Source organism: Haliotis rufescens, unplaced genomic scaffold (assembly GCF_023055435.1).
Source record: "Haliotis rufescens isolate VD_foot unplaced genomic scaffold, xgHalRufe1.0.p SCAF_7, whole genome shotgun sequence".
NCBI lineage: Eukaryota > Metazoa > Mollusca > Gastropoda > Lepetellida > Haliotidae > Haliotis > Haliotis rufescens.
The window spans coordinates 55,380,320-55,668,677 of NW_025964361.1; the positions used below are offsets into that span (position 1 = coordinate 55,380,320).

Consider the following 288,358-nt stretch of genomic DNA (forward strand, 5'->3'; position numbering starts at 1 on the left):
CCAAGGATGTTATACAATTTTCAAGATAGCTGCAACCGTCATATGTGAGACTGACTGAATACAGCACTTTACGTTTAACTTAATATAACACAATAAAGACTATTACCACAGTTAACTTTTGTATAAATATTGGGGGAAAATGACCATTTTTACCACTATGTCAATTTTAAACATGATTCGCATCTGTTGTTATCACGGAAATGATTCGACACATCAGATCTGTACTATATGGCGACCAGGATGAAGTTATGAAACAATAGTTATAAAAGCCGGAAAATACGTTCAGTACTTCCTATCGCTTCAGGAAGTATGAGCTCTACCGCAAAAAACATTGATTTTAAACAAGTTTTCAATAAAGACTTGTTTTGTGTGTTTCATATAACAAAACATGATTATTCTAACCACTGACTGTGTAAACTTCTTGTTACACCCGCCGACTTTCAACAACGTTGTAGTTTAACACTAAACCAACAAGATGCTGTCTTTGAAAACAATAAAGGCCACTAAGAAGAGGACTAAGATCACAGATCACTGTGTGTGAAGTTCTTGTGTGGGACAATGATGTGTACATTAATTGGTGCTTATGCCTACTCTAAGGGATAATCACCAATTACCCCCACCAACATTGTACATGTATTATTGCATGGGGTTTATTGAATTAAAAGTGCGCAAATTGTTTGAATGTGTGCTATGAATAATGAATTGCTAATGATTGTTATGAAAGCCAGTAATATTAAAAATGGCCAAACTGTATGCTAGAATAGTGTGAGTTGAGCAGTGGGAATAAAGGGTTATAATGTATTTTTGTTGTCGCTTTTACAGTCTATGCCGGGGCGGTCGGGTAGCCTAGTGGTTAAAGCGTTCGCTCGTCACGCCGAAGACCCGGGTTCGATTCCCGACATGGGTACAATGTGTGAAGCCCGTTTCTGGTGTCCCCCGCCGTGATATTGCTGGAATATTGCTAAAAGCGGCATAAAACCATACTCACTAACTACAGTCTATACTGCATGGTAAACAAAAGCCGATTTCGGGCATATATTATGTTGCTTCAATACCGACTCGTTACAAATGCAACAGATAGGAAAATAGAGGCTGATTTTTGGTTGTTATCAACACAAGATATATAATATATACCGGTAGGTATTGATAAGTGAATGGCTTTAACTTCTTGCATTTCGCTAGCAGACCGTTAAGATTTATGGATGACTTCAGCAATTTTAACCCGACGGTAAAGGTAACAAGGCATGCTTGTAAAGCTTGCCATTTTTAGCTGGGATATAGGAGTGAGTGAGTATGGTTTTACGCCGCTTTTAGCAATATTCCAGCAATATCACGGCGGGGGACACCAGAAATGGGCGTCACACATTGTACCCATGTCGGGAATCGAACCCGGGTCTTCGGCGTGACGAGCGAACGCTTTAACCACTAGGCTACCCGACCGCCCCTGGGATATAGGAAGACATGATATATATTTGTATAAACACTGTCATTGCGCCGGGGAATTCTTGTTTCAATGTTTGAAACTGACAGGACAAAACAAAAAAGCAGATCAATGCATGTTGATAATGAAAAATTATGATGTTTTCCTGACCATCTTTGATGGTTTGGAACATGATAATAATGTATTATATACAGAAACCGGTCACTTATACATACTAGTTTCATGAATGCTTTTAATAAATAGTGCTTCATTCCACTGCAAACGCATTAAATAGCGAGAGAAAGCCGCCTCGGACAGAGGGGGTGAGTCTAGTTTTACCGTTGTAGCAATATTCCAACATTGTCACGGTGTGGGGACACCAGAAATGGGCTTCACACATTGAACCCATGACGTGCATCGTTCCCGGATCTTCGGTGAGACGAGGAACACTTTAACCACTAGGTTACCCCGCTGACAGAAATAAGTATACATGTACATGTTACTGTATAAAGACCCCGCACTGCAAACCGAATTAGCATTATTGTTTGGTCGTTAAAACCAACCGACCCTAAGGAATTTGTGAAAATGCAAAACTATTGCGCCGCACAAATTTCTTATATTTTGACCCACTAAGATAATTTATTAGCAAAAAATCCGAAAACAATAAAATAAAGAAAGTGTGACCTCATTATACTTTTGCCTAAACTGGAATTTAGTGTCGGCTCAAGTCCGGTTCAGACAGACTCCACTGTATATTGTATAGATACATTTAGTATTTTTCAAAAATAATTGTCTATACCTTTGCCCTGGGCCCCGTTCCACAAGGTGACCTTAGTGCTAAGACCGCCGTAAGTCTAAGTTATGTATGGGTGTTTGCATGTTTGTTTGTTTGTTGTTAAACGCCGCACTCAGCAATATTCAAGCTATATAACGGCGGTCTATAAATAATCGAGTCTGGACCAGACAATCCAGTGATTGGCCCACCATTGCTCTATTTCTTGTGCATGCTGCGGTTTCTCTGACTTGTCTGGCCCTGGCTTTATTATAAGCTTGATCTGGTTCACCGAGCTCGACCCACTCATCAAGCAACATCAATATTTACTTATACTCATTATGCCCATTGTTAACAGTCTACAATATGCACAATAATGACTAATTGTCGGGACTGATGTGTTCAATATCAAACTATAATACGTGTTTCCGCAGTCAGCCTTCAGCGTTAACTGGGGTCACTGACAGTTCACAGCAATATCTACTGGCACGACAGATTATATATTATATATATATAATACGAAAGAACGGGGTATTCTTTAGTGAAGTGAGAAAGATTTACAGGAATAAGTTCCATTATATATTTCGGTAGCTCGCTGTAAGTGAAATAGTTTAGACTGAACGTTTAACCCATTTTACTTCATTTAATTATATTCCAAGGTTCCAGGTGACCCAGTCTTTCCAGAGTTACTTGTCATATGTTTCGAGGTGATTTCTAAATTGAAACGCAAAGGTTAACACATATATCAGTGAATGACCTCACAAGATTAGTGAATAATCAACAAATTATATTGAAAACGCGTAATCGTTGTTACAACAAAAAAGGCAATACAATAGTTAAATCGGGGGCAGCATCTATAAGCCCTAGAATCGATGTGAGTACTTTCACGAATCCAGTCAGGTCGAAAAGGGATTCGAATCGCCGTCTCTCTGGGCAGCCAGCCTCTCCACAAGGCTGGATGACAACAGGGCGGATTTCAAAATTCCAAACGTCAACTTTCCCTTTATGTCGGACAATCTTCCTGCAGCTCCAGCCTTTGGTGTTGACTATTACCGGACTATGGCTGATTGCGGCATTAAACAACAAATAAACAAAACACAAAAGACGTTCTGTGTCTTTTTGAAATAAGTAGTGCATATATATGTGTGAAGCACCCGTAAAATATCACGTGCTTCATGACATGAGGTATGACTTCAATTTTCCCGTCAGGTCGAGTAGTATTCCAGCAGCACCAGCATTTGGTGTCTACATTTCACAACTTTTAAGGTAGAGTCGAGCTACCCCAGTAAAGTTTTCAAAAAGTTATATGGTAGGCATGTGCCATCCATATTTGATGCATTAGTGAAAAATAATTATGTCTGATGCATGTCCCATTTTTTACTGTACAGTGCAATATGTTCCAGTGTAATTTTCAGGTTAACAATTGACTTACCTTTGCATGTGTTTGTGACGGGTGTCACCGGTGGGGCAGGATAGGCTGACCTTTTGGCAAACGCTTGGTATCATCACTACTTGACAGTGATTCATAAACACATGCTCATGATACAGTCGGAATAGTACAATCGGCTCTTTGCAGATATTTCTTGTGGGTATGGTAAGGGTTTTGCGCTTTCTTTAGAAGTAGTGGGTCATTTAGGCCCCGTCAGTGGAAACAACTGCACGTTTCATATAGGGCAGCCAGATTTTGGAGTGAGTGAGTATGGTTTTACGCCGCTTTTAGCAATATTCCGGCAATATCACAGCGGGGGACACCAGAAATGGCCTTCACACATTGTATCCAAGTAGGGAATCGAACCCGGGTCGATCCATTTAGTCGCCTCTTCCAACCATGTGTGTAAAAGATGACTGGCATGGGATGTTTGTGTGTGTGTGTGTGTGTGTGTGTGTGTGTGTGTGTGTGTGTGTGTGTGTGTGTGTGTGAGAGAGAGAGAGAGAGAGAGAGAGAGAGAGAGAGAGAGAGAGAGAGAGAGAGAGAGAGAGAGAGAGAGAGAGAGAAAGAGAGAGAGTGTGCGTTTGTGCGTGTGAGAGAGAGTGTGTGTTTGTGTATGTGAGTGTGCGTTTGTGTGTGTGAGTGTGCATGCGTTTGTGCTTGTGTGTGTGTCTTGGCCATTGGCCATTCCTGGTGTCCTCTGGTCGTGGTATGGCTTGACGTTTGCCCCAACGCCTTAACCCCTACCCCACAATGTCACGCCGAGGGCATTGTACGTGGTGGTATTATTATTAGCATTCTTTCTATAATTTCCACTGTTTGTTGTCGTCGCACGCATAGAATACCACCAAGCAGTCTAGTGCCTCTCTCCCCACACCTCAATATCCCAACATTATGGAGGATCACACTGGATACTGGGTTCATTTAATAAGAGCAATATTGAAAAGTCTCCACGCTCCATGGATTTGCCGCAGTCAAATCCAGCCAATTTCATTTGAGAAAGCTATTACCTCGCACACAGTTCATTCCAAGCCGTGTTTCACAACTACCTCACAGGGAAGCATGGAGTTTGTCAATATTAACAGTTCGGCGTTCACTCATTCAGCGGGATATACGCTTCAATTCAGTCAACCCTGAATGGAGACCCAGGACCCTCTTAACACGCATTGTGGGAGACAGTCAATGTTGAATATATTACACTTGAGAGTTGTGTTGAGTTCAGGGAGGGGGCATCTATTACGTGTTTTGTAGGCTATGGTTTGTGTGCGCACATAAAACAACTGTTCAAGTCTCTCTGATCAAACCGTCGGGGGAATGGTATGGAATCGAGCCTCTTGTTATTTGGGCGTATATAAACCCAACACATGAAATGCCTTTACCAATGAATAGATTAAGAATAGTATTTACAAGGACGTTCATGCAGAATGTTTGACATCTGACAAATATTGTTTTGGTGTGCAGTGTGATATGATATAACATAGCTGCTTAAAATAATTTGTATTACATGTGTAAAGTTACTTGTGCAAAGCCGGAGAAATGTTTTATATCACATACAATGACTTTATTAAAGACGAACATCACTATTACAAAGCATGCGGTACAAAAGCACCAATCCTTGGACATCGACTTTTATCATAGTAAAATGATCTCTAAAAACATGGTTTGTTTATTAATAGGCGTGAGTATCGTAAGTGGTGTACACTATTCTTGATTCAGCAAGTATTGACGAAGGGACTTGAAGCACCTATGGGCTTAATACAGTGTATCCTTCTTGGCAGAAACAAACCCAACGACCAGAAAAAACACTATCTACTGTCCTCACCCGCCTACCACACATTCTCTGCTAGGCCTCGCAATCGAGAATCGGAGTATATCGAGTTATCAGTAGTACGATTCTTCCCCTTTAGTAGTCAACGGCACTATCCTCACAGTTCAGTTGTCCGAACCGATATATCGAAGTATAAAAGTCGAGATAGCAATATCTGTATCTGTTTTGTCACATGAAGTCAAACATGGATATATGCTGCCGGGCACTAGAAAATGTACACTTGAAAACAGTCGTCGAAATTGCTACCCCCATGTTCCTTGAAACGGCATGTGCACGTCACCTGTTGTGAGATACTCACTGCCATGATGCATGTAATATTGTCTATGATACCCGTGTCAACTACATCACATTCGACCCGTGAAGAGCCAGGGTAGAGTAGGTCTTCAGCATCCCAAGCTTGCCGTAAAAAGCAACTATGCCTGTCGTAAAAGGCGACTGACGGGATCGGATGGTCAGGCTCGCTTACTTGGTTGATGCACGTCATCGTATCCCAATTGAGTGGGTCGATGCTCATGATGTCAATTACTGGATTGTCTGGTCCAGACTCGATTATTTACAGACCGCCGTCATATAGCTGTAATATTGCTGAGTGCGGCGTTTAACAAACAAACAAACAAACAAAAACAATCACATTCGAATAACCATTTTTTTGTTTGTTTCAGTTTAAGCCACCATTATTTTATTTTCCCCGACACTTTACAATACGGACATATGTTCAAATACAGTGTTATTAGTGAGTGAGTGAATGAGTGAGTATGGTTTGACGCCGTTTTTAGCAATATTCCAGTAATATCACGACGGGGGACACCAGAAATGGGCTTAACACATTGTACCCATGTCTTGAATCGAACCCGGGTCTTCGGCGTGACGAGGAACACTTTAACCACCCAGGTGACAGAAGTAAGTATACATGTACATATTACTGTATAATGGTAAAGCCCCTGCACTGCAAACCGAATTAGCATTATTTTTTGGTCGTTATAACCCACCGACCCCTTACGAATTTATGAAAATGCAAAACTATTGTGCCCCACGAATTTCTTTATATTTTGACCCACTAAGATAATTTGTTAGCAAAAAATCCGAAAACAATCAAATAAAGAAAGTGTGACCTCATTATACTTTTGCCTAAAGTGGAATTTAGTGTCGGCCCAAACCAAGTCCGGTTCAGACAGACTCAACTGTATATTGTATCGTATGACTTATGTGTGAGTGTCATTCTCAGCAGGGGTGTGTCAGTGTATGTATCTGTATATTATGTGTGTGTTTGTGTGAATGTTTATGTCGTAGTGTTTGTGTGTGTTCCGTTTAGGTGTTTGTGTTTTAATATTTATATGTGTGCTATGCGTCAGGTTTGCTTTAAGGTCAGGTCGCAATTCTCTGTTCAGTGTTTCATCCATTAGGCGTAACTGAAAACTATGATAGTGGGTTCGAATCCCTGTTCGCCCTGATTATGTTTCTAGGTTTGTCAACACCATATCCGCGCTCCTGGGTTTCCCCAAAGTTTCAATTCTTTTAGACTTCGAGCTTTCCCCACACCAATCTGACACGTCGTGATTATCTGGAATTCTGTTCAAAGCGGAGTTGAACCAAACTCACTCACTCTAAAGACACAGTCTCAGCAACGTGGAAAGGGACATAACCCATCTCGAACCTCCCAATGATTAGCAAGTTGATATTCAAACAAAACTTTGTACCCGTCCCAAAGAAATCATTTTGACTAAATATTTAATGATCAACTTTATCATTGATTGTCCTTTGAAATTTTACATTTGCGTAGGGATGTTGAATTGATTAGTCTCCGATTATATGTGGAATTGATAACTGAGTTGCTGCATTAAAGATCGAGTCACATTTGAAATCAGTGGAGCAGTACAACAAACATCACAGTAATGATAAAGTTAGAAAAAACACATACATTGGAACAATACGTGAGCAGATGGAAGAACAACCGTACTTAATCAATACGTCATGTGCTGAATTAATCAATACGGCATGCAAATGTGATGGTTGTTCATTTCATTGAACGGTATATATGTGAATATTGTTTACAACTAATCATTAATCCGTCATCCGTCATGAATTAGAAATTATCACTTTGCAATGACGGAACTTCTTTTTTGTACAACTTGTTTTCAGATAGAGTACATTTTTGTTTATGGAAAACTCGTTTCGCCGGGAGGGATACGAAACACAAAGTCTACACCGCAGGCTGGCGAATGTAGTTTTCTGCCGCGGGGACATGAATGCGCTAAGACTGTTTTGAGGAAGGAGGTCCAGGGCTATGCTGTTCATAATACAGTGAACTACGTTCATAATGAACACGCTTATAACGAACTGACCGATATAACGAACTTATTTTTAGTCCCCGACATTTTTTTGTATATATGCTGCATATATGCTTATAACGAACTACGGTTATAACGAACTAAAATTAGTGGTCTCTTTGAGTTCGTTATAACCGGCAGTTTACTGTAAGCCCATCACGACATACACTTAGGCAGATAATATGCAGGTGATTCACAGGCATTCCTGTGCTGGTCTCTTGTTAATTATGATTCAAGCAATCCAAGCGCTAATAACAAGACGGACGCAATTATCATACTATAACATAAACTTATCTTTAACTTGAAATCGTTTATTCCACACGATAAAACTGCATTCCTTAATCCCGATGACATTTGTCACTAAACGTGGTGACCTTTGATATGCAGTAAACGACGTTTACAACGAACACGCTTAGGACGAACTGACGGATATAACGAACTGTTTTTTTGGTCCCGTCCATTCCTTGATTTTATGTTGTAAATATGCTTTAAACAAACTACGGTTATAACGAACTAAACTCAGTGGTCCCTTTCAGTTCGTTATAACCGTAGTTTACATCTCTGTCTTTAAAGATTCAGGTCAATTATTCAAAAATGAAAGCAAATGTCTTCTGACGTTATTTGAAAAACCAACACGAAAGATGCTGGACAATCTAAGTGAAATGAGGGGACATTTTGGCAAGAAATAGGCATCCCCATGGGCGCAATTGTGCTCCCCTTCTGGCATTGCTGTTTCTGTTTCTTAATGCACGTGAAGCGGAAGTTCAGCGCAGAACAGCACGAAAGCGAAACCAAATACCAGAACAAATGTAATTGACAAACGTATGTTAATGAAAATCGCAATTACGTTTTTTAAACGTTATACAACAAAATAACACATACAAGCACTTTTTATGACTACAATTGGAGAGGCAAACAGTCAATCTTTTCCAGGCGTACAGTTCGGATGATCGCTCTTTTATATGTTGCTCAAACAAAAAGAACAATATAAGGTAAAAAGCCCTTATCGTTCGGTAGATACATTTAAACAAATATTTGTTTTAAGACAATAGATTTGATATTTTATATGATTTCAGAAGATATGACTATTTACAGACAATAAAAAATGGCGTCACATGGAACGATGAGTTCCTCGATACACAAGTATTTGTTTTCTCGCTATTGTTGACAACAATGACATTGAAATATATATATTTTTTTGCCAGTTCAAACGGCCCATGAAATACACCACAAACCTTCAAATCCGTTTCTATGTCATACGATGCAAACCCACAAACACTCTTGGACATTGAATATTTCACATTGTTTTTCCAAAAAAGAATTTCAGACCTTAAATTTAGGTGAGTGCCTTCTGTCACTTTGGGAAAATTCTCTCTTCCATACATTCGTCCACGAGTTATAGTCTCTGATGGGAGCAATGGCTCGTTTATTCAGCCGGACTCGGGGAGAGATAGGAGGCTGACCGTGATGTCGCCTCAGCGTGTCCAAGATGTCCATCGCGCTCTCCATCCTGTATGTCAGTTCCAGACGCCGATCCAGGGGAATCATCTGAGCCTTTGACTTCCGCAACGATGTCTTTTGGGAAAACAACGTCGATGTGTTGGTGGCAGAAGGCGCCATAGTTTTGCGGCTTGGTGAATCAGCTCTACACATTTCATCCATGTCGTCCTCATCCACTTCCGGTGGTGCAGGTGTCGCCTCAGTCTCCGGATCGGAATCACCTCCGCCGTCTCCAACAGCTAAGGATGTTCTTGACGCGCCTATCTTGCCGTGCTTCAGTTTTACAATTCCCATGCGAATCATCGGGGTCTTGTTCCTCCTCAGGACCGAGCGGTACTCTGGATGAGACATGCTGAGCTGGTGATGAAGAACATCCTCATACCCCATCATCATAGCGTACTGAGCCTCCGGGGAGAGGAAGGAGCTGAAACGCGGGGCTTTGGGCATCTCGTGGATCGCTTCCATTGTGTTAGAGTTCATGATTTCGTCTCGTTTCTTGTTATCTCCCTGGAAGGCCAATCTAGCGCGTACCATGCTTGTTACCTTTCGTCCAAGGCCTGCGAACATGGTCTTACCACTTTGCTTTGGCAGTGGAACAGAAGCACGCCTCGGGTCCAGAGCTGATTGGGAATCTGCCTCGCTTGCCGTCTGCTTCCTTGGTGGTTTTATACCTTCGCTGATAGAGGCACGTCCATGCGGCCATTTGCTCGGAGGTACCTTCCCCTTCAAAGGAGGAAGAGTTCTTACTGACTGTCGCGTCTTCTCGTACCCATGATCCCTACTCGAATTCTGCCTAGATTTTCTCTCCACTGACGTTGTTTTCACTCTGGTTTCTGATGAGGGCTTGCTATTTTCCGTGTCTGCGCTGTCCTCGGTTACTTTGGAGAGTTTAAGCTGAAACATATTTGCCTCTTACACGGCATTCGGTAGTCGGTGTGTCGCCAGGCACAAACACACGTAACACACTGTCGGGTCACGAACCTGCAATGCTGTCTTCTAAAGACGCGGATTGTTATGTTGTGGTGGTACATTCTTTGAGTACAAAGACCCATACAATGCCAAGGGATATGAATGTTGTCATGTTATTGGCGAAATGAAATGAATAGACAGAAAGATATGGAGTTATCCAAGCGAGACGGATTGGAAGGGGAAAGGATTTCACTTGGCGCAGTACGTTGAGTCGAGCACAACGGACAGGTGACCAACGCTCATTGTTGGGTTCTAGTATTGTAGACTCACGTGACACCATGCCAGCTGGGTTATCATGACATGACGTCTTGGTTGTTGTATAGTCGACTCACGTGACACCATGCCAGCTGGGTTATCATGACATGGCGTCTTGGTTGTTGTATAGTCGACTCACGTGACACCATGCCAGCTGGGTTATCATGACATGACATCTTGGTTGTTGTATAGTCGACTCACGTGACACCATGCCAGCTGGGTTATCATGACATGACATCTTGGTTGTTGTATAGTCGACTCACGTGACACCATGCCAGCTGGGTTATCATGACATGGCATCTTGGTTGTTGTATAGTCGACTCACGTGACACCATGCCAGCTGGTTGATCATGACATGACATCTTGGTTGTTGTATAGTCGACTCACGTGACACCATGCCAGCTGGGTTATCATGACATGACATCTTGGTTGTTGTATAGTCGACTCACGTGACACCATGCCAGCTGGGTTATCATGACATGACATCTTGATTGTTGTATAGTCGACTCACGTGACAACATGCCAGCCGGGTTATCATGACATGGCATCTTGGTTGTTGTATAGTCGACTCACGTGACACCATGCCAGCTGGGTTATCATGACATGACATCTTGATTGTTGTATAGTCGACTCACGTGACACCATGCCAGCTGGTTGATCATGGCATGACATCTTGGTTGTTGTATAGTCGACTCACGTGACACCATGCCAGCTGGGTTATCATGACATGACATCTTGGTTGTTGTATAGTCGACTCACGTGACACCATGCCAGCTGGGTTATCATGACATGGCGTCTTGGTTGTTGTATAGTCGACTCACGTGACACCATGCCAGCTGGGTTATCATGACATTGCATCTTGGTTGTTGTATAGTCGACTCACGTGACACCATGCCAGCTGGGTTATCATGACATGACATCTTGGTTGTTGTATAGTCGACTCACGTGACACCATGCCAGCTGGGATATCATGACATGACGTCTTTGTTGTTGTATAGTCGACTCACGTGACACCATGCCAGCTGGATTATCATGACATGACATCTTGGTTGTTGTTTAGTCGACTCACGTGACACCATGCCAGCTGGGTTATCATGACATGGCATCTTGGTTGTTGTATAGTCGACTCACGTGACACCATGCCAGCTGGGTTATCATGACATGACATCTTGGTTGTTGTATAGTCGACTCACGTGACACCATGCCAGCCGGGTTATCATGACATGGCATCTTGGTTGTTGTATAGTCGACTCACGTGACACCATGCCAGCTGGTTGATCATGACATGACATCTTGGTTGTTGTATAGTCGACTCACGTGACACCATGCCAGCTGGGTTATCATGACATGACATCTTGGTTGTTGTATAGTCGACTCACGTGACAACATGCCAGCCGGGTTATCATGACATGGCATCTTGGTTGTTGTATAGTCGACTCACGTGACACCATGCCAGCTGGGTTATCATGACATGACATCTTGATTGTTGTATAGTCGACTCACGTGACAACATGCCAGCCGGGTTATCATGACATGGCATCTTGGTTGTTGTATAGTCGACTCACGTGACAACATGCCAGCTGGGTTATCATGACATGACATCTTGGTTGTTGTATAGTCGACTCACGTGACACCATGCCAGCTGGGTTATCATGACATGACATCTTGGTTGTTGTATAGTCGACTCACGTGACACCATGCCAGCCGGGTTATCATGACATGACATCTTGGTTGTTGTATAGTCGACTCACGTGACACCATGCCAGCTGGGTTATCATGACATGACATCTTGATTGTTGTATAGTCGACTCACGTGACAACATGCCAGCCGGGTTATCATGACATGGCATCTTGGTTGTTGTATAGTCGACTCACGTGACACCATGCCAGCTGGGTTATCATGACATGACATCTTGATTGTTGTATAGTCGACTCACGTGACACCATGCCAGCTGGTTGATCATGGCATGACATCTTGGTTGTTGTATAGTCGACTCACGTGACACCATGCCAGCTGGGATATCATGACATGACGTCTTGGTTGTTGTATAGTCGACTCACGTGACACCATGCCAGCTGGATTATCATGACATGACATCTTGGTTGTTGTATAGTCGACTCACGTGACACCATGCCAGCTGGTTGATCATGACATTGCATCTTGGTTGTTGTATAGTCGACTCACGTGACACCATGCCAGCTGGGTTATCATGACATGACATCTTGGTTGTTGTATAGTCGACTCACGTGACACCATGCCAGCTGGGTTATCATGACATGGCATCTTGGTTGTTGTATAGTCGACTCACGTGACACCATGCCAGCTGGTTGATCATGACATGACATCTTGGTTGTTGTATAGTCGACTCACGTGACACCATGCCAGCTGGGTTATCATGACATGACATCTTGGTTGTTGTATAGTCGACTCACGTGACAACATGCCAGCCGGGTTATCATGACATGGCATCTTGGTTGTTGTATAGTCGACTCACGTGACACCATGCCAGCTGGGTTATCATGACATGACATCTTGATTGTTGTATAGTCGACTCACGTGACAACATGCCAGCCGGGTTATCATGACATGGCATCTTGGTTGTTGTATAGTCGACTCACGTGACACCATGCCAGCTGGGTTATCATGACATGACATCTTGGTTGTTGTATAGTCGACTCACGTGACACCATGCCAGCTGGTTGATCATGGCATGACATCTTGGTTGTTGTATAGTCGACTCACGTGACACCATGCCAGCTGAGTTATCATGACATGACATCTTGGTTGTTGTATAGTCGACTCACGTGACACCATGCCAGCTGGGTTATCATGACATGGCATCTTGGTTGTTGTATAGTCGACTCACGTGACACCATGCCAGCTGGTTGATCATGGCATGGCATCTTGGTTGTTGTATAGTCGACTCACGTGACACCATGCCAGCTGGGTTATCATGACATGACATCTTGGTTGTTGTATAGTCGACTCACGTGACACCATGCCAGCTGGGTTATCATGACATGACATCTTGGTTGTTGTATAGTCGACTCACGTGACACCATGCCAGCCGGGTTATCATGACATGACATCTTGGTTGTTGTATAGTCGACTCACGTGACACCATGCCAGCTGGGTAATCATGACATGACATCTTGGTTGTTGTATAGTCGACTCACGTGACACCATGCCAGCCGGGTTATCATGACATGACATCTTGGTTGTTGTATAGTCGACTCACGTGACACCATGCCAGCTGGGTTATCATGACATGACATCTTGGTTGTTGTATAGTCGACTCACGTGACACCATGCCAGCCGGGTTATCATGACATGACATCTTGGTTGTTGTATAGTCGACTCACGTGACACCATGCCAGCTGGGTTATCATGACATGGCATCTTGGTTGTTGTATAATCGACTCACGTACTCACTGTCGTACTCACTGAATACCTAGGTTGTTGTATAAACGACTTACAGGACACCTCGGTACCTAGGTTGTTGTATAAACGACATACATGACACCGCGGTACCTAGGTTGTTGTATAAACGACTTACATGACACCTCGGTACCTAGGTTGTTGTATAAACGACTTACACGACATCACGGTACCTAGGTTGTTGTATAAACGACTTACATGACAACTCGGTACCTAGGTTGTTGTATAAACGACTTACATGACACGGGGTACCTAGGTTGTTGTATAAACGACTTACATGACACCACGGTACCTAGGTTGTTGTATAAACGACTTACATGACACGGGGTACCTAGGTTGTTTTATTAACGACTAACATGACACCGCGGTACCTAGGTTAATGTATACAAGACTTACACGACATCGCGTTACCTAGGTTCCTAATAACGACTTACATGACACCACGGTACCTAGGTTGTTGTATAAAATACTTACATGACATCGCGTTAGCTGGGTTGCTGTATAAACGACTTACATGACACCACGGTACCTAGGTTGTTGTATAAACGACTAACATGAAACCTAGGTACCTAGGTTGTTGTATAAACGACATACATGACACCGCGGTACCTAGGTTGTTGTATAAACGACATACATGACACCGCGATACCTAGGTTGTTGTACAAACGACTTACATGACACCACGGTACCTAGGTTGTTGTATAAACGACCTACATGACACCACGGTACCTAGGTTGTTGTATAAACGACTTACATGACACCGAGGTACCTAGGTTGTTGTATAGACAACTAACATGAAACCTAGGTTGTTGTACAAACGACTAACATGAAACCTAGGTACCTAGGTTGTTGTATAGACGACCTTTATGTCCTTTATGTCGAGCAATAGTCGAGCAGATACAATGGAGCATACTCTTTCAATGACGTTGTTTGATCACGGACAGGGTAACAACACCCAAGGCCTCAGTTAAGCTTTCATAGATTTCATGGAAGACATGTGGAGGAAGTGTCCAAAATGGTGTCCGTATTCAATTCCCTATTTCGATATGTTCCCGTGTTTCTTTTTAGTTGAACACTTGACTTGCCAATGCAAGTGTTTGTAACGGGCGCCACCGGTGGCGCAGGGCAGGCTCACCTTTTCGCGAACACCTGAACAAGTGAAAGTGATTCGAAATGGTCGAAATCGTACAATGGACTCTTTTAGTAGAGATGTCTTGTGTTTATGGAAATGGTTTTGTCTCTGTTATTTCAAATGTTAAAAGTCTTCAAGAAACTAATACTAAAAACCACCGGAACATCTGAAAACAGAAAGTCTATCGACATTGTGACTACAAAAGGTTGCCCACTCTTACAACAAGAACTCAACCAGCTGTAAGATATTCCTGACGTCATGCTATGACGTCACGATACAATGGGCGACATCATACGCTGTTTTTTCCGACTTGCGTATGCTCTGGTTCAAGGGATCCACGGAAGTGCGCATGCGTGACGTCTGATACACGGAACTGGTTTTTTGGCCACAATACATGTATCTGCACTGTTTAGGAAACAAGCAATTTGTTTCAAATCGTTATTAGAGTATCAGATATGTTTATATTAACTTGATTTTCTTCATTTCATCACTTGCACGATTTTGACTTGCCCCTTCCACGTATAAATAAGTGATGGTAAAATGTGTCGAAAGGGCTTATTTTAATGGTTTTAATTAATTATTTTTATTTGCTATTTGAACATGAGCTAGTCTTTGATCCAAGCTAAGTTTCTAAGGAGAAGTAAATAAACAGTACAAACGTATGGTAAAGATCATCTGGGGCAATGGAGTCATATCTACACCTCCAAGTATGGGTAAGAAAAGGGCTAGTTTCAACCATTTGAACATACAGGATACTTCTAATACCAATATGTCAAGGTTTTCTGAACTTTCAAATTTCAATATCGGGTCAAAAGAGTCCTTTGTCGTGCTCGTCCTTGTGAACATGCGCACCGGTGTCAGAGAGTGTGACCCGGTGATAGGTGAGAGGTAACCCCTGTGAATGGAAAGATAAGATACAGTCGAGCCTAGCCCCAGCATGGAATGACTGTGCATAAACACATCGTGATCAACATTTTACGAATTGGGAGAATCACAAATAAAACACCTGGCACACAAACGCATGCACGCTTGTTTACTGATCGAGATTTCTTTTAAAGTAACATTATGGGTATACTACCTACACATATTTGTTGTTGTGAGGCCATACGTACACAGGATACTCATTACGTACGATGGCAAGACCCGTGAAGACCCGGGGTAGAATAGGTCTTCAGCAACCCATGCTGATCGTAAAAGACGACTATGCTTGTCTAAAGTGGCGACTAACGGGATCGGGTGGTCAGGCTCGGTGACTTGGTTGATGCATGTCATCGTATCCCAATTGCGTGGATCGATGTTCATGCTATCAGTCACTGGATTGTCTGATTCAGACTCGATTATTTACAGACCACCGTCGTATAGCTGGAATATTGCTGAGTGTGGCGTTCAACAACAAACAAACAAACAACGTACGATGGCAAGGGGGGCTGTCGTGTTAAGCGCCGCTACTCGCTGTGCTCGCTCTGATTGCTTTAGGTGTGTCATCATTTTACCCAAACACGTAGGTTTCATTAAAGTGGAATGTATAACGTTATAGACTAGTACCTGTTTTACTTCGGGATTTCCTCCCACATCAAGCCTTCCCGCTGTGATATAACTGAAATGCTGTTCAAAGCAGCGTTAAACCAAACTCACTCACTCATTACATATACAATGTTCATCTGGAAAGAGTATCTAGTGATTGCATGTACAAGTGCAATATTGTAAATCTATTAAGCAATAGCCTTGTTTTATATGCATTGACTTGTTAACTCGTGTACCACCGTGGATGCATGGTTTAAAGAGAATACAAATTGCAACAAATGAATTGAATTGCATTTACCTTGTCAAAACATCAAACCTACACGTTTTAATGCGTTGACAAGAAAGTACAGAAATTCTTCTTGATCCCTCCTGTCAGGAAGCCCTACGCCCTGGACGAATAAGCTCGTTAAATTAATTGAAAACGGTTCTGTTCGACTTTACATGGTTGAATAGATACATGATTCATTTCAGCATTACGATTCACATTTGTATACATGAAAGCATACAACAAGAGAAAGATGAGAAAATTCCATTTATATACGCATGTCTTTAAGTGAATACATCGTGTACATATAAATATCTACACATGTTAGCTACGTACATGGGTATATATTGTGTGCACTCAACCGAACCACTCACGTATACACAGACTAGGTTTGATGGCCTAAATCTACATATATTACACGCATGACGAAATGCTCTTGACATACGAAGCGCTGAACTCAACCTACCCTGTTCTCACTGGTGCGCCAAATGAAAATGTTCGCTCGTTGAAAACACGATTGACTGGGCGATATATTGTGAAATTAACAAGAGGTAAATCCCTCTCTGTCAACACATCTTTATTACAAGAAAACGCCATCAGCTGTTAACTGAACTTAACAATACCCCCCAGACATGCATATTGATGCTAGACAGAGATTGTACCGGGCTTATTAATTGCTTTGTTACACAGTATTGAGAATAAAGCCAGTGACAAGTACGCACTGTCAAGTGACATCTGTAAAAGAAATACTATTTCACGGACTCGGGTATGAAGTGCGCGTTGACAAAGGGCCCGAATAACAATCGAATCTCTGTTGATAATCTTGTTTTTCTCGTTTTAAATTGAAAAGTCTGCTTTCAGGCGAATATGTTGTCTGCAAATGATTGTGTTCTTTGCGAGTGCAAAAGTCAGCAAAACGCACAAGGCTACCAACCCCACCGCCCTGAATACCGAATGACAATTATTTTTTACTGTTCGCCTCTGAATCCCGAATACTACTTATAAAATATCTCAAAAGCATTGAGAAAAGGGCGCGGTTTGAATTTAAATTGCTGAAAAAATATCGAAAAATAAAATATATGGACACTATATGTACACCATTATTGTTTTCTGTGCCTTATGATCCCCTGACAACCTTTGAAGGAAGGATAACTTATTTAACGTTTTTACAAAAGAACTGGCAGTGTGCCATTCTCCTGTGCTCTAAGATGTTGATATTGATTGTTGTTTAACGCCGCACTCAGCAATATTCCAGCTATGGCGGGCTGTAGATAATCGAGTCTGGACCAGACAATCCAGAGATTGACATCATGAGCATCGCCCACGCAATTAGGATCGTTGACATGCATCAACCAAGTCAGTGAGCCTGACCACCCGATCCCGTTAGTCGGCTCTTGCGACAAGCATGGTCACCCCCTACAGCAGGTATGGCTGCTGAGGGCAAATTCAAACCCGGATATTCACGGGTCTCAGTTCTCAGGCCAGACGCACTGTATTAGGGTGGGTGGGAGTGGTGACACGTTCTCTGACGATCCCCACTCCGACCCCCATCCCCACCCCCACCCCCACCCCCACCCCCGACTTTTAAAAAGTGTAGCACACTACACATTCACTCAGTTGGCATTAAGTTGTTTATCGATACCCATTGTAGCCTGCTCGTACAAACTAAAGGGATCTATAATGCCAAGCCAACCAGGTAGTGATTCCAGGGGAAATAACGATCTTGCCAAACATGTGTCTAACATGCACCCATCATGCTGATACATGTGTTAGGGCATGCGCCAGCGAATGTACGTTCAAGTGTGGATGCGTTAGAATTTTGAAGGCGACTTTTGTGTCGTCAGTGTATGGTGTACGTGGTTGTCTCCCTTGGGCCATTTCGTGATATTCACTGAACACGATCTATCGCCACTCAAATATATACGCCGAGGAAGTAGATTGATCCGCGTGACTTCCAAAACAGTACCATGCACAACTGTTTCCATTTCACTTGCTATTTGTGTGAGTGAGTTCATTCGGTTCATCAATATTTCTTTTTTCCTTATCTTTTATATCCCCCGCCCAACAAAGTTGGCGGGAGATATAGAAACGGGCTCCGTCCGTCCGTCCGTTCGTCATGTTTCGTTTCCGGAGCATAACTCAGAAACCGTTCAATGCAGGTCTGTCAAGTACATGCTGAACTGGCGCCTTTTGCTATTTAGAAATTTTAGAAATTTTATTCTTTACGTTTCCATGGCAACAAGATGGACTCAGGTTCTGTGAGGGTAGGGTTCGTTTCCGGAGCATAACTCATAAACCGTTCAATATTTTTCATGAAACTTTGCAGGTTTGTCAGGTACACGCTGAATTGGTGCCTTTTGCTATTTAGAAATTTTAGAAATTTTTATTTTTTACGTTTCCATGGCAGCAAGATGGACATAGATTCCAAACGCTTCTTTGTTTTACAATTTCCATGACAAGTTCCACCACGGAAAAAAAAAGGGTTAGGGTTTGTTTAGATTTAATTATGTCATAAATTCTGCAACAGGGACGGGGGATATAGCCACGTTAGTGACAAATTCTTGTTGTTTATAAAAAGAAGTACCTGTTACATAAATGGGCTTCCGCCCAGGGTAACAGAAGGCCCTATGACCTACATCACAACTTTACATCATTCATTTTTTACACGGAAAATAACATACTTCGCACTCACACATTCACTCTAGTAAATACAAATATACTGCATATATCAAGTATGCTTTGTTTGTTTGTTTGTTGTTAAACGCCGCACTCAGCAGTATTCCAGCTATATGACGGCTATATTATGTCAGTTACTGGGTCGTCTGGTCCAGACTCGATTATTTACAGCCCGCCGTCATATAGCTGGAATATTGCTGAGCGCGGCGTTAAACAACAAACAAACAACATACCAGTCTGCCAGGGCCTTGTTCGATAAACCTACCTAATCACTAGACACACCTACAGTAAGAAGACTGTGTTAAAGTTTGGGAGTTACACTCATCTTAGCGCTAAGATCGCTTTGTCGAACGGGCCCAGACGGTGCAGCGTGCCCCCGATCCTCATCCCCCATTAATTAAGTCTCCGTCTCAAAATAAAGAATACTTATTTAGCATTTTTTTAAACATCAGGTTCATATTTCATCTTTAGGAGATGTCTTATCGTTATCAGACGAACGCTAAAATTAGATGTACCAATATATATGAATTGCAATTTTTCAAGCGTGAACTGTGCATCTCAGTACTGTATCGACGTTTCCCTTTCCTTAAACCGACGTTGACAGAGCGTGCAACTCTAAAGAGCTTTAATCATATTAAAGTTTCACTAAAACCACGGTAGTGCGTGTAAGTGCATTGTTATGGTGCACAAATGAATTCCGCCTAATGTAGCAATGATTACTCACGCGTATTGATTGGTACATTTTATGTTCGACCTGATCTGATGAGCAGAGGTTATTAGCATGGTACGCTTTGCTGAGTAACAGCGTGATAATTATCTACACACAAACTCAGCTGTTAAGTGGGTACCCGGAGGGACGACTGGTAAATGATACTTTCTTACAGTCTGACAGTTATTTTCCCACTTTTCCAGTGTTTAATCAGTTCAGTTAACCCAATTACACAATGGGTATAAAAGAGGTGCTACTACTGCTACTACTACTACCACTGCGACTACAACGATTACTACTATCACTGCGACTACAACGACTACTACTACAATTGCTACTACTACTACTACTACTACTACTACTACCACTGCGACTACTACTACTACTACTACTACTACTACTACAACTGTTACTTCTACTACGACTTCGTCTACTACTACTACCACTGCAACTTCTGCCACTACTATGACAACCACTACTGCTACTACTACTACTACCACTACCACTACCACTACTGCGACTACAACTGCTACTACGACTGCGAGTACGACTACAACTACGACTACTACTACTATCACTGCGTCTACTGCCACTGCTACGACTACCACTACTGCTACCACTACTGCTACCACTACTACGACTACTATCACTAGCACGACGATCACAAGTAGTAGTACATACTACAACTAATACCACGTCTTCTAGTACATACTAAGACTACTACTACGACGACTACTACTAGTACTACGGCTACAACGACCACTGCTACACGACTGATCCATGAAGCTTCCGGTCAGGGTTGGTCTTCAGCAACCCGTGCTTGCCGTAAAAAAGCGGCTGTGTTTGTCGTAAGAGGCGACTAACAGGATCCGGTGGTCAGGCTCGCTGACTTGGTTGATGCATGTCATCGTATCCCAATTGCGTAGATCGATGCTCATGATGTGATCACTGGCTTGACTGGTCCATATTCAATTAGTTACAGACCGCCATCATATAGCTGGAATACTGCTGAGTGCGGCGTTAAACAACTACGACTACGACCACTACTACGACGGCGACGACGACCACGACTGCTACTACAATGACTACTTCTGCTACCACCACTATATGTACTACTACGACGACCACGACTGCTACTGCAATTACTACTTCTGATACCACCACTATATGTACTACTACGACGACAACGACTACGAAAAAAATCGGGGACAGGTGTGGCCTGGTCATCTGAGGCGCCGACATGATGCATGTCGTAGTATGGTGCTGACAAACCTGGGATCCTTATCATGCCGAATCTGGGATTCAAACCCCGACCCTAGGATCCCGGCACTCCCAAGGGACCATCAGAACATGACCCTTCAAACTGATCAATATAAGTAATCAACATAAGGTCTTGAGTTCATTCGAGCAATTGGTTCAGAGAGTCCATTGTGTGTTTTATACGGCTGCAGGTGCCCTTTACACCGCGCAACTGTCAATAGTGGCATTAATAGCAAAAAGGGCGTCACTGGCGTGTGGAGCATGGATCCCAACAGTACATGTCTTAACATGCCTGTCTACGTATTTACAAATTCCGTGAGTGGCTGGTGCTACCATCTTCCCGAGGCAAGGGAGTTAACTGACTATAAAAGTCCAGTTTCCACCCTTGCGAAACTAGACTGGGATTCCGGAGTTACATTAAGGCTGGACCAACGAGTCTATGCATAGTCCAATCATAATCGCGTAACGAACTGGACACCATTTTAGACCCATTTTATTACACTAAAGATCTTGATTATCGATCAAATCATCTTGACTGGGCGCCGACATTTTGTTTGAAGCAAATGTAAGTGATACGAGAAATGGAATCTGATTGGTCAACAGGAGGGACATAGAAGGACATAACTCGTCAGAGCTACTGGTGGCGCTACGTTCGGGTCTGGAAATTCCATCCTAGTTCGACAAGGGTGGAAACTGGACTTTTAGCGTTAACGCCCTTGCCTCAGGAAGATGGGTGCTACAGGGAGGGAGGAGGGGGGGGGGGGGGGGGGGGGGGGGACATGCTTACCTTTTTCGCGAGCACCAACAATGAAATACAGGGATCCATTCACATAGTTTCCATCGCTGATTGCGTCTTACACCCAATGGAATCTGTTTCGTCGAATAATCGAGACTGGTGTTTATATCATATAGTTACTATGTAGAATCTACCTACAATCTTAGGGTCTCGAGTGGTATTGGATTCTTTTTAGCAATGTTCTAGCCATAACATGGCAGCATAAATCCGTTAGTACTATTCTCATGCCGACATCTAATAAAAGATTTGAATCCCAAACCTTTCTTTTAGCTTCAGGGGGCGGTCGGGTAGCCTTGTGGTTAAAGCGTTCGCTCGTCACGCCGAAGACCCGGGTTCGATTCCCGACATGGGTACAATGTGTGAAGCCCATTTCTGTTGTCCCCCGCCGTGATATTGCTGGAATATTGCTAAAAGCGGCGTAAAACCATACTCACTCATTCACTCACTCACTTAGCTTCAGATCTCTCATCTCTGGAAACACACAACATGGTAAAATAGTAATCGTGAGCGTTGAAACACTGCAGCATGTATTCGTAAAAATGGAGATTGTTTTTGAAGTGGTGGGCCATGAGCCGTGAGCTACACTGACACATGGGAATAGCTGTCCCGGTCCCTGACGACTTGCATTCTTCGGAAGCGTCCAAATTGAAATGATGCTCCTGACTTATTGATGGTTAAAGTAGTCCCTGAGAAAAGACACAAGGGATGTCAGCACCATGCTCGGTGGATTCAGAGAAGTGGTAAACTAACAGTTTGATTGGCATTCTAGAAGTTAGTAAGTAAACAACGTCAGCTTTTGGATAACAACTTCTGGTTTGTTGCATATAGCGACGTTTCGATGTCGATTCTTACACTGTCATCAAGCTTGAGTGACAGCCATGTGATGTGAGGTATATATGCATGACATGTTGTGATAAGCAACTGATGAACATTGACAACAATGAAGTAGTAGATGATTGGACGAAGCCAAATGAACAGAAAGAATAACAAATAGCACACAGGTATTGAAGCACACGGGTAAAGAAGTCAGGTGTACAGTAAGGATAACAAATAGCACACAGGTATTGAAGCACACGGGTAAAGAAGTCAGGTGTACAGTAAGAATAACAAATAGCACAAGGTAATGAAGCACATGGGTAAAGAAGCCAGGTGTACAGTAAGGATAACAAATGACACACAGGTATTGAAGCACATGGGTAAAGAAGCCAGGTACAGTAAGGATAACAAATAGCACACAGGTATTGAAGCACACGGGTAAAGAAGTCAGGTGTACAGTAAGGATAACAAATAGCACACAGGTATTTAAGCACACGGGTAAAGAAGTCAGGTGTACAGTAAGAATAACAAATAGCACAAGGTAATGAAGCACATGGGTAAAGAAGCCAGGTGTACAGTAAGGATAACAAATGACACACAGGTATTGAAGCACACGGGTAAAGAAGTCAGGTGTACAGTAAGAACAACAAATAGCACAAGGTAATGAAGCACATGGGTAAAGATGTCAGGTGTACAGTAAGAATAACAAATAGCTCAAGGTAATGAAGCACATGGGTAAAGAAGCCAGGTGTACAGTAAGGATAACAAATGACTCACAGGTATTGAAGCACACGGGTAAAGAAGCCAGGTACAGTAAGGATAACAAATAGCACACAGGTATTGAAGCACACGGGTAAAGAAGTCAGGTGTACAGTAAGGATAACAAATAGCACACAGGTATTGAAGCACACGGGCAAAGAAGCCAGTTGCATAGTAAGAATAAGGATAAAAGGATTAACCAGTTGTGACAAACTGATTGGATGCTAATTAGAATGGTCTATTACTTGATTCGATCTTCATAGGCAGACGAGATCCGCAGCCCCGAGCGGTTTATTCTCCCTGCAGTGTTTTATTGTACGATAAACAACAACCACGAGTCCTTTATTTCTTATATGAGATATCAACATTTTGTACAGCCTCTTTAAGGATGTAAGTAAAAAATACGCTTTAAAAATATTTACCCATATTTAAACGATGACGACTCACTGAATAGAATCCGACCGTGGCAATGTCGACGAATCCATTTTGTGAACAGGGTTTTGCCTTCCCGCAAAAACTCACAATTTTCACGTCGAATATCTGTACCTTTTCTCCCCAAAGCGATTGTCATCTCTCTCTCAATTGTGGGTGCGATCGTTCGGTCATTGGGTTTATCTACTTATCCCAGCTATACTAGTATCTATGGAGACCAACTCACTTGACACCTCTCTAAAAAAACGTTGTCCAATTTATGTCATCAAGTTGCGAGCGCATGTTCGCATCACAAGAATTGACGTCGTGATAGAACAATGTTTTATCGTGAAATCAACCACGCTTCGTACTTCATTGTATACTTTGCGATGTATCGTGCAGCTATCTTACATAACACAATCAACATGATAACTTTCATTCCCGTCGTCCAGATTAATGTTTCCTGACAATCATAGCATTGGGAAACATATACAAAGAGGATATGTCGAGGTTTGTCTTCACTCTGTTAACGAGATATTGAGGTCCTTAAAGGCTCTTCGAGTGAATAGACCCAAACGCCTTTAAGGGGCAACTCCATGCACATGTGTATATGTTAATACAACGGCGATAACATCATGATAAAAGACTCGCACTGCACCTCGAGGGACACTTATCTGTATAATGGTGTAATACCAGTGGGTAGCAGCGTCATACAAAAGGGACATTAAGTAACATATCAAAAAGGTACTGTTGGTAGAAGCATGTACTCACATCTTCTGTGTTAAAATGAACATACATAATAAAAACACACAAAATTAAGTACATTATAAGCTCAACTAATTATGGATGTTTGATAAAGGTTTTCAACAAAAAATATGACAGACCTATACAACTATTATTGTTTCAGTGGGTATCCACACACAACTAGTAATGTTTTACGGGGAACCCACATACAACTGTTATTATTTACTGGGCAACCACATACAACTATTATTGTTTACTGGGTACCCACATACAATTGTTATTATTTACTGGGTACCCACATACAATTGTTATTGTTTACTGGGTACACACATACAATTGTTATTGTTTACTGGGTACACACATACAACTGTTATTGTTTACTGGGTACACACATACAATTGTTATTGTTTACTGGGTACCCACATACAATTGTTATTGTTTACTGGGTACACACATACAATTGTTATTGTTTACTGGGTACCCACATACAATTGTTATTGTTTACTTGGTACACACATACAACTGTTATTTTTACTGGGTACAAACATACAACTGTTATTGTTTACTGGGTAACAACATACAACTGTTATTGTTTACTAGGTACCCATATACAACTGTTATTGTTTACTGGGTACACACATACAATTGTTATTGTTTACTGGGTACCCACATACAATTGTTATTGTTTACTTGGTACACACATACAATTGTTATTGTTTACTGGGTACAAACATACAACTGTTATTGTTTACTGGGTAACAACATACAACTGTTATTGTTTACTAGGTACCCACATACAACTGTTATTGTTTACTGGGTACACACATACAATTGTTATTGTTTACTGGGTAACAACATACAACTGTTACTGTTTACTGGGTACCCATATACAACTGTTATTGTTTACTGGGTACACACATACAACTGTTATTGTTTACTGGGTAACAACATACAACTGTTATTGTTTACTGGGTACCCGCATACAACTGTTATTGTTTACTGGGTACCCATATACAACTGTTATTGTTTACTGGGTAACAACATACAACTGTTATTGTTTACTGGGTACACACATACAACTGTTATTGTTTTACTGGGCAACCACATACAACTGTTATTGTTTACTAGGTACCCACATACAACTGTTATTGTTTACTGGGTACACATATACAATTGTTATTGTTTACTTGGTACCCATATACAACTGTTATTGTTTACTGGGTACACACATACAACTGTTATTGTTTACTGGGTACCCACATACAATTGTTACTGTTTACTGGGTACACACATACAACTGTTATTGTTTTACTGGGTACCCAGATACAACTGTTATTGTTTACAGGGTACCAACATACAACTGTTACTGTTTACTGGGTACCCACATACAATTGTTATTGTTTACTGGGTACACACATACAACTGTTATTGTTTACTGGGTACACACATACAATTGTTATTGTTTATTGGGTAACAACATACAACTGTTATTGTTTACTGGGTACACACATACAACTGTTATTGTTTACTGGGTACACACATACAACTGTTTTTGTTTACTGGGTACCCATATACAACTGTTATTGTTTACTTGGTACACACATACAACTGTTATTGTTTACTGGGTACACACATACAACTGTTTTTGTTTACTGGGTACACACATACAACTGTTATTGTTTTACTGGGTACACACATACAACTGTTATTGTTTACTTGGTACACACATACAATTGTTATTGTTTACTGGGTAACAACATACAACTGTTATTGTTTACTGGGTACACACATACAACTGTTATTGTTTACTGGGTACCCGCATACAACTGTTATTGTTTACTGGGTACACACATACAACTGTTATTGTTTACTGGGTACACACATACAACTGTTATTGTTTACTGGGTAACAACATACAACTGTTATTGTTTACTGGGTACACACATACAGCTGTTATTGTTTACTGGGTACACACATACAACTGTTATTGTTTCACTGGGTACACACATAAAACTGTTATTGTTCACTGGGTACCCATATACAACTGTTATTGTTTACTGGGTACCCACATACAACTGTTACTGTTTACTGGGTACACACATACAACTGTTATTGTTTACTGGGTACACACATACAACTGTTACTGTTTACTGGGTACACACATACAACTGTTATTGTTTACTGGGTACACACATACAACTGTTACTGTTTACTGGGTACACACATACAACTGTTATTGTTTACTGGGTACCCACATACAACTGTTATTGTTTCACTGGGTACACACATACAACTGTTATTGTTTACTGGGTACACACATACAACTGTTATTGTTTCACTGGGTACACACATACAACTGTTATTGTTTCACTGGGTACCCATATACAACTGTTATTGTTTCACTGGGTACACACATACAACTGTTATTGTTTACTGGGTACACACATACAACTGTTATTGTTTCACTGGGTACACACATACAACTGTTATTGTTTCACTGGGTACACACATACAACTGTTATTGTTTCACTGGGTACACACATACAACTGTTATTGTTCACTGGGTACACACATACAACTGTTATTGTTTACTCGGTACCCACATACAACTGTTATTGTTCACTGGGTACTCACGTAAAACCTTTTACGGCGCACACACATACAACTATTATTGTTTTACCGATCATGTTAAGTTCTGCTTATACCGTATATATTTGCACAGGAAACACATGTTTTGATAATTCACTTTCATATACTTTTCACAGCTATTATGCCCCTCACGTTAAATGGAATCTGTTTTGCCGGATAATCTATTGGCTGTTCTCTTGCATTCACAATTCATATTACATAAACCCGCAAGGGACACTGGGTTCGTTTAGAGTAAATACAATTTCATGTTTATAAAAAATACGTTTATTAAACAAATTACAATTTGATTAAACAAAATATCACAGCCTGGTGTAAATACATATGCATGATTTGCAACAGACAATAAGATACAGTAAACTACAGTTATAACGAATTCAAAGGGACCACTAATTTTAATTCGTTATAACCGTAGTTCGTTATAAACATATATACAGCAAATGGATGGGGCCAAAAAACACACCAGTTCGTTATAAACGTGTTCGTTATAACCGTAGTTTATTGTATGTACAAAGTAAAAGGTGGTAAGGTCGAAATTGGGTTTAACGTCGCGTTCAAGATCATTGCACTAATATACATTTTGCAAGAGGTATGTGAGGTGAAATGGGGGTTTACGTCGCGTCCAAGAGTTTATAGTGCTAGCCTACTGAGATACCATGCCACAGTTTAACATGGATACCCAACTCAGACAAAGTATACTGACCAGTCCTTGTTTCAGCCCCTTTATGCCGATCGCCAGGCAAGGTAACAACAAGTATATATCTTTTAATGTCTTTTGGTGCATAGTGAGAGGCTGGGATACACATTGCACGCCCAACGTCATTAGCAAATGTGGCAGAAGTCACAATATATCTCACAGTTGTTTTAACAAAAACAACAGGGTCACGTGGAAATGTGAACAGGTTCCTTTGATTAACTGCTGAGTATAACTGCTGTTATAACTCAGATAATATACATATGTACAATATGTCTCTATACACAGTAAATGCCACAGTTGAACATTAACTGAGGGGCAAAAGAAAGTATACATAACTTTTCTGTTATCAAAAATAAAAAAACGAACTTTGATTAGATTATGTCCTTTTTTACCATAACAGTTTGTAAAAAGTAACATGTGACTGGGTAATTTTGAGTAAAAATAAATTGGTTCAATGTTCAAAGACGGGAGAATGAAATAAATCTGCAATCACATGATCCCAACCATGATTGAATTATTGTCAGAGATACCCACCAGAAGTTGTGTATTATGCGAATATATTTAATTTTTAAAACCAGTTTTCAAGTGAATACTTTCTATTGCCCGGAAGTGTTGTCGCCATGTGGGCTCAATGCAAATAAAGTCCCGTGATTCCATCGAACGCGGGTTCTAGGCACATAAGGTTCTCAGTTTACACACACATAACAGTAATAAACATCGTATCACGTGGGTTCAATATATATATTATGGAGAGGATTTACTATTTATCGTCCACGCTCTAGACGCTGTAATAAGTGCCAGTGTCTCTATGTTGTGGAGATAAGCTTGCTATATGTGAGTGTGTGTGTGTGTGAGTTTGGTTTTACGCCGCTTTTAGCAATATTTCAGCAATATCACGGCGGGGGACAACAGAAATGGGCTTCACACATTGTACCCATGTCTGGAATCGAACCCGGGTCTTCGGCGTGACGAGCGAGCGCTTTAACCACCAGGCTACCTCGACCGCCCCTGCTATATGTGAGAGGAGAAGACTTTCTCGCGGCTCTTATGGGCACAGGTGGCCTTGTCGTCTGAAACGACGTAAGTCGCTATGCAGAAGTACGTTCATTAGGCAGCCAGGAACCCAGGATAGTGGTTCGAATCTTGGTTTAAACTGATGATGTTTCCGGGTTGCAACAACATACACGTGCTCGTGGGTTTCGCCAAAGTATTAAAGACCTGCATCACTTCGGCCTTTCCTCCATCCTGAAGGTGAAACGCCTTGATGTAACTGAAATACAAACTCGCCCAATAGGCCTAAGCCATGTTCATCTTCAAGTCTATGTTCATCGTCTCGTGAAACAAGAGTCAGGACAGTGTTTGGATACAAAAACAATCTTAGGCATAATTTCACATTCAAGATGCTTAAGACGTCTTCTTTTTTGAGGCGATTTTAAAAAGGCTGAGAAGATCCGATAATATTAAAACACCAAACGTGATGGACAACATAGATATACCTAGGTAGCCAAAGTTCTGAGCTGACGGACGTTCATCCTCTGCGCTGGTTTTAGTGCGAATGTAGGCAGATAGTGACTTGGTGTCAAGAGTTAGGTTCTCCTTAATCTCTATATCAAATTGTTCCAGAAACAATTTGGTTTCGTTGGCCAAAATCAACCTCTCACCACACCTGCAAAGACAGATCTCCTGAACCTCACTTGGGGTGCCCGCTGTGACAGGAGCGAGTGCTGTTGTCTGCATCGGTGTTGTTGAAACCGACGGTGTCGTGGTGGTTCCAGTCGGTGATAGGGTCACGGCCGAACTGGAGACTGCGTTATTGTTGGTAGATGTTGCAAATGAACTGGTGACTGCGTTATTGCTGGTAGATGTTGCAAATGAACTGGTGACTGCGTTATTGCTGGTAGATGTTGCAAATGAACTCGTGACTGCGTTGTTGTTGGTAGATGTTTCAAATGAACTCGTGACTGCGTTATTGCTGGTAGATGTTGCAAATGAACTCGTGACTGCGTTATTGCTGGTAGATGTTGCAAATGAACTCGTGACTGCGTTGTTGTTGGTAGATGTTGCAAATGAACTGGTGACTGCGTTATTGCTGGTAGAAGATGCAAATGAACTGGTGACTGCGTTATTGCTGTTAGAGGATGCAAATGAACTGGTGACTGCGTTATTGCTGGTAGATGTTGCGAGAATGTAGAAGGAAGTTGCAAGGCTGGTGTCACTTGTTGCTGCATCAGTAGCGGATGGGGATGACGATGCAATGCTGTTATCCACAACTTGGGCGGTCGACGAAAATGAAGTATCTGTCGTTGGAGAAGCTGCCATGTTCTGCGAGGAAGAACTTGCCGCTAGAGCAGAACTTGATGCGACATCACTTGACGCCCATGGCGAGACATCCATGACGCTTGTAGTTGGTTCTACGACAACAGTAATTTTTACATGTGTTTAAAGACAGTGACGTGACCTGCAGAAATATTTCCATTAAGAAGAGGACAAGACGGTTACAAGTTGGGCCGAGTGTATTATTTTACGCCGCTTTCAGCAATATTCCAGCAATATTACGACGGGGGACACCAGAAATGGGTTTCACCATTGTACACATGTGGTAATCGAACCCGGGTCTTCGGCGTGACGAACGAACGCTTTAACCACTAGGCTACCCCACCGCCCTCAAGTTGGGTCGCCAATATGTGAATAATATATGCGTTTAAAGACTTCATGATCAGAAATATTCTCATGTGGGACAGATCCTGTTCACAACTCTCTTTCAGATTATATTTTCGGTATGATAACAACATATAATATATTTTATGCAAACATGTTCGTTTAATGTCAACTGGATCGTTTACGGACTCTGGATGAGTGTCTGGGGGAATGTTGTTTACGCTTCACTCTATTTCAGCACTGTTTCAGCTATTTCAGCCGGGTGATCACACTAGATCAATGAATCTACGATCAGGACGGCAAGTTGATCCAAACAGATTAGGTAGGGCAACCAACGTTGTATCACCCTAGACCGTTCGGACACTCGTGGCCACTTCTCATGTTATCAATTGTGACCAACCATGAGTGAGTGAGTGAGTATGGTTTTACGCCGCTTTTAGCAATATTCAAGTAATATCACGGCGGGGGACACCAGAAATGGGCTTCACACATTGTACCCATGTCGGGAATCGAACCCGGGTCTTCGGCGTGACGAGCGAACGCTTTAACCACTAGGCTACCCGACCGCCCCCTGACCAACCAGGAGATAAGGGACATAATGGGTGAAAAATCACATCACATTTTGATTTCAGATTATATTTTAAAACTACATGATCTTAGGAACACGCTCATCTTCTGCTTAGGCCCATTTTCAGATTTTTAACTCTTTATGTAATTATTACATGTTTTAGATATAATGTCTAATTAATTGTAAGTACACATATATGCTAAAATGTTTTAAAATAATGTTTTATTACATGACGAACTAACTATATTTTTGTACAGTCAGCTCGAATTGCGGTTTTTAAGGTAATAAGTTGGCGTTAAACATCTTTATGATGCCAAAGCACAATTCTATCCCCTACACCCATAAAGTCCCTCTGGTGGTCACAATTTATGCTGGCGTACATGAGTCTTCAGAATAGATAAATATAGCCTAACTATTTAACATTTATTATATTTAACTTATACATTAGTTCTATTTGTATAAACTTGAAACAACAAAATTATATGATTGTATTTAAAAAAACCCCATTACTAATGAGAAGTAAGTGAATAAATAAATGCATAGATTACATAGAAATACTTCAACTGTCATCTGTCGTACCTGATGTAGAATATTCCATATTCTGCGATAAGGAGGAACTCTCTGCAAGAGTAGAACTTGGTGCAATATCCACACTTGAAGACAGTGCGACGTCAACTGACGTTTCCGTAATCGATGACGTCACGTGGACAGACTCAGAGGCGGAATCTAACATTGACGTAAGAGCACTGGGAAGGCTACTAGACGGCTCTGCAACAAGTAACATTATTTGGATTTGTGAGTGGTTGGTTGGTTGGTTGGTTGGTTTGTTGTTTAACGCCGCACTCAGCAATATTCCAGCTATATGACGGCGGTCTGTAAATAATCGAGTCTGGACCAGCCAATTCAGTGATTGACATCATGAGCATCGATCCACGCAATTGGGATACGATGACATGCATCAACCAAGTCAGCGAGCCTGACCACCCGATCCCGTTAGTCGCCTTTTACGACAAGCATAGTCGCCTTTTATGGCAAGCATGGGTTGCTGAAGACCTATTCTACCCCGGATCTTCACGGGTCGATTTGAGAGTGAGTGAGAAGGGTTTAGCGCCGCTTTGAACAGTATATACACTATCGTGTCACTGGACTTTCCGGTCCATCGATCACTTGATTGCTTTTTTTAGTTTACAGGCCGCCGTCGCATGAAATATTGCGCACTGCTACCGGTAGAGCAGGGCATGCGTACCCTCATCGCGAGCACCTGGTGTCATTTTCAGTGATCCATTCATATAAGTTTCACCGCTGATATTTACGATCAATGGAATCTGTTTCGGAGACTGGTTACTTGAGTTTCATATTCAGTTCAATCACAGAGTAACAGCTTAATTCGGAAGGCCAACGCAGAATGAGGCAGACCGCAGACATACCACTCCGATTTGAACTCACGAAGACAGGTATGGTGCTGTCAAACCATGGGTCACAATGAAGGCGAATCTAGGAATTGAACCCACAAGCAGCGGATCCCGGCATAACAAGGGGAGGGAATTGTAGCGCCTGGACCATCCATGTGCCCTAATTATACGTTGAAATATATTCGCTATATGTTTATAAGAAACAATGTTAGGGATCGAAGAGCATCAATTTTCTGTGCATATAAGTACGTAATATTAAAAATAGTCCATTTTGATTGGTCAAACAGAGGTATCAAATCACAATAAACCCTTAATCTCCTATTTCTACAAACGTGAACTGTTTAGTGATTATGAAATTTTCATTAACTATATTTTTAACAGTATCGCCATTGCTTCGTATTAGAAACAACTGTGTAAGCACAAATAATGGATGTAAAATACCAGACGTAAATGACATAATAAGTCGACTCACAAATAATGTCTCAATTATCCGCCGAAATAGGTGAGGTGAGGTGAGGTGAAATGGGGTTTAACGTCGCGTCCAAGATTATTGCACTTATATAGCGACGTGAATGCACGTGTATGCGTGTGTGTGTGTGTGGCTGCTTGTACTAGTCCGGACTGATGCCGATTTATAGTGCTAGCCCACTGAGATACCATTCCGCAGTTTAACATGGATACCCCACTCAGACACAGTATACTGACTCCGAGCCGACCAGTCCTTGTTTTAGCCCCTTAATGCCGAGCGCCAGACAGGGTAACAACAAGTACCATCTTTTAACGTCTTTTGGTATGATGCGGTCGGGGATCGAACCCCGGACCTTCCGCTCTCCGGGCGGACGCTCTACCCCGCCGAAATAGATTCCATTGGACGTAAAAGGCAAAACAATGATAAAAAGTATATGAATGGATCACTAAAAATCAGTCAAGACACCAGGTGTTCGTGAAAAGCGTGAGCACCACCCGCTCCACCGGTAGCACCCGTCACTCACAAAACTTGTCTTCCTTTGTTGCCAAAATGTCGCACCATCATTCGACGACGATGTATTAAGCAATCGAGTCTGGACCAGACAAGCCAGAGGTAGCGAGTCTGGACAAGACTAACCAGAGATAGCGAGTCTGGACCAGACAAGCCAGAGATAGCGAGTCTGGACAAGACTAACCAAAGATAGCGAGTCTGGACAAGACTAACCAGAGATAGCGAGTCTGGACAAGACTAACCAGAGATAGCGAGTCTGGACAAGACTAACCAGAGATAGCGAGTCTGGACAAGACTAACCAGAGATAGCGAGTCTGGACAAGACAAGCCCCGAGACTGGACCAGACAAGCCAGAGGTAGCGAGTCTGGACAAGACTAACCAGAGATAGCGAGTCTGGACAAGACTAACCAGAGATAGCGAGTCTGGACAAGACTAACCAGAGATAGCGAGTCTGGACAAGACTAACCAGAGGTAGCGAGTCTGGACCAGACAAGCCAGAGGTAGCGAGTCTGGACCAGACTAACCAGAGATAGCGAGTCTGGACCAGACAAGCCAGAGGTAGCGAGTCTGGACAAGACTAACCAGAGGGAGCGAGTCTTGACAAGACTAACCAGAGATAGCGAGTCTGGACAAGACTAACCAGAGATAGCGAGTCTGGACCAGACAAGCCAGAGGTAGCGAGTCTGGACCAGACTAACCAGAGATAGCGAGTCTGGACAAGACTAACCAGAGATAGCGAGTCTGGACCAGACAAGCCAGAGGTAGCGAGTCTGGACCAGACTAACCAGAGATAGCGAGTCTGGACCAGACAAGCCAGAGGTAGCGAGTCTGGACCAGACTAACCAGAGATAGCGAGTCTGGACAAGACTAACCAGAGATAGCGAGTCTGGACCAGACAAGCCAGAGGTAGCGAGTCTGGACCAGACTAACCAGAGATAGCGAGTCTGGACCAGACAAGCCAGAGGTAGCGAGTCTGGACCAGACAAGCCAGAAGTAGCGAGTCTGGACAAGACTAACCAGAGGTAGCAAGTCTTGACAAGACTAACCAGAGATAGCGAGTCTGGACAAGACTAACCAGAAATAGCGAGTCTGGACCAGACAAGCCAGAGGTAGCGAGTCTGGACCAGACTAACCAGAGATAGCGAGTCTGGACCAGACAAGCCAGAGGTAGCGAGTCTGGACAAGACTAACCAGTGACACGATAGCGTACACTAGGGCTTGGACGAGTCCAAATTTACTACCCGGGTACCCATACCCCTATTACCTGACCCTACCCGGGTCTCAAGTGATTTTTTGTCATTAAACAATATATCACGTGACTAACGACGGGTCCGGGTAGTACTGTGAGTACCCGGGTCAAACTCAGGACCCACCCGCCCCGAGTACCCGAGTTACCCGTCCCAGCGTGTACTCGTATTGTTTAAACTGAATTAACTTTGAATTACTTCTGCAAGGTATACGTGCGGCGATTCTGCTGCTTACAACCAGAGAGAAACATTTAAGAAATATGTTCGTTTTCTAACACAGTTGGGGGCATTGATTTGTATTAAAGTCTCAATGACAATGAGACCCGTGGAGATCCAGGGTAGAATAGGTCTTCAGCAACCCATGCCTGCCGTAAAAGGCGACTATGCTTTTCGGAAGAGGCGACTAACGGGATCGGGTGGTCAGGCTCGCTGACTTGGTTGATGCATGTCATCGATCCCATTTGCTTGGATCGATGCTCATGATGTCAATCACTGGATTGTCTGGTCAAGAATCGATAATTTACAGACCGCCGTCATGTAGCCGGAATATTGCTGAGTGCGGCGTTAAACAACAAACAAACAAATATATAGTTGTCGGTTGTATATCTGCTCGAACAGAAACCAAAAGAGGGAAAGTAAATTTCATGGAATAAGTTTGATCTACATAATTAAAAAAAATGAGGAAAATATTCAGAAATCGTTATACATGTTTTGAGATTATAAGGTTACCAAATGCTTAGGTAAGCTAAAATGTTTGAGCTAAAATGTTGAATTCAGAGGTTTTCAAGATACGGTATTATTCTGATATTTGAATATGAGTGTTCTCTCGTCACGCCGAAGATCCGGGTTCGATTCCCCATATGGGTACAATATGTGAAGCCCATTTCTGGTGATATTGCTGAAATATTGCTAAAAACACCCAAACACGATTCACTATATACAAACATTAAAGAAATTCGTCATCTATAAAACTTCCTTGAGAGGCATTTAGAAGTTGGAGTACTAAGTAAGCATAAGAAATATGGATGAACAACTTCTTTATTACAATTAGGAGCGACGTTTCCGTGCAGGTAAACTTGCTTGGTAACGGTGTTAGAACCTTCACCGAAACGTCGCTCCTAATTGTATAATAATAATATGTTCATCCAGATACCTTAATCTTGTATATTCTATACAAATGTCATGGCTGTATATTTTTTAATACAGATGTTGATAAAAGTTCCCATCTGAAATATATAATAGGTGAGGTAAAATGGGGCGTAACTTATTTAGCGACGTGTGTGTGTGTGTGTGTGTGTGTGTGTGTGTGTGTGTGTGTGTGTGTGTGTGGCTGGCTGGCTGGCTGCTTGTACTAGTCCGTACTAATGCCGATTAATAGTGCTAGCCCACTGAGATACCATTCCGCAGTTTAACATGAATACCCCACTCAGACACAGTACACTGACTCCGAGCCGACCAGTCCTTGTTTTAGCCCCTTATTGCCGAGCGCCAGACAGGGTAACATCAAATACCATCTTTTAACGTCTTTTGGTATGATGCGGCCGGAGATCGAACCCCGTACCTTTGGCTCCCCGGGCGGACGCTCTACCACTAGACCACGGTCAATATACCATAAACGAAAGTGGATTACGAAGACATATATGAAAGAACGCAACATTTACCGATGGTATATATATGGGCGTGAGTGGGCTTGGAAGTATCTACATGTAGGTAGGTGTTGCCAAACATACTCGACTGTTTAATTATACTATAAATACTCACCTGGTAGAAGGGTTCCTAAAGAACCCAACGCACACGCATGCGCATAGGCACTGGTCCCATCAGGCGTCACTCCGATCACGTATGGTAAGAAGGGAAATGTGTCGTATGATTTTACAACAAAAAACCCGTCAGGCACACGCTCTCTAAACGTACTGACAGTAGCGGCACTGTAAGTGTCAACCAGGGTGAAATTGACAGCCTGTCCATTAATATCATATGGAGTATCAACAGTTTTGAAACCTGTGATGTACAATGTATTAACAAATCCGGAGAAGGTGACACATTTGTATTCGGTTCCCAGGGACGCAAAAGTATTTAAAGTCAGAAGTAGAGGTTTGTCGTTTTCTCCAATCAGACATCTCAGTCCCACCAGAGCTGATGTTCCTTGGATCATTCCGGTGTTGTTGGGCGAGTATTGGTGAGCGCCACCTTTGAGTAAAGGTATCTCAAGCACAGAATTGTTTTCATTAATTTGTAACGTTCCCGCTTCTGACACTACTGCCAAGAACATGTCCGAGTTGCACAGATCCGTATTAAGCACAGGGGTAGGGGTCCCCCATTTGGACATTGTGGGGATCTGCTCCAGTGTTTCTCCAACGATGGTTCCCGAGAACACTCCGACGGGTTTATCCGAGGTTACAAGACTGCCTGTCAAGTCTTCCTCTGTGATGATCTCAATGCCAAGCAGAGCACCTACAGACACGGTTATCGTGTCTCCGCTATAGTATGTTATGCTTTCAAAAACAACAGGCCCTGTGGACTTCAAGCCAATTGTCACCACTGTGGCTGCGTATGCAGATGCCACTATGTACAGATTATGTTCCGGTGGTGATATAGGAAAGGACATAAAGACATTCTCAAAGCTGGGGCCTGTGTAGGGTACAGATAGGCTAGCATCTAGAGCCAAAGCCAGGTAAGAACTTGATGTAGTACCGTTTGCCTCATTTTGAACAAAGATCGACACGACGTCTGTTGTATGTACGGTTAGGATGAAGGCAGAGGAAGATGCCTCCTGTATAACTATTGATATCGCCAACAGGTCTGTAATGGTTTCCGTCCTGGGGTAACCACTCCCCGACCCGTTGAGTGTGATCTCGGTGCCCTCTGAGCCCTGAACGTGAAGGGTACACTTCACCAGACTGGCGGACGGGAGCTTGGGGCATGCGATGATGTAGTTACTGCCATCAGCTATCCATCCTCGTACTCCTGCTGAGGAAACAAAGACACACTTTAACCCTTTGGCTACAATTAATGTTTATTACCCACAGGGTTAGAAATAACCGAGTTCCTAAATAGAGAATACTACACTCATTCTCGCCAGATGCCCTTTTTCCGAGGTCTGATACCATAGAAAGTTCACGTGTTTCGTAAAAAGGGTATTTAACGAGAAATGAGTGTGTGTTTAATTTATTAAGCACGTTAAATATGTATTTAAGTGTACATACATAACAAACATTCGTCCGATTACAGACCAAACTGAAACCGGTTGCAAATCTGGTTGCGCATGAATATAAGTGTATGCCAAAATATGTGCATTGTTGACATTCTATGTATACGCGTTAATAATATACTCACACGCAAAAGAAACACAAGTCGAGTATGCAGTATACATGTTATTTATTTTCAACAGTAAAGACAAGAAATACTAATAGGGCAAGCTTGACAAAAAATTGACTGAAGACAGAGCAGCTGTGCGTAGTTCATCGGCAGTTGTAGGGACTGGGCGCACATTGTACAGACGCCTTTGAACCTCATCCCACAAGTGTTCGATGGGGTTTAGATCAAGGCCGAGGGCTGGCCACGGTAGAACACGGATGTTGTGTTGTTGCAGAAAGGCCATGGTAGCTCTGGCAACATGGGGACGAGCATTGTCCTGCTGGAAAATGTGTTGTTGATGCAACAACGTGGGGTCTGATCACTTGGTCGATATACCGCTGAGCAGTGATGCCGATTCAGAAAGCACATGGGTCCAAGTCTCGCATTAAGTCCAATCCCTGCCCATATCATGACGCTAGGTCCACCCCATGGATCCCTTGCCACGACGTTTCTGTCAGCGAAACGATCACCTCGATGCCGCCAAATTCTGACTCTTCCGTCTGCATGGGAGACACAAAAGCGACTATCATCAGAGAAGATGACACGCCTCCACTCACGATGACGTCAATTGCGATGACCCTGTGCCCACTGAAGTCGTGCTTGTCGATGCCGTGGTTGGAGAACAGGACCACGTGCTGGTCGGCGACATCTGAGGTTGTTGGAACGGAGACGTCGGATCACAGTGTCCCGACTAATGTGTCGAATATGTGTTCCTATGGTCTGTCGAGCACTTTCACTTGCAGTTAGGAACGGATGTCGCTGGTGTTGACGGGTAATCTGCCGATCTTGTCGAGGTGTGGTGACCCTAGGACGACCGCTCCGAGGAAGGTCATCTGTGGTCTGTGTAGCATTGTATCGATGCAGGAGACGGTAAATTGTGGTTATGTTAACGTTGAAATGACGGGCAACATCTTGTACAGACTCTCAAGCTTCCAAACGTCCGATAGCCTGGTTTCTCTGAATTTGAGTTAAGCGTGGCATTGTTGACCAAGGAGTGGTAGGTCCAAGAATCGGCCACAGTTTTATACCCACTACAGATCGTGACAGCTCGTGCATTTTCGATTTCGCGAGAAATGGGTGCATGATACCCACATATTCATTGAAATGGTTCATTTTGGCGATTCGATTTTTAAGTTGCGTTTTTACTAGGGGCTTCCAAAATGCAACCAAAAATATTGATAACACCATCAGGCTTCACTACATGCTAAAACTCGTATCAATTTATGGTTCCGTGTTTGTTACCTATTTGCTTAAAACCACTTGCGTTTCTTTTGCGTGTGAGTATATGTTACTGTTGCGTGCACAAACATGACAGCACCAGCGCTCAAGATATTTTTTAAAGAATTTCGTCAAATTATGGTAATTCAAGCGTAACGTGTTGTCCATTGTGTCTGATAAAGGTTCCATAGTCTCGTAATGGCGCTTAGTGTTACGTTGAAAAACAGCTGAAGGTGATTCTCCTGTTTGCAGTCGGCAGGTGGCTTCCGTCAATCCTGGCATGTTTTCACTGTTCATTTGAATAGAATTTTGATGGAATGCATATGAAAAAAACAACGTTTTTGTAGCACACCAAGTTATGTTGCACGTGCATGTCATGTTCTTCATATTTGGGATGTTTTGGATCACAAAATCTTAAGTCAGGCACACCTCCACGGAGTTTTCATATGATTTGTATATGAACTGTTCACTTTTTGTGATCTCATCGTGAAGTCGTTTACGTTCATTCATGAGCAAACAGAGGCGGTCGGATAGCCTAGTGGTTAAAGCGTTCGCTCGTCACGCCGAAGACCCGGGTTCGATTCCCCACATGGGTTCAATGTGTTAAACCGATTTCTTGTGTCCCCCGCCGTGATATTGTTTGAATATCGCTAAAAGTGGCGTAAAACCATACTCACTCACTCACTCACTCATGAACAAGCACCTTCCACGACAGTGCCACAAAATACGTTTGGAAGGGAATACTGATAGCACCATCGGGGCATCCAACGTTAGTCTAGATATCTGTTCAGATGGTTTAAACTGACTTCATTTCACCACGCTTAACTGTTTACCTTTAAATCAAATTGAAAGTCGCGAAAGTGGTCTGGTGCGTCACGCCCAAGGCACCTTCGATCTATCCGTGGTTGTACATTGCAAATTGATCCAGCTCGATTATGTACATGTAATGTCTATAGTAGTTCTATGCATAACTAAAACTGAATGCATAGCGAATTTGATGCTTATGACTATCTTGTTTTGTTGTAAATGTTTCTCGTTTCCTCGATTCCTTCAGTTCTGCCTCGAGGTTGTAAAACGTTTTGTAAATAATGAATGACGTCTCGTGATTTCCTTGTGAATGAAAAAGTAGTTCCGGTGTGACAGAGGTCACGGCTATCCAATCAAAACGAATAAAACGAAGTCAACCTTGTACGACACACGTGTGACGTACGGATTTAGTATCTTACCACCTGTATCTTCACCACGTGGGTAACAAATGGAGACTGTTATACGAACATGTGTATCATTCTGAATTTTCGAAACGAGTGTCAGAATTCTTGTATTTCCCAAGCGAGAGCGAGTGTACATATGTGATTGTAATAATTTCTTTATTACTCATTATTTCTTAATCCTTTTGAGCACTCCTTTAGAAAAATGCACTGATCACCAAAGCTGTCCCAGAAAACCGAAATGTGTCGAATGACGTCATCTGTCATCAGTTTTGACGTCATATCTAGTGTGTCGTCATTCTGACCTTACGTCACAATGAGATTCGAATGACGTCAACAATGCCGTTCGTATGACCGAATCAATACTTGCGCGCGAGAAGTGATATTTGCAGTAGTGCACATACGATATTTATGAACTCGGTTGTTTATAATCCCATGGGCAATTAAACAACTCTCTCGTTCACACGGTCTACTATCTTTCCACAGTGTATACCCATTAACCTAAACTGGAAACAATACCTGTACTTTTTTGCATTTGTCAATATCAAGCATTTGAACGAAGAAAGTGTTCATTGTGTCATTTTAAGTACTCCAAAAATATTCTGTTCCATCTATCCACGCACGGAAGGAATCGATTAATGATTGTTTACATTTCTCCAGATCCCAATGGTAAATCCTTTTTGTCCATTTTTCAATCAGACGAATAAATGAAAGTCATAAAGTGGACAAGTCCGTGAGTTGAGATCATACCAACTGGTTTGTTGTCAGGTCAAAAGATAAACGTAAACTCAAGCACAAGCTTATTGTCAAGGTGAGGTGAGGTGAAATGGGGTTTAATGTCGCGACCAAGATTATTGCACTTATATAGCGACGTGCATGTACGTGTGTGTGTTTGTGTGGCTGCTTGTACTAGTCCGGACTGATGCCGATTTATAGTGCTAGCTCACTGAGATACCATGCCTCAGTTTAACATGAATACACCACTCAGACACAGTATACTGACTCCGAGCCGACCAGTCCTTGTTTTAGCCCCTGGCGCCGAGCGCCAGACAGGGTAACAACAAGTACCATCTTTTAACGTCTTTTGGTATGACGCGGCCGGGTATCGAACCCCGGACCTTCCGCTCTCCGGGCGGACACTCTACCACTAGACCACGGAGGCGGTCCTTATTGTCAAGACATTAATGCCTATATTGCACCTGTTCGAATTTGTTTATCCTATTGAAAGTATTTTGAAAGATCATTCTAAACATGTTTTTGCACGGATAATCGGGATTGGGTATTCTTTGGCGTTTATGGTTAATGAAAACCTTTTTGTGCTTTTTAAATTGACCTGCCTAATATGTCTGTCATACAAAGAAACGAAGTGCGTATTACTGGTGGGATTATTTAGCAATTTAAAAAAAGGCGATTTCCTGCTTCTATCTACAGTCAAACCTCGTTTCCGGCACAGCCCGGACCTTTTTATCCATCCAGACACCCCTTCTTTCCGCCGACCTTGCAGGGGACTGATTTATACGTATACAAAGGGACATCACTCCGTCCCCATAATTTCTTAATTCAGATTAACTAGCTTTCATGGTATATCCGTAGGGCCTCCGCTGTCTAGTGGATACAGTGTCTGCCAGCGGTAGGTCTGGCCGCACCATACCAAAGGAAGGTAAAATATGGTACTTTTTATTACCTTGCCTGTTGCCCGGCATTAAAGGGGTAAAACAAGGACTGTTCGGCTCGGAGCACCATAAAATCGGGATGATCCCATATCAAACAGACAACCATATATAAACACACACACCAACACACGTCGCTATATATATCTAAGCTCAATAATCTTGAACACAACGTTAAACCAAATTTCAAACCTCCCCCTGCATATCACAATTAAAACATATCTTTGCCGTGGTAAGTCAAGATATGGATTAGACAAAATGTCCCTGTAATGACAACGCATTAGTGTAATTTCCATTCCCTAATTACGGCGTAAAGTTAGGATTCAAAGGAATAATTATCAATTAATTTCTAAACAACACTCGAAACCACGTGTGTGTTCTGTCCTTCGATTTATACCTACATCCGGAAGATGAATATTTGTTCGTGTCACCTTCGATCGATAATAGGGCTTAAATAATTCACAGCCAGGCAGTGAACATATTGTTTCTGTACAATAGATATTGATGGTCCACTCCTTATAGAAAAGATTATGATTATTATTTTTTTCCATTTTAAATACAAGCCCTCTGTGCCATCAAGCCGAGAAAATGGCTGCTAGTACTATCATACATGGCGCGTTATATAAAAGGACGGTTCTGATTAGTACCGACGCTCGCCATTACATCATTAAACGATTACCATGGTTAGAAAGTTAAGATCCGTTTTAATCATCGCGGTTCCTGAAAGTTTCATCCCAGATATATCCTTCTCCTCCGTTAATTCCATATCCGTGTCAGGATACGCTGATTGTTAGTTCGAATCTCAGATTATAGGCCTTGGTTTGTCAGCACCATACCCATGCTCATGGGTTTCACGTGCAAGCCGACACGTGTTACAACTGAACCATTGCACCACGTGACGTTCAACCCAACACAATATCTCTGTGTATTATTTTCCGTTGGTCTTAAATTTTCCTGGTGCCCAAAAATGATTCAATTTCCAGTTTCAATTTGTACTATATGTTACCGTGTTTTTTCATGAGAAAATTGATTTGCCTTTGCACGTGTTTGTGACGGGTGCCACCAGTGGGACAGGATGCGCTTTCGTTTTCGCGGACACCTGGTATCATTACTATTTGATAGTGATTCATAAACACATGCTCATGATAAAGACGGAATCGTACAGTGGCCTTGATGTCTCATGACTAGGGAAAGGTTTTGTGGCTATATTTATGTACGAGGGGCGATTGATAAGTTGTGAGCCTACCTCTGAAGGAGTGTGGTACGGATGAATTCCTTTGTGGTGGTGATAGACTGATCAAGTACAGTGACATACACAGGAGGATTGTTGTACTGGACACATTATTTAGTTAAGTATAAGCTATTGACTGCAAGGGGGGTTATGAGATGACTTAAAATGGAGAAACAGGAAAAGCGAGCTGTTATCAAATACCTTTACAAGAAAGGCTTAACACCCAATGCCATATATGAGTATATGTTATCCACACTAGGGGAAGATGCCCCGTCATATGCAACAGTGAAAAGATGGGTGGCAGAGTTTAAACGTGGGCGATCGAGCACTGATGACACAGCGACAGATAGCCAACTAAGTGGACAACCCTCAGGAGCGAGTGCATTTCATTCTGACAGATATTCTAGGAATGCACAAGGTTTCTGCTCGATGGGTCCTCAAACTGTTGACAGCTGATCAGAAACGTCAAAGAGAGAATCTCTCAAGGGAGAACCTCAAGCTTTTTGAAGGTGATCCAAATAACTTTCTCAAACGATTTGTTACAATGGACGAAACATGGGTCCACCACTTCGAACCTGAATCAAAAAGTCTAAACAGTGAAAACATGTCACATCTCCTACTCCAAAGAAAGCAAAGTCTGTGCCTTCAGCTGGGAAAGTCATGGCATCCGTGTTTTGGGATTCTGAAGGTGTGATCATGGTGGACTGGCTTCCTAAAGGCCGTACTGTTACAGGGGCTTACTATGTGGAACTTCTGAGACAGTTAAGAGAGAAAATCAAAGTTACGCGACGTGGAAAGTTGACGAAAGGTGTGCTTTATCATCACGACAATGCTCCAGCACACACATCACTGATAGCAATGGCCAAAATCCATGAGTGTGGCTTTGAACTTCTCCAACATCCACCTTATTCACCTGATTTGGCTCCGTCGGACTATCATCTGTTCCCACAGTTGAAAAGGCATTTAGCTGGAACTCATTTCCAGTCAGATGATGACGTCATTACAGCGGTCAACAACTTTTTGAGTGACCAAGAAGTTGACTTCTACAAAAGTGGCATAATGGCATTGCAACATCGCTGGCTGAAGTGTGTTGACCTTAAAGGGGACTATGTGGAAAAATAAAAAGCTTTGGTATCAAACTGACTTTGTTTTCTTTGTTAGGCTTAGAACTTATCAATCGCCCCTCGTATATAATACAATGGAATCTATACATGGAAAGACCTCTTCACTTAAAAAATCCGAAAAACACCATTTTAATGTTAATCGATTTAATTATTTGCTGACTTGCTGCACAAATATTACAAAAGACGCCCATGTCGAGGTTGTTTGTTATCCAGCGCTGGCCTCGTCCATTGCAGCAGTGATGCATTTATTGTCTTCATTTGGGACTTAACGCTGCCAATTATTAATTTATCAAGCCCATAAAAGCGTGTTTACGAAGCTATTGTCTTATCAGAACTGTAGTTAGGCTATTTACTGGCAGTGACTTCCTCCCACGATAAAAACTCCATTCAACACATCGTCATGTTGACATAGTCAATGAGTTGATAACTTCAATTGTTTCAAATTGCATCAGACTTCATTAGGACATCCCCGGAGAGATTGGAGATAAGCATTATCGAATTTTCGTGAGTGACATATTACTTGCGACATCATGCATTGTGTGCGTTACGCCGGTATGCTAATGTGTCAATATTACTGCCTCAAGCAATGGCACGCATATCCCCTGGATTGGGTAATTAGTTGTAGTTTTCGCCTATAACTCTATGTTCGTAATTGGATAATACACGGCCTTGTTATTATTATTCATAAGATAAACAAGTATTGATATTCAATAACATGTTGTTACCGTATTTTCTATAATAAAATTCACAAAAGTAATGTTAGTGTTTTTTTACACCGCAATCAAAGATGTAGTAATGCCACAGTGATCTGTTTTCAATCCACAAAGTGCCTGAAGCTAGTGGTCGACAGCATGAGCAAAGATCCAGATCATTTTGATACAATCACACATGATCAGGTCACGCATTATAAGGGGGCACAAGAACAATATCTGTTTCTCTGATATATATTGCGGTAACTGTTTTACTGACTCGAACACCGAAGCCCCGGATGGAGGTAGGCATAACATAGAGCATAAAGTTTTTAAATTACAAAATTCAGCAATGTGATGTAAACTGTCGAGCAAAAAAAAGTATATTGGATTTGATTCAAATATTACAGGGGGCACGGGTGGCCCAGTCGTCTAAGGCGCCGCGATTGGCTTTGCAGAGTTGCGTCCCTTGGGCACGCCAGAAACCTATGATTGTCGGTTCGAATCCCGGTTCGCCCCGATTATGTTTCTAGGTTTGTCAGCACCATACCCGTGCTCGTGGGTTTCACCGAAGTGGTAAACGTCTGAGACCTGCATCACTTCGGGGTTTCCTCCCACATTAAGCTGACACGCCGTGATATAACTGGAATACTGTTAAAAGCGGCGTTGAACCCAACTCACTCACTCACGCATTATTAACGTTAGAACTCATTATTAGTCGGAGCAAACGTGATGTGTTCCCTGGAATTCCTGTTCTGCCAAAAACAATTACTGTAAATCACCCTGTACAGCCCTAACAGACTGTAACAGTCTCTATTCGTTCATTCATTTCGGAATATATTTACTCAAGAGTCGAGTTTATTACAATAAACTGTATACAGTGAGTGAATTCGGTTTATCATCCAAAACTGGCTCCCACAGGTGATATCGCTTGGGTGAGAAGCCTTGCAGGGCCCCGTTCAACAGAGCGATCTTAGTGCTACGTTGGTCGTAAGCCTATGATAAAGTATAGGAGTTACGACCAACTTAGCACTAAGATCGCTTTGTGGAACGGGGCCCTGACCATTGTGACGCCATTTGTTACCATGACGTCACAATCAAATGACATCACTTATGGCTCCGCTACTGAAGCTGTTAGCAGTACTTTTTACACTTAGACACTGCTTATGACTTTGGATGTTGGATGATAAATAAAATCTCACCCTCGTGTCTTTTGATATCAAATATATCAGCACTCGTTGATAAAAGTGGAAAAAAATCCTCGGCAAGCCTCGGAGTTTTCCCACTTTTATCAACTCGTGTTGATCATATTTGATATCAAAAGACACTCGGGCGAGATTCTCTATTTAAACGCCGCTTTTAACAATATCCAAATTCTATCACGGCATATCAGCTTAATGTGGGAGGAGGGCCCGAAGTGATGCAGGTTTCAGACGTTTTCCACTATGGTGAAACCCACGAGTACGGGTATGGTAAAAACATAATCGGGTAGAACCCGGATTCGAACCCACAATCATAGGTATCTGTCATGTCCAAGGGACGCAACTCTGCACAGCAAATTGCGGTGCCTCAGACGGCTGGATCACCTGTGTCCCCAAGTGAAACAAAGTCGGATACAGTAAGTAATAGGGTAGAAAGAGAAAAAAGGCAGTATACACCAATGTATGTGATTTTCGATATATAATTTTTTCGTCTTCGTGCGTGGTATGTTCCGAATGCATAAACAATTTCTCGAAAAATGTTATTTCATAAGTTGAACGTTTTTTAACAATAACATTTTGTGATTTTTATATTTGCTGGTTTAATGTAAGTTGAGAGTCATATTATTTAATTTGCATAATAATATACTGAACACAAAGTTATAGGGATAATGAATATGTTGGGGATATATTTTGTTGTGACCACTATTTCATAATAATATCCCCCCAAATATCAATAATCCCTAACCTTTTTTGTTCACTGTATATGGAGGCAGAAATATATTGTCGAGCGAATGAAACATACGTTTTTTGCATTTTCCTATACGACAGTCATACACTTGACGGACGCATTATGTTCGAATATACGCATTACCTGATAATGAACATTTTATTGTTAATCGATGTGATGATTGGCTAATTTGCTAAATAAATATAAAAAAGACGCCCATGTCGATGTTGTTTTGCTCCGATGCTGGCCTCGTATCTTGGCGTAGTGATGCATGTATTGTCTTTTGGTGAATTAACGCTACCAATTATAAATTTAACAAGCTCATAAAAGCGTATTTACTATTCGTAAGCTATTGTCGTGGCAAAGATGTAGTTACTTTATTTACAGCTGGTGACTTTTTTTCGATAATATGACTTTATGCTGTACATCTATATGCTGACATTGTCAACGAGTCGATAGCTTCATTTGTTTCATACGACATCAGCATTCATTATAACGTCGACGGAGAGATTGGAGATAAACATATCGAACTTGCGTCAGCGAAATATTAGTTGTAACATCATGCATTTGCCGTTACGCTGGTATGCTAATGTAACATTACTACTGCCTCAAGCAATGGCGTGCGCATCTCCTGTTTGTTTGTAATTAGTTGACTCAAACTGTATGTTCACAATTGTATACTACATGACCATCGACGTCGGATGGAACGTTACGCTGATGCTCAACGTGCTGCATTCGGTGGTGGGAGCAGAATTGTGTTAGGAAACATCACTGCACATCACAGGACCCCTCTAGTGGTCATCGGGACGGTCGGGTAGCCTAGTGGTTAAAGCGTTCGCTCGTCACGCCGAAGACCCGGGTTCGATTCCCGACATGGGTACAATGTGAATATACGAATTACATGCTTACACTTATGTCAGCTTCTTATCGTCCAACGTGTTTATTTGTTTGAAAATACACTATGAAGCAAAAGAAAGAATACACTTGGAAATTGGATTTGACCAAAATTTGCAAACGTTATCAAAACGTTACTAGGCTGAAAACAGAAACACCTTGAACGAAAGGCCCAATACATAGATTTGACACCTGTATCAAACACATCACCATCGAATAACCGTTTCTTGTTTGTGTCATTTTAGCCACCATCAAACATGGGTGTATACTTATGCCAGGTGGGGCGGTCGGGTAGCCTAGTGGTTAAAGCGTTCGCTCGTCACGCCGAAGACCCGGGTTCGATTCCCGACATGGGTACAATGTGTGAAGCCAATTTCTGGTGTCCCTCGCCGTGATATTGCTGGAATATTGCTAAAAGCGGCGTAAAACCAAACTCACTCACCCACTTAAGCTAGGTAGTTTACACAGACATACCGGTAGAGGGTACCGCCTACTGTGTGTGTGTCAATTCCCAAGGAATGTCTCTGAATTGCGAATAATTCGATTTATCTTTTACTTTATTAATCACATGAGGAAACGCATAATCCACAGTGAAACAGACCAACTGCAGCGCAATTAACAAGCAACATGCCTTTGTGATGAATGGCTTGATAATCTAAAGATAGGGAAATAGATCAAGACGGAATATGCTTGAACGATTAACTTTTCAATATTGTACAACCATATTTCACGGATGCTTAGTTATAATAAACTTCCTCGCTTCACGATTACCAGCAGAACAGTATGGGTACTTTCGATCGCTAAAGAAAGAATAGTTTTGCTGATGCACACTCGCCTTATCGATGGTTAGAATAATACTAACAAACAGACATGTGACAGATAAGGTGATGGAGTGGATTAAATTGGCTATTATACGATACGATTAACTTTCGAGGTCTGTCAATTCTGATCCATTGAAGGTCACCCAAACTCTTATCCTAGTGGTTGACGCGAAGAGGGTAGCGGAAGAGATACATCTGGGTTTATAGGGGGGAGGGAATAAATATCCGTCCATCCAAACTATTCAGTGAAGATTCCACTTGCGTAAAGTGTTGATATTCACTTGTTGCTGCACATACAGCAATATAAAGTACCCCCGTGTATAGTACCTGATGAGTAATACTCGGTTGATTTCTTAATAACTGAGTGTTACATAATTAAAGTCGGAGAAAAACACTGCGCATAGTCACGTTCATGTAGTGCGTAGTCACGCACATAGGAGGCTTAGCCACAAGTATAGAGGACGTAGTCACGGAACATACTAGGCGTACTTACCTACACAATGTCTAAGAGGTACTTACCTACACAATGTCAAAGAGGTACGTACCTACACAATGTCAAAGAGGTACGTACCTACACAATGTCTAAGAGGTACGTACCTACACAATGTCTAAGAGGTACGTACCTACACAATGTCTAAGAGGTACGTACCTACACAATGTCTAAGAGGTACGTACCTACACAATGTCTAAGAGGTACGTACCTACACAATGTCAAAGCGGTACTTACCTACACAATGGCTAAGAGGTACTTACCTACACAATGTCTAAGCGGTACTTACCTACACAATGTCAAAGCGGTACTTACCTACACAATGTCTAAGAGGTACTTACCTACACAATGTCTAAGAGGTACGTACCTACACAATGTCAAAGCGGTACTTACCTACACAATGTCAAAGCGGTACTTACCTACACAATGTCAAAGCGGTACTTACCTACACAATGTCTAAGCGGTACTTACCTACACAATGTCAAAGAGGTACTTACCTACACAATGTCAAAGAGGTACGTACCTACACAATGTCAAAGAGGTACGTACCTACACAATGTCTAAGAGGTACGTACCTACACAATGTCTAAGAGGTACGTACCTACACAATGTCTAAGAGGTACGTACCTACACAATGTCAAAGCGGTACTTACCTACACAATGGCTAAGAGGTACTTACCTACACAATGTCAAAGCGGTACCTACCTACACAATTTCTAAGAGGTACGTACCTACACAATGTCTAAGAGGTACGTACCTACACAATGTCTAAGCGGTACTTACCTACACAATGTCTAAGAGGTACTTACCTACACAATGTCAAAGCGGTACCTACCTACACAATTTCTTAGAGGTACTTACCTACACAATGTCAAAGCGGTACGTACCTACACAATGTCTAAGAGGTACGTACCTACACAATGTCTAAGCTGTACTTACCTACACAATGTCAAAGAGGTACTTACGTACACAATGTCAAAGAGGTACTTACCTACACAATGTCTAAGAGGTACGTACCTACACAATGTCAAAGCGGTACTTACCTACACAATGGCTAAGAGGTACTTACCTACACAATGTCAAAGCGGTACGTACCTACACAATGTCTAAGCGGTACGTACCTACACAATGTCTAAGAGATACTTACCTACACAATGTCAAAGAGGTACTTACCTACACAATGTCAAAGAGGTACTTACCTACACAATATCAAAGAGGTACGTACCTACACAATGTCTAAGCGGTACGTACCTACACAATGTCTGAGCGGTACTTACCTACACAATGTCTAAGCGGTACTTACCTACACAATGTCTAAGCGGTACTTACCTACACAATGTCTAAGCTGTACTTACCTACACAATGTCTAAGCGGTACTTACCTACACAATGTCTAAGCGGTACTTACCTACACAATGTCTAAGCGGTACTTACCTACACAATGTCTAAGCGGTACTTACCTACACAATGTCTAAGTGGTACTTACCTACACAATGTCTAAGAGGTACTTACCTACACAATGTCTAAGTGGTACTTACCTACACAATGTCTAAGCGGTACTTACCTACACAATGTCTAAGCGGTACTTACCTACACAATGTCTAAGCGGTACTTACCTACACAATGTCTAAGCTGTACTTACCTACACAATGTCTAAGCTGTACTTACCTACACAATGTCTAAGCGGTACTTACCTACACAATGTCTAAGCTGTACTTACCTACACAATGTCTAAGCGGTACTTACCTACACAATGTCTAAGCGGTACTTACCTACACAACGTCTAAGCGGTACTTACCTACACAATGTCTAAGCGGTACTTACCTACACAACGTCTAAGCGGTACTTACCTACACAATGTCTAAGCGGTACTTACCTACACAATGTCTAAGAGATACTTACCTACACAATGTCTAAGCGGTACGTACCTACACAATGTCTAAGTGGTACTTACCTACACAATGTCTAAGCAGTACTTACCTACACAATGTCTAAGCGGTACTTACCTACACAATGTCTTAGCGGTACTTACCTACACAATGTCTAAGCGGTACTTACCTACACAATGTCTAAGCGGTACTTATCTACACAACGTCTAATGGGTACTTACCTACACAATGTCTAATCGGTACTTACCTACACAACGTCTAAGCGGTACTTACCTACACAATGTCTAAGCGGTACTTACCTACACAATGTCTAAGCGGTACTTACCTACACAATGTCTAAGCGGTACTTACCTACACAATGTCTAAGCGGTACTTACCTACACAATGTCTAAGCGGTACTTACCTACACAATGTCTAAGCTGTACTTACCTACACAACGTCTAAGCGGTACTTACCTACACAATGTCTAAGCGGTACTTACCTACACAATGTCTAAGCGGTACTTACCTACACAACGTCTAAGCGGTACTTACCTACACAATGTCTAAGCGGTACTTACCTACACAATGTCTAAGCGGTACTTACCTACACAATGTCTAAGCGGTACTTACCTACACAATGTCTAAGCGGTACTTACCTACACAATGTCTAAGCGGTACTTACCTACACAATGTCTAAGCGGTACTTACCTACACAACGTCTAAGCGGTACTTACCTACACAATGTCTAAGCGGTACTTACCTACACAATGTCTAAGCGGTACTTACCTACACAACGTCTAAGCTGTACTTACCTACACAATGTCTAAGCGGTACTTACCTACACAATGTCTAATCGGTACTTACCTACACAATGTCTAAGCGGTACTTACCTACACAATGTCTAAGCTGTACTTACCTACACAATGTCTAAGCGGTACTTACCTACACAATGTCTAAGCGGTACTTACCTACACAATGTCTAAGCTGTACTTACCTACACAATGTCTAAGCGGTACTTACCTACACAATGTCTAAGCGGTACTTACCTACACAACGTCTAAGCGGTACTTATCTACACAACGTCTAAGCGGTACTTACCTACACAATGTCTAAGCGGTACTTACCTACACAATGTCTAAGCGGTACTTACCTACACAATGTCTAAGCGGTACTTACCTACACAATGTCTAAGCTGTACTTACCTACACAATGTCTAAGCGGTACTTACCTACACAATGTCTAAGCGGTACTTACCTACACAACGTCTAAGCGGTACTTACCTACACAACGTCTAAGCGGTACTTACCTACACAACGTCTAAGCGGTACTTACCTACACAATGTCTAAGCGGTACTTACCTACACAATGTCTAAGCGGTACTTACCTACACAATGTCTAAGCGGTACTTACCTACACTAAGCGGTACTTACCTACACAATGTCTAAGCGGTACTTACCTACACAATGTCTAAGCGGTACTTACCTACACAATGTCTAAGCGGTACTTACCTACACAATGTCTAAGCTGTACTTACCTACACTAAGTGGTACTTATCTACACAATGTCTAAGCGGTACTTACCTACACAATGTCTAAGCGGTACTTACCTACACAATGTCTAAGCGGTACTTACCTACACAATGTCTAAGCGGTACTTACCTACACAATGTCTAAGTGGTACTTACCTACACAATGTCTAAGCGGTACTTACCTACACAATGTCTAAGCTGTACTTACCTACACAATGTCTAAGCGGTACTTACCTACACAATGTCTAAGCGGTACTTACCTACACAATGTCTAAGCGGTACTTACCTACACAATGTCTAAGCGGTACTTACCTACACAATGTCTAAGCGGTACTTACCTACACAATGTCTAAGCGGTACTTACCTACAAGAAGCGAGAGCCAGACATAACCACACACTGAGTCGGTCGATTTCCAAGTCATCTGAAACACATACAAGTAAGGTCAGTGCTGTCGAGATATTTATACCATGATTCGGTGGAGAGTACGACATCTTACACTATTGCAGGCTGTTAGATAATCGGAAATAATGCTTTTTTTGAATGAATATGTAATTTACTACATGACCGGCTCTGTGGCGTCGGGTCTAAAGAAAGATCATCATACATGATGACTGTCATGAACATTACTTATGTAATCCAAAACATCATACACAATATAAGGAATGCCGGGAACAGTTCATTAATATCACAAACGGCATCATCATGAATATTACAATATCATGATTGTCTTAAGTATGACAATCTGAAGCAATACCATTTGCAATTTAATGAACACCTTTTATAGCACAATAGGAAGCGATATTAGTCAAATACATTTCAAGTATTGAAAACAATTTTTGCGTCCAATATCATAATAAACGACCCGTGAAGATTCCGGGGTAGAATAGGTCTTCAGCAAACCATTCTTGCCGTAAAAGGCGACTATGCTTGTCGTAAAAGGCGACTAACGGGATCGGGTGGTCTGGCTCGCTGACTTGGTTGATGCATGTCATCGATCCCAATTGCGTGGATCGATGCTCATGATATCAATCACTGGATTGTCTGGTCCAGACTCGATTATTTACAGACCGCAGTCATATAGCCGGAATATTGCTGAGTGTGGCGTTAAACAACAAACAAACAAACAATAATAAACATGAGCACCTTTGACAAATGACAAAAAGGAAAGCAAGAAGGCCACCAATGATTGTGTTCAGTGTTCACAAAACTCATGAGTAAAGACATTTTTGATTAACGCTACTTTCTCGATGATGGATCGTCCTTCGCTGTTCAGTGTTGCCTGCTTTAAGCATGGATCCTATTTTCGTGTTTTCGAAACTCAGATTGGCTCTGACGATGATTCTTGGTGTCAGCACCATACCCGTGCTCAAATTTCACCAAAGTGGTAAAAGTCGCGCTTTCCCGACATCATGAGTGAGTGAGTGGGTGAGTGAGTATGGTTTTACGCCGCTTTTAGCAATATTCCAGCAATATCACGGCGGGGGACACCAGAAATTGGCTTCACACATTGTACCCATGTCGGGAATCGAACCCGGGTCTTCGGCGTGACGAGCGAACGCTTTAACGACTAGACGTCCCGACCCGACCCCCCCCCCCCCCGTCATCATGAGCTGACGCCATGTAATATCTGAAGTACTGATCAAAGCGGCGCAAGACCAAACTCACTCACTCACTCACTGACCGGGGGCACGGGTGGCCCAGTCGTCTAAGGCGCCGCGTTTCGCTGTTCCGAGTTGCGTCCTTTGGCACGCCAGAAACCTATGATTGTGGGTTCGAATGCCAGTTCGCCCCGATTATGTTTGTAGGTTTGTCAGCACCATACCCGTGCTCGTGGGTTTCACCGAAGTGGTAAACGTCTGAGACCTGCATCGCTTCGGGCTTACCTCCCACATAAAGCTGACACGCCGCGATATAACTGGAATACAGTTAAATCCAACTCACTCACAGACCACATGGATCTTATCTTCAACAACCGCCTTGCAGCATTGTCATGTCACACGTACGCCAGTCATGACTTATACCCCCATCACACCAAACTAGTTCTCAATACGTTCGTGAAAATGTTGTCGAACGGCTCCAACTGTGTATGAACGTAGTGGACGTAGTAGCAACTATTGACAGTCTTTTTACGAATTCATTGACGGGCTCGGACGGGGAGGGTGCTCTAGAACTTTTATTCTGCTCAAAATTTTATCCCGTCCATCCCGTTCTGCAATTAGTCGGATTGACAACGTACTCAAAATGAGAAAGACGTATTACGAACGGAATTGCCGTACTTCGAACCTACTAGGGACGTGTTACGACGCGTTGCAGTCGGGCATAAATTTCAGTGTGCACACCGACCGGGTCGACTTCCCTTTGGAGGCATGATGGGTATAGCTCGGAGCCCTGAACTTGACTGAAGACTGGCTACAACGCGCTCGGTATCCATAGGAGTCGGACCAGGACGCGAATACACACGCACTTGGGACGACATGAGGACGTACTGCGAACGAGTTGATCGGGTTAAGAATTAGTTAGAACTGGTATGGACGTTTTGTGAACGAGATAGAACGAGGTTGGACTGGTTAAGAACGGGTTGAGAACGGCTACGGACGTGCTCGAACTGCTTCGAAACGTTGTCGGGATGAGGTGAACGGGCACTTTTACACGATCTGAACTGGATACAAACGGACTGCAGACTGGCCAAGAACGAGAAAAGAACGATATAGACGTATTGAGGACTGCTTATGAACAAACTAGCATCGTATTTTACCACAAACTACGCGTTCTACCGTGATCACAGCCCGTTCTAGTATTTTTTTAGAACGCGGTAGAACGGGATAGAACTACTGTGGTGTGATGGTAGCATTACTCAGTTCATTATAAGGGGCTGGTGCACAGTACCTAGCTGTGATCAGTTTCGAAGTGTGCTGTGCGTGTCTCGCCGTGCTGGACAGCCTAATGATGCATCTGCTAACACAGCTACAGGCGTCTCAAAGGGCCCATATTCCTAGACCATGGCGTGGTCCAGTGGTAGAGCGTCCGCCCGGAGAGCGGCAGTTCCGGGGTTCGATCCCCGGCCGCGTCATACCAAAAGACGTTTAAAGATGGTACTTGTTGTTACCCTGTCTGGCGCTCGGCATTAAGGGGCTAAAACAAGGACTGGTCGGCTCGGAGTCAGTATACTGTGTCTGAGTGGGGTAAACTGCGGCATGGTATCTCAGTGAGCTAGCACTATAAATCGGCAACAGTCCCGACTAGTGCAAGCAGCCACACACACACGTGCATGCACGTCGATATATAAGTGCAATAATCTTGGACGCCACGTTAAACCCAATTTCACCTCACCTCACCTAGACCATGGCGGTCGTAGATGTTTTCCTTGGGGCAACTGTATGGCAACATTAACCGCCGCTTATGATTGGTGCTTTCAGTAACGCATTATATATAATTAGCAATGAATATATGTTTCTTAAACACCTGGTGTCATCTTAATAGGGGCATAAGCTGCCATGAAATTGCCGCTTCTATTTGATTTAAACTTAAATTGCATGTTCTTTTCGTGTAAAATAAACATATTTGCTGCTAAACTGCATATGTTCTCGTTTTTCCCTTCATTGACAGACGCGTTAAAATACTGTGCTACCAACAAGGCTTCTCTATCCTGATAATTCTTGTAATGCTTTGAGTATAGTGTATGAAGTCTAGCGCATTTTTAATACCCATTCTTCTTCTGACTACTACTACTACTACTACTACTACTACTACTACTACTACTACTACTACTACTAATCAGCTCAGGGCCCTTGTCCCAAGACAGCGAATGGGACTTCTCCCAGGAAGCGCTGATTAGTCAAACCCGCCCAGAACTTTCCGGAGAATGTGAAGACTTCCCAACACTGCAGCCCTCTACATTACCCAGATTGTCAGAAGGGCTGCATTCCTGGTAGCAAACCCGGGTATTCCACAAATGTCAGTCAACAGATTGGGAAGTACCAAACCTAAGGCCCTGAGAACAATGGGGAGTCGAACAACTTGGTACTTGGGATGCAAGCGTGACATTTCGAAGGCGAGGTCTGCATATTTGCCATGTTTTTCCTGAATCTTGTCAATTACATGAGTGTCAAAAGGGACAGAAAAGTTAATAATATAAATGATTTCATTGGATTTATCAAAAAGGACAAGATCACTTTTGTTGGCCTGGATACGTCTGATGATGTATACGGGCCTATTCCAAAGAATTTTGTATTTATCATTTTCAATGACGCCCTCTACATATTCTTGGACGAACCAAGGATGTACCTCTGTGTCAAAACCACATGAATTGCGAAGACGGTAATAAAATGATCGAGCCACTCCATCATGTAGCTTAAGATTCTGTGTTTGTGCCAAAGCTGGGCATCCACTTACAATGTGTTGGACAGTCTCATTAAATGCATTGCATAATCTACATTTCATATTTACATTTTGATGCAAAATCACACATTGACGGTTTCGAGTGGGAAGTGACTGGTCCTGAGCAGCAAACAGAAAGCCGTCTGTTTCACTTTTCAGGCCAGCCGACTTAACCGAAGCGAAGGACTCTGCAGGGTTACTGATCTTCTCAACACACTGCACATAACTCGCTGTAGTGGTCGTTCAGATTGCCTCTCCTTGAAAACCTGAGTCCCGGCCGATTTGATATGATACTTCGCTTGGTTTACACTCATTTCACTACCGTCCAGCAGTACAGAACCATCAACAATCAACACTGACATAGAGATTATGTCCCACATCCTTGGCTCGTTTACGAAAACTGTGGAATACCTTGTTTTCATCATGAGTCTTGACATGCTTCACAATGTGTGCAAAAGTGCACACACAATTCTATCATGAAGAGCCCCAACGTTAATCAAACCACCCCCTCCCATTATGATTGGTAAATATAAGTGATTGAGGGAAGAGCGTGGATGGAGGGATCTATTGTCTGACATGATTGTTCGTGTGAGGGTGTCAATTCCCTAAATTTCTTGTTTCGTCTAATCAACAACACCAAAAGAATATGAAAGGACGGGTACAGCATAAATATTTGTGACTTTAATTTTATTGCGAGCGTTCAGCTCTGAACTCCAGATTTTTTTCACCTTACATTTGTACTCTTCCCTAAGTCTTTCCTTGATATGGGCATTCTGGAGTACGTATCCTCCCTCTTCTACCTTGCCACGTTTCAGATGTTGTTGTTGGTTTGTTGTTTAACGCCGCACTCCAGCAATATTCCAGCTATATGACGGAGGTCTGTAAATAATCGAGTCTGGACCAGTCAATCCAGTGATTTATATCATGGGCATCGATCCACGCAATTGGGATCGATGATATGCATCAACCAAGTCAGTGAACCTGACCACCCGATCCCGTTAGTCGCCTTTTTACGACAAGCATAGTCGCCACTTACGGCAAGCATGGGTTGCTGAAGACCTATTCTACCCCGGAATCTTCACGGGTCCCACGTTTCAGATGAAAAATGTTGCATTTGTCGAGTCCAAAGGACATGCCGATATCATCAGAAGAGTAGAAGAGGACTTGACAACGAGAATCTGGTTTCTTAGTGTGGATCCATTGGCAATAAGTTCAAGGTCATCCACGTAAATTATAATAATAATAATAATAATAATAATAATAATAATAATAATAATAATAATTATGCTCTCTCCTATACGAGGTGCAGGGAATTTATTCCTTTCAGAAAAAAGTCAGGAGACATCATTAATTCTCAAAATCCATTGGCAGGTATTTTTCTGAAACCGAAGGCGTGCTTTTAACCAGTTATATCAATCAGCACGAGTCGTCGGTGGATATTGATCTGGCGTGCAGGTACAACTGATAATTCCAGTCTAACATGTCGCCTCAGGATTGTTAACAACATAATAAAAATGTCGTGTTTCACGTGAGTGGTTCTCATTTGACAACTTTTTCGTGAAGCTTCGTAAATAAAGAAAGCTTCACGTGCCAGACAGAGACAGTCACTTTAACGTGAAAGGTTTGATAAACGCTTGTTTGTTTCCGTTCAACGATGCTCATCGTGAAACTCGTCTCCAGGAACACGACAGAAAAGCCCACGTGCTGTACATGTCATTGATCTTAAGAATGATCAAGATGCGTATATAAAAAATAGAATAAAGTATTCACACAACACCAGATGTATCAAAACGCAGCACAGAATATCGAAGCACAACGCACATGAATTAGCAACATAACAGATTCCGTAAAGATCCGGTTTAGAATTGGTCTTCAGCATCCCATCCTTGTAAGAGGCGACTAACGTGATCGGATGGTCATGCTAGCTGACTTGGTTGTTGTCATCGTATCCCTATTGCTTAGATCGAGACTCATAACGTCAATCACTGGATTATCTGGTCTACATGAGAGCGCAAAGAGAGCTTGTTGTGCATCACCCCCCGCGACTTCCCGTGACGTCTGATTCAATTATTCTTGAATTTGAAATATTATTGAATTTATAATTATGTATTAATAAATTAATATTATGTATTGACCATAATTCTGGCAATATAATGTCTTATGGACATGCTGACCTCGGTCAATATAAGTTTCTTGGGTCCATACAACATGATGCTGCCCTCATGAATGGTCAATAATTGATAATTATCATACAGTGATTAGTGTTATCGATGCGATAAACCACGCAGATAAACTTGGCATCACGATCCGATAAATGAGGTCATCTAGCAGGAACAACTGTCGGGCTCCATATATACATGTAGATGCAAAGCCTTCTTTCACAATAAAGGGGGGTCGTGTAGCCCAATGGTTAAAGCGTTTGCTCCTCACACCGAAAACCCGGGTTCGATTCCCGACATGGGTACAATAAAGCCCATTCTCTTGTCCTCCGCCGTGATATTGCTGGAATATTGCTAAACGCGGCGTAAAACCACACTCACTCACTTTGTCAATAAACTATTGACTAGATCCCCATATGCTTGAAAAGGGGCCTCCATCTGTGCCACCATGTTTCTGTAGACAAATGATATATATGGCAGATCACTCCAATATTGTAGTCAAACACAGGTACTAAAGCTTCTTCCATGAGTAAAATTACGTCTGCAACAATGATTATTGTAAGAATGACATTATATAATATTTGGTTGGTTTGTTGTTTAACGCCGCGTTCAGCGATTCCAGCTATATGACGGCGGTCTGTAAATAATCGAGTCTGGACCAAACAATCCAGTGATTAATATCATGAGCATCGATCCACGCGATTGGGATCAATGACATACATCAACCAAGTCAGCGAGCCAGACCACCCGATCCCGTTACTCGCCTTTTTACGACAAGCATAGTCGCCTTTTACGCCAAGCATGGGTTGCTGAAGACCTATTCTACCCCGGAATCTTCACGGGTCCATTATATAATAAAGAGACTATTTCAGTCGTGTGCTTCAGTAGTTGAGTACGGTAAATATCACATGATTCGATTTACAATCTTTTTTAACACAATTTGTATTCCTAATACAGTATACTACGTTTATAACGAACACGCTTATGACGAACTGACGGATATAACAAACTGGTTTTGGCCCCGTCCAATTGCTGTATTTATGTTGTAAATAATTATGCTTTTAACGAACTACGGTTATAACGAACTAAACTTTATGGTCACTTTGAGTTCGTTATAACCGTAGTTTACTGTATATGATATTCACTATACCGAAACACAAATAATCTCTATTTCTGAAGAAACCATTACCATAGAAAAACTTGTAATGGCAAAAGTACCCTAACACTTCAATATCGATAGAAACAAGTAATTATTACATGTGTTTATTGCACATTGCTCTTAAGAAAAAGACAGAGAAATACTACAAACGTCTCGCGCACCTGTTACAAAGGTTATTTGTTCAGAGAAAGTCAAGTAGATCAGGAGTTTTAGGTGCAAATATGAACCGCAAACATTTATTTGCATTCGTATAATCTGTACATAGCCACATAATCCGTAAATCATCATATGGATAAATAAAAACGACAAAACCTTATTCACAATCATAAAAAAGAGTCCAGTTTACGATACCAACTATATCAACAGTATTTGTTTCTGAATCACTATCAAAATCCAGGTGTTTCCGAAAAGATGGGCGTATCCTGTCCCTACAGTGGCACTCGTCACAAACGCATTAAAGGCAAGTCAATTATACGCCTGAAAACAACCAACAATAACATAAGCTACAAGTCAAAATACGGGTGTGTCCATCAGTATATTTGAGAATACATGTCCATTTTCAGCAAATAATTTTAAACTTTAACGTTATTTCCGCAATGACTGTGTTTGTGGATTAGCAACATACATTCAGCAATATTCATCCCCCAATCCCTGGTATTATTTGACCACCAAGAGTTTTGATGTTTAATGTAAAAGTTCACGATAAACATAATGATCTTTATGTAGTTTATGTAAGTTTGCATAATGGAAACAATAGTCAAAGTTTACGGTACCTTTTCTGGTTTGTTGCTTCCGATAGCAACTGTTTCCCGACCCGTCGATACTTCTTCCCTCCTCAAGAATAACACAAAACGATTAGCTGTTAACAAAACAAATGTCACTCGTATCAGTCAACATGCTCTGGCTATCCTCTTTTGAAACAAGAAATGTTAGCCCTTAATTTTGTTATTGAAACAAGTTATCGAAGTCGTTGTTTCTCCTTAAGACCTCATCACAAAGCCAATGTTGTTTTCTCGATTGGTCATCTAAACAGGACTTGAAATGGCCTCATAACGATCATCAACTGTCTCTTCATTCACCGACACTTTCCACACGTCTGACAGTAGCTATCACATTGACTAACGGTTTCTAAAATGAAGCATTTCACTGCATAACAGGATGCTAGACAATCCCAAAGGAGCTTCCGTCACGCTTGGCTGTCAGCTTAGTCTCATGCCCTCTGAAACATCACTGTGGGCCAGGCGCTGGTACACAGTGCTGGTATCGATTGCCAGACTCGGGACTGGATGCTGTTGGATAGATGCAACTCTGTACATTATATATTACGTACAGGCCTATGACGATAGGACCTTCGCAATGGTAAGCTTCAGAATATAATCTGAAACCCACAGGGCAGTGCGTTCCCAACTAGGATGGCACCATAAATAATGACTGTCACAAACACCGAGCCTTCAGATGACTCTACTGGGGGTTACGTTTCGCTGGAATAAAGACGTGGTGTGTCTGAAAACAAAACATTTAAATTCGTATGTTCAGAATATGTACGGTTTAACGCTTTTTGATCCGCGTGTGAGCTTAATAGGGCTTTCGAAGCCACATCCACAGGATGAAAGCAAGCGTTATGCAAAGAAGAAACCTTATTGATATACGTTAGATTCCGATCACTGCCTTAGTCTCAAATCACCTGATACAGCATATTCCTGATAAGTGCTGTGGACCAATATGATGTATGCTCTTGTACCTGTAGCATTAGGCACTGGGCAACATGAATAAAGAAAAAAGCGCCCAAACTCTTTCCATGGCCATGAGTAATCTTTGCTAAAAGCAGAGTCCGTTGTACCATTCCGGCCATGTCATGAACATCTGTTTATGAATCACTATCAAATAGTGATGATGCAAGGAAATGGCTTAAAAGTGAGCGTATCCTGCCCCACCACTGGCACTCGTCACAAACACATGCAAAGGCAAGTTAAATGTTCATCTGAACAAACACTTGAACATAGGGCACATGCTTGAAGTATACATTCATGAGGCTGATGAAGTTAAGCAGCTTACCAAGAATATGTTGTATATTTTACCTTTTGTTTAATTTCAAAAATTTCATTCAACAATTTCCAAGACAGTGTAGTCAGTTTTAATTTCATGGTGTATCTTAGGTTCGAGAGATATATAGTTCCGATTGATTTTATGAAACAGTAATAAACTTGGTAACATAATGCAACAAACTAGAGTACAATTGAGTCATGCCAAACTTTATGCCATGGAACGATCTTGGAATAACTGAAAATGACTAAGAAAAAAGACAAATCAGTCGTTTTTGGCAGGAAAACAGTTATTCTGTATGTAAAGACATTTCCATATTGACATTCTTGATATATGCAAATATCCGATTTGTCCAACTTAACATGATACAATGTAACCACTGTAACGTGATGTCGTCAATATTGCTCTAAATCTATTGACCACAAAAACATTAATCGGGTGAACAGTCTGAACGTTGGCAACTACGAAAACGATGAAATTCATGTTATGTTCATATGAATACGTTTCTGTTTTACCGAACATAGATTACACTCCGATAAATTGCATCTGCTTTATACATATTATTAACTCAGCACTACACTGAGCAATACTGAACACGGTGATGTTAAATGCTATGATCATGATCCGACCTCAGTGTGTCTGGCTGCTTGTACTAGTCCGGACTCATGCCGATTTATAGTGCTAGCTCACTGAGATACCATGTCGCAGTTTAACATGAATACCCCAGTATACTGACTCCGAGCCGACCAGTCCTTGTTTTAGCCCATAATGCCGAGCGCCAGACAGGGTAACAACATGTACCATCTTTTAACGTCTTTTGGTATGACGCGGCCGGGGATCGAACCCCTGACCTTCCGCTCTCCGGGCGGACGGTCTACCACTAGACCACGGAGGCGGTCTAAAAACACTGTAGCTGGGACGCATAACAAATGATCACCTGTGAACTGACCGGGCAACATGCATAGGAACAGTAAATACAATAGGAACAATATAAATGTCAGTATCTGTCGTGGTCACCCCGATCATTGATGACAGCCTGACAGCGGGCGTCGAGGAATGTTTTGCCACTGTTGCTGCAGTGCCACGAGCAGGTCTTAGAGTGTCTACAGTAGTGGGTTCCGTTGGAACACACGGCGACCCCTCAGATCCTCAATCTGGGACAATCTCACATATGCTCAATCGGGACGCTCCCACAGATGCTCAAACGGGACACTCCCACAGATGCTCAATCGGGACGCCCCCACAGATGCTCAATCTGGGACAATCTCACATATGCTCAATCGGGACAATCCCACAGATGCTCAATCGGGACGCTCCCACAGATGCTCAATCGGGACGCTCCCACAGATGCTCAATCGGGACACTCCGACAGATACTCAATCGGGACACTCCAACAGATGCTCAATCGGGACACTCCCACAGATGCTCAATCGGGACACTCCCACAGATGCTCAATCGGGACACTCCCACTGATGCTCAATCGGGACACTCCAACAGATGCTCAATCGGGACACTCCCACAGATGCTCAATCGGGACACTCCCACAGATGCTCAATCGGGACACTCCCACAGATGCTCAATCGGGACACTCCCACAGATGCTCAATCGGGACACTCCCACAGGTGCTCAATCGGGACACTCCCACAGATGCTCAATCGGGACGCTCCCACTGATGCTCAATCGGGACACGCCCACAGATGCTCAATCGGGACACTCCCACAGATGCTAAATCGGGACACTCCCACAAAAACTGAATCGGGACGCTCCCACAGATGCTCAATCGGGGACAAATCTGCTGATCGAGCAGGCCATGGTAACATCTATATGTTGTTTTTTGCTGTTGGAAGGCCTGCCAGGCACGTGCAATATAAGGTCGGGTATTTTCTTTTCCCACCGATGGCGTTAATGAACGTGACGTTACTAGATCTCGACAGCGGACCCCATTCAGTGCACCTGGCACATGCACATGAGTCGTCCGCACGCGATGATGGATGCTTGCTCACATCCTGACGTCTGTAACATCGCACAGATCTTCTGGCAATAGTCCTGCCTCCCAAAAAGTCTGGTCAGAGATTCTGCGAACCCCAGGGATTTGGGTAGTCGTGGATGTTGCTCTTGTGGTTTATTCACGTAGATGTCGCATCCGCATAGAACGATCTTGGGTGATGGTAGTTACTCTAGGACGACCTGATCTTCGGCCGTCATTAACACTTCCGGTGTTGTTGTACCGTGTCCTTGGGTTGGCGATGGTCTGTCTAGGCTGGCAATAGCGTCAAGCTTGTATTATCAAATAACCGCAGTTATGATCAAATTAAGAGCTTAAAGATTGCAAGATTTCGCACAATTATTATTTAATCACTGCACCAAACAATGATTTGGCCTATGAACGACACCCGCGAAGATCCGGGGTAGAATAGGTCTTCAGCAACCCATGCTTGCTGTAAAAGGCGACTATGCTTGTCGTAAGAGGCGACTAACGGGGTCGGGTGGTCAGGCTCGCTGACTTGGTTGAAGCATGTCATTGTTTCCCAATTGCGTGGATCGATGTTCATGACGTCAATCACTTGATTGTCTGGTTCAGACTCGATTATTTACAGACCGCCGTCTTATAGCTGGAATATTGTGCGGCGTAAAACAACAAACCAACCAAACCAAACCAAAGCCCATGAATGAAATCACAATTTATTTTATCACGTGAATAACATTTGCCAATGGAACTAAACATCCCTCAAACCGTACCATATGTATATATTCACTCAAAAACGTCCCCGCAGAGAATAACCAGTTTCAATTATTCGCCGAAACATATTCTTTTTGACGTAAAAGGAAGATAGCTGTTGAAATATGAATGGATCGCCAAAAATCAGTGACACCGGGTGTGTGTGAAATGGGTAATATAACAATCTACAGACTGAACTGAGACATCAAGTATGTGTTTAACAAAAAAACAACGTTGTTTGTTTTAATTGAGTGAATGAGTAAGGTCTAACAGCGCTTTCAGCAATATTCCAGCAACATCACGGCGGGGGACACCAAGAAATGGGCGTCACACATAATATTACCCTTGTTGGGAATCGAACCCGGGTATTCGGCGTGCCAAGCGAACGCTTTAACCACAAGGCTATCCTAACGGCCCTTTGTTTTGATTGACCTCCTTATCAGTATCATTGCTATTGGACTGAAATAATGCCGATGCGACGTTAATTTTTAACTCCCCCCATGATCAGGAATGTACGTTTTATACATGGTGGCTTTCCACTTGAATCCTTAAAATGTAGAATTCTCCAATAGTAAGGTTTGCAAATGTTTCAAGTCGTCAATGATTGTCTGTACTTTAAAACGCTATGAACAGATACAACTTAACTGAGCGGCAAAAGAAAGTATAGGTTGGCAATTTGTAATTTTCCTAAAAAACAGCGATAACTAGTGGAAAGTGGGTATTGGGAATATGACTGCCCAGGAACAGGTACCAAGAAACACCTCACCCGAACGTGCCACCTTTGACGGCGCTCGTGCGGTGACAAAAAAATGGTTAAACAGGTTTCCCGCCTATGGCATAAACTGCACGTGCATGTTGGCTGTATAAATGCGATCGTCTGCAGGGTATAACCACACGTGGTGAAAGCACACAAAAGAAATGCCACGACTGTCACAGGAGCAGAGAGAGAGAGAGAGAGAGAGAGAGAGAGAGAGAGAGAGAGCGAGAGAGCGAGAGAGCGAGAGAGAGAGAGAGAGAGAGAGAGAGAGAGAGAGAGAGAGAGAGAGAGAGCTATCGGTATGGCCGAAATGGGGGCAACACAGGTCCAAATTGCCAGAAGGTTTGGTTGTACACCATTGACAGTAGCCAGGCTGATTCAACGGTACAGGCTGACAGGGAGGACACAGGACAGGCCTAGAACAGGACGACCCCGAGTGACAACACCACTGGAAGACGGTCAGATACGGCTCATTCACCTATGAAACAGATTCGTAACGGCGACGGCGACGGCGACGGCAGCAACAGCGTTGGGACACCCCATTAGCCAACGTACAGTACTACGACGACTTTGAGTTATACGAATGTGGATATGGTTATATTTGGTTACAGCAACATGTAGATATGCCACAACATTTCTTCTCCCGTTTGACACAGACTTTAAAAGATATGTACATTCAAAAATGGCATTGTTCTTTGTTTAGTTCTAGAAAAGCAAACTATTACACTACATTTAAGACTACTATTATACTAGAACCTTATCTATTAAGTGTAAATTTACATAAGTTTAGAACAGCTCTTTCTCGATTCCGTTGTGGCTCACATGATCTATTTATTGAAACAGGCAGATATGAAGGTATTGCAAGAGAACACAGACTTTGTAGGATTTGTAAAACTGATTGTACTGAAGATGAATATCACTTTTTATGTGTATGTCCAGTGTATGAAGATTTAAGAACAAAATATCTAAATAACTATTTCTACCGCAACCCAAACGGTAACAAATTCTGTAAATTAATGACTTGTGATTGTACAGAAACTATTAGAAATCTATCAATGTTCATTTATCATGCCATGAAACTAAGAAAATGTATGAATTTGTAACACGCCCCACACATTGTACTATAGGCCTTTGGCCTCATAAGTACCATGAATAAAGATTGATTGATTGATTGATTGACTTCGTGCTGCTAGAATCCGAGCGTATCGTCCTTTCCGAGGAATGGTACTGCTTGCTAAACATCGACGCCTGAGACTGTGATGGGCGAGGCAGGTTCGACGCTGGCAAGTGAGAAATTGGCGTCGAGTGCTGTTTACTGATGAAAGTCGGTTTAACTTGTTTCGAAATGACGGCAGAGAACGAGTTTATCGACGCAGAGGGGAACGTTTGGCTCCGGCGTGTATTCGAGAGGTTCATCCATTCGGCGGGGGAGGTGTCATGGTGTGTGGCGGTATTTGTAGAGATCAGAAGAGTGATTTATACAGGGAAACCTGAACGCTGTGCAGTACAGAGACCAAGTGTTGCAGCCAGTTGTGCTTCCGTTTTTACAAAACCAACAGCAGGGGACATTGTTTCACGACAATGTCAGGCCCCCTACTGCAAGACTGACTCCGAACTTTCTAAACCAGCAGAACGTTGACGTTTTGCCCTGGCTTGTCCACTCACCCGATATTAATCCTATTGAACATCTGTGGGACCATCTTGACAGACAGATTAGAGCACGCCATCAGCCTCACGTCAACAGACAAAAATTGCAGCAGGCCCTGAGAGACGAGTGGCAACGGATTCCAGACCACATCATCAGAAGACTGACGTCATCGATGAGGCGGCGTATCACAGCATGCATTGAGGCAGCTGGAGGTCATACACGCTATTGAAGGCAACTGTGTCGACAATGAAATTGTAGTGTGTCTGACAATTTGAAAATGAAATTTCTTACCCAACCATTGTTTACCTTGAGCTTACATTACCTGTGATTGCACAATTTCATTCAAACTGTGATTGATCAACCATTTGTTACCCCTCCCTAGATAATATTATAATTCACAACAAAACCTCTTCTTGTTATTTTTTTATCGATCATGAAACTCAACCTATACTTTCTTTTGCCGCCCAGTTTACTATTGTGTTGTTAAGTGATCTACGCAACTGACAGCATGACTTGAGTTTCCTGTGATTGGACTTTGCCATGGTTGAAAGGATCTCGTGTAACAGTTTACACAATTTGTTTACCCGACGACAATTAATTTTGCGTGTTGTTGACAGTTCCCACACTCGGGTGTAAATATTAGGAAAGTGTCAGTAAACATGGAAACCGCTTTGCGGAAACATGTTTACAAATTCCTCTCAACAGTTGATAGTTTAGACAAGATATTTTATAGATCTTTATCCCGTCGCCACTCTTGCTTGACAACGGTACAAGGAGATAAACCGAGACGTCGCAATCATAACAGGACATAGAAGTCGTCATACATATAGTCTTTATTGTTACTTTATCAACCTCTGAAAATGCCATTCAAGCAGCTGATAAAAATCTTTATGGATGTAGGTTAGGAACAATATAGGTACTAGAGGAATCAATTACTGAAACTAATGTAGATAAGTATCTACATGTTTAGCTTTTTGCATAACACTCAACGCTCAACAAATCTTATCATGTATGGGTGTAGTAGGTTGTGTCATGTGCGTGCAAGGTAGCACTCACCAGTACCCCATCACATTGGCGTTGTATTAATATGTTGATGTTGGTACTATGACCAGTTGGAATATAACTTTGACGTGATAATTGAGGCCATAACATGAGGTGAGGTGAAATGAGGTTTAAAGTCGCTTCCAATATTATTGCACTTACAAAGCGACGTGCATATGTATGTATGTGTGTGTGTGTGTGTGTGTGTGTGTGTGTGTGTGTGTGTGTGTGTGTGTGTGTGTGTGTGTGTGTGTGTGTGTGTGTGTGTGTGTGTGTGTGTGTGTGTGTGTGTTCTCCTTGTACGGAATAATGCCGATTTTATAGTGCTAGCCCACTGAGACATCATGCCGCAGTTCAATATGAATACTCAGACAAAGTACACTGACTCCGAGCCGACCAGTCCTTGTTTAGTCCCTTAATGCCGAGCACTAGGCAGGGTAACAACAAGTACTTTTAAAGTCTATTGCACAAGAGCACGGATGGGGTCATATAACATGAGGGTCAAGGACATGATAATGCAGTCGACGACATCTAGATACGACTCATGTCCTGATGTTCCTGACGATGGTCCTGGTTCGAGGCTATAATGGTCTTGGTTCTAGGCTATAATGGTCCTGGCTCGAAGCTATAATGGTCTTGGTTCTAGGCTATAATGGTCTTGGTTCTAGGTTGTTATGGTCCTGGCTCAGGGCTATAATGGTCTTGGTTCTAGGCTATAATGGTCTTGGCTCCAGGCTATACTGGTCTTGGTTCTAGGCTATAATGGTCCTGGTTCGAGGCTATAATGGCTTTGTTTCTAGGCTATAATGGTCCTGGTTCGAGGCTATAATGGTCTTTGGTTCGAGGCGTTTATGGTCTTGGTTCTAGGCTATACTGGTCTTGGTTTTAGGCTATAATGGATTTGGTTCTAGGCTATAATGGTCCTGGTTCTAGGCTATAATGGTCTTGGTTCTAGGGTTGGATGGTCCTTGTTCTAGGCTATAATGGTCTTGGTTCTAGGCAATAATGGTCTTGGTTCTAGGCTATAATGGTCTTGGTTCTAGACTATAATGGTCCTGGATCGAGGCTATAATGGTCTTAGTTCAAGGCTATAATGGTCTTGGTTCTAGGCTACAATGGTCTTGGTTCTATGCTATAATGGTCTTGGTTCTATGCTATAAAGGTCTTGGTTCTAGGCTATAATGGTCCTGGCCCGAGGCTACAATGGTCCTAGTTCTAGGCTATAATGGTCCTGGCTCGAGGCTATAATGGTCCTGGCTCGAGACTTAAATGGTCCTGGCTCGGGTTTGTAATGGTCCTGGCTTCATGCTGTGATTGCCTTGGGTCGAGGCGTTCAAGATTCTGTGATGGTCTTATATCAATATTAGACTATCGATTAATATTAGTATTGTACTATATAAACTCCTCGCGCACCTCCCTAACCCCAACCCAAATCCCTACTCGCCACTATACTATACATCATTACATAAATGTGCACACGTCAATATCATAACAGCCCCGGGGACTTCCGTAGAAATAACCAGACATAATAGACATTTTATTGCTAAAAATGTATTTGGAGGGACGTAAGTAAACTTGCAAGGTATGCCAAAAAAAAGCACAAACATTTTCTGTGAAAGCCGCAGCCAGATTAAAGTGAATAGCTAATGGGAAGCAAGGCCTTAGACTCTTTTCTCCTCCTTGAACGAGTCATTCATCAGCGCCACAACTTCCTTTCCTTTCCTGACGTCACTGTGATCGCGGAAACATAGGTTGAAATGAGAAAAATAGAATGCAAACATCAGGTGATAATGGAGTCGATTAGAACACGTTGGTCGATATTCCGACTGGAACACATTTGCCGATATACAATGTCTACCAACCCCTCATGTCGGCCAATGTGTTCAATCTGTTTATCGGCCAATGTGTTCCAATCTGTATATCGGCCAATGTGGTCCAATCTATATATCGGCCACTACGTTCAATCTGTATATCGGCCAATGTGGTAGACATACAATGTTTGGCCCTCACTCTATGAAGGTTCATACTCCAATGAAATCACACAAAGTGAAAGTCAATTCTTATAATTTTTTATCACAATTTCTTTCCTCAAAGGACGTAGGCCAAGATCTAAACATAGTTTTATTTAGTACGTGTGACTTCATGTTGACACTGACAGCCATACAACAACCAGCTATATCGCGGAATAAAATAGATCCCCAAAAGAGAGTTGACATGAGCGTATGGATGCAGAACTTGCCCTTCAGAAACATCTCACGCAACACATGTGTTCATATAATATCCCCATTAGATGAGAAAGGTCTGTAATGAACTACCTCAGTAAGCCAGTCACAATGAAAGCGCGTCGTAATACATAAATTACATCAAGTACAAGACGTCAAAATGGCCGACACGATAAACGTGACGGGAGGATTTCCGAAGTTGTTAATGAACCTGTGGCGGTTACATGTGTAAGTCATAATTGATCAACTGACCGATTATTGAAAGGTGATTAAAGATGCGTCAAACAGACACCAAGGTAAATTCGTAGATTGCTGGAGACGGTCACTGTCAGCCTAGACACAGATCGAGTCGATACTGACGATAGTTTGGATGTGCATTTTTTCGTTTGTTCATTAGGATGGGCCGTAGCGAGGAAATTCGTGAACAATCATGCAGTCAAGCTCTCTTACGTTTCTCAATGTATACTGAAATGCTGAGACCAAGATAAAAGGTTCTAAATGATCAGAAATAATGCTAATGTATGTTTTCGTGATAGGGAATTCCCAGGGGTTTCCCCAGGAATGTGGTAGTAGTCCGTCAGTGTTTACGTCATTTCAAGAACACGGTCTCGTGAAAAACGTATGAACGTCAAATTGTGTCGTTCATACACTAATGAACGTCAACTTCGCGGTCATGTGACCGACCTCTCGTCCAATGGAAAAGCCGTATATCGTGAAAACGTCAAATTAAAAAATTATTTCTTTGTAAATTCACGAAAGAACTACTCGTATCTAAAGCAGTTCGTATTTGTATTTTGTAAGAAATATGATTTGAATGGACAGTTACGTATGTAAATATACGTACATACGTATGTGTGTGGAATATTGCTGAAAGCGGTGTTAATCATTAACCTCAACATTCAAACATTTAGCAAGGCACAAACGTCATATCCAAACCGTGATGTATTGACACTGATTTGGTGAAGTGATGCCTTCCTTTAAATTTGATGTATGATCCCAGTTTCTTGAGAACCTGCAACTGACATCAACATAACATCAGTCAAAATATAAATGCTCCTAATAGTTAGATACGATTATACAGATCCTAACACTTCGATACATCGTAGTAAACAAAAAACCTTAACGCCAGAGCTGAGATCAGTCTCGATTATCTGCAGATTGAAACAGATTACATTGGGCTAAAAGGCAAAATAGAGGTGAATATATGACACCAGGTGTTCACGAAAAGGGTAAGCATGCCCCGCCCTACATGAAGCCCCCGCCATGTATAACAGTTATTGAGGTATGAGTGATGTTCAACTTGTGAGACCAGTGACGTTTTTGACAATGACATTGAGTAAGTATGTGAGTGAGTTGGATTTAACGCCGCTTTTAACAGTATTCCAGTCATATTACGGCGTGTCAGCTTAATGTGGGAGGAAAGTCCGAAGTAATGCAGGTCTTAGACGTTTACCACTTCGGTTAAACCCACGAGCATGGTGCTGACAAACCTAGAAACATAATCGGGGGAACCGGGATTCGAACCCACAATCATAGGTTTCTAGCGTGCCCTAAGGACGAAACTCTGCACAGCGAATCACGGCGCCTTAGACGACTGGGTCACCCATGCCCCCAACAATGACATTGATTTTCAAAAGACAAATGTTTCCCATTCAAACACAAAATGACACGATTACTAAATTGCACAATAATTGTACCCACATAACATTAAACAGTGTAAAGTTTCGAATTGATAATATTTGGAGTTAGTGATTTCAGTTCTACAGAATAAATATAAACGCAAACAAATTTCTATGACAATAAGATAAGAGTCCGTTGTACGATTCCAAATATGTCACAATCTTTCTTCCATCGATCACTTTCAACAGCTCTGATTCGAGTGCATTAAATCAATTCTTTTTGTTTGTCGCGTTATTTACAGTCATGTGTGCGTTTATCAAGCCCGCCAACGTGACTCCACACGTCCATAATGACAGCACACATTTCTACACGCACTGGAAACCCATTACTTGTAATCCTTAAAATTGTTCTGGTATACCATACGTTGTCGACATCGATACTTGGCATCGATTTCTATCGGATTTCGGCAGAAACATAATCCACAGGAAATACGCAAGTCTGCTGTAGTGCAGAATGAACTGATTGCCAGAGGAGTACCCACAAACAATATAATTCACGTGGTGTACGAGGTTCAGACGATGGAGAAGGTTAGGTCAATAGATGTTATTGTGTGATTTTTCAGTGTGAAAGAGCTAAAGGATGCGGACCGATTTAATTTAATGTTATCATGGCGGTATGAATCAGCCTTGATCTCGGGCACGAAAACTTCATATTCCATAACTCCATTGGGGTTAAATATAATTTAATCAAAACTCCCGATGACGGTAGGGCAAAACATCCTCCCTGCCAAAACTCTCCAGTTGAACACATATCAAAATAGATTATGCAAACAAATAATCTTCACAGATTTGAATTGCCTATCAATCTTTTCGGGCAAACTAACGCAACACCAAAACTGGCGGATATTAATGTCATCAAACCCATTTGTCAACATTTTTATTGTCTGCTTTTCGAATCGGACATATCTTTGAAATACTCTTGCATTATGAGTGAGTGAGTTGGTTTTAACGCCGCTTTGAAAAGCATTCCAGTTATCTCACGGCATGTCAGCTTACTGCGGGAGGAAATTCCGAACTGATGCAGATCTATTTCGCACTATTAGATAATATTCAGTGTGCTATACATCTGTCAAAAATATGTTATTCTGGCTGTGGAACGTGCATTGATCAAAAACTTGCAACGAATGAAATTAAGACTACGAGATGTGAGAAGCTGAGAAAAGCTGTGGTCTTCCATCGGGACAAGGCGCCAGTGTCATTGCCATGGCTACAATTTACGAGTGTTATCCTGAAGTCGTTCGGCACCCACCCATTCTCCGTGCATAAATCAAGTACTTGCAGAAAAAGGACTCAACACCAAAAGCCACCAATGATGATATGCGTACAACACTAGGGAAGGATGCCTCTGTAAAGAGGTGGCCAGAGTTTAAGCATGGTTTGACGACGACCCCAGTCCTGGAAGACCTATGACGCACACATCAGAAATGATCCAGAAAATCCACGTCTGAATGTCATATTGCCAGTTCGGTAGGCGTTTCCCTGGGGAGCGTACGTTCAATTATCACAGAAACTGGAGCAGTGAAGAAAACATCAGCTCGTTGGGTTCCAAAGCTGCACATATCTGATCAAAAACGCATCAGGCACATGTTTCGTCATAATCTAGCTCTGTTTGAAGCTGATCCAGAAATCTTCTTGCAACGATTTGTGACTATGGATGAAACCTTGGTTCACCAATTCCAGTCCAAACAACAATCAACACAGTGGAAGTGTTTGACCATCAGCGATAAGAAGACAAAGGCTGTGTCATCAGCTGGAAAGCTTATGGCATCCCTGGTCTGTGATGCCGAGAGTGTCATCATGAGGGACTCTCTTCCAAAAGGCCAGGGAAGGGCATATAACGCTGCCCTTTTGGGGCAATTACGGGATGAAATTAAGACTACGAGACATGGGAAGCTGTGAAAAGTTGTGCTCTTCCATCGGGACAGTGCACCAGTGCCATTGCCATGGATATAGGTGATATTTTGAATTCTTTCGGCAACCACCCTATTCTCCAGACCCTGATCGATGACGTCAAAGCAGTTGTGGAGAATCTTTTGGACAGCCAACATGACTTCTACGAAACTTTGATAAAATCGCTCCAACATCGTCAGCAAAAATATGGGGTATATGTTGGATACTAAATAATTTTAATGTCGGTAGGTCAAGTATATCTGTGTGACGTTCAGATCTTAGCAATCAACCCAGTGAAGTATTACGGTGTAAAAACACTGCTTAATCATAGACAGTGCTATAGTTTGTTTGAACGCTGTTATCGACGACGCACTGACAACACTGGACTCAACCATGCCGCCTTACTCAATATATTTACATATACTTGAACGATGGGGATAAACAATTTCAATTAAAATCGGTTAAATCTACAGGTAACATAGATCGTCATGGGACAACACAGTATGTCTATGACTACTGTCAACTATTCTGGATAGTGATATAACAATACAATGAAATACGGTCGTCTCTACGGACCAGTGAATACAGTTAGAGAGTGAGCAGGAAAATCATTCAAAATAAGGAGATATCTGAGTCATGCTTTCAGCGATTTCTCGAGAATTAAATCTGATACTTCATTTGCATTCATATAACTGTTGTACAACAAAGCTCAGGGTCATTTCCCTTTTGCATAAATAGAGTTACAGTTTGTGATAATATGTCTAACGTTAACTCAGAAGACCTTGCTGTAGCGAAATTGCTTTCACAAGGTTGACCAGGGACCAGGGATCAGGACCAGGGATCAGGACTAGGGATCAGGGATCAGGGCACAGGGAACAGGGAGAAGGGAACAGGGGCTATGGATTGGGGACCAGGGACCAGGGATCAGGGGTATTGCTAGCTCACTGAGATACCATGCCGCAGTTTAACATAAATACCCCACTCAGACACAGTATACTGACTCCGAGCCGACCAGTCCTTGTTTTTTTAGCCCCTTAATGCCGAGCGCCAGACAGGGTAACAACAAGTACCATCTTTTAACGTATTTTGGTATGACGCGGCCGGGGATCGAACCCCTGACCTTCCGCTCTCCGGGCGGACGCTCTACCACAAGACCACGGAGGCGGTCTTCAAGGTTGTAAGAGTTCACAGAGATGATAACAACAGAACTGTCTGACTCATTTCATCTTTGTAGTCGTGCAATATCCGTAGTCATTAACACTAATCGTGTGGTGTAATCTTTGTGTGGTTATAGTTATACGTGATCGAAGCTTTATCTTAACGCGGAGTGACACAAAGCATAGGTAACAATGTTGTCCGTACACGTTATTGTGCAAAACCATTAGGCACTTATGTAATGTTTTATCTGTAAATATCATACCAGTCCTGAAAAGAAGTGATTAATATGGAGAAATATACGCAATTATTTTACAGAGCAGATTATAGATCGCAATACATTAACAAATCAGTGATGATATTGCTAGGTATTGACAGTTTTCAATCAACTTTATTAATTATTTTTTCTTTTCCAATACAATACTCAATCCTAGTTTCTGTTTGCCTTGTCGTGTGTCGTTTAGCTGGAACGCACAGGAAGTGGAGAGTTGTTCGGGGAGACAACTCTGTCTGGTTATAGAGGCCGCTTCTGTGAGGCCATGATTCGGGTCCACTCGGTTTTATCCCCTTCTTATTATACTCTATCACATTGGTCAGCACTGGAGGACTGATATTGGGTTTGATTTTGGTTGGTTGGTTGGTTGTTTGTTTTGTTGTTTAACGCCGCATATTCCAGCTATATGATGGCGGTCTGTAAATAATCGAGACTGGACCGGACAATCCAGTTATTGACATCATGATCATCGATCAACGCAATTAGGATACGATGACATGCTTCAACCAAGTCAGCGAGCCTGACCACCCGATCCCGTTAGTCGCCTCTTGCGACAAGCATAGTCGCCTTTTATGGCAAGCATGGGTTGCTGAAGACCTATTCTACCGCGGATCTTCATGGGTCGAGTTTAATTTGTAGAAAAAGGTAAACATTCCAATACGATTTCCTCCCATTGCTGCCCGAGATAACTTGTGGGGCTGAATCGAACCGAATGAGACGCTACCAAACTACAAGTACGTGATAGATTTGTATCTTAACTGAGCAAAGAATGCAATGAAGTTCCCAACATACTATTGAAGTGTAATCCATCATTTCACCAGTGTATAACCGTCACCACCTCATCGCTGACCCAAAACTATTTGTCACAAGTATTCGTCACTTTGTAAATTTTCAATGTGTTGCTAAGATATTTCAGTTTGAAAAAAATATTTTCTTATAAGTAACTGTCAATTGTAACACATTGGATAAAAGACAAGCATGAAGATTGCTTAAACGTTCAAAACATTTAGAATATTTAGTTCACTGGTGTATTCTAAATCTATTCTTGTTCAGTTGTCAAGTAAATTAATGATGTTGCGATGTATGCATGTGGTTTGTTTGCACATGTATGTACACAACTGTAAAATATCTGCTGACAATTATATATAAGTGAGTGAGTGAGTATGGTTTTACGCCGCTTTTAGCAATATTCCAGCAATATCATGGCGGGGTACACCAGAAATGGGCTTCACACATTGTACCCATGTCGAGAATCGAACCCGGGTCTTCGGCGTGACGAGCGAACGCTTTAACCACTAGGCTATATGAGGACACGCACGCATGCGCATATAGAATTAATGTACGAACATATATGACACACTCACATTGATTGTTTCCTATGAATGTCTTGTTCCGAGACAATATTCAGGCAAGCTATGTCTTGTGTGCCTCTCCAGTTAAAATTTGGAAAAGGTAATAAGTTTAAACCTCAACGGAGAGATCAATTGATGCATACTCACACTCCAGCTGCAGAGATCAACTAACCCAGACTCACACTCACCGCACACAGATAAACTAACACACACTCATACCCTACGCACAGAGATCAACTAACACACACTCATAGTCACCGCACAGAGATCAACTAACACACACTCATAGTCACCGCACAGAGATCAACTAACACACACTCATAGTCACCGCACAGAGATCAACTAACACACACTCATAGTCACCGCACAGAGATCAACTAACACACACTCATAGTCACCGCACAGAGATCAACTAACACACACTCATAGTCACCGCACAGAGATCAACTAACACACACTCATAGTCACCGCACAGAGATCAACTAACACACACTCATAGTCACCGCACAGAGATCAACTAACACACACTCATAGTCACCGCACAGAGATCAACTAACACACACTCATAGTCACCGCACAGAGATCAACTAACACACACTCATACCCTACGCACAGAGATCAACTAACACACACTCATAGTCACCGCACAGAGATCAACTAACACACACTCATAGTCACCGCACAGAGATCAACTAACACACACTCATAGTCACCGCACAGAATCAACTAACACACGCTCATACCCTACGCACAGAGATCAACTAACACAGACTCACACTCACCTCACAGAGATCAACTAACACACACTCATAGTCACCGCACAGAGATCAACTAACACACACTCATAGTCACCGCACAGAGATCAACTAACACACACTCATAGTCACCGCACAGAGATCAACTAACACACACTCATAGTCACCGCACAGAGATCAACTAACACACACTCATAGTCACCGCACAGAGATCAACTAACACACACGCATAGTCACCGCACAGAATCAACTAACACACGCTCATACCCTACGCACAGAGATCAACTAACACAGACTCACACTCACCTCACAGAGATCAACTAACACACACTCATAGTCACCGCACAGAGATCAACTAACACACACTCATAGTCACCGCACAGAGATCAACTAACACACACGCATAGTCACCGCACAGAGATCAACTAACACACGCTCATACCCTACGCACAGAGATCAACTAACACAGACTCATAGTCACCGCACAGAGATCAACTAACACAGACTCATAGTCACCGCACAGAGATCAACTAACACACACTCATAGTCACCGCACAGAGATCAACTAACACACACTCATACCCTACGCACAGAGATCAACTAACACACACTCATACCCTACACACAGAGATCAACTAACACAGACTCATAGTCACCGCACAGAGATCAACTAACACACACGCATAGTCACCGCACAGAGATCAACTAACACACACTCATAGTCACCGCACAGAGATCAACTAACACACACTCATAGTCACCGCACAGAGATCAACTAACACACACGCATAGTCACCTCACAGAGATCAACTAACACACACTCATAGTCACCGCACAGAGATCAACTAACACACACTCATAGTCACCGCACAGAGATCAACTAACACACACTCATAGTCACCGCACAGAGATCAACTAACACACACTCATAGTCACCGCACAGAGATCAACTAACACACACTCATAGTCACCGCACAGAGATCAACTAACACACACTCATAGTCACCGCACAGAATCAACTAACACACGCTCATACCCTACGCACAGAGATCAACTAACACAGACTCACACTCACCTCACAGAGATCAACTAACACACACTCATAGTCACCGCACAGAGATCAACTAACACACACTCATAGTCACCGCACAGAGATCAACTAACACACACTCATAGTCACCGCACAGAGATCAACTAACACACACTCATAGTCACCGCACAGAGATCAACTAACACACACTCATACCCTACGCACAGAGATCAACTAACACAGACTCACACTCACCTCACAGAGATCAACTAACACACACTCATACCCTACGCACAGAGATCAACTAACACAGACTCATAGTCACCGCACAGAGATCAACTAACACACACGCATAGTCACCGCACAGAATCAACTAACACACGCTCATACCCTACGCACAGAGATCAACTAACACAGACTCACACTCACCTCACAGAGATCAACTAACACACACTCATACCCTACGCACAGAGATCAACTAACACAGACTCATAGTCACCGCACAGAGATCAACTAACACACACGCATAGTCACCGCACAGAATCAACTAACACACGCTCATACCCTACGCACAGAGATCAACTAACACAGACTCACACTCACCTCACAGAGATCAACTAACACACACTCATAGTCACCGCACAGAGATCAACTAACACACACTCATAGTCACCGCACAGAGATAAACTAACACACACTCATAGTCACCGCACAGAGATCAACTAACACACACTCATACCCTACGCACAGAGATCAACTAACACAGACTCACACTCACCTCACAGAGATCAACTAACACAGAATCACACTCCCGCCACAGAGATCAACTAACACAGACGCACACTCCCGCCACAGAGATCAACTAACACACACTGCCACTCCCGCCACAGATATCAAGTAACACAGAGTCACACTTCAGCTCTAGAGATCAACTAACACAGACGCACACTCCCGCCACAGAGATCAACTAACACAGAATCGCACTCCCTCTACAGAGATCAACTAACACACACTCACACTCCCTCTATAGAGATCAACTAACACAGAATCACACTTCAGCTCTAGAGATCAACTAACACACACTCACACTCCCTCTATAGAGATCAACTAACACCGAATCACACTCCCTCTGTAGAGATCAACAAACCCAGACTCACACTCACCGCACAGAGTACAGAGATCAACTAACACAGAATCACACTTCAGCTATAGAGATCAACTAACACACACTCACACTCCCGCCACTCAGATCAACTAACACAGAATAACACTTCAGCTCTAGAGATCAACTAACACAGAATCACACTTCAGCTTTAGAGATCAACAAAGTTAACACACACTCCCACTCCCACCACAGAGATCAACTAACACAGACTCACTTTCACAACTTGAATGAAAATGTATGCGAAACAAATGGCCTTATTACTTTGATACATTTCGTAACATACAATGTTGCCCGTGTGAAGGTGATTTACAACATCGTTGCCACTCCCAAACACCCAAGTGATAACTAAGGCAAAGCATGTACACATTATAAACACCCAAATACATAGGGGCCTAAACAGGAGCAATGGCACAGCGCCCAGTGAATGTTCAATCAACAATATGGCCGAATGCTGTCTAACCGCCTCCGTGGTCTAATGGTAGAGCGTCCGCCCGGAGAGCGGAAGGTCCGGGGTTCGATCCCCAACCGCGTCATACCAAAATACGTTAAAAGATGGTACTTGTTGTTACCCTGTCTGGCGCTCGGCATTAAGTGGCTAAAACAAGGACTGGTCGTCTCGGAGTCAGTATACTGTGTCTGAGTGGTGTATTCATGTTAAACTGAGGCATGGTATCTCAGTGGGCTAGCACTTTAAATCGGCATCAGTCCGGACTAGTACAAGCAGCCACACACACAGACACACATACACGTGCGTGCACGTCGCTATATAAGTGCAATAATCTTGGACGCGACGTTAAACCCCATTTCACCTCACCTCACCGAATGCTGTCTGTTTTAACTGAGTACCTACAGTTTCCGTTCTCCTGAACTCACAACAGCCTCGCAGTCTGCACTGCATTAGGTTCAGCACCAGATCCATCGTATCTGTTGACGCTGCGGGCAAATACACCTGGAATCCTCTCCTTGAAGAGTCGGGTATAATGGCAGGATGTGTCATATTAGCCGAACCATCATCTTGGAAGCTTGGATGGCCCGTAGAAAACATTGTGTTGGTTGTTCAGTCTGTTAAATCAAACATCACGTTACCTTGAGCAATGTTCGATGATATGACATCAAGGTTAATGAAAATATATTGCGTCTCTTGAAGTCTTTAATCAGCTATTTACTTTGGTTGTCATACTTACCGAACAACAAGCTAAATACAGTTGCAAGAGGAAGGTTGTGAATTCAAAGCTGACAGCGTTCTTGTGCTACTCATTAACTGGAGAGATGTTGGATTGCTTAGTTTCCGGAGAGCGGCTCCATGACAATGAGGCTGGGTTGGCTGATGATCTTCAGGGAGTGTTGATGGTAACTAAGGCTGACATGAGGATAACGGGTCAGATGGAAATGAGAAAAGAAAATGTTTGTATTTGTTACACTTCCCAGGGAGCTGAGAATGAAAATCGCGTGCATACTGATTCCCTGGCCGGGGTAAAATTAATGTAGCGCGTTTACATGTATGGTGTGGAAATTTAGAGCAATATAAATAATGTGATCATCACTAACATGCACATGAGAAACTATCGGAGATTTATTCACAATTTTCATTCTATCCAATGTCAGTGACGGGGCGGTCAGGTAGCCTACTGGTTAAAGCGTTCGCTCATCACGCCGAAGACCCGGGTTCGATTCCCGACATGGGTACAATGTGTGAAGCCCATTTCTTGTGTTCCCCGCCGTGATATTGCTGGGATATTGCTAAAAGCGGCGTAAAACCATACTCACTCACTCACAATGTCAGTGACCATCGTGACTGTTCATGACAGTTCATCGTCACGATATGGCTGAAATACTGCCGATGTGACGTTAAATCTTAACTCACTCACTCACTCATGACAGTTCGACACGGTGGAGTAGCCGAGAGGTTAAAGCGTTCGTTCATCACGCTAAAGGCCCGGTACAGTGTGTGAAGCCCATTTCTGGCATCCCCCGTCGTGATATTTGTTCGAGTATTGTTAAAAGCGGGGGTAATCATGCTCACTCACTCATGACACGCTAGTTCGACTAACTTGTTTGTTTGCTTGCTGTCAACGCTACACTCAGCAATATTCAAGCTATATGACGGCAACCTATAAATAATCTAGTCACGACCAGCCAATCCAGTGATCGATATTGTGAACAAGGTCCACAAAGTAGGGGTACGATGACACACAGTCAATCAAGTCAACGATCCCACCTAGTTGGAAGAGTGGCTTTCTGATTTTTGTGTTAACAAAACGTATAATTAATATTCGCAGAAGGACGCTCTTTCGTTTTTTTATGGTTTATCAATTAATAATTTTCAAATAGAATCACAACATTCTAAATCAATAAACAGATACCGGAGTCACCATACCAGCGGTTCACATAAAGAGTTTCCTGTTTCAGATGACGCAAATCGTCTTTGACGGAAAATGTTTTTTTTATGATTTATTGATGCAATGGTCGAAAGTATCGGAAAACAGCAGATTTTGTCTGTGTCAGTTGACAACCCTAGCATATACAGATGCATATGTTTTCCTATATAATGGTAGTGTTATAGTATTTTGACATGGTCATATTTTACATGTTGGCTACACCAGTTCCAAAACGCCACACAGTCATGCCTAGCCGGATACCTGTCGCAGAAAACAGACTGTAGATCAGACAATATGATTGGTTGGTTGGTTTGTTGTTTAACGCCGCACTCAGCAATATTCCAGCTATATGACGGAGGTCTGTAAATAATCGAGTCTGGGCCAGATAATCCAGTGATTAATATCATGAACATCGATCCATGCAATTGGGATCGATGACATGCATCAAACAAGTCAGCGAGCCTGACCACCCGATCCCGTTAGTCGCTTTTACGACAAGCATAGTCGCCTTTTACGGCAGGCATGGGTTGCTGAAGACCTTCTCTACCCCGGGTCTTCGCGGGCCCAGACTATATGAACCCATCGTTTGAGGGTACATGAGTGTTTGGTTACGATCGATTTGAAAAGGCAGAGGTATAATTATTTCAAAAACAAATCCTTAAAAAGTATATTAAAGCTTTTTCATATGCATAGTTAATTGTCCATCGCCAAATCAGCCACTAAGGTAGCAAATAAATTTAGCATGTGTAACAAACGCCACTTCAGGATCAAAGCAACCTTCAGTTAAGTCCTTTGATCTTTAAACAAAGAGTCAAGTAGGCGCAGCGACGTGTTACGGTCATTGCTCCATGTAAACGTATCTATATTTATTGGGCCATTGTACATTCAAGATAAGTGCAAATTTAGCTCTGAATGCAATATAGAGTCGATAGTTTCAAGGGTAATGCAACGGTAGACCATTATACACTTATCAGTTTTTTCATGCATGTGATTCCTTCGATCCTCTCTTGTTTCTAAATACCAAATAATAAGTTTTAAGGCGAAAGTATGTGTCTGTTCGATTCAATCTAATAATTATTCACCATGTATTGGCCATGCAGTTAGATGGTACAACGCAACATCCACAGTACAGTTTCTAACATAACGTTCTCCTGACACAAAACTGATATTATGAATAAAATGTTCTTGCTTACTTGACATTAATAAATCATAGTTATCTAATGATGTCATAGTTACATATTTAAAAGTGAGTGAGTGAGTGAGTTTGGGTTTACGCCGCTTTTAGCAATATTCCAGCAATATCACGGCGCGGGACACCAGAAATGGGCTTCACACATTGTACCCATGTCGGGATTCGAACCCGGGTCTTCGGCGTGACGAGCGAACGCTTTAACCACTAGGCTACCCGACCGCCCCCATATTTAAAAGACATATATACTGAACATATATATTTATGAAATTGTATGCTCAGTCTTCACGACGAAAAGTGCGGTCGGGTAGCCTAGTGGTTAAAGCGTTCGCTCGTCACGCCGAAGACCCGGGTTCGATTCTCGACATGGGTACGATGTGTGAAGCCCATTTCTGGTGTCCCCCGCCGTGATATTGCTGGAATATTGCTAAAAGCGGCGTAAAACCATACTCACTCACTCAGGGTTATCAGGGGTTATTAGGTAACTAATCGCGACTTTTGTGACCACCTCTTATACCCGTCAGCCTCCTACTCTGTTATACCAGTGATTGGATCGATGTGATCCACTGTGAATCTACCTTCCTGTATCCCTTAGGTCAGTTATGTACAACTTTAATTCGTCCTCGTCTCAGACTACATTCTGGATCAATACCACCTTGCGTGAGTTTGGTTTAACCCCGCTGACATCACGGTGTGTTAGTTGGATTTGAGAGGAAAAGAGTGAGTGAGTGAGTTGGGTTTAACGCTGCTTTTAACAGTATAACAGTTATATCACGGCGTGTCAGCTTAATGTGGGAGGAAAGCCCCAAGTGATGCAGGTCTCAGACGTTTACCACTTCGGTGAAACCCACGAGCACGGGTATGGTGCTGACAAACCTAGGAACATAATCGGGGCGAACCGGGATTCGAACCCACAATCATAGGTTTTTGGCGTGCCCAAGGGACGAAACTCTGCACAGCGAATCGCGGCGCCTTAGACGACTGGGCCACCCGTGCCCCCTTTGAGGAAAAGAAGTACAGCAGGTATTTTATCACTTTGGTGAAGCCGAAGGAATTGACTGCGGATTTGCTGCTTACAAACCTAGGAATAATCAGGGTGAATTGGGATCACCTATTTGTCCAAGCTCCTTCCCAGTGCGTGACACCTTCGTTACACTCTCGGTAACATCGCTGCAACCAGTGAGGGCGCGGCCATTACAAGAATCTTGAAATATGGCCTCAAACCCCAAATGTAGTAAGGTTCATACTTTTGTTTATGTCTTTGGGAATGCCATCATAGTGAATTTTAAAAAGGTTTACGACTGACCATGTTTTCTAGATGAATTTACTTTGTTGTTTGTATTATCAGATTGGTTCGAGATTGCAGACTAACAGAAAATCATCCAACTTCTCCCTTACATTCTTACTATATCAATAACATGATAGTTTTAATGAACTAGACATTCAAATTGACAAAGAAAGAAAGTAATTTAGCAGGGGTAAGTGTATTCGGCGTCACGACATTCGTCATTTGTTTGTAAACATAACGGTAATTCGGTTGCGAGTTCAACTCCAAGCATGGTTGGCGCGACCTATCACAGTGGGGAGTTTTGACTGGTGGCAGCGATAGTGTAGAGAGCTCCGCGAACGGGCTATCGCTGTTAGGAGCTTGCTATTTATCATCCAAAACTGGCTCTCACAGGAGATATCGCTTGGGTGAGACCAAGCGATATATAGAATACTAAACGAGCTCCCGTGTAATACCAATTTTATGAAACGAGTGAATAGTTGTGGTATCTGACGAGCGAAAGCGAGTCAGATACCACAACTATTCATGAGTTTCATAAAATTGGTTTTACACGGGAGCGAGTTTAGTATTTTATTTATTACTTGCCATTTATAACGTTTTTACAACTATACTGTTGAGTATGAGTAGGCTGACACCTACACGATCCACGGCATAGTCCAATTGAGTTTAACAGAATAATACTTCAAACACGTCAAAAGTTGAAACGTATGAATTTAATACCATACAACGGTCCACCTTTAGAATTCACAAAATTATCGTAGGGCTAAGACTATCGCAACTCACATACTTTAACTTAGACTAACAACTGCCGTTGCGCTACAATACGATCGCCTTGTGGAACGGACCTTGCACCTCAAAGTTTACAATAACGTCACAATACCCGATGACGTAATTTGTGAAATTTTGTTGCAAGATCCATCGGCGAAACAATGCCATGTGACGTCAGCCTAGCAACAAGGTTGCTGGGGTCATCGGGTGTGCATAAGCTCCTCTCAGTGATCTATCAACTCCACACGCAATGTCGTTGAATAAGCCAAGGGATGTTGAGAGCTTTCAATATTTGTTCGTGAAACGTGTTCCGAGAGTGCATAAGCACGCGTTTTGGTATTACACAATGTGTAATACAGCTGTATGTTTATTAAACCGCTGATCTCTTCACGGGCAAGTAATAAAGCTACATTGTAGATATCGCTGCAATGAAATTGCATCACAATGCTTTGCAGACCATTGTGACGTCATGTTACATCACAATGGCACTGCAACTCAAGCTGTTAGCAGTACTTTTTATTCTTACTGTCTACAAACTGAAAAGTTGGAAGAATGATGTTGGATGATAAATAGAATCTCACCCTTTTGTCTTTTGATATCAAATATATCTACACGTGTCGATAAAAGTTAAAACTCCGAGATTTGCCTCGGAGTTTTAAACTTTATCGACACGTGTAGATACATTTGATATCAAAAGACACAAGGGTGAAATTCGCAATAAAGGACGCAACTCTCAAAAGGAAATTGTGGTGCCTCTGCCAACACGACCGCCCGTGCCCCCTTGTGTAACGATGTGGAATCTGTCTGTGTAGGATTGATCGTTGCTTGTTGTTTGTGTTGATCAACCATTGCTATAGCTGTGCCAGAATGTTATTTACAGACCGCGGTGATATAGAGTGAGTATTGCCGACAGAACTTAGGGAAACTATCTGCACCTTAAAACCCAATAATTTTGATTTTTCTGGATAAGCTTTTGATGAAACACAGAAACCTTCGAAGAGGTCGTGCCCGCATCAATCTGATATGCCGTCTCCAACACAACCATTGTCGATAACCCTTTCTTGGTAATGAGTAACGGTAAAGTAGTTTTAAGTGTCTTATAGAAGTCCCTCGAGAAAAAAACCCACTTACCTAATTTACCCAATGCACCAGAAAACATGTATTATGATGAAAGATTGATTTTAATTTCACCTCTGGGAGTATTAAGGTTAATGGCTGTTAATGATCAAGTATAGTTTACCACGGGAGGTGTAAAATCAATATTTACCTATTCGAGTGGTACGTCAACACTACATATGTTAAATTCGATTGAGTAGACAATTTCGATAACGTTGATAAAGCAAAATGATTTTCAAACGCTCAGTGAGGCTTCTATTCAAAGGTAACCAAGGTCTTGTATCATGTCTACAGGTCTAGATGAAAAATAATAATATAAGTTTTAGTTGTTGAGTCGAATTACCAGTGTACCGGCAGGCATTTTGAAGGGGGCGGGGTTACAAGTTCGCAAAGGCCGTCGTGTAGGTAATAATAAAATAATTATTGGAATTTTATCCACGTCCACCTCGCTCCCAAACATCTAGCCTCACATGATGTTAATGCCCGCAAGTACTTATAGACTTGGATATCCAAGAGTGTTCTTTTTTCTTGCTAAAGCCCCGTGGCGATTCCGTATTAGAATTTGTCCCCAGCTGGTTGTAAGAGTCGACACAATATCAATCACTGTTTCGTCAGGTCCAGACTGCATTATTTAAGGCATTATTTACTGGAATATTGCTCCTACCAAATATTCCTGCTCTAGTCGAGTGTGTACACAGATGTCTTAAACAAATTTTTTTGAAAACAATAATCGAACATCTTTGAGAAATGTGTATAAAAATATAATGATTGTGATCGCATCAATGAATGCGATGATACAGTCTCGAGTGGCCAAGCGGTCTATAGCTAACGTGCCATATTTCACTATGCAGAGTCGCTGGTTCGAATGGTAGATCAGGTCAGATTACGATCCATAGTTTGGCGTCGCCACACCCTTTCTCTTGGGTAAACATCTAAGACCTCGGTTCCTTCGGGCTTTCCTCCCACGTTGTAACAGAGCTGAAACGCAGCACCGAGACGTAAAGGCATCAATCGTACTGTATTAGTCATTCCCATGCGGATACCTGGGGTTCCACCCGTGAAGATTCGGGTTAGAATTAGTACTCAGCAACCCATGATTGTCTTCAGGGGATACTGATGGGATCGGGTGGTCAGGCTCGCCGACTTGGTTGTTGCATGTCATCGTATCCCAATTGCGTAGATCGATGCTCACAATATCAACAACTGGATTGTCTGGTCCTTAAAGTTTACAGACTGCCGTCATCCGGCTGGCATACTGCTGAGTACGCCATTAAACAAACAACCAAACAAGCAAACAAACAAACCTAGAGCTCCAGTGTACAAGGATCGTAGTACAATTCAATAGTTTCAACAGCCTTTTCAAAGATTTAAAGCGTCTAGTTTCGATTTTAATCAGTTAAATCGACCAAATTGCACTTGGTATTTTCCTTGTATTCCATCACTAAAATTATTGACTGTTAATTTTGGACATACACGTGGTGTAGAGGGCTGGTGATAGATCTAATCAGGTGTACGCGATTTCAATACATTAGTAGACCTGTCAGGGGACAGTCATAAATCAGTCATGTATCGCATTGACAGGGGATTTTATGTGGCTTGCATTAGTGTTCGATTGACATAATCGATTACGTCCTATTTACGTATCGTCACCTCAATAGTTGTTGTTAACATCACAGAGAACATTGTTTGTTGTGAAGTGGGGGAGTTAATATGGTTTGTTGAATTTAATGTGAGGTTAGGTCGGGTTTAACGTTCAAGCTATTGCACAGCGACGAGAGTGTAGTGTGTGTGTGTGTGTTTGTGTGTGTGTGTGTATGTTTGTACCAGTGTCGTGTGTATGTGTGTGTGTGTGTGTGGCTGCTTGTACCAGTGTCGTGTGTGTGTGTGCGTGCGTGCGTGTGTGTGTGGCTGCTTGTACCAGTGTCGTGTGTGTGTGCGTGTATGTGTGAATATATATATATGTGTGTGTGTGTGTGTGTGTGAGTGTGAGAGAGAGAGCTTGTACCAGTGTCATGTGTATGTGTGTGTGTATGTGTGTGTGCGTGCGTGCGTGCGTGCGTGCGTGCGTGTGTGTGTGTGTGGCTGCTTGTACCAGTGTCGTGTGTATGTGTGTGTATGCGTGCGTGCGTGTATGTGTGTGTCTGCTTGTACCAGTGTCGTGTGTGTGTGTGTGTGTGTGTGTGTTTTGTGTGTGTGTGTGTTTTGTGTGTGTGTGTGTGTGTTTTGTGTGTGTGTTGTGTGTTGTGTGTTGTGTGTGTGTGTGTGTGTGTGTGTGCCGGACGAGTGCAGGTTGTGGTTGTCCAATGAGATACCATACCATGCCGCAGTTTGACATGAATACCCCACTCAGACACAGTATACTGCCTCCGGGTTGACCTGTCCTTGCTTTATGTCGAGCGCCATACAGGGTAACAACTTGTTCCATCTTTCAACGTATTCTGTGTTTGAGTCGGTATCAATCTTAAAGTGCGCCTTGGTATCTCAGTGGGCTTAGTCCAGACTAGTACAAGCAACCAACACATACACACCCCATTTCATCTCCCCAATGCCCACTATAACCCATGGGTACACCCCTGTTTGTCTACGAACCCGTGAAGATCCGGGGTAGAATAGGTCTTCACCAACCCATGCCGTAAAAGGCGACTATGCTTGTTGCAAGAGGCAACTAACGGGATGGGGTGGTCAGGATCGCTGACTTGGTTGATGCATGTCATTGTATCCCAATTGCGTGGCTCGATTCTCATGATGTCTATCACTGGATTGTCTGGTCCATACTCAATTATTTATTGATCACCTTCATGTAGCTGGAATATTTCTGAGTGCGGCGTTAAACAACAAACACATGAAATTAAATTAAATATTTTTCTATGGATAACTCAACATATGTTCCGGGGTTTCGATGGCTCAGTCGTCTCAAGTGCCACAATTCCTGTCATCTAAGGCACCAAACAAGTATGATCGTGGCTGCTATTGCCCGATTATTTTTCAGGACCACCATACCCGTTTTCGTAGGTTTCACCAAAGTGGTAAAGCCTAATACCTTCATCACTTTCGGCTTTCCTCCCACACCAAGCTAACATGCTTTGGTATAACTGAAATACTATTCAAGGCGACATTAAACCCACTCACTCAACATGCATCTCATGGCCCGAACAACAGCATCACATACCACTTAAAGACAACCCCAGTAGTGATGACTCTAAACATATGAAATGGTGTACCTGTTTGGTCCTTCGGTAATTTAAGGCATATTGCATTTTTTTTTTTAATTAATGCCATGCATATCGATCGATCATAATATTATACCTTTAACACATCATTGACACATGATATGTCAGGTAACCAAAACTTTTTATGTTAATTGTGTTAATGATGGGTGCTATCGGACAAGCTCACCCTTTTTGCGAACACCTGTGTCATCACTTATTTTCAATAATCCATCCATATTTAACCCTACTTTTCCTTGTACACCCAATGGAATCTGTTTCGGTGGATTATCGAGACTATCGCTGACGTTATAAATTTGCACACTTGAATCACTATATAGGAGTAGACCCGTGAAGATCCGGGTTAGAATAAGTCTTCAGCAACCCATGCTTGCCGGAAAAGGCAACTATGCTTGTCAGAAGAGGCGACTAACGGGATCGTGTGGTCAGACTCGCTGACTTGGTTGAAGCATGTCATCGTATCCCAATGGCGTGGATCGATGCTCATGATGTCAATCACTGGATTGCCTGGTTAAACAGCAAACTGGCGTTAAACAGCAAACAAACAAACAAACAAACAGAACATAATGACATATACAGGAGTGCCAACACTGACTCAAACGTCGGGGTTCCTCTGAAATCACTTCTTGGCCGCATCAAGGAAGTCTCTGCGAGAACGTGTTAGTCATCCTTAAAAATCTATATATCAATCTCGTCGTTCTTGCCGAGGTAGGTTGAGTTATAGCAACAACACAATAGGTTTTACATTGTGTCAGTTAACGATGCAATCTATTTATATCACATTGTAGCAGCGAAAGATCGATTATTTTATTGTCTGGAATATGATGGATTGTTTTAGTTACAAGACCTTGAGCGCAAGATGGCACCAGTGATCAGGTTCGGGGCATGCACAACATGTCAATACCATTAGAGGACAAAGTTACTTTTATGAATGTGGGCAAAGTTTCTCTGTTGCATGTCAGTTGTTAACAAGGATAAAATAGATGCCTCGCGCAATACCAGTTATGGGATTGAATGATAAGCATAACTTTTTTGGATTCAGAGTGAAGAATTGTATTGAGGCTGTGTGAGGAATTTCTACTGCGTTATGCCATTTCCGGATATGAGGATTACAATATGTAAAGTCACTACAGTAAACTACGGTTTTAACGAACACGCTTATAACGAACTGACGGATATAACGAACTTACTTTTTTGGTCCCGACTATTTGCTGTATATATGCTGTATATATGCTTATAACGAACTACGGTTCTCTATAACCTTAAATTACTGTATATCTTTTGAGGCGAAATGGATTGTAGAAGAGAACGTGGAAATGAAATTTAGTGCAGTAAAAAGTGTGAATATGTTTTTGATGAGTTGTTGATCTGTTTGGCACATAAAGTCGACACATTTCAGTTTCATTCACCTAACTCCACAACCGCGTTAGTGGTCCAGATAGAGCGTTAGCGGGAGAGCGAAAGGTCAGAGGTTCGGTCCCCGTACCAAAAATACTCGAAAAATGGTACTTGTTGTTACCCTGCTTTCATAACACAGTTCTGAGTCAGGATGCTGTGTCTGAGTGAGTTATCCATGTTAAACTGTGGCATGGGATATCGGTGGAAACGCACTAAAAACCAGCACTGGTACAAACAGAGAAACACACACACACACACGTTGCTATGCAACCGCAATAATATTGAACGCGATGGTGAACCACATTTCACATCACCTACCAACAATGTACCTCCACAACAACATAATTAACTACTGACTCGTGAGTTAGTGAGTGAGTCGGGTTTGACACCACTTAGTTCTATTAAAACTAAATGTGGGTGTCCAGAAGGGTCGCAGATCGTAGACACAAAGATCTGGGGTTTCACGAACTGGAAAAGGGACTCGATCCAGCAAGGGCCACCCTTTTTCCTTATGGGATCTGCTACCTCCGTGGTTATTTACACAGCTTATTCATATTTCTTCGAGGGCCCGTATTGCATATGTTAAAGTCAATGTCTAAATTCAGTCAATTTGTTAAATAACTTAACATTTCTGTCAGTTTTAGTTTTATAGAATTATGTGAAAGGGTGACAGATTTTACTAGCAAGTAAAACACTCAGTATTAAATCCTAATTTGAAACCCCACCTCACATCACTAGAAGAATCGGTCAATCTGTCAAACACTGTATGAACCCAGTTCCCCGTCCTATAGCGTGAATAGTACCACATACAGAGTAAAACCCTCCTCACTCACTCACCGTTGATATCATGGTACGACATGTACACATAGGTATAAAACTGTTATTATTACAATCTCAGAAAGGGAAAGGCAAATTCAGTTCCGTTCAAACTTTTGATTTTTCTATTTTGTACACCACTATCCCACATGACAAACTTAAAGAAAAACGCCATTCCTTGATCCAGTAGGCTTTTGCTACAAAATGTGATGACCATAGATACAGTTACAGGTCTACCTTCAGAGGTTCAGAGCAATTTGTCAAAAGTGAAAGCAAATGCCATATGACAATTACTGAGAAAACAATATGTAAAATGCTGAAATTCCTCATTGATAACATCTATGTAAAAATTGACATTTAGACAAGAATTAGCCATCTACATTGGCATCAACTGTGTTCCCGTTATTACTCATCTTTTCCTTCATGCATCTGAATCGGAATCTCTGCTGGGATTGGAAAAGTCAAACCATGGTAATTTGGCCAAGACGTTTACCCTAAGCTTCAGGTATATCGATGATCTGAAATCGTTCAATAACAATCAAATAGCCAATTGCCTTCCACTAATTTCCCAATCTGAACCAGAAATAAAGGAGACCAGTGAGACCGCCTCATCTGTTTCATGTTAAGATCTTTGCATTAAGACTCGGAGTGATAACAACTCTCCATAAGACGGTACGACAAGGGAGATGACTTCAACATTCCAACAATCATTCGTGACCAACTCGTGTTATTCCGGGACAAGCCGAATAGCGACTCGTGCCCCTCTCGTGGCCATTTTTGCGACCGGGTTCCGTCTTAGCGCAAACGGGCATACCTAAAACAATTGTCAACTCGTTGCGTAATGGTTCACATATTATTTCCCCATGTATTATATATATTTCAGATGCAATTTAAAACACACTGGGACGTGCGGAATTATACAGTATGCTTGAACACATTTAACTGTGTCTTGGGTATATTTTTAGATGCAAGACATATGTAGAATCAAAAATTATTTCTGAGGGATTCTTTGACGAAGAACTTAAAATCATACGCGCATTCTGATTGGTTTGTCGTATTTTCGCACATAACATTCATCGATAGGGGGACGAGTCTCCTTGCAGGTTACGGAAAGGGGCGAGTGGTGACGAATGTCCAACAATCAACTTTCCCTTTAAATTCGAACAATATCCCCGCAGATCCAACCTTTGGTGTTTACAGTCCACAACTTCGTTCCACCAAGATTTCAACGAGCGTCTACAACGAGATTTCCTATTAATATGGAAATGGTTTTGTCGTTTTGAAAAATATTCAACTCTTGTAAACATATTCTTTGTGCCCAAGACTAATGTGTACTGAATAATAACCACATTTACTGTAAATAACATGATTTGATATTTGACTTAAAATGGAGAAAACGTTTACAGGCTGCTAGAAGCACAGATTCATTTGCATTTCTATAATCTTCAAAGCCCCAAAGTTAAGATCCGTACACTGTCAGACTTATCTTCGAGGCACATATTTTAAGAAATATCGTAATGTATTGACTTGGGAATAATTTATATATTCAATATAGACCTGTTTTGGCTTGTAATGTAGCATCATGTATGTGTTTTTCCATGATAAAGTTTAGAGAATACTACTCTTAAATATATATGTATATCCTGGGACACAATTTAACCGGTTATCGTCAAAATACCATTTTTTTCACACCGAGATGAAGTTTCTCCATTTTTGAATACAAGATCAATAGACAAACAGTACTGCTTATAAAACCGACCCCAGGCTTTTTTGTAGACCTATCGCCGTAACCGATAACAAAGCATACATCATCAGAGAACAGGAAGACAAATAATTCTACCAAATTGGGATTTAACAGCAAACCAGGTGAACATGAACTTCCAATATCCTGGCAAGTTCATTTTTGAAAAGAGAGATGAGAAGGGGACTTAAGACGGAGGCCAACTACAGTTGAACTGATCTGCAGTAAACCCTTAAACCTTAAACAAGCCTTGACGCTATCATTAATATACTGTAATGCCTTAACGTCTTGTAAGACACACTATTCCGTTTAGGCAGAGACCATAACGTACAACATCCACGAGATCAAAGGCTTTCTGATAATCCACGAAGAGAGCCTATATGTTACCCGTTAATTCCGAAGACAGCGTAAACGTTCAACTTTAGACTGAAGCACGAACATGGTATCCAGCGTGCTATATTCCTTCCCGAAACCTGCTTGTGATTCCTCGATCCTATCAGTTCAGTTTATTATTCTCCAAACCACCGTCGGTGGTACAAAAGAGTACAAACGTACAAGCATGTAAACAAAGTATTAATATGTGACAAGATGACAGTATGTCATGCATGAATATGTTATATCTTTTCTGTTTTGTGTTTTCTTACTGCTTTAAATATTTCATCAATAAATCTCGATAGGTTTTTAAGATACCTCGTGTTTTGACTGGATAATAACCTCTTGAATGTATATAAATTAGACCAATTATTTTGGTAAGCAGTTGGTAAGTATACACTTCTATGTTTTGACAGAGCCTGGCATCTAAACAGATAATGGAATTCGTCTGCAACTGAAGGAGAGTTGCACAGTTCACATACACGATCCTCTTTCTTTACATTATTCCAACGGCCGGTTTCAATAGGTAAATTATGGTTACATGTTCTGAATTTTAAGATTGGAATATACATATTTTTTGTCATTAGTAGGTATCTTTCAAATTTTGGTTTTTCTGTCAGATACTGATAACAGTAGCCTTTACTGCTCAATGCCATATTGCATCTCTATTCTTGTAGGAATTGATCCTGTAGTATCTGGCCTACCTTTGCAACCAGCCATGTGGTATTACAAGTATAAGGGTTATAGAATATATGAGTTAGTCCACAGTTATTTAATATAGTTTTAATCCATTCTAGCCAGGGATTGCTTACATCATGATTCCTTTCAACAATGTGATAAATCATTTGTGAAAGTTTCTTATCACACATAGGTGTTGCGATGTTATGCCAGAATTTAATTACACGTTTTGAGATAGTTATGCGTAGAGGTTCCCTGCCTAATTCGCCATAAACCATAAAGTTTGGAGTTGATGCAAATTTTAAAATTTTAAAAATGTTAAATGGACACGCTCAATAATTTGTAAATTTTCGTACCCCCATATTTCTGTACAATATAACAAGATAGGTGATACCATAGAATCAAACGCCGATATAACGCAATGGAGAGGTAGATTGATATTTCGTGCTCTCTTCAGGAGACAGAACATAGCTTTCTTGGCATTAGAGGCAATAGATTTGATTGCGCTTATCACCCTTCGATTTCTATGGAATGTTATGCCAAGGTAAACATAGCTATCTACTATCTCGAGGTGTTTTCCACCAAACATGAACTGGAGTTTACTTCGTTTAGCAGGACCACTGCCAAATATAATAATTTTTGTTTTTGAAATGTTAACATCTAGTTTCCATTTAGTGCAGTATAATTTAAACGAGTCAAGGGTTTTCTGTAAATCGGCGGGGCATCGACTAAATAAGACTGCGTCATCAGCAAACAGTAAAGTTATAAATTGTAATAATACGTTTGCGTCATCACCAAGATTATAATCAACATTTATACCGTGACAGTTATGTTCCAATAGAGATTGCTCGAGGTCATTTATGTACAATGAAAATAGTAATGGGGATAAATTTTCCCCTTGTCTAACTCCCGAAAGGCTTGGGAAAAAAGCTGATATTTCGTTGTTAACAACAACACACGATTTAATACTGTTGTACAAATTTTTAATTAGGATGAAAAATGTACCCCTGACGCCACTATTCAACAGTTTGTGCCAAAGACCTATTCTCCACACTTTGTCAAAAGCACAATACAACTTTTGTTTGCTATACTTAAGGCTCTGCATTAACATATTGATGATAAACATGTTGTCTACTGTTGAGTAGTTTTTCCTAAATCCAGCTTGTACGGGAGACAGGATGCTATTGTTATCAGTGAAAGATGACAATCGTGTATTTACTATTCTCGTAAAAAGTTTCCCCAAGACACTCAAAATTGTGATTGGTCTGTAGGAGTTTGGATCTAGTGGGTTACCTTTCTTTTTAAATACTGGCTTGATCACACCGGTTAGCCATGCATCTTTGCAATGCGATCTATACCAGAAGCTTTATTATTTTTCAGGCTTTTTACAGCTTTGCGTATTTCTTCTATTGTGATATCACTATTGAGCATTTCATCATCGTGCATAGTAGAATTTGGATATTCTTCATCAATAATTGTGTCTGTATTCATGTCTTTATTTATATCTTTATAGAATTCATAAAATGTTTCGATAGCAGGCTCAATGTTATTTACCTTACTCTTATTTTTGTTCAGAGTGTTCCAGAATTCACGTGGACTATGTTTTCGATTGGCTCTGAATAAATTACATAAATCGTTTCTATGTTTCTTGATATGTTTGTCTAAGCATTTCTTATATGCCTTCGATTGCTCTCGGAAAAGCTTTCTATTTTCAATAGTGTTAGTTTTCTTAAATTTCTTTTTAGCCTTACGGAAGTAGTTCCTTTGTTTTTTACATTCGTGGCCGAACCAAGGTTTTTGCTTTCTCTTAGTGGGAGCGTCCGCATCACGCCGGTAGCAAGATCTCACCCCGAATGTTGCACATGCAGCGTCGACTAGGACATGTGCGATTTCGTTTGCTATATCATTCATAGTGCTTGGTTCAGCAACTCCCAAACCTAATGACTTTGCTAATTTGACAAGACAATCAATCCGGTCTCTATCGATATTATCAAAATATATCTGGCTTTTTGTATTCTCGAATCCTTTGGGCTTAGGTTCACAGCCCGTCTTATTTTTCACTGTTTTTGTAGTGCGGTTTTGACTTTCTGAACATTTTGATTTATCTAGAGAAAACCTTATTGGGCAATGTACATCAGAAAACAATGAACAGTAACTTTTAATTTCAAAATCCTTAAATAAAGGAAGACACATTGTCGATGAGATTACATAATCGATCTCACTCTTGTCCAGACACGTAGTGTTCCCAACCATTTTATCTTGACCCATACGCCCATTGCATATAAATAAGTTCAGATTCTTGCATAGTTCTATCAGTTTTGCACCCGAGTTATTAACTCGTGATGTATCTTTTTACGACCTAACCCTTGGAAGAGAAAGATCATCGAGTACTGCTTCAAGTTCGAGTTCAGATCTCAAATAATTTATGTCTATATCCAACTCATCAAGAATGTGTTTCTCTATGGTACAATATTCACACAGGTTACTAGTTTTAGCGTTAAAATCGCCCATCAGTACAACATAATCACTCAAGGATAGAGTATGTAATATGGATTGTTCAAGTTGATAGTATTCATCTTTATTAAAGTATTTAGAATTTTCGGGTGGAATATATACTACTCCTAAATACAGGTCTTGCTCGATATCAAATAGCTCCTTAGAGATTTTAACCCAGAGAAAATACTCACACATTTCCTCAATGGGGTTGGCATATTTAGCATAATTTGCTTTTATTGCAAAACCGACACCTCCAGATCTTCTTAAAGCACTGCTCCTATGTTGGAGATAGACATGGTAACCCTCAATATGGATATCATCGAATATATCAGTTTTGGTTTCTTGGAAGCCTAGTATATCATTGTTATCAATTAGATCCATGAACTCGGGGTATTCTAATCGCCTCCTTATTCCACACACATTCAAATTTAAAAAGTGCAAAGAAGTAGGGCGATTGTCAGAAGCTTGGATATTGTCCTTAGTAATGCTTAGTGGTGGTATACATGTATTTACAGTATAATGGTGTTTGTTAGGCAGTTTAGGAGTCCCATCGTTGGAAGTGTTAAAACTAGAGTCATCAATATTGCGAACACTATTCATATTTATGGCATAATCTTCCGTTGTTCTCAGTTCAACATTGCGACTGAGTGTAGCGCAACCAACATCACTGGTCTCGATCGCATCGACAGCGTCATGTTTTTCGGTATGATGATAGTGTGGGGTTTCATCACCAACCCACTTCATACAAACAGAGTCATCAGCTGACACAGTGGAGTCAGGCAGTGTCTTAGTGATCCCAATTGGGGTATGACATAAAACATTATGAAGAGTTTCCTCCCTGTGCACTATGTCCACAGGGTCACACACCATGTGGTCTACACTTGGCAGGCTATCGCAGTTACCAACAGTATTTGATACTCTACAGCATACAGAATGAAATTGCCTCACCGGAATATCCTGCAGTACACGGTTATGCCTGTACACGTCGCTGTCAGAGGCAGTCACACTGTCTGTATGTGGTTGGGCATATTTGGTGACAGGCTGGTGACATGGTGTGATCGCCTTCTGTCCACCAGCGTATTCCTACGCGCGGCTCGGCTTGGGTTGTGCAGATGAGCTCTGCTGGGGGGCCCGATACGGGGGTGGTATAGCAGGTTTCTGCGGTACATTATCAATAAAGAGTCTATCTACAGATATGTGCGCTTTCTTGCCAGAACTCCTTGCTTCCCTCAGTAGTGGCATTAATACTTCCCTTCTGTATTTACCCACTTCTTCCGGGAACTGTTCGTTGATACTGTAATTTGTACCCTTCAACCTTTTAGCCGCCCCCCTAACTGCATCTCTCTCATGAGTGTACAGAAACTTGGCTATGAGTGGGCGGGGCCGTGCATCAGGTCCTGCTTGATAGTTTTTACGACCGATCCTGTGTACCCGTTTGAATTTGATAGAATCACTATCCATGTGGAGTTCATGCTTAACAAAGTCCCTCAGGACCTTCTCGCACTCTTCCAGAGGGGCTTCAGGAATGTTTGTGAACACGTATCGTAAGCGTTGACCAAAACACTAATCTATTGTTCATAATGGAATGATAGATTTTACTAAAAACACTAAGAAGTGTCATGCCCCTATTATTATTGCGCCCAGATAAACTCCCCTTCGTGTTTAACGGAATATAAACACCAACATTTAGGAAAATGGGAGCTTGGAAATTACGTTCCATCTTATCCGATACCTGTTCTGTGAGGGAGAGGTCTGGAGAAACACCCGGCCATGGCAGTACAGCAATGTTATGCTGCTTCAAGGGGTATGTTAGAACACGGGTGACATGTGGGCGGGTATTATCCTGCTGTAACGTGACGTCCCTGCATTTGCACAAAGGGTTGAACATGATCTCGAACGATCTCGTTTCGGTAGCGCAAGCTATTCAAATTGACATTAGCAATGATGAGTTCTACCATGAGTTGTGATGCCACGCCATACCATTACACTTCCATCCTGAAACTGGCGATGTTGAGTAATACAAGCGTTGCTAAGACGTTCTCCTGGACGCCTGTAGACCTTGCACGGCCATCAGTGATGTCCAGATGAAACCTGGACTCATTTGTGATGAACAGTCCCAGTCTTGTTTTCTGAACCTCAGATGCTGCCTGCACCGAGGGAGGCGTGTCTGACAAAGGAAGCAGAATTGGGGGGTTCGTCGGATGTTGTGTCCCCGCAACCGGTTGCGTACTGTTCTGCCACTAATTAGGTTAATAGTGAATCACGACCTTAAAGTCGAGGAGACGACTTCGAGGACATACTTTGACAGATGGTTTAGTTGATTCATGAATAAACCTATTTTTCATTGAACTTTAAATGAAGTTACTTTCTTCAGTTGCTACATACTGAAAATAGTCAAACCATCTCTCCATGCTAATAGACTGTGATGGCTTACTACTTCTCTTATTTTTCACAATACCCTTGACTCGGGTAGATCCGGGGTAGAATAAATCTTCAGCAACCCATGCTTGCTGTAAAAGACGACTATGCTTGTCGTAAGAGGCGACTAACGGGATGGGGTGGTCAGGCTCGCTGACTTGGTTGATGCATGTCATCGTATCCCAATTAAGTAGATCGATGCTCATGATATCAATCATTGGATTGTCTAGTCCAGACTCGATTATTTACAGACCGCCGTTATATAGCTGGAATATTGCTGAGTGCGGCGTTAAACAACAAACAAATCATAATACCACTAAACGTATTTGAATTTTGCATATTGCAGAATAATCCATAACACATTAATATATTGTGACATTCTTTCTTTTTTTGACGGATTAAAAAGAAAGCGATTTTATAAAGATTGAGTCTTGAAGCTAACATGCATGATTTGACAAAGTATGAATGTGCAGGACTATTCCTGTCTCTATTGGTTGTCCACCTTTCCGACTGTAAACAATTGTACATCATAATATAATCATATGGAATAATACAGAGATAACTGCTTCCGTGTGATCAATACCATAAATAAGGAATAGAAAATGTATTATTAGAGCGTTTTGCGTTTCTAGCATGGGATATTTATGATTTGTAAACAAACGAGTATTATCATGCCATTCTTTAGGTAATCGATGGTGAAGACGTAATATAAATGAATTATGTTTTGGAAACCGCGTATGAAGACACTGTCGGTGTAAACCGCCCCATTTATGAAATAGTGCAAAATGATTTGCGGTCATGTTTGTCTACCCATCACCACACATCCTAAATGTCTTAACCTATTGGAGACGTTGAGGTTGAATCAATACATGTAGATTAAAAGCAAAGTAATTCCTGCCCATCAAATCCAAACCAAAAACGTCGGTACAACGTTGTCACGGTTTTCTTAATGTTTCCACGGCGTTATGGTGTAACGTTCCAAAAAACCTTTCCAGCAACATTCCTACAACATTGCATTGTTATACACTAAAGTCTTCATGATTGACATGCCTGTCATATATTCTCATCACTTCTTGGCAGTGCTGATATTTATATGAAGTTCTTGTTAATTCCCATGTAAATATAAGATCCGTGAAGATCCGGGGTGGAATAGGTCTTCAACAACCCATGCTTACCGTAAAAGGCGACTTTGCTTGTCGTCGAGGCGACTTACGGGATCGGGTGGTCGGCCTCGCTGACTTGGCTGATGCACGTCATCGTATCCCAATTGCGTAGACCGATGCTCATGATATCAATCACTGGATTATCTGGTCCAGACTCGATTATTTACAGACCGCCGTCATCTAGCTGGAATATTGCTGAGTGAGGCGTTAAACAACAAACAAACAAAAACAATCCATGTAAATAGAGTTGATTTTGTGACGTGTTTTTCTGAGAGGTCTACCTTACTTTGAACATGGCTGCCATGAGACAGAGCTTTCTTGAACTCTGTTGCAAATGTGTGAAATCAATTGTTTTCATTTTCAATTTATAGATATGTTTTAGGTTTGAAAAGTATAATATTATACTCCCAATAGTTTTTTGTTTACGAACAAATGAAACCACGTATGACACCAGTGGTTGTGACGCAACGTTGTCACAATGTTACCTGACAACGTAACACTCCCACAAATTATCTTCATGGTTGTTTGTTTGCGGGTCGTAAAAGCCAGCTCTTTACGGTCCAGTGATCTTAGCGCCTCCATACTCATCACGGTTCAGTGATCTTAGCGCATCCATACTCATCACGGTCCAGGGATCTTAGCGCATCCACACTCATCACGGTCCAGTGATCTTAGCGCCTCCATACTCATCACGGTCCAGTGATCTCAGCGCCTCCATACTCATCACGGTCCAGTGATCTTAGCGCATCCATACTCATCACGGTCCAGTGATCTTAGCGCACCCATACTCATCACGGTCCAGGGATCTTAGCGCCTCCATACTCATCACGGTTCAGTGATCTCAGCGCCTCCACACTCATCACGGTCCAGTGATCTTAGCGCCTCCATACTCATCACGGTCCAGTGATCTTAGCGCCTCCATACTCATCACGGTCCAGTGATCTTAGCGCCTCCATACTCATCACGGTCCAGTGATCTTAGCGCCTCAGTACTCCTCACGGTCCAGTGATCTTAGCGCCTCCATACTCATCACGGTCCAGTGATCTTAGCGCATCCATACTCATCACGGTCCAGTGATCTTAGTGCATCCATACTCATCACGGTCCAGTGATCTTAGCGCATCCAAACCCATCACGGTCCAGTGATCTTAGTGCCTCCACACTCATCACGGTCCAGTGATCTTAGCGCCTCCATACTCATCACGGTCCAGTGATCTCAGCGCCTCCACACTCATCACGGTCCAGTGATCTTAGCGCCTCCGTACTCATCACGGTCCAGTGATCTTAGCGCATCCATACTCATCACGGTTCAGTGATCTTAGCGCATCCATACTCATCACGGTCCAGTGATCTTAGCGCATCCATACTCATCACGGTCCAGTGATCTTAGCGCATCCATACCCATCACAGTCCAGTGATCTTAGCGCATCCATACTCATCACGGTCCAGTGATCTTAGCGCCTCCACACTCATCACGGTCCAGTGATCTTAGCGCATCCATACCCATCACGGTCCAGTGATCTTAGCGCCTCCATACTCATCACGGTCCAGTGATCTTAGCGCATCCATACTCATCACGGTCCGGCGGTCTGCCGCCCAGCTTCAGTTCTTGGACGTTGTGTCAGGCTAGCGCTAGAGTGTTGTCTAAAAATACATTCTCTAGCATTTTAATCTTATGCTCTTATCATGTGTTGATGTGATATATGTTATCTTCTATATATTCACATCTTGAAAGTGTTTTAGTAACTGCTAATTTCACTCAGAAGCAGGATTATTGAGTCCTATGTAGATATTTCTAATGTAGTTATAGTCATTTTCTGCTATCTTACTTATTTTACATATCTGCCTGCAAAGGTGTAACAGTAACTTTGAGTGGCTCATGTTCAGCCCTATAGTTTGATACCTATGTATCTGATATTGGTTAAGTAGTTTGTTTGCTATTCGTGTTTTCCATACTTAAAAGCACAGCTGGCTAGGGGTGATTGTCTTCTCCGAAGTCCGCGCTTCACGCTTAAGAGAAGAATATATTGCGTTGCTCATCGTTACGGTTGTAGTTATCGCCTGGAATCACTGGACCTTGACGGATCGCTCTGCTGATGTGTGACGTAGATTCGCCTGTAGATAATCATGGGGCGGTTTTGACCATATACAGACTTACTCCTGGTGTTACTGCTCTAAACGTATCGGCTAGGGTATCAGATTTAAATAATGTACCCCCCCTCCTTTATAGTAATCTGTGAATAACTCATTTTCTCAGGATTATCTAGCATTAGGTCAAGAACCTTATTGTTGTAAGTCAAGAACTTCTGTAGGTCAAGTACCTGTATATTCTGGAAGTCATGTATTTACTTTTTAGTCCAGGAGACTTTAGTCTATAAGACTAACTATGTAGTCAGGCGTATTCGTCTATCTTTTAGTGTCCAAGAGATATATTTCGGAGATAGGTCCCCTGCGATCATTTCCTCCCATCTAGCCAAGCGTAGGTTATTCACTCATTGGAGAGTGCATATGTTTATGGTCACAGCCGATTTAATCAGCTGTGCATGTGTCTTGCTGATTGTCTTGTCAGAGTGGTGACTTTGCCATCTTATTATGTAACATGACCTAGCTGACGAATATCACCATCTATTAATTTGTCCTTTTCTGCATAACTTGCGTAAGCAATATATTCAAAAGAAGTACTTTACAAGACCTAGTACGATTACACTTGATATGCTACTAAATACTGAAAGTGTATTAGAACAAAGAAAACTAGCACAGTTTGTAAAAGAAATCCTCAAGATGTTTAATTAAATTTATGAGTCTGTTGCAGTTAAACGTATAGTTGACGCACGTCCGTCTCCTGCCTCGTGTCACCATAAATCTCCATTTGTACCTTCAATATGTCATAGCTATGACCTTGAAGCGAAATAAACGTTTGTTGTTGTTGTTGTTGTTGGTATAAGGTTACATAGTGAACGAGCTTGATATTCGTTCTTTGACTTATATTACTTCCCGTTCTCAACCTTCATCCCCGTCATGGGGGTTGTTTTGGGTAAACATTTTCAAATTTTCAAACCGTCAACTTTAACCATGTTGTCTGTCATTTTTTTACTAACATTTATTAAGAGCCTAGTCTCAGGGCCTCAGTTCCGTGACACTAGGTAACCTCATTTGCATATTGACTGGTTGTGGTGCCACGCTTGTCGGATTGGTTTATCTCATTGGCAACACAAAGTCATTATATGATAAATCTACATGTATATGTCGTTATGTGGCAGCAGTTTTGTTGATTGTATGTGGCAGCAATGTGATTGAGGCGCTCGTACAAAATCTAACTAGGTGGTGACCTTGAAAGCTGTGAGTTTGGAGTCACCTCCCTTAGTTGTGGTTGTTTAGAGTCCACACTCCATCCCCGCGCTTGACACCATCGTTACCCTCCCGGCATAGAGAACTCCGCTGTGTGGAGCTTGTGTACTGTTGCCGATTCACTACATGATTCGAGACGCTTCGAGGCAGCAGTTTCTAGAAGTCTGGCTGTACCTATTTTAATGCGAGACGAGAGCGATTGGAGGGCCTTCCCTCTGAGACCTCACTTGCGTCTTATCTACTTACCCAGTGCGAACGGAATGCCTAATGGAAAACTCCGACATGTTTTGCCTGCTTGTCACATTGATTCAAGAACGGAGATTGTGCATCATTCAAGACATTCGACTATGACAATCTCCGAACAATCGTGCGTGCACTGACTTTTGTACAAGGCCTATTAATTTTTGCTGCTGTTGCATATCTGACCCTTTGTATTGCGTTTCTATATAATTTGTTAATTGTTCATTGATCTTGTGTTGTTATTTACTGATTGCACAACTTAGTTCTGCAATACCGATTACTGAGTGAACCTTCGCGTTTCAATTTGGGAATCAACGCGTAACAATATTCACAACTACAATACCTGGATATTGCCGCTATCAGTTCGACTTGCAACCCACGACACGCGATATCCACCCTCGCAATACTCTTCTTATGGAAGGTGTATGTTATGTGGGTGAAACTGTTTACTTCGTTTGTCAAGTTAATTGGGTAATCGAGTCGCGCTACTTTAGACGTTTCCGTCAATCAATGCAAACATTCAGTGTAAACACATAAAACACAAATAACGAGCTAATAGCGTTGACGGACCTTGGTTCATGATCTAAGACCTCTGGAACCGCCCAAAACCAAGAACGACGGTTTCTGTGACGTTGTACTTGCAGTATAAAGTATTTAGTAAAATTAAAGTATTTAAACATAGGGGACCTTCCTCAGCGTTTGAGAACATCCTCTTCCAGATTTAAATGTTGCAAGTTCAAGCTTGCTGTTGAGTGAGTGAGTGAGTTTGGTTTTACGCCGCTTTTAGCAATATTCCAGCAATATCACGGCGGGGGACACCAGAAATGGGCTTCACGCTGTACCCATTTTGGGAATCGAACCCGGGTCCTCGGCGTGACGAGCGAACGCTTTAACCACTAGGCTACCTGCTGTTGACCTTGGCAGATATGAAAATATCCCTTGTAATGAAAGCTATTGAATGTCATGCTAGCGTAAAGGCCATTTGCTGTTGAAGATGTATTGCACATCCTACGCTGAAATGAGGAACCAGTTTGTTGTAAAATGTGTTTGTAAATATCATACAATTAATAGCTGTATTTCTAACATGCAGAGTAAGGGCATTGACATCATCAGAAATGTTTGTCTATTTCCATATCATGTAAATAAAATTAGAAACGCCCAGTTGTTAATGAATGTACTGCTAAATCTTATAATGTTTTAGGTATACCTGATATCGACAAACTTTGTTTAATTTTCAGTGACTCCAGTGTGTGTTTTATACTTGCCAAAGTCTGCTTTTTAATTCTTAATCGTAGAAAACATCTTTTATATGGATAACTTTTAACTATATCATCTTTATATCATTTATGTATAAATTCTGTGATAATTTGTCTCTCATAATTCTACTGAATGGTTCTGTACATTTTATCTATGTCAAGCTGTACAAAGCTGTTTTATGTATGTACAGAAGTGAGACGTTAATAAACTATTGTCTGTCTGTCTGTCTGTCTGTCTGTAAAAGGGGCACGCGAGAATCATGCTTCTGTATTAAACTAGTATTTTTTGGTCAATGTCTTTTACTGAATAAACTTCTCTCTGTCTTGGGAGTGCGGGGACAAACATAATAATCTCCCCGTGCCCTTGATGTAGAAACAAATATTAAAGTGGAATTAACGAGCGTGAAATAAATAAAATAAATAACTCTCCAGTGGGTCTGGCTCCCAGGAATTTGTTTAAATTTTAATTTGTCACTTTAATTCATTTGGATTCTCTGTCATATGTTAGGGACACGAGATTGGATATTTCTTGGGAGCTCTCTTTTGCAACTCCTCAAACAGCTGATCCTTTACAAATTAATATAAAAAATTCTTTGACAGATGTTTCTGACTTGGTTTACTGGAGCTATTGGAAGTGAACAATGAAAACTGTCCATTGAAAAATCGAAACAATATATCTTCGAAAAAGGTATATCAAAGATTGTTTAATATCAATGTCACTGATATATGTTTTTGTATTTATTCGAACGACAAGGGTTGATGCATGTCATCGATCCCAATTACGTAGGTCCCAGTTACGATGCTCACGATGTCAAATACCGGATTGTCTCGCCCAGACTCGATTATTGCTGAGTGCGGCGTTAAACAACAAACAAACATACTCAAACAATCACACTTAATATATCATCATGCTTAGTTAATAGTAGACCATGGTAATCCTACAATAACTTAATTCGAAGAACAGAAAGGTAAAAATAAGTTATGTTCATTGGCGCACGGTAAAGGGCAGAGAGATTATGTACTTCATTAAATATAAGATATTTTGAAAGAAAGAAATAATTACAGAATCAGGGAATACATCACGGGAACACAATGCTGAATAATTGCCAGCTATAAGCTAGGTATCCTGGTACATCATCTTTGTCACGTGATTTTCTCGATCAGTTGCAACTTCAACCGAACGCTTTCCATCCCACCCGTGAAGATCCGGATCGGAATAGGTCCACAGCAACCCATGTTTGTCGTAAAAGGGGACTACGTTTGTCGTAAAAGCTGGGTGGTCAGGCTCCCTGACATGGTTGGTGCAAGTCATCGTATCCCATTTGATCGATGCTCATGGTATCAATCACTTGATTGTCTTGTCAAGACTTGATTATGTACAGACCGTCGTCATATAGCTGGAATATTGCTGATTGCAAACAACAAACAAAACAAACAAACTGTCCATCTAAACAAGAACAGTTGCCGAGGTCACGTGAACCCATCCCCTCAAAATAAAACTATTTCTAAAGTCCGACCATTTTTACTTCTTTCGCTGCGTTGATTTTCGACATATTGTTCAGCCAATTTATCTTTAATCAAACATCAATATTTCGTTCCCTACAGACCCATGGTAAAACCAGGTGTGACTGAATCTTGCTTATGGAAACAGTTTCCATTGTTTGTAGTCGCTTTCTGCTCCAGTGAATGTACATGCATATTTACTTGACTCAAACGGTTGGTGGCTGCGACGCAAAACTAGGGAATTGCGTCTGTACATAATCTAATGTACACATGTATATCAAATGATGTTTGGTTTTCATTACCAATGACAACTGCTGCCACGGCGAAAATATGCACAGCACAATTCTGTTTGTTTGTTGTTCAACGCCAAGCTTAGTAATATTCCAGCTTGCCGACGGCGGTCTGTGCACACTCAAGTCTGGACGATCTAATGTTGGTTGTTTTTTTTGTTTACCGCAGCAATCAGCAATATTCCAGTTATATAACGGCGGTCTGTAAATAATCGAGTCTGGACCAGACAATCCAGTAATTGATATCATGAGCGTCGATCCACGCAATTCGGATCGATGACATGCATCAACCAAGTCAGCGAGCCTGACCACCCGATCCCGTTAGTCGCCTGTTACGACAAGCATGGGTTGCTGAAGACCTTTTCTTACCCGGATCGTCACGGTTCTCCGGCACTGTAGTATTCTGACATAACTGAATTACCGAGTTGTCACATCATTGAAATTAAATTAAATCTACAACGATTACATTTTGAATTCGAAATTGTTGATATCCTCCTTTTTCGAGAAGCGGATTATGGATTTCACGATTTTTTACGCGTCATACCAAGACCTGTCAAAAATGGTACTTGTTGTTACCCTGCCTGGAGCTCGGCATTAAGGAATAAAACAAACACTGGTTGCCTTGGAGTCGCGGGGCTGTCACCATACAAAAACACGATTGTGTTCTCCAAGAACAATGTTACACTCTTCAGAACTCTATCCCAGTAAGTGTCAACAGTTCGAGACAGTCGGTCGCCCATGCCGCACGACTTTTGATGTAGTCACGAATCCTGGTATTCTTGCTTACCATTCGCCTGTGATATTTATGTCCATGAAGACTTCTCCCGGTAGTTCTCCTTGATACAGCATTGACTCTGTGGTTATTAAATTCAGTAGTAATAGCATCTGAAGGAGAAAGTCTGTTGTTTCTAATGGTTCTCGAAATATTCCGAGTGTCACGGGCTGTTAGATTTCTTGCACGGCCTGTTCGAGTGGTATTCTCCTTCGATCCACGTCGAATGTATCGTTGTTGGTTGGTTGGTTGGTTTGTTGTTTAACGCCGCACTCGGCAATATTACAGCTATATGACGGCGGTCTGTAAATAATCGAGTCTGGACCAGACAATCCAGTGATTGACATCATAAGCATCGATCCACGCAATTGGGATCGATGACATGCATCAACCAAGTCAGCGAGCCTGACCACCCGATCCCGTAAGTCGCCTTTTACGACAAGCATTGTCACCTTTTACGGCAAGCATGGGTTGCTGAAGACCTATTATACCCCGTAATCTTCACGGGTCATGTATCGTTGTACAAATGTAAAGGTGCTTTCCTAAATACTTCGCAGTACTTCGATTATGTCAATCTTGGTAATTGTCTTAGTTTAGCTTCTTTTCTCACTTCGATAGGTCGGCAGATTTGCCTGTTATTGCCGTAAGTGCTCATGGAAAGGAAGCAGACGACAAATGGCTGAATATAGCACGTGATCATCCCACAAATTAGGTGGTGAAATATGGTGTAGATACGATGTAGTTGTTTAGCAGTGTCCGTCTTTACAATGAGCAATGGACTAGGGACAACTTCGCCATTCCAAACTGTACGTAATAATATGGCCTTCCCCTGTATTTCAGCGCTAGTTCTATAGGCATCAGACCGGACTAGTACAAGCACACACACACACACACACACACACACACACACACACACACACACACACACACACACACACACAATCTTAAACGTGACGTTAAACCCCATTTACCCTGACTTAACTTCACCTTATGGTGATTAAACCGTCTCCGTGGTCTAGTGGTAGAACGTCCGCCCGGAGAGCGGAAGGTCCGGGGTTCGATCTCCGGCCGCGTCATACCAAAAGACGTTAAAAGATGGTACTTGTTGTTACCCTGTCTGGCGCTCGGCATTAAGGGGCTGAAACAAGGACTGGTTGGCTCGGAGTCAGTATACTGTCTCTGAGTGGGGTATTAACGTTAAACTGCGGCATGATATCTAAGTAGGCTAGCACTACAAATCGGCATCAGTCCGGACTAGTACAAGCAGCCACACACACACGTGCATGCACGTCGCTATATAAGTGCAATAATCTTGGACGCGACGTTAAACCTCATTTGACCTTACCTTTGGTGAGCAGCAGATTTTAAGGGCGCCTCATTGAATGCTCACCAACAATTCCTTGTACAACAGAAGATATTTTGCTCAATTGAGAACTGGTGGAGCGGGGTAAACAATAGATATACAAAAGAAAATGTTCGCAAAGAAGACAGAATATGCACATTTTGTAATTAAACATGATCGAAGATGGATTTCATGTTGGTTGGTTTGGTTGGTTGGTTTGTTGTTTAACGCCGCACTCAGCAATATTCCAGCTATATGACGGCTGTAGGTAAATAATCGAGTTAGAACCAGACAATCCAGTGATTGATATCATGAGCATCGATCCTCGCAATGTGGGATCGATGACATGCATCAACCAAGTCTGCGAGCCTGACCACCCGATCCCGTTAGTCGCCTTTTACGGCAAGCATAGTCGCGTTTTACGGCAAGCATGGGTTGCTGAAGACCTATTCTACCCTGGAATCTTCACGGGATTTCATGTCATATTAAAATGTTCATCATATAATTATATAAGATAAGATTATATACGAAATAGATATATTGCTAAGTGTAGATTCAATTCATTTCGGGGCGGTGGGGTTGCCTGGAGTAAAGCTTCAAACGTTCGCTCGTCACGCCGAAGACCCGGGTCCGATTCCCCACATGGGTACAATGTGTGAAGCACACTTCTGGGCTACCCCGCCGTGATATTGCTGAATTATTGCTAAAAGCGGCGTAAAACCAAACTCAATCAATCACTCAATTCATTTCGTATTTTAATGAAAGCCGAACCTCAGTTGTTGTTCACCTCATGAAGTTCTGAAAACTAGCATTATTATTAAGAAATCACTTGTTTAACAATGCCTTTTCAATGTTGTTTTATGATATGTACATCTATCGCCCATTGCGAATTGTAAATTATGTACATCTGTATGTAGGCCAATGGCCTTGAAAACGATAAACAGAATTGAATTGAATTGATTTCACATTTCCATAAACTTTATGTAATGCATACGAAACGATACATATCAATTCCTTTATCCTGTATCACTTTCTTTCGCGCGGCAGTTTATTGCACACATGAAATGCATTTCTGGGTTCCGGTCTTTTCTTCCCTAATAAGTAAACCGAGTGTTCATGAGATTTTAGTAATTTTATAACCGTATCATGCATGCTCTATGTTACTTCACATAATTAATGGAAATAACACACAAATCTGGATGGGAAATTAGCCCGACACACAATTCAAACTTTACGTTTGGCAAAGATCTGGGCCAACTTGCACAAAGCGATCTTAGTGCTAAGATGATTGTAACTCCCATACTTTAACATAGGTTTACGATAGTCTTAGCGCTAAGATCGCTTTGTGCAAGTGGGCCCTGATGGCGCTGCAGGAACAGGGGTGGCATGTCGTGCAGCCTAACCCGGGTATATCCTGTTGGCGAAAAACCGAGTGGAACTAAATAGATTTTTTCTCTGTGATATCATTAGCCTTTTAAAAAAAAAAAAAATCCAGATTTTATTTACAACAGCATACACTTACGACGGACACCGTGAATATCCAGGTTATAATTGTCCTTTTGCAATCCATGCTTGTCGTAAGAGGCGACTAACGGGATCGGGTGGTCAGGCTCGCTGACTTGGTTGATGCATGTCATCGTATCCCAATTGCGTAGATCGATGCTCATAATGTCAGTCACTGGTTTGCTGATCCAGATTCGATTATTTACAGACCGCCGTCATATAGCTGGAATATTGCTGATAGCGTTAAACACCAAATAAACAAACTTACAAAACACAAAAGGCGTTTTATGTCTATTGGAAATATGTATTTTTGTTGTAAGTTCGGAGAAGCACCCGTAAAATATAGTGTGCTTCATGACATGAGGTGTGACTTCAAGTTTCCAATCGTCAACCCTCCCTCTGTGTCGAACAATATTCCTGCTGCTCGAGCCTTTGATGAATACATTCCACATTTCTTTATGCAATCGAGCTCGTTCTTTCTACCAAGATTATTATGAGCGTCAGACGACTAGGTGTTTGATAAAGGTTTCAACTTTCCTCAGTACATGCAAGGCCTCTGTAAATCTTTCAAAAAGTTGTATGGTAGACAGGGACATTTCCAAATTTGACTTACGATGTATGATTCAATTCCCTAATTTGTATTATATATGGTTTTACAGGTGAACAATTGACTTGCCTTTTTATGTGTTTGTGACCATTGTCGCCGATGGGGCAGGATATGCTAACCTTCACGCATTTCTGATTTATTCATTAACACATGCTCATGATATAGTCGGAATCGTACACTCGGCTCTGCTTTTGGCACAGATTTATAATGAACGCGGAAAGGGCTTTATTTCAAGTTCGGGGTCTATACATTGTTCGCGAAGATAGCAACGGAAATACTGCCACACTCGAACGTTCCCATCTACATCTGCCTTCAAGATCAAAGTGAGCGTGATCGACCAGACGTATAGATACTTCAGTGGGAATTGAAAGCCAAGTTCTTTGATCGTACCCAAACAGTTTACAAGTTTGTGCCGGGTCCTCCGTTATCCCGCCTCGACGCCGTATTTGTGGATGTAAGTGGTTTGTTGAAATCAATCCAACATATCAGGTTTCAATACATCTAGTATGTCTATCTCTGTTGGTGAGAAAGTAGCGGCCTGCTGGAATGGATCATCTATCCCCAGTGACAGTCGACGGAAGAAATGACACCAAGTGATTCGCTATTGCAATGCACAAAAGATCTCCGTGAGGTATTGACTGATCTTCACCGAAAATCACAGACGAACACAGCTCCCTGGAGAGAACGGTGCATCGGTTGAATCGTTTGGACGATGTAATGAAAGAGTGTTTTAAATACATTTTTAACGGCTGTGAAATTTAATAATTATTATATGAAGTATCTAGGCATTCAATTTTAAAATTAATAGGCTGTATAAATTCAGTGACATTTTTTCGCTCAAGTATTCTTTCAAATGTTATCTTTTTCATATAATACATATCGCTCCTCCACTTGAGCAAGAGTAGTATGAACTCTTTGAACCCCTCGTGGAAAGAACATGTTCGATTGTACTTCACAAGCTGGGAAATGTAGTCCCTAAAGGCTGGAGCTGCAGGGGTATTGCTCAACGTAATGGGAAATTTGCCTATTGGAAAGTTGAAGTTAACCCTCTTGTCATAACGTCTTGTGATGTTTTGTTACTCTGAATATTTATGCATTGATGAAATTATGAAAACTGATAGAAAAAAATACTTTATAAGTTATCAGAAGTGTTTCTATGAATGGATTTGTGGAGGACATTTCCAAATGTGACGCATCAGTGACAAACATGATGTCGGATGCAATTCCCTATTTTGGCTTGTACCATATGTTCCCGTGTTTTTTCAGGTGAACATTTGACTTTCCTTTGCATGTGTTTGTGACGAGTGACACCGGTGGGGCAGGATACGCTCTCCTTTTCGCAAGCACCTGGTATCATCACTATTTGATAGTGATTAAAAAACCGATGCTCGTGATATCGGAATCGTACACTAGACTCTGATTTTGACAGATTTCTTAGGAATATCGAAAGGTTTTATCGCTTTTTTTTTATTTCAGTCATGTCTGGCTGTTAGTCAACACAACACCGAATTATACCACTATGATGTGTCAGAGGGGATCTTTTCGCTTTCTGGAATCGTTATTTTAATACTTGAACATAAGCAAGCATTTGCCCAAAGCTGACTTTAGACAGATAGGCTTAAAATATCTATTCTTGGTCTCCACCACCACTACTACTTTCAATATATACCTTCTATCTTTGAGTGAGTGAGTTTATGCTTTACGTCACATCGGCAATATTTCAACCATATCGTGACGATCTATCTTTTAAATTCCACGCCTGCCGATGTGCTCCTAGTACACAAGGACCAAAGTCTAAGATACTCTTAGATGTCAAGTTTGCACCCTGTCACCCCCGTCCACAACAAACAAACAAAGCTGGTTGATCTAGAAAACGACCTTTCTCGCTCCTATCACCTATAACACTTTTGAACATGTATTTCATAAGACCGATTAACTTGCACGTGAGAAAAGAAATAGTCTAGTCATCAGCCATAATCGTGTCAAATGCTTTTATAACAATATCAATAGGTGTTCAAGTTTCAAGTTTAGCCTTTTTCACGGGCAAACCTATCTTAAATCTGGTCCACGCCTTGTATTCACCAATCCTCTCCACATATGGCGGTGCGTACTGCGTGTCTTACAGGACAAGGCTTATCTCTCTGCGTCACCCGTGCCAAAATACCTATTTATACTCTATTTGTACACGAACTCTACCTTTATTGGGAAAGTGCTTCGATCAAAATGTTGTTCAAAATATTGTGTTTAGTAGCAGCATTCCATGGCGCTTTTTCAGCCGACAGCAGAAACATAGTACAGTACCTGGCCGCCAATCCAGAGTACTCCACGCTGGTCGGTCTGGTTAAAGATGCAGGTCTCGTTGCTTCCCTCTCCGCTCCTGGTGAGTTAACTGATGGGGTTACTCAATCTCAGTCTTTGCCTTCATTGATGGATTTCCGTCCACTCTACCTATAACAGCACCGATATATGTCAATGCATATGGTATTATCAGCTGAAACCAGAATGCTCACGCCACACGAGCCTATTAGAGAATTTCAATTATTTTGTAATGTAGATTTCATAGCATTTGCGAATACAGTAAACTACGGTTATAACGAACTCAAAGGGACCACAAATTCTAGTTCGTCATAACCGTAGTTCGTTATAAACATATATACAGCATATATACAGCAAAAGTCCGGGACCAAAAAAACAGTTCGTTATATCAGCCAGTTCGTTATGAGCGTGTTCGTGATAAACGTAGTTTACTGTACGATTATTTTTGAAAGAACAATCACGTTACGATTACTGGTAACGGAGCATACATTTATTGGATATGTATATATAGAAATATGAAAATTATTGGTTCTAAAATGTATACATGGGCATATTTTCTGTTTAACTGTCAACTGTGTTATTTTAAAAACAGCTAAAGATTTTTTCTTTAACATATATTGTTAATCAAGCTCACAAGTCGGAGGTGAAGATATTTACTTTAACTTGTTTAAATAATGCCAGCGTGCACTTAGGAAGCACACGCAGTACAAGACCTATCACAGTGTGCGGTTCATGCATCTACTTGTAGCATAAGACACAGTAAGGCTGTCCATTGTACGATGAGCATGCGGTCCTGGAACACACAAGATACCAGCTGATAATGTTAGCGTTAAACATTAAGACCAGCGTTAAGTCCCACCGTGAAGATCCGGGGTAGAATAGGTCTTCAGCAACCCATGCTTGCCGTAAAAAGTGACTATGCTTGTCGTAAGAGGCGACTGACGGGATCGGGTGGTCAGGATCACTAACATGGTTGATGCACGTCATCGTATCCCAATTGCGTGGATCGATGCTCATGATGTCAATCGCTTGATTGTCTGGTCCAGACTCGATTATTTACAGACCGCCGTCATATAGCTGGAATATTGCTGAGTGCGGCGTTAAACAACAAACAAACAAAACACAAATTCCACATGTATCAGCAGCCAATTCAAGGGGCAAAGATGAAGCAAGCAGGATCCCAGGTCCCAGGCATCATCGGCATCTTTTGGATTCATGATTCACAGTATTTGACTATTGAATAATGTACCCATCCAAGGTATCTTACCTTTTCAAGGGGGCCCCAATGTACGGTCTGGATTTAGACGTAATAAATTACGTGTGTTAGCATTTGACGTTGTCTCAGTGAAATCTGGGTGCTCTTCCGCTGCTAAATTTGTACACATCATACGCTAGCTCGTATTAAACAAACACACGTTGTACTGAAACAGTGTGAAAGTATGCATGTTCCTTCCATAAAACAGTGCCACCCCTTGATCAGGACGGCACTGTTCCTAATGCAAGTTTCTGGATTAGCTCGTCATCGTATTACATGAAAAATATGTACAAGAATGGGGGAATGAAACAGAAAATACCCCGAAATATACAACGTACTTGTACTTTAAATTTGATTCATAAAAAATCATGGACTTCCAGTTGAAAAAGGCAGTCGGAACAAAACACCATTAAGTGAGTGAGTGAGTTGGGTTTAACGCCGCTTTTAACATTATTCCAGTTACATCACGGCGTGTCAGCTTAATGTGGGAGGAAAGCCCGAAGTGATGCAGGTCTCAGACGTTAAGCACTTCGGTGAAACCCACGAGCACGGGTATGGTGCTGACAAACCTAGCAACATAATCGGGGCGAAGCGGGATTCGAACCCACAATCATAGGTTTCTGGCGTGCCCAAGGGACGCAACTCTGCACAGCGAATCGCGGCGCCTTAGACGACTGCGCCACCCGTGCCCCCAACACCATTAAGAAATAGATTACGTCCATTATGTGATGCGAGAGACATCGATGATGAGTTTCATTATCCATAATCCGTCCATTTTTTAAAAATCAGAGAAATATTTGTTCCCCATTATATCACCGTAAATATCCTCACAATCGGAATTTTTCCAAAATATTTATTTTATTTAAAAAAATCACTTCAACGATTATTGTCCTGTCTCATAAGCCAGTAATGGCTGCAAAGTGGTTTTATAGTGTATTTTATGTATTGGTTTCTTTTGAATGTGCACTTTGTGGCACGTTGATAAACTATGTCTTATCTTATCTTCATGTACAGTCCTCCCTGGCCATAATGCCCCTGGTTATAATGCCATGTATTTTCTCAGAACGGATTTATGAAGTGAGGATTCCCTGGTTATGATGCCAATACCAATGTTTTTCATTTCCATTTCCCTGCTTATAATGCCATTTAAAAAAAATCTTTTTACGTAAAATTAGCACTGTAGTAAATCTGTTGGAGATAATTCCTTCTTCTAAATCAACAAACTAAATTTACTGATTTCAGTTGTTTTCACAGCTAATCCTCACCCAAAGAATCATTAACTTTGTCAAGATAAGAAACAAATTAATATTTGGATAAGATGTGATGTTCTTTGGAATATATTTGTTTCTTGATTCAAGATAAAGTTTACAAACAAGCTTAATAACACTAAGAGTACAAACTATATGTACAGATGGCGTTAGACCTTCAAAAATACTCCTTTATAGATCTTTAGAACATAATAACCAGCTCGTACTTGAGAAAGCGAGATCTAATGGTGTTGAATTGTGAAGTATCTACATGTTTCTGTGCTAGATTTTTTTGATAAGTGCATCATTTTACATTACAACAAATCTTAGTCATTGTCATTTCAATTACATAATTAATTTGAAAGGTTCTTTGACCGTGTTGGCCCCGACCAATGACGCATTCAAGGCGCTTCCAGCAAGTACCCTCAGCGCTCTCCAGAAAGATAAGAACCAGTTGAAGACTGTGCTCCTCTATCACGTGATCAACAAGGCTCTTATCAGCTTTCTTATCACTGATGGAGAGGTCGAGACCACACTGGCCAATCAGAATGTGACCTTCTCAAAAACCGTGAGTCTTTAAAGTGTAACATTTCTGAACTATGTCTCAAAAGAAAATGCATATTGTTATAACGCACAAATGCTCTATACATGAAACATGACTTTATTCACAGAATTAACCTGTCAATGTAATCAAGTAAAGTGTACAAAGCTAATGTGTAAGAAAATCATTCGACCTAAATATCAGCTGATTAGTATTCTGGTGTGATCAATGTGGTACGCAGGTAATATGTATAGGTGTGTAGCAAGCTTGCTACTGTTATTAATGTCAGTAGGTTCGGGAATATGATATCCCCCCCCCCCCCCCCCCCCCCCACACACACACACACACACAATCCACGACCCTAGAATATCAGGGGCAGACCATTTGATATTCTTGGGGAGGCGCTGGGATTTTATCGAAAATAATCTAATTTTCCTCAAACATGCTGTTGAAAAAAAGAAGAAGTTGTGTACCATTAAGATTATATTGTTGCAATGTAATTTTTTCAAACAAATATTTAAGCTCATAGTTTTAATAAACATATCTGATTTGCAGCTGCAGCTAAAATAAATATCTCGTCTCCATAAAAAATCCCAGGCCCCCACCAGAATATCAAAGGGTGGGTCCCCATACTTGATAATGTTGTCATTAGGTTAACATAATTGTTTTAAAGAAAAAATATCATTGGTAAAATCATGATTTTATCGTTTGCAGGGAACCGCTCTCAAGGTCAACAATGCCCCTATCTCCAACTCTGACCTGATCGTAAGCAATGGTGTCATCCACACCCTTGACGCCGTTCTCATTCCGAGCACTGAGAACATCCTGCAGTACATTGTCAAGCATGACGATATGTTCTCAGACCTCTTTGCAGCCCTCGTCGTTACAAACCTAGAGAGTGTTCTTGAAGGTAAATATATTTGTAGGACACAAATCTATGGCGGGTTTTTACTGTGGCTGGTCGTTCATGACGGAACTGTTCGACATGACACCACATATATACGGAACAAACATGTGGTTGAAAATACATTTCTACTAATCATTAACTGTTTTATAAATAGGCCGTTATGCTGTTACTGAAGTTGTCTGAAAATTGATTACATATTGACAGTAATCTCACGGAGATAGCGGAATATGCCATGTGGATCTGATTCACATCGTACACATATTACGTCATGTATACTGAAAAAAATGAACATGAATATTTTTTTACTATTTATTTGTGATAGTCTGACAGTCTTCATTTAAAGAAATACCCAACGAAACATGATCCCTAACTATCTTTGTTCAGTATACATGACGTAATATGTGTACGTCGTGCAATGAGTGCCGTGCAAACAAGTATGACACAAACACGTCTTTATTTCCGGGATTTTTTAACGAAGTATTTAAATTCACTATTACTTTTGCGCCAGGTGGCCAATTTACTGTTTTCGCACCAACTGATGATGCGTTTAAGAAGATCAGCTCTGCACTCCCCCCTGATGCTGCCTCCCTGGCATGTAAGTGATCATGCTGCACTTGATTATATTCATCAACATAATAATGGTATATCTGGTATATATTTGTTTATGAGGAAGCAGTGTCTTCCTCACTAAAGTCTCGTTGATATCAGCTTGATGGATAAAATAAAAAGCTTTTTTCACGAGCTGTTTCCTCAACTGAGGCGATGAAAAAAGAATTAATGATTTACTTGACCTTTTTATCCAGTTTTATGTTTTAATAATTGATAAAAAACATCAACTACTTGTGGTGTCGCATATCATGATGACGTAATAATTACATTACGTTTAACGTTCACTAAGCTGAAGCTTGTTGTGCTCATTACTTCACGTTTTTTTTTAGAAAAAAGCCTTAAAGTTTGTACACAACACTGTTTTTATACTTTATTGCACAAGGTAACAACGTTGTTCATCCGGAAAATAAACACGTGGATAGAGCACGTCGCTATATAAGTGCAATAATCTTAACCTTGACGTTAAACATTCCACTCCCCTACATGTATGGTTTCTCGTCACACCTGTGTGGATTAGCGAGGTTCTACGGTGTTATTCACTGTTTAAACAGCGGTTCTGAAGTACCACGTTGTGCCTGGGCTCCACCCGGCCGCCAGCCTGAAGGATGGGGATATGCTGAACACTCTGGCCGGGAAGGCTCTGAAGGTGGACCTGAGCAACGGTAAGCTGATCATGAACCTGGACCCACTTGCCCAAAGCGATCGTAGCGCAACGCTGATCGTAACGCCCCATCTTCACGAGGCAAGCGTATCCACAAGCCTGTATCAAAGCCATTGGAAACAAGACTTTGATAATAAGGCTAGTGGACGCTCTTGCCACGGGAAGATGGTAACTGCCACACCCCTCACATAAACATAAGATAACTTTGTGCGAGTGTCCTGGACAGGGATCAGGTGCACTTGGCACTTGTCAGCGACATAACGGCACTCACTTGGCCACCTGCTCGTCCTTATCCCTGATAAAATTGGAAAACTATGCGCATACCATTAACCATTATACCCTAGGCAAATGAGTGAGTGAGTTTGGTTTTACGCCGCTTTTAGCAATATTCCAGCAATATCACGGCGGGGGACACCAGAAATGGGCTTCACACATTGTACCTATGTCGGGAATCGAACCCGGATCTTCGGCGTGACGAGCGAATGCTTTAACCACTAGGCTACCCGACCGCCCCCCTAGGCAAATGATTATTGAACATGATTATAGTTACTATAGTTACGGAAACACACGGCTTATAATCTATATGCAGAAGAATAATCGCAGTGTCCTTGATCGTTGTGTAAATGATTATTCCAGGAGTGAAGATTGGGTCAGGGAAGGTCATCAGTGCCGACATCATGGCCATCAACGGCATTATCCACGTCATCGACACCGTCCAAGTACCGTAACGTACACGCCGTGCGCGGAAACTGAAGAGACTAATAAAACCATACTTCCTAAGATTCTTACAGTCGTTTCTTTGTACGTAAACACCACCCACAGTTGGGATGACGTCTTTCCGTGAAGTCGCCTCGAGTCACTTCACAATGTGAAGAGAGAGAGGAACGTGTTGCTTCTTCCCGAAAATCCGGGTTAGAATTAGTCTCCAGCAACCCAGCCTTTCGTGAGAGGCGACTAAAGGCATCAGGTGGTCAGTCTCACTGACTTAGATTATGTATATCATCGCATCCCAATTGCATAGATGGATGCTCATGATGTAAATCAATTGATTGTCTTGTACAGACTCGATTATATACAGACCACCGCCATATAGCTGGAGTGAGTGAGTATGGCTTGCGACGCTTTTAGCAATATTCCACAAATATCACGGCGGGGGACACCAGAAATGGGCTTCACACATTGTACCCATGTCGGGAATCGAACCCGGGTCTTCGGCGTGACGAGCGAACGCTTTAACCACTAGGCTACCCGACCGCCCAATACAGCTTGAATATTGCTGAGTGCGGCTGTAAACACAAGCAAACAAAACATGTTACTGCTTCAATGTGGTAGTATAACTGCCATAACGTCGATGAAATGGTGAGGTGAGGTGAGGTGAAATGGGGTTTAACGTCGCGTCCAAGATTATTGCACTTATATAGCGACGTGCATGTACGCCTGTGTGTGTGTGTGTGTGTGTGTGTGTGTGTGTGTGTGTGTGTGTGTGTGTGTGTGTGTGTGGCTGCTTGTACTAGTCCGGACTAATGCCGATTTATAGTTCTAGCTCACTGAGATACCATGCCGCAGTTTAACATGAATACCCCACTCAGACACAGTATACTGACTCCGAGTCGACCAGTCCTTGTTTTAGCCCCTTAATGCCGAGCACCAGACAGGGTAACAACAAGTACCATCTTTTAACGTCATTTGGTATGACGCAGCTGGGGATCGAACCCCGGACCCTCCGCTCTCCGGGCGGACGCTCTACCAATGGATCACGGAGGCGGTCTTCGATGAAATGGGCAATGTAAACCTTAATTAGAGTTGTCATAATTTGTTACGGAATGTGGATATCCGATTGGATATCCGTGGTGGCACGTGGTCCTGTGCACAGTGCACAGATCACAAATCAGGGGAAGTTAAGCAACGTCAGTCTCGGAGAGTAGTTGGATGGGTGGCCATGTGAAGCAGCTTGACTCCTGAGAGTTTTTAGAGCTTCGGTCCTGCCCCACACTGAAGCACATGTACACATGTGGTGTCTCCTTAGACAAGTGACTTTGTTCGAAATGTGCCTCTGTTCACCCAGCAGTGAGTGGGTACCCGGTAGGATGAGATGGTAATGTGGCTGTTAATCTTCTAGCGCATCACAGGCAGCTTGGGTTGTATACTCCCCAGGGAGCTGAGAATGAAAATTGATTGCTCACTGATCCATTGACCGGGGTAATAATAGTGTAGCGCTATGAGCATTCACTTGGTGAATGGAATCAGGGGCATTATAAATGCACTTATTGTTATTCTTCTTCTTCTTCTTCTTATTATTATTATTGTCAGTCGCCATTTTGTAACCAGCCATTCAAGTCGGCTGGCAGGATTGTACAGATATCGTGACGTCATAGTGTTTGATGAGATCTGTTGTCACTTCTCAATGCACCCTGTTCGCACTTTGAGTTACTGAGGGTCCGATGGCGGTCACAAGAAAGATGTTATTGTCACAGACGAATATTTAACCAAATAGTCCTTGGTAGCCTGTGTCGATCAAAAACGTTACATATGTCAGTAGAGGGTTATTGGGAACTGACCAGGAATTCCAAATATGTAAAACTACTCATTTGGAACTCTCTTGTATATGGACCGGAGGCCTTACATACAATAAATATCTTTGACTTTGACAATATGTCCCGCGACCTGGTCTACCCCTACTGTGCCCAACTTTGGGCATAGAAGTGTTAAATGATAAAAGTTAGTTCATCAATAATACGAGATCTGGCGAGAGGAGACTCCATTCAAAATGGCGGCGCCCGGCGAGTGCATTCGTGACCAACTGGTGTTATTTCCGGGACAAGCCGAATAGCGACTCGTGCCCCTCTCATTGCTTTATTTTCGCACATAACATGCATCGATAGAGGGCGAGTCTTCTTGTAGGTTACGGAAAGGGGCGAGTGGTAACGAATGCCAGCGAGTGATCACATTCAATGCAGCCAGGGTAACTGGTAAGTAATGTACTATGTGACGTAAGGGAGGTAGGCTGCTGGGGAAATGACATGAGTCAGACATTAGTCTGGTTGAGAATGCCGCTGTTGCATACGTACATGTCCTGTTATCAGATATGCAACCGAATATACAGCCTTGACTCAAGGTACCATCGCTATGTCATCTGGGTCATATTCTGATCTAACATAGGAATAGACTAAAATTGTGCAATAATATCCGTAACAAGAAAACAGCGTTATCACGTCCCCCGCCATGGGGCCGATTAGAATTTTGTTTGCTCATAAGCACTTGGGCTGGTTTATGTCATCAGAAAAAAATGATTAAATAAGAAATTAATACACTCAAAAGGCCCCTTCTCTGGAAAAAACAATAACTCAGTCTTGATAAGTATCTCTTAGATAAGCTAACTTCAGTAGTTTCTGTAAAAAAACGTTTCCCCATTGCAGAATTATGTATGCAACCAGTACAATAACATAGATCAGGGCCGTAAATGTGTAAAAAATATTTTACGAGACCAATTTTCGAACTCAGACAAGTATCTCTTATTCATTTTCATGTAACTTCAGAGGAGACAATTTGTCCCGATTGCACACACGTTGCACAAAGTAAAATAACATAGATCAAGGAACGAAATTCTGTAAAAACATAATTGACGGGACAAATATCTCTTATATAAGCATGCAAACTTTTATTCATGTAATTTCAGTAGTTACTGAGAAAACTTTTCCCCATTCACATAGTAAGTTAAAAAACATGAAGCAAGGGCCATAACTGTGAAAAAAGAGTGTACGGCAACAGTTTTCGAACCCATTTGAGATCGTGACATGTAACATCAGGGTGTAAAATTTCATTTCTCTAACTCGGATAGGTTTTTGAGAACATTGATCCAAACTGAGGAGCAGAAGGACAGAAAGACGGACGAACGGATGGACGAGCTCCGTTTCTCTATCCCCCGCCCCACGTCTAATGCTCCGAGGACGCTGGAAAAAGAAGGCAAAGCAACTTTTTGTGAAGGACAGATCGATGAAGTCAACGTGAATATATGATTCTGTTACACACAGTGAAACTCTGCGAAAACTTCAGTTGTTGCACGATCACAGATGCGAACAAATTGTACATCGTAAAATTGTCACTTAGAGCAAGTATTTCAGCTATTTCACTGTGTATCTCTGCTTATGTAAATATAAACAGTCCCCTGGATGGAATGTTAACCCTTTAACCTCTAGAGTTACCCATTCTGCCGTGATAGAGGTGTAACACTGCTGTAAGAGGCTGCTGTGATATTGCTGTATTGTTGCTAAATCCAGGCTATTGTGACATAGCTGTAATATTGCTGAATCCAGGCTGTTGTGATATAGCTGTAATATTGCTGACAACAGGCCGCTGTGATATAACTGTAATATTGCTGACTGCAGGTTGCTGTGATATAACTGTAATATTGCATTCAGGCTACTGTGATATAGCTGTAATATTGTGAACTACAGGCTGCTGTGATATAACTGTAATATTGCTGAATCCAGGCCACTGTGATATAGCTGTAATATTGCTGAATCCAGGCTACTGTGATATAACTGTAATATTGTGAACTACAGGCTGCTGTGATATAACTGTAATGTTGCTGAATCCAGGCCACTGTGATATAGCTGTAAAATTGCTGAATCCAGGCTACTGTGATATAACTGTAATATTGTGAACTACAGGCTGCTGTGATATAACTGTAATGTTGCTGAATCCAGGCCACTGTGATATAGCTGTAAAATTGTGAACTACAGGCTGCTGTGATATAACTGTAATATTGCTGAATCCAGGCCACTGTGATATAGCTGTAATATTGCTGAATCCAGGCTACTGTGATATAACTGTAATATTGTGAACTACAGGCTGCTGTGATATAACTGTAATGTTGCTGAATCCAGGCCACTGTGATATAGCTGTAAAATTGCTGAATCCAGGCTACTGTGATATAACTGTAATATTGTGAACTACAGGCTGCTGTGATATAGCTGTAATATTGCTGAATCCAGGCTACTGTGATATAACTGTAATATTGTGAACTACAGGCTGCTGTGATATAGCTGTAATATTGCTGAATCCAGGCTACTGTGATATAGCTGTAATATTGCCGAATCCAGGCTGCTGTGATATTGTTGTATTGTTGCTGAATCCAGGCTATTGTGATATAGCTGTAATATTGCCGAATGCAGGCTGCTGTGATATTGTTGTATTGTTGCTGAATCCAGGCCACTGTGATATAGCTGTAATATTGCTGACTACATGCTGTTGTGATATAGCTGTAATATTGCTGAATCCAGGCTACTGTGATATAGCTGTATTGTTGCTGAATCCAGGCTGCTGTGGTATAACTGTAATATTGCTGACTACAGGCTGCTGTGATATAGCTGTAATGTTGCTGAATCCAAGCTGTGGTCGATATAGCTGTAATATTGCTGACTACAGGCTGCTGTTATTTAGCTGTAATATTGCTGAATCCAGGCTGTGTCCGATATAGCTGTAATATTGCTGACTACAGGCTGCTGTGATATAGCTGTAATATTGCTGAATCCAGGCTGTGTCCGATATAGCTGTAATATTGCGGACTACAGGCTGCTGTGATATTGCTGTATTGTTGCTGAATCCAGGCTACTGTGATATAGCTGTAATATTGCTGACTACAGGCTGCTTTGATATAACTGTAATATTGCTGAATCCAGGCTGCTGTGATATTGCTGTATTGTTGCTGAATCCAGGCTACTGTGATATAGCTGTAATATTGCTGACTACAGGCTGCTTTGATATAACTGTAATATTGCTGAATCCAGGCTGCTGTGATATAGCTGTAATATTGCTGACTACAGGCTGCTGTGATATTGCTGTATTGTTGCTGAATCCAGGCTACTGTGATATAGCTGTAATATTGCTGACAACAGGCTGCTGTGGTATAACTGTAATATTGCCGACTACAGGCTGCTGTGATATAGCTGTAATATTGCCGACTATAGTATGACTGAGAAACCATGCCAAAAATTGACATATATACCTCACACACACAGGATACTGACTCCGAGTGGAAAAATTTCTTGTTTTATCCCTATAATGCCGAGCTCAGGGTAACATCTCTAACGGACTTTGGAATGACTCTGCGAGGGAATCGTACATAGGCGTACATACACGTATCAAGCCCATGTATTTGTAACCCGTTTTTCATTTATACAGGCAGTTCGTACGCTTTCTTTGACAGCCGGGCTTTAGGAGGACAAAAGAGCGTTTACCAAAAATTATAAACTACAAATGTCAAATGGTGGAGGTTGTCGTCACCTACAATGTCAGTCCATTTTATCATTTTTATGCTTCTTGCTTTAAGTTATCATAGATGCTTCGCTATGCGATTTACAATATAACCTCTCACTGCAGCTCTGCCTGCCGTTTCGTGTCTAACTTCCAGCATATGTTGCTGGTGACATACTCTGGTACGATATCCCCATGGCACCATTGTCCAAGAGATTTGAATTACAAAATGTTCTCACCCTTGTACAATATCTTGTGGGATGACCGAACTACAAGTTTGCCCAACAGTTACATTCCGACCAAAGACACACCAACAAAAACAACGAGATGAGGACACTCTGATACGGCTTCGTTTGGGCCTCAATTTCTGCGACGTCAATGATGGATTAGGAATAGCTCCGAACTGTCCAAGTTGGAATGAAATCAAATGAACCAAATTACCCTTTTCTACTGGATTGATATGCCCATGCAAACTCAAGGCATGATTTAGAAATACAAGTTTGAATTTGATCAACCTTTTTCCTTTTTTTTACCATGTTGAGCCAAAGTATCTCACGTGGGTCAGTTAACGTTCAAAAGGCAATTCTCGGCGTCGTAAAATATGCAAGCAAACATAAAGATATTAGTTTGCCGCTTTTGACATTTTAATTAATTTTTATGAACCCTCTTAACTCTTCCTCCACTTTCTATGACTAGAAAGCTATTTTCCTTGGTTTTAAGTGAACTTTATCCATGCCGTGTCCTGGTGAGATTAATTTCAGAAGACCAAGAAAAAATTGAAATATTGCTGATAAGGAATTGTATAATGGACTTTGCTTTCAGTGGCGATTTCTTATGATAATGGAAATGGTTTTGTCGTTTTAATAACAATTCACTTATTCATTGGATAACAGTTATATCACGGCGTGTCAGCTTCATGTGGGAGGAAAGCCCGAAGTGATGCGACTTGAATTACTATGGATCATCGCAACACATGAATCTGACATGTTACATAAATGAAATACTGTTGGGGTGACGCTCAAGTACGCTTACTCACACATTCACTCTGTATGTAACCCCTTGAGATGTCTGATCAGAGAAGGAAATTGAAGCATGCATAAAAATAATTCACAAAAAACTCGATATCCTTTCATGGCATATTTCATACAGCGCAATGTGAAACAATAAACATTTTCAAAAGTATGTGACCCCAAAGGTAACCACTTACTAAAATATCATAACATTTTGTGACAACACCGGTTAAAATATGTTTGTTTATTTTAAAAGCAATGATCGTTTATTTACATTTTGAAGAGAAGATGGTTCCTACTAAATGCGGTCCTTTCCATTAGAGGGTGTGTTGTGGTATCTCCTTGTTTAAAATTTATAAATCGACTTGAAGTAATAAATGCATTTCTCTACATAATTTTTGATATCGAAAATACTTCGATTCCACTTTCAATCTATGATCATGAATAAATCACGAGGACAAATAACAAACAAATGTTGATTTAATTACACAATCAAAGCATCCAAGCCACTTGAATAAAATCGATTTATTTACATAGCGATGCTTGCAAGTCGTGCTGTATCCTATATCTTCGTTTGATTTCATGACATGAAACAATATATATGCAATGAGGAAAATACTCAACTGATCCTCTATCATAAAGGTACGTGGATATATGTATATGTTTTGTGAAACATATATTCGAGATGGACTAACGCCATAATCACAGTTCGTGATGCAGATACGCCACAATCACAAAGTAAACAAAAACAAGCTGAAAGGGATCAGATATAAATTAACCAGAATGAGATTGATTAAGATTCACCATGCCCTTCCTTAAAACTTCCACACAAATAAACTTTAGATTGTCACGTTTTGACCTCCTTTGACAATCGTACAATCTATTTGTATCCCAAAGCAAGCCATTTTGTTGGAGGAACGTTCACCGTAGTCTACTGATTGTTCCCGAGAGATACCAACTCCGCACACCTGTGGCCAGCACTCGAACCATTCGTCACCATTCGCCCCTTTCCGCAGCCAGGACTACCTCGGATACTCTGACATTCTTATTCCCTCGAGACCTCGAGTCTACAGAAGACATAGGCCACTGTTAGAAGTGTTAATAGCAGAATCAAGTGGATGTGCCGAATGTCCTCGCTCCCATCCCTGGTGGATGCACATATTGACAGGTTAATTCTCAACACCGCGGGGGCGCGTCTGGATGTCAGGATGTGCAAGATAAGCAATCAATACAAAAGCCCACCGATGCTATTTGGGGATTTAGCAACGTGATGAGGCATATCAGCAACACATCTACATCCGACAATGGATCGCGATCCATAAAAAAATATTACTAATAAGTTTTTAGTCGGAGATAAGTTCTTATGTCAGTTAAAGAAATGTGAAAAGTTAATATACTTTTTCTCTGACATATTCTGGAAGCATTTGTCCTCAAATGGTTTCCTGTTTTAGGACACATGCACGTGAAAAAAATACATGTAGGTAGATTCATGAATTGTTTTAGCCATGAGTAAATTAGAAAAAATATATATGTGACTTTACACCCTCACAAGAACTACGCCTTCTCTATTTGTGTACGAGTAAATTGCAAACGATTCCATGCCAAGTATTTATTTTTGCGTTTCTGTTTCAACAGACCGAAGAAAATAGGCCAGACCCACTTGTGGACCACTTTTCCCTGATTGATAATAGGATTGGCGGGATTTGTGTTGAATTACCACGATGAACATTGTCACCGATTTCGTATTATTGCCCGTATGTTGTTTGTGTTACTGACTGAATAAGCAATCTGTGAAGTTATCATTGTTGACATAAATTAATTAAAATAATTGGTTGTTACTTTTGTTTGTTTGTTGTTTAAAGCCGCACTCAGCAATATTCCAGCTATATGGCGGCAGTCTGTCAAAAAATCATGTCTACGCAATTGGGACTCGATAGCATGCATCAACCAAGTCAGCGAGCCTGACCACCCATTCCCGTTAGTCGCCTAGAAGAATTGCGTTCAATGTGTTGTTGCGGTGTGCAGACTTTGCGTTAAAACCGCTACGTACACATTGTACAAGTCAAGTCTAAAATACACCGAACTCTTCATACATGTATGACATTAAGTCTTTGAAAGGCTTTTAGAAGCGAAGCGAGGAACACAACGTTTCAGAGTACATGTAAATGCTTACTCCTTGATAACTGGCAATGGACAATGGGCCAACGGGAGGCCGGAGGGTAATTAGCTTTGCCCATTGTCCATTGCCAATTGCCAATCAGTGATAATTTAGTCCTAGCTTCCAGTTGTCCATAACTGTCAACACTAATTACTGTAAAGTGTTGGCTTCCATTGTCTATTGCTAATCACCCATCAGCGCCAATTATCTGTTGGCTTCCCTTAAGTTTCACCTTTGGTGACTTATTACTTTTGTTGGTCTTACGTGTACATATACATGCCCTCTGCCTCATAGCATTCATTCATCTGATGAAGGAGTAAGTATATACTCCGAAACGTTGTGTTCCCCATTATAAAGAAGTTGACATCCATAAATTATCTTCCTTATGTATGCTATTGATTTCATTTTGATAAATGTTCAAAATACCACCGATATTTTCTGAAAGGTTAGAACAAGAACTCTGAAATGGGTTACTATCAAATAACTTTATGCCTAAAATTTGATATAATAATACAAATGTGGATCATCTAATACAGGATATGGTTTATATAAATAGGTACATCATATGGAAATACAAACACATTTGATGTGCCGAACGTACGTCTGTCTTACCTTCACAATACCTGTTTCTCTGATATATATTGCGGTAACTGTCTCACTGACTCGAACAACGAAGCCCCGGATCGAGGTAGGCATAACATAGAGCATAAAGTTTTTAATTTACCAAATTCAGCAATGTGATGTAAACTGTCGAGCAAAAGAATGAATATTGGATTTGATTCAAATATTACAGGGGGCACGGGTGGCCCAGTCGTCTGAGGCGCCGCGATTCGCTGTGCAGAGTTGCGTCCCCTGGGTACGCCAGAAACCTATGATTGTGGGTTCGAATCCCGGTTCGCCCCGATTATGTTTCTAGGTTTGTCAGCACCATACCCGTGTTCGTGGGTTTCACCGAAGTGGTAAACGTCTGAGACCTGCATCACTTCGGCTTTCCTCCCACATTAAGCTGACACGCCGTGATATAACTGGAATAGTGTTAAAAGCGGCGTTAAACCCAACTCACTCACTCACTCACTCACCCGACAGGTCACACCGGGTGTACATTTTCGTTTGTCCGTCAGTTTATGTAAAAACGACCATTAACAAGATGACAGCTTCACTATTTTATTTGATAAAGAACTGGGGTTCTAGCCAATGATCTGTCCGCTGAGGGTACTTGGTATCAGCACGTGATCGATGATGTGGACGACGCCATTGTCAGCTTCAATATCACTCTCGGTCATATGAGCCACGTGGTTCAGACGGATGTCGTTGTCTGGAGGACAAACAAGAAAGAATTGGATTCTCTGACTCATTATCGGTCAGAAGATGTCACATCCAGTGAGGCTGTTTTACCCCCATCCAATATTCTCGCACTAAAACAGCGGTGGTCGCCAAGAATACCCTTTACATATTGTTCTTGTTGGATTCAAACCCAACTACGGCGTGACGAGCAAACGCTTTAACCAATAGGCAATTCTACAGCCCCGGGAGATGACGATTATGTCATAATATCACTCTCAGTCCTGTTCCTGAACATATGGAAAGTTGATTTGTATGAATGTTTTCCTGCAGTAAAGCTGCAAATCCTTAGTATGACATTTACTGTCTAAAACACCTTTATTTTCTTGTCCATGTTCCTCGACCATTATATTTAATGATTCTATCAACTATTGTCTACCCCGCGATCGATGTCTGTGAAGGTGGTCGTGATGTTGTCATCATGTCGCTATTGAGTATTCTACCATGAATTTGGAAATAACTCGATTCTGATTAGCCAGTCAAACGTGGTTAAATCACAATAAACGCCGGGCGACCGGGTAGCCTAGTGGTTAAAGCGTTCGCTCGTCACGCCGAGAACCCGGGTTCGATTCCCGACATGGGTACAATTTGTGAAGCCCATTTCTGGTGTCCCCTGCCGTGATATTGCTGGAATATTACTAAAAGCGGCGTAAAACATACTCACACACACTCACAATAAACCCCCTCTGATTGACACAGCCGATTTGATGGCCGTGTCATCGTAAGCGTTCGGTTCCAAATTCAATATAGGGCGGTTTAATCTACAGGTAACCTAGTTCTACTTTGAAAACCCAGTGTGTTTATCTGCTGAATACAACATCCCCTCTAACATACCTTACACATGAATCTTGCAATCTGACTGACTGAGATCCGTTCTACTAATTTCATTTTTTTCCTGGCTCGAATAGCCGAACTTTTGGCATTACAATAGCAACTACCAACCGGAATTTTTCATCGCGAATTAATGACGTAAGACGTCATTCTCTGAGTTTGCTTTCTGTCGGCTCCTATGTTTCAGTGAATGTGAAAAATGAACGAAGTGGATAAATGCCTAACTGTGATATTCTACCGAGTCAGACCAAAGCATGCACGCATAAGACGCACCTGTAATATAATTAAGTGTGTAGTAAGATAGAAGTGTTGTCCACCGTTCCCACGGACATTAACTAACACAGAGGGTACTCATGCCCCCTCGATATTCTTGGACAGCTTATAACAAACTGCAAAGCGAATACAAACTACACAAAACACTTTGAAGAACATCCCCAATTAGAAGGCTGTGTTGCAATACCCAGCCACGACGGATTAACCATAGCCATATGGTGTGAAGAAATCGGGTGTCCTTTAACTTCTTTTGAGTAGTATATTTTAACTAGTTATGTTTAAGATACTGACTGCTGATATCAACACCGATGTCGTGGCCGGTGTACAGGGTTGTTATTCTGCCGTTGTGGTCCAAACTCTTCAGATGGAGGGTGCCCAGGTGCAGATGGTAACGGACCAATTCTAAAATTACAAAATATGTACAATACCCTATCAATCCGGGCGGGTTAATCGATATGTTATTTTCCTTTACGTAGTCTACCAATAATTTACCAACTAATGCATAACTAGAGGCCTGACGGTAGTGTGCATTACATTTTATCAAGGATGTGATAAATACAAATACATTACTCAGGCATGTGATACATGCATATATATCCCTGAAACATGTAACCCAAGCATACATATCACCCAAACACATGATGCATGCATTAACATGGGTCACGCATGTGGTACATGCATATATATCACTGAAACATGTAAGCCAAGCATGCATATCACCCAAACATATACACCCAAACCCGCATATACAGCACTCAGGCATGTGGTACTCGCATATACAGCACTCAGGCATGTGATACTCGCACATACAACACTCAGGCGTGTGATACTCGCATGTACAGCACTCAGGCATGTGGTACTCGCATATACAGCACTCAGGCATGTGATACTTGCATATACAGCACTCAGGCGTGTGATACTCGCACATACAGCACTCAGGCATGTGATACTCGCACATACAACACTCAGGCGTGTGATACTCGCATATACAGCACTCAGGCATGTGATACTTGCATATACAGCACTCAGGCGTGTGATACTCGCATGTACAGCACTCAGGCATGTGGTACTCGCATATACAACACTCAGGCATGTGGTACTCGCATATACAGAACTCAGGCATGTGATACTCGCATATACAGCACTCAGGCGTGTGATACTCGCATATACAACACTCAGGCATGTGATACTCGCACATACAGCACTCAGGCATGTGATGCTCGCATATACAACACTCAGGCATGTGATACTCGCATATACAGCACTCAGGCATGTGGTACTCGCATATACAGCACTCAGGCATGTGATACTCGCATATACAGCACTCAGGCGTGTGATACTCGCATATACAACACTCAGGCGTGTGATACTCGCATATACAGAACTCAGGCATGTGATACTCGCATATACAGCACTCAGGCATGTGATACTCGCATATACAGCACTCAGGCATGTCATACTCGCATATACAGCACTCAGGCGTGTGATACTCGCACATGCAGCTTTCAGGCATGAGATACTCGCATATACAGCACTCAGGCATGTGATACTCGCATATACAGCACTCAGGCATGTGATACTCGCATATACAGCACTCAGGCATGAGATACTCGCATATACAGCACTCAGGCGTGTGATACTCGCACATGCAGCTTTCAGGCATGTGATACTCGCATATACAGCACTCAGGCATGTGATACTCGCATATACAGCACTCAGGCGTGTGATACTCGCACATGCAGCTTTCAGGCATGAGATACTCGCATATACAGCACTCAGGCATGTGATACTCGCATATACAGCACTCAGGCATGTGATACTCGCACATGCAGCTTTCAGGCATGTGATACTCGCATATACAGCACTCAGGCATGTCATACTCGCATATACAGCACTCAGGCGTTTGATACTCGCACATGCAGCTTTTAGGCATGTGATACTCGCATATACAGCAGTCAGGTATGTGATACTCGCATATACAGCATTCAGGCATGTGATACTCGCATATACAGCACTCGGGTATGTGATACTCGCATATACAACACTCAGGCATGTGATACTCGCATATACAGCACTCAGGCATGTGATACTCGCATATACAGAACTCAGGCATGTGATACTCGCACATGCAGCTTTCAGGCATGTGATACTCGCATATACAGCACTCAGGCATGTGATACTCGCATATACAGCACTCAGGCATGTGATACTCGCACATGCAGCTTTCAGGCATGTGATACTCGCATATACAGCACTCAGGGATGTGATACTCGCATATACAGTACTCAGGCATGTGATACTCGCACATGCAGCTTTCAGGCATGTGATACTCGCATATACAGCACTCAGGCATGTCATACTCGCATATACAACACTCAGGCATGTGATACTCGCATATACAGCACTCAGGCATGTGATACTCGCATATACAGCACTCAGGCATGAGATACTCGCATATACAGCACTCAGGCGTTTGATACTCGCATATACAGCACTCAGGCATGTGATACTCGCATATACAGCACTCAGGCATGTGATACTCGCACATACAGCACTCAGGCATGTGATACTCGCATATACAGCACTCAGGCATGTGATACTCGCATAAACAGCACTCAGGCGTGTGATACTCGCACATGCAGCTTTCAGGCATGTGATACTCGCATATACAGCACTCAGGCATGTGATACTCGCATATACAGCACTCAGGCGTGTGATACTCGCACATGCAGCTTTCAGGCATGAGATACTCGCATATACAGCACTCAGGCATGTGATACTCGCATATACAGCACTCAGGCATGTGATACTCGCATATACAGCACTCAGGCGTGTGATACTCGCACATGCAGCTTTCAGGCATGAGATACTCGCATATACAGAACTCAGGCATGTGATACTCGCATATACAGCACTCAGGCATGTGATACTCGCATATACAGCACTCAGGCGTGTGATACTCGCATATACAGCACTCAGGCATGTGATACTCGCATATACAGCACTCAGGCATGTGATACTCGCATATACAGCACTCAGGCATGTGATACTCGCATATACAGCACTCAGGCGTGTGATACTCGCATATACAACACTCAGGCATGTGATACTTGCATATACAGCACTCAGGCATGAGATACTCGCACATGCAGCTTTCAGGCATGTGATACTCGCATATACAGCACTCAGGCATGTGATACTCGCATATACAGCACTCAGGCATGTGATACTTGCATATACAGCACTCAGGCGTGTGATACTCGCATATACAACACTTAGGCATGTGATACTCGCACATACAGCACTCAGGCATGTGATGCTCGCATATACAACACTCAGGCATGTGATACTCGCATATACAGCACTCAGGCATGTGGTACTCGCATATACAGCACTCAGGCATGTGATACTCGCATATACAGCACTCAGGCGTGTGATACTCGCATATACAACACTCAGGCGTGTGATACTCGCATATACAGAACTCAGGCATGTGATACTCGCATATACAGCACTCAGGCATGTGATACTCGCATATACAGCACTCAGGCATGTCATACTCGCATATACAGCACTCAGGCGTGTGATACTCGCACATGCAGCTTTCAGGCATGAGATACTCGCATATACAGCACTCAGGCATGTGATACTCGCATATACAGCACTCAGGCATGTGATACTCGCATATACAGCACTCAGGCATGAGATACTCGCATATACAGCACTCAGGCGTGTGATACTCGCACATGCAGCTTTCAGGCATGTGATACTCGCATATACAGCACTCAGGCATGTGATACTCGCATATACAGCACTCAGGCGTGTGATACTCGCACATGCAGCTTTCAGGCATGAGATACTCGCATATACAGCACTCAGGCATGTGATACTCGCATATACAGCACTCAGGCATGTGATACTCGCACATGCAGCTTTCAGGCATGTGATACTCGCATATACAGCACTCAGGCATGTCATACTCGCATATACAGCACTCAGGCGTTTGATACTCGCACATGCAGCTTTTAGGCATGTGATACTCGCATATACAGCAGTCAGGTATGTGATACTCGCATATACAGCATTCAGGCATGTGATACTCGCATATACAGCACTCGGGTATGTGATACTCGCATATACAACACTCAGGCATGTGATACTCGCATATACAGCACTCAGGCATGTGATACTCGCATATACAGAACTCAGGCATGTGATACTCGCACATGCAGCTTTCAAGCATGTGATACTCGCATATACAGCACTCAGGCATGTGATACTCGCATATACAGCACTCAGGCATGTGATACTCGCACATGCAGCTTTCAGGCATGTGATACTCGCATATACAGCACTCAGGCATGTGATACTCGCATATACAGCACTCAGGCGTGTGATACTCGCACATGCAGCTTTCAGGCATGAGATACTCGCATATACAGCACTCAGGCATGTGATACTCGCATATACAGCACTCAGGCATGTGATACTCGCATATACAGCACTCAGGCGTGTGATACTCGCACATGCAGCTTTCAGGCATGAGATACTCGCATATACAGAACTCAGGCATGTGATACTCGCATATACAGCACTCAGGCATGTGATACTCGCATATACAGCACTCAGGCGTGTGATACTCGCATATACAGCACTCAGGCATGTGATACTCGCATATACAGCACTCAGGCATGTGATACTCGCATATACAGCACTCAGGCATGTGATACTCGCATATACAGCACTCAGGCGTGTGATACTCGCATATACAACACTCAGGCATGTGATACTTGCATATACAGCACTCAGGCATGAGATACTCGCACATGCAGCTTTCAGGCATGTGATACTCGCATATACAGCACTCAGGCATGTGATACTCGCATATACAGCACTCAGGCATGTGATACTTGCATATACAGCACTCAGGCGTGTGATACTCGCATATACAACACTTAGGCATGTGATACTCGCACATACAGCACTCAGGCATGTGATGCTCGCATATACAACACTCAGGCTTGGATACTCGCATATACAGCACTCAGGCATGTGGTACTCGCATATACAGCACTCAGGCATGTGATACTCGCATATACAGCACTCAGGCGTGTGATACTCGCATATACAACACTCAGGCGTGTGATACTCGCATATACAGAACTCAGGCATGTGATACTCGCATATACAGCACTCAGGCATGTGATACTCGCATATACAGCACTCAGGCATGTCATACTCGCATATACAGCACTCAGGCGTGTGATACTCGCACATGCAGCTTTCAGGCATGAGATACTCGCATATACAGCACTCAGGCATGTGATACTCGCATATACAGCACTCAGGCATGTGATACTCGCATATACAGCACTCAGGCATGAGATACTCGCATATACAGCACTCAGGCGTGTGATACTCGCACATGCAGCTTTCAGGCATGTGATACTCGCATATACAGCACTCAGGCATGTGATACTCGCATATACAGCACTCAGGCGTGTGATACTCGCACATGCAGCTTTCAGGCATGAGATACTCGCATATACAGCACTCAGGCATGTGATACTCGCATATACAGCACTCAGGCATGTGATACTCGCACATGCAGCTTTCAGGCATGTGATACTCGCATATACAGCACTCAGGCATGTCATACTCGCATATACAGCACTCAGGCGTTTGATACTCGCACATGCAGCTTTTAGGCATGTGATACTCGCATATACAGCAGTCAGGTATGTGATACTCGCATATACAGCATTCAGGCATGTGATACTCGCATATACAGCACTCGGGTATGTGATACTCGCATATACAACACTCAGGCATGTGATACTCGCATATACAGCACTCAGGCATGTGATACTCGCATATACAGAACTCAGGCATGTGATACTCGCACATGCAGCTTTCAAGCATGTGATACTCGCATATACAGCACTCAGGCATGTGATACTCGCATATACAGCACTCAGGCATGTGATACTCGCACATGCAGCTTTCAGGCATGTGATACTCGCATATACAGCACTCAGGGATGTGATACTCGCATATACAGTACTCAGGCATGTGATACTCGCACATGCAGCTTTCAGGCATGTGATACTCGCATATACAGCACTCAGGCATGTCATACTCGCATATACAACACTCAGGCATGTGATACTCGCATATACAGCACTCAGGCATGTGATACTCGCATATACAGCACTCAGGCATGAGATACTCGCATATACAGCACTCAGGCGTTTGATACTCGCATATACAGCACTCAGGCATGTGATACTCGCATATACAGCACTCAGGCATGTGATACTCGCACATACAGCACTCAGGCATGTGATACTCGCATATACAGCACTCAGGCATGTGATACTCGCATAAACAGCACTCAGGCGTGTGATACTCGCACATGCAGCTTTCAGGCATGTGATACTCGCATATACAGCACTCAGGCATGTGATACTCGCATATACAGCACTCAGGCGTGTGATACTCGCACATGCAGCTTTCAGGCATGAGATACTCGCATATACAGCACTCAGGCATGTGATACTCGCATATACAGCACTCAGGCATGTGATACTCGCATATACAGCACTCAGGCGTGTGATACTCGCATATACAGCACTCAGGCATGTGATACTCGCATATACAGCACTCAGGCATGTGATACTCGCATATACAGCACTCAGGCATGTGATACTCGCATATACAGCACTCAGGCGTGTGATACTCGCATATACAACACTCAGGCATGTGATACTTGCATATACAGCACTCAGGCATGAGATACTCGCACATGCAGCTTTCAGGCATGTGATACTCGCATATACAGCACTCAGGCATGTGATACTCGCATATACAGCACTCAGGCATGTGATACTTGCATATACAGCACTCAGGCGTGTGATACTCGCATATACAACACTTAGGCATGTGATACTCGCATATACAGCACTCAGGCTTGTGATACTCGCACATGCAGCTTTCAGGCATGTGATACTCGCATATACAGCACTCAGGGATGTGATACTCGCACATGCATCTTTCAGGCATGTGATACTCGCATATACAGCACTTAGGCATGTGATACTCGCACATACAGCACTCAGGCATGTGATACTCGCATATACAACACTCATGCATGTGATACTCGCATATACAGCACTCAGGCATGTGATACTCGCATATACAGCTTTCAGGCATGTGATACTCGCATATACAGCACTCAGGCATGTGATACTCGTATATACAGCTTTCAGGCATGTGATACTCGCATATACAGCACTCAGGCGTGTGATACTCGCATATACAGCACTCAGGCATGTGATACTCGCATATACAGCTTTCAGGCATGTGATACTCGCATATACAGCACTCAGGCATGTGATACTCGTATATACAGCTTTCAGGCATGTGATACTCTCATATACAGCACTCAGGCATGTGATACTCGCACATGCAGCTTTCAGGCGCGTGATACTCGCACATGCAGCTTTCAGGCATGTGATACTCGCATATACAACACTCAGGCATGTCATACTCGCATATACAGAACTCAGGCATGTGATACTCGCATATACAGCACTCAGGCGTGTGATACTCGCATATACAGAACTCAGGCATGTGATATATGCACATGCAGCTTTCAGGCATGTGATACTCGCATATACAGCACTCAGGCATGTGATATATGCACATGCAGCTTTCAGGCATGTGATACTCGCATATACAGCACTCAGGCATGTGATATATGCACATATGTCTCACTCAAATATGTGATATATGCATAATATGATGAATGCATATACAGGCCAGCGCATGCATATATATTACTGAAGCAGGTGATATACACATTTATCACTCAGAGATGCAATACAGAACGTCAAACGTCAATGTTATCATTGAAAGTCCAACGAGTTTAAGTGATGTTCATTATTGGGTTTGTTCACAGCGCAGTGCGTTTGTGGGACAACATAATTTGTTAAAATGAAAAATAGTTCGAAATAAATGACAAACGTTCCAGATATACCTGAGGCAAAATTAAGGTTCGAGAAGATGCGAGACACCTGCGACTGATCCAGTTTAGCAAAGGCCGCATCACTGGGAACGAACAGCGTGTGACGGTAGTTGGCTGAAAAAGTGAGTGAGTTATAATTAATGTCTGCAATATTTCAGCCATTTTATCAGGACGCTGAATGAAGACTCAGCTAGTGGGCTTTAGGCAGTTGGTCCCTCTGGTCGTTTCGCGAGCGGTTCCTATTTCTCACATAGAAAAAATCGTTCTGGAAAATTTGAACATGTACTTTATGTATTCTATGAATATTGTTACCATGAAAAAGGAAATACTGAAAAACTGTATGTATCAATTTTTTCATAACGAGCTCTCGAATCAACAATAAAATACTGTCAACACGGAGCTCTTGTAGCCACCCTGTGTCGATATTGGACCATATTCTGCTGAGACCATTCCTTAATCGAAATACATACATACAGAAATTTCGAGCTGATACCGAGAGGCTGAACAATTAAATGCAATACGTGCCTTTTTATTTATAGACTAATAGCATTCCCTTTCATCACAGGAAACCCGTATCACAATTACTATTTAGGATTGATGCTTAATGTAAGCCTTGCTTTAGGATTAAGCAGGGATCGAAATGAGAGGTCGAAGACTACCTTTAATAGGAAGAACAATTGAACTGACCACTGCTATAGGTTGAGTTGAGCATTCTGTCATACCGGACTCTGTCTACAGCCTTCTTGAACTGGGTCAGTTTGTACTCGGGCTTCTCCAAGATCTCGTAGATAGTTCCCTCGGGGACATCCAGGACAGTATCCAGGAGGTAGATGACGCCATTAGCAGATTCAAGGTCAACCGCCACAGCTTTAGCATTGTTGAAGTATATATCCTGAAAATGTACGCCGACATAACATAACAATATATGGTTATAATAATATGGTATTTTAATTGTGTAAGATTGTAACGGTTTGATAACATGAAACATAAGTTTGTTTATGTATAAAAATATGGACTGTATCAAACGGATGACGTCATAAATGACGTCATTAATTGTTCCAATGACATGACTAGCCCTGATGAATGGTTCTGTATTTATACCCAATGGTCCCACGTCGTGAAAAACCTCCAAAGGTTCATGGAATATTTTGACTAATCAGTACGTTCAGCTTAATGTGGGAGAAAAGCCCGAAGTGATGCAGAAGTCTCAGACGTGTACCACTTCGGTGAAACCCACGAGCACGGGTATGGTGCTGACAAACCTAGAAACATAATCGGGGTGAACTGGGATTCGAACCCACAATCATAGGTTACTGGCCCAAAGGACGCAACTCTGCACAGTGAATCGCGGTGCCTTAGACGACTGGGCCACCCGTGCCCCCTGGTGATTATGAAGAAATGTATTGCATTCACATAGTCTAATACTATCGGGTACCCATGGCGTGTCAGTGTGGTTGCCCTGTTTACAACCTGATGTCGCGTCCTTCGTGAAATACTTACATTGCCCTGTGTGTACACCCTGATGTCGCGTCGTTCGTGAAATATTTACATTGCCCTGTGTGTACACCCTAATGTCGCGTCGATCGTGAAATACTTACATTGCCCTGTGTGTACATCCTAATGTCGTGTCGTTCGTGAAATACTTGCATTGCCCTGTGTGTACATCCTAATGTCGTGTCGTTCGTGAAATACTCACATTGCCCTGTGTGTACATCCTAATGTCGTGTCGTTCGTGAAATACTTACATTGCCCTGTGTGTACATCCTGATGTCGTGTCGTTCGTGAAATACTTACATTGCCCTGTGTGTACATCCTAATGTCGTGTCGTTCGTGAAATACTTACATTGCCCTGTGTGTACATCCTGATGTCGTGTCGTTCGTGACATTCTTACATTGCCCTGTGTGTACATCCTAATGTCGTGTCGTTCGTGAAATTCTTACATTGCCCTGTGTGTACATCCTAATGTCGTGTCGTTCGTGAAATTCTTACACTGCCCTGTGTGTACATCCTGATGTCGTGTCGTTCGTGAAATTCTTACATTGCCCTGTGTGTACATCCTGATGTCGTGTCGTTCGTGAAATTCTTACATTGCCCTGTGTGTACACCATAATGTCGTGTCGTTCGTGAAATACTTACATTGCCCTGTGTGTACACCCTGATGTCGCGTCCTTCGTGCAATACTTACATTGCCTTGTGTGTACATCCTGATGTCGTGTCGTTCGTGAAATACTTACATTGCCCTGTGTGTACACCCTGATGTCGTGTCGTTCGTGAAATTCTTACATTGCCCTGTGTGTACATCCTAATGTCGTGTCGTTCGTGAAATTCTTACATTGCCCTGTGTGTACATCCTAATGTCGTGTCGTTCGTGAAATTCTTACATTGCCCTGTGTGTACATCCTAATGTGGCGTCGTTCGTGAAATACTTACATTGCCCTGTGTGTATACCCTGATGTCGTGTCGTTCGTGAAATTCTTACATTGCCCTGTGTGTACGCCATAATGTCGTGTCGTTCGTGAAATACTTACATTGCCCTGTGTGTACATCCTAATGTCGTGTCGTTCGTGAAATACTTACATTGCCCTGTGTGTACACCCTGATGTCGCGTCGTTCGTGAAATACTTACATTGCCCTGTGTGTACATCCTAATGTCGCGTCGTTCGATAAATACTTACATTGCCATGTGTGTACACCCTGATGTCGCGTCGTTCGTGAAATACTTACATTGCCCTGTGTGTACATCCTAATGTCGTGTCGTTCGTGAAATACTTACATTGCCCTGTGTGTACACCCTGATGTCGCGTCGTTCGTGAAATACTTACATTGCCCTGTGTGTACATCCTAATGTCGTGTCGTTCGTGAAATACTTACATTGCCCTGTGTGTACATCCTGATGTCGTGTCGTTCGTGAAATACTTACATTGCCCTGTGTGTATACCCTAATGTCGTGTCGTTCGTGAAATACTTACATTGCCATGTGTGTACATCCTGATGTCGTGTCGTTCGTGAAATACTTACACTGCCCTGTGTGTATACCCTAATGTCGCGTCGTTCGTTAAATACTTACATTGCCCTGTGTGTACATCCTGATGTCGTGTCGTTCGAGAAATACTTACATTGCCCTGTGTATACCCTGATGTCGCGTCGTTCGTGAAATACTTACATTGCCCTGTGTGTACACCCTGATGTCGCGTCGTTCGTGAAATACTTACATTGCCCTGTGTGTACATCCTGATGTCGTGTCGTTCGTGAAATACTTACACTGCCCTGTGTATACCCTGATGTCGCGTCGTTCGTGAAATACTTACATTGCCCTGTGTGTACATCCTGATGTCGTGTCGTTCGAGAAATATTTACATTGCCCTGTGTGTACATCCTAATGTCGCGTCGTTCGTGAAATACTTACATTGCCCTGTGTGTATACCCTGATGTCGTGTCGTTCGTGAAATACTTACATTGCCCTGTGTGTATACCCTGATGTCGTGTCGTTCGTGAAATACTTACATTGCCCTGTGTGTATACCCTAATGTCGTGTCGTTTGTGAAATACTTACACTGCCCTGTGTGTACACAATAATGTCGTGTCGTTCGATAAATACTTACATTGCCTTGTGTGTACATCGTAATGTCGTGTCGTTCGTGAAATACTTACATTGCCATGTGTGTATACCCTGATGTCGCGGCGTTCGTGAAATACTTACATTGCCCTGTGTGTACATCCTAATGTCGTGTCGTTCGTGAAATACTTACATTGCCCTGTGTGTACATCCTAATGTCGCGTCGTTCGTGAAATACTTACATTGCTCTGCGCGTATACCCTGATGTCGCGTCGTTCGTGAAATACTTACATTGCCCTGTGTGTAGATCCTAATGTCGCGTCGTTCGTGAAATACTTACATTGCCATGTGTGTATACCCTGATGTCGCGTCGTTCGTGAAATACTTACATTGCCCTCTTTCTACACCCTGATGGCGTGGCCAATGTGTATCACTTACCTTGCCCTGTTTGTACACCGTGATGGCGTGGCCAGTGTGTATCACTTACCTTGTCCTGTTTGTACACCGTGATGGCGTGGCCAGTGTGTATCACTTACATTGCCCTGTTTGTACACCGTGATGGCGTGGCCAGTGTGTATCACTTACCTTGCCATGTTTGTACACCGTGATGGCGTGGCCAGTGTGTATCACTTACATTGCCCTGTTTGTACACCCTGATGGCGTTGCCAGTGTGTATCACTTACATTGCCCTGTTTGTACACCGTGATGGCGTGGCCAGTGTGTATCACTTACATTGCCCTGTTTGTACACCCTGATAGCGTGGCCAGTGTGTATCACTTACATTTCCCTGTTTGTACACCGTGATGGCGTGGCCAGTGTGTATCACTTACATTGCCCTGTTTGCACACCCTGATGGCGTGGCCAGTGTGTATCACTTACATTGCCCTGTTTGTACACCCTGATGGCGTGGCCAGTGATACTGTGAACTAAGCGGCCAGTCACTATGTCCCAGCTGAAGATTTCCCCCTGTAGGACGTGGTACTTGAGAGTGTTGGCCAGATCGTTTTTGTCTGCGAGCAGCTTGTTGAGATCATCTTTTGGGATAGCTGCAAACGCTGAATCAACTGGAGCGAGGATGGTGAAGGGACCTGTGATGGAAAGAAAGTATCAGTAAGAAGAGTAATGCATTGTATTGTGATAAGGATTTGCTTCATTATATGATCGGCTTTGCTTCTAATTCTTTGGAAGTACATAACCTGAATGTGTCTTCTGTTTCCGTGTTCATGTCAATTTAAATATAAGTTATGAAATGAAGATACTTTTAGCACCCTTTTTTAAGGCTTCCCTAAGCCGTTACTGTTTGTTTCCTTGAATCCTCAAGTGTTTTCGCGAACACTGATTTTCAGTGGTCCATTCATATACTTTTCACAGCTATTTTGCCAATTACGCCAAATGGAATCTGTTTGGGTAGATAATCTAGGCTGGTTATTCTCTGGCATTGGCGTTTTATATTCTATCAGTGACGACTAAGAGCGGGGTCGGATGGTAATAAGGCTGTGCCCTATGTGGATGTGTGTAATGGTACCCCATGTACCCTGAATAACTCTGAAGTACCCTGACGTATTACTCGTATATCTTCCTGTGTGTTTGTTGTTAAACGCCGCACTCAGCAATATTCCAGCTATATGACGACTCTAAATAATCGAGTCCAGACAAATCAGTGATTGATATCAATAGCATCGATCCTCGCAATTGGGTTACGATGACAGGCATCATCCAAATCGGCGTGCCTGAACACCCGATCCCGTTAGTCGCCTCTTACGACAAGGACGGGTTGCTGAGGACCTATTCTAACCCGGATCTTCACGGGTCTCCTGTCTCTCTGGACCAGGGCCCACTTGCACAAAGCGATCTTAGCGCTAAGATGATCGTAACTCCCATACTTCAGCATAGGCTTACAATAGTCTTAGCGCTAAGATCGCTTTGTGCAAGTGGGCCCAGGTTTGAACATGTGCAGTAATAAAGCATACAAGAACGTGCGGAATAACAATTGAATAATTGTTGATTTCTGCGTAAAACAATATTAAATTGTCAATTCAAAATATAACTTATCCATCATTCTGTCATTTCTCATCCATTCTTTTATTCGGGTTTTCCTATTTCAACATATATTTTGTTCCGGTATAAAAAGAACATCCATTCTCATATTAATAATAATATCATCCTGATTCGCACCATACCTTTTCCATTACAAAATATTACTTGACCATCTACATTACCGTACCTAACCCATTTCAGTATTTTATTTGATCCACTACATCAGAACATTGTTGGTATTACAATAATAGACCGATTCTGTTTTTGTTATCAAATATGCCTACATTAACCTAACTCATCAGAATACTAACTAAATTCTGTCCATAACATCATCTGTATCTTATACTTATTACTAGTTCTGTCATATCATATTACCTATCCAAATAAAATAATTGTTCACATCATCATATGTATCTCAATTACAATAATTACCAGATTGTATATATCGTCATACCTTTATACTACATGTGCTACTTTATATCAGAACGTCTTTCCCATTACGGGGGCATGGGTGGCCCAGTCGTCTAAGGCGCCGCGATTCACTGTGCAGAGTTGCGTCCCTTGGGAACGCCAGAAAGCTATGATTGTGGGTTCGAATCCCATGTTTCTAGGTTTGTCAGCACCATACCCGTGCTCGTGGGTTTCACCGAAGTGGTAAACGTCTGAGACCTGCATCACTTCGGGCGTTCCTCACACATTAAGCTGACACGCCGTGATATAACCGGAACACTGTTAAAAGCGGCGTTAAACCCAACTCACTCACTCTTTTTCTCATTACAGTGTTCAATCTCATGCAGCTTTATGTTGGCAAACCTTCACCATGACAATGTCGTACCTTGTCCTTTGAGAGTGTCACCAAGACCAGCTTGAGCTATCAGGCTTGATAGCTGTGTGGTATTCTGGTTTGCCCCTAAATCATCCACCAAATTTGTCATGCAATGTGCAACACTTGCCACAAGCACCAACACAGCGATTCGCAGCATCTTGACGAAGGTGCCTAAAGTTACAGCAACTGATAAAAAGAGACGACCGGCTATGAAATTTCGCCAAAGCAAAAGGGCTTGTACGTTTTCTAGAGATAGAGTTATATAACCTACTTATTACTGCGCATGCGTATCACTGACCACAACTATTTGTGTAACGACATTCGCAGAGTTCACTAACGTGTTGGGTCACACGATAATCTACATCTGACACCAAATGTTGAGTCTCAGGAATAAATCTTAATTTGTCCTGAGTCGACACGTTTCCACACAAAGTTGAATGTATTTCTAGACACATACGTAGGTAGCATTACAAAGCACAAATGCTATAAAAAAATGAATGCTTTTAGAAAAATTGTAAATTTTCTTTGAAAACTTGAACACCGAACAAGACAAAAAGTGAGCAGGGCTCACTAGTATCCCCGACTCCAATCCAACATATTTCTAAGTTCAAAACATGAAAAAAAAAAAAAAAATCTCAGAAAATCCACTTATCGAAATCAAACTTTGCAAAGTCACGGCAAAAAGGCCACACATGCCTGATAATTGTGAATGAATGTGATAATCACCACACTGTTTTAAAACGTTCTTTAAACGTTCACAAGGGCCACTCAAATTCCTGTGGATGGCAAATACTAGAATACAATGCAGATTCCACCTTCAATGAATGCTTCTTGAATTGTTGAATCTTGAATAAGTCTATTTGGAAGAATTTGCATTCAGAATCAATTTGACAACTGAATATATATAACAGCTATATAATTTGTTTACCGAAAATAGATAAACAACCTGGGATGTGTTCGCTGTCACTTCCATAAAATACATGGTAATCACCAATAGTTGAGGACCTTTGGTAATGGCATGGTAAAGTTGGCAGCTGTCAACAGTAAGATATATTCACTCATACCACATAGCCACTACATGACTTAATATGACCTGAAATAGGAACAATACTCAGACGAGGTAATGACTGCGTACTTGTCTATAGGTTAATAAAATGGTTATTTCGGAGTCCCGCCCTAAGGACTAAAGCGAGAGAGGGTGGCAACATCACCGCTAGATCATGACATCCTGTAAAGAGTCAAACCGCGCAAGAACCGCAAAGCGATCGTAGCTCGACGAATGCCGTAACTCTATGTTAAAGTGTGGAAGTTGTGATCACCTAAAGCTGCAGTCACACAGACAATGCGACCCCGATGCAACCTCTTGGCGACTGACTTCTTTTGCGACCGACTGGCAATCGCTGAGAACGATGCAACTACTTTTGCCCATATTTGGAATAAGGGTATGATCGCCGATCAATCAGCGTGAGTTTTGCAACTTGTCTGATTGATCGGCAACTGTTTACCGCAGATACGACGAAATGTTTGCAACTGGTTGAGACCGATCGGTGACTAGTCAGCGAATATTCGGTGACTTGTTGCAACTGAACGGGGACTGATCGGTGACTAGTTGTCGATCGATCACCGATCAAAACATAATGCATATAAAAAGGGTGCTTTTCTTAATAAAATCATTTCTTTGCAAGTTGTCACCGATGAAGCGCCGGTCGATCACCGCCTCATCACTGATCTATCACCGATGGGTCGCCACTAGGTTGCAAAGACGAAAGTAGACGAAACCGATCGCCGCAGGGGGAAACCAATCTGGATTAAAATAACACCACTTGGGGACCTCTGGGAGACCAATGAAACCTCCGAGCGACCAAATCGGTCGCATCCAGTCTTTTGTGCATGTTCAAAAGACTGGTTGCGACCGAATGGGTTTTGCGACCGCTCTGAAACCTTGTAGCGACCTCAGTGAAACCTTTCAGAGACCCCTGAAACCTCATTGAGATTGTCGAATATTTTGGTCGCAAGGAGGTTGCATCGCGGTCGCATTGTCTTTGTGACTGAGGCTTAAGCTCGCTGGTCATACGTTTAGCAACCATCGCCGTTCTATGCAGCTGTCGGGAGACATGCATGAGATGACCGGGATAGACTCGATCTATCGACGTAGATTGGTTGGTTGGTTTGTTGTTTAACGCCGCACTCAGCAATATTCCAGCTAAATGACGGCAGTCTGTAAATAATCGAGTCTGGACCAGACAATCCAGTGACTGATATCATGAGCATCGATCTACACAATTTGGATCGATGACCGTGCATCAACCAAATCAGCGAGCCTGACCACCCGATCCCGTTAGTCGCCTTTTGCGACAAGCATAGTCGCCTTTTACGGCAATCATAGTTTGCTGAAGACCTATTCTACCCTGGATCTTCACGGGCTATTGACGTAGAATATCCCGTGTGTTACGGTGATACACAAATATGGAATAAAGTTTCGTATATTGCGTGTATTGTCATCAGTACTCTGGCTGCCAAACACGAAGCGTTTGTACTTGTTTGACCGATAATGCCTCAAGTTGCTCACACTGACATGGTCTCAAGTAGCATAACAATTATACGTAAGCATCACTACATTAATTGTTTGATCAAAGAACTTCCTATAAGTGACATGTCAAATATTGTCACATATGCCAGGACGCTGAGAAAGAAATCTGACAAAACGTAAGCTTCATTGGATATCGATGATCTGATATCGTTCATAAACGTCCAAGACCTGCATCCCTTTCCTCCCACATCACGCTGACACGCCGTGTTATAACTGATGGCGTTAAACCATCTCATTTACTCAAAGTACATGTATTAAAAGCATTGGATTTAACGGGCTCTGCTCAAAGATATCTTACGATAATTGTCGCTTGGGGTATTAGGGTATTGCCGCTTTAATTGAGATTATATTTATCAAGATCCAACCATGGTAACGGTTTCTAAGTTTTTCAGAAGCCATTTTAAGGTTTGTAAGGGGGTTGTCAGGTAAAGGCACGTGTACGTGAACTACAAAGTTAGCAATCTTTAGAATTCCTACAGACACAATAGAGCCATATAACAATCGCGTCTGACTTTGGAATTGGTTGGAACCATTCGTGAAACCGATTGACAAATCAGGTTTCAATTTCATCTTTTTACAAAAATAGGATTGAAACCTCAACCCCTAACTTCTTATGTGCACTTCTACACAGGACAGGGACGTTGTTTGCAGCGTCAGGATGCCGTGTAAAGTCGTACATCAATTATTCATTAAATCTACATTCCATGTTTACAATTAGTTCCCCAAGAGCAAGGTAGCCGAAACGTTACATTGATTCCAAACCTTCTGTCTAATTCTTTCAATCTATTGATGCATTGATACAACAAGAAAAGTTGCACCTGGCCTATACTCTACTATTTGCATTGTGGCTCTGTATAATTTTACATGTACATTTTCATCCTCATTGCAACTCAGGAAACTCCTTCTAATCGTACATCTAAGACTTCTCAAATGAAGAGATTATTTTGAACTTTCCAAAGATGAATAAATAAAAGTACATATTTCAGTAATTCAAATGTATTAACTTTTATATTTCTGTATTTCTTTTTGATTTTGTAAAACGAAGTAAAGGTGAATAATTATGTTTATAAAACCCGAGGAATAAATCTTATTTAACAACTTGTAACTGATGCTTTCATGACTGTGAATTAAATATTTTCGACTTGAGATATTTGAGTAAATTCTACCACCACTGAACCCCAGTCATACTCACAATGTAAGTCAAGTATATGATACTATCGGTTTATAGGGGGTGAAGGGTGGCCAAATCGTCCAAGGCGTCCCAAGGATCTGTGCAAAGATGCGCCCCTTAGACGTACCAGGCATCTCTGATCCATGACATCTGTGGTTGCGTATCCCAGTCTAGCCCTAACTCTGTATTTTGTTAGCACCATAACTTGATCGTGGATTTTACCAAGGTGGTAAACGTCCAAGACCTGCATAACTTTCACACGCCAGGTTATAACTGATGGCTTTAAGCCGCCTCATTTAGTCAATGTAATGTATTAGTGAGTGAGTGAGTTGGGTTTAACGCCGCTTTTAACAGTATTCCAGTTATATCGCGGCGTGTCAGCTTAATGTGGGAGGAAAGCCCGAAGTGATGCAGGTCTCAGACGTTTACTACTTCGGTGAAACCCACGAGCACGGGTATGGTGCTGACAAACCTAGAAACATAATTAGGGCGAACCTGGATTCGAACCCAAAATCATAGGTTTCTGGCGTACCCAAGGGACGCAACTCTGCACAGCGAGTCGCGGCGCCTTAGACGACTGGGCCACCCGTGCCCCCATGTAATGTATTAACAGCATTGGACTTTCTCGGTAATATAGTTTCACAATAGATCCAATACTGAGTTTGATACACTCTTTTACTTACTTCGTAGCGGTTCTGTGACAAGTTACACGTCTACTTAAACCGTCCTGTGTGTTAGCCTAGTAAAACGTTCGCTCGTCACGTAGAAGGTCTGGGTTCGATTCCCCATATGTGAAGCCATTTCCGGCATCCATCGCAATGGTATTGTTAGAATAGTGCTAAAAGAACCGTAAAACAATACTCACTCTACAAACACACAAAGAAGTGATGAATTGTATGTAGGAATGTCCAGAGAGGGAATATTGATATTCTTTGTGTGCGTTTCGTGTCTAGGATGAGGGATATAACAAATGCATTTTTTTCAATATCTTTTCGAAATGAAAGAGTAGTGCAACCCTATTTTGTTTCGGAGAATATGTCCAATCGAAGGGGTCAGACGCTAATCAATATGACCTTGAGGTAACCTTTGATAAGAAGTCTAAATGTTGGGAATCACATGACCGCAACAGCGACCTAATAGCTGCTTCACCCGAGGGGACCACTCCTTCTTGCTTTTCTTCAACAGTAGACTGGGAAGAGAGGTGACGCCGATCATAGACAACAAAATGCACGCTTTGGTAATTCTGTGTTCGCTGGTGGTGGCAACATCGGCACAGGGCTCTACACCCAACATCGTCGACTACCTGACGTCAAGGCGTTACACCCAAATTGTCAGCCTTCTGAAAACGGCCGGGCTCACTGACACTCTGAAAGGAGATGGTAAGTTCATGGATGGGCACGACGTAATTATAGTGACTTTTATTGCCTGATTCCTGGTTGAGTGAGTGAGTGAGTGAGTGAGTGAGTGAGTGAGTAGTGTTTAACGCCGCTTTTTACTGTAATCCAGTTATATCACGGCGTGTCAACTTAATGTGGGAGGAAAGCCACTGTGATGCAGGTCTTAGACGTTTACCAGTCCGATGAAACCGCCGAGCACGGGTATTGGGTTCCTGGTTGAAATAGAGTGAGTGACTGAATGTGGTTTTATGCCGCTTGTAGCAGTATTCCAGCAATGTCACGACACCATGCATTATACCCAGGAAATAGACGAGGACATCGCTATCAAGTTGCGTTTTTCTCATCACCTGTTGCCTGTAAATTCCTCTTGCGCTCTTTTTCGTAGGGTATGTTCGTAGTGTGTTCGTTCGTGTGAGTGAGTATAGTTTTACGCCGCTTTTAGCAATATTCCAGCAATATCACGGCGGGGGACACCGGAAATGGGCTTCACACATTGTACCCATGTCGGGAATCGAACCCGGGGCTTCTGCGTTACGAGCGAACGCTTCAACAACTAGGCTACCCGACCACCCCGTGTTTGTTCGAGCAGGATGTCGTTTCCGGAGCAGATCCTGAAATCCGCATAATTCTTTTTCACCAAACTTGGCAAATATATAGGTCAAGTGGTGAACTGGTGCCTTTTGATAGTTTGGGATTTATTAAAACACATAAGTTTCAATGGCAATGACTTGACTGAGGCTAAAATGGGAATAGTGCGACAAGATAAAGATCACAAACCCAATTTACATTAAAAATGATCACTTATTAATTAAATCAGAGCAAATACACAAAAAGCTGATTAGCTAACAACTGCACAACAGTAATAACAGGAGAGTAGCTAAATATATCTTTGACATTATATTTGACAAGATGCAGTAAAGTGCGACATTCAGTTACATCGGATGCAACTAGTTAACACCCGAGAGATAATTAACTCAGTGTGAATGGGAAGGAAAATTCAAAACTTTTGCCGAGGATATAAGGTACTTATCTAAGGTACTACGGAATCTGTAAGCTCACAATCATTGCTTGATCAAAAGAATAACTTGACACCCAGTAGTAAATTGGTACTTGACCTAAACTAGACAACCACGGATTACAAAAAAAACCCCGGAGTATATGAAAAACTCTAGCTGATATGTTTACCTCAATACGACCAGAGTAAGTCAGTACTAGATTCCAAACTGCCCCGTAATCACTCACGAACGAACTTTCGAATGACCACCCAGTAGCAAGGCGTCTCGTAAACAATGTAGCGGAACCTGGTGGGAAAGACGCATGACTTTGATCAAGGTTTTACCCCGTGTGAACTTTAAAAGTAAATTTTCCCGTGTCCATGGCAACGACTTTGACATGGACTGAAAAAGGGGACAGTGGTCATTTCCGGTTCTTGAACAATTTACAATATTTTTTTCCCAAACGTGGAACATGGATAGTTTAGTGGTGAAATGGTGTCATGTGATAGTGTGGGACTTTTTAAACACATATGTTTCGAGTTTCCATGGTAACAAGCTTCCTGTAATTATTCGCGACAAGTATCCAACTTTTGGGGAATATCGATGACAGCGTTCTCTTGTTTGATTCTCACAGGTCCCTTCACCGTGTTCGCACCAAGCGACAGAGCCTTCCGTAACCTCGACGCCGCCGTCCTCGGTAGCCTCCAGAACGACACTGCCAAGCTTGCAGCTGTACTGAAGTATCATGTCGTCAGCGGCATCCACAAGGCTGCCGACATCAACTACAACGAACTTCAGCTAGATTCTCTCCAGGGCTCAAAAATCAGAATGAACCATTATTTGTCAGTCGGCGTAAGTGCTGCAAATAACTCGAATTCGCCTTACGGCTAAAGTGCTTCATTGGTGTTGTAATACATATTCCATTAACTATCAGACCTACCGGTCTTAGATTTTGAGAAACTGATGTGTTGAGTGCACATAAGTATTATTTTCTTTGAATTTTCTAAAATAAACTGCAACTTGACTCTACTAGAAAGAAAGATCAATAAATGGTATAGTATGAATTTCCTAATTGTCAGAAAGATGTTTTGATGGTTATTTGAGCTTTTTGTAGAACAAAACATGTGATAATTACCCCTTGCCGTAAATTGAATACCCATTTCCATAACTTGAATACACATAGCTAAAACTTAGATACCCATTGCCACAACTTGAAAACCCATTGCCACAACTTGAATACCCATTGCCACAACTTAAATACCCATTGCCATGAATTGAATACCCATTGCCACAACTTGAATACCCATTGCCATAACTTGAATATCCATTGCCACAACTTGAATACCCATTGCCACAACTTGAATATCCATTGCCACAACTTAAATACCCATTGCCATAAGTTGAATACCCATTGACACAACTTGAATACCCATTGCCACAACTAAAATATAACTAGCATCAACAATCGGAATGAAAGCAAAAGATACATATAACTAGTCCCAGTTTTTTTAAATGTTCATAACATGATGATAGAAAAAGGAACGTCATGAAGAATATAACTTAAAATCCCATAATATTGTTCATTTTGTGACATATGAGTAGAAAATGAACTTAAAAAACTGAAATTCAACGATTAACGCAAACGATATGCGCGCACCTGAAAATCTGGCATCTGATCCAAGGACCCGTATCTTCATGAGCTTTATTTGTTTACATGTCCAAATCGATATTGAAGTGAGAAATGAATGAGACTTATGATGTCACTTAAAGTCGTATCAAAGCAGTTGTTGTTAGTTTGTAAACGTCCTTCTTGCGCTTTGCACACTTTACATTTATAGGCCTGTGGTTTCTCACACTGATTATACATGATTTCTCTCACACGTACATGTTTTTTTGTTTTTTGTTTGTTGTTTAACGCCGCACTCAGCAATATTCCAGCTATATGACGTCGGTCTGTAAATAATCGAGTCTGGACCAGACAATCCAGTGATTGATAACATGAACATCGATCCACGCAATTGAGATCGATGCCATGCATCAACCAAGTCAGCGAGCCTGACCACCCGATCCCGTTAGTCGCCTTTTACGACAAGCATAGTCGCCTTTTACGGCAAGCATGGGTTGCTGAAGACCTATCTTCACACACGTACATGTAACCTGTAAAGAGGACGTATTACAGATAATCATATGTGAAGGTGGCGTTTTTCTCTAATATCACAATACCCCTGAGCTCCTGCCTACGCGTTGTAAATCCCTTGTAAAATTCCCTCTATTACATAACTCAATGCATAGTCCAGGAAAGAATATGTTCATTTTAAACTGAGATTAATGTTGAATATTCTGATTGGAATATTCTGATTAGTATAAAAATGTAATCCTTAAATGATTGTTATTTTTTCACTCTCATTTTTATCAAAAAAAGCATGACTTCAAAAATGTAAATGAATTGTCTAACTACGGTTGATGCTCCTGGTCTGTAAAAGGACCCAATATGAAATGTTTGTAATTCCAGGGCCTGACTGCAGAGGGACAACGCATCATCTCCCCTGACCATGTCGTGAGCAACGGTGTTGTTCACCTCATGAATGGAGTCATGATGCCGCCATCTGGAACCGTTGTCGACATCGTCAGCAACGACGGGGAGCTCACCACCCTCCTGGCCGCAGTCCAGAAAGCCGGCCTCACCAACTTCCTCCAAGGTACATGTATGGGGTGGCGGGGTAGCCTAGTGGTTAAAGCGTTCGCTCGTCACGCCGAAAGTCCGGGTTCGATTCCCCACATGGGTACAATGTATGAAGCCCATTGCTGGTGTCCCTCCCCGCGATATTGCTGAAATATTGCTGAAATATTGCTGAAATGTGTTGGAGGGGTTCATTTACATAACATTCTGGATTGCGTAGCAGTGATGGTCGAGAATATCACGGCTTGGAAAACAAGAGCGGGATCTAAATACTAGTAAACCAAATTTGAAATAGGACGTAGCTTTCGGCTTGACGAGACCGCTGTAACCACTTATCTACTCCAGCACTCGTTTATGATTGTAGAAACACAAGAGTCTGACAATACACCATTTCCCCAAGTAACAATACTGGTACATAATTTCCTCCGTGGCTTATAATTATCTGGTGGCTCAAAGTATGGTGTGTGCGTTTGTATGAGGCAATTAGCTGGTTCTGGAAGGTGAACGCAATGACAAAACGTGTCAGTTTGATGTTGGAGGATATACCGTTATCCAGGTTCTAGACGTCTACAATTTTGTAAATCCCACGACGAATGAATCTATAATCATAATATGGGATTCAAACCGAAAATCAAATCAAAGAGCGTTTACGCATCATATATCCCATTGGAGTAAGCAAGGCAAAGCATATTTTCAAAGATGAACGTTTTGTCATTGAAGTTATAGTTTCTGCCAATCAGCATTGCATGGGTGAAAGAACAACCATCTTTTGTGTTTTCAGACCAGCACCCAATCACTGTGTTTGCTCCTACTGACAAAGCTTTTGCTGACCTGGGATCCGACGTCGTCGGAGCCCTCATCAACAACCCAACTCTCCTCACCAGTAAGTTCAACAGTGTGTTGTAATGATTTACACTACTGATATTTTATTATTTTACTGAGCAAAGAAAGTCATGCAACATTTATGATTAGTGATTAACTCTTTAGTAAGTATTGTACGGTGGCCCATAAGGGACATTGAGTCGGGTTTTCAATATTTTGATATTTCACTTACTTTTATCGTAACCTTTTGAAAATTAACACAATTTGTCATGCAAATATGTGATAAATCATGTATAAAAACAACCGAAAACATGGAAAATGTACTTTCAAGTAGCTATTGAATCGCTGAAATGTGAAGCGAAAATGTCAAAAACTAAAATGAAAATGTCAAAAACAAAAGTGAAAATGTCAAAATCTAAAATGAAAATACAGAAAACTATTTTCATTTTAACTTTTGACATTTTCGCTTCACTTTTCAGCGATTCAATATCTTCTTTATACATGATTTATCACATATTTGTATGACAAATCGTGTTAATGTGCAAAAGGTTTACGATAAGAGTAAGTGAAATATCAAAATATTGAAAAACAGACTCCATGTCCCTTATGGGCCACCGTAGTATAGCTATTGTCTGGAGTAATTGTCACTGATAATAACTGGGTGATACTTGTCATCATCTGATCTTCAGTTGCAGCAGGAGACAGGAAACAATTATATCAGTAACTATTTAAGGAGCAACCAATTAATTTAATGTTGGGATTTCAGTTTGAGATCAGCATATGTTCGGAAGCTCAATAACCTTTTTCTAACATCAATAGTTGTTCATTGGTATGTTTTGGTAAAATAAATATAAGTTAAAGAACTGTATTGGACACTTTTTATACACTGCAAAAAAGGAGTATTATTTTGTTCCTACAATGCTTTGCACTTGTAAGTTCTTTTCAGAAAGAACAGGTGCTTGTTCTTTTTTTAAAAAAAAATGCTTTGCCACTAAAGTCTATGAGTTGCGTTTTTCTTGCTGTAATTCACTTCTCACACAGAATGATTTGTAAAAACGTACATGTGTCATAAACCTGCGTAAGGGTTTCTTGACATATATATCTAATGATACTATGTTATGTAACCTGTCAACATATGTTTATCACGCGATGTCAAATAGAAACGGAATTGTTAGTTAACAACCACGTCACCTACATGTAAATACGCATTGTACTATAGGCTTGTGGCCTTTTAAGTACTGAATAAAACTGATTGACAGTGATGACATATATATATATATATATATATATATATATATATATATATATATATATATATATATATATATATATGTCCAGGGTTTCTTACGCAGGTTTAGTGCACATGTACGATTTACAAATCATCGTTTTTATATACATTGATCGAAAAGTTTTAACATCAGGTTATTGTATATTTCATCAGTTATTGTATTACTATGTGTGCCCACAGTGTTTCTCGTCGTCCACAGGTATCCTTAAGTACCACGTTATTCCTGGGACTCTGTACAAGGCTGGGTACCACTCAACATCTCTTGATACCTTTGAGGAGGCCGACAGAATCAGGCTCCACCGCTTCATTTGTACGTGTTATCATTTGTCTTGATATTTATTAGTATCTGATACATTTGATTATTGTTATTCAATTTATTCCAGATATGGCTGATATACTGTGAATGTGACCATACAGTTTAATTCATTCATTCACTATTGTTCCATGATTCATTATAAGCTTCAAATTTCTCAGCATCTCTGTCAATAGTTTAGTAGGATATATTGGACTAGTGGGGTTTAACAAACGCATGTCATGTTCATTCTGAAATCCTCATAATCACCTTGATGATTAAGTCACCACGAAAAAGCCAGCTATTGCATTGTTTGAGTCTCGAAAGGGCCCTGTATATTTATGGTATATATATTTAAAAAACATTATTAAATTTCAAAAGGGTTAATGAAAAATACGCCTTTGAAATCTATCGCTTTCTTCTTTCTGGTCGTGATATAGTTCATCGAATACACGACATCGGCATTCAAAGGGCCCTGTATATTTACAGTATATATATCTAAAAATCACATTATCAAATTTCAAAAGGATTAATGAAAAACACGCCTTTGAAATCTATCGCTTTCTTCTTTCTGGTCGTGATATAGTTCATCGAATACACGACATCGGCATTCAGACCTGTTGCAGCGTTAGAATTTGGCAGTAGGCCATGCTAAACTGGCCAATAGTTATCCTAGTGAAACTATTATTTTTTAAACTTATCCTATCCCACAATATGCATCTCTCTTTCTTCTTCGATCCTATGTGGGAAACGTGCTAATAGAAAGGTTTCAAGCCACTAAAAAACACCCCTCGCATCACCAATGTCACCTCCAAACAATCTGGGTCACGCACACTCTGTATGCATGTTGACCTGTACACACTAGTCACGTGATTTCCCCAACCAATTCATTGTCGTTCCAATGTGGTGATGTGCTACACAGATCAGGGCTTGTTTATTGTTATAAATAAATTTCAAGCCCTTCGGTGTTTCTTTCGCGGTCTAATCATGGACGTTCGAAAGTATTCGCGACTGTTGCGGATCCTGCGGACCCTAGTACTGCTACTTCGGCCTCGGTCATTTTGCCTTCGACGAACCTTTTGGAGGTTCGGAATACTTCTCCGTGACCTTCCACTTAGACGATCGATAACTCAGTTACCATTGGCGGAGGGTACTTCCAGGCAATGGCTAAGGTGGATCCCTTAATATCCGAGTCGATTTTACCTCGAGTTACTCCGGCAGACTCCGATCGGCGTCTTCCCCTCGCGTCTCATCTCATGAGAGACCTTCTCTAGATGAGTCGCGATTCATCCTCGGACCAACACATCTCTAAGGTTCGTCGAACCTCTAAAGATCGGCGAACGTCTTCTGATCACCATGCTTCATGCACTCAGCCTTCCAGTGAACCCCGGAAGATGAACGAACATCATAGGATCGTTGAAACTCTCGGCGAACCTCGAAGGATCGGCTAACATCACTTCACAGGATCTACGCACTTCACAGGATTACTTTGTTTAGTCTCACCATATGGCTCCAAAGGTTCGTCGAACCTATAGTGTACGATACTCATCTAAGAATCGCAGATCGGGATGTGGATCCTCCTCTCATCGTCGCTCAAGCGGGGTCTCATTTGGCTCCTTCTTCATCCGGACTGGCTTCATCATCCGGACTCTCACCATCGGGATCTGTCACCTTCCTACACCTACCATCACCAGTGCCGTGAACTATCTTGGAACCCGACTTCGTGTCCTGCGTATACTCATATGACACATGATTGGGATTGCTACCTTCAGTCCATGGACCCTTTTCCCCGAAACGATACACGAGAAAGAGCTTCTCGATCGCATCTTCGTCTTGAGGAGGCTTGCTTTCGTGGGGAAATTGACCGATTCAAGACAAGATGTTGGGCATCTTAGATCTCCCGGCTCATCGTCGCAGGCTCCTTCAACACTGTTCATGGGATGCGTCTGTGGGAGATAAGATACCACGATCTTGAAGAATTGGTCGGCTGGATTAAACATCGATTCAATTGTATTCGTTTTGTTTAACTTTACGGTTACGCTACTATGGAATACTGTAAGGGACATTCTCGCGATCTCGACCTTCGGAAACGAGCTAAATATGCCAAAAACACGAGAATTCTCGTGTTTTGGGTATATTTAGCGCGTTTCGAAAGGTCGAGATCGCGAGAATGCGAGATCGCGAGAATGTCCCTTACAGTATTCCATACGTTACCCTTCGTTAAAAACATGATTTACATACATGTATAAGTACACGACGTATTTTTTTTTCCTCTGTTCACGCCTTAGGATCACAGCACTTCTCTGTAGGCTAGGGAGTTGCGCCCCACCTTCCAACCGTGAAATACATTGGCAGTGTGAGATATGCTAAGTTTAAAAATTTGTAAATTGTACATTAAATTATATATTTATATACTTGTCCTATCTCACACTTTGTATGCCCACCCGTCCATACCAAGATCTCAATTTCCTTAGCCTAAAAAGCTAAGAAAGAGAATGATTTGGCTGGGAAAATCACGTGGCTAGAGTGTATAGGCAACATACATACAGAGTGTGCTTGACCCAGATTGTTGGGAGGTGACCATGGTGATGCGAGGGGTGTTCGGGCGATTTTTTTCAAAAGCTTGAAACCTTTGTTTTAGCACGTTTTCACTTAGGATCGAAGAGGAGAGATAGATGCAAAGTGTATTGCTGATTTATGTGACTTGTGTCATAATAATGTATACTAAACAGTTGATACAAAAATAACTTTCTTTCTACCATACAGCATTAATCTGATTGATATAACCTTCAAGTGATACCAACCATCTGACATATACCATGTTGTATTGTGACTCTGCAGCCAACTACATTTTATACATAATCATATTCTCCAACAGGTTTGATTTCCATTTTCAACAACGATGAATGCAATTTGATTATCCATTCCAGTCAGTTACGAGGTTGACGATGGCACCCTCGACAAAGTTGAGCTGAGTGCCCTCAATGGCGTTGTCCACAAGATCGATAAAGTGCTGATCCCAAGTTCCCTGTCAGACCAAGTCAAAGCTCTCACTGCTGGTGCCACAACAGCTACCCCCTAAACCGCCAAGAAAATTCCTGTAACTGTTGCTTTATTAAAGATATCAATAAAGTGTTCTTCAAGTAGATTAGTATTTATTTCAAGAGGATCCTTGTTACCATATGCATGACGGACAGCTTAACATCCCTGGCATCAAGGGCGAGCACCACAAAACACAATGCGAAAATACTGATAATGACATTTTGTTTTCAGTGTAACAACTACTTATTAAAACAAATCGCGAATCGTAAATCCTGAGCATATGATGATTCAGCATCTTTACCTCCAAGCGTTACCTTGTTCAAAACATGCTCTTTTGTAACATTGTTGCCTTTAATATTAGTTATCGGGGCGGTCGGGTGGCCTAGTGGTTAAAGCGTTCGCTCATCACGCGAGACCCGGGTTCGATCCCGACATGGGTACAATGTGTGAAGCTCGTTTCTGGTGTCCCCCGCCGTAATATTGCAGGAATATTGCTAAAAGCGGCGTAAAACCATACTCACTCATTCACTTATTAGTTATCACTAAGGACACCGCGATTCAGCATTTGTTTGCCATAATTGGCCAACACTTAGAAATCTATGATTTCGATCATATTTACCTGTATATTCTCTAAGACAAAATACACTTATTAAGCATAATTTTCCTTTTCTAAGAATATAATGATTTTTATGAAAGCTGATTCGGAGAATGTACATGCTGGGAGGAACATGTGACTAAAACCATGGATAGATATTAACGTTCACGTCAATATCTAGACCTCGTTATCTGACACATGCTAAACTTAGGGTGTGGAACAAAGAAACACCATATGGATGAGAAAGTTCTGAAAGTTGAAATAACAGTTTTACACTTAAAATAGAAAGGACCAATGATTTGATACTTTTTGAGGGCCTGGGATTTTGTAAGGAGACAAGATATTTTTCATCTACAGCAGCAAAAGCAGATATTTAATGAATTAAAAATATGAGACTATATATTTTTCTAAAAAATAGTAAGTGTAACAATTTCTAAACTTTTTCCAATAAAATCCCATCATGAAAACCCGGAGTGAGGCAGGTCTGAGACGTTTATTATGTTGGTGAAACCCACGAACGCAAGTATGATAATGACAACCCAATTACCCAAATCAAGGCGAATCTGGAATTCGAACCCACGGTCATAGGATCATGACGCGCCTAAGGGATGTAACTCTGAACAGCCAATTGCGATGTCTGTTCCCAAGTAAAGGGTGGTGCCAGTAAACATCAGCAGCTTCACTGTATCGAGAATCGGATGAAGGGACACTACTCTCTCGTGTTGTGAATGGGCGGTCGGGTAGCCTAGTGGTTAAAACGTTCGCTCGTCATGCAGAAGGTCCGGGTTCGATTCTCCTCATGGGTACAATGTGTGAAGCCCATTTGTGGTGTTCCCCCGCCGTGATCTTGCTGGAATATTGCTAAACGCGGCGTAAAACCATACTCACTCACTCGTCTTGATAAAGGTTACGGAATGGCTATCATTAATTTGATCCACTGATATGTCTCTGTGTCCATTGGTTTATTAGAATGTATGACGTCAGATTACTTAAATGTGAACTATTATAATCACATCGCGCTATTCTTCTGCAGTTGAGGGGCGGTCGGGTAGCTTAGTGGTTAAAGCGTTCGCTCGTCACGCCGAAGACCCGGGTTCGATTCCCGACATGGGTACACTGTGTGAAGCCCATTTCTGGTGTACCCCGCCGTGATATTGCTGGAATATTGCTAAAAGCGGCGTAAAACCATACTCACTCACTCACTCAATTCTGCAGTTGATTCTTTGTCAGGAAGTACAACTGACACATCTGTTGGTCATTATGCAACAGTATAGAGAAATTATGTTTCAACCATAACACGGTTAAAGCCAGAGAAATCGCTCCAATCTGTCGATTCTAGAAGTAGGATTTCCCTATTACAAAACATGGATGTAGAAAATTCTTACGTAACCAGTGGTTTAATTGGATATGACGCTGTTGATGGGCATTGTTATATTTTATCATAAGAAATCCATTGAATCCATTGAATCCATGTGTATCCACCACTACAGTAAGATACCATTCCTCAGAGAATCGCTAAACTGACCACGCAAGTCTTTATCTTTTAAAACCGACTATTGTGAGGTCATTAAAAAACTAACGTAATGAATTTAGTTTCTAGATAAGAATAAAATGCTGTGCTGTTATGTGCTATCGAAATGAATTTGTATGAGTGAATATTAATATCATGTACAGACTATTGATGTACCTAACAGAAAACACAGCGAAAGATTATGTATATGTTACAGAATGTTTTAATGAGAGGCGGAGAAAATATCGATTCAAATTTAAATAAGTTCTAATTCATAATTTGTTTGTATTCGGGTAGTAAGTTATAATGATATTAATATCAAAAATTATCACTGTATTCATATCAATAAAATTGTCAATAATTCTTATTAGTGTTCAAAGCGTTCGTTCGTATCGTTGGCGATCAATATTTGAAGACACCTTTAATAAAATAGCAGGAATGGTGACACCAAGTAGAATAATACTCTCTTACTAGTAATCATCTGAATATGAAATGGTTGGACCCCAATGTAGCCTCCGGTTTACACTGAATGTTCGGATGGTCCATCCGAAATGAAAAATACATGAGAAAAGTTTGTCGATTTTCACCTTTTTAATGAACTGCCTTGACACCCAGGACAGAAAGTATCATGTCATATCTTTGCGTTATTATCTCTGTGCAGGTAAATGTATTTGTTCTCAGTTCTTTAAATGTTCGCTCGTCACGTCGAAGGCCTAGGTTCCATTTTCCACGTGGGTACATTTTGTGCTGTCTATTTTACGTGAACACTGAAATCTTATGAAAATTCGAATTTCTTTAACACCATATATATTTTGTGAAAGGTTAAAGTTTAGAAATGTTATCATGGTTATCGGCAACATAGGCACTCGAACGACGGATAGCTCGACATAAATACTATTGTCCCCAGGACCCCAACGAAGTTTTACAGTATCAAGATGTATGTGTGAATAATCCACGTGTACATTCGTGCCAACGTTATGTTTACATCAATATCTACATTCATATGTACATTCACGTGTATATTCATAATTAATGTGTACATTCATATCTGTTCATTCATCTGAGTTGGCACGGTTGGCCCGGTCGTCCGAGGCGCCACAATTCGCTGGGCAGAGTAGCGTCCCTTGGGCACGCCAGAAACCTATGATCGTTTGGTTGAATCCCATTTCGCCCCTATTATGTTTTTCAGCACCACATCCGTGGTCGTGGCTTTTACGAAAGCGCTAAACGTCTTAGGCTTGCATCACTTCGGGATTTCATCTCACATTAAGCTTATATAACTGGAATGCTGTTCAAAGCGGTGTTACAATCAATTCATTCACTTTTCTGAACATTAATGTGTTAAAATCAACTCCCTCACTCATTCATCTGAACATTAATGTGTGTATTCATGTATTAATTTTTATGTACTTTCATGTGTATATCCATCTGCATATTCAAGTGTACATTCATTTGTACATTCATTTGAACATTCATGTGTTTGTTCCTGTGACTATGCCTGTGTAATTACTTGCGTTAATTCCTGTTTACCTGTTTACACTAGATAGTAATACATTCCTGACACCTAATTATTGTTAAAACACGATGCTATTTTCTACTAATAGAAACAATGCAATGAAATTGGAACATTGTTTAAGAGTATAATACACTGCTATATAAAATGTTCATCACTATTTTGCCTTTGACGCCCGATGGGAAATGTTTTAGCAGATATTTGAGCAATTAATCTATGACGTTTACATTTTGAATGTGGTACCTCTCTTGGAGTTACATGTTCGTTGTCCAGACTCCTCTCTAGGCGTTTGCATCACCATGGCGTTAAATAACGACATCTGTTCCAGATCGTAACCCTGGAGGGGCAGGCCATTCAATCATCTAATCACGTGTTGAGTAATGGAGTTGTTCACTTCATCAAGGGCGTGATGATGCCACCGGCGGGGACCGTACTGGACGTCGTCTCAAAAGACGGAAATCTTACCACACTCGCTTCAGCTATTAAGACTGCGATGCTAGACAATTTCTTTCAAGGTAAATATCGACAAGACATTTCACACTGCATAACAATTTAATATGGAACGCCGGTTTACTGGTATTTCAGGCATATCAGGGTGTGCTGATTTTACAACGTGGGTAAAACCCACGGGTAGGAATATGGAATGAAGTTTATTTATGATCATGTAGATCAGATTACAGAAACAGCAATGTACCACTCAATGCACGTCATGTTGGTGTATCCATAAAATATGTTTAGAGGAAACTATTTTCGTAAAGTTGATAAGATTTTTACAATGGTAAAATACAGTTTCACAATTACGACCATCTGTAGAACTGGGCTTCACTGGGACTTCACTGTTCCTGCAGTTTACTCTATGGTTATTGGGTATTGCAGATCAAAAGCCCATCACCCTCTTTGCTCCAACTGACGATGCCTTCAACAAACTCGGAAGTGCAACTGTACAAGGTCTTATCGCCGACCCTATACTTTTGAAAAGTAAGTTCTACTTAAAATTTGAGTGAAAGACATGTTCATTTATAACTTCTTATAAAGATAACTGTGGCTATTTTTGTTGTTTAAAGAAAGGTAATGTCAGACGAAACCAAAGGTGACTTATAGCTCAAGGACACAATGCGTGATCTAAGATATTTCGTTGTTTTAGTTAGAGATGTCAGCAGAGAATATATTTTGGTCACAGAAATAATTTTGCAACCCTTGTCGCAACGTCGTTTCAAGAATAGGAAGAAACACAACTAAATCTGAAGAACAAAGTGTTTTGTGTAAAGTACTTGACTAAGGCCTTGTGGTCCTTTATATATAGGAACTCCCATCCAATCATTACATGGCTTGAAACGTCGCCATATAAGTGCAATAATGTAGGACGCGACGTTAAACCCCAATTCACCTCACCACATGGTTGAAACACAAGCACAAACACAATTCATAAACACGTGCACATATAGTCGGAATCGTACAGTCGACACTACTGTTAGCAGAAATTACATTAAATGTGGCTTTATTTAAGAATTATAATACCATTTTGTTTTATAATTACTTAATATGACATTGACTAGACTACATAAAGTTCACGAAATGCCTTAAAGATATGTGCTGTAATTCTCCTGGAAAGATCTTAATCTTTATGATATTACTTAAGTTGTATATACGTATATGACATCTGTGTCCAGGCGTTCTGCAGTACCACGTGGTCCCAGGGACGATCTACAGGGCAGCGTACCACACCAGCTACCTGCACACCTTTGAGGAGGCCGACCAGATTAGACTACATAGATTCCTCTTTTGTGAGTAGTATGTCTAGGGATCACCTCACTTTTGAGGTGTCCGGTCAGATGAGTTTTAAAAACATGACAGTTTTATATGCGTCACTGTCTGTAGTGATCGCCTCACTTTTGAGGTGTCCGGTCAGACGAGTTTTAACAACATGATTGTTTTACATGCGTTTCTGTCTGTAGTGATCGTCTCACTTTTGAGGTGTCTGGTCAGATGAGTTTTACCAAACATCACTGTTTTACATGCGTTACTGTCTGTAGTGATCTCCTCACTTTTGAGGTGACCCGACAAATAGGGCTATATGATTCCTCAAATCTCTCCTCGCTTTCGATGTTCCGGATGTTTTGATCATGGTCCGAAAGGCTTACCTTACTTTTGAGGCGTCCGACCAGCTAAGGTGAGGTGAGGTGAAATGGGGTTTAACGTCGCGCTCAAGGTTGTTGCACTTCTACAGCGGCGCGCATGCACGTGAGTGTGTGTGTGTGTGTGGCTGTTTGTACAAGTCCGAACGAATGCCGATTTTATAGTGCAAGCCCGCTGAAATACCTTGCCCCAGTTTAACATGAATACCCCACTCAGACACAGAACACTCAAAACCGATCAGTCCTTGTTTTAGCCTCTTAATGTAGGGCGCCAGGCAGGGTATCAACAAGTACCATCGTTTAACGTCTTTTGGATCGAATCCGCGGCCTTACGCTCTCGGTGCGGACGCTCTGCCACTGGAGCACGGAGGCGGTCCCGGCCAGCTCAGGTTATGACAAATGTTATGGACTAAAATGTCAGCCTCACTTTAGAAAGGTCCGACCAGATTAGGTTATATATATTATGTTGAGGTAAGAATGATTCAACTCGCTCTTAATAATTAGGTGTCCGACAAGACTAGACAAGAGTATTTTTTCATAAGGGTCTCCGTCGTGTCTGAGGCTGGAAGGTTTAGATGTAAACGGATGATCATTTGACAAAGTGACGGGAACTGTGTGATAACCTTTAATGAGCTTTCAGATATGAGTCAGTGAGTGAGTTGGGTTTAACGCCGCTTTTAACAGTATTCCAGTTATATCGCGGCGTGTCAGCTTAAAGTGGGAGGAAAGCCCGAAGTGATGTAGGTCTCAGACGTTTACCACTTCGGTGAAACCCACGGGCACGGGTATGGTGCTGACAAACCTAGAAACATAATCGGGGCGAACCGGGATTCGAACCCACAATCATAGGTTTCTGGCGTGCCCATGGGACGCAACTCTGCACAGCGATATATTATGATCAATAATATAAAATGAACTAATGGTAAATAGACAATATGTGCTGTATTAGGAGTGAGTGGTAACCCTCAAATAACACGCTCCAATGCAGGTCACATAGGGTAGATGTATTGTCAAATCATGGTTCATGTTCAACTATATGCGTTCGAATGACCCAATTCTTTCTTTGCCGCTGTAGTTGGGTACGAGGCTGATGATGGCGGTATGGTGGACGATGAGGTGAGTGCCACCAATGGGGTTGTCCAGAAGATTGACGCTGTTCTCATCCCCAGCTCGCTGTCTGACCAGGTCAAGGCTTTGACCGCTGGAGCAACGACAGCAGCTTAAATACATTGTAATTGAGATTGATTAAATCAAACATCATATATCTCAGAGCATAGTCATTTTTCAAAGCATTCTTTCCAATTCAATAATTGGCATGATAATGCACCATGCAGGTATTCTGATCAGAGCGCATGGATGACCAAGTGGTCTATATCACTACAGCTCATTGTGCAGACCGTTTGCCGTTCACGGGCCATCATTGGTCGCACAGGAGTGAGTAAGTGAGTGAGTGAGTGAGTGAGTTTGGTTTAACGCCGCTTTTAACATTATTCCAGTTATATCGCGGCGTGTCAGCTAAATGAGGGAGGAAAGCCCGAAGCGATGCAGGTCTCAGACGTTTACCACTTCGGTGAACCCACGAGCACGGGTATGGTGCTGACAAACCTAGAAACATAATCGGGGCGAACCGGGATTCGAACCCACAATCATAGGTTTCTGGCGTGCACAGCGAATCGCGGCGCCTTTGACGACCTGGCCACCCGTGCCCCCTGATGGTCGCACAGGAACGTAGGAACGTTTCTCAGAGTTTGGGGTGGCGGAAACATATATTTCTGTAGCTCAGTGTGTGTGTGTGTGTGTGTGTGTGTGTGTGTGTGTGTGTGTGTGTGTGTGTGTGTGTGTGTGTGTGTGTGTGTGTGTGTGTGTGTGCGTGCGTGCGTGGGTTTGCGTGCGGGCATGCATATGTGTGTGCATACTCTTGTGTCATTGTCCCGTCATTAATGGCACTCAGTCAGAATCATCACGAGAGACAAGTCAAAACTAAAAGCCCCATTTGATTTATTCTTAGCATATCTACAACAAAATTATACTGATTCTAAATTTGGTTTTGCAGCAAATACTCAGCCTGTATATATGTATGTAAATCTTGGCTAGTGGGTGGTAGGGTTGAGCAAAATATTCCTTGTGAAAATGTGTTGATAAACAATATCGTTTCGAAAATGAAGGGGGCCTGACAGGCCTGTTGCATGCTCTTATCCCAAACAACAACGTTATTATCTGCTGTGTCGCGTCCGGAGGTGTCGGTCGGTCGGGTAGCCTTGTGGTAAAAGCGTTCGCTCGTCACGACGAAGACCCGGGCTCGATTTCCGACATGGGTACAGTGTGTGAAGCCCATTTGTGGTGTCCCCCGCCGTGATATTGCTGGGATATTGCTAAAAGCCAAACCCACGATCACAGGATCATGACGTGCCCAAGGAAGGCAAATCTGCACAGCCAAATCGGACGTATTAGATGACTAATGCACCTTCATGAAGGTTGGTGCCAATAAACATCAGCAACTTCACTGTATTGAGGGGGATACCTCTTCCTCGTACGGTGAGAGGTTCCGAGCTGTTTCCATTTGATCCACTGTCCCTGTGTCCATTGCTTTGTTACAGCTACGGCATTTGTCCGATTACTTAAATTTAAACTATTATGAAGAGGGGGCACGGGTGGCCCAGTCGTCTAAGGCGCCGCGATTCGCTGTGCAGAGTTGCGTCCCTTTGGCACGCCAGAAACCTATGATTGTAGGTTCGAATCCCGGTTCGCCCCAATTACGTTTCTAGATTTGTCAGCACCATACCCGTGCTCGTGGGTTTCACCGAAGTGGTAAACGTCAGAGACCTGCATCACTTCGGGCTTTCCTCCCACATTAAGCTGACACGCCGTGACATAACTGGACTACTGTTAAAGTACTGTTCACTATTATGAAGACGTTATGCTATTGTTCTTGCAGTTGATTTTTAGGACGTTAAACTGACGCAACTATAGGCCATTAAGCAAAACTATAGAGGACTTATGATTCAACCATAACATGTTTAAAGCCAGAGAAATCGCTCCAATCTGATGATTCCAGAAGTTGGATTTCCCTATAACAAAACATGGATGTAGAAAATTCTTACGAAACCAGTTGTTTGGATGCTGTTTGAAGGGAATTCGTTTGTTTTTTATTACCATTCGAAATCCATTGAATCCATGTGTATCAACCATTGCAGTAAGTCAACATTCATCAGATATACGCTAAACTGACCAGAGAAATCACTCCAATCTGTCGATTCTAGAAGTAGGATTTCCCTATTACAAAACATGGATGTAGCAAATTCTTACGAAACCAGTTGTTTAATTGGATATGACGCTGTTGAATGGCATTGTTATATTTTATCATAAGAAATACATTGAATCCATGTGTATCCACCACTACAGTAAGATACCATTCCTCAGAGAATCGCTAAACTGACCACGCAAGTCTTTATCTTTTAAAACCGACTATTGTGAGGTCATTAAAAAACTAACGTAATGAATTTAGTTTCTAGATAAGAATAAAATGCTGTGCTGTTATGTCACGTGATTGTAATCTCAATCTGACTATACACGAACATTCTTGTGAAACCAATCCCTCTTCTTGCAAGTTGGCTCCGTGGTGCTGCTAGAGACAAAATGTATGCTTTGTTAGTTCTTTGCATGCTGGTCGTTACTGCAGCGGCGCAGTCGACAACAGTACCTACATCAAACATCATCGACCACCTGACTACACGACGCCTCACCACCCTCCTGAATCTTATTCAGCAAGCAGGGCTTACTGATACCCTTAAAGGACCTGGTAAGATACAGTAAGGATATCATCTGGATGATTATGAAATCGTCTCTAGGTCTCGGTCAAATATATAGATAATATAAGAAATGGATGCATTTTGGATACATTCAAAAGTATATACAATGCAGTTTTGAAAGCTATTTTGATACGTGGATGAACTTTTCAAAAATGAAATTTCTTACATGAAAAATATGACTGATTCTATAACGGTGAAGTAACGCAACAATCAGACAACAGATTCTAGTTTTCATGAAATTGATAACATATTATTAAGCTTTAATCGAAATGAATATTATGAGTGAATATTAAGACTATTGATGTACCTAACAGAAAACACAGCGAAAGATTATGTATATGTTACAGAATGTTTTAATGAGAGGCGGACAAAATATCGATTCAAATTTAAATCAGTTCTAATTCATAATTTGTTTGTATTCGGGTAGTAAGTTATAATGATATTAATATCCATAATTATCACTGTATTCATATCAATAAAATTGTCAATAATTCTTATTAGTGTTCAAAGCGTTCGTTCGTATCGGTGGCGATCAATATTTGAAGACAACTTTAATAAAATAGCAGGAATGGTTACACCAAGTAGAATAATACTCTCTTACTAGTAATCATTTATGGACCAATGTTCTAACACATTCCTACACAATGGTTGGTCATGTCATATCACATTGACTGTTCACAGGACCATTCACCCTGTTTTCCCCTGACGTGACCTCTCTGGGCAATTTGGATGCAACTGACCCGGCAAAAGTGACCGCCCTTATCAAATACCACGTGGCCAATGGTCAATACCGACGAGCTGATCTGTACAATGAGGAGAGTCTCACTTCCCTCCTGCCCAACCAAAGCATCAGGGTCAACCACTATGTCAGTAAAGGGGTAAGTGCACGTGTTCTATCTATTCGGCTTATTGGTCAGAATATGAAATGGTTGGACCCCAATGTAGCCTCCGGTTTACACTGAATCAACTCCCTCACTCACTCATCTGAACATTAATGTGTTAAAATCAACTCCCTCACTCACTCATCTGAACATTAATGTGTTAAAATCAACTCCCACACTCACTCATCTGAACATTAATGTGTGTATTCATGTATTAATTCCTATGTACTTTCATGTGTATATCCATCTGCATATTCAAGTGTACATTCATTTGAACATTCATTTGAACATTCCTGTGTTTATTCCTGTGACTATGCCTGTGTAATTACTTGCGTTAATTCCTTTTTAATTTACCTGTTTACACTAGATAGTAAATACATTCCTGACAACTAATTATTGTTAAAACACGATGCTATTTTCTACTAGTAGAAACAATGCAATGAAATTGGAACATTGTTTAAGAGTGAGTGAGTGAGTGTGAGTATGGTTTTACGCCGCTTTTAGGAATATTCCAGCAATATCACGGCGCCGACCGCCCCGTTTAAGAGTATAATACACTGACTGCTATATAACACATGCATAAAATGTTCATCACTTTTTTGCCTTTTACGCCCGATGGGAAATGTTTCAGCAGATATTTGAGCGATTAATCTATGACGTTTACATTTTGAATGTGGTACCTCTCTTGGAGTTGCATCACCATGGCGTTAAATAACGACATCTGTTCCAGATCGTAACCCTGGAGGGGAAGGACATTCGATCATCTGAGCAAGAGTTGAGTAATGGAGTTATTCACTTCATCAAGGGCGTGATGATGCCACCGGCGGGGACCGTACTGGACGTCGTCTCAAAAGACGGAAATCTTACCACACTCGCTTCAGCTATTAAGACTGCGATGCTAGACAATTTCTTTCAAGGTAAATATCGACAAGACATTTCACACTGCATAACAATTTAATATGGAACGCCGGTTTACTGGTATTTCAGGCATATCAGGGTGTGCTGATTTTACAACGTGGGTAAAACCCACGGGTAGGAATATGGAATGAAGTTTAGTTATGATCATGTAGATCAGATTACAGAAACAGCAATGTACCACTCAATGCACGTCATGTTGGTGTATCCATAAAATATGTTTAGAGGAAACTATTTTCGTAAAGTTGATAAGATTTTTACAATGGTAAAATACAGTTTCACAATTACGACCATCTGTAGAACTGGGCTTCACTGGGACTTCACTGTTCCTGCAGTTTACTCTATGGTTATTGGGTATTGCAGATCAAAAGCCCATCACCCTCTTTGCTCCAACTGACGATGCCTTCAACAAACTCGGAAGTGCAACTGTACAAGGTCTTATCGCCGACCCTACACTTTTGAAAAGTAAGTTCTGCTTAAAATTTGAGTGAAAGACATGTTCATTTATAACTTCTTATAAAGATAACTGTGGCTATTTATGTTGTTTAAAGTAAGGTAATGTCAGACGAAACCAAAGGTGACTTATAGCTCAAGGACACAATGCGTGATCTAAGATATTTCGTTGTTTTAGTTAGAGATGTCAGCAGAGAATATATTTTGGTCACAGAAATAATTTTGCAACCCTTGTCGCAACGTCGTTTCAAGAATAGGAAGAAACACAACTAAATCTGAAGAACAAAGTGTTTTGTGTAAAGTACTTGACTAAGGCCTTGTGGTCCTTTATATATGGGAACTCCCATCCAATCATTACATGGTTTGAAACGTCGCCATATAAGTGCAATAATGTAGGACGCGACGTTAAACCCCCATTCACCTCACCACATGGTTGAAACACAAGCACAAACACAATTCATAAACACGTGCACATATAGTCGGAATCGTACAGTCGACACTACTGTTAGCAGAAATTACATTAAATGTGGCTTTATTTAAGAATTATAATACCGTTTTGTTTTATAATTACTTAATATGACATTGACTAGACTACATAAAGTTCACGAAATGCCTTAAAGATATGTGCTGTAATTCTCCTGGAAAGGTCTTAATCTTTATGACATTACTTCAGTTGTATATACGTATACGACATCTGTGTCCAGGCGTTCTGCAGTACCACGTGGTCCCAGGGACGATCTACAGGGCAGCGTACCACACCAGCTACCTGCACACCTTTGAGGAGGCCGACCAGATTAGACTACATAGATTCCTCTTTTGTGAGTAGTATGTCTAGGGATCACCTCACTTTTGAGGTGTCCGGTCAGACGAGTTTTAACAACATGATTGTTTTACATGCGTTACTGTCTGTAGTGATCGCCTCACTTTTGAGGTGTCTGGTCAGATGAGTTTTACTAAACATCACTGTTTTACATGCGTTACGGTCTGTAGTGATCTCCTCACTTTTGAGGTGACCCGACAAATAGGGCTATATGATTCCTGAAATCTCTCCTCGCTTTCGATGTTCCGGATGTTTTGATCATGGTCCGAAAGGCTTACCTTACTTTTGAGGCGTCCGACCAGCTAAGGTGAGGTGAGGTGAAATGGGGTTTAACGTCGCGCTCAAGGTTGTTGCACTTCTACAGCGACGCGCATGCACATGTGTGTGTGTGTGTGTGTGGCTGTTTGTACAAGTCCGAACGAATGCCGATTTTATAGTGCAAGCCCGCTGAAATACCTTGCCCCAGTTTAACATGAATACCCCACTCAGACACAGAACACTCAAAACCGATCAGTCCTTGTTTTAGCCTCTTAATGTAGGGCGCCAGGCAGGGTATCAACAAGTACCATCGTTTAACGTCTTTTGGATCGAATCCGCGGCCTTACGCTCTCGGTGCGGACGCTCTGCCACTGGAGCACGGAGGCGGTCCCGGCCAGCTCAGGTTATGACAAATGTTATGGACTAAAATGTCAGCCTCACTTTAGAAAGGTCCGACCAGATTAGGTTATATATATTATGTTGAGGTAAGAATGATTCAACTCGCTCTTAATAATTAGGTGTCCGACAAGACTAGACAAGAGTATTTTTTCATAAGGGTCTCCGTCGTGTCTGAGGTTGGAAGGTTTAGATGTAAACGGATGATCATTTGACAAAGTGACGGGAACTGTGTGATAACCTTTAATGAGCTTTCAGATATGAGTCAGTGAGTGAGTTGGGTTTAACGCCGCTTTTAACAGTATTCCAGTTATGTCGCGGCGTGTCAGCTTAAAGTGGGAGGAAAGCCCGAAGTGATGTAGGTCTCAGACGTTTACCACCTCGGTGAAACCCACGACCACGGGTATGGTGCTGACAAACCTAGAAACATAATTGGGGCGAACCGGGATTCGAACCCACAATCATAGGTTTCTGGCGTACCCATGGGACGCAACTCTGCACAGCGAAGTATTATGATCGATAATATAAAATGAACTAATGGTAAATAGACAATATGTGATGTATTAGGAGTGAGTGGTAACCCTCAAATAACAAGCTCCAATGCAGGTCACATAGGGTAGATATATTGTCAAGTCATGGTTCATGTTCAACTATATGCGTGCGAATGACCCAATTCTTTCTTTGCCCCTGTAGTTGGGTACGAGGCCGACGATGGCGGTATGGAGGACGATGAGGTGAGTGCCACCAATGGGGTTGTCCAGAAGATTGACGCTGTTCTCATCCCCAGCTCGCTGTCTGACCAGGTCAAGGCTTTGACCGCTGGAGCAACGACAGCAGCTTAAAGACATTGTAATTGAGATTGATTAAATCGCACATCATATATCACGGAGCATAGTCATTTTTCAAAGCATTCTTTCCAATTCAATAATTGTCATGATAATGCACCATGTAGGTATTCTGATCAGAGCGCATGGATGACCAAGTGGTCTATGTCACTACAGCTCATTGTGCAGACCGTTTGCCGTTCACGGTCCATTGGTCGCACAGGATTGAGTGAGTAAGTGAGTGAGTGAGTTTGGTTTAACGCCGCTTTTAACATTATTCCAGTTATATCGCGGCGTGTCAGCTTAAAGTGGGAGGAAAGCCCGAAGTGATGTAGGTCTCAGACGTTTACCACATCGATGAAACCCACAAGCACGGGTATGGTGCTGACAAACCTAGAAACATAATCGGGGCGAACCTGGATTCGAACCCACAATCATAGGTTTCTGGCGTGCACAGCGAATCGCGGCGCCTTTGACGTCCTGGCCACCCGTGCCCCCTCAGAGTTTGGGGTGGCGGAAACATATATATAGCTCAGTGTGTGTGTGTGTGTGTGTGTGTGTGTGTGTGTGTGTGTGTTGTATTGGTTTGCGTTGCGTGCGGGCATGCATATGTGTGTGCATGCTCTTGTCCCATTGTCCCGTGTCATTAATGGCACTCAGTCAGAATCATCACGAGAGACAAGTCAAAACTAAAAAACCCATTTGATTTATTCTTAGCATATCTACAACAAAATTATACTGATTCTAAATTTGGTTTTGCAGCAAATACCCAGCCTGTATATATGTATGTAAATCTTGGCTAGTTGGTGGTAGGGTTGAGCAAAATATTCCTTGTGAAAATGTGTTGATAATCAACATCGTTTCGAAAATGCGGGGCCTGACAGGCCTGTTGCATGCTCTTATCCCAACCAATAACGTTATTATCTGCTGTGTCGCGTCCGGAGGTGTCGGTCGGTCGGGTAGCCTTGTGGTAAAAGCGTTCGCTCGTCACGACGAAGACCCGGGCTCGATTTCCGACATGGGTACAATGTGTGAAGCCCATTTGTGGTGTCCCCCGCCGTGATATTGCTGGAATATTGCTAAAAGCCAAACCCACGATCACAGGATCATGAAGTGCCCAAGGAAGGCAAATCTGCACAGCCAAATCGGACGTATTAGATGACTAATGCACCTTCATGAAGGTTGGTGCCAATAAACATCAGCAGCTTCACTGTATTGAGGGGGATACCTCTTCCTCGTACGGTGAGAGGTTCCGAGCTGTTTCCATTTGATCCACTGTCCCTGTGTCCATTGCTTTGTTACAGCTACGGCATTTGTCCGATTACTTAAATTTAAACTATTATGAAGAGGGGGCACGGGTGGCCCAGTCGTCTAAGGCGCCGCGATTCGCTGTGCAGAGTTGCGTCCCTTTGGCACGCCAGAAACCTATGATTGTAGGTTCGAATCCCGGTTCGCCCCAATTACGTTTCTAGATTTGTCAGCACCATACCCGTGCTTGTGGGTTTCACCGAAGTGGTAAACGTCAGAGACCTGCATCACTTCGGGCTTTCCTCCCACATTAAGCTGACACGCCGCCATATAACTGGAATAATGTTAAAGTACTGTTCACTATTATGAAGACGTTAGGGTATTGTTCTTGCAGTTGATTTTTAGGACGTTAAACTGACGCAACTATAGGCCATTAAGCAAAACTATAGAGGACTTATGATTCAACCATAACATGTTTAAAGCCAGAGAAATCACTCCAATCTGTCGATTCTAGAAGTAGGATTTCCCTACCTATTACATTACATGGATGTAGAAAATTCTTACGAAACCAGTTGTTTAATTGGATATGACGCTGTTGATGGGCATTGTTATATTTTATCATAAGAAATCCATTTAATCCATGTGTATCCACCACTACAGTAAGATACCATTCCTCAGAGAATCGCTAAACTGACCACGTAAGTCTTTATCTTTTAAAACCGACTATTGTGAGGTCATTAAAAAACTAACGTAATGAATTTAGTTTCTAGATAAGAATAAAATGCTGTGCTGTTATGTCACGTGATTGTAATCTCAATCTGACTATACACGAACATTCTTGTGAAACCAATCCTTCTTCTTGCAAGTTGGCTCCGTGGTGCTGCTAGAGACAAAATGTATGCTTTGTTAGTTCTTTGCATGCTGGTCGTTGCTGCAGCGGCGCAGTCGACAACAGTACCTACATCAAACATCATCGACCACCTGACTACACGACGCCTCACCACCCTCCTGAATCTTATTCAGCAAGCAGGGCTTACTGATACCCTTAAAGGACCTGGTAAGATACAGTAAGGATATCATCTGGATGATTATGAAATCGTCTCTAGGTCTCGGTCAAATATATAGATAATATAAGAAATGGATGCATTTTGGATACATTCAAAAGTATATACAATGCAGTTTTGAAAGCTATTTTGATACGTGGATGAACTTTTCAAAAATGAAATTTCTTACATGAAAAATATGACTGATTCTATAACGGTGAAGTAACGCAACAATCAGACAACAGATTCTAGTTTTCATGAAATTGATAACATATTATTAAGCTTTAATCGAAATGAATATTATGAGTGAATATTAAGACTATTGATGTACCTAACAGAAAACACAGCGAAAGATTATGTATATGTTACAGAATGTTTTAATGAGAGGCGGACAAAATATCGATTCAAATTTAAATCAGTTCTAATTCATAATTTGTTTGTATTCGGGTAGTAAGTTATAATGATATTAATATCCATAATTATCACTGTATTCATATCAATAAAATTGTCAATAATTCTTATTAGTGTTCAAAGCGTTCGTTCGTATCGGTGGCGATCAATATTTGAAGACAACTTTAATAAAATAGCAGGAATGGTTACACCAAGTAGAATAATACTCTCTTACTAGTAATCATTTATGGACCAATGTTCTAACACATTCCTACACAATGGTTGGTCATGTCATACCACATTGACTGTTCACAGGACCATTCACCCTGTTTTCCCCCGACGTGACCTCTCTGGGCAATTTGGATGCAACTGACCCGGCAAAAGTGACCGCCCTTATCAAATACCACGTGGCCAATGGTCAATACCGACGAGCTGATCTGTACAATGAGGAGAGTCTCACTTCCCTCCTGCCCAACCAAAGCATCAGGGTCAACCACTATGTCAGTAAAGGGGTAAGTGCACGTGTTCTATCTATGCGGCTTATTGGTCAGAATATGAAATGGTTGGACCCCAATGTAGCCTCCGGTTTACACTGAATCAACTCCCTCACTCACTCATCTGAACATTAAAGTGTTAAAATCAACTCCCTCACTCACTCATCTGAACATTAATGTGTTAAAATCAACTCCCTCACTCACTCATCTGAACATTAATGTGTGTATTCATGTATTAATTCCTATGTACTTTCATGTGTATATCCATCTGCATATTCAAGTGTACATTCATTTGCACATTCATTTGAACATTCATGTGTTTATTCCTGTGACTATGCCTGTGTAATTACTTGCGTTAATTCCTGTTTACCTGTTTACACTAGATAGTAAATACATTCCTGACAACTAATTATTGTTAAAACACGATGCTATTTTCTACTAGTAGAAACAATGCAATGAAATTGGAACATTGTTTAAGAGTGAGTGAGTGAGTGTGAGTATGGTTTTACGCCGCTTTTAGGAATATTCCAGCAATATCACGGCGCCGACCGCCCCGTTTAAGAGTATAATACACTGACTGCTATATAACACATGCATAAAATGTTCATCACTTTTTTGCCTTTTACGCCCGATGGGAAATGTTTCAGCAGATATTTGAGCGATTAATCTATGACGTTTACATTTTGAATGTGGTACCTCTCTTGGAGTTGCATCACCATGGCGTTAAATAACGACATCTGTTCCAGATCGTAACCCTGGAGGGGAAGGACATTCGATCATCTGAGCAAGAGTTGAGTAATGGAGTTATTCACTTCATCAAGGGCGTGATGATGCCACCGGCGGGGACCGTACTGGACGTCGTCTCAAAAGACGGAAATCTTACCACACTCGCTTCAGCTATTAAGACTGCGATGCTAGACAATTTCTTTCAAGGTAAATATCGACAAGACATTTCACACTGCATAACAATTTAATATGGAACGCCGGTTTACTGGTATTTCAGGCATATCAGGGTGTGCTGACTTTACAACGTGGGTAAAACCCACGGGTAGGAATATGGAATGAAGTTTATTTATGATCATGTAGATCAGATTACAGAAACAGCAATGTACCACTCAATGCACGTCATGTTGGTGTATCCATAAAATATGTTTAGAGGAAACTATTTTCGTAAAGTTGATAAGATTTTTACAATGGTAAAATACAGTTTCACAATTACGACCATCTGTAGAACTGGGCTTCACTGGGACTTCACTGTTCCTGCAGTTTACTCTATGGTTATTGGGTATTGCAGATCAAAAGCCCATCACCCTCTTTGCTCCAACTGACGATGCCTTCAACAAACTCGGAAGTGCAACTGTACAAGGCCTTATCGCCGACCCTACACTTTTGAAAAGTAAGTTCTACTTAAAATTTGAGTGAAAGACATGTTCATTTATAACTTCTTATAAAGATAACTGTGGCTATTTTTGTTGTTTAAAGAAAGGTAATGTCAGACGAAACCAAAGGTGACTTATAGCTCAAGGACACAATGCGTGATCTAAGATATTTCGTTGTTTTAGTTAGAGATGTCAGCAGAGAATATATTTTGGTCACAGAAATAATTTTGCAACCCTTGTCGCAACGTCGTTTCAAGAATAGGAAGAAACAACAACTAAATCTGAAGAACAAAGTATTTTGTGTAAATTAAAGTACTTGACTAAAGCCCTGTGGTCCTTTATATATGGTTACTCCCATCCAGTCATTACATGGTTTGAAACGTCGCCATATAAGTGCAATAATGTAGGACGCGACGTTAAACCCCAATTCACCTCACCACATGGTTGAAACACAAGCACAAACACAATTCATAAACACGTGCACATATAGTCGGAATCGTACAGTCGACACTACTGTTAGCAGAAATTACATTAAATGTGGCTTTATTTAAGAATTATAATACCGTTTTGTTTTATAATTACTTAATATGACATTGACTAGACTACATAAAGTTCACGAAATGCCTTAAAGATATGTGCTGTAATTCTCCTGGAAAGGTCTTAATCTTTATGATATTACTTAAGTTGTATATACGTATATGACATCTGTGTCCAGGCGTTCTGCAGTACCACGTGGTCCCAGGGACGATCTACAGGGCAGCGTACCACACCAGCTACCTGCACACCTTTGAGGAGGCCGACCAGATTAGACTACATAGATTCCTCTTTTGTGAGTAGTATGTCTAGGGATCACCTCACTTTTGAGGTGTCCGGTCAGATGAGTTTTAAAAACATGACAGTTTTATATGCGTCACTGTCTGTAGTGATCGCCTCACTTTTGAGGTGTCCGGTCAGACGAGTTTTAACAACATGATCGTTTTACATGCGTTACTGTCTGTAGTGATCGCCTCACTTTTGAGGTGTCTGGTCAGATGAGTTTTACCAAACATCACTGTTTTACATGCGTTACTGTCTGTAGTGATCTCCTCACTTTTGAGGTGACCCGACAAATAGGGCTATATGATTCCTGAAATCTCTCCTCGCTTTCGATGTTCCGGATGTTTTGATCATGGTCCGAAAGGCTTACCTTACTTTTGAGGCGTCCGACCAGCTAAGGTGAGGTGAGGTGAAATGGGGTTTAACGTCGCGCTCAAGGTTGTTGCACTTCTACAGCGACGCGCATGCACGTGAGTGTGTGTGTGTGTGTGGCTGTTTGTACAAGTCCGAACGAATGCCGATTTTATAGTGCAAGCCCGCTGAAATACCTTGCCCCAGTTTAACATGAATACCCCACTCAGACACAGAACACTCAAAACCGATCAGTCCTTGTTTTAGCCTCTTAATGTAGGGCGCCAGGCAGGGTATCAACAAGTACCATCGTTTAACGTCTTTTGGATCGAATCCGCGGCCTTACGCTCTCGGTGCGGACGCTCTGCCACTGGAGCACGGAGGCGGTCCCGGCCAGCTCAGGTTATGACAAATGTTATGGACTAAAATGTCAGCCTCACTTTAGAAAGGTCCGACCAGATTAGGTTATATATATTATGTTGAGGTAAGAATGATTCAACTCGCTCTTAATAATTAGGTGTCCGACAAGACTAGACAAGAGTATTTTTTCATAAGGGTCTCCGTCGTGTCTGAGGCTGGAAGGTTTAGATGTAAACGGATGATCATTTGACAAAGTGACGGGAACTGTGTGATAACCTTTAATGAGCTTTCAGATATGAGTCAGTGAGTGAGTTGGGTTTAACGCCGCTTTTAACAGTATTCCAGTTATATCGCAGCGTGTCAGCTTAAAGTGGGAGGAAAGCCCGAAGTGATGTAGGTCTCAGACGTTTACCACCTCGGTGAAACCCACGACCACGGGTATGGTGCTGACAAACCTAGAAACATAATTTGGGCGAACCGGGATTCGAACCCACAATCATAGGTTTCTGGCGTGCCCATGGGACGCAACTCTGCACAGCGATATATTATGATCAATAATATAAAATGAACTAATGGTAAATAGACAATATGTGCTGTATTAGGAGTGAGTGGTAACCCTCAAATAACACGCTTCAATGCAGGTCACATAGGGTAGATGTATTGTCAAATCATGGTTCATGTTCAACTATATGCGTTCGAATGACCCAATTCTTTCTTTGCCCCTGTAGTTGGGTACGAGGCTGACGATGGCGGTATGGTGGACGATGAGGTGAGTGCCACCAATGGGGTTGTCCAGAAGATTGACGCTGTTCTCATCCCCAGCTCGCTGTCTGACCAGGTCAAGGCTTTGACCGCTGGAGCAGCGACAGCAGCTTAAATACATTGTAATTGAGATTGATTAAATCAAACATCATATATCTCGGAGCATAGTCATTTTTCAAAGCATTCTTTCCAATTCAATAATTGGCATGATAATGCACCATGCAGGTATTCTGATCAGAGCGCATGGATGACCAAGTGGTCTATGTCACTACAGCTCATTGTGCAGACCGTTTGCCGTTCACGGGCCATCATTGGTCGCACAGGAGTGAGTAAGTGAGTGAGTGAGTGAGTGAGTTTGGTTTAACGCCGCTTTTAACATTATTCCAGTTATATCGCGGCGTGTCAGCTAAATGTAGGAGGAAAGCCCGAAGCGATGCAGGTCTCAGACGTTTACCACTTCGGTGAACCCACGAGCACGGGTATGGTGCTGACAAACCTAGAAACATAATCGGGGCGAACCGGGATTCGAACCCACAATCATAGGTTTCTGGCGTGCACAGCGAATCGCGGCGCCTTTGACGACCTGGCCACCCGTGCCCCCTGATGGTCGCACAGGAACGTAGGAACGTTTCTCAGAGTTTGGGGTGGCGGAAACATATATTTCTGTAGCTCAGTGTGTGTGTGTGTGTGTGTGTGTGTGTGTGTGTGTGTGTGTGTGCGTGCGTGGGTTTGCGTGCGGGCATGCATATGTGTGTGCATACTCTTGTCTCATTGTCCCGTCATTAATGGCACTCAGTCAGAATCATCACGAGAGACAAGTCAAAACTAAAAAACCCATTTGATTTATTCTTAGCATATCTACAACAAAATTATACTGATTCTAAATTTGGTTTTGCAGCAAATACCCAGCCTGTATATATGTATGTAAATCTTGGCTAGTTGGTGGTAGGGTTGAGCAAAATATTCCTTGTGAAAATGTGTTGATAATCAACATCGTTTCGAAAATGCGGGGCCTGACAGGCCTGTTGCATGCTCTTATCCCAACCAATAACGTTATTATCTGCTGTGTCGCGTCCGGAGGTGTCGGTCGGTCGGGTAGCCTTGTGGTAAAAGCGTTCGCTCGTCACGACGAAGACCCGGGCTCGATTTCCGACATGGGTACAATGTGTGAAGCCCATTTGTGGTGTCCCCCGCCGTGATATTGCTGGAATATTGCTAAAAGCCAAACCCACGATCACAGGATCATGAAGTGCCCAAGGAAGGCAAATCTGCACAGCCAAATCGGACGTATTAGATGACTAATGCACCTTCATGAAGGTTGGTGCCAATAAACATCAGCAGCTTCACTGTATTGAGGGGGATACCTCTTCCTCGTACGGTGAGAGGTTCCGAGCTGTTTCCATTTGATCCACTGTCTCTGTGTCCATTGCTTTGTTACAGCTACGGCATTTGTCCGATTACTTAAATTTAAACTATTATGAAGAGGGGGCACGGGTGGCCCAGTCATCTAAGGCGCCGCGATTCGCTGTGCAGAGTTGCGTCCCTTTGGCACGCCAGAAACCTATGGTTGTAGGTTCGAATCCCGGTTCGCCCCAATTACGTTTCTAGATTTGTCAGCACCATACCCGTGCTCGTGGGTTTCACCGAAGTGGTAAACGTCAGAGACCTGCATCACTTCGGGCTTTCCTCCCACATTAAGCTGACACGCCGTGACATAACTGGACTACTGTTAAAGTACTGTTCACTATTATGAAGACGTTATGCTATTGTTCTTGCAGTTGATTTTTAGGACGTTAAACTGACGCAACTATAGGCCATTAAGCAAAACTATAGAGGACTTATGATTCAACCATAACATGTTTAAAGCCAGAGAAATCCCTCCAATCTGATGATTCCAGAAGTTGGATTTCCCTATAACAAAACATGGATGTAGAAAATTCTTACGAAACCAGTTGTTTGGATGCTGTTTGAAGGGAATTGGTTTGTTTTTTATAACCATTCGAAATCCATTGAATCCATGTGTATCAACCATTGCAGTAAGTCAACATTCATCAGATATACGCTAAACTGACCAGAGAAATCACTCCAATCTGTCGATTCTAGAAGTAGGATTTCCCTATTACAAAACATGGATGTAGCAAATTCTTACGAAACCAGTTGTTTAATTGGATATGACGCTGTTGAATGGCATTGTTATATTTTATCATAAGAAATACATTTAATCAATGTGTATCCACCACTACAGTAAGATACCATTCCTCAGAGAATCGCTAAACTGACCACGCAAGTCTTTATCTTTTAAAACCGACTATTGTGAGGTCATTAAAAAACTAACGTAATGAATTTAGTTTCTAGATAAGAATAAAATGCTGTGCTGTTATGTCACGTGATTGTAATCTCAATCTGACTATACACGAACATTCTTGTGAAACCAATCCTTCTTCTTGCAAGTTGGCTCCGTGGTGCTGCTAGAGACAAAATGTATGCTTTGTTAGTTCTTTGCATGCTGGTCGTTACTGCAGCGGCGCAGTCGACAACAGTACCTTCATCAAACATCATCGACCACCTGACTACACGACGCCTCACCACCCTCCTGAATCTTATTCAGCAAGCAGGGCTTACTGATACCCTTAAAGGACCTGGTAAGATACAGTAAGGATATCATCTGGATGATTATGAAATCGTCTCTAGGTCTCGGTCAAATATATAGATAATATAAGAAATGGATGCATTTTGGATACATTCAAAAGTATATACAATGCAGTTTTGAAAGCTATTTTGATACGTGGATGAACTTTTCAAAAATGAAATTTCTTACATGAAAAATATGACTGATTCTATAACGGTGAAGTAACGCAACAATCAGACAACAGATTCTAGTTTTCATGAAATTGATAACATATTATTAAGCTTTAATCGAAATGAATATTATGAGTGAATATTAAGACTATTGATGTACCTAACAGAAAACACAGCGAAAGATTATGTATATGTTACAGAATGTTTTAATGAGAGGCGGACAAAATATCGATTCAAATTTAAATCAGTTCTAATTCATAATTTGTTTGTATTCGGGTAGTAAGTTATAATGATATTAATATCCATAATTATCACTGTATTCATATCAATAAAATTGTCAATAATTCTTATTAGTGTTCAAAGCGTTCGTTCGTATCGGTGGCGATCAATATTTGAAGACAACTTTAATAAAATAGCAGGAATGGTTACACCAAGTAGAATAATACTCTCTTACTAGTAATCATTTATGGGCCAATGTTCTAACACATTCCTACACAATGGTTGGTCATGTCATACCACATTGACTGTTCACAGGACCATTCACCCTGTTTTCCCCCGACGTGACCTCTCTGGGCAATTTGGATGCAACTGACCCGGCAAAAGTGACCGCCCTTATCAAATACCACGTGGCCAATGGTCAATACCGACGAGCTGATCTGTACAATGAGGAGAGTCTCACTTCCCTCCTGCCCAACCAAAGCATCAGGGTCAACCACTATGTCAGTAAAGGGGTAAGTGCACGTGTTCTATCTATTCGGCTTATTGGTCAGAATATGAAATGGTTGGACCCCAATGTAGCCTCCGGTTTACACTGAATCAACTCCCTCACTCACTCATCTGAACATTAATGTGTTAAAATCAACTCCCTCACTCACTCATCTGAACATTAATGTGTTAAAATCAACTCCCTCACTCACTCATCTGAACATTAATGTGTGTATTCATGTATTAATTCCTATGTACTTTCATGTGTATATCCATCTGCATATTCAAGTGTACATTCATTTGCACATTCATTTGAACATTCATGTGTTTATTCCTGTGACTATGCCTGTGTAATTACTTGCGTTAATTCCTGTTTACCTGTTTACACTAGATAGTAAATACATTCCTGACAACTAATTATTGTTAAAACACGATGCTATTTTCTACTAGTAGAAACAATGCAATGAAATTGGAACATTGTTTAAGAGTGAGTGAGTGAGTGTGAGTATGGTTTTACGCCGCTTTTAGGATTATTCCAGCAATATCACGGCGCCGACCGCCCCGTTTAAGAGTATAATACACTGACTGCTATATAACACATGCATAAAATGTTCATCACTTTTTTGCCTTTTACGCCCGATGGGAAATGTTTCAGCAGATATTTGAGCAATTAATCTATGACGTTTACATTTTGAATGTGGTACCTCTCTTGGAGTTGCATCACCATGGCGTTAAATAACGACATCTGTTCCAGATCGTAACCCTGGAGGGGAAGGACATTCGATCATCTGAGCAAGAGTTGAGTAATGGAGTTATTCACTTCATCAAGGGCGTGATGATGCCACCGGCGGGGACCGTACTGGACGTCGTCTCAAAAGACGGAAATCTTACCACACTCGCTTCAGCTATTAAGACTGCGATGCTAGACAATTTCTTTCAAGGTAAATATCGACAAGACATTTCACACTGCATAACAATTTAATATGGAACGCCGGTTTACTGGTATTTCAGGCATATCAGGGTGTGCTGATTTTACAACGTGGGTAAAACCCACGGGTAGGAATAGGGAATGAAGTTTAGTTATGATCATGTAGATCAGATTACAGAAACAGCAATGTACCACTCAATGCACGTCATGTTGGTGTATCCATAAAATATGTTTAGAGGAAACTATTTTCGTAAAGTTGATAAGATTTTTACAATGGTAAAATACAGTTTCACAATTACGACCATCTGTAGAACTGGGCTTCACTGGGACTTCACTGTTCCTGCAGTTTACTCTATGGTTATTGGGTATTGCAGATCAAAAGCCCATCACCCTCTTTGCTCCAACTGACGATGCCTTCAACAAACTCGGAAGTGCAACTGTACAAGGTCTTATCGCCGACCCTACACTTTTGAAAAGTAAGTTCTACTTAAAATTTGAGTGAAAGACATGTTCATTTATAACTTCTTATAAAGATAACTGTGGCTATTTATGTTGTTTAAAGTAAGGTAATGTCAGACGAAACCAAAGGTGACTTATAGTTCAAGGACACAATGCGTGATCTAAGATATTTCGTTGTTTTAGTTAGAGATATCAGCAGAGATTATATTTTGGTCACAGAAATAATTTTGCAACCCTTGTCGCAACGTCGTTTCAAGAATAGGAAGAAACACAACTAAATCTGAAGAACAAAGTGTTTTGTGTAAAGTACTTGACTAAGGCCTTGTGGTCCTTTATATATAGGAACTCCCATCCAGTCATTACATGGCTTGAAACGTCGCCATATAAGTGCAATAATGTAGGACGCGACGTTAAACCCCAATTCACCTCACCACATGGTTGAAACACAAGCACAAACACAATTCATAAACACGTGCACATATAGTCGGAATCGTACCGTCGACACTGCTGTTAGCAGAAATTACATTAAATGTGGCTTTTTTTAAGAATTATAATACCATTTTGTTATTTAATTTCTTAATATGACATTGACTAGACTACATAAAGTTCACGAAATGCCTTAAAGATATGTGCTGTAATTCTCCTGGAAAGGTCTTTATCTTTATGATATTACTTAAGTTGTATATACGTATATGACACCTGTGTCCAGGCGTTCTGCAGTACCACGTGGTCCCAGGGACGATCTACAGGGCAGCGTACCACACCAGCTACCTGCCCACCTTTGAGGAGGCCGACCAGATTAGACTACATAATTCCTTCTTCTGTGAGTAGTGTGTCTGGGCTTCGCCTCACTTTTGAGGTATCTGGTCGGATGAGTTTTAAAAACATGACTGTTTTATATGCGTTACTGTCTGTAGTGATCGACTCACTTTTGAGGTGTCTGGTCAGATGAGTTTTAACAACATGACTGTTTTACATGCGTTACTGTCTGTAGTGATCTCCTCACTTTTGAGGTGTCCCGACAAATAGGGCTATATGATTCCTGAGTATTCTCCTCGCTTTCGACGTGCCCGGATGTTTTGATCATAACCCGAAAGGCTTACCTTACTTTTAAGGCGTCCGACCAGCTGAGTGAGTGAGTGAGTGAGTATGGTTTTACGCCGCTTTTAGCAATATTCCAGCAATATCACGGCGGGGGACACCAGAAATGGGCTTCACACATTGTACAAATGTCGGGAATCGAACCCGGGTCTTCGGCGTGACGAGCGAACGCTTTAACCACTAAGCTACCCGACCGCCCGCCGACCAGCTGAGGTGAGGTGAGGTGAAATGTGGTTTAACGTCGCGCTCGAGGTTGTTGCACCTCTACAGCGACGCGCATGCACGTGAGTGTGTGTGTGTGTGGCTGTTTGTACAAGTCCGAACGAATGCCAATTTTATAGTGCTAGCCCGCTGAAATACCTTGCCCCAGTTTAACAGGAATACCCCACTCAGACACAGAACACTCAAAACTGATCAGTCCTTGTTTTAGCCTCTTTTAGCCAGGCAGGGTATCAACAAGTAGCATCTTTTAACGTCTTTTGGATCGAATCCGCGGCCTTCCGCTATCCATGCGGACGCTCTGCCACTGGAGCACGGAGGCGGTCCCGGCCAGCTCAGGTTATGACAAATGTTATGGACCAAAATGTCAGCCTCACTTTAGAAGTGTCCGACCAGATTAGGTTATATAGATTATGTTGATGTCAGAAGGATTCAACTCGCTCTTTATAATTAGGTGTCCGACAAGACTAGACAAGAGTATTGCTTCATAAGGGTCTCCGTCGTGCCTGAGGTTGGAAGGTTAAGATGTAAACGGATGATTATTTGACAAAGTGACGGGAACTGTGTGATTACCTTTAATGAGCTTCCAGATATGAGTCAGTGAGTGAGTTGGGTTTAACGCCGCTTTTAACAATATTCCAGTTATATCGCGGCGTGTCAGCTTAATGTGGGAGGAAAGCCCGAAGTGATGTAGGTCTCAGACGTTTACCACCTCGGTGAAACCCACAAGCACGGATATATTGCTTACAAACTTAGAAACATAATTTGGGCGAACCGGGATTCGAACCCACAATCATAGGTTTCTGGCGTGCCCATGGGACGCAACTCTGCACAGCGAATCGCAGCGCCTTAGACGACTGGGCCACCCGTGCCTCCTTCAGATATGATACTGAGCTAAAGTATTATGATCAATAATATAAAATGAACTAATGGCAAATAAACAATATGTGATGTATTAGGAGTGAGTGCTAACCCTCAAATAACAAGCTCCAATGCGGGTCACATAGGGTAGATGTATTGTCAAATCATGGTTCATGTACAACTATATTCGTGCGAATGACCTAATCCTTTCTTTGCCCCTGTAGTTGGGTACGAGGCCGACGATGGCGGTATGGAGGGCGATGAGTTGAGTGCCACCAATGGGGTTGTCCAGAAGATTGACGCTGTTCTCATCCCCAGCTCGCTGTCTGACCAGGTCAAGGCTTTGACCGCTGGAGCAACGACAGCTGCATGAAGACATTACCTTGTAATCCCTTGTAATTGTGATTGATTAAATCCAACATCATATATCTCGGAGCATAGTCATTTTTCAAAGCATTCTTTCCAATTCAATAATTGGCATGATAATGCACGTGTGTGTGTATGCGTTTGCGTGCGGGCATGCATGTGTGTGTGCATGCTCTTGTCCTATTGTCCCGTGTCATTAATGGCACTTTTATTCTTTACATATCTACAGCAAAATTATACTGATTCTAAATTTGGTTTTGCAGCAAATACTCAGCCTGTATATATGTATGTAAATCTTGGCTAGTTGGTGGTAGGGTTGAGCAAAATATTCCTTGTGAAAATTTGTTGATAATCCACATCGTTTCGAAAATGCGGGGGCCTGACAGGCCTGTTGCATGCTCTTATCCCAAACAATAACTTTATTATCTGCTGTGTCGCGTCCGGAGGTGTCGGTCGGTCGGGTAGCCTTGTGGTAAAATCGTTTGCTCGTCACATCGAAGACCCGGGCTCGATTTCCGACATGGGTACAGTGTGTGAAGCCCATTTATGGTGTCCCCCGCCGTGATATTGCTGGGATATTGCTAAAAGCGGCGTAGAACATCACTCACTCACTCCGGAGGAGGAGTCTGTCTATAGCCTGAAACTTGACAACAGCGTGTGAGCGGATGATTGTTTATATTTTATACCAACACCTTAGGTCTGTTTCAGTTACTAAAGTCATTAGTAAAGAGTGAGTTGGGTTTTACTCTACATTGAGTTCACTTACATCATGGCGTGATTTGATTAAACTTGGGTCATGCCGCAGACCCACTTCCTTGAAACTCATGAACACGGACATGGTGCTGACAAACCAAGGTTCATAATCGGGTCGAATCCCATGTTCGCAACCATGACAAGCGGATCTTGAAAAAGTTGAATACAAAACGGAATGTACAGCATACGTCCCTTTTATGGTGTAGAGTAGATTGACAGTTTCATCTGCACCAGGCTGAAGGTTACATGGGCGACCTAGATGGTTGTGTTTCAACGCACTCCGACAGCGGGGATAGTTGACACAATTATTTTCTTGATGATTTTCCGCCCTTCGTGCCTTAACTGCGACGGATGTCACCAATCACATACGTATTCACACTTCATTTAAGTTTCTAGTGAGTGAGTTAGTGAGTGAGTGAGTGAGTGAGTGCGTCTGTTTTTTTCAGACATATCAAGGTGTGTCACTTTGTGATGTGGAAGGTGATCCCGATGTGAAGAAGGTCTAACACTCTAACCATTTGGTTAAACCACCGAGCACGGATACGGTTCTGATAAAAGTAGAAACATGCTCATGGCGCCCAAGGATTCGAACCCAGGACCATAGTTTATCACACGCCTGAGGGGGGCAACTCAGCACAGCGAATTACGGCGCTTTAGGCTGCAGTTTACAAGCATGCATGAGCACACATGATGTTGCCTCAATCTTCAAACGCAATAAAAGATTTAGGTACGTTGTCACACAGTCTGTTCATATCTGTACAAAAAGACAAATGTTATACTACTTAATACTCCTGAATATGTTCGACGTGCACGTATTCTGTCTACAGCGCTAATAATTGTCTGTTGGTAATTGTGGTGCTGGTAAAGCTTAATCCAAAAGGCGTTTTTACAAGAAACAAGAAACGAGGAACTTTTTTAACGTCGGATATTATAATACAAAGAACATGAGGTAGCTACAAAACAGTCTGAAAAATGAGTGAGTGCGTATGGTTTTACGCCGCTTTTAGCAATATTCCAGCAACATCACAGCGGGGGACACCAGAAATGGGCTTCACACATTGTACCCATGTCGGGAATCGAACACGGGGTTTCGGCGTGATGAGCGAACGCTTAAACCACTAGGCTACCGGACCGCCCCTCTGAAAAATGAACAAAACAGAAATACCCCCCCCCAAAAAAAAAAAAAACCCAAAAAAAAACCAAAACAAAACAAACAAACCAAAAAAAACAACAACCCAAAACCAAGAACTAGAATGTACACAGGGAGCATGAATTAAAGAAAAGATCACAAGGAAGGGGTCTGTTAGAATGAAAGCATGCTGGAAAATCTTTGATCATGACATCATCAAGCCCATTGTGAATTAAGCCACTTTGAACATTACTTCATGTGTTGTGACGGGTGCCACCGGTGGGGCAGGTTACGCTCGCCGTTTCGCGAACACCTTGGGCCATAACAATGGACTTAAGTAGAGACTTCTTATATATGTGGAATGTTTTTTGCCGCGCCCATTTATATCACGGATTATCAGACCCGAAACCCGAAGTGATGCAGGCCTGAGACGTTTTTACTTTGGTGAAGCACATGAACACGTGACCAATCCAATGACCATAATCAAGGCGTATAACCCACGACCATAGGATCATGACGTGCCCAATTGAGGCAACTCAGCACAGCCAATTGGGACGCATTAGATAACTAATGACCTCAATGAAGGTTGGTGCCAGTAAATATCAGCAGCTTCACTGTATTGAGGGGGATGCCCCTTCTTCGTGGTGTGAGAGGTTGCGAGCTGTTACCATTTGACCCACTGTCCCTGTGTCTATTGCTTTGTTACAACTACATCGTTTGTCCGATTACTTAAATTTAAACTATTATGAAGACGTTATGCTATTGTACTTGCGGTTGATTCTTAGGACGTAAAACTGACGCAACTATAGGCCATTATGCAAAACTATAGAGGAATAATGATTCAACCATAACATGTTTAAAGCCAGAGAAATCCCTCCAATCTGATGATTCCAGAAGTTGGATTTCCCTATAACAAAACATGGATGTAGAAAATTCTTACGAAACCAGTTGTTTGGATGCTGTTTGAAGGGAATTGGTTTGTTTTTTATTACCATTCGAAATCCATTGAATCCATGTGTATCAACCATTGCAGTAAGTCAACATTCATCAGATATACGCTAAACTGACCACGTAAGTCTTTATCTTTATGAAACCGACTATTGTGAGGTCATTAAAAACCTACGTAATGAATTTAGTTTCAAGATAAGATTAAAATGCTGCGCTGCTATGTCACGTGATCTAATCTGAGTCTGACTATACACGAACATTCTTGTGAAACCAATCCTTCTTCTTGCAAGTTGGCTCCGTGGTGCTGCTAGAGACAAAATGTATGCTTTGTTAGTTCTTTGCATGCTGGTCGTTGCTGCAACGGCGCAGTCGACAACAGTACCAACATCAAATATCATCGACTTCCTGACTGCAGGACGCCAGACCACACTTCTAAATCTTATTCAGCAAGCGGGGCTCACTGATACTCTTAAAGGACCTGGTAAGATATAGTAAGGATATTATCTGGGTTTGTAATGCAAACGTCTGTTAGTCTCAGTCCAACATGTAGATAGTTATTGTATGGATGTATTGTGGATACATTCAGTATATACAATGCAGTTTTTTAAAATATTTTACCAAAAAATAAATGGATTAACTTTTCAAAATGAGATTCTTTCAATGACAGAAATGAGTGTTTCTTTTAAGGCGATGTTGCGCCACGATCAAAGTCAAATTCCTCATTGGCATTTTATTCGTGTATACATTTTTGATGATATTGATACCCGTATTGGTCACATATTTCTTAGCAAAGAAAACAGTCAAGAATTCTTGCTAGTGTTTAAAGCGTTCGTCCGTTTCTCTTTCAATATGAAGACCATTTTAATAAAATAGCAGGAATGGTGACACCAAGTAGAATAATACACTCTTACTAGTAATCATCTATGGACCAACGTGCTAACACAATCCTACACAATGGTTGGTCATGTCATACCGCATTGACTGTTCACAGGACCATTCACCCTGTTTGTCCCCGACGAGAGATCCATACGTAATTTGGATGCAACTGACACGGCAAAACTGACCACCTTTCTCAAATACCACGTGGTTAATGGTCAATACCGACTAGCTGATCTGTACAATGAGGAGAGTCTCACTTCCCTCGAGCCCAACCAAATGATCAGGGTCAACTACTATAACGATGCAGGGGTAAGTGCACATTTTACATCCAACAGAATTATATAAGTTGGGGACTGACCGAGTAATATTCATATCCCTGTATGTTAATGTGTAAATTCATGTGTACCTTCATGTGTACGTTCATGTCTACATTCATGTGTATCTTTATGTGTACGTTCATGTCTACATTCATGTGTATCTTTATGTGTACGTTCATGTCTACATTCATGTGTATCTTCATGTGTACGTTCATGTCTACGTTCATGTCTACATTCATGTCTACATTCATGTCTACATTCATGTGTATCTTCATGTGTACGTTCATGTCTACATTCATGTGTATCTTCATGTGTACATTTATGTCTACATTCATGTGTTCGTTCATGTCTACATTCATGTGTATCTTCATGTGTACGTTCATGTGTACATTCATATGTATCTTCATGTGTACGTTCATGTCTACATTCATGTGTATCTTCATGTGTACGTTCATGTGTACATTCATGTGTATCTTCATGTGTACATTAATGTCTACATTCATGTGTACGTTCATGTCTACATTCATGTGTATCTTCATGTGTACGTTCATGTCTACATTCATGTGTATCTTCATGTGTACGTTCATGTGTACATTTTATGTGTATCTTCATGTGTACGTTCATGTCTACATTCATGTCTACATTCATGTCTACATTCATGTCTACATTCATGTGTATCTTCATGTGTACGTTCATGTCTACATTCATGTCTACATTCATGTCTACATTCATGTGTATCTTCATGTGTACGTTCATGTCTACATTCATGTGTATCTTCATGTGTACATTCATGTCAACATTCATGTGTTCGTTCATGTCTACATTCATGTGTATCTTCATGTGTACGTTCATGTGTACATTCATGTGTATCTTCATGTGTACGTTCATGTCTACATTCATGTGTATCTTCATGTGTACGTTCATGTGTACATTCATGTGTATCTTCATGTGTACATTAATGTCTACATTCATGTGTACGTTCATGTCTACATTCATGTGTATCTTCATGTGTACGTTCATGTCTACATTCATGTGTATCTTCATGTGTACGTTCATGTGTACATTCATGTGTATCTTCATGTCTACATTCATGTGTATCTTCATGTGTATCTTCATGTGTATCTTCATGTCTACATTCATGTGTATCTTTATGTGTACGTTCATGTCTACATTCATGTCTACATTCATGTCTACATTCATGTGTATCTTCATGTGTACGTTCATGTCTACATTCATGTCTACATTCATGTCTACATTCATGTGTATCTTCATGTGTACGTTCATGTCTACATTCATGTGTATCTTCATGTGTACGTTCATGTCTACATTCATGTCTACATTCATGTGTACATTCATGTGTATCTTCATGTGTACGTTCATGTCTACATTCATGTGTATCTTCATGTGTACGTTCATGTCTACATTCATGTCTACGTTCATGTCTACATTCATGTGTATCTTCATGTGTACGTTCATGTCTACATTCATGTCTACATTCATGTCTACATTCATGTGTATCTTCATGTGTACGTTCATGTCTACATTCATGTGTATCTTCATGTGTACATTCATGTCTACATTCATGTGTTCGTTCATGTCTACATTCATGTGTATCTTCATGTGTACGTTCATGTGTACATTCATGTGTATCTTCATGTGTACGTTCATGTCTACATTCATGTGTATCTTCATGTGTACGTTCATGTGTACATTCATGTGTATCTTCATGTGTACATTAATGTCTACATTCATGTGTACGTTCATGTCTACATTCATGTGTATCTTCATGTGTACGTTCATGTGTACATTCATGTGTATCTTCATGTGTACATTAATGTCTACATTCATGTGTACGTTCATGTCTACATTCATGTGTATCTTCATGTGTACGTTCATGTGTACATTCATGTGTATCTTCATGTGTACATTCATGTCTACATTCATGTCTACATTCATGTCAACATTCATGTGTATCTTCATGTGTACGTTCATGTCTACATTCATGTGTATCTTCATGTGTACGTTCATGTCTACATTCATGTGTACGTTTATGTCTACATTCATGTGTATCTTCATGTGTACGTTCATGTCTACATTCATGTGTATCTTCATGTCTACATTCATGTGTATCTTCATGTGTATCTTCATGTCTACATTCATGTGTACGTTTATGTCTACATTCATGTGTATCTTCATGTGTACGTTCATGTGTATCTTCATGTGTACGTTCATGTCTACATTCATGTGTACGTTCATGTGTACGTTCATGTCGTCATTCATGTTTACATTCATGTGTATCTTCATGTCTACATTTATGTCTACCTGTATGTGTATGTTCATGTGTACGTTCATGTCTACATTCATGTGTATCTTCATGTGTACCTTCATATCCACATTCATGTCGACATTCATGTGTATGTTCATGTCTACATTTATGTCTACCTTTATGTGTATGTTCATGTGAATGTGCCTATGTAATTACTTGTGTTACTTCATGATTGTGAATATCCATGTATATGTTCATGTGTACATTCATGCGCACATAGATATGTATATTTATGTATATATCCCTGTGTGTATTCCTATGTATATTCTAATGTCTCTTTCTGTGTCTATTGAAGCGTAGAAAGAAATGTTATTGTTGCTATAAACATATCATGGCGCTTCACACCGATGACTTTACGCCAACTACAAAATCACTGGCACTTGCTTACCGTTTCCGCGAACAACCGGTGTCATCACCGATTTTCAGTGATCCAGGCATTGAGTTTTCATCACTATGTTTCCTTTTATGCCTTAAGGATTATGTTTAACCAATATTGGAGAGATAATTATCTTGGGTTTACATTTTGAATGTATTTGGTTTACATATATCAATGTCCAAAATGAGATACATGTTCGTTGTCCCGACTCCTCTCTAGGCGTTTGCGTCACCATGGCGTTTAATGACGACATCTGTTTCAGGAATTTACCCTGGAGGGTAAGGCCCTACAATCATCTGATCACGTGTTGAGTAATGGAATTGTTCACTTCATCAGTGGCATGATGATTCCGCCGGCGGGGACCGTGCTGGACGTCGTCCTAAAAGATGGAAATCTTACCACACTCGCCTCAACTATAAAGAGTGCTATGCTAGAGAACTTCTTTCAAGGTGAAGATCTCTTGATCATAATCGCAAAACATTTCTTGTAGAGCACTGAAAAACACTTGTAGGACGTGGTATTTAACTCCGTTTACCAGAATGTCAGTTTTATCGGAGTGTGTTGACTTGTTGTTTTGTGAGAAAAGCCCAAAGAGGCGGAGGTCGAAGATGTATACAATTAAAGTATGGAGTTTATTTGGGGATGTAGATCAGGTTACAGAAACAGCAACGTTCCAATCAATGCACGTCAAGTGTTTCACATGAAGTTGGTGTAACCATAAAATATGTATTCACGAAACTATTTTCAAAAAGGCTAAGATGGTTAGGTTTTCGAAACAAACGATACAGTAAAATACCTTTTCACAATTAAGGCCATCTGCGGACCCGAAATAGCGAGATTTCACTCAAGCTGCAATTTACTCTATGGTTATTGGGTATTGCAGATCAAAAGCCCATCACCCTCTTTGCTCCAACTGACGAAGCATTCAACAAACTTGGAAGTGCAACTGTACAAGGTCTTATCGCCGACCCAGCACTTTTGAAAAGTAAGTTTCAACTTAAAATTTGAGTGAAAGACATGTTAATTTATTACTTATCATTGGGATAACTGTGGCTAATTTTGTTGTTTTAAGTAAGGAAATGTTAGACGAAACCAAAGGTGACATATAGTTCATGCACAAAATACATGTTCTCAGATATTTCGTTGTTATAGTTTGGGCCAGAGAAATAATTTTGCAGAAATATGTCCTTTGTTGCAAGAGCGTTTCAAGAATAGTAAGAAATAACTTATCAACTGAAGAACAAAGTTTGTTGTCTAAAGTATTCGACTAAAGCACTGTGGTCCTTATATATGTAAACTCCTATCCAGCAAATACATGGTTTAAACACAAGTACGAACACAATTCATAAACACATGCATATGTAGTCGGAATCGTACAATCGGCACTGCTTTTAGGAGATATTTCGTATAAATATGGCTTTTATTTAAGAACTATTACACTGTTTTTATAATATAAATACGTATTATGACATTAAAAAGACTACACAATGTATACGAAATGTCTTTAACATACATGTGTGTGCTGTAATTCTCCTGGATTTATGACATTAATCAAGCTGTACATACGTGTATGACACGATGCTGTTTCCAGGTGTACTTCAGTACCACGTGGTCCCGGGGACAATCTACAGGGCAGAGTACCACAGCGCTTACCTGCACACCTTTGAGGAGGCCGACCGGATTCGGCTACATAGATTCCTCTTCTGTGAGTATGTTGACGTATGTAGGGATCACCTCACTTTTGAGGTGTTTGGTAATATAGGGCTACATACTTACTGTTTAATATGTGTTACTGTTTGTAATCATCTCCTTACTTTTGATCTGGCCCACCAAATAGGGCTATATTATTCCTGAATATTTGATTATGGTCTGTAGGGATATCCTTACTCTTGAAGGGTACCGGCCACATAAGGCTACATAGAGACCCTGGTTTATGTCTGCTGCTGTCGGCAGTGATCTCTTCACTTTCGAGGTGTCCGACTAAACAGGCCTTTATAATGTCTGAGTATTTGTTTATTGTTTGTTGATATCTCCTCACTTTAAGGTGTCCAAACACATATGGTTGTATGAATATTGTGAGATTGTCTGTATGGATTTCTTTACGTTTGAGGTGTCTGACCAGTCATTGCTCTATAGGTTTCAGGGTAAAGCATTGTCATGTTCAGAAGTGAGGTGAATTTTGACGTGCTGATTTGATTTTATGAATTCTCGAAATTATGCATGGTCCTCACTATTTTGGTGTCCAACCCGAAACCCGATCACGATATGTAGATATATGTACATATGTTAATGACGGAAACTTTCTCCTCTCTTTCGATGTGACCGTCCACATTAGAAGCATTAGAATTTATTACACGTTTTGGTGATGGTCCGAAAGGCTTACCTCACTTTTGAAGTGTCCGAGCAGAGTATTTCACCAGTATTATGTTGAGGTCAGAAGGATTCCACTCGCTTTTTGTTTTTCGTATTTTTCGACCAGCCACGAGTATTGTGGCATAAGGGTATCTCGCACCTCTGAGGTTGCAAGGATTAAGTGTAAAACTCACAATCATTTGATAAAATGACGACTGTGTGTTTGCTTTGGGAAAATTACCTTTCAGGTATAGTACTGAGATAAAGTATTATCATAAAACAAGAAAAAATGGACTATACGTACTGTATTATAAGTGAGTGATGTCCCTCAAAAAACATGCTCCATTACAGGTCACATATGGTAGATGTATTGTCAAATCATGGTTCATGTTCAACTATATGCGTGCGAATGACCCAATTCTTTCTTTGCCGCTGTAGTTGGGTACGAGGCTGATGATGGCGGTATGGTGGACGATGAGGTGAGTGCCACCAATGGGGTTGTCCAGAAGATTGACGCTGTTCTCATCCCCAGCTCGCTGTCTGACCAGGTCAAGGCTTTGACCGCTGGGGCAACGACAGCAGCATGAAGACATTACCTTGTAATCCCTTGTAATTGTGATTGATTAAATCAAATATCATATATCTCGGAACATAGTCATTTTTTAAAGCATTCTTTCCAATTCAATAAATGGCATGATAATGCACCATCTAGGTATTCTGATCAGAGCGCATGGATGACCATGTGGTCTATGTCACCACAGCTCATTGTGCAGACCGTTTGCCGTTCACGGTCAATTGGTCGCACAGGAACGTAGGAACGTTTCTCAGAGTTGGGGGTGGCGGAAACATATATTTCTGTAGCTCAGTGTGTGTGTGTGAGTGTGCACACGTGTGTGTGTATGCGTTTGCGTGCGGGCATGCATGTGTGTGTGCATGCTCTTGTTCCATTGTCCCGTGTCATTAATGCCACTCAGTCAGAATCATCACGAGAGACAAAACTAAAAAACCCTTTTGATTTATTCTTAACATATCTACAACAAAATTATACTAATTCTAAATTTGGTTTTGCAGCAAATACTCAGCCTATATATATGTATGTAAATCTTGGCTAGTGGGTGGTAGGGTTGAGCAAAATATTCCTTGTGAAAATATCGTTTCGAAGATGCGGGGGGCCTGACAGGCCTGTTGCATGCTCTTATCCCAAACAATAACGTTATTATCTGCTGTGTCGCGTCCGGAGGTGTCGGGCAGTCGGGTAGCCTTGTGGTAAAAGCGTTCGCTCGTCACATCGAAGACCCGGGTACGATTTCCGACATGGGTACAATGTGTGAAGCCCATTTGTGGTGTCCCCCGCCGTGATATTGCCGGAATATTGCTAAAAGCGGCGTAAAACATCACTCACTCACTCCGGAGTTGCCGCCTGAAACCTGACAACAGCGTGTGAGCGGATGATTGTTTATATTTTATACCAACACCTTAGGTCTGTTTCAGTTACTAAAGTCGTTAGTACAGAGTGAGTTGGGTTTTACTCTACATTGAGTTCACTTACATATTGGCGTGATTTGGTTAAAACTTGGGTCATGCTGCAGACCCACTTCCTTGAAACTCATGAACACGGACATGGTGCTGACAAACCAAGGTTCATAATCGGGTCGAATCCCATGTTCGCAACCATGACAAGCGGATCTTGAAAAAGTTGAATACAAAACGGAATATACAGCATACGTCCCTTTTATGGTGTAGAGTAGATGGACAGTTTCATCTGCGCCAGGCTGAAGGTTACATGGGCGACCTAGCTGGTTGTGTTTCAACGCACTCCGACAGCGGGGATAGTTGACACAATTATTTTCTTGATGATTTTCCGCCCTTCGTGCCTTAACTGCGACGGATATCACCAATCACATACGTATTCACTCTTTATTTAAGTTTCTGGTGAGTGAATGAGTGAGTGAGTGAGTGAGTAAGTGAGTCTGTTTTTTTCAGACATATCAAGGTGTGTCACTTTGTGATGTGGAAGGTGATCCCGATGTGAAGAAGGTCTAACACTCTAACCATTTGGTTAAACCACCGAGCACGGATACGGTTCTGACAAAAGTAAAAACATGCTCATGGCGCCCAAGGATTCGAACCCAGGACCATAGGTTTATCACACGCCTGAAGGGAGCAACTCAGCACAGCGAATTACGGCGCCTTAGGCTGCAGTTTACAAGCATGCATGAGCACACATGATGTTGCATCCATCTTCAAACGCAATGAAATATTTAGGTACGTTGTCACACAGTCTGTTCATTTCTGTACAAAAAGACGAATGTTATACTACTAAATACTCCTGAATATGTTCGACGTGCACGTATTCTGTCTACAGCGCTAATAATTGTCTGTTGGTAATTGAGGTGCAAAGGGCGTTTTTACAAGAAACAAGAAAGTGAGTATGGTTTTACGCCGCTTTTAGCAATATTCCAGCAACATCACAGCAGGGGACACCAGAAATGGGCTTCACACATTGTACCCATGTCGGGAATCGAACCCGGGGTTTCGGCGTGATGAGCGAACGCTTAAACCACTAGGCTACCCGACCGCCCCTCTGAAAAATGAACAAAACAGAAATAAAACCAAAAAAACAAAACCAAAACAAAACAAACAAACCAACAACAACAAAAACAAGAAAAACTTTAATGTACACAGGGAGCATGAATTAAAGAAAAGATGACAAGGAAGGAGTCTGTTAGAATGAAAGCATGCTGGAAAATCTTTGATCATGACATCATCAAGCCCATTGTGAATTAAGCCGCTTTGAACATTACTTCATGTGTTTGTGACGGGTGCCACCGGTGGGGCAGGATACGCTCACCGTTTCGCGAACACCTTGGGCCATAACAATGGACTTTAGTAGAGACTTCTTATATATGTGGAAATGTTTTTTGCCGCGCCCATTTATATCACGGATTATCAGACCCAAGTGATGCAGGCCTGAGACGTTTTTACTTTGGTGAAACACATGAACACATGTCCAATCCAATGACCATAATCAAGGCGTATCAGGGATTCGAACCCACGATCATAGGATCATGACGTGCCCAAGGAAGGCAACTCTGTACAGCCAATTCGGACGCATTAGATAACTAATGACCTCAATGAAGGTTGGTTCACAGTAAATATCAGCAGCTTCACTGTATTGAGGGGCGTGCCCCTTCGTCGTGGTGTGAGAGGTTGCGAGCTGTTACCATTTGACCCACTGTCCCTGTGTTTATTGCTTTGTTACAACTACATCGTTTGTCCGATTACTTAAATTTAAACTATTATGAAGACGTTATGCTATTGTACTTGATTCTTAGGACGTAGAATTTATTACACGTTTTGGTGATGGTCCGAAAGGCTTACCTCACTTTTGAAGTGTCCGAGCAGAGTATTTCACCAGTATTATGTTGAGGTCAGAAGGATTCCCCTCGCTTTTTTGTTTTCCGTATTTTTAGACCAGCCACGAGTATTGTGGCATAAGGGTATCTGGCACCTCTGAGGTTGCAAGGATTAGGTGTAAAACTCACAATCATTTGACCAAATGACGACTGTGTGTTTACGTTGGGAAAATTACCTTTCAGGTATAGTATTGAGGTAAAGTATTATCATAAAACAAGAAAAAATGGACTATACTACGGTAGCCCATAAGCGTTTCAATATCTTCTTTACACATGATTTATCACATATTTGTAAGACAAATCGTGTTAATTTGAAAAAGGTTACGATAAAAGTAAGTGAAATATCAAAATATTGAAAAACAGACTCCATGTCCCTTATGGGTCACCGTATTATACGTATTGTATTATAAGTGAGTGGTGTCCCTCAAATAACACGCTCCATTATAGGTCACATATGGTAGATGTATTGTCAAATCATAGTTCATGTACAACTATATGCGTACGAATGAACCAAGTCTTTCTTTGCCCCTGTAGTTGGGTACGAGGCCGACGATGGCGGTATGGTGGACGATGAGGTGAGTGCCACCAATGGGGTTGTCCAGAAGATTGACGCTGTTCTCATCCCCAGCTCGCTGTCTGACCAGGTCAAGGCTTTGACCGCTGGGGCAACGACAGCAGCATGAAGACATTGTAATTGAGATTGATTAAATCAAACATCATATATTTCGGAGCATAGTCCTTTTTCAAAGCACTCTTGTCTCATTATCCCATGTCATCAATGGCACTGATTGAGAATGGCCACAAAAGACAATTCAAAGACAAAACAAAAAAGCATAAGAATAAATAATAAAATATGTAACTATATAGAATTATATTGCTTTTAAATTCGGGCCTGCTCAAATCCTAAACAATAAACCTCATGCACACGGATATGGCAAACCAAGGTTCACAATCGGGTCGAATCCCATGTTCAAACCCATGACAAGCAGATCCTGAAAAAGTTACCATACAAAACGCTTAACAGCGAAATTTGCATGATTCGCCAGGTTTTGATGTAAGGGGAAGCCCGATTTGATGCATGTCTGAAACGCTTACCATTTGGTTAAACCAACGAGTTCAGGTATGGTCCTGGAAAAGTAGAAACATTATCGTGGCGCCTGAGCATTCGAACCCATCAAAGGTGAATGAAACGCCTAAGGAAAGCAGCTCTGCACAGTAAATTGCGGCGCTTCAGAATACTGGGCCGACTGGGCGTCTGGTGCAGCAATATATATGCATACGCGATACTGCATTTCTCTGCAAACGCAATGAATCAATAAGGTACGCTGTCACACAGTATGTTCATTACTGTACAAAAAGACGACCGTGACATGAACAGAATACAAAAACCTACTAAGTACTCATCAATATGTTTGATGTGCACATATCCTGACAACAGCGCTGATAGTTTATTTTCTCATTTCTCTGTTGGTAGTAGTGGTGCTGGTGAAGCTTAAGGGCGTATTTACAAGAAACAAGAGACAAGGAACTTAACGTCGGATAATGTAGTGCAATGCACAATAGCTGTAAATCTATTTTATCGACAAAACAGTTTGAAAAATGTAAAGAAAACCTAGAAATAAACACAAGAAGAAGAATGTAGGAATAAAGTAATTGAAGGTGACGAGGAAGGGACCTGAAATGGATAGAAGATAAAAATATCTTCGGCCGTGCCATCGGCTCACCGAGCAAGTGCATATGGTACCGGTGTCCCGGTATAAACTCTCCCCCGTACAAATTCTCCCCCCGGAGATTTTATACCGGTACAGATTCTCCCCCGGAGAATCTGTTCTGAAATAAAATCTCCCCCGGGCGGATATGTTTCGCGCCCCCCTCAGTATAAAGTCTCCCCCCTGATTATTCGGTTTGTTGCAATGTCTTTAAGTACTCTATTCTTTAAATAGTTATCTTTAATGTAAGGAGGGTTACTTTAAAAAATAGATTATGAAATATGGTCATTATGAGTTGATATTTCAGCATATTTTATTTGGTAACTGTACCTTCCATCCTAAAATAATTATAAGACATATATCATAACAAACAAATTTGAATGAAATGACTTAATGTAACAAATACGTGTACGGTTACTGTTGTAACTGAATTCAGAAATCTTATTAATCCTCGCAAACATCCTCGCCTCCAGCTCAGGCTGTCCGTTATACTCTGATTTTAGATCTAAAATATATTCCTTAATACAGGCTACGATATGAAAATGGTATCAGTGTAATATCAGTGGCTAGAATATCATGGTGCAAGCAGGTTTCTGTTAAACATACAACATCATAACTATCTAATTCAGCACTGATAAAATCGACTTTGTCTTTAAGACTGCGTACGTTTAGATATATAATCTTTAAATCTGGACTATGCAAAGGTCCTGGATTCGGATGGATATCACCGCAGCAGAAGAGAAAAAGTAAAACTAAGAATGATAATCGGAAATTATATAAGCAAAGTAACCCAAAATATAGAGAAATGTGTATCATCTTCCCGAAATGAATAGCATGTAGAATAGATTCAAAAACACCCACTATCAGCCTGTATTGAACAACATCAACCGGCATCGACAAAGCAAAGTGATCATGTAATTGTTACAATCGGGCTGGCGGTGAGTCTGAGAAGGGATTCATACGTTATATACAACTTGAAAAAATATGATTTATGAAAAACGAAAGGAAAAGTGCCACACACCCCCCACCCCACCCCCCACCCCACCCCACCCTCCTCCCACACCCGAAAAGAAAAAAAACCCGCAAAATCAATAAAATTAAAAATCAACAAATAAAAACAAACAACCACACACACACAAGTAACTAAATGTATATTTAGATAAATATATAACCCAGAAAAAATAAAGGAGAGAAAAAAATAAATAAAAAATACATATACAAATAAACATTAAAACCTAGAGGAATATGAAAATGTGTAATGCTAAAGCACGAAGACACGATAAACTGTACCAACATTACAATGTTCCCCGTTATGCATGCTTTACCTGGGTTACACACGGGTGATCTAAGTTAGAAATATATGACTGATATAAATTCTTTAAACACGGTGATATCGAATATGCTTGGATTATCTTTTTTTTCAAATGTGCTCCATTCAAGAAAAGTTATATAGAATTATATATTTACTCTCCCCCATGTATTTTGCTCTTTTATGTAAAAGCTTTTTCACCTTACACATTTTAATTACAGATTCCTTTGTTTTGATTTAAATGCAAACAAACCAGGCTTTTGAAATGCTATACAAAAACTATGCTTAAAAGTTTACAGAGTTTGTTGTTTCTAATACAGTTTTTGTTGTCTGTATACATTTTTTTAATATACCAGTTTGAGTCTACATGTGAACACAATCGATGGTTGAAATGTAAGTCTAAGAACAAAACATGAACTTATTCTCAAGAACTCTGATGTATAAAGTTACCTTCATCTTTGATTGACTGATGTATTTTCAATCTTTATTCAGCACTGAAGAGGCCACAGGCCTATAGTAAGAAGCATTAAGTTTATGAATAATCAGCATTGATTTTGACTCCATAAACTGTCATAAAGTATTCAAAAAGTATCAGGGGTCATTTAAACTTGCAAAATGATTGACATTCCCCCCATTATGGAGCGAGGATTGGGCTGTTTTCCCACCCGATTGATTGATATTACAACATTCACATGGTTTAGAACGGTACAATGAATGGTAAAGCATGCAAATTACACTAATACACGATATTTCATAAGAAAACATCATATCTCCGTTAAAACATAAAACCAATATTTATGAGTCTACATACTGATATAAGACTTTATCAATGTATCCAATTCCAAAATTTTAGATGTAAACTTTCGGACAGTTCAGTTCAAAATTCTTCAACCTTTAATACATCACAGGATTTGTAGCTAGACTGTGTGTTTTCTTTGATGAGAATGTTTCTCACCGACCTTAGCGTGTAGGTGTGTGATATCCTGGGCAGGAAATGACAGTGTTTTGACATTAATTAACGTGTTGGACATCCCTAATTAACCTTTACTAATTCATGTTAAACCAACACAGGATGTTTTCTGGAAGTGGACAATCGCGAATGCCATAGGGCTGACATGACACGTGTTAATAACTGTCCTAGAACTTCTAAAGTTACTAAACAATCTTTATACCTAACGACTAGCATATAAACTAAACATCGTCTCTATCAGAAGCCAGCTAAACAACCAAACAATCAAATTTCAAAAACAAACCAAATTCTTAGGACTTATTTTCGATGAACATCTCACCTGGGATGCTCACATCCAAAACCTAACAACTAAATGCAGTAAAGACCTAAACACCCTAAGATGCCTAACTGGCTCTAACTGGGGAGTTTGAATACTATTCCTGTTGTTTTTTTCTGAGTTAAGGGAGAAGCCCCATTTGTCAGCCCATTGTTGTATTTTATTTAGAGATTTTGGAGTAAATTTTGGGCCATTTTGAGGATACTGCCCTGGGGAGTGCCATTTTCTAGGGGACATTGGTCCGATAGTGTTTGGTCTATACCCACGGTTATTTTACGATTGTTTAGGAAGTCCTGGATGTAGTTTATTATCTGACCTTTGAGTCCTATTTTTTAAAGTTTTTGTATTAGCCCGTCGTGCAATACCATGCCGAAAGCTTTAGAGAAGTCTAAGAAGATGCCTGTGGTATATTGTTTATTTAGTTGTCCTCTCTTAATATCTTGCTCTAGTCGGGCGAGGCTATCTAGGGTTGAGCGGCCAGGAGTGAAACCGCTTTGATCTGGGTTTAGTGCCTCAAATACAATCAAACTGCCTCCCAATGCACATACCCTAAAACTAAATGTAAAACATGCGCACAAACAGACTGCCCAGGCACATGCACACCCTGGTGCATCCACTGCAAATCCATCCAACACACTTCACTTTCAAACCAATGCCCACACAGACACACATTCACCCAGCAGGCCAACAAACACATAAACATAGACACGGCCAAAATCCAAACAAGAAAATTTGCTACACCCGCATCCAAACCACTCCTCCCTACACCACACCCAAACACCATCCCACAAACAAACACCACACCCATAACCGACAGCTCTGTCTGGGCCCCCTACCGAGAAACCGAACCCACCTCACACACACAAGCAGCCACTCAACCAACCACGAACCCTCCCACATCTCAACATAGCCAAAACATCAACCCCCGCATGCAAAACAAACCACAAAACGACCGCCACAACACGACCCTCATCCAAGCACCCTACAGCCCACATGGCAACAACACTCCCCCACAAGCAAGCACAACAACAAAACACAAACACTAAGAAATCCACAGCTAGACCCATCCCGCAAATACCTACACAACCCTCCACATCACCTGCCTCCCCTATGGAAACTCAAACAGCTAAACCTAATCTAACCGATGACGAAGATTTCCTCCACCACTGAGGAAACAATAGACACTACTCCAACTAAAACAAACCAAACTTCCCTCTCAGCCCCAAAAAGGAAAAAAAAACTAAACCGCAAAACTCCCCAACCAGCTAACACCCAAAACCTAAATAACCTCACCTTACTCCTAGTATACATGCATAGTCAAAACTCACCATAAGCTAGCATGAAATCCTTCCACAAAGTAGCTTTCAATCTAAAATTAACCCATCTTCCCTTCTTCCTCTTTAACCTCCATCTAAAAGAAGTCACCGAATAAAATAAAAACTAAAAACTAAATCACCAATCACCCGAACCCAATAATGGAAGGACTAAATATTTTTCAGTGGAACGCCAACGGACTCACCTCCCACGGCCATGAACTAAAAACTTAATTTAAACTAAATAAAGGCCCTCACATTGCTTGTATCCAGGAAACCAAATTCTCAAAAAAATCCAAATTCACACTACCTAACAACAACTCAGTTAGAACTGACAGAGCTAAACCAAAAACAAGAGTGAGTGAGTTAAAGCTTTACGTCACATCGGCAATATTTCAGCCATATCGTGACCCAAAAACAAGAAGAGCCGCAGGAGGACTAATCATATTTATCAGGGAAGATATAAATTACGAAGAAATAAAAATAGACACGCCAAACCTAGAAGCCAACGGCATTAAAATCACATAATGATTATATAACCGAAAAATAAACATCATAAATATATACCACTGGGCGGAACAAAAAGTCCAACCTGAGGATCTAAACAAACTACTCAAAATAAGCGATAAATCTACTATATTCCTAGGAGACTTTAACGCTCACCATCCTACATGGAGCATAGATGATAAAATAGATAATCATAGCAAATTAATTTCCGAATGGATAGAAACAAACGACCTTGTACTCCTAAATAACAACCAACCCACGAGGTACGATAAGATAAACCAAATATAATATAATATAATAAACGCAGCCAAAACCTCCATCCCCTTCAAAACACCTAAGACAGGCTAGGCAAACCCACGGTACCATGGTGGAATGAGGAAATAGAACAGACTAGACGAAAACGTAAATCAGCCTTCAATAAAGCAAAACGCGACTACAAACATCTAAACATAGCCCACGAACTAAACCACCAGGTTCAAAAACTAGTCCAACTAGCCAAAAGTAGAGACTGGAAAAAATTCTGCGAAGGTATAAATAACCGTACAGATGCCAGAACGGTCTGGCGCAAAATCCACGCCGTTAGAGGCTTAAAACGACATAAAAAAACCCCTAACATTAACAACTCAACCAACCCCGCCAAAAAAGCAAATAATCTCGCCAACCACTTTTCGGCCGTTAGCAGTAACACCAACTTCAGCCAAAAATTCCAAGATAAACTTAAAACAAAAAACAAACCCACAAAAGAACCAAACAATAACAATCTAGAAATAAAGGAGGAGCTGCTCTACGTAATCCAAAACAGGAAAAAGGGCACAGCCCCAGGATTAGACCTAACTTCTTACCAAATAGGGGCGGTCGGGTAGCCTAGTGGTTAAAGCGTTGGCTCGTCACGCCGAAGACCCGGGTTCGATTCCCGACATGGGTACAATGTGTGAAGCCCATTTCTGGTGTCCCCCGCCGTGATATTGCTGGAATATTGCTAAAAGCGGCGTAAAACCATACTCACTCACTCTTACCAAATAATTAAAAATCTCCCGCTAAAACTACTCCAGGCACTACTCAAACTATACAATCTCATCTACTTAAACGGACAGGTTCCTACTCCCTGGAAACAGGCCCTAGTCATACAAATCCCTAAACCTAATAAACCAGCTAATCAAGCTAACTCATATAGACCAATATCCCTAACTTCAAACTTATACAAGTAAAGGAAACAATGGCTAAAAATAGATTACAACATTACCTAACCAAAAAATAACATCAACTATTGAACTGCATGGCAAGTATTTATAAAACGACCGGGGGAGGAAATATTCTGGGGGGAGATTTTATTTCGTAGGGTGGGGGAGAGTTTATTTCGAGAGGGGCGGAACTGTACCGGTATAAATTCGCCGGGGGGAGATTTTATTCTGGGGGCGAATATATTTCGTGACACCGGCCAAGTTCTGGACCAGTCTGCAGAAATCTACATAAGATTCAATCTTATGGAACTCACTGAGCAGGATGTGCTAGACCAAGGAGGCCTCATATTAAAAAGATTGGGCGAATTGAGCCCAACTTTCATTTCGGGTTTCGGGTGCCGGGTGCCGGGTGCCGGGTGCCGGGTGCCGGGTGGGGCTCGCTCACCTTTTCGCGAACACCTGGTATCATCACCTTTTGATAGTTATTCATAAACACATGCTCATTATATAGTCGGAATCGTACAATCGCCTCTGCTTTCGCCATACATTTCTTATGCATGTGGATAGGGTTTTGTTGCTTTTATTTAATACCGGGGGCGGTGGGGTGGTTTAGAGGTTGTCCCACATAGGTACAATTTGTAAAACCCATGAAACCATTGAAATTGCTAGAATATTGCTAAAAGCGGCTTAAAGACATACTCACTCACTCACTCACTCTGATATTGTTAGGTTATGTCCCTTTGTTCGAGTGGCCGCTCGTTATATATCTCTGATCATGACGCCAGGCTGTGCCCCACGGAGGACGTTCTCTAACCAGGTCACACATGGCAGATGTTATCTGAACTATCCTACCAAGTATTTCTTTCCCCCGAACCACGATAATGGACGGCTGGCTTAAGGTGAGACAGTACTTTCAACAACAGCCATTAATCTGGGATTGTCAGGCAAAGAAATACACGTCTATGTCTAAGGCGTTGAAGTGACACTGACATTTACAACTACTCAAATTAATTTGAAATGTGTCAGCAGAATGTCTGTTTATATGTGATTGTAGAAATGTGTAAGTACAGAAGTTCAGAAGTTTTCCTATCATGTGATGTGAGGTGAGGTGAAATTGGGTTTAACGTCGCGTCCAAGATTATTGCACTTATATAGCGACGTGCATGCACGTGTGTGTGTGGCTGCTTGTACTAGTCCGGACTGATGCCGATTTATAGTGCTAGCCCACTGAGATACCATGCCGCAGTTTAGCATGAATACCCTACTCAGACACAGTATACTGACTCCGAGCCGACCAGTCCTTGTTTTAGCCCCTTAATGCAGAGCGCCAGAAAGGGTAACAACAAGTACCATCTTTTAACGTCTTTTGGTATGACGCGGCCGGGGATCAAACCCCGGACCTTCCGCTCTCCGGGCGGACGCTCTACCTCTAGACCACGGAGGCGGTTCGTGTGATGTGAAAACCATGGGGGCAATGCTGGCCTATGAACTGCAGGGATTGAATAAAAATCGGCCTCCCTCCGCTCTTTGCGTCAGTTATGTGAGGTGAGGTAAAGTGGGGTGTGTGTGTGTTTGTCTGTGTGTGTGTGTGTGCGTGCGCGTGCGTGCGTGCGTGTGCGTGTGTGTGTGTGTGTGTGTGTGTGTGTGTGTGTGTGTGTGTGTGTGTGTGTGTGCTTGTGCTAGTTCGGACTAATGCCGGTTTTATAGTGCTACCCGAGTGAGGTACTATGTAACACTATGACATGGACAACTCACTCAGACACTGTGTTCTGACTCGACCAGTCCTTGTTTATCCCCTTCATCCCGAGCGCTAGTCAGGGCAACATCAAGTGCAATCTTTTAACGTCTTTTGGTATGACGCGACCGGGGATCGAACCATCCACAAGACCAAGGAGGCGGTCCTCGGCTATGTAATGTTGTGAAAGTTTGATGTAAGCACAAAATGTTGCATGTTGTCAACCAAATCCAAGGTTAATGATCGGAATTTTGAACCCACGACCAACATCTTCTGTCAGCTTTGAAATATTTATTTGAATTTAAGTTTGGACATTTACATTTTATATGTTTGTACGGTGCTTTTTTAATTTACACGTAACTTTCGGTAACTTTTTAACTTTTCTTTAATAAGGACATGATAGGTAGCAATGTGCGTGTCAAAATGCTTCTTTCTTTGGGGGCACTGGTTGCCCAGTCGTCTAAGTCGCCACAATTCCTTGTGCTGAGTTACATCTCTAAGGTACGCCAGAAACCTATGATTGTGGGTTCGAATCCCGGCTCGCCCCGATTATGTTTCTGGGTTTGTCAGCACCATTCCCGTGCTCGTGGGGGTCACCAAAGTGATAAACGTCTGAGACCTGCATCACTTCGGGCTCTCCTCCCACATTAAGCTGACATGTCGTGATATAACTGGAATAGTGTTAAAAAGCGGCGTTAAACCCCACTCACTCACTTCTATGTCAAATCTCAATGACTGTAGCTGTTGTGAGATGTGAAACATAGAGTCTGAACCTGTCACTCTCGACCTCTTGCAGAGAGGTCATCTGTTATCATGTTATCGGGGACTTTGTATGACGGGAGCTCAACCAAGGTGTGTACTTTATGATCTGGGGTAGATATCAACATTAAAGTTGATGCACCAGTAGATGAGTACAACATGGGGTGGTTAATACCCCGCCCCATAGAATAACGTGTACAGTAAACTACGGTTATAACGAACACGCTTATAACGAACTGACGGATATAACGAACTTACTTTTTGGTCCCGACTACTTGCTGTAGTCATGCTCTATATGTAATTATAACGAACTACGGTTATAACGAACTAAAATTAGTAGTCCCTTTGAGTTCGTTATAACTGTAGTTTACTGTATTTCATATTTACAGTTACGACGTACTGTTATAAATGTTTCCTTGTATACAATTGTTTCATTTTCTAGTTTGTTGCTGTGATTTGTCTTTAGTGCAATATAAAAGGTCTACGTTTGTGCGCTCTGTTTAACATGACGTTAGATCAGAACAATTGTGATAATACGTTAAAGCAGGTTGTACTTGAAAAAACCCATCAGTCATAAACTTACATGAAACGCTTTCACCAAATAGTTCGACCGCCTTCGTCGTTTAGTGGTTAGAGCGTTTCCCCGGAGAGCGGAAGGTCTGGAATACGATCGCTGGCCGTGTCATACCAAAAGACGTTAAAAGGTGGAACTTGTTGTTTCCCTGCCTGACGTTCGTCATTGCGGGGATAAAACTAGTCTGGTCGGCTCGGAGTCTTTGTTCTGTTGTTTGAGTTGGATATTCATGTTTAAATGCGGCATGGTATCTCAGTGGTCTTGCTGCATGAGTTCATGCAGCCACACACATACACGTGCATCCTCGTCGCTCTATAAGTGCAAATGGGGCGCTCGGGTAGTCTAGTGGTTAAAGCGTTCGCTCGTCACGCCGAAGACCCGGGTTCGATTCCTGACATGGGTACAATGTGTGAGGCCCATTTCTGGTGTCCTCCGCCGTGATATTGCTGGATTATTGCTAAAAGCGGCGTAAATCCATACTTACTCACTCACTATAAGTGCAAATAATTTTGAAGGGGACGTTAAACCCCATTTCACCCCATCACTTAAATAGTTCAAACGTAGTGTTCGAATTATCAGAATAATGCGTGTGCGTACTTTCTTGAGCGCTGGGGCACTTTTTTCCCACCTGTGGGTACGAGGGACCTAGTCGTCTATTTGGGAGTGCAGACTCTTTGATCCGTGATAGTGGTAACTGGTTTCAGCCCCGTGACCAAATTTATTATGACTATGTTCAAGCCAATCCGCAGTCCTAACAGGATTCAATTTGTGTGTATGCTATCAAATATGTCATCATATCTATAAGTTTTGCTGTTAATCATTACTTATTACCCACTAGGTACTACTTCACACGTACCACAACCGACTGTGGTGTTGTTTGTTTGTTTCATTTTTGTTTAACGCCGCACTCAACAATATTCCAGCTATATGACGGCGGTCTGTAAATAACACAATCTGGACCAGACAATCCAGTGATTGATATCATGACATCGATCCACGCACATTAGGATACGATGACATGCATCAACCAAGTCAACGAGCCTGGCCAACCTATCACGTTAGTCGCCTCTTACGAAGACCTATTCTACCTCAGATCTTCATGGGTCGCTGATGCACGAACTTTGACCATTCTGGTTCGACTTTTTCATTCATTCATTCATTTATTCATTTACTCATTCAAGTAAATACAAACATATATCACCAATTACATACATATTTCATTTTAAAAAGTATGTTTTTTTTTATCTAAATAGATAAAAGTATAAGTTCCTTTAAAATCGCATTTGCTTTAAGGAAGCCGGGAAAAAATGGCCGAACATCAATCACACATCTTATACTTCATGTGGACATAATTAATATTGACGCATAGTGATCTGTTGTATTTTGTGTGTTTTTAGGTAGAAAACATGAACAGAAAGCATGAGACTTTAAGCAGGAACTCTCTCGGACAGCATGATGTACTGACGTTGCCAATTGTGCTTAAACGTCGCCGCTGTAACCAAACTCAAACCGGCGATAAGCATCCACCATTATGACTTTTTACAACAAACACATTTATGAAAACGCCATGAATGTTTGTTATAGAAATATACAGTTGTCAGTTAAACAAACACACATTTTAAGAAGTCCCTTGCCATTATGTTTTAGACTAGCGCTCTCATCAGTACGACAGAAACAGCGGTGTGTCATTTCAACGTTAAACGTGTTTTGTCACCGATTTGAGATAAGTTAGGTATATCACGAAAAGGGAATTTAAAGCCATTCTGCGATGAAAAACATCTTGCTATTAGGTATTATTTTCATAAAAATTCATATATATTTAATCCGCAGAACAAAATAGTTTGGCTTATAGGCTCTCAGAGTATCAATATACTGGATTTAAAAAAATTATAATGTCTACGTTAGCGAAATTATATCCAAAAAATAAACTGTACTGACGCTTAGTCCACATTCAAAGAACACTTCCACATGGTTATATTTTTAAAACATATTTATTTTTTCGCAAAATGTCCAGTTTCTGATGGGTATCTTAGACATCTTATCTTTGAAAATCAAATGTTTTTTCTGCACCAAATTACTACATTACAAACATGGTACTGGTCATGTGGTTGCAAATTCATTTCTTGCCCCAGTCTTCCGTCAACCAATTTATTTTACACAAAACCCTCAGCCAGAGATTATCGTTAACAAACCGTTGCAGGAATGAGTGATGGTGAATAAACATAATGAAATCTCGCAACGGTTCTTTCAATTTTCAATGACATAAAAAACAAACTCGGTATATTTTCCTTAGCCTCTCGTTTAGAAAGTCCGCGAGAACAACTCATATCCTTGACGTAATTCAAAACTTGAAATAATATCAATCTTTAGGTCAAAATGACCTGTATGTACAACTCGAGTTTCATGGCCTCTGCAAACGCACAATATGACACATAAAAACATGATCACAGTTACTTCTTTATAAAGTAGAGACAGATTGGAACAACCATTCTTTAGAAAAAATCATCCGCTTCACAACACAGCTTTCAGACAACTGAAAATGGGATGGATTGAAGTCATAGCGACATATTTTATGAGTGTTTCGTGACGACCTGAACTGAAGTAGTCAACACAATAGAATATAAAATACTTTGTTCCGGCAGATAATCGAGATTGAGTATCATATGGCGTTGACGTTTTATATTTACACTGTAGAATATGCTGCAGCCGCATGAGGTTTTATGGCAATACGGATGTTGCTAAAATAAAGCCAAGATCCACAATTCTTCAGTCCTCGCGGATTTTGATTTTGTTTTTAAAGATTTTGAAAATGTAATGTCATTTATCTTTGATAAGTGCTCATTTGTAGAATGATGCATGTTTTGTTCAACTTTAGGTGACACCAGGAAGTTATATTCCAAGTCATCGCTAAGTCTCCACAACTGCAGTTTTATTTCAGTTACGTCATTGTCAGCCCAATGACGCTCAAATGTACTCATTTGTAGACTGATGTATGTTTTGTTATCGTAAAGTCTCCACTAATGCAGCTTTATTTCAGTTACATCATTGTCAGCCCAATGAAACTCAAATGTACTCATTTGTAGACTGATGCATGTTTTATTATCGTAAAGTCTCCACAACTGCAGCTTTCTTTCAGTTACATCATTGTCAGCCAAATGAAGCTCAAATGTACTCATTTGTAGACTGATGCATGTTTTATTATCGTAAAGTCTCCACTAATGCAGCTTTATTTCAGTTACGTCATTGTCAGCCTGATGAAGCTCAAATGTACTCATTTGTAGACTGATGCATGTTTTGTTATCGTAAAGTCTCCACTAATGCAGCTTTATTTCAGTTACATCATTGTCAGCCTGATGAAGCTCAAATGTACTCATTTGTAGACTGATGCATGTTTTGTTATCGTAAAGTCTCCACTAATGCAGCTTTATTTCAGTTACATCATTGTCAGCCTGATGAAGCTAAGATTTACTCAGTGTGAGGTAGGAGACCAAGGAATATGTTCAGATAGACCATTGGGGTGAATCTGGGTGAACTCTGGTAAATGTTCTGGTACGGATCAGCATAACAAAACAGGATGGCGAAATGTGGCTCCCGAGGAATATGTCACCCTTGCCAATTTAAACACAGTGAAAAATATTGAAAAAGTTTTCATGTTTCCTCAACGATATATGATTTAACATATTTTTAGTCATTGTCTTTTTCAGTTTGCGGTAACTGCGTCGTTACTGTGCCTGTCGTATCAGTCATCATGCAAGTCCACTCCACCTTCAGTAGCCTTCCAGAACACGCGCTTCTTCGGTCTGTGGTATGAAGTAGGCAAGATTCAAACGGCTGGTGGAGCACTGTTTGAGAAAGACTGCGTGTGTACAACAATAGACGTGAAACCCACCCATGGTAGTTCCAGCGGGGATGCAACTGTCGTCAACAGTTGCAGAAAGTCCTCTCCTTCGGGGTCATTCCTGAACGCCACAGGTAAGGCACAGGACTCACAGCCATCAAATGCTGTACCACATGCCTTCCATCAAACGATGCGACACGGCTCTGATGATCAAATGTGTAGTGTCGTGATTTTCAGAAACTGGAATACACAGAAATGAATTGTGAAATCTGTAAACGACCACACAAGATCATTGATAGACTTGCACAAGTCTCTAAGGCAATAGGGGGAACGGGTGGCCCAGTCGTCTGAGGCGCCGCGATTCGCTGTGCAGAGTTGCGTCCTTTGGGCACGCCAGAAACCTATGATTGTGGGTTCGAATCCGGGTTCACCCCGATTATGTTTCTAGGTTTGTCAGCACCATACCCGTGCTCGTGGGTTTCACCGAAGTGGTAAACGTCTGAGACCTGCATCACTTCGAGCTTTCCTCCCCCATTAAGCTGACACGCCGTGATATAACTGGATTAATGTGAAAAGCGGCGTTAAACCCAATCACTCACTCACTCTAAGGCAATAATTATTAGTTTATATATGTATCAGTGTTTATTAATCTGAAACAGAAACATTTGTCTTCTCAAGTTTTTTGTTTTTGTTTCATAGTTCCTTATTATACGCAAGTTGTAGATTCATAAGGCTTCAACCTTAGTACAGAGACAAACACGAAAGCTGAGTTTCAGCAAATTTGGTTTGCCATATTCTGCATTTACTGCTAAAAGCCTGCCGTGATGCCGTGATGCCGTGATGCCGTGAATCTGTCATAGCCTTCTCTCATGCTCACAAAGCCCAAAACTTATAAGTCTTGTTTCTCAGAAATGAGTGAGTGAGTGTAGTTTTACGTCACTTTTACCAATATCCCAGCAATATTACGGCGGGCTTTCTCGGAAGAAAATGTTTGAACACTTTGTGAAATTTCGAATTGAATGGCTGCCACGGCGGTAAAATGGGACCACAACCTCTTCAATGTATTTTCCATTAGTAGCAACAAACATGTGGAGTTTCACGAATTACGTGAATGTGCGGTACGAATGTGTTTGATGGATGGCATGTTCGTATGTGACTGCATGTGGGGGCGGGTTCGGTCAAGGAAAGTGTCACCAGAAGTGACCATAGGAGAACAGCACTGGGTCATGACATTGGCCGTTTGTTAATTCTGAGCCGTCGTTTGTAACACTATCCTTGAAAACTGCTATTTTGGAACCTGGCGCGTCTGTAGGGGAGTAACAGGGCAATTACAGTTTTCTCGCCTGATGTCGACAATTACATGTAAATGAAGGAAGACCAGTACCAGACGTACATGTACCTGCTGTGCTGATGGCGGCGTGAAGCGCCCCTGGTCACTGCAGCTGTTGCCGTTGAACGCTACAACGTGTGCATTGATAACCAAGCAATTATGCACTCGTTGATCTTCGATTGAACTGATGCAGATGTTTCACACAGGGGTGTCTGAGTTTAGTCTGGGAACAAGTTTTAGAACATTTTCTCTTCTTTGTGACTTATTTTAGCCTTTGGGGTGAGTGAGTGATTATGGGTTGACGCCGCTTTTAGCAATATTCCAGCAATATCACGGCGGGCGACCACAAATGGGCGTCACATATTTAACCTTTGGAAGTATACCACTACCATATATATACTACTCAAAAAAAGTTAAGGATCACCCGATTCTTTCATATAACAATAGTTATTCTCTCATGCCATGACAGATTAACATTACCAATATGAAAGAATCGGTGACCCTTAACTTCTTTTGAGTAGTATAGTTGTTTGTATAACTCATGGATCTTATCTTGAACAAATGGTTTCATTTTGATAGAATCTCGACCAGCCTATTACATTTTGCTTAGCTCTGTTTGTATATCGGTAGTTGCTTTAATTTATCATGAACATAAGTGAGTGAGTGAGTGCCATTATCTGACATCTGATTCGGGGCAGGTGGTCCTCTGCATGGCGGATATATCACACAATCAGGTGAAGTTAAGCAGCATACACATTGAGTGTATGTACCAAGGGGATCGCCTGAGGGAAATGTGAATCCTGGGGATGCGTAGGGCTGCATGCCGGTGAACAGGATAATATGTCTCCTCAGATGAGTGACTTTTTCCGAAAGTCGCCATTTGTCCAACCAGCATTGTTTGGTTGCCCGGTAGTTATAGATGGTGATACAAATGCTAACAGCCAGCTGGGGTTGTATACTTCCCAGGAAGCTGATAATGGAATCTGAAAGCAAACATCCGGTGACCAGGATAAAAATGTCTTGAGCTTTGACATCCATCTCTTGTGTGGAGTTGTGTTTTCTTCTTCTTCTTCTTTAAATACACTTATTAATTTATCAACCTACTTAGTAAACGTACAGAAACGTCAACTCAGCAACACTGTCTGTGTAGTAATATGTATTTAAATATTCACTTTTAAATAAAACTCTAAACAAAAGGTACACTATCAAACAAACACGTCATGTATTTCTTCAGGTACTTTGACAGCCGAGGGCCCGCAAGGCAAGTGGAAGGAATCCTTCTTTTTTTTCGCTCCAAAGGTCAGTCTATAAGCATATTGTAACTGTCGTTTCGCTAAAGAATGTTGTGTTATGTTGTGGTTGGAGTCAGACTTATGATAAAGTTGGAATCGTCCAATGGAAATGTTTTGTCGCGTTTATCTAATTTAGAACTGTTTCACCCAAAAGGCTAAAAGATATAAGAAATTTATCCAGATATATTGTATGTCTATTTAAGTTAATAAGAAAGAACCGTTGACCCTGTCACTTCTCATGTTAATTTCTTTTTGTATTTTCATATGTATATATATATAGCTGTAAACGCTCATGTACCACCGGTGGTGGTTTCTTTAAAAAATAAACTGAATCTGAATCTGAATCTGATTCATAGATGTTCTCAGACTTTGTTTTTAAAGGTAGACCTTAACACATGTTAAGTATTCTTTTTTAAAAAGTTTTTATAAAATTCACTGAACGATTTGAGCAAACAATGACAAACGTTATGAAAACGTTACATCACCGAAACACTGCAAACTTAAGGTCCAAGACAACTATAAGCCCCGTATCACATACATCACCGCCGCATAACCAATGTTTCATTTTTAACCACCTTCAAACATAGTTTATTGTTGTGTTAACCTTGTGATGATCCTTTGCATGTCATTATTAGACCTACCCACCTTACCCGTGAAGAGCTGGGGTAGAATAGGTCTTCAGCAACCCATGCTTGCCGTAAAAGGTGACTAGGCCTGTCGTAAGAGGGGACTGACAGGAACGGGTGGTCAGGCTCGCAGATGTGGTTGATGCATGTCACCGTATCCCAATTACGTGGATCGATGCTCATGGTATTAATCACTGGATTGTTTGGTCCAGACTCGATTATTTACAGACCGCCGTCATAAAGCTGAACTATTGGTAAGTGCGGCGGTAAACAAAAAAAAACAACAACATTACTCGACGTTTTGCGTATGAATATGGTACATTGTTTTATATGTGATACTGCCCACAGGTAGACTACACCGTAATCTACTTGGACGACCAGTACGCCATCGAGTACGATTGCGGCAGTTTCTTAGGCATGACAAACTACTGTGTGCACTTCCTGGCTAGGAAACCCAGCATCGGGGACGAGACTCTGCAGCTACTCCAGAAACTGGTCTATCAGCTGCAGATCAACACGGAAAATTTGCCATACAAAGTCACCAACCAGGTTGGTTGCTGGTGAGATGACGACTGGAGCCCTAGAGCTTACCACCTCACCTTTATAGTAAGCTTATGTAGAGTACAAGTCAGTTTGGATAACGGTTACCGACTGCATATATCAGTCTCATCCGTATGTTCATTCAGATAGAATAAAGTATGATATAAACTTTCGTTACATATTTGTTTGTTGTTTGACGCCGCGCTAAGCAATATGACAACAGCCTGTAAATAATCGAGTCTGATCGATAGATATGATAAGCAACAATCCCCGCCGTTTGTGTACGATTACAAGGATGCTCATTATTCCACCTATCCCTTCGTATGACAAAAAGTGGTTGCTGGGGACCAATTCTTACCTGAAATGTCGACGAGCTTCTTTCATTACAAACCTCTTGTTTTGAATGGCCAGATGCACATGCAAGTTAATCCGATTGTTAAATAGAAATCATTGCAAGCAGCCCGAAGGATCTTTGAAACATATTTCCACAAAGGCATGCATTCAGGTCGTGGGCAGCGAAATCACTTAAATTGGTTAAACAGGAACGTTCAATAACGAATGTGAGGGGTCAATAAGGATATGTGGAATCGCTCTCTTTGTGATTGCAGCGCTCGGTCTCTTCTTCTCCCATTCTCACATCCATCAATACAAATACGTAAAAGAAATGGTAATTGTTTTGCTTTTTGTCTCCTCGAAACTTTCATTAAATTTTTTATAAGTTTCTTTTTAAAGTTTTCAAATCCTCATAAATACTGTAACTTCTTCACAGATGTAATCGCATAATTCATAGTCATTGCGGAAAGTTAACTTTAATGAAAAGACAACGATTGAATTCACGTGACTGATTAACTTGATGACCAAAGGAGGTTAGTTAGCCCCGATGTTAGATCTTTTCAAAGAGGAATAAATTTACATGTCCTTCTGTTGGAAATGAGTGGCATAAGATCCAGTTATTGCATTGAAATAGTGCTCATAATCAACACAAGGATTAATTTGTAGGACCATCAAAGTTATCAATTTCAACAAGAGTTAAGGCATGGTTTTGACTACCCCATGTTAGGCTTTGTTTAAATGAAGGAGATCAATTGAATGCTTAAACCTGCACTTAAGTTCTTATTAAGGTTTGCATAAGTTTTTGTTTTCTTTGAACTCGAAGAACCTTTTCGTTTTGATCAAGCTTTAACCTTGGAAACATCATGTTGATTAAAACTCGGAACACGATCGACAAGAACCGTTATAACGCTTGATAAAGAAGGCTTGACTCATTACACAACACAGGAACGCGCCTTCTTAGCAGACATCTGGAAACTAATACCACATTCATTAGTTTCTATCAAACGGAGGAAGAATTTGCATCAGATAGAACACAAGGTTTTGGCATATTTGTTCTTCAACCAAAACACGTTAACGCTTTAAGAAATGAGTGAGCGATTGAATGCCGTAAACGCCATTCCATCTGAAACATATTCGAACTATTCCATAGAGCTCTGGACATAACAGAGTATTTACTGGACAAGCCAGTGACTGAAAGCAACGATGAGCAACGACCGGGCATAGTTTTTTACCTACTCTTCTGAGTAATATCCATGAGGAGAAGAACTTGGGCTCCTGTCAATATCAAACATAATGTGCATGCTGCACGAACCCATGAAGAATCCGGGTCAAAATATAAGGCCCCGAGAACCTATACTTGTCGTAAAAGGCATATAATTGGATCGGGTGGTCAGGTTGATAGAATGTCATATACATCATATCACATTGGGTGGGTCGATGCTCATGATATCAAGCAATGAATTTTCTTTTACCGCCGTCATATACTTACACACACTGAACGAGTGAGTGAGAAGAGTTAATGCCGCTTGGACAAGTTTCACAGTATTAGCAGTGGGTTAGTGATACAGTACTCGTAGAAAAACACTTGCGGTATACAAAGACGTTATAGGAATTTATAGCTGGAATATATTTTCGTATGTGAGTAAGTTTGTGAGATACAGTGGGGAACATTAGGTGAAAAACACTTGCGGTATACAAAGACGTTATAGGAATTTATAGCTGGAATATATTTTCGTATGTGAGTAAGTTTGTGAGATATAGTTGGGAACATTAGGTGAAAAACACTTGCGGTATACAAAGACGTTATAGGAATTTATAGCTGGAATATATTTTCGTATGTGAGAAAGTTTGTGAGATACAGTGGGGAACATAAGTTGGAAAACACTTGCGGTATACAAAGACGTTATAGGAATTTATAAACTATTTTTGTATGTGAGAAGGTTTCTCTTTTTGTAGAAAAAAAAAATCGTTTTCGCAGCTGATCTAACAACCGTGAAAAGTAAGTGGTAAATATGCTGACGTTCCTTTCATTGACTTCAGGTATATCGATGATCTGATATCCTTTCAATAGTGGTCAACGAGCCAATTCCCTTCGACTGTTTTACTCACCAGAGCCAGAAATCAAAGAGACCAGTGCAACCGCCTCATCTGTTTCAGATGTAGATCTGTACATAAAGATTCAAAATGACAAAGACTGTATGACAACTGGTATGAGTTGAACGTTGCAATTTCCCTGTACAGGTATGTCGAGCAATATCCTAGCAGCTCCATGATATCCTATGGTGTCTACATTTCACAACTTCATTGAGATTTCATTGAGCGTCATACTCTTGCTTTAAAGCTATTTTGATCAAGGTTACATCATTCAAGGCCTCAGTAAACCTTTCAAAATATTTAATATTCGTAGAAGTGGAGGACATTTCCAAATTTGACGCATTGGTGACAAAAAGTATGTCTGATGCATTTCCCAGATTGTCAGAAGGGCTGTATTCCTGGCAGCAAACCCGGGTACTCTCCCAATGTCAGATTGGGAGGTACCAAACCTAAGGGACCGAGAACAACGGGGAGTCGGACAACTTGGTACTTGGGATGCAAGCGTGACATTTCGGAAGCGAGGTCCGCATATTTGAATGTTGTTCCTGAATCTTGCCAGTCACAAGGGACAGAAAATTCAATAATATATATGATTTCACTGTATGTATCAGAAAGGGCAAGATCAGGTTTGTTGGCCTAGATAGGTCTGGGGCTGTATACGGGCCTATTCCAAAGAATTTTGTATTCATCATTTTCCATGGCGATCTCTTCATATTCTTGGTCGTACAATGGATTGACCTCTGTGTCCTAACCACAAGCATAACGAAGATGGTAATAAAAGGATCGAGCAACTCCATCATGTCGCTTAAGATACTGTGTTTGTGCCAAAGCCGGGCATCCACTGACAATGTGTTGGACACTCTCATTAAATTCATTGCATATTCTACATGTCATATTTACATTTTGATCACACAATGACGTTTCAAATGTGAAGTAACTTGTCGTGAGCAGCAAACAGAAAGCCTCCTGTTTTAATTTTCAGGCGAGCAGACTTCATCCAGCCGCAGGGTTGCTGATCCACTCTACACACTGCACATTAACTTGATGCAGTTGTCGTTCAGATAGCCTCATGGTCTTGGTCGATTTGATGTGGCGCATCGCTTGGTTGACACTCATTTCTATACCGTCCAACAGTACAGAACCATCAACAAAATCAACATTAACGTTGAGATTATGTGCCTCATCCTTGGCTCGTTTAAGGAAACTGTGGAATGCCTTGTTTTCATCATGAATCTTGAAATGGTTCACAAGAGGATCATCACACAAATAAATGTGTGCAAAAGTGCACGTTACAATTCTGTCATGAAGAGCCTCCATGTTAATTAGACCACGCCCTCCAATTATGATTGGTAAATATAAGCAGTTGGAGGAAGAGTGAGGGGGTTGGTATCTATTGTCTGGCATGATTCTTCGTGTTAGGGTGTCAATAACCCGAATTTCATGTTTTTTATTTATTTATTATTATTTTTGTTGTCAAAGCGAAACAATTTGCTCAGTTTGGTCAAGTCGTTGAGGTTATACCTTAAAGACATCATGTAATGCTTACAACACAAAAAATCAGTATTCCGTCTATGTGAAGCTCATAAATTATCAATCAACCCTCGAAGCATAGGGGACACCAGGAATACGTTTCGTATGTCCTACCTATGTGGGGAATCAAACCCGGATCTTCGACGTGGCGACCCAACCACTAGGCTAACCCCCACCGTCCTTAATTATGTGCAGTAGAGGCGATATGCATTTTGCACTATAGATTTCGTCAGTCTGTCACCCACGTGACGTGGGTTGCAATGACCGGGGGTCATTATGCATCTGGAAATGACACCTCCCAGAGAGATCAATTGTTGGTTAGCTGAAATCTGTTTCCGTCTTACAGCATGAGACGGAGATAAATATAACGTGCACACGGTCCGGTATTGATCTGTTTAACATCCTGTCGGAACGATCGTACAAGCACCTGCCAGGTTCTAATTAACTTCACTGAACTTCTTAACAATTTTTACATCCATAATGAATATTCTCGCAGTCGAATTGCGTGATACACGGTCAATAAAAACATGTTTATACTGGTATACTAGCATTCAACTTTTGGTAACACAGTAAGAGTACATTTAAATAGGTCAAGTTAAATCCGTTTGGGGTGATTTTAATCGACTTTGTATTATTCGCCATGTTTCTTTCCCAATGACATTGACCGATTGGACAATAATTAACCATCAATCTGAGTTCTTTCAATCGATTTTGTAAGATTTTCTAAAAAGAAGTCTACTCAACTTTCCAACACGCTGAATCAGCCGTGGTGATATTGTGATTAGTCTCTCTGACACACTCTTCAAAATATTGGATTGGTCGCGTCTTATCAACGAGCTTGGGAGGCCCTAGCGTGACTTCTTATCCTCTTGCAATGGATTAATTACAGCTAAAGGAACCCAAGGCTGTAATGGTATGAAAATATCTGAAACCTACTATATTTTTTTTTGTATCATTGACAGAATTTTGAAAGTTATGACTAGCTACACGTTTTATTATATACACGCACATGCTGTTTTAATGTAGATGAATTAAACGAATGAAATTTTCGCTGTAATTAGGTTTATTCAACACAGAAAAAGCTTCGTGAAATTATGAGTATTTATATGACGTTTTGAGGATGGTTGAATGCCGTATCACACAAGGGAACCATCACTCAGTACCTTCCGCAACGTATTCCCTGGATTTGTATCAAAGATCTACCTCAACGTCTAAGTACATTCTCAAATGTACCTCAAGGGGTCGGCAAGAACGGAGAGGTTGCGTTATAGAATCTTGCAGTTTTTGTTTGACATTTTGTCAGATTATTTCAAACTCCCCTTTTTTATTCTTTGATAAAATAACGCACACATTTCTACTTGAATGGGTTTAATCAGAATAAAAGCAAACGACATGTATTTGTTCAATCCAATAATGAAAAAAACAAAACAAAAATCTTTCGTTGATAAAACAGTGTCAGCATGTTGTTGTGGCTGTGCAAGGAAAATAAGTTACTGGCCTATATTAGAAGGATTAAATAAAATAATAAAAAATATGTCGCTGTTTGGAGGTTTGGGAATTCCTGAAAGCCGCGAGTCAGGACGGGAGTGGGTATTATCAGCACTATAGCAATATGTTTTGATAATGTGGATGGAACATGTTATAACAGATTTAAAAAAAACCCGAAACATACTTAATATTCGAAATTAAAAAATGCATCTTTCAATGCATATTCATGCAGACATAACAATTTGCAAGAGCAGGTTCATGCACGGCCAATATTTTGGATGTCTTTGCGTTTGTTGGGATCCTGATACTCACAAGGGTGTTTTTTAAATGTGAGCATTACACAATGATTGTTTAGCTATCAGGTGCTCATGGGGCACTTGTTCGACCGTACATAACGCTTACGGAATGCCACGGCTTGCTGAAAATCAACGTCTTGGTGCTCTAGGTATACTGAAACAGGTATGTCGCAACAAGAAGTTGTCAGACATTTTAATGTTCATCGAAACACAATATCATCTCTTTGGAGACCTTATATGTAAAACTCATGACATACCACCGGCCGGTCGTCCATGTGTGAAGTCACGTCAACAAGACAACCATATTCGGTTGGTGCATCTACGGAATCGATACCAAACTGCCACATTAACAGCCCGGATTATTCCTCGGTACTCGAAAAGAACCGGGTAGGAATAGGTCTTCAACAACCCATGCTTGTCGTAAAAAGCGATTATGACCGTCGTGAGAGGCGACTAAAGGAATCGGGTGATCGCTGAACGCCGGGCCGGATGTTGTGCTCCCACAACCGTTTGCGTACCGTTCTGCCACTAACAGGTCTCAACCAAGAAATTGGTTGTTTAACGCCGCACTCAGCAATATTTCAGCTATATGTAAATAATCGAGTCTTGAACCAGACAATCCAGTGAATGACATGATGATCATCAATCTACGCAATTGGGATACGATGACATGCAGCCATCAAGTCAGCGAGCCTGACCACCGATTCCCGTTTGTTGCCTCTTACGATAAGCATAGTCGCCTTGTACGACAAGCACGGTTTGCTGAAGACGGTCTCTTCTCTTTATGCCCATACATCGACGTAAAGTCATGTTTCAGCAAATCAATGCAAAGGTGGCCACGCCCGTATTAACATTGTTAATTGAGTTGTTACATCATCCCTCTTTTGGATGGATGTTCCTCCGTTCCATGTTGAAAATACCAGGTAATGGGTTTGTCAAGGAACAAATGATAAAGTGTTGATCAGACTGATAACCAAATATTGTGTTATTCTCAATGACATAACATCCACACCACTTTATATGAAACACTTAGTTTTTCTGTTAGTATAGACGGCATCAATCATTGTTAATTGCGTCAAAGTATTTTGTGATGTTCCATCAAAAGATTGACTGACAAGATGTCGCCACTTGAGATCAGGAACTCCACATTCATGTGAAAATTATCCCACTCGAATCTCGAACTGTTGATCATATGTCGCTCGTTAATTGGTTTTCAATGTATTTCCCCACATCTCCAAATTAAAAAGGTTAATTCAAACAATGCAGATTACCAATGCAGATTACCCGTTATTCCATCGTAGCTCGTAGATTAGTCTCCAATTATTTGCCTGGCGTTTAGGTTGATAGGAGAACAAGTTTTGTGTGATGGTGCATGCCGATGCAAGCCACTACCGTGTATATTGATTACAGTTCTAAGCTTTCCTCAGGAAATATAGAGTGCACTAGTATTCTATTGGAACTTTCTCGCTTTTCAATACTTAACACCCGTACATTGTACAATTTTTAAAATATTTTTTATAATACACTAAAAAACATGAATATAGCATATCAAAAAAGCCTTGAATAGGAACTAAAGTGAAGCGATATATTCCGAGAGAACTACCTTCACGAATATATGTGAGGTAACAGGTGTTAGCGGCTTCATATTGACTGTTACACCTGACCTTTGACAATGTGATCATACATCGCATGCACAATTGTATACATTGGGATTTCAGTCTAGGATAAAGGGCATTAAACAGCCGCTCGGCCGAGATGTCACACGAGCACATATTTGTAGCAATGTCAACAGTGGTTTCAAGGAAACCTTATGTTCCGATGAAACTGCCTCCAGACATACTTAAACTGTTTCATACAAGTATGAAATTGAACTCATGGATCTGGTTGGGGAAGTTGACGTTGGGCTGATAGGAACTATTCACAACGCTACCCCTTTAACACACAAGATCATGATTGATTTCAAGAGCAGATGAACACACTCAGTCTGATAATGTTTGTTTGTTGTTTAACGCCGCACTCAGCAATTAATACTAAAATCAATTGGTCTTTTCTGAATAGGTTCGGATTGACTTCAGTCGAAAGAATGAGATACTGCAGAAATTTGATGAAAAAATGGAAAAATCGCAAAATACAACCACGTGAGAGGCTTGTGCTGAAACACACCAACATGACATGCACTCGAAACACCACTTGTCGGGATATAAAAACGTTGGGTTATCATGTGTTACCATCACAGTCTTACAGCATAGGGAAGTCCAACGCAACAAAGCCATCGGCCGACTGCAATCAGGATAATCATCTTCAGCTGTAGCCAGGGTTTTCTACGTAGCACCAATCACCATTACAAGCACCATTACGAGACACACACATGGGACAACACGGGACCTTCCGAATCCGGTCTGCCATGTATCACAGCACAGGACACATTCATACGTCGCTTACGTGAAAGAACCACCACGGCCACCTCTATGACTACGGCAATACCATGATTGCGTGGGATATCAGCCCAGACACTGAGGAACCGCGCTGAAGGTATTCGTGCTAGACGACCAGTATGAGGTGTCACATTTTGATGGACCCGCATCGTCGGCTGCGACCTGAATAGTGTCAAGGTACAGAGTATGGCCACAACTGCGACGGTTTAGTGACGATTCATGTTTACTGATTCATGTTTACTGCTACAGGCGTCGCGGGGAACGTTCTGTAAAAAACTGCATACAGGAAGTGGACAGTTTTGATGGTGGTAGTGTTATGATGTGGGCAGCCATCTCAAACACTGGCACCTGATTGCCTCCATGGGACGACGATGCCAGTCAGTTTTGGATTCTAATCGTGGCCATACAAGATATTGAGAACAGATGACCTTCATCTTTAAAATCTACTGTATCGATTACCATCTGTTGATTGTTAACATAGTATATAATATACATCTAAAATCAAAATTTTGCGGTTTCTGTTGCAGAGTGTATATGCAAGTAGTGTGTCGGTATAAGTTCTTATATGTATTTATGAGTGTGTGTTTGGGTGTCGATGTGGCTGTGTATGTAAATATGCGTGCAAGTATGAGTGTATTAGATACGCTTGTGTGATAGTTTGAATGTGTTTGTGAGTGTGATCATAATGCTATTTACTATACTTTCATCAATGCATTCTATTCTTCTCCTTTAAAGTTTAATATGAAGTTCAATTGAACTTCAAGTTTTTACAAGTGAGTCTTATAAGGTACCTTTAGTAAGCAAGTATTTGTCTGTTATACATTATGTAAACTGTAACAGTTTTATAATCAATTCTCTCATCGCGATCAGCGGATGGAGGCCGAAGCCGCCGGCAACACGTCTTCGAGCAATAATGACATTGTGTGTATTACACTATAGAATGTGACAATCTGCCACTCAAAGTGGCGCGGTTTGAGGTAATCAGAAACGCCTGGGGTTAATGTACATGTGGGAATGACACCTTCATGTGTGATCAGTTGTTGAAAACCCGAGGACACTGTTGGCGTTCAATTACACCCTCTGTTACACCGTCTATCACCGTGTAGCCACATCCGAGTTGGTAAGGTATTAATTAAAGATGGGCCAACCTAAGCCAGTGTGAAATGCATGTAAGGGACTTACGCGGTTACACACTGATTTATATAAGAGTAAGGTCATTTCATTTATCATTCCATTTCATATTATCAAGGGGGCGGTCGGGTAGCCAAGTGGTTAAAGGTTTCGCCAGTCACAAAGCAAAATTCTAAATATAGGTTTTATTCACATAAATGTTTTGTTAAATAATCACAAAAATTCTTTTGTGAGATTGGGTCATTTATCAAGATATCTATACATACATATCCATACCTCCTCTAAAACTACATGTGTTGAACGTTTTCTAGCAGTTGTAAACAAATTCCTTTAAATACTCCATGTTTAATGGCATTATTGCAGATTAAGTACGAATATTAATGTATTTAATTATAATTGAATTATTAAAAGTGGTTATCAGTTTTTAAATGCCATAAGTTATGTTACATTACTGCATGTTTAAATAGATTGTGTTTATGTAAACAGCCGGACAAAAGAAGGAATCCACCCTTCTTGGATAATGGTTAAAATTGAAGCAAACAAGAAATGGATATTCGATGCTGATGTATTTGATACGGATATCACAGGCAATATCACATGCATCATACCAGTTTGTTTGCTTGTTGTTTAAAGCCGCGCTCAGCAATATTCCGGCTATATGACGGCGGTCTGTAAATAATCGAGTCTGGTCCTAGACAATCCAGTGATTGATATCAAGAGCATCGATCCAGACAATTGGGATACAATGACAGGCATCAACCAAGCCAGCGAGCCTAACCACTCGATCCCGTTAGTCGCCTTTTACGACAAGCATGGGTGGCTGAAGACCTATTCTACCCCGGATCTTCACGGGTAAGGTCACATCATACCAGTGAGTATCTCAGAACATGCCAGCCAAGTAACGTTTTGATAACGTTTTTTATTGTTTGATCAATATCCAATTTTCAAGTGTTAACTTTCTTTCAGATCGATATGTTAGACTTGGTTACCAGCTTTTGTTGAAGCGATGACGTACGTGTAGGCAGTAAGTAGGCAGATAAAAAAAGGACCTTTTCCTATATTTAGCACTGAAAAACGTCAAGATTGTAGTGGTGCTTTTACGAGTGTCTTGACGGTGCCACAGGCAATTGTTCGTGTCGGAGTTTGCTGAAACACATGTCTGTTCATATTGCAACGTCGAAACTCGGCAGACAGGGAGCCAGTAACAACCCTGCCGCGTAAACACTGGCAGTACGACCCACCACCAATTAGCAAAACCCGAGCTCTAAGAAATGCTCCTCCACAAATCGCAGAGAGCAGGAACTTGGTATGACATGTCAAGAAATGCCTGATAAAAGGCCAATATGTTCACTGACGAAGAAATCTGCTAAAACTACGCATTAGTACTTTCAACTTTTGCGTGACTCTAAAACAGCTTTTGTACAGGATACCAAAGCGCCATTAATATCCACATAAAGAGGGTAATATTGCAGAGTCCAGCAAATGAACTACCAAATTCCTGTCACAAAGATTAACTTTAATCCATAATCCAATCAAGGAAGAGTTTTAATATCATGCGGGTTCTCAAAAACTCAAGGATTTGCATGAATGTTCACATGTCAAAACATTTGGTTTTCAACTATGTATGCCAATGCCCCACAACCCATCTATTTGACCTGTGAAGATTCCGGGGTAGAATAGGTCTTCAGCAACCCATGCTTGCCGTAAAAGGCGACTAACGGGATCGGGTCGTCAGGCTCGCTGACTTGGTTGATGCATGTAATCGATCCCAACTGCATGGATCGATGCTCATAATATTAATCACTGGATTAACAGACCGCCGTCATATAGCCGGAATATTGTTGAGTGCGGCGTTAAACAACAAACCAAACCAAAACCGTCTATTTTCAAAGATCAGGACAATTTGAAATGAAAGCACATGAAATGTCATCTAAAGTTTACTGAGAAAACAATACGTGACATGCTCCACTTCCGCATCAATAATGGCTATGTACAAATTAGGGATAGGCGAGTGCTCCCCTCCTTGCTGATCTGTTTTCGAACACTGGAACTTGGCCAAGAAGTTTAACTTCAGCTTTGAGTATTATCAATGTATTGATCTGATATAGTTAAATAATGGTAAATGTTTTGTTTTTGTCTGGAGCAAGCTGTAGACATATCATATGTTTGTTTGTTTGTTGACGCCGTACTCGGCAATATTCCAGCTATATGACGGCGGTCTGTAAATTGAGTCTGGACCAGACAATCCAGTTATAGATAGCATGAGCATCGATCCACGCATCCTACACCTCTTCACGATCCTCAGGTAGTCTTAGGCACCCTTGCCAATCAAAAACACCTTTACGACCCTAAGGGCTGGTTGTGAGTTTGAGTTCGAACTATCTCACCGTTTTGTCATATTAATATGATGTAATTTAGGATCAATATATTTAATTATCCCATAGATACATAACACTTGTTTGTTTCTATACATACATACCCAAACAACAATTTGTACTTATAAACCAACATATTACATATAGACGAGAACAATGACGGATGCAGATAATAAAATCTGCAAAAAAATAGACATATATTTATGAAAAGAAATCGTTGTAAATGAGTGAGTATGGTTTTTCGCCGCTTTAAGCAATATTGTAGCAATATCACGTCGGGGGACACCAGAAAAGAGCTTCATACAATGTACCCATGTGGGGAATCGAACCCGGGATTTCGGCGTGAGGAGCGAACGCTTTAACCACCAGGCTTCTCCACAGCCCCAGTTTTTCGTGAGTGAGTGAGTTAATATTTAACGTCCCATCGGCAGTATTTCAGCCATATCGTGACGAGAGGTACATAAATAATACAGGTATTTAGAATGAATGAAAACCTGTCAACGATGGACAGTAAAATAACTAGATTTATCACAGATTATATTTAAAACTAGTAGATAGCCATAAAAATATAACATCATACGTAACAATACAAGATAAGAATGAGCTATTGATCGCCAGCCACTGAAGAGAGATCACCATGCTAGGGTCCATGGGGACTTACAGTACTTTTGCTACCTGCATGGACCCCAGCCGGATTTACATCATCCCTTCAGCTGTTGGCGATTATTGACAAATTTAGCAAACATTAAAACAACACATATGCTACGATTAAAACGTGGTAGAAATAAATATACTTTGAAAGACGTGGTGTTAATACCCTCTCAGGGGGACAATAACAATTTGTTCGTTGTAAAGTGTTGGCTAATACTAGTTTGTCTCATTATTCTAGCCAAGTTTCAGTCTGGCAACGCGAGTTTGATCCTCCGCGCGGCGATAATTGAAATCCTAAAAGGTCCGCTCGGTCTCAGATATTCAGTACATTTTTTATGTGGCGTCTGTGATACAAAAAAGGTGAGTAAAAACATAACCTGGCAGAGTAAGTGGCTGTTACCTTCCATCATTTAACTGAACTGTCCTGCTTGTGGATATGAAAAAGAAGTAGATTTGACGATTTATTAAATCAACCGTGAGAAACTGTAGACAACGTAATCGAAGTAGAATATATCTAGACGTCCTATCGTTGGTATCTGATCATGGTTAGGTCCTGAATCGTTATAACGTTAGATCACGAGGGAAAAGCATAATCGTGTTTCATGATACACAAGAGTTGGGGACACTGGCTGATTAACTTCTTCAAGGTGTGGCTCTTTAAATCTTAAAATGGAAACCGGCAGATATTGTAATCCCTCTCTTTCACCAAATAAAAGAGTGTGTTAATGTTGTGTAAATGTATCAAGATGAAAAATATTTTCTTCTACGACGTCCGTTTTATGATGATATCCGTTTACTTTTAATAATCCAGCATCTGTCAATTACACCGAAGATGTTAAAAAGAATCTTTTACAACAAAGAAACGTTATTTTAAGAAAAATTGGGCAATTTGTTTGGTGTATCTTTTTACGTAATATTTAAAAAGTATTTAAAATGTTTCGATACATGGCGGTTGGGTAGCGTTCACTCGTCACGACTAAGACCCGGGTTTAATTCCTCATATGGGTACAATGTGTGAAGCCCATTTCTGATGTTCCCCGCCGTGATATTGCTGAAATATTGCTAAACGTGGCGTAAAACAATACTCACTCACTCATTTGATACATGGGTAATTCATCTGTATGTACACATTTGTAGGTGTGTACATCTATTCCTGACACTATATTCAAATCAGTCATTCATTACACCAAAACATGGTGTTACACCATCACAATCCTAATTAGGATAAGCAAATACAAGTGCATAAAAAAAGTAACGGTGGACACAGATTGAATTAGTTTTCTGTCGGGAATGGTTGTACTCAGACGATCTCCTGTGCACAGTCAGTGTCAAAGGATAACATTCAATAATCATGAGAAACCTATGCTGAAACTGAGTCAAGTGTACGATTCCAACTTCATCATGAGCATGTATTTATCCATTAGCCATTAGCCAATGGTGTCTACGAATATACACTTCACTGTTAAGGTACAATCAAACATATACAAAGATCTCTAAGAACGTCACACGACTCTTGCTCAAAAGTTGTTTGATCAGGTTTATGACATTTAAGGCCAAATAATTAATTCAGCTTTTAAAAAGCAACTATTTTTAATAAGTTCTGCAGACATTTATTTCAGGTGAAAAATTGACTTGCCTTAGCATGTGTTTGTGGTAGCGTCAACGGTGAGGCGGGATACGCTCACCTATTCGCGAGCACCTGGCATCATCACAATTTGATAGTGATTCATGAACACATGCTCATGATATTGTCGGAATCGTACAATTGATTCTGAATTTAGCGGAGACTTGTGGTAAGTATGCATAAGGTTTTGTCGGTATATTCATATACCAGACCCTGGTTTGTGTGCACAGGGAACGGTGGCATAGCTGGACAAGTGCGTTCATAAAAAAAACATGTGGAATGTTTAGTCAAACATTATTCAAAGCTATGTTCAAGAGTTTTATTCCTGAGCGCTCATGTAATCTAAGACACCATATGTCACTTTTATGATACAATGCAATCCTTGGTCGAAAATAGGTGCTGTTTGAGATTTGAGATGATTGTTAATTCATCACGGTCATAGCATTGCAGCAAATCCCGCTCGTGTTTTCAGCTTTGCCCTGCGTCTTATACATTAGCAAGCCGTTGATAGAGTGATTCAGGAACGTATCGCCGTCCATGGTGGGCAGAAAACATTAATCTGGGACGTCATTAATCACTCACGTCCTCCCCGAGAGACAACAAATGATCCCCCTTTGATGAGAGGATACGATTTTGGTGTCATTGAATTTAATAATAAGTAGTTTGGGCTCATTCTTTAACCGTAATAATAAAATGATACATGTACGTTGTCCCTATTTATGTTACAGAAACTCTCGACTTGGACTTACTGGTTATTCTAAATTTACATACAAGTCGTAACTGAAAACAAATATTGTTCTCTGTGATTGAAAAAAAGCACCTTGTATGTAAACATGGTGTTTTTATTACCTCACTGACGTAGGTAGACATTTTTATCCTCAATTTTACAAAACTGTTCCTTTTGTGGTCATGGGTGTATCTGTGTTCAATTCATTCTGGTTACTTGGCATTATATGTGTTCTTTTTGTGTAGATATTTTCATTGTTTGCTTTGTCTATATGTGCATTTTAAACTCACAATCATTGTATGGCTGTTTCCAGATGTATTTCGTGTGTAGGGGCACGGGTGACCCTGTTACCTTAGGCACAGCAATTTCCTGTGTAGAGTTGTGTCCGTTAATCGTGCCTGAAACCTATCACAGTGGTTTGAACCTCGATTAGCCCTAATTATGTTTCTAGGGTTGTCAGCACAGAACCCGTTTTGGGGTTGTGCCAAAGTTGGGACGAAATTACCTGCATCACTTCCGGCTTTCCGCCCACAAGGTTAAGGTCGTGATATTAGTGTTTGTTTGTTTGTGGTTTAACGTCGAACTCAGCAATATTTCAGCTATATGACGACGGTTTGTAAATAATCGAGTCTTGACCAGACAATTCAGTGATTGACACCATGAGCATCGATCCACGCAACTGGGATACGATGACATTCATCAACCAAGACAGCGAGCCTGACCACCCGATCCCGTTAGTCGCCTCTTACGACAAGCATAGTCGCCTTTTACGGCAAATATGAATTGCCGAAGACCAGTTTTACCCCGGATTTTCATGGGTCCGTGATATAAGTGAAATACTGTTTAAGCAGCCGTAACTCTCTACTCTCACCTTACTTTATGAACATCGGATGGGTACAATGTGTGACATAGTGACTTTTGAGTCATTTTTTCACGACGGTATATACCGTTGATCCTGCTAATCGCCACTTGTTTGTATGGTCGAGTTTACAAACTCCAGGAGTATTGCTATCTGTGACAAGCCTCACTAACAGGGAGTAGTTAGATCAGCTAGTATGCTTTTGAATCTAGCACTGTTTTTGTTGTTGAAGTCACGCATTCTACATGAACATGTAGGTAGGTTGGTAGGTTTTGTTTTGTTTGTTTGTTGTTTAACGCCGCACTCAGCAATATTCCAGCTATACGATATAATCGAGTCTGGTCGAGACAATCCAGTGGTTTAATTCATCCACGCAATTGAGATACGATGGCATGCATCAACCAAGTCAGCGAGCCTGACCACCCGATCCATTTAGTCACCTCTTACGACAAGCATAATCGCCTTTTGACGTCAATCATGTGTTGCTGAAGATCTATTCTACCCGGATCTTCACGGGTAAGGTGGGTAGGTTGGTGGCGTAGCTCTATTCAAACTATTGTAATTAATATTTTGATTAAAAATAAGTGAATTTTAAATCACTTATGGCTAAAATTGAGTTTTGTATGGAATGAGCAATAAGCTTAATGTGACTGTCAACATCAATGTGATGGACAGCGGTTCGAGAATGCAACACGATCACGTTCTGAGGGGTAGGCCTCAGACGCTGCCCTTAAAAAAACATTCTAATGGAAATACTATGATTTCCTTGCCGATCAAGAAGAAATCAAGTCGTTTAGATGAAAATTGTCAAACCTCGATCGTTATTAGCTGATTGAATTCAGTGCAATATTCCTGAGAAATATTCTCAAGGGGTTAATTTCTGATACCATCAAAGTTGTCAACTTCATACATGTTCTAGGATGTGAATTGATCGCCGCGTTAACGGATTTTTTAAGCCAAGGAGATCAAAGAATATTTAAACCTGCACTTAACTCCTTGTTAGTGTGTGCGAAAAGTTTGATTGGAAATGACTACACATTCCATTCAAACACATGACGTTTAATAAGACTCGGTTTAGAAAAGGTCTTTATGCTTGCCGTAAAAGACGACTATGCTTGCCGTAAAAGGCGACTGTGCTTATCGAAGAGCCGACTAACGGGATCGGGTTGTCAAGCTCGCTGACTTGGTTGATGCATGTCATCGTATCCCAGATCCATATGGTATTCCAGTCGAATCCAATATGTTTTCTTGACATCCTATAACTAATAACTTTCATGTAAATGATGGAGTGATTTTCAGATTTGAAATAGAAACCTTTCTGTTGATGCCTGATCGGTGGTGCTTGACTCGTGTCGATACGTTGATCATTTTCGTGTGACATTAACTTATGTTGCTCAAATTCAGAAAACGCTGCTCAGGATCCACTATTGAGTTGTCATTGTACATAAAGGGTTTCCCCTTTTTCAACATGTCCAATAATACATATCTGTCTACCCTGGTCATCATAAGACATTATGATTCTGTCAACCACAATAAAACATCATCTGATCATAAACAGAATTAAATTAAATATCGTCAATGTATGAAACTACCAGTGTCCCAACTTCCATGTAGAATGTTTTCTACTATATAACTCTGATATGGCGACCCGTGAAGATCCGGGGTAGAATAGATCTTCAGCAACTCATGCTTGCCGTAAAAGGCGACTATGCTTGTCGTAAGGGGCAACTAACGGGATCGGGTGGTCAGACTCGCTGACTTGGTTGAAGCATGTCATCGATCCCAACTGCGTGGATCGATGCTCATGATATCAATCACTGTATTGTCTGAACCAGACTCGATTATTTACAGGCCGCCGTCATATAGCTGGAATATTGCTGAGTGCGGCGTTAAACAACAAACCAACCAACTTTGTTTTTGGGCTAGGAACGCGTCTAACGAGCAATCTCCCGGCTACGTGTATCACGTCTATGTAACTGTGAGGGCCTGGAGGCTTAAGCCCAATATAGGACCGAATTCACGGTCGTCGATCGGCAAAGATCACTTTTAGAACGAGAGCTCTGGGGCCTTAGATACAATAAACCTTCACTCTTTCTTTACTTTACCGTGGACTGACACTTGCTTGTCACATCAATAACACATAACTTGAGGCCATTGGTGCTTTATTACAACCTCGGTTACACAGGCCTATTCACACGGAACACATACTGAGTAGATTGCAATCTGTTTCCTCTCCGTCAGTGTGAGACAGTTGGAAAGAAGCCGGGTGTGCTGAAATTGGGCTGATGCTATTTCACGACCAGTGAACTCGATTGTACAGGGTCATATCATAGTCAGCTTGTCTTGTCAATTGATTTTTCCTAAAGAAGTTTAACAGATGAATCAATTGATTTGCCTGAATTGTATTATATACTGACATTTATTCCAGAGTGTTGCTTTTTCTAGAGGAGAGTAATTTTCAATGCAAACATAATCTGTTTTAATGTTCTTAAATATTCCGAGACACTTAATGCGGTATCGTATGTCAGATAATCAGGCACAAAACACAACAGGAAACGTCTGACCTGATGTAGAGACCGCAAACCATTTTTGAGAAGTATAAATAAAAACTAACTTAAACATAACATTTCCAACCAAATGTGGGAAAAAAGTGAGGTTAAACGGATTAAATCAGTCTCCATGCCTTAATTAGAGGGTAATAAAAGAACAAAGGGCAGATAACTCCGTTCCTCGGATATTTCAATACATGAAAAACATATTGGAAACTGATTTTGTAGTATTTTCACAACCCTTTTTTCCACCCGATGATAACTGCACTGTAACAAATGTCTGGCACAAAGGCAACACAATTCCGGCACAAAGGCAACACAAGACTGGCAATCTTAGTCTGGTGATGAAGTGGAATTACTTTACCCAGATGATAATAGAGAGAAAGAAATTATTTGCAAATGTTTACAACAATTTATAATACACATTACTTTGACACAGATTAAGATGAAACTTAAGTATTGATATATTAGTGACACAGCAGGGTAAAACATTTAAAAGTACAATTTACTTCTCATTTCTTATTAAAGTGAGTGAGTGAGTTTGGTTTATCGCCGCTTTTAACCACATTCCAGTTATAGCACGGCGTGTCAGCTTAATGTGGGAGGAAAGCCCGAAGTGATGCAGGTCTTAGACGTTTACCACTTCGGTGAAACCCACGAGCACAGGTATGGAGCCAACTCTGCGCAGCGAATCGCGGCGCCTTAGACGACTGGGCCACCCGTGCCCCATTTCTTATATAATCATGACAACTAAATTATATACTAAACCCAAATTATTATACCCCGCTCAGTTTGTCTTTGCATCGGTTTATCGTGTAACTCGTGAACTCATTAATTCATGAAACTGAGCGGTGATGTGCACATTGTACAGCTTAACCTACTTAACAAAATTTAGTTTTCAATTTCTCTTAATGCAGACCCATGGTAATGACGAAACATTAATAGCAATAATAATAACAAAAACATAACGAACACAGTGAATCAACTGCAAATCTTGCAGTTTCATCAGTTCAACATCAATGGTAGTCCCAAAGATCAGTAAAGAAACAGACAAAATAATAAAGTCATAATCATGATAAATTATATGCGAGTAATTTAAGCAAATATATGTTTCGAAAGAACTGAAAAGGAACAGAAAATATGTCATGCAGTAATGAAACATTTGGGTGACATGTGTTATGTCTGCAGCCGTTGATGAAATGTGATAATAAATTTTGATATTGGTTTCAGTTACCTATACCACCATCAACAAAATGTATGTATTGGACAGCTTGTCGGGAGTGCACCAAACAGGGGACAGCTGTAAGAACAAAGAGTAATTGTGGCAATTGTCTTAAAATTGCCGTCGACAGTAAATCAATGCAGTTTACTCAGAGTTTGTCTATTCAATCCTTGTAGCCGCAATTAAACTAAGCTGTATGGACTGTAATAAAACATGATGAACAACATGATATATGATAAAATAGATGATTTATATCCTGTCAACTCACTGGCGCCATAATAGCTCAGCTATAGTTGTCAACTTTATGCAACTGGTTTCCACTCATCAGCCAAGTCAACGAGCCTGACCACCCGATCCCGTTAGTCGTCTCTTATGACAAGCATAGTCGCCTTTTACCGCAAGTATCATTAATTGCAAAATAAAAATGTGCCACACTGGCCACATGCATCCACTTTTCTGTGGCAATAAATGTCTACCACTGTGCCTTCAGCATGGTTATCCTGAAGATGGTAAGTATTTACTGCAGTGTCATTTTCATATTTCACATCCCAGGCAGAGTGACAAGGATCATATCCAATGCAGTCTGAGTATGTGTCACGTTCATCACTATATCTGAAAGCATGATTAACGGTCTTGCCTACTGATAAGGGATGTCCAACCAAATATTTCTCATCTTTGTTTGGGGGCGTAAGTGAAGCACGCACAAGATCCCCAAGGTTCTTCTCAAGATCCTGAACTGTCAAGGATACATTATTTCTCTTTGTGGTACTGAATATACTCCTATCATAATGTTTCTAGTTCAGGACATTTTTTCTTTAATTAAACTGAGCGCAAAGGGCTTTTCTGCATTCTTGTTTCTTCTTCGACTTCATAAGGTCACTGTTGTTCACATGAATTGCTTCCTCTGACTGCCAGAGACCATACTGCACAGTGTCACTAGTCAGCTTTTCCTTTTCCTGTCGTTCCCATGTCTATTTCTCTGAAGTTGAATTGTCTTGCTGGGCTTTTTTCTTGTTTCCGTGATGTCCTCACAACGCAGCTTCAACTCCTATTTGATTTCCCTCGCCAGTGTGTGACACGTCTTTATCATCTCATCGCGCTCCTCCTTTGGCTTGCTATCAATCCAGTCAGATATGTTATTTTTCACTTACGTTATATACGCCTCATTGCAGAGAGTTGTTGCACAGGAAGTTGGTGATCGAGTAACCCAAATATGCTGTCTGGAACATTGTTGTGCTTCATTGTGGATTGAGTGAGATCATCTCTGCGCTGACTTTCTCATGGTCACCTCCATGATCCTTTACATCCTTCTGGGGGCACGGGGGGGCCCAGCCGTCTAAGACGTAGCGATTCGCTATGCAGAGTTGTGTCCCTTGAACACGCCAGAAACTTATGGTTGTGGGTTCGAATCCCGGTTCGCCCCTATTATGTTTCTAGGTTTTGTCCGCACCACACCCGTGCTTGTGGATTTCACTGAAGTGGTAAACGCCAGAGACCTGCATCACTTCGGGCTTTCCTCCCACATTAAGCTGACACGCCGTGATATAACTGGAATTCGGTTAAAAGCGGCGTTAAACCCAACTTACTCACTCACTCACTCACTTTACATCCTTCTCAATATATGACGCAAACAGTAACTGCTAACATCTGTTAAATGTTACCAGTAGATATTCATGATCTTTGTCATGTTTCACATGGTCAGGAAAGGGTACTTGTTCCCAAGTGAGGAATACCGAACTATCAACTGAAGACTCTCCGAGAAATGTCAACGAAATTAATGCTGATTCAGGTCGAGAATATGTCTCTTGGCCTCAGGCTCTCTCCACAATGGGGATGTCACTTGCTTCTCTATCAGACATAAGACCTTTGTGCCTGTCAGGTAGGCTAGGACTTTGGAGTCAACATGAACGTCGCCTATGATTTCTGTAATATATACTCTTCAAAAAAAGAAACTTGACACTGACTTTCAAAATGTAATATAATGCAATTGTTTTAAAATAGGACACAGAAACCATAATTGAAACACTGTTTGAAGATCAATGTACACAATGTTCAAAACATTAATCGTGTCACCTAGACAGACACACGTACACGATACAGTTAATGTCACAGGGGTACAGAAAATGTCAGTATCGGTTGTGCCCAACTCGTCCCACAGATGCTCAATCGGGGACAAATCTGGTGACCGGGCTGGCCAAGGTAATGTCTGGATGTTGTTGTGCTGTAAGAAGTCCTGACAAACACGTGCAATATGCGGTCGAGCGTTGTCCTGCCGGAACTGTCCGCCATGAACGTTGACGTGAGGAAGAACGTAAAGCTGTGGGATCAAGTCTCTGTAACGCACACCTGTCAATGCACCTGCCACATGCACTAGAGGCGTTCTATCACCGTGATGCATTCCGGCCCATACCATGTCACCCCGCCGCCAAACTGGACAACCTGCTGCACACAGTTGGGGGCGTAACGTTCACCCCGACGTCTGTAGACACGTGCGCGCCCATCAGCACATGTGAGTCGGAAACGGGACTCGTCAGTAAACAGACTGAGTACATTTCTCCACCTTGCACGTGCCCACCTAACCCTCTGTTGGCACCAAAGCAGACGGTCCGCCAGATGACGTGGGGTTAATACATGACGTCGAACAGGTCTTCGTGCAAAAAGTCCAGCCTCCCTCAATCTGTTGCGTACCGTTTGATCCGATATTCTGTGTGGTTGTAGACGTGGCTGTGGTAGTGAGGTCTCGGAGGTGTCGCAGCCGGATGTATCGATCTTGTGCTTGGGTTGTCACCCTTGGTCTGTCGTCTACTCTGTTAGTGTTGTTGTATCGGGTCCACAGTGCGGAGATTGTCTGTCTGGATACGCCAAAGTGCCTGGCCACTTCTTGCTGAGTTGCTCCAGCTTGTAATCTCCCAATGACGTTGTTCCGTTGAGCTGCATTCAGTCTTGGCATTCTGTCACCGCCTCTACTGCCGTTATAAGGACTGTATGAACAGCCGTTGATGTGGATTTTTATACCCATTCAGCAGCGGGGCCTGCATGCCTAAATGCAGGATACTGTGCTGCACATTTTTTTACAGGCGGTTGCGTTTGGATGAAGCTGTAAAATTGATCACCAAACGCTACGTTCATGTGCTTTGCGTGCGTTTCGCGAATTATAGACACATCATCTTTCTGTTTGACTTATTTGGTTCTCATTTAATGTAATTATTTTAGATATTTGGCAAAAAAATGGTTTTACATCTGTCAAGTTTCTTTTTTTGAAGAGTATATTTAGATTAGTGGTAGACTGAGCACACCTTCAACAAACAAGATATTAAACCTATTCCCATGAAAAGGTGCAGTCGGAGGACCTGATGTCTTTGTTCACCGATGTGGTCTGCAATTGGCTGTAAACTCCGGCCTTCTCGTCTCCTCCTTTCGTGAATGCGTCGCATGCTGTCCTCACTGTTCCTGCGATCTGTAGCGAACTGTTCCTGCTTCAGAAGATATCAGAGAACTTGTTTCCTTTGCCTTGCCAACTTTTAACAATATCCTTTTCAAGTGTCTTTCTTAAATATATTGACTTTCTCCTTTAATTCTGATACTTTCCTGCACGACTCTCTTCAAGCTGGGAGACCTCACGTTTGAAGTACCTCTGTTCATCTTTCAACTCTTCAAGTTCTTGATTCTGTATTTTTGTGGTGGTTAGTACTTCAGTTATAATTGTCTGAGGTTGTTTGCTGTTTGCTTTATGGAGTGTTCAACAGTATCTGCAGGTATTTACCACGTTTCATCTTTCCTTGTTTTTTTTAATTAAAAAGTCTTGGAAATAATGGTCTTTTATATCTATTATGAATGTTCAGAAATCTACAAACTACTTCCGGTGTTATATCTCTTGGGTATTCAGTTCTCACAGGACACATGAAGATCCGGGGTATAACAGGTCTTCAGCAACACATGCTGGCCGTAAAAGGCGACTGTGCTTGTCGTAAAAGGCGACTAACGGGATCGGATGGTCAGGCTCGCTGATGGGTTGATACATGCCATCGCATCCCAATTGCGTGGATCGATGCTCATGATTTCAATCACTGGATTGTCTGGCCCAAACTCGATTATTTTCAGGACGCCGTCATATACATGTAGCTGGAATATTGCTGAGTCCGGCGTTAAACAACAAAACAACAACAAACAAACAAACAAAAGTTCTCATAGCGAACAAAATCAAACCATTGGTAATGCACTACCCCTTAGGAAGGACAGTTTAAGAAACATCAGAAGTTATGACGCCGAACTCATCACGTATTTGTAAGCCATTATATAATGTTAAAATAAAAAGTCTCACAAAAGATCAAGAATCGCCAAAATGAATAATCCACCAATCTACCAATACAACAGCCAGTCCGCCGATGTATTGCGTTGCATGTCTAGGGCATGGCAAGCCATTTCTTTCAGCACTATCCTGTCGAAGTGGCCATTAGTGAAACGGAACTTGTGTGCAAGTTCCGTTCTCAGGTACATGTACATTCTGATTTTCTGGTTGCGGAGATAAACTTTGAATGTATGGTAGGTAAACCTTCCACATTCCTCCAAGTTCAGCTTCACTGATGACTGTTGGTAAGACATGCTCCATAACGTCATACACTCTCTGGGCATAGACAACATTATGAAGTTCTGACACATACAAGTCTCTGAACATAGCGTTCAGATTTCCCAACAGAAGTTGCGCTTGACGAGCCATATAGAAACATTCAATTTGCACAAAATAAACTGATGAATATTAAGAATATAGTCCCTAAACCTACATTTATGTCATACCCTTCTGCATGGGTAACCTAAAAAAGGGCAAAATCGTTCAAACAATCATGACAAAAAACAAGTATCATGTTGGACATGTGGGTTGATTTTTCAACCTTTTATATCGAGTCCCTGCGTCTCTTTTACGCTTAACATTTGGTCATATATCTTTTAAATCGTTTCTCTATACATTTAACTTGCATTTTCCATCAATTATACACGTTGACAATGGTTATCTTTATGTATTATTCAATATTTTTGAAGATCTCAATCAATTTTACTCATCAGGTCTGTCACTGTCTGATTGAAAAGCCTGACAAGTCCTCAACTGAAACCGGTTTCCATAATTTTCAAACCGGAATCGAATGTATTTTCGACCTTCTCGAATTGAAGAAGAATGTAATTGTAATAAGGGACGTAACACAGAAGGCATTCTGAAAAACAAAACCCGTTTATATGTAAATCCGCCAATAGGCGGCGTAATTGTGCTTCCCGTGCCGTCTCAACCTAATGCACCATAACGGCCGCAAATTCTTTGTTCGTCAAATTCTATTTACAATGAAATAATATCCCCAAAACATTTAATCAAAACAGGCATCATAAACCATGATTTCTGGTGTCCCCAGCCGTGATATTGCTGGAATATTGCTAAAGGCGGCGCCAAACATACTCACTCACTCACTCACTCACTCGTAAACAATATTTTTTATTACAATGCGATTACCTCCCTTACATAATGAATTTGATAATGTCAGTCCACAGTGAATGAGCGCAGTCGCCCATTTGGATCGAAAATCAAGTCAAGCCGCATTCCGCTTGTGATGAGCCGGCATCTCATTATTGCGGTAAACTTTCTGACACTTGTCATGTATTAAAACAACAAATAAACAACAAGCCAACTATCAACAATTGTTTGAAAAAGCAGAAATGTATGTACTTTCCAGTCAATTATCCACAAAGATATGTTTCAATTACCCATAAGTCCAGTAGACTTTTTCAGAAAACTATTACAAATAGAAAGAAAACGATATTCAGAGTGTTATATCGATATACTATATACTCGTTCAAATGCATTATTCGTTCACTATTTCCACTTTTATATGTTTCACTGTTATATTGTCTCGTATGTGGTTACCTCCCGTAACTCCGTGGAATAAACACGGTAGACAATTCAGTATAACTGGAACACTGTTAAAAGCGGCGTTAAACCCAACTCACTCGGTGGAGCAGGGTACCCGTATCCAATGATGTAGTCAGAATCGCAAACTGGACTGAATGCTGCTTTGAGGACTTCTACATAAACAACATGGTTATTTTACTTTCAACGACATATACGATTATGTACATCGTATACATGTCGGTTTGCATGTGCACATGTTGTCAGCGTTTCGAGATCGCTGATATATTATTTCTTAAAAAAGGTGCAAATGACGAAGTATATAGGGATTTTTGTAGTTAACTAGATCTACAGAATTTACGAATTGAGCATATGGTAGTATATCGTCACAAAATTAAAAGCCCCCAAACCCTTTTCTTAATTAAAGAAATCTCTGCTAAAAGCAATCTAGTCTTTGGCCCATACTTTGACCTATGCACAGCCGAGTTACAGCCACATGATGAAATCGTTCTCCACTTAAAACGAGAAAGGATTCGCCCTGTTTTTAGTAACTAATGAATTTGGCTTTATTTCTTTGGGAAGACGTGACTTCGTGATAACGTAATCGGAATGCCGGGGGCATTATTACTATTTGAAACGATCAACTTTCAGACTTCCGGCTTTTTACTGTTATGCACTCAATGCCATGTGCGTGTCATCATGTGTTTGTGTCTTCTTGCCGCACAATTGGTATTTCTTTAGGTCTGGATCGTTCTCAGCAGAAACTTGAAACGATGCTTAAACAACCCTTAAACCTTTGAGAAAATAATCCGTTTCATGCACATGGTGTTAAAGAAATGAAGTCTTTGAAAACGTGTTTTTTTCGCGAAATGTGTTTGACTTCCAAACATAAAAACAAAACAAGGGAGGTTTGCAGAACTTAAAGAATTCTTATTTTGAAAAGAAAAGTGTGGCTGGTTGTGACATAAGTGGGTGAGTTAGTTATAATTTAACGTCACATCGGCAGTATTTAAGCCATAGAATGACGATGTGCCTTAAGTGAGTAGGTGGGTTACGAATGTGATGGTGTAGTTGCACATATCAAATTCATCATCTCAGTCAGTCGGTCCGTACAATCTCTCTCTGAACGCCACCGTGGTCTAGTGGTTAAAGCGTCTGCCCCTAGTGCGAGAGATCAGTGGTTCGATCCCCGGCCGCATCAAAAGATGGTATTTCTTGTTGCTTTGCCTGGTGATCGACATGTCGTCCTGCATTGTCACAGAACTATATGTCACACGTGATTGGTATCATAAGCTGGAGTTTTTTACATTATTCCGAAATACGGCTACAAACAAATGAAAGCGACAAAACCCTTTTCTTAACCTCAAAAGCAAAGTCGATGGTATTATTACGTCGATATCATGAGCATGTGTTGATCTGTTACTATGGTGATGAAACCAGGTATTCGCGAAAAGGTGATGTATCCTGCCCCACATCATGGCGTCCTGAGTCACACAAACCAGCGTTTGGTATAAGAATAAACATGGACAAAAGCGACCAAACCCTTTTCACATTCATAAGAAATCCCTGCCGATTGTACCATTCCGACTATATCAAGAGCATGTGTTTATAAATCACTGACAAATATAGTAATGATACCAGGCTAGGGTCACACGTCACAAACACATGTACTGTCAAGACAATTATTCACCTGATATAAAAGAAGTAGAAATCAGGAATTGCATCGGATATCATTTTGTCACGGATGCGTCAAGTTTGGACATGTCGTCTATGTGGCTATCAAAAAACCTTTAGGAAGTTTTCCTAGGTCTTGATGTTGTTGCCTTGAGCAAACTATTTTGAGCAAGAATCGCGTGACCCCCTTTGAGATCTTCGTGGAAAGATCATGCACGATTGTACCTCAACAGTTGTTTAATGTACGCACCAAAGGATGGGGATGTCGGAATATTGTTCTTCATGAAGAGAAAGAAGGCTATTTGAAAGTTGAAGTCATGCATCTCGCCATACAGTCTAGTGCAGAGTGTTTTGTCACTCAAAGTAACGGATATCATTTTACTTTCTTGGTTCAACTTCGGTAAGATCTTTTGTGAATCGTCAAACACACAATAAAAAAATGGATTTAAGAATGGAATAACTATTTGTTTTTACATTAGCAAATGCAAATCTATACAAAGCAAAATGAAAGCTAATTCGTATCAATGTTTTAAGCATCGGAGTATAAACATAGAGCCTTAAGTTTACATATGTCCTAAATGCAAATCTAATATACCCTATCTGTTGTGTGATACAAAATGTATGATCACCGATTTACAGGGTACAAGTTATGTGTCTGGGACCCCTTGAAGCACAGCATATTCCCCGTCATGCTTGTATAAGCAGGTAGGGGAGATAATTGGGACATTTGACCATTTTCTAATCCATGTATGCCAGATTAAGATGCAGTGTTACAGGCACGTCCAATGAAATATGACATCGATTGAAATGAAATTGATGATGAATATCATTTGTGTTCGTGCATATATGTCCATATGATCAAGTCAGTAGAACAAAACATATTCCAAATTATTTTCAATTATGTACTTCAATACAGAAACGCGTCACTCAAATAACTCCAATATGTATATCGTTCAAGGCCTCGTAATTCATTAAGAATAAGTTTACATTTTGATAACGAAGTTGTACTACAATTTGAGACCTGGAAATTATAGATAATTTTCTGAACAAGAAATAGTATATGGCTTGCATATATAAACCTTTGCAACACAAACATGTGAAAAATATGAATTGAAGCTCTTGAACACAATGCTTCCAATACTGAATAAACTTGTTCGTCTATCTTGTTAAAGTGATTATACAACTCCAGAGGTCAGATTAGCAATCATTTGATGTTCCACTAACCTAAAATACAGGTAGAAAGAGGTGAGGTGAAATGGAGTTTAACGTCGCGTCCAAGGTCATTGTACTCATATAGCGACGTGCATGCACAAGTGTGTGGCTGCTTGTACTTGTCAGGACTAATGCCGATTTGACGCTAGCCCACTGAGACACCAGTTTAACATAAATACCCCCATTCAGACACAGTATACTGACTACGAGCCGACCAGTCAATGTTTTAGCCCCTTACTTAATGCCGAGCGCCAGGTGTGTAACAACAAGTACCATCTTTTGACGTATTTTGGTATGACGTGGCCGGGGATCGAACTTGAACCTTCCCCCCTTTGGGCGAACGGTCTACCACTAGACAACGGAGGCGGTCCTTAGAAAGCACAGATGTTAAGGAACTGTGGACAATATAAATCTCACTCTCTGCCACATTTCTATTGATCAACTGTTAAACTGAAAATCTGCCATGTGGACAATCAGTTCTACATGTATAGTGGTGCTGATCCGTTGCGGAATAAGTAACTATAAAGTACAACCGTCTTTAAGGGACTTTGCATCTACTTAGAAGGAATCATTCGAAAATAGAATATAACTTGTTGGCACTACCTATATTCTGGTGATACTTTGTAATATTTCATATGTCTTTCTCCAAGTGTTAGCCAAAAAGCGCATCAATGTGATATGAGACCGTATGTCAGAAAATAATCATGCGATTTAAGCCAAATTGTGATAATCACTACAATTAATCATCCGTTTTAAATTATAATCATACCTTCTGTAACACACTCATATGTATTTTCAAACAGACATGAACCTCTTTCTGAGACTCATTTATCCTCTGCCGTTAATTAAAGTGTTTATTGACTTCATTTGCATGTATACGCCATTGGATAAAGACAATTTGTCTTCTTTTGCTGGGGGAATGTCAACCATTCAACCATTTCAACAAATGAAAAACTGGCCCTATTGCCTTGCGTGTTGGCATGGCAAGAGTTTCACATGATTTAAACCATATTAACCGTGAGGAGAACATAATTCCAAGATATTTCAGTTATTGTCTTTATCTTCACATTGTCCAGTGTCCACGATTCATAACGAGATATTATCACTCCATTTATATATACAATAACATTTAATATGGAAATATTTACACATAATCCCCATCTCGAACAATGTGTATTTAAAACATCCAGCTGTCCCTGCAAACCAGTATACGAGAAAAGTACAACGTCATCGGCAAATAAAAGTATCATAAGATCTTTAATATTTCGGGTAACAAATATACCATGATCACAAGCAGCATACATTTCTAGCACAAGCTGATTAATAAAGAACATAAACAAGGCAGCGCTTAAGACGCAGCCTTGTCTTACCCCACTAGAACTGAAAAATAAGAAGTTTAAAGCTACCAGTCTTTACACCTTCTTTTACAGATGCATATGTACTTTGTACATTTCTCCTGTCAACATAATCAAACGCCTTTCTGAAATCAACGAATGCACAACAAACATCTGCATTTGGGCTTACAGGGTCACTTGGAACATAATGCATGTAACGTATAGATATGATCAATGGTAGAATATTGAGAACGGAAAACCTGCTTGAGATTCTGAAATAAGATCATTTACCTCTATCCAGATTCTAAGGCGATTTTCGCTTTAGTGTCCTAGATTTCTTACGACTCGATAATAATTCGTCAGTAAATGGCAATTCGTTAAACACATGACATGAATGGCTTTCAATAAAATCTGAAACGGATTGGTCAAACAATAAATGATCAGTTCGTTGATCCGGGTTTATCAAATTCTTAAAATAGGAATAATTCTGGGGTAATAGATGATTTGCCTTCATCACAATAGAGAAGGCGTTTTAATGATTACTAGTGTGTAGTTACTCTGGGAGGCGGCATCTTTTATATTATCATAATGCAATCATCGATGTTATTTTCGCACTTAAATTTCCTTAACTTATAAAGACATTTGTACTTTTCAACTTACGGTTATAACATTCTTCACCAAACCATGGTGGTTGATTATCTGTGCTCTCTTAGCAAAATTCTAGGTGTCATATTCTATGACACAAAATTCTAAGAATTCAGGGTTTATTTAACTACTACTACTGATTGACATCATTGTTCCGCTCTGTGTGGAATGTTTCCCGAAGCCAAGGGTGGTGTCTCCATAATGATAAGATGAGGCCGTTGAAAGCTAACTGTGACATGACATCAGGCAAGCTATGGTAGGCAGGCATAAACAGATAGACGATGCATCAACAGCTAAAGTAAAATAGTAGCAAAAAAGGACTTCACAAAAAGCCATCCATGAGTACAACAATGTCCCTTCCATAGTCCCCGTAAAGAGGAGTTGAAGACGACCCCGACCCGGGAATGCCTGTTACGTCAACAAAACCAGAAATGATCCAGAGAATTCACGATAGGATAATGACCGACTGAGCGTCCTTTTGCTAGTTCATTAGGCAGTTTCCCAGGAGAGAGCACATTCTATTATCACGGAAACATTGTCTAGGAAGAAAGTATAATTTCGTTGGGTTCTAGAGCTTCTGACATCAGATCGAAAACACACCGGTCAAAACAGGTCTTTAACGATTTGTGATTATGGATGAAAACTGAGTTCACCTCTTCCAGTCTGACATCTGATCACTGATATCTACGCGATCCACACCATTGTCCAATTGAGTATAACAGAATAATACTTCAAGCATATAACAAGTTTTCATGTAATAATTTAACACCATGCAATACCTTTAGAATTCAGGGGTCCGTTCCACAAAGCTTTCGCAGTGCTAAGGGTATCGTAACTCGTAAACTTTAACACAGACTTACGACTGTCGTTGCGCTACGATAGCTTGATGGAACGGACCTTGCACAACAAAGTTTACAAATACGTCACAATAAAATCTGACGTAATGAAACTTTTTGAAATTTTATTGCAAGATACACAGGCGAAACAACAGTCATACATCGTGCGCCACAAGCCGTCACGGTGGATGGTGGTACAATGATTGTGTGATGTCTAACCTCAACGGAGACGATAACTCCACCGATGAAAGCGCCGGCATTATCTTGCAGACGTTGAGTACCCGTCCCCTGTTTAAGGTGGAAAAACGCCAAGGGGAAGAAAGTGCAAGTGATATATACTTTCTTATTTAAATGTTTTGGCTCTTAAAAATTCTGTTCTTTTAATGTTAATTTGACATTTAACATATCTTGCTGCATATTTCTTATAAATAAATAAAACATAAAAGGGGATAGTTGCCTTGTTTGTGATACGCTGATGGTTAAAACCGGCCATTGACAAGTCATACAGAGACGACAGGATGGCTCCGAAAACTTATATCGTAACTCTGAATATCAAGAAGGACTTGGGAACCTGATGAGTAATAAATTCTACATAATTCAGTCTAATTTCATATTTAAACATTTGCTCATGAGTAATAGAAGGAAATGAAATAAAGTTTTTATCTTTCATCGACTTTACTTTGGAAATTGCAGTGGCACAGCTGATGAGAATGATGAAGAAACTGTGAGAGAATCATTTTTGATTTCATGACCTTTCATCGATACTTTCACATAAAGGGGTCACAGGTGGCAATGTCGTCCAAAACTAATCAACCAACAAAGTTCCGTAATAGTCCCTGTAGGGTTTCGACTATATTATGAGCATGTGTTTTGGGGGACCGTGTCTGGGAAGGGGTATTCATGTTGAACTGCGGAATGGTATCTCAGTGGACTAGTACTATAAATCGGCACTAGTCATGCATGTCGCTATATAAGTGGATGCGACGTTAAGCCCCATTTCACCTCACCTCACCTCACCATGTGTTTTGAGTCACTATCAAATAGTGCTGATGCCAGTTGTTTACAAACTTTTTTGTTTAAATTTGTTTTGTTTGTTGTTTAACGCCGCACTCAGCAATAGTCCAGCTACATGAAGGCGGTCTGTAAATTATCGAGTCTGGACCAGACAATCCAGTGACTGACATCATGAGCATCGATACACGCATTTGGGATCGATGACATGGTTCAACCAAGTCATCGAGCCTGACCACTCGATCCCGTTAGTCGCCTCTTACGACAAGCATAGTCACCTTTTACGGCAAGCATAGGTTGCTGAAGACTTATTCTAAGTGGTGCCAGGTGAGCACACAAAGCCAAGTTAAGTGTTCACCTGATCAAACACCTTAACATTTTATTCTTGTGCAACTTAAAAGAGGAATCGCATCGGATATTATTTAGTCTCTGATACGCCCTCCACAAAGGCAAGTCTACCATAAACCGTTGTGGAACCGTTACTGAGGGTTTTAATGATCAAACAACTTTTGTGCAAGAGTCTTATGACGCTCTTTGAAATGTTAATAGAAAGAGCATGTTTGATGCAGACACCAAACGCTGGAGCTGCTGGAGCTTCTGGACCTTTGCTCGGCATGAAAGGAATGTTGACTATTGGAAAGTTGAAACCACACTACTTGTCATACAGTCATGTGTCTTTGATATAATCTTTATGCATGAAGCTAACTATGACACAGAGGAGGCGGTTTCCCCGTTGCCCTGTAGTTCTAGCTGGGTAAATCAGTGGATGGGAAATTGGTGCTTGCACATATTGAACGATATCAGATCATCTATATACATGTCAAGCATTTTCACGTTGTCTTCTCAGATATTTTTCATTTCTGACAAATTGTTTTCACAAACAAAAGGGAGCCTTTATTGACAATTATATGTGACGTGATATTCTAAAAGATGTTTTTTGATCCAGTGCAAAGGTCAGGGATTGTCGTATAATCCCTCCTCCAATATCCCAACAAATTTGTCAGCATTTCAAATTTGGTTTGTCAGTTTCCTTATTTATGCATATTAAGTCTCGATCATACACGTGTAAGAGACTAATCTATGATGAACTGACGTTCAAAGGCCATTTTGATGTCAAGGTCACTAGCGAGAGTCACTAAGTGCTTAGTTAGTGACAAGACCCATGGTGGCAAAAGGGTCCAGGACATGTATCGCAATAGAATAGTGATAAAATACAATTATTGATAATAATCGATAATGGGCATAGCCAGGAAAAAGATGTTTTGCTTTTATTATTTTATTATTTTATTATGGCTACCTTTATTACATATATTAGCTAAATAATACATTTAGAAGTAAACGTGTATCTGAAGCTTTCCTGTATTATAGTAATTCTAATATTTTAATATAGCTTTTCGGTGTTGTTATTGCTATTGAATCTAAATCTCAGTCACCATTGTTCATGTGTATAGTCTTTAATATCACTAAATGCAAAGGATACCATTAAATAATTTTTTAATTTGAAGTTTACACGATATACGGCTTTTCCATTAGACGAGAGGTCGGTCACATGACCGCGAAATTGACGTTCATAAGTGTATGAACGTCACAATTTGACGTTCATACGTTTTTCACGGTGTTCTTGAAATGACGTAAACACTGACGGACTACTTCCACATTCCTGGGGAAACCCCTGGGAATTCCCTAGCACGAAAACATACATACAAGCATTATTTCTGATCATTTAGAACCTTTAATCTTGGTCTCAGCATTTCAGTATACATTGAGAAACGTAAGAGAGTTGACTGCATGATTGTTCACGAATTTCCTCGCTACGGCCCATCCTAATGAACAAACGAAAAAATGCACATCCAAACTATCGTCAGTATCGACTCGAACTGTGTCTAGGCTGACAGTGACCGTCTCCAGCAATCTACGAATTTACCTTGGTGTCTGTTTGACGCATCTTTAATCACCTTTCAATAATCGGTCAGTTGATCAATGATGACTAACACATGTAAACGCTTCAGATTCATTAACAACTTCGGAAATCCTCCCGTCACGTTTATCGTGTCGGCCATTTTGACGTCTTGTACTTGATGTAAATGTATTACGACGCGCTGTCATTGTGACTGACTTACTGAGGTAGTTCATTACAGACCTTTCTCATCTAATGGGGATATTATATGAACACATGTGTTGCGTAAGATGTTTCTGAAGAGCAAGTTCTGCATCCATACGCTCATGTCACCTCTCTTTTTGGGGAACTATTTTATTCCGGGATATAGCTGGTTGTTGTTCGACTGTCAGTGTAAACATGAGGTCACACGTACTAAATAAAATTGTGTTCAGATCTTGGCCTACGTCCTTTGAGGAAAGAAATTGTGATAAAAAATTATAAGAATTGACTTTCACTTTGTGTGAGTTCATTGGAGTATGAACCAGCATAGAGTGAGGGCCAAACATTGTATGAACGTCGTCGCAAGCTCCGACGTTCATACAGTTTGGGCCTCACTCTATGCAGGTTCATACTCCAATGAACTCACACAAAGTGAAGGTCAATTCTTAATTGCCTTTGAGATACTGATCCCGAGATACTATTAGGAACAGTGATTGAACAGGACTGAGTAACGTTTGTGGACCTGTGATAAAGTCATTTAAGATGATGCATCACAATACCACTATCGTATGAGATTTAGCACTATGGATAGTGACCATGCCCTAGATTATGGCAGCTGCAGAATGTTACCAGTCAGCTTGGTGGTTCCAAACATGTCTGCAGAGCAATGTGAACGGCTATTCAACAACTCGAACGAAGGCCATTGGATTTACTGGAAAACCTTTAGATTCTCTTCAGTACTCTCTAAAATGTTCAGAGATGAAACAATGACCTCAGTATTTTGTGTGACTATTTTGCACTGTTTGAGAACAAAACAGTGCTTGAAACAAATATTTTGGTCTTTGTAATGACAAATGTTTTGTGTTCAAATTTATTATTGCCGCTCATTACATCGCTCACTAGGACCCACGAGAGCTATTTAGCCTGTATTGTCAACACCTCAAGTTAATGTGTCGTATGACACAGGATTGAAACTGAATCGATCTTGCAATCGTGATATCGAAGAAATATCATAATTTATCACCAACGTGTCACTTGCTCAAGTGATCTGAAAATATTGTTCTCAGGTTTTAATTAAGCTTCAAAGAAACTGACCCGTGAAGATCTGGGGTAGAATTGGTCTTCAGCAACCCATGCTGGCCGTAAAAGGCGACTCTGCTTGTCCTAAAAGGCGACTAACAGGATCGGGTGGTAAGGGTTGCTGATTCGGTTGATGCATGTCATCGTATCTCCATTGCATAAATCGATGCTCATGATATCAGTCACTGTATTGTCTGGTCCAGACTCGATTATTTACAGACCGCCGTCATATAGCTGGAATATTGCTGAGTGCGACGTAAACAAAGCATGCAAACGTATCCCAATTTCGTGGATCGATGGGCCTGATGTCAATCACTTGATTGTCAGGTCCAGACTCGATTAATTACAGACCGATCTCATACAGCTGGAATGTTGCTGAGAGCTACGTAAAACAAACAAAGCATGTCAACGTATCCCAATTGCGTAATTCGATGGGCGTGATGCCAATCACTTGATTTTCAGGTCCAGACTCGATAAATTACAGACCGAGTGCGGCGTTAAACAACAACAAACAACAAACAAAACCTTTGAATACAGCCTGTCACGATTTGTCCATCGTGTACTCAGGCGGGTCATGGAATTTTTTGTGATAAGAATGAAACATCATGGTGGTATAGAGTAACTGATAACCACTTACATGTCTACCTTTGTCCGTGCAGTAGTGTGAGCATACATCTGTGATTCAGGGCTCAACACAAAAAAACAAGCAAAGAAAAACGACATCAATGCACATTTGCCTCACACTGTAAATCAAAATTTCATCCCCGAGGCAATGAATCATTGCAGTTAAATATTCTGCACGTCCGGTGCTCCTGACAAGATAAACATCTGATGATGACATAACACAGTCGTTTGTGTCTTTTTTCTTTGATTTTAGACTAAACGATTACTTGTTCAAAACATGATTAATGGTGATCTGTCGAAACAATGAGCGGCGGCGCCTTCTCCAGTGACGTATGCTGTCCATGCATTAAATTCCATGTTCATGTATGTTCTTATTCTATTGATGAATTATTGCAGCCACATCCCAGCGAGGACAAAGAAAATGACTTCCCATACTTTATCGTTATGGGGGAGAGAACACGGTTCTTCAATGTGACGAACGAACGCTTTTACTGCGGAGTGGGGCGGTGCTGTAGCCTTGTGATTAAAGAGCTCACTTGTCACGCCAAAGACCCGTTTCAACTGCCTCCATTGGTACAATGTGTGAAGCCCATCGTGTGTGAATTTGCTGGAATATTGATAAAAGCGGCGTATATCCACACTCAAACACTAACTCTGAATGAAAGGACTGGATAGCCTGTTAGCTCATCACGCCAAATAGCCGGGTTCGTTTCCTCATATGGATGCGTTTTCTATATTCTCCCTACCAGCATTTCGAAAAGTATTATTTAAATATTAATAGAAGCGGCATAAAACCATACTCAAACAAATGTTGAATTAAAGGAGAGCATTTTAGGTATAGCAAAAATATGATCGATGTAATTTAGTGTATAAATGTACACACGCAGTTAAAAGTCGAATGACAGGCACTGAGGACAACTGTAGCATATCTGGCTATGTCCTGCTGCGGACATTTTCAGCAACCACAATAACAATATGGCATCATGTGGCCTTCCACAATGCCTCTGAAGTGAATCTTGTCACATGCACAACAAAACAATTACTACAGCAGACATTTTGGTAAACCATAAAGTACGACTACAATGGGTTGTCGATCGTTCTCAGTGAACATTTTAGAGGAAATAATGTCTGGTGTTTTAGCAATCCAAGTCATAGCTCACTTTGCGTTTTGATATTAGGCCAGGCTAGTTTGTGTACTCGAAAAATATCCAAATATATATGTGGCGCAAGTGAGAATGTCAAGTTGCCAGCCATACATTTCTTTCAAAAGTATGAATCAATTACGTTCTATAAAAAACTCAATTGTAATTATTATGATTGGATGTCAAATACATTTTGCGAACATGTGTTCAAATGTTCTTGGACACCATGTGCATAAAACGTAAGATTATTTGCTCAAAAGTTTAATGATTGTTCATGCATCGTTTCTAGTGTCTCCTGAGAATGATCTTTACCTAAAGAAATACCAATTGTTTGGCAAGAAGCAACATGGCACAGAGTGCATAACGGTTACTAGGCGCAAGTCCTAAGTCGATCGTTTCAATTGGTCATTACACCCTCTGCACTCCGATGAAGTTATCACGAGTTGATTTGTAAAGAGTATTTTTCAGAGGTAAATTATAGGTTTGAAATCGGTTCAATGGGGCCGTGGTACTAATTGCAACGACAATGGGCAGATGTTGTACATCTATTGCGTTCTGATAAACCACAATGGACGGGTATTGTGGGTCCAGGGCGTTCTGATGCGACCACTAATAATTGGTGATCACGTCAGGTGCGAAAAGGTGTTTGTTGTTTAACGCCGCACTCAGCAATAGTCCAGCTACATGAAGGCGGTCTGTAAATTATCGAGTCTGGACCAGACAATCCAGTGACTGACCTCATGAGCATCGATACACGTATTTGGGATCGATGACATGGTTCAACCAAGTCAGCGAGCCTGACCACTCGATCCCTTTAGTCGCCTCTTACGACAAGCATAGTCACCTTTTACGGCAAGCATAGGTTGCTGAAGACTTATTCTAAGTGGTGCCAGGTGAGCACACAAAGCCAAGTTAAGTGTTCACCTGATCAAACACCTTAACATTTTATTCTTGTGCAACTTAAAAGAGGAATCGCATCGGATGTTATTGAGTCTCTGATACGCCCTCCACAAAGGCAAGTCTACCATAAACCGTTGTGGAACCGTTACTGAGGGTTTTAATGATCAAACAACTTTTGTGCAAGAGTCTTATGACGCTCTTTGAAATGTTAATAGAAAGAGCATGTTTGATGCAGACACCAAACGCTGGAGCTGCTGGAGCTTCTGGACCTTTGCTCGGCATGAAAGGAATGTTGACTATTGGAAAGTTGAAACCACACTACTTGTCATACAGCCATGTGTCTTTGATATAATCTTTATGCATGAAGCTAACTATGACACAGAGGAGGCGGTTTCCCCGTTGCCCTGTAGTTCTAGCTGGGTAAATCAGTGGATGGGAAATTGGTGCTTGCACATATTGAACGATATCAGATCATCTATATACATGTCAAGCATTTTCACGTTGTCTTCTCAGATATTTTTCATTTCTGACAAATTGTTTTCACAAACAAAAGGGAGCCTTTATTGACAATTATATGTGACGTGATATTCTAAAAGATGTTTTTTGATCCAGTGCAAAGGTCAGGGATTGTCGTATTATCCCTGCTCCAATATCCAAACCAATTTGTCAACATTTCAAATTTGGTTTCCTTATTTATGTATATTAAGTCTCGATCATACACGTGTAAGAGACTAATCTATGATGAACTGACGTTCAAAGGCCATTTTGATGTCAAGGTCACTAGCGAGAGTCACTAAGTGCTAAGTTAGTGACAAGACCCATGGTGGCAAAAGGGTCCAGGACATTTATCGCAATAGAATAGTGATAAAATACAATTATTGATAACAATCGATAATGGGCATAGCCAGGAAAAAGATGTTTTGCTATCCTGACTAACAAAATCTAATACATTATTATTTTATTATGGCTACCTTTATTACATATATTAGCTAAATAATACATTTAGAAGTAAACGTGTATCTGAAGCTTTCCTGTATTATAGTAATTCTAATATTTTAATATAGCTTTTCGGTGTTGTTATTGCTAGTGAATCTAAATCTCAGTCACCATTGAACTCTGTTCATGTGTATAGTCTTTAATATCACTAAATGCAAAGGATACCATTAATTGCCTTTGAGATACTGATCCCGAGATACTGCCAGGAACAGTGATTGAACAGGACTGAGTAACGTTTGTGGACCTGTGATAAATACATTTAAGATGATGCATCACAATACCACTATCGTATGAGATTTAGCACTATGGATAGTGACCATGCCCTAGATTATGGAAGCTGCAGAATGTTACCAGTCAGCTTGGTGGTTCCAAACATGTCTGCAGTGCAATGTGAACGGCTATTCAACAACTCGAACGAAGGCAATTGGATTTACTGGAAAACCTTTAGATTCTCTTCAGTACTCTCTAAAATGTTCAGAGATGAAACAATGACCTCAGTATTTTGTGTGACTATTTTGCACTGTTTGAGAACAAAACAGTGCTTGAAACAAATATTTTGGTCTTTGTAATGACAAATGTTTTGTGTTCAGATCTATTATTGCCGCTCATTACATCGCTCACTAGGACCCACGAGAGCTATTTAGCCTGTATGGTCAACACCTCAAGTTAATGTGTCGTATGACACAGGATTGAAACTGAACCGATCTTGCAATCGTGATATCGAAGAAATATCATAATTTATCACCAACGTGTCACTTGCTCAAGTGATCTGAAAATATTGTTCTCAGGTTTTAATTAAGCTTCAAAGAAACTGATCCGTGAAGATCTGGGGTAGAATTGGTCTTCAGCAACCCATGCTGGCCGTAAAAGGCGACTATGCTTGTCCTTAAAGGCGACTAACAGGATCGGGTGGTCAGGGTTGCTGATTCGGTTGATGCATGTCATCGTATCTCCATTGCATAAATCGATGCTCATGATATCAGTCACTGTATTGTCTGGTCCAGACTCGATTATTTACAGACCGCCGTCATATAGCTGGAATATTGCTGAGTGCGACGTAAAACAAACAAAGCATGCAAACGTATCCCAATTTCGTGGATCGATGGGCCTGATGTCAATCACTTGAATGTCAGGTCCAGACTCGATTAATTACAGACCGATCTCATACAGCTGGAATGTTGCTGAGAGCTACGTAAAACAAAGCATGTCAACGTATCCCAATTGCGTAAATCGATGGGCGTGATGCCAATCACTTGATTGTCAGGTCCAGACTCGATAAATTACAGACCGATGTCATACAGCTGGAATATTGCTGAGTGCGGCGTTAAACAACAACAAACAACAAACAAAACCTTTGAATACAGCATGTCACGATTTGTCCATCGTGTACTCAGGCGGGTCATGGAATTTTTTGTGATAAGAACGAAACATCATGGTGGTATAGAGTAACTGATAACCACTTACATGTCTACCTTTGTCCGTGCAGTAGTGTAAACATACATCTGTGATTCAGGGCTCAACACAAAAAACAAGCAAAGAAAAACGACATCAATGCACATTTGCCTCACATCGTAAATCGAAACTTCATCCCCGAGGCAATGAATCATTGCAGTTAAATATTCTGCACGTCCGGTGCTCCTGACAAGATAAACATCTGATGATGACATAACACAGTCGTTTGTGTCGTTTTTCTTTGATTTTAGACTAAACGATTACTTGTTCAAAACATGATTAATGGTGATCTGTCGAAACAATGAGCGGCGGCGCCTTCTCCAGTGACATACGCTGTCCATGCATTTAATTCCATGTTCATATATGTTCTAATTCTATTGATGAATTATTGCAGCCACATCCCAGCGAGGACAAAGAAAATGACTTCCCATACTTTATCGTTATGGTGGAGAGAACACGGTTCTTCAATGTGACGAACGAACGCTTTTACTGCGGAGTGGGGCGGTGCTGTAGCCTTGTGATTAAAGAGCTCACTTGTCACGCCAAAGACCCGTTTCAACTGCCTCCATTGGTACAATGTGTGAAGCCCATCGTGAGTGAATTTGCTGGAATATTGATAAAAGCGGCGTATACCCACACTCAAACACTAACTCTGAATGAAAGGACTGGATAGCCTGTTAGCTCATCACGCCAAATAGCCGGGTTCGTTTCCTCATATGGATGCGTTTTCTATATTCTCCCTACCAGCATTTCGAAAAGTATTATTTAAATATTAATAGAAGCGGCATAAAACCATACTCAAACAAATGTTGAATTAAAGGAGAGCATTTTAGGTATAGCAAAAATATGATCGATGTAATGTAGTGTATAAATGTACACACGCAGTTAAAAGTCGAATGACAGGCACTGAGGACAACTGTAGCATATCTGGCTATGTCCAGCTGCGGACATTTTCAGCAACCACAATAACAATATGGCATCATGTGGCCTTCCACAATGCCTCTGAAGTGAATCTTGTCACATGCACAACAAAACAATTACTACAGCAGACATTTTGGTAAACCATAAAGTACGACTACAATGGGTTGTCGATCGTTCTCAGTGAACATTTTAGAGGAAATAATGTCTGGTGTTTTAGCAATCCAAGTCATAGCTCACTTTGCGTTTTGATATTAGGCCAGGCTAGTTTGTGTACTCGAAAAATATCCAAATATATATGTGGCGCAAGTGAGAATGTCAAGTTGCCAGCCATACATTTCTTTCAAAAGTATGAATCAATTACGTTCTATAAAAAACTCAATTGTAATTATTATGATTGGATGTCAAATACATTTTGCGAACATGTATTCAAATGTTCTTGGACACGCTGTGCATAAAACGTAAGATTATTTGCTCAAAAGTTTAATGATTGTTCATGCAACGTTTCTAGTGTCTCCTGAGAATGATCTTTACCTAAAGAAATACCAATTGTTTGGCAAGAAGCAACATGGCACAGAGTGCATAACGGTTACTAGGCGCAAGTCCTAAGTCGATCGTTTCAAATAGTCATTACACCCTCTGCACTCCGATGAAGTTATCATGAGTTGATTTGTAAAGAGTATTTTTCAGAGGTAAATTATAGGTTTGAAATCGGTTCAATGGGGCCGTGGTACTAATTGCAACGACAATGGGCAGATGTTGTAAATCTATTGCGTTCTGATAAACCACAATGGACGGGTATTGTGGGTCCAGGGCGTTCTGATGCGACCACTGATAATTGGTGATCACGTCAGGTGCGAAAAGGTGAGCGTATCCCGCTCCATGGTTGCATCCGTCACAAACACACGCAAAGTCATGCATGCACCGGCACAAACACGGCACCCACGAATGAATATTTACAAAGTTTTCCATGGCTTCATCTGATGTATTATTATGTAGATATAACTTATTTGTTCACATGTTCTAAATATTTGGCTACAACTGTGAACTATTTTGAAATGTATTGTACACTGCGCTCTGCTATGTTAATGGCTTTCATGTCTGTTTGAAAGCGGGGGAAATCAGAAGTGAACACATCTATGTGGGTATGTACATGTATGTGTACTCGTGAATATCCGGGTAAGAATAGGTCTTCAGCAACCAATGCATGTCGTAAGAGGCGAGTAACGGGATATGGTGGTAAGGTTAGCTGACTAGGCTGATGCATGTCATCTTATCCCAATTGCGTAGATCGATACGCATGATATCAGTTATAGGATTGTCTGGTCCAGATTCGATTATTTACACAGACCGCCGTCATATAGCGGAAATATTTAGAGTGTGGCGTTTAACAACAAACAAACAAACAAAACATGCATATGCGTATGCACATTTCAACATGTGCAGACGCCGCAGAATAGGTCTTCAACAACCCATGCTTGTCGTAAAAGGCGATTATGCTCGTCGTAAGAGGCGACTTAAGGAATCGGGTTATCGCTGGACATCGGGCGGATGTTGTGCTCCCTCAACCGTTTGCGTACGGTTCGGCCACTAATTGGTCTCAATCAAGAAATTGTTTGTTTGGTTGTTGTTTAACCGCACTCAGCAATATTCCAGCTGTATGACGGCGGTCTGTAAATAATCGAGTATGGACCAGATAATCCAGTGACTGACGCCATGAGCATCGATCCACACAATTGGGATCGATGACAAGCATCAACCAACTCATCGAGTCTGACCACCCGAACCTCTTAGTCGCCTCTAAGGACAATCATATTCGCCTTTTATGACAATAATGGGTTGCTTAAGACCTATCCTATCCCCGTTCTTAACGGGTCTATGGGAAGGTTGGGTCGTAATAATTGTTGATAAGGTTACAATCTGGAATCCTTCTGTAAATAGTGATTTGTACAAAGTTTGAAAATTGTTCATACTTTGTCTCAACACGTCAGAAATTCAATTCAATACTAGGCGTTAAGGTTAAAGGCGAAAAATAGCTATTCGTGTTTGGTGAACATCAAAAGGTATGGTGCCAATCGTGGATATTGCAACGACACGCACACCATATAAACAAGGCAAAAACTTTGATCATAACAGACATATTTGACAGGTCATACAGAGACGACGGAATTGGTCTGAAGTTTCTTTTGTAACTTTGAAGACAATCAGGACGGATTTGGGAACAGTAGTAATGAGTTCAGCATAGGTATCTGTCAGTAAAGGTATAGATTGAAACAGAATTGTCAAATATTTGACATTGGATATTTTACAACCTTTTTGACTGAATGATCTGCATTATAGTTATCCGTACACTGTTATTTGATGTCCGTATGATTGATTATTAAGATGTGTAGGACATAATGAAACATCGAACACAGCATCTTTGCTTAGATCTGACATATTTCAAATGAGATTCACAATATAAAGTATGCGAGACGCTTTGCTTCTCATTAGTTTATAATTTATAATTAATGGCAGACAAGTTGCACAGTTTATAGGAACATAAGAAATGTACAATGTCAACGCCAGAGTGTAACAAGTCTCGATTATCTGCCCAAACAGATTCCACTAAAAGGCAAAATAGTGGATATTATATGAAAAGTGTGAGGCAATTCTCTTTTCAACACTTGTGTTGGTCGATAGGTCGATAGGTGATGGAGTAGAGGTACATGTACATTATACAAATTTTAAAGTCATGAATAACATTGATAACGTAACGGCCTGTCTAAGTGAATATGTTTGTCCTGCCTACGGTTTTATGTTATATTTGAAAGAAAGTGGTCTGTATAATAAATTTACATATATATGAATAATTAAATGCTTGTTTTTAAATTTGGTGTGATGTTTTTATCAACTAATTTATTGAAGCCTCTGTCCAGGGGGGTTGAAGTATCATAAAATTATTGTCCCCCCTGTGTGACACGTAATCCTATCATAATCGATGTAACTATCATCAACCAGTGTAGGCATCTCTTTCGAAATAGTTGTCATGGAGAAACTATGATCGTTCCCAAAGTTTTAGATGTATGAAATGGAAGAAAAGATGCCAGAAGAGTGAGTTAGTATCATGCAGCATCATGCTGGGTAACGACAGATCCAACTGGTCCACCCCTCCGCTGCATGGTTATCTTGAAGGAATTAGATAATTAGAAGTATAATTCACCAAGAATAATGACAGATAAAATTCAGTTATGTTCCCCTGAAGATGAAAATCATGCTGTGACCAGGTCTTTCGCAATGTCACATTTGGAGGTAGGACATTTAGGCAACTAGTAGGCATCCCCGTGGGCACCAAGTGTGCTCCCCTTCTTGCTGACCTGCTTCTCCATGCATACAAAACGTAATGTTTGCTCGGATTTGCTGAGCCAAACCAAGGGAATTTGGCTAATTCCGTTCCACTGGTTTACCAACGGGAACAAGAGACAAGCGAATCCGCCTCATCTCTTTTATATTTAGATCTATGTATACAGATTTGAAGGGACACAAAAATCTCCACAAGACTCTATGACAAGAGGGATGATTTATACTTTCCAATCGTCAACCTTTAATCCTTAATGTCGAGCAACATTCCAGAAGCTCCAGTTCTCGGTGTCTACATTTCACTTTTCATCTTTTGAGATGCACTCGAGCATGCTCTTTCTGCCACGATTTCAAAGTGCGTCATACAACCCTTTCTCGGAAGGTTGTTTGATCAAGGTTACAATATGCAAGGCCTCAGTAAAGCTTTCAGAAAGTTTTATGGTAGACATGTGAAGGGCATTACCATGTTTGACGCATCACTGACAAAAATGATGTCCGATGCAAATCCCTATTTTGGCGTGTACCATTGTGTTCCAGGGTTTTTTTTCAGGTGAACAATTGACTTGCCTTTGCATGTGTATGTAACGGGTGCCACAGGCGGGGCAGGATACGCTCACCTTTTCGCGAACACCAGGTAACGTCACTATGTGAATGTGATTCATAAACACGTGCTCATGATACAGTCGGAATCGTTTTGGCAGAGATTTCGTATGGATATCGAAAGGAGTTTATCGTGTTTACTTATTATAATACTAATTTGTAACCTACGGCTGTTTCAATGAGAGGTTTTTTTTATTGTGATTTGACATCCTATGATTGACCAATAGGATTGAGTAATTTCAAAATTCATGGTGGAATTTTGTTTAACCGTAAATATCGCTTACGCAGTTTCTACGGCTTGCTGAACATCAACGTCGACGCGCTGTGGGTATGCTGCAAACAGGAATGTCGCAAAACGAGGTTGTCAGACGCTTAGAAATCGTCCACGTGTGAAGTCACGTCAACAAGACAACCATATTGGATTGGGGAATCGACTCCATACTGAATTGATAGCATACTGCCACATTAAAAGCTCGGACAATTCCTGGGTTGAGACAGTGGCTGAACCGTACGCAATCAGTTGAGGGCGTACAACATCCAGTGATACGACCAATTGTGCTTCCGCGTCACCGTCAGGTACGAACAGCTCGGTGAAGACAGCATCTGAGGTTCAGAAGACAAGCCGAGGACAGTATACTGTTCACGGGTGAGTCTGAATCCCATGTGAACAGCTCTGATGGTCGTGCAAGGGTCTACAGTTGTCCAGTGAAGTTTGCGTTACTCAACGTCGACAGTTTGGGGATGGAAGTGACGACACAATTCATCATTGTTAACGGCAGTTTGAATGGTGTACGCAACCCGGAGGACATTGGTCGAGATCATGTCCTACATTTTTGTGCAACTGCAGGGACGTAACGTCACGTCGCCTATATTAAAGCCAATGGCGGTCACGCCCGACAGTGATTTTGTTAGTTTTTTAGTTGTTACATCACCCCCCTTTTAGGGCATATCGCACTGTCTAGGTATGTTTTGTCAATGAATTTGTTATGATAGCACACTGATAAGACGACTGACCAAATGACGTTGGCAACATTTACACCACTTTGTAAGAAGCACTGTAACTATTTTCCTGTTGGCATACATCAACAAATGGTATTCTACATATTGACGTTCGCCATGTAATGAGTGCTTTTAGACAGAAAGGGTTGTTTGAATTATTTTCATGATGTATTTTAGAGTAGGGGCGTCACATGTATACAACAATCTCTTCTGCCACATTGTGAGAAATATATTACTAACGCCAAGGTTTTAGGATCTTAATTAAAGAGTAATATACTCAGATCACGTAATCAAGGGACACGTTGGTGGTTAATTATGATATTTCTTCGACGAGACGATAGCAACATGGATGTTAATAGAAATATTTTCAGTTGCAATCATTACATCATTTGTTGTATGAAAAGTTAACTTGGGGTGTTGACGATACTGGCTAAATACGTCTTTGGGTAAATCTCCTACCGAAGTGGTATTGTAACGCGTTACCTGAAAATGAATATGTCACAGATATAAGTTACTCAATTCTGTTCAATCACAGTTCCTGTCAGCAATATCTCAACAACAATAAACACTATTCTATGTATTTAATGATATAATTGAAGAATATACCCATGGATAAGTGCAATGATGACTGAAATGTAGATTCATTAGCCATAACTATACTAAAAAATCTATATTTAACCACTTATTAGAATATTACTTAGTTATAGATTTACTTCACGTTTACTTCTTAATATATTATTTAGTTAAAATGTACATCAAACGTGACAAATGTAAATTGAGGAGCAAACGACACCATAACCCTCGGTTAATTTTATTACATGTTTGATTTATTTAAAAATGTCTTAGGCGATATTAATCCAAAACATGAACTGTACGGGCGCTTAGTCAGCAATCTAAAAGCACTTCTACATTTATTTTATTAAAACAATAATTTGATTAAAACTTTTGAAAAAAATATATAATAATATCGCATAATACGCAACTGCTGATGAATATCTTCGACAACTTACATGTACATTTGAAAATAAATAAGTTGGCTTTTTTCGCCTCAAATTTACAACATTTCAAACATGGTAGGGGTCGTGTGGTTGCAAACTAATTTCTTACCCAAGTCTTCATTGAACAAATTTAGTTTTACACAAATTACCCAGCTACGGAATACATTTTTAAACTGTTGCACGAATGCGTGATGGTTATAAAAAATAGCCCTAAATCAAATTTATCATCAGTTCTTTCAATTTCCAATTACATAAAAAAGCTCGGAATACTTTCTTTTGACCCTCAGTTTACTAGATTTGATTAGTCGTGGTAGAAAAACGTCATTTTTTCTGACGTTCGGGACCTTAACACCAACATCAAATCAAAATAACGTCAGTTCGGCACAGACCAGTCACTTCTGATCGATCTCGCCCCAATGTAGCTTTAGAAATACAGATGTTGACAAACCAAATTTGACGAGTCTTTTAAATGATATGTGTGTGAAAAACATATTCTCATGACTATTACGGGTGGACTAGACACGGTCAAAGACCACTTTCTTTCTTTCTTAAATCACTTTTCGTCATGTATGTTATCAATTTTACTGTTAATGATTACTCATGACATAGAAACAGCTTTACAATATCAACGTAAAAGACTGAATATGGACAGGAGTGGCACTAATGGCCACTCTCGATCGTAAAAATATAAAAAGAACAGTTTTATTTGATTACATATCAATTTATAGCGCCGTGTCACTCCAACCCGATTCAGAACAAGGTTTTGGAGGCAAATGGGACCACGGCGGTGGAGGTACAATGCACTGAATAATCGAGGAAGGACAATACAACATTCGCTTACTGCTGCACTTGATCGAAAAACATCTTTTAGAATATCATGTCACTTAAAAATGTCAATAAAGGCTCCTTTGTTCAGGACAGTTTGTCAGAAAGGAATGGAAATATCTGAGAAATGGGATGCTGGACTTCATGTATAACATGATCTGATATCGTTCAAAATGTGCCAAGTAGCCAATTCCTTCCACTGATTTACCCAACTAGGACTTAAGGGTATCGGTGAAAGCGGCTGATCTGTTTCATATTTAGATCTATGATTAAAGATTCAGAGTGACAAATCACTTTCTACAAGACTGTATGACTTCTACAAGAGCGGTGACTTCAACGTTAAAATAGTCAACATCCCCGTCATGTCGAGGAATATTACAGCAGCTCCATCCTTTGGTGTCTACATTTCGCAACGTTTCAGGTACAAACAACATGCTTTTACTACTAAGATTTCAAAGAACTTTTGCGACTCTTGCTCAAAAGTTGTTTGATTATAGCTTCCACTGGTAAATCTTTATGGTAGACTTGTGGAGGATGCTTTAAAATCTAACGCATCAGTGACCACAATTAATGCCCAATTCAATTCCTATTTATACCAGTGTACCATATCTTTCCGTGTTTGTTCAGGTGAACTTAACCTGCCTTTGCGTGTGTTTGTGATAGGTGCCACCAGCGGGGCAGGATGAGCTTACCTTTTCGTGAAAGCCTGGTATCATCAGTATTTCATCATGATTCATAAACACATGCTTATGACATAGTGGGCATCGTACAAGGACTATATTTTTACATATTTCTGTTGAATATGAAATTCTTGTTGATTATATTTGGACGACCTTACCACGTATGACCCCTTAATATGAAAGTATCGATGGCAAGGACAAGAAAGCAAAAATGATTCTCTCACCGTTTCTCCATCATTCTCACAAGCTGTGCAACTGGAATTTCCAAAGTAAAGTCGATAAAAGTATCTTCCCGATGACATATATAGTTCCTGGTGTACTTCATGTAATTATTTCATTACTTATAAATCAAATAAAAACGTGTCAATGAAAACTAGTCTCGGTGGTTTTGATCAAGAATATATACATGAAAAGTGTATTTGTTTCATTTCCTACTAATAAACATGAGCCAATGTTAATATATGAGATTAAACGTATTATTATACTTACCTGACAGAATTCATTACTCATGTTGCCAAAACCTTCTTCATATTCTTTAATGTTAAGAAAAACGTTTTCGGAGCCATTCTGTCATCTCCGTATGACCAGTCAAATCTGTTATGTTACGCTGAAAGTTTTTGGAATGTTTATAGGTGTGCGTGGACGGATGGCCCAGTCGTCTAAGGCGCCGCGATTCGCTGTGCAGAGTTGCATCCCTTGGGCACGCCAGAAACCTATGATTGTGGGTTCGAATCCCGGTTCACCTCAATTATGTTTCTAGGTTTGTCAGCACCATACCCGTGCTCGTGTGTTTCACCGAAGTGGTAAACGTCTTAGACCTGGATCACTTCGGGCTTTCCTCCCACATTAAGCTGACACGCCGTGATATAACTGGAATACTGATAAAAGCGGCGTTAAACCCAACTCACTCACTAACTCTTACCCTCAGATGTGCATGTTGCAGATGATATCTTGCACTATGTACATACAATCCATCCACCACCATCAGTAGTCGTATCAGAGTATACCTTGAAGGGTTGCTGCATAGCAGGGTTGAAGATATAAACACCACTGGCAGCTGGTAGATGTTCCAAGTTTATCTGGCCATAATCTATAGTGTAAAATATATATTGTGGTAACCAAACAGTCATATATTCTGTCTGTAACAATTTTCAGCTTCAATGACATACCTACCATATCATAATAATTTAGGTAAATCGTGAAGGAATTCCATTGGGTGTTGTGAACGCAGATTCCTAGATTCATCCCAAGTTTCAGGTTATTGGCAAGTCGGGATAACAGGTGTTCTTGTTAGAGGTGAGGTGAAATGGGGTTTAACGTCGCGTCCAAGATTATTGCACTTATATAGCGACGTGCATGTACGTGTGTGTGATTGTGTGGCTGCTTGTACTAGTCCGGATTGATGCCGATTTATAGTGCTAGCACACTGAGATACCATGCCGCAGTTTAACATGAATACCCCACTCAGACACAGTATACTGACTCCGAGCCGACCAGTCCTTGTTTTAGCCCCTTAATGCCGAGCGCCAGACAGGGTAACAACAAGTACCATCTTTTAACGTCTTTTGGCATGACGCGGCCGGGGATCGAACCCCGGACCTTCCGCTCTCCGGGCGGACGCTCTACCACTAGACCACGGAGGCGGTCTGTTCTTGTTAGAGACCCTGGAGTACTGGGCGTGGCACAGCGTGTACCGGTATTCTTCTGGGGTAAGTCTGTCCCAGTGGCAGTATCCGCGGTGACATGTATGGCAGAAATAGTGTTCAAATAGTGGAATTCAACAATTTTCTCACTTACATTGACATGCCTTCCACTATATTACAGAGGTTGCCTGCACAAATTGTGGGACCTGCACATCAGTGGAATAGGTCAGGTAAACTGCTCATTATGAATAAAATATAAATATTTAATTTTAATACTGTGATTGGATTAATGTGAGGATTCTCCTGTAAAGCTGACAGAGGACATTTTGTTTAGATATAAATCTACTGATGCTTGAGAGGAGGGGGTGTCGCATTCATATTGAGTCGCATTTTTTTCTAGGGGCCAGCTGTCGCATTCTTTTGGAGACGCATTAATTTCACGTTTTACAGTATATACCGCGATTGTCAGGTAAGTCAGTTTTATCTCAAATGCGCAAGGTTATATTTAAAATTTGTTTTGTAATATATGATCGATGTATTAAAAGTTCAGGTTTTGTATGAACCTTCAGAGAATGAGGGCAAAGCTGTAGTAACGGTCGATGCTATCAACTTTTGATGGCTCATGCTACATTCTTCCATGAATTTGGAAAATGTTCGATTGATTGGTGATCAAGAGTTTCAAATCACAGTAACCACATCTGATTGTAAAAGCTGGTTTTACACCCCCATGACCTCGGAAGCTGATGTTAAGACAAGAGTACTCTCTTCTCAATCATTGTATGGATTCTGAAATCATGATCTATACAATTATACATTACTAAATGCAGATTTATGGACTCTTGTGTCCATGGAGAGCGTTTTATCGGTTTTATTTACATTGTTTTTGTTTCTCTGGGTATTGAAATAGTATGTGCTTAATGTTTGTTTGTTTGTATGTTTGTTGTTTAACGCCGCACTCAGCAATATTCCAGCTATATGACGGCGGTTTACAGAGTCTGGAGAAGACAATCCAGTGATTGACATCATGAGCAACGATCCACACAATTTGGATACGATGACATGCAGCAACCAGAGAGCCTGACCACCCGATCCCGTTTGTCGCCTCTTACGACAAGCATAGTCGCCTTTGACGGCAAGCTTTGGTTGCTGAAGACCTATTCTGTCCCGGCCGCCATATACCTGGAATATTGCTTAGTGCGGCGTTAAACAACATACAAACAAACAAAACCATTGAAGACAGGGGAACCAATATCTCTGTCATCCATCTATACATTCACATAGATGAGGATTTTCATGCCAACAGAAAAAACAGTACCGTTAAAGCTACTAAACTGTTACTGTAACATCATTTAAGCTGAAGATCAGAGGACGGATATAGTACTTATTGTTATTTAATAACCCCTGGATATCATGCAGCGGAATTTCACTCATGGCTGTTTCTCAACAAATACAATAGCATGCATAATAGCTTGAAGGCACGACACCTCTAGATTCTAAAGTATGTTCGATGGGATATCTAGAAGGTTATCCCTTTTTCACAGCGAGTTCCTTTCCTGTATTGCTCTCCAATTACGCCAACTGCATTAGTAAAAAGGTTTTATAGTTGAATGAAGTATTTCTTAACAGTGTCTCGTGTCAGATTAACGCCAACTGCATGACAAAAGAATATTTGGAGCCAATGAAACCAATGTAACCGTTAACTTAAACTGATTAACAAGCCAACCAACAGATAGAAATACGCTGGTTTCCATGTCCCGTATCTCGTTCCAAACGCACGACCGTGACTGATCTCGTTAACCATTCGTCTTAGGATTTGACACTAGCAATTCCTACATCCACATGTGCCATTGAAAAAGACAATTGAAGGTTTATTCGAGGTTGTGTTCATTTTGGTGTGTTGGTGACGGTAGTTCGTTTGAAAAGGGAATATTTCGAAACAGATCTATACATTTTGACTTTTACTGCAACCCCGGTCAAAGTTTCCCAGCGTTTCCTTTGAAATGGCTGATGGTTGATCCATAATGGCCGGTTTTAACCATCAGCTCATCCAAACAACTTGAAGGCAGCAACCAGGAGCATACATAGGTGATTATTTCCATCATGATTCGATTATAACCTGCTGTGGCACCCAATCTCTCTGGCCCACATTTGTTAATAACATCGATTTAGAAAGTTTATAGTTGCAAGGTGGAAACGTAAAAGAAAGATAATAATAAATAAGCTACAAAAAAACATTTCCACAATCATACGAAATGTGTACTAAAAACAGAGTCCATTGCGCGAAACCATCATTCAGATATGATCTTGAATCGCTATCAAATACCAGGTGTTCAAGAAGCACTACTATGTAATCATTGTGATGTTTGTTCATCCGGCCGACTAGTCACAGTAAATAAATTTGCTCCGTTGACTTAAACTTTTGTGGATATACCTCTATGACATTATGAGGGGCGGTCGGGTAGCCTAGTGGTTAAAGCGTTCGCTAGTCACGCCGACGACCCGGGTTCGATTCCCGACATGGGTACAATGTGTGAAGCACATTCTGGTGTCCCCCGCCGTGATATTGCAGGAATATTGCTAAAAGCGGCGTAAAACCATACTCACTCACTCACTCACTATGACATTATGTAAAGCCCACAACAAAAGAGTTCCTGACTAGCAATGCAGCCATATCGAGCGATAAATCAATACGGATATTTCAAATTGATGGAGCATACATATATCATATTGCAAATATTCAAACTGTATTCTCACAATGAAATCAAAGTGTCTTTAATTGTATAAGCATTTGTGAGAGCCGCAGTGCATGTTTACTCATGTACTTAATCCACAAACATATCAATATTTAATGTATGCTGTATAATAATGGACCGCCTCCGTGGTTTAGTGGATAGAGCACCTGCTCGAAGAGCGGTAGGTAGTGAGTTCGATCAAAAGACATCGGCATTAAAGGATTGGTCGGCTCGGAGTATCTGGGTAGGGTATTCATGTTAAACTCCGGCATTGTATCTCAATGGGTTAGGACTATAAAGAAGGCATTATTCCGGACAAGTACATGCAGACACACACACGCACGCACACACGCACACACACGCACGCACGCACAAACACATTATGTAAGTGCGACCCCATTTTACCTCACCTCACATAACTGACGCAAAGAGCGGAGTGAGGCCGATTTTCATTCAATCCCTGCAGTTCATAGGCCAGCATTACAGACATGGTTTTCACATCACATGATAGGAAAACTTCTGAACTTCTGTATTTACACATTTCTACAATCACATATAAACAGACATTCTGCTGACACATTTCAAATTAATTTGAGTAGTTGTAAATGTCAGTATCACTTCAACTATATAAGTTCAACAATCTGCAACGCGACGTTAACCCCCATTTCACCCCGGCTCACCTGTATATAATAGAGCAAACACTGATGTTCAGACAAATTCAGTTTTACAATTTGTTTTTACACAATGTCTCCAGCATAATAAAAGCATATTACACGAGCTTACTTCTGTTTGTTTCATCTTTGGTTGCGTGTCCCACGTAAATGTGATCGAGTAACGAACAAATGACTAATCAACTCCTGATGTGCTCACTGGGAAAATAAAAGAAATATGTGCACATTTATGGGAATATATCAAAACATGTGCACACATGGAAAATGTCAGAAATATGTGCACACATGGAAAATATGTGCACCGATATGCTTTACCCTCCCGGTAATAAATAATTATAATAATTTTGTTTTATCAATGCCTGTTTCTTACCCAACCAGAATTCAGTTTCCAAATCCCCAAATCCTTTACGATAGTAACGACGTAACTTCATGTAAGGAAATCTAAGTCCTGCTATTTTGCCTTTCTCTGTACCACTTAAAATTATGAATGCAGCATTACTGTGTTAACGGCATCATTAATATTTCGTTTGCTGTTGATGCATCGTCTATCTGTTTATGCCTACCTACCATACAGCCACCCCTACCTGATGTCATGTCACAGTAAGCTTTCAAAGGCCCTTTCTTATCTCAAGGATTAATCATGCAGACACCACCCTTGGCTTCTGTAAACAGTTCATGCAGAGAGGAACAATCTGAATGCACATGGATAGGTTTGAACGTAATTTTGAAATACTAAATCTTTCATTAGTCGTTTTGAGCGCAAATATACTGACCGCAAAAGAAACGTCACTTCAGGAAAATAATTCATGAAAGTTTCACATTGTAATATCAATGACTTTTTTTTTAGGTTTCTCGTTTTTCGTTAGTCTGTATTCAAATTAATGTTAACGGTCAAAACTTGACAAATATGGATATATCGGGTCGACAAAACGCAGCTTTATAAACACCCATTGTGCATACGTGGATCCAACATTCTTGTATCGGTGATAGCACCATGACAAGATGTATGAAGAATATGAAAAAATGCTTTATGACGACTGCATGCTCGCCAGGCTGCACGAATTGTTGCCAATGCTTTAAATGTCCTCGCGAGAACCATCTACAGATTACAAGCAACCAGGTCACCAGGAGCATCCTCTTGTAATACATAGTTATTACATTTTGAAATACATAGTTTTTTCTTGGCAGTCTTGTCTTGTACTGAAAATGTCCAGAAAATAACAGCAAAAACTTTATGCATAAATATATAACGTCAACGCAAGAGAATAACTACCGTGGATGATGGTATTATTATCAACAGAAACAGATACCATTGGGCGTAAAAGGCAAAATAGCTGTGAAAATGATATGAAGAGATTAATAAATCTCCTTGATATACTCCCCAAAGCTTGTAGCAACTCAAGGGACCCTTACAATCTTGTATCATGACATACGATGACCGATACTGTGTGAAATATTGGATATTTTTATTTCTGTTTGCAATAGCTTCTTTATCACATGCGGCAATCGAAAATGTCAGCTCTTTCAGGTCACAAGCAGAGACACACGTCACATGTAACAAGAAGAGCCAAATGTTATATTTATTAAATATGTATTTTATCACTGATTATAGCCTAAATAGCAATCATTCATTGACGAAGACCAAAAGTTATTCCGACAAAATGTTTGGAGATAGGAGATATTGCTTTATCTTGCCTTAGCGATAACTCTCGTGGAAGCCACTTTTAGATGATGAATATAGTATTTTATCTTGAAATGTATAATAAAATTCCCACCTGACGTTTCCTGCCACTCATTTCATGGGAGTTAGATCACCTGTCAAGTGAGAGAGGTGAAGTGTTTGAGAAAAGCACACGCTTTTATTAAAACCGAATGGTTGATACCCCATCTTCGACATCGTTAGTGTTTGCGATTAATGAGATAGTGTTTTCAGACTTCTACTCACGTTATTTTCATGAGGCTTTCTAGACAGAAGGTCAGCACATACATTAATTTCATGATTTACAGTATTCTGATTAAAACGTCCATTTGGATTGCACTAGTTTTGTGACAAATGGGGAATAACTTTAGGGTTTAGACACCACGAATATAACATGAGAATAACACACTCAGATCTCATGATCAAGTCACGCTGTATTTGGTCAGTTAGGATATCCCTATGACAAATTAGTAACAAATTACTATGACACAAAGTAACGCGAGGAGTTGATGCTGCTGGTGAAAAGCCGCAACGGTTGTTGATCTTCGTCAGTAATGCAAAGATCAGCATTCATGAATCGAAACAAACCAGTTGTCATTATGAACAGCTGTACATTTATTTTCTGTTCACTTGAATCCTTACACATGTAGACACACAAGAGTTACATTTATGCACAAAACTAAGTCTTAGTTTAATCTCTCAATTGTTGGTAAGTAATAAAGATCATGACTCGTTTTTCCAAGGATGCAGTCCCATAGCCTTCTTTGGGTGTTGTATTGCCCGTTCACATTAACCGCCGGACAAGAATGGAACCAACAGAGTGGTAATGAACTGCAGTTTCCATGAGTGAGATCCTGGTCATTATCCATAAGGTGAGGTGAGGTGAGGTGAAATGGGGTTTAACGTCTCGTCCAAGATTATTGCACTTATATAGCGACGTGCATGCACGTGTATGTATGTGTGTGGCTGCTTGTACTAGTCCGGACTGATGCCGATTTATAGTGCTAGCTCACTGAGAAAACATGCCGCAGTTTAACATGAATACCCCACTCAGACACAGTATACTGACTCCGAGCCGACCAGCCCTTGTTTTAGCCCCTTAATGCCGAGCGCCAGACAGGGTAACAACAAGTACCATCTTTTAACGTCTTTTGGTACGCGGTCGGGGATCGAACCCCGGACCTTCCGCTCTCCGGGCGGACGCTCTACCATTAGACCACGGAGGCGGTCCTTATCCATAAGGGTAAACTGAGGTATGTTAAGGTGTTACCTGAAATAAATAAAACAGCGACACAAAAATGTCCATAATCATAAGAAATCTTCTACAAAAAGAGTTCATTGTACGATTCTGACTACAACATAAGTATGTGTTTATGAATCACTATGAAATAATGATAACACAGGTGTTCGCGTCCTACCGGTGGCGCCCGTTACAAATACATGCAAAGGCAAGTCAATTGTTCAACAGATAAAGTACGGGCCCATATGACACAAGCCAAAATAGTGAATTATTTCATTGGACATCTACGTATTTCGTCCCTGATGCGTCAAATTTGGACATGTCCTCCTAGTGTTTGCAATATACGTTTTGAAAACTTTACTGAGGCCTTGAATGTTTTAACCCTGATCAAATAACTTTTGAGCAAGGGTTGTATGGCGGTGGGATAAATGGTTCTCAGACTGTTGCTCTCCTCACGTAGCCCTTTATATTACTGGTATCAGAGTGTCCTATTCAAACGAAAGCCGGATTAATTACAGGGAGTATAAAATATATTGTGCACATTATCAATTCCAAGACTGTTAAGATTTCCTGGCGTAGATCGCCAGTACCTCAACCTTGACGTAAGAGCTGCGAAGGAAGTGGCCAGGCTGATGATTTGTGTGTCATTGTACCTGGGTCGTTGGTCGTGCTGGAACCACATGCATGCCTTGTTCATACTACACAACGTACAGGTCGCAGTTTTTATAGTGGGAGTGAGGCGGGAAAAACAACAAAAGCAATAATTCTAGGACATTATTGGAATCGAAACGTAACTTGAATCTTGATTTGGGATTTGGACTGTCACACAAACTGGAGAACTGGAATGTTAACTTTTATGTATTTAGATTTTAAGTCAATCAGCTGGTGATCAAGTTAAAAGTGTAATTTACAGAGACGTGCCTCTTAGGCAAATCAATAAAACAGGGTAAAATGTAGCGTACAGGCTCCACGAATGCAAATTGGAACACTATATCACACATTTTAAACCCGGTAAACAAGACCAAAACAACAACTCAATTGACGGTTCAGTTCTCTTGTTCTTGAAATAGGAACATACGATGTACTTTCTTTTACTTTTCGACAGTAAAATATTCATCATAATTGATATGAAAAACATAAATTCATGAGGTAAATGATACACTAATCGATTTTAAAGATTTGTGTTTTAAAAGAATGGCAAAAGCCTCAGGGCTTATCTCCCTTTGATAATGAAGCGATTGCTGCTGACTGTGAAAAAAGCATATTTATTGCATTGTCAGATTTTAGTAAGTTGTGTTAGTCTCGTTTGTTAAAAACAGTGTATTGATTGTATAGCCAAGGGACATCACTACCAGATTATTTTAATAGGGGTGGTCAGTTTGGTTTGTTGTTTAACGCCGCACTCAGCAATATTCCAGCTCTATGAAGGCGGTCTGTAAATAGTCGAGTCTGGACCAGACAATCCAGTGATTGACATCATTGGCATCGATCCACGCAGTTGGGATACGATGACATGCATCAATCATGGAATATATCAAGCTTTTTTGTTTTTGGCAAAACAATATTTGCCAAAATATATATCATGGCCATGGCAACACAAATTCAGAAACGCGTTCCTACGTCTTGACATGGTAAGACATATACATGTTGAGCGTCCACCGCAATATTCATCACTCACCACTGTATAGGCGGCCTCACTACAGACTGCACAAAAGCTGAACCAATCCAGAGACCCGAGTACACATTTTCCGAGCTTGTAACTAACAGCTTTTACTTACATAGATGCTTCTTTGGAAATTATTTTTAAGCTTTTTATTTAAGATTTGTCAAAGACCTGTCACTCTCTTCAGAGCACTGTGCCTGTAGCACAGAGTTCTGTGTTTGCGTCAGCCAGACAAATTACATTGGCAACTACACGATCAGGCACAGAGAGAAGGGTTGTTCAAAGAATCTTATAGTGTGAGCAGAAGAGAGGGAAAAGAGAGGTTGTTGTATGATAGAGAAAGGGCGGCCGGTGGAGAGGATGTCTGTGGTTGATTAGTCGACATGGTATAGGTCATTTGTCGTACGGTTCTTGAGGTTCGAATCCTATTACCTCCACGGTAGCCGTATTTTACAAAGCATGTTATGGTTATTACTAATTTTAGGCATCAATAGAGCATATATTTTTATGTTGTGATAACATTGTAATTAAAAGTGATGACTCCTTTCAGTGTTGCTGCTTTGACGTTACATAAATGGGACGTTTCGTCAAAACACGAGACAAAATGTCATTTGATGAAGAATTCGATATTTGATGGTTATTTACAGACATAAACTGAGGGGCACTTGTTAGCTCACCTGACTGAAAGTCAAGTGACCTATATCATGACCTGTGTGTCCGTCGAGCATCGCCCGTCGTTAACATGTTTGACGATGGTCCAATGATGACACACGATGGTACATTTGTAGTTAGTGCGGGGCTCAACATATATGTTCAGTTGTCTTTCTTCAGAGGGTTACACTGTACCACATGCACCTTTAGAGATTGTGATGGGTGTCAAAGTGCTGGGGACATTTTCCAGCGCCAAATTAACAATATGGCAGTCGGCTGTGGCTCGGGAGTGATTTTGGGTACATTCACGCCAAAACAATTTCTGGTCAAAACATGATCTAAGATAACATTGGTCCATTTTATATTGTTTCTATTGTTATTATATTGTAGATTGTTTGGCAAATTGTAGACCAACATGAATCATGCCCACTTTGTCTTTTAGTATTAGACCAAGGGAGTTTACGTGTTCGAAAAACAGTTTGTTTGTTTGTTGTTTAACGCCACACTCAGCAATATTTCAGCTCTAAGACGGCGGTCTGTAAAAAATCGAGTCTGGACCAGACAACCCAGTGTTTAATATCATGAGCATCGATCAACGAAATTGTTTGTTTGTTGTTTAACGCCGCACACAGCAATATTCCAGCATATGACGGCGGTCTGTAAACTAATCGAGTCTGGACCAGACAATCCAGTGATTGACATCATTAGCCTCGATCCACGCAATTGGGATCGATGACGTATCAACCAAGTCAGCGAGCCTGACCACCCGATCCCGTTAGTCGCCTCTTACGACAAGCATAGTCGCCTTTGACGGCAAGCAAGGGTTGCTGAAGACCTAAGGGGAAAAAAAGTAAATTTGTGCACGTTGTATGGAAAAGGGAGAAATCCATTAATAAGTTAGATTGTAAAGGTTTGACTGATTGAGATAATTCTAGTTACCTGAGCACTGCTACACCTGGTGTCACATCATCCGTAGCATAGCTAACCATGTCCAAACCAGCCAGAATTTGCTTTTCAAAACATCAACATCTGCAAAAACAGTTGTGATTCTTCAACCATACGTTCTGAAAGCTGAAACTAATGGAAATTACACAGCTCCAAATGTAATTAAATTTGATACAAGTGTAGATAGTATTGGATTTCAATATACTTGTTTCCCTGTTTTGCTATATTGTCAATGTTTACCTTGTTTGACCATGCATTTAAAATCTCTAAAAATGCATATTTGCCCCAGTCTGTAAACTTCTCTGAAAGTACCGGCCTGAAGGAGCTGACATTTGGACTGTACGTGTTTCTCCTGATGATCAAATCGTATTTGTTTCTATTCGTTAGATTGTTGTGTTATACCACAAATATGTGAAAATCAAAGGTGACAGAAACTTGTACAATGGCTGTTTATGACCACATCTCTATGTGAGCTACAGTGATGTGTCATTATATTAATATGTATTGTTTCTGACTACATCTTTTATTAAAAGTAACTTGGATCAAAGACTGTTCAAATATCAGTCACCCAAAACCTGCTGGTATCAGCCGTTTTAACATACTTTATTTTTAACAATGCATTTAATTTAGTGTTGTAATGAGTCCAAAACATGCCAATGTTGAAACATCATTCATCTGATACCACGTCTCTTCCTCCATTTTATGACAACTGATGCATTCCCGTGTCTTGAATCTTTCGTGCTCCGAAATTATCCAACAGATAACGTAGCCAACATCGCATGAGTAAATAAATAAATAAATGAGTCTTTCGCTCTCTCCCCACCCATTGAACAAATTTAGAAGATTATTCCGTTGAATGCAGACTTATTAATGTTTGTGTATGTAAATGATATAATGAGTATGTTCTTAGAATCCGTATCTTATCGTGCATTGTAATAAATCGCGGAGAAAGCTGCCTACTTTATTGCAAGCTGTGGTCGAAGCATCAGACGTATGTATTCATACTCCACCCTTATATAGTAGCAACAACGTCTGTTTTTCAACGTTAAATTCGATACCGTGCAACGATTAAGTGAGTAATAATTAGATTACTAGGCTCGTCACCCTTAGATACCAATTTTCTGTAAGTCGTGTATTGAGAAACCTATCCAACGGGGACTAGTTTGTATTCTATATTTACGTCATCAAGTTTGAATTTCTTAATAAGTATTAATAATAAGTACATGTTCATGTGTATGTAACGGCCATAAAATTTCCGAGTCCCGTGATGGGATTCGGACCACGGACCTTCTGATCAGAGGTCGGACGCCTTGTCCACATGACCAAAGAGGTTAACCCCCGTCAGCAAGCTGACAAGGTAAGGATGTCATCTGTGGGATGACTCCACGCCCTGCTACATACTCCCCCGTCAACAGAAGGCACGTCCCGGGCCGCATAGTAGGGTACTGAGGCTTATTTTGCTCAAATTTAATATGAACGTACTCAGCCCCACGTTGGGCGCCAATGTAACGGCCATAAAATTTCCGAGTCCCGTGATGGGATTCGAACCACGGACCTTCTGATCAGAGGTCGGACGCCTTGTCCACATGACCAAAGAGGTTAACCCCCGTCAGCAAGCTGACAAGGTAAGGATGTCATCTGTGGGATGACTCCACGCCCTGGTACATGTACATGGCGTGAACGTAACCGTAGGCGTGTGTGATTAACTGCAGTGTTTTTTTTCATCACGAATGTGGCTAAGGGGGGCTTATGACACTCGGCTTTCAGCTGATATTTCTCAAACGTTCATAAATGTGTTTTACAAAGTTTTCTAGAAGACATGTATACGAAATTTCAAAATTCCACTGTAAAAATAATATGTCTAATGCAATTCCCTATTTTGACTTAACAATATGTGCTTGTGTTATATTTTTTAAGTAAACGGTTGACTTGCCTTTACATGTGTTTGTATTGGGTGCTTCCGGTAGAGCAGGATACGCCGACCTTTTTTCTCGAACACATGGTATCACCACTATTTGATAGTGATACCATGCTCATGTTATTATACTCGGTATCGTGCAATCGTGCAATCAATTCTGCTTTTGGCATATATATTTTATGAATACTGAAAGGGTTTAGTTGCTTTTATTTATGACGATTGCAGTAAAGAAATTATATATATATATATATATATATATATATATATATATATATATATATTTCCTACGAATCAACAACGGTTATTTGCTCTTCATGTGTACAGTTTTCACAGTAAATCATAGCTTCCGTTTCCAATGCCCCTTCAAACAGTGGAAATTCCTTGAGAGAAGTAATATTGATGTGATCCTACAGAGGACAATAACTCCAACGCTACTCCCATGCGGATCAATAAACAATTTGACGTTTAATGATTTAGGGACGATTACCAATTGAAATGACCGACGTGATATGATAAAGGCAACTACATGTACATGCTTTGATGGATGGTCAGTATAGAAAACACAGACAATGGGTTTCCGAGCGGCAACATTCATGTACAATGTTGGAATTCGTTTACATTCAAGAAGGTTTGTCCCACTCAAAGAGAATTCTAATGTTACAGCACTCACAGAGAAAGTAATGAAACAATAAGTTACTCTGAGTTTAAGCTCATGGCAGATTGCTCTTTCACGATGATGTCTGTGTTATTAGCCATATTCTGCACCCAGGAAACACACCGCCAGACGTCTGAATGTCAAACTCTTCGTTACATATCTTTATTGGAAGCAGTTACGTATAACTGTACGACATATACATCATGTTATATTATTTATCCTTCTATCGTATGTTACTTTTAAGAGAAGAGTTTTGTGATTCCTGGGCGAACGTTAAATCAACAAAGGAATCACTTGCAAAATTGATCATATGACTTTATGCTTTCACGAAAACATGACAATGTCCTTTGATAAAAGCACACACAAAAAGTAATATAATAACCGAAATAAAGAAACTGTGCACGGAGAAAATATAGATATAAGGGCACACCGTCCATATATGAAAGAAAGGTTTGAACACAGCAATTATTGGAGACATTCAAACGCTCATGCACGTGCCATGCGATATGACGTCATTGATGGGGGCCTATGGACGTGCAATGTGTTATTGCACATGCATCCTGTGCAGCTGTACACAGCATGTGCAACTCAAAATTCGCTGTCACTTTAGAAAGCATGATCTGTGGTCATTCAAAAATTCAAAACTTCTCAGGCGCAGACACAAGCATATCACAAGCAAATCATGCCAAGATTGACAGCTGCACAGCGTCATGAAGCCATTGGAATGATCCGAGCGGAAATGAGGCAACAACAGGTGGCAACACATTTCCAATGCCATCGTAACACGATATCGGCATTGGTGAGGCGTTATCAGAACACAAATGACGTTGCCGACCACCCACGTTCAGGACGTCCCCGAGTAACGACGCCAAGACAGGACAGATGGATTCGAGTTACACATCTCCGACACAGGTTCCAAACGGCAGTAACGACGTCCCAGACAATTCCTGGACTGCGCCGTATCCATCCCAACACTGTCAGGAATCGTTTACGTCAGTACGGGATTCGACCACGACGCCCTGCCATACGTCCCATCCTGACACACCGTCATCGAGTCAACCGTCTAAGATGGTGTCGAAATCATGTTCGTCAACCTCGAATATGGTGGAGAAATGTTGTCTTTACAGATGAATCGAGGTTCAACATTTCCCACAGTGACGTGCGCCAACGTGTCTACCGGCGTTTGGGAGAACGTTATGCACGCAACTGTATTGTGGAGAGGAATCGTTTTGGAGGTGGCTCTGTGATGATTTGGGGTGGGATAACAGCACGGCACCGAACCCCTTTGGTGGTTGTTCAGGGCAATCTCCCCGGTGTTGGCTACAGAGATCAGATTCTGAGGCCTGTGGTCATTCCTTTCCTGCAACGTCATGGCCCGGGATTGACATTTCAACAGGACAACGCTCGTCCTCACACGGCTAGGGTCGCAATGGATTTCCTTCACCATAACAATGTCATGTTACTGCCATGGCCTGCAATTTCTCCAGATCTCTCCCCAATAGAGCATGTGTGGGATGAAATGCAGCGCCGTCTGCGTCGTCTTCCACATCCTCCAGATAACGTCCGTGACTTGGCACAGGATTTGAGGAGGATATGGCAGGCCATTCCCCAGGCCTTCCATGCCCATTTGGTGGACTCCATGCGTCGCCGATGCACTGCTGTGATTCACGCACAGGGTGGTCATACCCGTTATTGACTTTGTGACTTTGTCGTTTGACCCCCTACTCCATTTTGATCTTCTGACGTCATCGTAACAGATGTTGTTCAGGTCCCGTTGACATTTTCTTATGGTCCGATCATTCAGCTGCTACAGCGTCTGCATCATTTTGTTCTTGCTGTGTTGTATTTCAATCCGGATTATATTTTCTCCGTGCACAGTTTCTTTATGTGGCTAGTATATATTTTTTCTTTTAATATGTCACGATTTCTTATAAAAATCGGGATACGGCTATCGGAAATGACTACAATACCCCAAACAGGTTTTAAGTCTATACTCGTACATTCACCGTGTCTGTTGTGTCATCTGTGTTAGTAATTAATTAAAAGTTCCATAAAAGGGGTTATTGGAAACACCGTGGAAAATTAGAACCTAACTGAATCAATTTCTAATCATGACTCCTGTGCACATGAAAGGACGAATACACAAGCATGTCGACTGTAGCTATATAAGGACAGAGGACCACTATGGTATTTGGACATATGAATATGAAATATTAACTATTACATTTGCATCTCAGCTAATATCTCTCACATCATGAAATCAAGCAGGATTAGTTGACATGTGTCTAAAATGATTAATATACTTTTTAGTTCCCGCCGATCCCCGGAGGCTTTTACCGAGCTCCTGGTTTTACATTTTTAATAAAAAACGAGGCGTTTCTAAATTAACTTATGAACCGTCCAAATGCAAGAAATACCAGATAGAATAAAACGACATCGGGATACCTTATAGTGAAAAATATAGTAGACGATGACAGCGGGTGAGAAAAAGACCACGTGCAGCATGCAGACACATGAAGTCATGACATGTAAGATTGGACATCCGTACATCACCTGCAGATGCGGCTCAGCGGGAAAACAGTTGGTTACTAATACTAAACATGATAAACGAGGTTGAAGGTTCGATTCACATCATGGAACTTTCATGTAAACAATTTTGAGTTTTAAAATATCATTAGATGCATATCAAAAGGAAGTTTCTAAAATCTTCAGTGAAGTAACATTCTTCATTTAAGTAAGAAAGTCTAGGGCATTCACGCGGAATGCCCTGGGCATCGATAGTAGCAAGTCTACAAGCTTTACACTAGTTAAAGAAAAACAAAGAACAAAAGTATTACGTCACAGTATGTTTATTAGGAAAAGGAGAGATGCATTAACATACAACATGTTGGATGAATGTAAATATTTCTCGAAATATTTTCGCGTTTTATTTTGGTTGTTATATCACCAAAGGATTTATTTGTATTGTTATTCGCAACTAATCCCTCACACTAAGTGTCATATTGTGGACATTTTCAGAATTCCAAACACTATACAAAATATAGCCACAAGACTATATGACAAGAGGAATGGCGCCAACTTTCCAATAGTCAACGTTCCCTTTATGTCGAGCGTTACTCCAGCAGCACCAGCCTTTGGTGAGTACATTTAACAACTATCGAGGTACAATAAAGCATGCCATTTTAATACGGCCTTGGCTCAAACGTTGCTTGATCATGGGTACAGCTTTAGTAAAGCTTTCAAAATATGTTACAGGAGACATGAGAGGCACATTTTAACATTTGACTCACCAGTGACCAAAATGATGTCCAATGTAATTCCTAACTTTGACGTTTTGGAGACATTTTTCAATAATATGAACGATCGTTGTGCCGTTCTTTCATTAGACTGAGATGAACGCCCGGAGTGGTATCACGTGATTTTCAGATGAACAGCGGTGCCACCGATGGTGCAGGATACTCTCCAATCTTTGTGAACACTTGGTATCATCCCTTTTTGACAGTGATTCAAAAACACATCCATGCCTTTAGCAGAGATTTCTTATTATGGAAATGGATTTGAGGCTTTTATGTATACGTTTACACATTGTCTACCAAATGTAGGAATATTTAGTGAGCTTCAAATAGGTCTGCGCTCCTGCATTCCCATTATGAATCCACGTCTGAATATATACTCTTCAAAAAAAAAACTTGACATAGATGTAAAACCACTTTTTGCCAAATATCTGAAATAATTACATTAAATGAGAACCAAATAAGTCAAACAGAAAGATGATGTGTCTATAATTCGCGAAAACACATGCAAAGCACATAAACGTAGCGTTTGGTGATCAATTTTACAGCTTCATCCAAACGCAACCGCCTGTAAAAAACGTGCAGCACAGGATCCTGCATTTAGGCATGCAGGCCCCCGGGTATAAAAATCCACATCAACGGCTGTTCATACGGTCCTTATAACGGCAGTAGAGGCGGTGACAGAATGCCAAGACTGAATGCAGCTCAACGGAACAACGCCATTGGGAGATTACAAGCTGGAGCAACTCAGCAAGAAGTGGCCAGGCACTTTGGCGTATCCAGACAGACAATCTCCGCACTGTGGACCCGATACAACAACACCAACAGAGTTGACGACAGACCAAGGTCAGGAAGACCAAAGGTGACAACCCAAGCACAAGATCGATACATCCGGCTGCGACATCTCCGAGACAGCACTACCACAGCCACGTCTACAACCACACAGGTCCCTGGGGTACGCAGAATATCAGATCAAACGGTACGCAACAGACTGAGGGAGGCTGGAGTTTTTGCACGAAGACCTGTTCGACGTCATGTATTGACCCCACGTCATCTGGCGGACCGTCTGCTTTGGTGCCAACAGATGGTTAGATGGGCACGTGCAAGGTGGAGAAATGTACTGTTTACTGACGAGTCCCGTTTCCTACTCACACGTGCTGTTGGGCGCGCACGTGTCTACAGACGTCGGGGTGAACTTTACGCCCCCAACTGTGTGCAGCAGGTTGTCCCATATGGCGGCGGGATTTTCATGGTATGGGCCGGAAATCATCACGGTGGTAGGACGCCTCTCGTGCATGTGGCAGGTCCATTGACAGGTGTGCGTTACAGAGACTTGATCCTACAGCCTTACGTTCTTCCTCACGTCAACGTTAATGGCGGACAGTTCCAGCAGGACAACGCTCGACCGCATATTGCACGTGTTTGTAAGGACTTCTTACAGCACAACAACATCCAGACATTATCTTGGCCAGCCCGGTCACCAGATTTGTCCCCGAATGAGCATCTGTGGGATGAGTTGGATCGACGCGTTCGCAGAAGGAATCCACCGCCCCAAACACTTCCGGCGCTTCTTGATGCACTTCTACATGGATGGCAGCACATCCAACAGCGTGTTATTTACAACTTGATTGCATCTATGGGTCGTCGGTGTCAAGCGGTGATTGATGCACGAGGTGGGCACAACCGATACTGACATTTTCTGTACCCCTGTGACATTAACTGCATCGTGTACGTGTGTCTGTCTAGGTGACACGATAAATGTTTTGAACATTGTGTACATTGATCTTCAAACAGTGTTTCAATTCTGGTTTCTGTGTCCTATTTTGAAACAATCGCATTATATTACATTTTGAAAGTCAGTGTCAAGTTTCTTTTTTTGAAGAGTATATATTATTTTCCCCAGTGTATGGTGACATAAATTAATAAATTACCACTGAAAAATTGAACGCAATCGTGTAAACAGACATCCACCATTCGGGGCTCAGCCAATAGATCAACGGACGATCTTGGAAATATATCTAACTGTTAACATGTTAAGCGTTGAAATTGTCATGTAGAACATTCTATAACAAAGCACGAATCATGTAAAGCACGTCAACATCAAACTCAAGGTTATTGATAATCTCCAACAGAGGCGGAAATGTCACAATCAAATCTGAGACATTACCCATGAAGCATGATAGAGTGTTCTGTTTTACTTCCGGTACCACCACCATGATCAACGGTTGATGATGACATGTCACAGCTGGTTGTGAAATATGTCTGTTTTATCTGGGTGTCATTCCCTACATGGCCACAATGTACAAAGGCATTAGTTTGTGTTATACTCCATCCTTTGACTAATACTAAACGAGGAGTAAAACCGTCAACCATCACTGAAGGGATCGCGGTCAAGGATAGATTGAAGATGGTTATGTATAATGTGGACATGGCGTGAAAGGTCGAATGAGTGGCACAGATGATTACATTGTTCCTAAAGTACCTCTAGAGATTGGTTTGAGTGATACAAAGTGTCTTCTTGTGGATATTTTCAGCAACGTTATTAACAATAAGACAGTCAACTGTCTCAGACGTGATTCTTGGCACGTATTCGACATAACACTTGCTGACAGCTGACCTTTCGTTGACACAGCCTATTTTTTATCGTTTGTTTACCAAAGTTTATAACAACTTGAGTCATAGCTCTTTATCTTTTAGTATTAGACCAGGGAAGGAATGTATACTCAAAACTACTCATATTGTACACGTTGTATTGGAAAATTGAGAAATCAATTTATGTGTTAGATTGTAAGGGGGCCGACTGACACAGATAACATCAGTCAGCTGTGGGCAGCTACATCAAGATGCCACCAGATCCGTAGTCCAGCTAACCATGTCAAAACCAGCCATAAATTTCTTTTCAAAATATTAACATCGGCAAAAACAGGTGTAATAGATTAGATTGAACGTCAAATGAATTTGGCGACTTGATTTTGTCAAGTCTAAAAACGTAAGAATATTTGTTGAAATGTTTTATTTAGAGTACAGCTTAAGCATTCCTTTCGCCTGGTTTTAATACTTGACCTAGG

At 41.2% G+C, this 288,358-nt stretch overlaps 9 protein-coding genes and 1 long non-coding RNA gene across 11 annotated transcripts; 7 read left to right on the top strand and 3 right to left on the bottom strand.

Moving 5' to 3' along the window:
- Positions 1 to 7,579: 7,579 nt before the first annotated feature.
- Positions 7,580 to 10,255, bottom strand: LOC124133723. Its single transcript, XM_046498222.2, has one exon. It carries the CDS (start codon positions 10,177 to 10,179, stop codon positions 9,100 to 9,102), a length of 1,080 nt encoding a protein of 359 aa, XP_046354178.2. The 5' UTR covers positions 10,180 to 10,255; the 3' UTR covers positions 7,580 to 9,099.
- Positions 10,256 to 27,926: 17,671 nt separating this feature from the next.
- Positions 27,927 to 99,204, bottom strand: LOC124133724 (cell wall protein RBR3-like). Its single transcript, XM_048387931.1, has 5 exons — positions 99,109 to 99,204; positions 53,632 to 53,689; positions 37,001 to 38,209; positions 32,180 to 32,368; positions 27,927 to 30,785 (listed from the first exon to the last, which is right to left on the bottom strand). The coding sequence occupies exons 2-5, from the start codon at positions 53,687 to 53,689 to the stop codon at positions 29,779 to 29,781; spliced, it is 2,463 nt and encodes an 820-aa protein (XP_048243888.1). The 5' UTR covers positions 99,109 to 99,204; the 3' UTR covers positions 27,927 to 29,778.
- Positions 99,205 to 114,782: 15,578 nt separating this feature from the next.
- Positions 114,783 to 120,919, top strand: LOC124133769 (transforming growth factor-beta-induced protein ig-h3-like). Its single transcript, XM_046498295.2, has 6 exons — positions 114,783 to 114,981; positions 117,785 to 117,987; positions 118,675 to 118,870; positions 119,376 to 119,462; positions 120,028 to 120,138; positions 120,774 to 120,919. The coding sequence occupies exons 1-6, from the start codon at positions 114,825 to 114,827 to the stop codon at positions 120,863 to 120,865; spliced, it is 846 nt and encodes a 281-aa protein (XP_046354251.2). The 5' UTR covers positions 114,783 to 114,824; the 3' UTR covers positions 120,866 to 120,919.
- A 6,952-nt stretch (positions 120,920 to 127,871) lies between these two features.
- Positions 127,872 to 129,230, top strand: LOC125376154. Its single transcript, XR_007219076.1, has 2 exons — positions 127,872 to 128,570; positions 129,038 to 129,230. It is a non-coding gene; the product is annotated as an uncharacterized LOC125376154 (long non-coding RNA).
- A 1,480-nt stretch (positions 129,231 to 130,710) lies between these two features.
- LOC124133725 (transforming growth factor-beta-induced protein ig-h3-like) lies at positions 130,711 to 146,705 on the bottom strand. The gene is made up of 6 exons (XM_046498224.2): positions 146,461 to 146,705; positions 144,468 to 144,676; positions 140,719 to 140,923; positions 140,044 to 140,145; positions 132,297 to 132,407; positions 130,711 to 130,875 (listed from the first exon to the last, which is right to left on the bottom strand). Exons 1-6 carry the CDS (start codon positions 146,606 to 146,608, stop codon positions 130,748 to 130,750), a joined length of 903 nt encoding a protein of 300 aa, XP_046354180.1. The 5' UTR covers positions 146,609 to 146,705; the 3' UTR covers positions 130,711 to 130,747.
- A 4,635-nt stretch (positions 146,706 to 151,340) lies between these two features.
- Positions 151,341 to 189,178, top strand: LOC124133726. The gene is made up of 30 exons (XM_048388221.1): positions 151,341 to 151,591; positions 153,239 to 153,456; positions 155,117 to 155,303; positions 156,066 to 156,167; positions 157,594 to 157,704; positions 160,617 to 160,766; positions 164,664 to 164,861; positions 165,223 to 165,324; positions 166,017 to 166,130; positions 167,557 to 167,696; positions 168,956 to 169,016; positions 170,161 to 170,280; positions 170,972 to 171,168; positions 171,902 to 172,088; positions 172,450 to 172,551; positions 173,244 to 173,357; positions 174,707 to 174,816; positions 176,019 to 176,079; positions 177,023 to 177,142; positions 177,834 to 178,030; positions 178,759 to 178,945; positions 179,307 to 179,408; positions 180,107 to 180,220; positions 181,647 to 181,756; positions 184,100 to 184,322; positions 185,014 to 185,210; positions 185,939 to 186,125; positions 186,487 to 186,588; positions 187,281 to 187,394; positions 188,977 to 189,178. Exons 1-30 carry the CDS (start codon positions 151,438 to 151,440, stop codon positions 189,123 to 189,125), a joined length of 4,230 nt encoding a protein of 1,409 aa, XP_048244178.1. The 5' UTR covers positions 151,341 to 151,437; the 3' UTR covers positions 189,126 to 189,178.
- LOC125376127 (transforming growth factor-beta-induced protein ig-h3-like) lies at positions 170,054 to 174,895 on the top strand. Its single transcript, XM_048387842.1, has 6 exons — positions 170,054 to 170,280; positions 170,972 to 171,168; positions 171,902 to 172,088; positions 172,450 to 172,551; positions 173,244 to 173,357; positions 174,707 to 174,895. The coding sequence occupies exons 1-6, from the start codon at positions 170,118 to 170,120 to the stop codon at positions 174,853 to 174,855; spliced, it is 912 nt and encodes a 303-aa protein (XP_048243799.1). The 5' UTR covers positions 170,054 to 170,117; the 3' UTR covers positions 174,856 to 174,895.
- On the top strand, positions 176,906 to 181,833 carry LOC125376128 (transforming growth factor-beta-induced protein ig-h3-like). The gene is made up of 6 exons (XM_048387843.1): positions 176,906 to 177,142; positions 177,834 to 178,030; positions 178,759 to 178,945; positions 179,307 to 179,408; positions 180,107 to 180,220; positions 181,647 to 181,833. Exons 1-6 carry the CDS (start codon positions 176,980 to 176,982, stop codon positions 181,793 to 181,795), a joined length of 912 nt encoding a protein of 303 aa, XP_048243800.1. The 5' UTR covers positions 176,906 to 176,979; the 3' UTR covers positions 181,796 to 181,833.
- Positions 189,179 to 192,189: 3,011 nt separating the features above from the next.
- Positions 192,190 to 202,337, top strand: LOC124133727 (transforming growth factor-beta-induced protein ig-h3-like). Of its 2 annotated transcripts, none has more exons than XM_046498228.2 (6): positions 192,190 to 192,429; positions 192,940 to 193,136; positions 196,109 to 196,295; positions 196,730 to 196,831; positions 197,438 to 197,551; positions 202,149 to 202,337. In XM_046498228.2, exons 1-6 carry the CDS (start codon positions 192,267 to 192,269, stop codon positions 202,295 to 202,297), a joined length of 912 nt encoding a protein of 303 aa, XP_046354184.2. In that variant the 5' UTR covers positions 192,190 to 192,266; the 3' UTR covers positions 202,298 to 202,337. The 2 variants fall into 2 exon arrangements, with proteins under 2 accessions (XP_046354184.2, XP_048243798.1); XM_048387841.1 differs by lacking the exon at positions 202,149 to 202,337 and adding an exon at positions 198,637 to 198,838.
- A 7,349-nt stretch (positions 202,338 to 209,686) lies between these two features.
- On the top strand, positions 209,687 to 219,785 carry LOC124133770. Its single transcript, XM_046498296.2, has 4 exons — positions 209,687 to 209,818; positions 215,692 to 215,959; positions 218,390 to 218,454; positions 219,422 to 219,785. The coding sequence occupies exons 1-4, from the start codon at positions 209,801 to 209,803 to the stop codon at positions 219,635 to 219,637; spliced, it is 567 nt and encodes a 188-aa protein (XP_046354252.2). The 5' UTR covers positions 209,687 to 209,800; the 3' UTR covers positions 219,638 to 219,785.
- Positions 219,786 to 288,358: the final 68,573 nt, after the last annotated feature.

Bases quoted from the DNA above. Each gene is read 5' to 3' on its own strand.
- LOC124133723 (XM_046498222.2), bottom strand. From the start codon at position 10,179: ATGTTTCAGCTTAAACTCTCCAAAGTAACCGAGGACAGCGCAGACACG.
- LOC124133727 (XM_046498228.2), top strand. From the start codon at position 192,267: ATGTATGCTTTGTTAGTTCTTTGCATGCTGGTCGTTGCTGCAACGGCG. The intron at 193,137-196,108 runs GTAAGTGCACAT...CATCTGTTTCAG, and splicing joins ACTACTATAACGATGCAGGG to GAATTTACCCTGGAGGGTAA. The intron at 196,296-196,729 runs GTGAAGATCTCT...TGGGTATTGCAG, and splicing joins GCTAGAGAACTTCTTTCAAG to ATCAAAAGCCCATCACCCTC.
- LOC124133769 (XM_046498295.2), top strand. From the start codon at position 114,825: ATGTTGTTCAAAATATTGTGTTTAGTAGCAGCATTCCATGGCGCTTTT. The intron at 118,871-119,375 runs GTAAATATATTT...CTTTTGCGCCAG, and splicing joins CCTAGAGAGTGTTCTTGAAG to GTGGCCAATTTACTGTTTTC. The intron at 120,139-120,773 runs GTAAGCTGATCA...TGATTATTCCAG, and splicing joins GAAGGTGGACCTGAGCAACG to GAGTGAAGATTGGGTCAGGG.
- LOC124133770 (XM_046498296.2), top strand. The intron at 215,960-218,389 runs GTAAGGCACAGG...GTATTTCTTCAG, and splicing joins GTCATTCCTGAACGCCACAG to GTACTTTGACAGCCGAGGGC. The intron at 218,455-219,421 runs GTCAGTCTATAA...TACTGCCCACAG, and splicing joins TCTTTTTTTTCGCTCCAAAG to GTAGACTACACCGTAATCTA.
- LOC124133725 (XM_046498224.2), bottom strand. From the start codon at position 146,608: ATGCTGCGAATCGCTGTGTTGGTGCTTGTGGCAAGTGTTGCACATTGC. The intron at 140,146-140,718 runs GTCAGTTCAATT...TCACTTTTTCAG, and splicing joins CAACTCAACCTATAGCAGTG to CCAACTACCGTCACACGCTG. The intron at 130,876-132,296 runs GTCAGTATCTTA...TTTGTCCTCCAG, and splicing joins CATCGGTGTTGATATCAGCA to ACAACGACATCCGTCTGAAC.
- LOC125376127 (XM_048387842.1), top strand. From the start codon at position 170,118: ATGTATGCTTTGTTAGTTCTTTGCATGCTGGTCGTTACTGCAGCGGCG. The intron at 172,552-173,243 runs GTAAGTTCTGCT...ATCTGTGTCCAG, and splicing joins CGACCCTACACTTTTGAAAA to GCGTTCTGCAGTACCACGTG. The intron at 173,358-174,706 runs GTGAGTAGTATG...TTGCCCCTGTAG, and splicing joins ACTACATAGATTCCTCTTTT to TTGGGTACGAGGCCGACGAT.
- LOC124133724 (XM_048387931.1), bottom strand. From the start codon at position 53,689: ATGACTTGGAAATCGACCGACTCAGTGTGTGGTTATGTCTGGCTCTCG. The intron at 32,369-37,000 runs GTGAGTATTTAT...TACTTGTTGCAG, and splicing joins TTTAGGAACCCTTCTACCAG to AGCCGTCTAGTAGCCTTCCC. The intron at 30,786-32,179 runs GTACGACAGATG...CTGTTGTCGTAG, and splicing joins TATGGAATATTCTACATCAG to AACCAACTACAAGCGTCATG.
- LOC124133726 (XM_048388221.1), top strand. From the start codon at position 151,438: ATGCACGCTTTGGTAATTCTGTGTTCGCTGGTGGTGGCAACATCGGCA. The intron at 165,325-166,016 runs GTAAGTTCTACT...ATCTGTGTCCAG, and splicing joins CGACCCTATACTTTTGAAAA to GCGTTCTGCAGTACCACGTG. The intron at 186,589-187,280 runs GTAAGTTCTACT...ACCTGTGTCCAG, and splicing joins CGACCCTACACTTTTGAAAA to GCGTTCTGCAGTACCACGTG.
- LOC125376128 (XM_048387843.1), top strand. From the start codon at position 176,980: ATGTATGCTTTGTTAGTTCTTTGCATGCTGGTCGTTGCTGCAGCGGCG. The intron at 178,031-178,758 runs GTAAGTGCACGT...CATCTGTTCCAG, and splicing joins ACCACTATGTCAGTAAAGGG to ATCGTAACCCTGGAGGGGAA. The intron at 179,409-180,106 runs GTAAGTTCTACT...ATCTGTGTCCAG, and splicing joins CGACCCTACACTTTTGAAAA to GCGTTCTGCAGTACCACGTG.